Below are 279100 nucleotides of genomic sequence, written 5' to 3'. Positions count from 1 at the left end.
TGGTGTGACTAATCCAATCATCCACCCCTATGCCCTTGGGGAAGACTAAATAAGGGGGAAAAAAGTTAAAGATGTTAGAATCTTCACCAGCACTTCCACACATGGAGAGAGAAACTGAAAGTCAAGACTGATAACAAGAAGTATAAAAATTCCTTCCTCAAATACCTAATATTCTTTGGCCCTGGAGTCACTGAATTCACATCTATATCTCACTTTATCTAGATCTATATTTCACTTCATTACGTTAATGGAGCTCTCAAGAACTGAATTCTATTAAAGTGAAATAAAGTTTTTAAGCAATTTAGGCAGTTAAATATGATATATATATCATACACAACACACACACAATGTATATAATGAAATCCTTATACAAGCATAAAGATTCTTAATAGAAATAAATTATAAGCAATAAAATAATAATTAAGTTTAAATTTTAATGTACTCTTTGCTTTTTTTAAATAACTAAAACAAATTCATAAAACAAAACCAAAATTTGTTCATTCTTACCGAAAAGATTCTGATTGGTACATACTTTCTTTATGCTAATTTACCAAACCCTGAGTTTTGTTTCTTCATCTCTGGTTAAATACATATCACTAAGCAAATAAGAATGTTTAAATAAGGGTCCTGCATTGGTGTTTACTTATTTGAAATTAGGTTTTCATTCTGAATAGTTTCAGTAAAGTGTATGTTACAGTAGAATGTGTCTTTACCTGTTTTAAGGTCTGTGCTATTAAATTGATAAAATACACCCTTACTCCTGCTTAAGAGTGCATCTTTCATTATATAAGTTAGCAAATAGCTTATATCAATACAAATGTCCAACAATGTAATTAAATCATTGCTACTTGAAATAATTTATACAGGAATAATTTATCTCTTTACACTATTGAAGCCTTGCATTTCAGTAGTTTCTATAGCTTCTGTATCATCACTTGAAATTTACCTAAAAAAAACATGAAAAATCATTCTTTGATTTTAGGTACAAGGAAAACAGGCCTGAACATCAGTTTCCTGCTTCATTTAGTAAGTAGTTTCAATCAAGAAACTTGCTATATCAAACAACGTTTCACACACTTCACAATATTTGATAAAGTCAATTTCGTTTTTATCAGATGATTATCTGGTTTGTGAATGACTACTTTTGTTTCTTTGTGATTCCTACATTTTAGGTATTTCATTGCTAATTATTGTGAATAGAAAGGAAATACAGTGATGCTCAAAGCCAATTTTATTCTTGGTTGGTAGCTCTGGTGGAAAGATCTTTGGAAAGGAGTTTAGCAATAAAAGACTAGTTGGCTTTATTTAGCTTTATATAATAGATATTTTCTAGAAAACTGTTTAAAAACAATTTTCAACACTATAGGGAAATTTGCTATCTTAAAAGAATACTGCAGAAAATTGTCCTTTAAGAGTTAAGAATCATTCCGTAAGTTGTCTTATAAATTTGGATTTCCTTAGCACATTTTCTTAAATCACTATTATGAATTAAAAAATCATTGACTATGAATATAAGTATGCTACATGTTACTACATTAAATGTTAAAATTTGATAAAAGTAAAATGAAATGGTTTTAGCATTTTAAATGTTCTCTAAGTAACAAAAACAAGAAACAAACAAAAAAACACCAGACCTGAAAAATAATTGCTAAAAACATTTGTAAGAAATGTGAATTCAACTTACAGGCAGGCATTGAAGATACTTCAGCTGTTACAATACTTTTTATCCCCAAGTTTGATAAGCCACCTCTGATTAAGCCACATGTAAATGCTAAGTACTAAAAAAAAAAAAAGTGTAAAATATATTAAGGATTTACTAAGATAGTAAAGCTATTGATAAATGATAGTTAAACCTTGATATTAATAAGTCATTGCTGTTTAAGAAAGGGCTGTGGAAGAATTTTTCAAATCATTGAAAATCATGATTGTGACAAAACCAAGCTGGAAACCGGTTAGAATTAGTTCCAGAGGCAGCAGAGGTGATTTGTGTCTACCTTCAGTGCTGCCTGAAGGGTTCTAAATTGACCCTCCTTGTGGAGTGATTTGGGCTTTCTGGCTGCTTTAACCTCCCATGGTTCTTTTTAATTTTGGCTACACCATGTTGCTCGGCTTAAGGGATCACAGTTCCCAACCAGGGATTGAACCTGGGCCATAGCAGTGAAAGCCCCAAATCCTAACCACTAGACCACGAGGGAATTCCTGCTCCCATGGTTCTTGCCTGTTTTCTGAGCCTTCCCATCAGTTCTGTAAGCTAACTAATTATTATTCCATTCAATCAAAATTGGTTTCTGCTTTCTACAACCAAGAATCCTGACTTGTTCAAGACTTATAGCCTGCCAAAACAAAGACTTACCTAGTTTAAAATATCAAAGCGCCAATGTTGAGAAACCCTGTCATATGGAAACAAGGAAGGGAAATGGGACTATGCCACAGCAGAGACAGCCAGGACAAAAATGAGAACCAAAAATCAAATAATCCAAGAAATTTTTTATTATCTACATTTTGCATGATATTCAACAACACTACTATGTATCTATGAATAATATAGAATATTATTATTTTATAATTAATATAAATAAATGGGTACTGATAAGTAATCAGATATGGAGTCATGAAATTGTAAGCTGGGAGAGAACCTAGAGATTCTTTATAATATAGGTATTATTATAATCAATTTTATTAATAAGGATACTAAGGAAGGTCCAGAGGGGTTATGTAACTTACCCAATGTCACAAACCTATAAGTTGTGGAGTTAGCTTAAAATCTAGATTTATTTGGTCCCAAGTCCATACTCTTTCCACTACACCAAACTGCCTTTGTGTTAGATAATTTAGATATGGACAGATTTTACAGATAAACAGCAGCTTATACATACTGACCAAGGTATTTTATAAGTACCGCAGAGTAACCGATTGCGCCACTGGAGCTATACTTGCCCAAGATATTTTAACCACTTCAAAGGAACCCTTACATTAAAACTTGTCAGCTTTTCTTTAATACATCTGGTCTATTTATTGATTCCTACCTGAGACTGAAAAAAAATACATGAAACCCAGAAACACAGATATACTTAACACAAAACATGTATTCTTAGAAACAAATGTTAATTATATTTAAAACATTTTTAAAATTTACTGATGGAGATTGTAAATATGAACTCTGAGTTGAATAATTCTGCATAGCTAATACCAGTTTTTTTAAGCTTGAGTATCTTTTCTGATGTATCCATACTGTATTCGAGAATCTACCATTAATCTACATTTTTAATGGCATTTAAACTATAGTGTTTCTTTAATTGGTCATCATAAGCCTACTTAGCTACAGGTTAATGTAAGTTGTTTCAATATGATGAACACCTCCTATTTCATTGAAAAGTGTTTAAACAAAAGGAACAATTTAAAAACATATTTTGAATTCAAAAGTCTGTTGTGATTGGCATTGTACTTTTCCCTATGGTTCTACTTTTTTCATAATAAAAAAACCCCGAACTTCTATTCCATTAAATACCTTTGATGCATGTTCTAAATACTGTTTTCCTGCAGACATTTGAGTAAGCAGGCGAAATTTGTTGTCCTGAAGTACGTAGATGCCCTGTTCCAAAAATAGAAAAACATCCAAAGTCAATGTAATCTGTACTCTTCCCTTCAAAACAATTTAAGAACTTTTTAAAGTTATTAAAACTCTCCTTTCTGTTGGTCAAATTTTCTTTATATGAAGAAGTTTTGTAATGTTCAAGCTGAAGAGTTCAGCATTTTATAACACTAATATTTATTGAATGCTTTAAGATACTGAAGATACAAAGATACCTAAGACAGTTCCTATCCTTAAAGAACACAGTCTAGTGCGAAAGAATCAGAAATACATGTCTGGGTGAAATTAGCAGCTATATGTTATTAACTCATACCTAGAAAGCCAAAAATCATAGTCACTTCTTCCTATTAGCATTTCAGGTACTTATAAGCTAAGGCTGATACTGTTATCTGAAAAAATGAATTCTATTGGTAGCTACAAGATACATTATTTTCATTTTTATACCTTATTAAAATGCCAAATATACTCCAAATATTTCCTTGAGTTTTATAAAATCTATTTTATGCATGATTTTCCATGCAACCTATTTTTATTTTAACAAAATATTTTAAGAATAAGAAATATGACAGCAACTAAACAGGTAAGAGTTATTTAAGAGTTAAATATGCTCTCTAAATTAGCCTTCAGAAAAATGTGATATATTTCTGGTTCTGCATATTATAAGTAATAATAATGAAATAATAAAACCTTTATCATTCTGACATCTGCTACTTTTTAAAACTTAATATTTAATTGAGGGAAAGGGACAGCTATAACTACTGATAATTGTCTCTTGGTCTTTATTCACTATACCCTATTAGAGAAAAAAAGTAATGATGTATTAATAACATGTAAGAGAAACATTCCAAAGTTGACGAGAAATTAAGTTTTACATAGTAAGTAAATCACTAAAATACATTTATATTAAGTTAAAGGACTTAAAAAATAGGCCTTATCTAAATACCTGATGATTTGTCCTTAGATTGTCAATTTGTTTCTTGAATACTGTAGTCCAAAAATCTTTACAGATGAACTTCATGATATCTAACTCATCCTTGAACCTTGCAGTATCTTTTGTAAACCTAAAAAGATCAACTAGAAGTAACACAGTACTTTTCCTCCAAAGAAAGCAGGAGGGGCAGATTATTAACTAATTTTCAAATGCCACAACAGCACTGAACATTTACTGACAGTCATAAAGTGATAAGCACCAAGCAAAGTAGATCCCATCTCAATGGATTCACATTCTGTTATATAATTTGGGGGCTAAAATTAGTCTAAAGGTGTATTAGTCTAACACTACGCAGCAATTTTAGGTACAATTAGCACATTAAGAAACAAAAACTGAGCATAATCATGGTATTGTTATATAAAATATAATCAGAGTTCAACTATTTCAGATAGTAAGAAAGGAATACTAAAAAAAATTGATCTATAAATTGAAAGATTATTACATGCATAAACAGAGACTCTAAGGTATGCATTTAAACAAAATTCCATTTAGGTTAAAGAACATATTAGATCTTAAGTAGGAAATGCAGTAAGCTTTTAGATGGTTGTTTCAGCATACCAAAGTTTTCAGGAAAAAAGTCTAAAACATAGAAGATACATATTTTCTTCAGATATTAAAACATGAAAGTTGGATAACTGAGTTAAAATAGCATCAGACCTAAAAAGAAATTTCAATCTGTGAATTAAAGAACAGAGAATAAATAAAGTTTGGGAATTAAAATTAAATTGTCTCAAGTTTTATTCAGTCTTTTGAAATGGATCATCTTTGTTCATAACCTACCTGGAAGAAAATTTTCAAATCCATACTGCTCACCTTTCTATCAATCCTTGTCCCACTCGAAACCCCATGTTTTCCAGCTTAGTTATACAGCGTCCATTTTCCTATTTAAAAACAGTTTTGAATAAATTTAGAATGCTAGAATGTAAATATTTATACTTTTTTCACTGAAACATTGTAAGAAAAAGTGAATTACAAGTCATACTTGAATTTTCTTAGTACTAATCATTTTCATAAGGCAATAAGATAAACAGGGAACTGTTACTACTTTTCAGAAATGCCAAAGCCCCTTCCCAATTACTCTTCTCACCTTCCCTGGCTTTTTCCATTTTCAACTCCTCTCCTCAGTTATAAAACTGAGGTCATGGTATCGCTTTTGACTTTTCTGTCAGTTATTCCCTTGTGCCTTCACTAAGTTCTATCGTCCCTTGCTTCAAAATGTCTCACAGTCATCCAAGCTTTCCATTTCTCAGTATGTCTTAGTTGATGACCCCACCTTCCTATGCCTGGAATCATGCAATTGCTTCACTCTTCCTTTGACAATCTCATCCACTCTTAAGGCTTTAAATACCACCCCTAAGTCGAAGACTCAAAATTCTCTGGATGAACTACAAAGCCCTATACAATCCAGACTCCTGTGCCTCTCTGGCCTCAACCTTCTACTCTTCTTCATTCACTCCATCCAGCTCCACTGATCTCCTTGCTGTTCTTAATCATGCCAGGCAGGCTCCAATCTCATAGGCAGCTCTTCCTCCAGATATTCACATGACCAACTCACTCACTTTAAGTCTTCACTCACATGTCACCATCTCAATGAGGCTCATTTCAACCTTTTAAAATACAGTATCATTCCACTTCAGAAACTTTCTATCCTTGTAATTCTCAAATTGTGTCCCAAGACTAGCAACATCAACATCACATGGGAACTTGTCAAAACTGCAAATTCTGTAATCCCACCCCCAATTTAGTGAATCAGAAACTGTAGGTGTGCGTCAGCGAGCTGTGTTTTAAGAACCCCTCCTAAAGTGATTCTGATGCTCTATCTCATTTCCCTGCTTGTCTCCAAGGAACTTCTTTCACCATTTAACCTAATGTACATTTTACTAATTTTGTATTGCTCATGTCCCTTCATCCCCACCCTCTCCTAGAATACAGCTCCAAAAGGGCAAGAATTTTTATGTATTCTGAAGCCTTTGCCTCCCGCTACCACCATAGGCCTCATTATTTGCTGAACTCTATTCTAAGGAACCATGTATGCTACTAATGGGGCTGACTATTAAACCTGTATTTCTAGTAGACTTTAGTGGACACAGCCATCCAGAGGTCCCACAGGCCCCTCAAATTAGGTGTATTCAAATGATATTATCTTAACATTCTCAGCTTGCTCTGCCTCCAAAATTCTTTAACTTCATCAATGGCACCACCATCTATCTAGTTACCACAACCAGAAAACTTCCATTTTCTTCACCTCCTTGCTCCCAGCCCTCCACACACACTGCAGTCCTGTGGAGCCTATTATCTACATGCTTTTCAAAATCCATCTTCTCTCTCCTGACTGCTTAAGTAGCTCTTAGCATTCATTTCTCTCCTGGTCTTCAGTTAGAGCCTTCCAAGTGATCTCATCTCTAGTTTTTTTTTCTTCCTTTGATTATCTTCTGTATTTCTGGTACAGACTTTGTAAAAACCAAATCATGTTGTTTCTCTACTGGACCACTCAGCACCATTCTGTTAATTTCCACACCCATTCCCAAACTTGCTTAGGTAGAATGAGTACCTGTAAGTCATGATGCTCTTTGTGAAACAGGAGCCCAGGAACATACTGATAAGCAGGAAATATGCTTATATGCAGACATTCTCAAATCTTAGCTATTGATCACATGAGCTTTTGAATTAAGCCCCAGGAAAAACCTTCTGATGCTGCACTTGTTCATTCACTTTGGCATCTGTGAGTGCTCACTAGGTAAAGTACCAAATTTTAAAGAAAAACCTAAGAATATTTTATCCATTAACCTTAAAAAAAACACTATTCTCCATAAATTGGTAAATGTCCAATTATTCAGTTTTTAGACTTAATTCCTCTTCAAGCACAGTTTGAAAATCATTGATTGGGAAGGTGAGAACATTGGGTTTTTTCCTTTATTTCACTTACACTTATGACTTTATGTTTAAAAAGATATATAAAAACCATTTCTGGATGATAGGATTATATCTTTTTTACATTTTTTTACTATGAAAAATTTGAAGCACACTCGAAGTAGAGACACTAACAAACCCTCATACACCTAGACTCCAATATGGATTCTACTCATCAAGACTACCACATAACTTTTGTTTGTTTTGTTTTTTTTAACATCTTTATTGGAGTATAATTCCTTTACAATGGTGTGTTAGTTTCTGCTTTATAACAAAGTCAATCAGTTATACTTGTATCCCCATATCTCTTCCCTCTTGCGTCTCCCTCCCTCCCACCCTCCCTATCCCACCCCTCTAGGTGGTCACAAAGCACCGAGCTGATCTCCCTGTGCTATGTGGCTGCTTCCCACTAGCTATCTGATTTGGTAGTGTATATATGTCCATGCCACTCTCTCACTTTGTCCCAGCTTACCCTTCCCCCTCCCGGTAAACTCAGGTCCATTCTCTAGTAGGTCTGTCTTTATTCCCATCTTGCCCTGTGGACTACCATATAACTTTTTAAAAATCCCTTTTGCTTATATGGACTTAAAATTTTTTCCCCACCATATACAAATTGCAATAGGAAAAGAAAGTTGTTTTTAGTTTAAATGATTCAACACTTATGGATTTCCTTTCTCTTATAGGACTAGCACATGTCTCAGAATTATCAGTCATGATTAGAACAGCTGTTTTATTTTAGCTAATCCATTGGGGGAAAAAAGAGAGGGATTTTTAAAAAAGGTTTTCCTGGGCAAGAGTTGGAACAGGAAAAGAAAGTAGAAAGAGTAGAATGAAGAGAATTGATTGCACACATGGTGGGGTGGGGAGCAGAGGTTTTGTGATTAAAAAAGGTGTGTTGGGGCTTCCCTGGTGGCGCAGTGGTTGAGAGTCCGCCTGCCGATGCAGGGGACATGGGTCCGTGCCCCAGTCCGGGAAGATCCCACGTGCCACGGAGCTGCTAGGCCCGTGAGCCATGGCTGCTGAGCCTAGGTGTCCGGAGCCTGCGCTCCGCAACGGGAGAGGCCACAACAGTGGAGGGGCCCGCGTACCGCAAAGAAAAAAAAAACAAAACAAAAGGTGTGTTGCTAATTATTCTTTTGGGAAAAGGGTATAAGGAAAGCTGACTTTGCACAAACAGCAAATGTCTGCTACTCAGCACTTAGCACAGATGCAAAACATTAACTATTGCTTGTGGATGATGATAAAGTCAAAAGTTTGTAACTTGGAAAAAATCTCTATTACAGATGGATCTGAATGAGAATAGAATTTGGGGGAGTTCCCTGGTGGTCCAGTGGTTCAATCCCTGGTTGGGGAATTTAAATCTCACATGCAGCAAGGCACAGCCAGAAAAAAAAAAAGGAATAGAATTTGCTTCATTTCCAATACTGTTCCTGATGTCTTCCTACTAATATCTCCCTAAAATTAGTGTGCTGAAATCCTAACTCCCAGATAGTATTAGGAGGTAGGGCCCTTGGGAGGTGATTCTGTCATGAGGATGGAGCCCTTAAGGATAGCATTAGTGCCCTTATTATAAAAGAGACCCCAGAGAGCTAGCTAGTCCCTTCCACCATGTGAGCACACAGCCAAAACACATCCATAAATGAACCAGGAGGAGGCTTTCACCAGACACTGAATCTGCTGGTGCCTTGATCTTGGACTTCTCAGCCTTCACAACTGTGAGAAATAAATTTCTGTTGTTTATAAGCCACTCAGTCTGTGGCATTCTTGTTATAGTACCCAAAACAGCCAGTATCCTTCTTATAGTTTACAAACTGACAGTACCTCTTCCTCGATGTCCTACAGGTGCCATAAATTCAACCTGTTCAAAATAATTCATTATCATCACCTCTTTCTTCCCTCTCCATCCAACCCAGTGGCTCAAGCTAAAAACCTGGGGATAATTTTTCAACTCTCATTCCTATACCTAATCAAGTTCTAGAGATTCTACCTCCTATCTCTCAAACCTTCTCTCCTCTTCTCGTTATCCAGATCTTCATTATCTCCTGCCTGGACTCCTCCAATAATGGGTCTTCTCACTACAAGGACCTTCCCTCTCCAGCCCAAATAATGGTTTATCTTTCTGAAATGCAAATGGAGCATGTAATTCTCCTCCTTAAAAATCCTCCACTGAGAAGGTCCATGTCTGTTAATCATACAGACCTCTTTCTAGCTTCAGCTTTCAAAACTTCTCACTCTCCACCTATTCAATCTAGTCACAGTGAAATACTCAAGCATATTTAAATGCACTGCACTTTTTCATACCTCTATGACTTTACCTTTGCCTAGGATGCTTTTCCTGCCCTCACTTTCCACCCCTCTTTATCAAATAGCATTATAGAAACTAGAGCTTCTGACTTGAGCATGGCTTTGTAATATTTCATTTATAAAATCCTACAACTCCATGATTCCATATCTAATTACCACCCAATACGTTAATTATTCATTGAACCCTTATTCCCCAACGACTGTTAGGCAGGGACTTTATCTTATTCATCTAACAATGTCAGGCCCACAATACACATACACGCTTAATATATTTTCTGAATGAATCAATTAGCGAATGAAGACTACCACACGTTAGAAGTAACCTCCAGGAGGATGGGGCCATTGTTCCGCTCATTACCATATCCCTAGCAACTAGCTCTGACATATAATGGACACTAAATATTCTTTTAAATTATCTCATTAGCCCTCTTTCTTTGAGTTGCCTGGAGTGTTACTGAGGGTTAGGGATGGGGAGGGAGGGACAGGATTCTCAGGCTGGGAGAGGTCTGTCCAGTGGACGACTGGGAAGTGCTGGAAGTGACAGCCGAATTAAGTAGGGGTGCCAAAATCAGCAGTTAACTCTGACGCAAATCATGGTAGGGACAACACATGGAAGGGACAAAACAAAAAATCTGTGGCGTGCCACACACAGATATGGGACTGGACAAAAAGGTATCAAATAGTAAAAGATACGAAAGAGCCAAGGATGAAAGACTGAAGACAGCTGATAGGTTCTAAGGCTTAAGATACCTTAAGGTGGACCAATCTGCCTACACTTCGGGAGGCGATGAGTGGTGATGGGACGGGGGTAAAAGAAAACTGAGTGGAAACAAGGAGTGTCACCGCAAAAGGACCTCAAGGGCGTGTGGCAGCACTCACCACCTCCCCCTGCTCCGCGGACTTGTACACTCCAGACACCATCTCGTTATGCAGAAGCAAAAACAACGCCTCGTCCGCCATTTCCTGCTTATTCTTCCAAGCTCCGGGTTTAGGCTCCCGTTTGGGCCGGGCTCGGAGCTCCGGCTAGCGCCTGGGCAGCTTGGGCTGAGCCGCCGCCGCTCGCTCAGTCCGCAGCCCGTCCCTCGTTGCTAAGAGACCGAGGAATTCACTCAGCTTCCCGAAGGCTGATACCGGACTGAGCCGGGGGCCGCGGCGAGACCACCCTAGGACCACTAAGTCCTTGGGCAAAACCAAACGGTCTGACAGCAGCGGGAACCAAACCCAGCTCCCGGAGACCCCATCCGGCCCTTGGGCGGGGGAGGCGAAAAAACAACTTCCGGTCTCCTCTACCCCGGCATTCCGCCAGCTCTATGGTCATAGAGTTCCTTCCGCGGGGTGAACCGCTGACGCCCAGAGAGGAGGAAGGTTTCTTCCCCCTACAACATGGAAGGCGGCCGGCGCGGGAGGTGGTAAAATAAGACGGGACCTCCCGCTGCCATCTCTGTGTTGATTAGCTATGTTAGAACCGACAAGAATTTCTATTAGCTTCATCAAAAGCTTCCACTTCTGCCATATGTTGCTTAATATGAAAAGTTGTAAAAAAAAAAAGCGAATATTGGGACTACCCGAGTAGTCCAGTGGGTAAGACTCCGCGCTCCCAATGGAGGGGTCCGGGGTACCATCCCTAGTCGGGGAACTAGATCCCCGCATGCATGCGGCAGCTAAGTCTGGATGCCGGAACTAAAGATCCCGCATGCAGAAACTAAGAACTGGTGCAGCCTAAATAAATAAATAAATAAAATTGTTTTAAGTGAATAAATCGTCATTTTTCGGGCTATATACTTTAGGTATATTGAGAGATTATCCCAATCCATTTTGGATTAAGCCTGGGTGTACAAAAAGATTTAGAGCCGTTTTGACCACCAGGAGGTTTACTGGGAGTAGGGTACAAGGGACAAGAAGGATGGAGTAAGCAAAGCACAAGGTAATTTGAATCAGAAAATACAAATTAAAGACATCAGAAATGCGACGTCACTTTGGGACGGAGTTCATCTAAGAATCTATGGTGGATGTGGGACTTAACCCCTACAGACATGCGAATACATATGTTAGATCATATGCACGTCTTAAATTTGGCAAACTTTGTCTTAAACGTGATGCTTAGCCTATGATTAGATCTTTTCTTAGTAATTTACAAAGCAGATTTTTTCCCCCAATTAATTCATTGTTTCCCCCGAAGTAATATGTCGAGTCTTCTCAAATTGTTAACAATAACCTCTCAACTCTTCATACCCTTTCATATCCCCTTCTAATGTTTGGATCCGTTTTTTCCATCACCTCATAAAATCAAGCATGTAAGTTTCACCTAACTCTTTGAAAAGAAACACTAATTTTGAAGAGTATTTTGCAATCTTAATCTTTTTTTCCAGCACTAAAATTTCCCATATGTGAAATCAGGTCCTTTATGTCCCAACTGCATTCTCCCTCATCACCACCATCAAGGTCAAAAATTAAGCAAAAGACTGGCCACTTACCAAGGTCAATTTCTCAAACCACAGTAACATGGTGTTCTTTGCATATTCTGGAGACTAAAGGGGAAACTAATATTTATTGAGCATTACTAAATGTTGAACATGGCATCCTACTGATTTTCCCCCATAAATTAGACTATGTTAAATTTCCCAGGATCTTAGTAATAGAGTCTACGGAAGTAAGAATAGATCCTACGTTTTTGGCTAACTCTAGAAGCATCTCCCATGGAAACATTGTTATACTTCGTGGTACCATTACCACATTCTCAGGTTTCATGTACTGCTTACTACACAGGATTGTAATAAGGATCAATGAGACAAAGTATGCTCACAATCAGAATCATGTAATTTTTTTTTTTTCCCACACCACACTGCATGCAGGATTTTAGTTCCCAGACCAGGGGTCGAACCAGAGCCCCCTGCAGTGGAAGCACGGAGTCTTAACCACTGGACCACCAGGGAAGTCCCAGAGTCATGTAATTATTTATCAACACTCATCCTTCTTATCCAGTTTTACTTTTTCTTTTTTCTATAGCACTTAACCCATTTCTACCATGCTATGTAATTTACTTACGCTTATCATATGTCTCCTCACTCTTCCTGCCTCCAAGCTCCTTGTGGGCAGATATCTTTACTGTACACTGACTATCCAAGGGCCTAGAATAGTGCCTGGCAAAAAGCAGGCGTTCCATAAATATTTGTTGAATGAATAAGTACATGAATGATCTTTGCTCCCTGAGGAGCCTACAGACTACATGGCAGCAGGAACCACAGTTATCTTGTTCTAGGCTTTTTTCCAGAGTCTAGCTTAACACAGTAAGGGCTTTTAAGTATTGCCGGATGAATTAAAATGGTAACTCAGATTAAATACAGTTGGCCTGCTAATGCTTGGTGCAAGGATGACTGGCTGCAGATGGAGGATGAGAACACAAGGATTATTGATAATAGTTTCTGTGGGAAAATGCTTAGTGATCTACAATTTACAAATACATTTCTGGAACAAAGCCGGTTCTCACTTTGGCAGTGCGGGTAGAGCAGAACCAGAAGGTGGACGACACACACACAGCTAACAGTAGCGCTGCTCCCCCAGACCCTATTTTAAACCAACCAGCTCTAGACCGGTGTAGAGGCTAATGCACGTCTCTTCTGTCTCTGTCTCTTTTTTAATTGTAGTAAAGCCTTGCACATAGTCTGATCAATCGTATGATGATTCTGGGCCGGCGTGACCTGGGGACAGTTACGGTATTTCCTTATCAGTATTAACAGGCAGTTTATTCACGCTTTTGGTTTGTGGGGGATAAGGCACGTGAAATGTTTCACAGAGTACAACACAAAGCAATTGTTAGCTATTATGATGAATGACTTTTCCTCTTCCTTCACTTTTCGCTTCCCTCTGCTCATTTGAGCTTAACCTAGTCAAGAGAAGCCTGCGCCCCTCCCACTGCCTCTCTGGGCATGCGCACCAACAGAACGGCCGCACCCTGTCCTAATCAAATCATTTACCCGGGAAAAAGGGAAAAAAAGACTCGCCTGCACCCTACTCTGAGGGGAACAGATGGTAAAACGATAAGAGGCCGTCATATACAGGTTAAAAGGGCTGGAAAACTCCACTCTCCCCGCCAGAAGAGCCGGCCCGCAAACTCACGTCTTCGGGAGCCCAGAGACTCTCAAATCCGCCCCGACTCTGCGCTAGAAGCCGAGCCCAGCCACCCGCAGCTAATCGGGGAGGGAAGCGACCGTCTGGCGGACTTTTCATTGGCCCAGAGTCACAAAGGCTGGCAGCTTCTCCCCCTTCCGGTTGCTGAGTGGTTGAGGCCGAAATACAACTCCTATCTCCATTGGCTGAGTCCAGCAGTCAGTCTTCTCGCGTCTCGCGGCGCGACACAAGCAGGCGTGGCCTGGAGAGCAGTCTCGGAGCCTGCTGCAGGGAGAAGATGGCGGTCGCAGTGAGAACTTTGCAGGAGCAGCTAGAAAAGGCCAAAGAGAGCTTAAAGAATGTGGATGAGAATATTCGCAAGCTCACCGGGCGGGATCCGAATGACGTGAGGTGAGGGGCGGATGGGAAATGCCGGCTCCGAGAGGCAGCCACGAAGCCGGGGTGAGTTGGGGCGGTGAGGGCGGACAGTCCTGAGAGGACTCGAACATCGAGGCCTGTTCCCGGGGCAGCCGTGGAACCCCGTCCTCGGTGAGGTGGGAATTTCCAAGGCTCCCACCGTAAGTCCTGGAGCCCAGGTGCGTGAGGAAGGAGAGCGGGGCCTGGGTGCGCCAGGATGGCTTCCCGTCCAGCGGGAAGGCCGAGACTGCCGATTCCCGCCCTCGGCCCTGCAGGCCCGGAACTGCAGCACAAAGCCTTCCTCCTTCCGGGGCCACCCGATTCGGGGCTGGCCCGGAGACGCTCCCGGGACGCGGTCCGGCCGCCTCGCCCCCTGGCTCTTGCCCACGTGCAACTTCCTTTGGGTTGGCGAAATCCGGACCTGATTCAAGCTTGTTAATGTGTAGTGGCATCGAGGTAAATATAATTTCTGTGATACTGGTCGTGGAAAAATCAGGAAGTTAACAAAGTGCTTAGTGTCCTGTTTCAAACACGTGGGTTTTGAAACCATCATCTTCGAACTTTTCTGGTTAATTTCTTTTGATGATGAACCGCACCCGTTAAAATATTTGGTGCTATTAGAAACGATTTTTGTACTGATTTGTAAATATCTTGTAGGCCCATCCAAGCCAGATTGCTGGCCCTTTCTGGTCCTGGTGGAGGTAGAGGACGTGGTAGTTTATTGCTGAGGTAAGATTTCCTTAGGATTTTGATTCATTGGTACTTACTACACTAAATTAATGAAATGATTTAAACAAATTTCGTGGTCGAGCCAATGTTAGAAATGTTTGGTTTGTTTGAAGCTGTGATCAGCTGTAGTTTTCTGCAGTTATCCTGGAATTTCATTTGCATTCAAAACTAGACATTGAAGAATATAGTAACTATACCAGTTATGTGCACACTTAACTTATTCTCATAGTTTTAAAAGAAATGCTACAAAAGCATCTTGAAGTAAATGCCAATTTAAGGTTACTTTAACTGGAAGTTTTTTTTTTATTGCAACTAAATTATCTTCCTTAAATGGAAATACCATTTTTCTCAAATTCCAAGTGCTTTACTTTATGTTGGCCTTTTTTTTTGCAGGCGTGGATTCTCAGATATTGGAGGAGGACCCCCAGCCAAACAGAGAGACCTTGAAGGGGCAGTCAGTAGGTATGTTAGAGGACAAGTTTCTGAAGGCATAGTTGTATGTTCCATTTTCTGAGGTAGCATACAAATATAAAAATTTAATAAATATTGTTGAATTAAGTTGTATTAGAATTGAGTAGTATAGCACTTACCCTGAGTCTGTTTCCTTGGTATTTGAACTGAGACAGCCGGTATCCCTCAAAACTCAATTCTTCACTAACAATAACAGAAACTTTACCAAAGTAAAGGTCATGAGAAGAATAATATTGAGAAAATAATTTGGGTTACTTTTCTGACTTGTACTACAAAAACTTAACCAGCTTGAGACGTATAGGAGATCAGAGTTTGAATTGGTCCTTTTAAATTCATTTTCCTTTGTCAGGCTGGGCGGGGAGCGTCGGACTCGGAGAGAATCACGCCAAGAAAGCGACCCTGAGGACGATGATGTTAAGAAGGTAATTGAGATTAAAAGAACTTCATAGAGGGTGAATATAGTATTTTCACCTTAGTACATTTAAAGGAGTGCCACTGTATGCTAGTTAAATAACTGAAATTTCTTTTCTCCTGTAGCCAGCTTTGCAGTCTTCAGTTGTAGCTACCTCCAAAGAGCGCACACGGAGAGACCTTATCCAGGATCAAAATATGGATGAAAAGGGAAAGCAAAGGTATCTTAAGTATCTTTCTGGAGGAAAACAACTCTTGTCAAATAATGCAATTTTAAGAAAATTTAAGGAATTGTTCAAGTGTCTATGCTATGCTTCTTTTAGGAAATGGCAGGCTTAAATGAAGTGGAACCTTTTGAAATTGGATTTTTTTTCTGTTCTTTAGGAACCGACGAATATTTGGCTTGTTGATGGGCACCCTTCAGAAATTTAAACAAGAATCCACTGTTGCTACCGAAAGGGTATTTATGCAATTTTTCCTTTGCTTCCTTTATTTAAGCTATCAAAGTAGTTGATGACATATTTCTTAAACACTGAAAAGTTCTCAAGATTTAACTGTAAGCTTCATAAAGCGCGTTACTAATATTTCCTAAGGAAAAAAAAGAGAGAAGGAAAAGATTTAATTGCTAGCCTAAAATGAAGCCAAGCAAAAACGTTTAAAACTTTCTCAAGTTGTTATACTGTTGACTGGTTCTTTTTGAGGTGCTGTTAAAATAACTTAGTGAACTTTGCTTTGTGGTTCAAAGAGCCTAGTCTGATTCAGGAGAACCTGGATTCTGGTTTCAGCTCTATAACAATCTCATTTTGTGGTCTTGGACATGTCTCTTAATTTCTTTAGGCCTTAGAGTGCTTTCTTTCAAACAGAGTGTTGAACTTACTAATCATCGTAATTTATTAAATAATTATAATTTCTAAGACTTACACACTCAGAGGCACTCCAGAAGCAACAGCATAAATTATATTCCCTGCCCTCCAGAGTTTATTTAACTGTGTCATTTTCCTGGAAGTTTTTATTTTACTAAAGCTACAAAATTGTGTCCTTGGAGTTGAACACAAACTTGTTGCTTCTCGGGAGAACTATAGTGAAAGATAACAATTCAGTTATTTTATTTCATCTTTCATATGTTAACTTTATTAGAAAATATAAAAACTTAAAGCATCAACGTTTGAAGAATGTAGATTTTTTTATTTTGTAGATTTTTAAAAACAGTTGACTAGTTTGTTAGTTACTTTGTTCACTAGGACATCACTTGTCTCAAATTCTTTGCTTTGGAAAGAATAGCTGAAGATAACCTATAAAGACAGTACTCTTCTTTTTCAGGTTAACTTTTAGGTAAGGTTCTTTTATAAATTATGTTGGAATAAAACACTTACTGATATTATAGCTAATGGCTTTAAACTTTAGATTTATACATGAAAAGACTTCAGTCCCCATTTCCTGGAAGGGAAATTGCAGTCCACCTCAAATGCCAAGTTTGAATTAGCTGGTGTCCTGAATTGCAGATGTGAAACATGTTTGCAGACAACAGTAAAATTGTGATATTTCACATAATCAGGATGTATAATAAGCTTTTAAAGATTATTGTTTATCTTTAGCAAAAGAGACGCCAGGAAATTGAACAGAAACTTGAAGTGCAGGCAGAAGAAGAAAGAAAGCAGGTTGAAAATGAGAGGAGAGAACTGTTTGAAGAGAGGCGTGCTAAACAGACAGAACTGCGGCTTTTGGAACAGAAGGTTGAGCTTGCGCAGCTGGTGAGTATATTTTGAAATTCTAAGATTGGTAATCCTTCATGTTGACAAAAGTGCTGACCTTTTTACCTTTTCTTTAGCAAGAAGAATGGAATGAGCATAATGCCAAGATAATTAAATATATAAGAACTAAAACAAAGCCCCATTTGTTCTATATTCCTGGAAGAATGTGTCCAGCTACCCAAAAACTAATAGAAGAGTCACAGAGAAAAATGAATGGTAAGTATAAATGAAGAGGTCCCTTGAAATTTCCTTAATGGGTAAGGTAACACACAAATACATACATGTTTGTTTCCTGTGACATCTGTGATTCAATAGTTAACTTTTTAGAAAGATATTCTAAGATGCTGATGTGTTTGGAGTACAGGAGCATTTGTTTCATGATAGATATTAACTGGAAACTTGTATATTAGGTGATGGTGCTTAATGCATGTTTATTTCTTAAGCATTTGAGTGAGCTTTCTCTTTTGCTTGATACTCTTAGTCGCCAGATACAAATGCTGATGAATCAAGAAAAAGTCAACATTGATGTAGTCCATAGAGGAAGCACACATGGAAGGTAGACACTACTAAGATGGTGATTAGATGATTTGTGTCTCCTTGGGATCAAAAAAATTAATGCATGATATTATACCATAAAACTGATTGTTTGAAAGAAGCTTTATTTTCTTCATTTAGTATGAAGTAAAATAGCAAAAGATTATCCTGTTTTTCCGTCAGTTAGATAACGTGGTGTGGTTTTGCTAATTTCTTAGTGTATAGGTTTCCAGTGGATCTTTGCTTTTGTCATCTTATATCAATTTGTAATTACATGCTGTAATCAGTCTTTTGTCATCTCTTTACAAAAAAGACATTTAGATAAGCTCGATGACAATTTGTGACCAGGTGTCAAATTGTGATTTTGAATTTTCTAAATCATAGTATATTTTACACGTGTAAATTTTTATCCTTTAGCTTTATTTGAAGGTAGACGCATCGAATTTGCAGAACAAATAAATAAAATGGAGGCTAGGCCTAGAAGACAATCAATGAAGGAAAAAGAGCATCAAGTGGTGCGTAATGAAGAACAGAAGTCGGAACAAGAAGAGGGTAAGGTGGCTCAGCGAGAGGAAGAGTTGGAGGAGACAGGTAATCAGCACAATGATGTAGAAATAGAGGAAGCAGGCGAGGAAGAGGAAAAGGAAATAGGTGTCGTTCATAGTGATGCAGAGAAAGAACAGGAGGAGGAGGAACAGAAGCAGGAAATGGAAGTTAAGCTGGAGGAGGAAACTGAGGTAAGGGAAAGTGAGAAGCAGCAGGATAGTCAGCCTGAAGAAGTTATGGATGTGCTGGAGATGGTCGAGAGTGTCAAAAATGTAATTGCTGAGCAGGAGGTAATGGAAATCAACCAAGTTGAAAGCATAGAACCTTCAGAAAATGAAACTAGCAAGGAATTGGAGCCAGAGATGGAATTTGAAGTTGAGCCAGATAAAGAATGTAAATCTCTTTCTCCTGCAAAAGAGAATGCTAGTGCTCTAGAAATGGAAAATGAGCCTGAGGAAAAGGAAGAAAAAGAATCTGAGCCCCAGCCTGAGCCTGTGGCTCAGCCTCAATCCCTGCCTCAGCCTCAGCCCCAGACCCAGACCCAGACCCAGACCCAGCTCCAGCCCCAGCCCCAGCCCCACTCCCACTCCCACTCCCATTCCCATTCCCATTCCCACTCCCACTCCCACTCCCAACCCCAACCCCAACCAGTACTCCAGCCCCAGCCTCTCTCTCAGCCTGAGACTTTGCCATTAGCTGTTTCACAGCCACCACCTCAGGTTATTCAGGAGCAAGGGCATTTACCACCTGAGAGGAAGGAGTTTCCTGTAGAATCCGTAAAACTCACTGAGGTGATAGTAGAACCAGTCTTGACAGTACATTCAGAGAGCAAGAGCAAAACCAAAACGAGGAGCAGAAGTAGAGGTCGAGCTAGAAATAAAACCAGCAAGAGTAGAAGTCGAAGCAGTAGCAGTAGTAGTTCTAGTAGCAGTTCAACCAGTAGCAGCAGTGGAAGCAGTTCCAGCAGTGGCAGTAGCAGTAGTCGAAGTAGTTCCAGTAGCAGCTCCAGTACAAGTGGCAGCAGCAGTAGAGACAGTAGCAGCAGCACTACTAGTAGTAGTGAGAGTAGAAGTCGGAGTAGGGGACGGGGACATAACAGAGATAGAAAGCACAGAAGGAGCGTGGATCGGAAACGAAGGGATGCTTCAGGACTAGAAAGAAGTCACAAATCTTCAAAAGGAGGTAGTAGTAGAGATACAAAAGGATCAAAGGATAAGAATTCCCGGTCTGACAGAAAGAGGTCTATATCAGAGAGTAGTCGATCAGGCAAAAGATCTTCAAGAAGTGAAAGAGACCGAAAATCAGACAGGAAAGACAAAAGGCGTTAATGGAAGAAGCCAGGCTTTCTTAGCCTATTCTTTGCAGCAGAAGATTTCTTGATGAGTAAAAGGATTACCTTTCCTTGTAAGGAGAATGCTGCCTTAAGAATTGCATGTTGTAAAAATTTTTTTGGAAAATACAGACTGTTTGTTTACCAGACATTCTTGTACTTTTGCATAATTTTGTAAGAGTTATTTATCAAAATTATGTGAGGTTCCAAAATATGTAAAAACAATAATAATAAAAAAATTAACATCCCTTGTCATCTTTTTTAAATATCCTATACTCTTCAGTAAGAATCTGTATATTTTAATAGGTAAATCTTTAAGTCTGTTCCCTTCTGTATTATACATTGCTTTTGTAGAAATAAATGTGCATTTCTTTCATTAGTTTTGGGATGTCCTTGTTGACGCTTGTATAATAAGTATTCTCTTGATATCATTTTCAGCTTTTATCACTAGATATTGAACGTGATTAGAATGTTTTTGAAGGTTTCCTCACATTTATTTGCCTTAGACAATTATTTTGAGTTGTCAAAGTCAGATCTTTGCAGATTTGTTGGGAACATAGTTTGTTCTCCTTAAAATCACTTACCATTTCTTTCTAATCTCCCTTGTTATTTTAATCTAAGCATTTCCCCATTTCTCATACTTAAACCATATATTTGGTAGATAACTTAAAACAGTATGATTTGGTTGGAGTTTTCTTTACGATTATGGGAGCATCATTTTTTGTCTCCTTGGTTACTTGTGTGATATAGCATATACATCTATTAAAGAAAAAAAGTCACTTTCTAGGGAAGAGAGGTAGAAAAGTATATTCTAAGCTTGGATTTTGAGTTTGTGGTCTTGTCTTAACTTTTGTGTTGGCCGTAACTGAAACATGCCAATGTGTTTTCAAGAATTTTTGTTTTAGTAAGTATTGTATGAAAGTTTACAAAATGAAGGAAGTTCATCTACACTTGAATCTGTAAGCAAGATAACACGCAAGTGGTACCAAATGATTATTAACTTTGTTGTTTTATAAATTTGTATAAATTTGGAGTATCTGTTGCCCATTACTATACATGTGCAAATAAATGTGGCTTAGACTTGTGTGACTGCTTAAGACTAGTACTTGTATTTAACTTTTTGATACTTTGTACAAGAGAGCACTTAAATTGCAAACGGCCTTTTTTGAGTTCATAATTTAACGTTGTGACTACAGCTTTAGGCTTGACTTTGAATATTCATTATGCCTTCCCTTGACAAGTAAACGGTAAGAGTAAAAATGTCAACATACGTTTTCAGCATTGTATAAATGTAAGTGAACATGTTAAAAGAAATATTTTTAAAAAATCCTTTCTTGGAGCAATTATTAAATAGTAAAGGAGAAGAAGTTCTCAGGCTGCAGAGCTAGCTACCTGCATCCCTGGGCCAGTTGTTTATATCAAGGGTCACTTCACCCAGGAATTTTAATACTTTCCAGCATGCAGTAACAAATTTTATTTTCCTGTGTGCAATTATGGGGAAAAGGTTGTTAAACACTTAAGAGGGATGACTGTAAAACCTGGTTCTTTTTTTAAAAAGTCCTTATTTGATGAATCTAAAATAATTGTATGTGTTAAGATCTTGTACAAATTAAGTTTTGTTCATTTTTATCCAGAAAATTTCAACAGTTGTCATGATGCTTATACAAAAGATTATTTTGGGCTTATGCATGAGGAGAAAAAAAGGAAAAGATCTTTGGAATATGCAGAACAATTTTCAGTTATTTTAGTTAAGCTCTGCTGATGAAGTATATAGAAAACTAATAACTTGAATTTTACTGACTTTAGTGGTATGCATTTATAAATTGGAAAGTTTCATTTTTAAAATTGAGTTTTGCTTTATCTTTGGAAATGATCCGGTTTTTTAAAAAATCTTTATTGGAGTATAATTGCTTCACAATACTGTTAGTTTCTGTTGCACAACAAAGCAAATCAGCCATATGCATACACATGTCCCCATATCCCCTCCCTCTTGAGCCTCCCTCCCATCCTCTCTGTCCCACCCCTCTAGGTCATCGCAAAGCACCAAACCGATCTCCCTGTGCTATGCTGCTGCTTCCCACCAGCCAACGGAAATGATATTTTAAGGAATTTATGTTCAGAGAATCGTGTAATTGGTTCCTTGCGAAGATACAAGGAATGTTAGAATTTAAAAGTAATGAAACTTTCTTAGGAGAAAAAGACATACAGAAAAATGATTTCCTGTTAGAAATCATTTTTATGGAAAATTTAGAAGCTGAATAGGGATACAGCTAGTGACTAAGGACTGAAATTAGTTTGGACTTCTGTTAATCAGAGACATTTAAGGGGCTGCTTAGGAAACACTTCATTTGCTCTGGGATTCCAAGGTTGGTGTGGCCACAGAAATTAGAAAATAGTATGATCTTCAATGAGCTGTATCCAGGCTAGGGCTTGTCTATGCACTGTCTAGACCTCTGTTAACTATACACATGAATACTCTAGTAATTTGGGCCAAGCAAAACCCACTAAAGTAGCAATTGAATGCGTTTGTAAACTAATGAGTTAAAGAAATGATTACATGGCATAGTAATGTGGGCCAATGCCCTCAGAATAACAAGTCACTAAAATGTTTTAGGGTTTAATTTCTTATGAATTTTTTAAAAATCTTTTTTGAAATCATTGAATAAAAGTCTTAACTAGTTTCCCTTGAGATACTGCTATAAAAGCGCTTAGCCCAGAAAACCTGTAGCCTATTTACATGGTTGGACTTTCTTTCTCTAAGAAATCAGTGGGGAAGATTGCAGCTTGGCAAAAATAAACCTCAAGTATCTGAAAATTTCTTACACTATCCTTTTCTCACGTGGCATGATGTTCAGATGCCTACAACTCTGCTTCCCATTGCCATTTCAGTACCCTATTTAAATTTATAACACTTCCCCTTGCTGTCCCCTTTCCTTGCCTTATTTGCTTTCATAGCACAGCATTATGTAGCTATATTGTACTTTGATCCACTGTGTACTTCCCACTAGAATTCAAGCTCCATGAGTGATTTCTTTTTTAATCCCATTGCTGTAATTCAAATACCTAGGATAGGGCCTTGTGCGATATAGGCAATATCATGAATAAATTGTGATGGGCCATTAATGTGGTTTGTGTGATTTGATCTCTGATTGTCTTTCCAACTTAAGCTGCCTCTTCCATCACATCCAGATAATGCTTTGAAACAATGAACTGAGCCATTGGCTGGAGCCAAGGAGATGTGCCTGGAGCAGGGTAAGCAGAGAGAAAAGTACAGTAGTTAAGAGAAATAATAGGCCCAGCTTGTACAGGGCCTTACAGGCAATTTTAAGTCCATTAGCTTTTATTTATGGCAATTCATTAGAGGGTTTTTTTGGTTTTTGTTATTTTATTTATTTTTGGCTGCGTTGGATCTTCACTGCTGCTTGTGGGCTTTCTCTAGTTGTGGCGAGCGGGGGGCTAGTCTTCTTTGCGGTGCAGGGACTTCTCATTGCGGTGGCTTCTCTTACTGTGGAGCACGGGCTCTAGGTGCATGGGCTTCAGTAGTTGTTGCTCACGGGCTCTAGAGCGCAGGCTCAGTAGTTGTGCACAGGCTTAGTTGCTCCGTGGCATGCGGGATCCTCCTGGACCATGGATCAAACCTGTGTCCCCTGCGTTGGCAGACAAACTCCTATCCACTCTTGCCACCAGGGAAGTCCCCATTAGAGGGTTTTGAACAGGGGAGTTAAATGATAGAATTTAACAGTACTACTCTGGGCTGTGCTGAGGAAAGACTAAATGGGACCAAGAGCAGAAACAAATAGTTAAGGAGCTATTGCAATAATTAGGCAAAATGTAGTAACTTAGGCCGGGTGGTAGCAGTAGAAGTGGTTATCAGATTCTGGATATATTTTTAAGATAGTCCCCAAGGAATTTTCTGGTGGACTATGTTGTGTGAGAAGTCAGGGATGACTAAAGATTTTACCTGAGCAGCTAGAAGTGAATTGCCATTAGCTGAAATGGGAAAGACCAGGTTAAACGAACAGGTTTGAGGATAGTGAAGGTGAGTGGGTCAAGGGCTTAGTTTGAGATTCCTATTAGACATCGAAGTGAAGATGCGAGGTAGAAGAAGCTAGACATATCATTTGGTTTCAGGAGGCACTTTACTGGAAATGTAAATTTGAGAGTTCTAAGTGTATCAATGGTAAGATCATGAAGGAGTAAGTATAAAGAGTTGTAATGACAGCCCTGGGCACTTCTGCTTTTAAGAGGATGGGGAGCTGAAGAGGAACCAGCAAAAGAGCAGAAGCCAGAGAAATAAGGAAATAGAAGAGAGTGGTGTTTTTGAAGGGAAGGGAAGGAAGTGTTTCAAGGAGGCAGCAGTATAATGTGAAGTGATGCTGATAGGTTAATGAAAATGAAGAGTAAGAATCACTGAATTTAGCAACATAGGTCATTAGTGACCTTCAGAAAAAGTTTCATAAACAAGGTCCTACTGTATAGCACAGGGAACTATATTCAATGTCTTGTGATAAACTATAATGGAAAAGAATATGCAAATGTATATATACGTATAACGGAATCACTGCTGAACAGCAAAAATTAACACAATTGTAAATCAACTGTACTTATAATTTTAAAAAATATTTATTTTTGGCTGCACTGGGTCTTCATTGCTGTGCATGGGCTTTCTGTAGTCGTAGCGAGCAGGGGCTACTCTTCATTGCGGTGTGCGGGCTTCTCATTGCAGTGGCTTCTTTTGTTGTGGAACATGGGCTCTAGGCGCGCAGGCTTCAGTAGTTGTGGCACACAGGCTCATTAGTTGTGGCCCATGGGCTTAGTTGCTCCACAGCATGTGGGATCTTCCTGGACCAGGGATTGAACCCATGTCGCCTTCATTCGCAAGCGTATTCTTAACCATTGCGCCACCAGGGAAGTCCCTAAATCAACTATACTTGAATAACATAATTTTTTTTAGAAAAAGCAGTTTCAGGAGAGTATGGGGGTAAGATGATTGAAGAGAGTTGGAGATATGTATCACTTCCAGTTAAGGTAGTTAAATTGGACCAATCCTCCCACTGAGAACTAGAAAAGCTGTGGGGGGGGGGTGTGTGTATAGAAGTATAGATATGAAAATCTGAAACCTTCAGAAAACCATTAAGGTACTATAGAATTATAGGGCCAAAATCTGAGAAAAGAGGAAACCCAAACAGGTGCCTGGTGTTTGGGGTTATTTTTCCCCTAGATCCTGTTATGGAAGAGGCTGCCAAGATGCTGAAAACAGAATCAAGTTGCCAGGCAGACAAAATTTTGAGTTCAACAGCCATTAAAAAGGGGAGCCCTTTTAAGCCTCCCACACCCCAGGCTTTGGGTTGGAACCCCAAAGTGCTATACTCTAGGAATAAGATGAACCAGAAATAGACCAGTCTTCAAAGGGACTGAATGAACCTGTTGGATTGTTATCTGGGATTTGCAGGAGCAAAGTTAAATTTTGTATGAAGATGACATCACCAATGTTTCAAGTTTATATGCAATTTTTCGTATATGATCAAACATAACTAAGAATAAAAGGAGATAAGACCTTGTAGTCGAAAGACAACAGATACAAAGATGACAGAGCCAAAGGGAATCCTGATAATGGTGTTATCAATCCTGGACTTTTTAAAAATAACTTTAATATATACAAGGAATAGAAATTAAACAGAGAATGGAAAACTAGTTTTAAAAAAGAGCCAAATGGAAATTCTAGAACTGAGAAACACTTTGAAATTAAGAATTCAGTGGCCAAATTTAATGGTAGATCAGAGATGGTCAGTGAATAATGGCTGAGGATCTTGCACAACTGAAGAAACACAATAAGGCCATAGTCTTGAACCTCAAGTGGGATAAATAAAACCACTTGAGCATGGTAAAACTTCTGAAAAACCAAATACAAATTCCAAATGTATGGGAATTTTCTAGTTACCTTTTTATTATTGATTTGTAGTTTATTTATTTATTTATGGCTGTATTGCATGGCCTGTGGGATCTTTAGTTCCCTGACCAGGGATCAAACCCATGCCCCCTGCAGTGGGAGCACAGAGTCTTAACCACTGGACCACTTGGGAAGTCCCCTGATTTGTAGTTTAATTCCACTGTCATTAAAGAACATATTCTGTATAATTTCAATTGTTTAAATTGAAATTTTAGAAGAATTAAGTGAAAGAATATACCAGATTCCATCATTAAAATACTATTATAAAAATGTCTGTTTCCATCCAGTTGATCTATAGATTCAGTGCAATTCCAGTATAGATTCCACAAGTGTGTGTGGGAAGGGAGAGGTGGGGTGTAGAAGAATTGACAAGTGTCTCTAAAATGTATATGGAAATAGAAAAGGTACAGAACTAAATCCTTGACGAAAAACAAAGTGAAGACTTATTTTATAAACTAAAGTAACTAAGACTGTGATACTAGTGAAAGTATAAAACAGACAAATGAAATAGAGTCAGAAATAGATGCTCACCACAACAGCTAAAATTAAAGAGTGACAATGCCAATTGTTGGTAAGGTTATGGAGCAAAGAGAAATTTCGTATATTGCTGGTGAGAAAGTAAATTTGTAAAACCACCTTAGAAAACTGGCAATATCTGCTGAAGTACATTTTTCTGCATATCCTATATCCAAGCAATTTTATCACTAGGTATAAATCCAATAGAAAAGTATGCACTCTTCACCAACAGATGTACATAATGTCTCTAGCAGTGTTATTTATAGATGGCTCAATCTGTAAAAACCCAAATTCCCTCAACAGTGGAATAAACAAATTGTGGCATATTCATACCATGGAATGCTGTTCAGCAATTAAAATAAATGAACCACAGCTACATCATCAACATGATACCTCCTACAACTACAATACTGAGCAAAAGAAGCCAGGTAAAAATACATATCATTGAGGTGGCCAAAAAGTTTGTTCGAGTTTTTCCATAACATCTTACAGAAAAACCGAATGAACTTTTTGGCCAACCCAATATCCCATTGACACAAATTTCAAAAACTAATCTATGGTTTTAGAAATTATGGTGTTATAAATCAGGATAGTGCTGCCTTCAGGGAGAATAGAGAGGTTAAAGATTGAAAGGGGGCTTGAAGGAAACTTCTAAGTTGCTGGTAAAGTTCTTTCTTCACCTGGGTAATGGTTATATTTGTGGGAATCCGCTGAACCGTATACTTACGACTTGTGCACTTTTCTGTACCTTTGTTATACTTAAGACCATCTCAACGATGCTTATAGATTATTACTACTTTTATTATTATTTTTTTTTGGCTGTGTTGGGCTTCAGTAGTTTCAGCACATGGGCTTAGTAGTTGCAGCATGTGGGCTCAGTAGTTGCGGCATATGGGCCCTAGAGCACACGGGCTTCAGTAGTTGTGGCTCGCGGGCTCTAGAGTGCATGCTCAGTAGTTGTGGTGCATGGGCTTTGTTGCTCCGAGGCATAGGGGGTCTTCCCGGACCAGGGATCGAACCCATGCCCCCTGCATTGGCAGACAGATTCTTAACCACTGCGCCACTAGGGAAGTGCATTACTACTTCTAAATCAACCCAAACAAGTTAGTCTCTCAACATATCAATGTTAACAATCTCAGTTTGTCTTTTGAGTTATTCAATTTAGGAAACATTTATTGAAAGCCTATTTCTTTATTTATCTCTTTATTTATTTATGGCCACGCCATGCGGCATACGGAATCCTAGTTCCCCGACCAGGGATCCAACCTGTGCCCCCTGCGTTGGGAGCGTGGAGTCCCAACCACTGGAATGCCAGGGAAGTCCCTGAAAGCCTATTTATTAAGTAAAGGGAAGACATTTGGGGCATTAGAGATTGAGTGGTAGTCCTTGCCTTTCATTACTAAGAGAAGAACTTTAAGCTGATTTCTTTTACTCTCTTAAGGACTGGTAATAGTCTTTCACTCTACATTTATTGAGCATCTATTCAACACCTGGTGCTGGAAATGGAGCGCATTCACATAGACCTCACTGCTTCCTAGAGAATAGTCAAGATTCAGACGTTTACAATGCACTGTGGTTTAGCTTCTAAAGATTTTTCACAATCTTCCCACAAGAATACTTAGCAAAACTAAGACTCTAATGGTTACATCATGGAATCAGTTTCCTTTGAGGTGAAAACAGTGTTCATTTAATGAACAAAAGTACTTACAATGAGAAATATTATTGTATGCTGAGCAATTTTTGGAAAAGTCTAAGATTTTTTTTCCTTTTGGAAGAAATTAACTGGGAGATAGGTGGTACAAGAAAAAAAAGGTGTACAGGTGGTCCCTGACTTACGAGGTTCGATTTAATGATTTTTTGACTTTACTGTGGTGGGAAAGCAGTATGTAGTATTCAGTAGAAATGGTACTTCGAATTTTTACTTCCAAACTGTACTTGAAATTTTGATAATTTCCCAGGCTAATAATATGTGGTGGGATACTCTCGTGATGCTGGGCAGTGGCCCGAGCCACAGCTCCCTGTCAGACTTGAGATCATGAGGGTAAACAGCAAATATACTTACAACCATTCTATACCCATACAACCCTTCTGTTTTTCAATTTCAGTACAGTATTCAATAAATTATATGAGATATTCAACACTTTATTATAAAATAAACTTTGTGTTAGAGGAGTTGGTCCAACTGTAGGCTAATGTAAGAGTTCTGAGCACGTGTAAGGTAGACGAGGCTAAACTATGATGTTTGATAGGTTAGCTGTATTAAATGCATTTTTGACTTATGATATTTTCAACTTACAATGGGTTTATCAGGATGTAACCTTGTTGTAAGCCAAGGAAAATCTCTATATATCTTCAGAATGTGGAAAACTTAGGAATCCTAAGGATATGAGCTAAACCTGGAAATGGCATTTTATGTTTCCAGCCAAGGTATGCAAGGTCAAATGGCTCCAAGTGCCAGTGCAAAGACTATATATATATACATCAAATATTCATTGGCTCTGAGGGAGTCAGGAAAACGTATGTTAGCAACACACAGTGTTTCAGGGACAATTAATAGATCATATTTAGTTGATTTTGGTTTGGAAAGGTTTGAGGTTATAGTGTAGGTGGTCCAGAATGTCCAAACAGCCTATGGAGTTTATACTACATGATTTTTCAAAGTAGCCTCAGTTTTAAAAGCTACAAAAGGTTTGGTTAAATAAGTTTAGGAAATTACAGCTGTGTATCCCTTCCTTAGAGATTTATAATGTATATCAGCATATTAAAGACTTTGAGAAATTCTGTAGCAACTCAAATTAATTTTGTGTTCTAAATTGATTTGACTGTGGAATTATTTTCTCATTTAAATGTAAAGCTATTAGAAGTTTTTAAGTTAGGTTTTAGATTAGGAATAAATAAAATAAAATTCATATTTTAAAATGTAAAATGTAAATTTGTATGTTCTTCAATAAAAAAATTTTTCTTCTAGTTACCCCCTTTTTCTGTTACTGTAGTTTTTATTTATCAGGAAGAGGTAAAAAAAATGTACTAGAGTAGGAATATAGTGTTTCAAGTGAAAGATCTTAACAAACTACATTCTATAGCCAGTGCTGCTTAAATTTATTCTCCAGAATACCTCCTATTTGTAGAAGAGAAAAAAAGAATGCCCCCAAATGGAACATAGGATGAGCACAAAGCAAAAAGTTTCCTTTTTAACATTTATCAATTACAATGAAAAGTTATCAATTTTGGGACAAAATGTGTGTGATAGGTTCACCCAATAGCAATTTACTCTCTGGTAATTTCTTCCTATCTTACCAACAAATGTTATAAATGAAGAGACAGAACTTTAAAAGAAAAAAAAGCTAAAAATATATTGGGTTGGCCAAAAAGTTCATTCGGATTTTTCCATAAGATGTTACAGAAAAACCCAAATGAACTTTTTGTAATATTACTGGCCAGTGCAATATTACAGTGTGTGGTTCTCATGCAGCTGTTCAATAAGTGTATCCTTCTGGTGAGAAGACAAGTGTTAAATATTGAAAGAATTTTTGACCTGCTGGTTTCTTTCACTCTAATCTGGGAAATCCTGAAAGAACTTTCTGAAAGAAGAAAGATGACTGATGATGATATTCCTTTAATATAAGTTCACATGCTGTAATTTTTTTTATCATTTTCTTGTAGTTTCTCAGCAGTGTGATTTCCTTCACATATTAAATGAACTGACAGTTTTAAATGACCCTAGAGGAAAGTCGACTCTTCATTCCAAATACAGACTTCATTTTTACAGGCGCAATCTTTTCATAGGCACTAAAACATTCACAGTTTTTCCTTGCCTTTGTTGATTTAGATTATAACACCTTGAAAAACTGTCCACTAAACAAACCAACACTCTGAGATACTCTTTATCACTCACTTTATCCAGGGTTTAAAAATTTAATATGACATTTTTATTTTATGTTAATACACTGTGAAATATAACTATGGAAGTGTGAATATGGTGAGCATCCATGTCACCACCACATGAATTAAGATACAGAACATCGACCATGATTTAGCAACATTTTGTATGTCCATCCTTTCTTTATTGGGTCCTCCACCCAAGGAGTGTCATTATTCTGACTTGTGATAATCATTGCTTTTCTTTATAGTTTTAAAACCTGTGGGCTTCCCTGGTAGTGCAGTGGTTAAGAATCTGCCTGCCAGTGCAGGGGACACGGGTTCAAGTCCTGGTCCGGGAAGATCCCTCATGCTGCGGAGCAACTAAGCCCGTGCACCACAATTACTGAGCCTGTGCTCTAGAGCCCACGAGCCACAACTACTGAAGCCCATGCGCCTAGAGCCCGTGCTCTGCAACAAGAGAAGCCACCGCAATGAGAAGCCTGCGCACTACAACGAAGAGTAGCCCCTGCTTGCCGCAACTAGAGAAAAAGCATGTGCACAGCGATGAAGACCCAACACAGCCAAAATAAATAAATTTATTTAAAAAATAAATAAAATTTATAAAACCTATGCATGGCATCCCTAAAAATGTATCTTTAAAATATCAGGGCTTCCCTGGTGGCGCAGTGGTTAAGAATCCGCCTGCCATTGCAGGGGACATGGGTTCGAGCCCTGGCCCAGAACCCACATGCCGCAGAGCAACTAAGCCCATGTGCCACAACTACTGAGCCTGAGCTCTAGACCCCACAGGCCACAACTACTGAGCCCATGTGCCACAACTACTGAAGACTGTGTGCCTAGAGCCCGTGCTCCGCAACAAGAGGAACCATGGCAATGAGAAGCCTGCGCACCACAACGAAGAGTAGCCCCCACTCACCGCAGCTAGAGAAAGCCCGCGCACAGCAACAAAGACCCAACACAGCCAAAAATAAATAATTTTAAAATAAAATAAAATAAAATCACTTAATTTTGCCTGACTTTGTATTTTATATAAGTGAAACCATACTGTACTTGTTTGTGACTTGCTTCTTTCATTTAATTATGTTCCTAAGAATCATCTGTTGTAGTTAATCCTTTCCATTGCTGTATAGTGTTCCATTACATAAAAATAATTTATTCTTTTTATTTATGGTGATGATCCTTTGAGTTCTTTCCAGTTTGTGGCTGTTACAAAAAATATTGTTTATAAATATTCTTGTACATCTCTTGCTGCATAGGTGCAAGAGTTTCTCTAGGGTAAGTAGCCTAGGAGTGACCTTTTTAGGTTATTAGATATGTTCCCCTTTACTAGATAGCGCCAAACTGATTTCCAATGTGATTGTATCCATTTACATTTCAACCATCAATGCATGGATGTTCCTGTTACTCTGCTTTTTACTTTTTTATTAGTATCTTGTAAAGCATTCAAGCATATTTTCATATGCTTTTGCTTGGCAATTTGAACTTTTATGAAGTGCCTATTTCTTGCCCCTTTTTCTGTTGGATTGTGTGTTTGTTTGTTTGTCTTTAGTAATAGGAGTTGCATATATATTCCAGACACTAGTCCTTTGTTGGCTATGTTCATCACAAATATTTTCTCCCAGAAGTTCTTAATTTTAACATGTCAAAGCTATAAATCATTTACATCTTAAGAAATCCTTTCCTGCCCTGAATTTGTGTACATACTTGCCTATACTTCATTCTCAGAGCTTTTTATATTTGCATTTCACATTTAAGTCTTTAAATCCTTAAGTTTGAATTTTAAGTATGGTATAAGGAATCCAGTTTCTTTCCTTTTTTTCTTTTTTTAAACAAATGGATTATCAGTTACCCCAGCACCATTTATTGAAAGACCTTTTTAATTGGGTCTGTTTGTTGGCTCTATTCAGTTCCCTGAGTCTATTTGTCTCTGTCTGTAACGAGTACTACACCGATTTAATTACTTAATCTTTTTAATAAATGATATCTGGTAGGGAAACATCTGCATCTTCTTTTACAGTAGGTACTTGGCTATTTTTGGCTTTTGAACTGCCATATAATTTTAAGCTCAGCTTGTTAAATGCCACAAGATAATCTGTTGGGACTTTGATTCAGATTGCATTGTCTAGATAGATCTATGCTGTCCCTGTGGTTGTTGAGCACTTGAGGTGGTGACTAGTCTGAATTGAGATGTGCTGTAAGCATGAGATACACACCAGATTCCAAAGACTTAATATGACAAAAAGAATAAAATATTTCATTAATAATTTTCATACTGATTACATTTTAAAATAATATTTTGGATATATTGGATTAAGTAAAATACATTATTAAAATTAATTTTACCTGTCTCTTTTTGTTAATGTGGCTAATTAACAAAATTAAATTTGATTACAATTGTGGTTCACATTATGTTTCTATTGGACAGCACTGCTACAGATTAATTTGAGAAACATCGACACCTTTACAATATTGAGTATTCCAAACTATGAAATTGGCATATCTACATTTATTCAAATTTCCTTTAATGCCTTTCCCAAAAACGTCTTATTCATCTTTCGTAAGACTTATTCCTAGCTACCTGACTCATACGTGGATAAATAGATTACTCTTTCATTGTGAAGAGCACACAGAAAAGTATACAAAACAGACCATATTCAACTTAATGAATTATCACAGTGCTAACACCTATGCAATCACCCAGGTAAACTACAACATTGCCAGGACCCAAGAAGCCCCTCTCATATCCCCTTCCAATGATTTCTCCCTCCCTCTCCCACCCTCAGAAGTAACCACTGTTAAAGTAATCAAAGAAGTCATTAGACTGAGTGGCCCTAATGCTTGTCAGCCTAAGAAAGCAAACTGAAACCTCAGGCAGAGTCCCATAAATGCATTGAAGGAAGAAATTGAAATCTAAGAACAACCAGTCACAAACAGCCAACTAGGCTTTCCCAAATAAGGCAATTGCTTAAGCTATAGCCAATCAAATAATTTCCTTGCTTTGTTTCCTATCTGCCCTATAAAAAAAGCCTTTCCCCTAACTCCTGACAGGAGCGCACTGAACCATTTTCAGTTTGGTGTTGCTCTTATTGGAATCAATGTTTGCTCAAATACACTCTTCAAAATTTTGATGTTCCTCAGTTTATCTTTTAACACCACTATTTTGACTTTCTGGTAATTGCTTTCTTGATTTCCTTCATCATTTTAAAAGTGATGAATGCATCCTAAACATTATTATTTTTTCTCCTGTTTTTTAATCTTCACATAAATAAAATCATAATGTATGTATTTTTTTGTGTTTGACTTCTTTTGCCCAACATTATGTTCCTGTGACTCATTCATATTCTTGTATGTCACTGTAGATAACTATCACCAGTATGTGGATATTGAGATTCTTTTCAATTTGGGGGTTTTACAAATAATTCTGCTATAGAACTTTCTTGTCTTTTGGTAAACATGTGCACAGATATATACTTAGGAATGAAATTGCTAGGTTGTAAGTTATACACAAATACGTGTGCACACACACACACACACACACACACGGAGCACACACTTTAGTAGGTAACACCTAACAGTTCTTTGAAGTCATTGTATCACGAGCAGTATATAAAAGTTCCCATTGCTCCATATACCTGCTAACATTTGGTATTGTCAGTCTTCTAACTTTAACCATTGTGGTTGGTGCGTAGTGGTATCTCATTGTGGTTTTAATTTGCATTTTCTAGATGGCTGTTGTGGTTGAGTGTGTTTTCCTATTTTTTTTAAACCTTTTGGATATCCTCTTTGGGGACTTTCTCTTCTTTATTTTACAAGTTCTGTATATACTCTGGAAGTGAATCCTTTGTTGAGTATGCAGTCGGCGCTCCGTATTCACAGGTTCTGCATCCATGGATTCAACCAAACACTGATAGAATATATTTGGGGAAAAAAATTCCAGAAAGATCCAAAAAGCAAAACTTGAATTTGCCACATGCTGACAACTACTTACATAGCATTTACATTGTATTTATAACTATTTACATTGTATTAGGTATTATAAGTAATCTAGAGATGATTTAAAATATACCAGAGGATGTGTGTAGGTTATATACAAATACTACACCATTTTGTATGAAGAACTTGCATTTCTGTGGATTTTGATATTTGAAAGGAGTCCTGGAACCAATCCCCTGGGGATACCAAGGAACAACTGTATGCATTGCAAACATCTCCCACCTTGTAGCTGGGATTTTCACTTTTTAAATGGTATTAAGAATTTCTTGATTATAATGTTCAGTTTATCAATATTTGTGGTTGATACTTTATGTGTCCTATTTAAAATGTATCTCCCTATTTCAAGGTCAAGAAGATAGTCTTCTATTTTAACTTTCTAAAACTTTATTATCTTACTTTTCATATATAATTGTATCATTTTCCTGGAACTGGTTCTTGTGTATGGTGTGAGCTGGGGTTAAGTCTCATTTCTTTTTTCCTTGTGAATGTCAAATTGCCCAACTTCAATTATTGAAAAGTCTGTGCCTTCCACACTGCTCTGCAGTACCACCTTTCTCCTATATCACATATCCGTATATGCATGTTTCTCTTTCTAGGCTCTCTATTTCATTGGTCTATGATGCTTTTTTTTTTTAACATCTTTATTGGAGTATAATTGCTTTACAATGGTGTGATAGTTTCTGCTTTATAACTAAGTGAATCAGCTATACATATACATATATCGCCATAGCTCTTCCCTCTTGGGTCTCCCTCCCTCCCACCCTCCCTATCCCACCCCTCTAGGTGGTCACAAAGCATGGAGCTGATCTCCTTGTGCTATGCGGCTGCTTCCCACTAGCTATCGGTTTTACTTTTCTTTTTTTTTTTTTTGCGGTACGCGGGCCTCTCACTGTTGTGGCCTCTCCCGTTGCGGAGCACAGGCTCCGGACGTGCAGGCTCAGCGGCCATGGCTCACGGGCCCAGCCGCTCCGCGGCATGTGGGATCTTCCCGGACCCAGACACGAACCCGTGTCCCCTGCATCGGCAGGCGGACTCTCAACCACTGCGCCACCAGGGAAGCCCCGGTTTTACATTTGGTAGTGTATATATGTCCATGCCACTCTCTCACTTCGTCCTAGCTTACCCTTCCTCCTCCCCGCGTCCTCAAGTCCATTCTCTACGTCTGCATCTTTATTCCTGCCCTGCCCCTAGGTTCTTCATGCATTGGTCTATGATTCTATCTTTGAGCCAGTACCACTGTCTTAATACCATAGCTTCATGTTAATACTTCATATCAGGTAGAGCAGATTCTCCCACCGTGTTTTAATTGACTCTCCTGCCCACCTGCATTTTCATATAAATCTTAGAGTCAGTCTGAATATCCACAAAAAACTTGCTGGGATTTTGATTTGAACTGCTTTGAATCTATAGGTCAGTTTGGTTCCTATAAAATACTGTCTTCCAATCCATGAATATGACACATTGTTAGAAATCAGGATAATGGTTATTGCCTGTTTTGTGTTTTATATAAATGGATTATTTTATACTTGTTCAATATTAGGTTTGTGATGTTTGTTAATTTTGTTGCTTGTAACTGTAGCTTTTTTATTGCTGTGTATTATTCCATTGCATGAATGAATACCCCATAATTTGTGCATCCATTCTATTGTTGATGGGCATTTATGTGGTTTCCACACAATTTGAGGTCAGTATGAACAGTGCTGTTAATGACATGCTTGTTCATGTCTTTTGATAAACGTATGTTCACATTTCTTGTGGTGTATATAAGCCACCTGATCTTTAAGTTAAAATGGAAAGTGCTGTGCTGGTGACTTCTTCCTCTTCTGGCCCAACAGTTCATCAACTCTACTGGTCCAACAAACCATCAACTCTATCATGTATATAATGCTTATTTCTCCTAAGGGGTATTTTTCTGGACCTCATTTCTTTTTCTTTGGTTCCTTTCTCAGATGTAACGTTTGAGTTGTTTGGTATTTGTCCCTGCAAAAACTCTTTCATCTTCTGCCTCTCATTTAACAAAAAGTCCCTTGGGATCTCATAAATACTTTTAAGATTTGATATTTTACCCAGGCATTTTGAAGGCTTTCAGTGGGATGGTTGGCCTAGGAAGGCCAACCTTCCCATACTACTGGAAGTAGAATTAAATAGCATTTAACATACATTTACTAATCACTTACTATATCAGGCTGTCTTCTAGGTTTAGGGATATGGTACTGAAAAAAACAGACAAAATCTCTACCTTCATGGGGGCTACATTCCTAATCAATATCTCTACAAATATTCCTTCTGTCCTTTTCTCCCTTTTCTCCTTGTGTTCAGCTTAAATGTATGTTAGACCTCAGTCTTTCCTCAGTATCTTTGAACCTACCTTTTGCATCTCTGTGTCTCCATCCTAAATTATGGATAATTTCTTCAGATAAATCTTCTAGTGCATTAATTCATGTAATGGAATCACACGTTTTCCCCCTCAGTGAATCAACTTTTATAAATACAAGTGTTCAAATCACTATTATTTTATTTTGTTTATGTATGTACATATATATGTGCACATTGTGCAAACACACACATATATCTATAATCTATCAGTTAAAAATCCAATTTAAAATATTTAAATGATGTATGAATATGCATTCTCCCTCATGATAAGAAGTATTCCTAGAGAATGTTACACAAGCTGCACATGCTTGTGTGACAAGTGCATAGCAGCCTCATTGCCAGCTACTACTGAAGTTTTGCTTGTAGTAGGTTTGGCTATAACTATGCATTTTTTTCTGGTTGACTCCAAGTTCACAAAATTTTCATATATCTTGTTAAAAGTTTCTTCACTTTGAAAATAAATGTCTTCTCAGATATCATCAAATCAAATATGGCAAACAAGGAATAAATAATCAAAAAGTCAGTACAGTGTGTAATTTTATCCAAAAAGAAGAATTCACTTCATCCCTGTCTCTCATCCAGTTAAAATACCTTTTGCTATGTAATGATGTTTCAGACATTTAAAAAAATAGCCAAAATCATAGCAAACACCTGTGAACTTATTATCTAGCTAATAAAAAAATGTGTTCCTAATTTCCCTTCCCCCACTACCAAGAGTCAAGTTTTAAGTTTTTTCCTAAGTTTTTTAAATATACTTTTTGAGCATGTTAAGATTCATCACTTTATAATGTCTTTTAACAAGGGCACTTTCTCAGCTTGCCTGTCATTTAGTGACCCCAAATTAATTCATCTTAATGATTAAACAAATTTTCTCCATTATTATGTGAGCCTCACCTTTATTCTCAGGCAGTGTCAAAACTGGCCTTAAGTAAATTCATATACATAAAATTGATGGGTCAAGGAGACCTTTGAAGCATATTGGAAAATTATACAGATTTATACTCCTACCAACTACATATGAAATTGTTTTTCTCCTTATATCCTTATCAGTTCTGAGTTTTGTCAACTATATTCTTTTTTTTGGCAATCTCATTAATAAAAACCTTGTACTGATTTGTATTTCTTTAATAAAGAATGAAACATATTTTCTAGTACATTTATAATTTGGGGATTTTTTTAACATTTAATATTTTTTCATATGGTAGTTCTGTTTGTAATTTTTTAAAATTTTTATTGAAATATAGTTGATTTACAATGTTGTGTTAGTTTCAGGTGTACAGCAAAGTGATTCAGTTATCAATATATATAAATATATACTTTTTTAACATTCTCTTCTATTATAGGTTATTACAAGATATTGAGTATAGTTCCCTGTGCTATACAGTAAGTCCTTGTTGGTTATCTGTTTTATATATAGTAGTGTGTATATTTTAATCCTAAACTCCTAATTTATCCTCCCACCTTTGGTAACCATAAGTTTGTTTTCTATGTTTGTGGGTCTATTTCTGTTTTGTAAATAAGTTCATTTGTATTGTTTTGTTTATTTTTATTTTTTAGGTTTTTTTGGCCATGCCACGTGGCTTGCGGAATCTCAGTTCCCCAACCAGGGATTGAACCCAGGCCATGGAAGTGAAAGCCTGGAATCCTAACCACTAGGCAGCCAGGGAACTCCCTGTATCTTTTTTTTAGATTCCACATGTAAGTGATATCATATGATATTTGTCTTTCTCTGTCTGGCTTACTTCAGTTAGTATGATATTCTCTAGGTCCATCCATGTTGCTGCAAATGACATTATTTCATTCTTTTTTATGGCTGAGTAATATTCCACTGTATATATTACATTTAACTTTTAATTTATCTGAAATTTATTTAGTTGTTAAAAAAAACAGGTAGAGGGGCTTCCCTGGTGGCACAGTGGTTGAGAGTCTGTCTGCCGATTCAGGGGACACTGGTTCGTGCCCCGGTCCGGGAAGATCCCACATGCCGCAGAGCGGCTGGGCCCGTGAGCCATGGCCGCTGAGCCTGCGCGTCCGGAGCCTGTGCTCTGCAACGGGAGGGGCCACAACAGTGAGAGGCCTGCGTACCACACACACACAAAAAAAAAACAGGTAGGGATCAGCTTCTTTTTTTCCCAAGTTTCTGTTAGTTGTACCAGTATAATTGATTGGATAACCTTTGTCTTCCCTATATTGAAATGCACTCATATAGCAAATTACCATGTGTTCCTGGATCTATTTATGGACCCTAGTCTATTCAACTGAGTGCTGTATTGTATTACTTAAAGTTATTTTATAGTAGGTTTTAATAGCTATTTTTTATCTATGCTAAATCCTCCCCCAATTATGCATTTTTTTAAAACGAAGTGAAGATGGGCTTTCCTGGTGGCGCAGTGGTTGAAAGTCCGCCTGCCGGTGCAGGGGACACGGGTTCGTGCCCGGGTCTGGGAAGATCCCACATTGCCGCTGAGCGGCTAGGCCCGTGAGCCATGGCTGCTGAGCCTGTGCGTCCGGAGCCTGTGCTCCACAACGGAAGAGGCCACAACAGTGAGAGGCCCGCGTACGGCAAAAAAAAAAAAAAAACAACCCAAAAAACTAAGTGAAAAACTTTATTAACTTTTGTTTCAAACTTTATTACCAGGCTTCTACAGCTTAATTAGCTGCAAAGAATGAATTGTGTATAAGCAAAAACTGAAAAGAGCTTCAGTGTCCAAGGGGCTTGGGCTTTAAAATATTAGAAATGTATATTTTATCAGACACAGGGACAAAGTTTTAAAAAGTATTCTTAATATAAAATAGCAGCACCCAGTAACTTCAAGTTTCATCTTCAGAAGTTGACTCAATTCAGTTTGTCTCATTCTTGAAAGCCTCAGCAAAATTCTCCATAAGATCTGGAATTTCATCATCACCATCCTCTCCAGTAGCAAGCAGTGCTTTTCCATCCACAGATTATTTTGGCAGCGCTTCAGCCAGTTGTTTTAAACTAGTCAGACTGTCTGCACCAAGCTGGTTTAAGATGCCAGGTAACATTTCTGTCAGCTGCTTTGTTTCAGCATGGCTCATAACAGTGAAAGTGTTGGCTGCCAGAGATGCTTGAAATTTAGAGTTGTTAATGTGCATCACATTAACTTTTCAATACCAGAGATGTTGTTTACCCCTGAGTTTCTTTAAGGAGAAGTTTGTTTGTTTGTTTGTTTTAAATCATCTGTTGTAGCTGTTCTATGAACCAACTTCTTTCTGTGAGCAGTTCCTTTCCCACCAATGTTCACTTGGGCCTGCAGTTCTGTGAGTTTCTTCTGGTTCATGATAGTTTCTTTCATCTTGAGGGAGTGGAAATGGGGCCCTGTGGGGGGACCAGTTCTGGCGCTCAGGGGGTCTCAGGCAGACCAGCTGGGATTAGGGACACACATGGGGTGCCCCCAATTATGCTTTTCCAAATTTCCCAAAATATATATTTATTTTTAATTGAAAACTTTAGAATCACTTTTCAAGTTCCCCCCAAAGTTGTAATTTGATTGTGATTGCACTGACTTTATAATTTAGGAATAATCAACAATTTTGGAATATTGATCTGTCTAAACAGAAACTAGTATGCCTCTCCATTTATTGTCATCCATTTTAGTAAAATTTTATAGTTTTTTTTATACAGGTCCTGCACATATTTATTAGGTTTAGCCACAGGGTTTGTGTGCAGGTATCTTTTTAATAAGAATTTTTCCCTTTTCTGTATTTCCACTTAGTTGTTGTTTGTATATAGGAAACTTTGGAATTTTTTTTTCCAATTTGCAGGAAGCTCTTTTGTTTTCCTCTTGTTGAAGTAGAGACTTCTGTGTCTCTGTCCACAGCCCCCCCAGTCCCTCCCCCACCCCATAGTTGATTGGATCCTAGCTGAAAAGATCAGGAGAGGCACTTCACCAGGAAGACAAGAAAATTTATTTTTGTGTAAAATTTATTTTGGATCTATAATATGTTTACTGATTTAAATAAGGCTTATTTCATTAACATGTAATTTCCCCCCTGTAACTGTTACTAACAATGCACTCTGTTGAATCTCCCTCTGGTATCAGGTTCTCTTTAACAAGTCAGTCCAATATCATAACCTTAAAAAACACCTTTATTGTGAAAAGGAGGGACAAAAAGTGATTAAAAAGCTTCTCTGACTGCACCTTGTTTTATAGTTTTGATTTTGGAACCATGTGAACATTTCCTATAAGTAAAAAACTTGGATCAAAAAGGAAAAAAAAACTACAAATCTGAAACAAATGGATACAAATGAACCTAGGAGTATATAAAATTGACAGTATAAGCCACACAGAAAAAAAAAATTATTTCAAATGACATTAAAACTCAAACTTTTAATGTAGCTCCATGGTGAGTTATATCCTAGAGAGCAAAAAGAACCACAATGAAATATTTAGTTGCAATTCGTAGTTCTTTTTGTTTTTTTGACCACACAGCTTGTGCAAGTGAAAGCTTGGAGCCCTAACCACTGGACCACCAGGGAATTCCCACAATTGATAGTTCTATTGTTAGTACTATTAGTTCTATTGTTAGTAGTAATACTAGTATTGTTGCTTTGAAACTATTTTACGCATAATATACATTATATATGTATATGCATAATCAAATATGTAATCATGTTAATGTCATTAAAACCAAGATTTTCAGTGTGAAAGCAAAGAGATACAAATATAATAATCGATGATTTAATTTTTCACTTGAATTGGAAATATCCATATGAATGCATGATTTATTTTTCTTTCTGAAATTCACATATTTCCTAGTTTTATTTACTGAGAGGGCATAGAAATAATGACAGTCTGGTAGAAGTGAGCATCCCCAGTGCTGATCATAGTCTCTAAAAGCCATTTCTCAACAAAAGGAAGAAGGGTTCCTTGAAAAAAATGGCTGATTCTAGGTCTGGGGCAGGAAATGTACCAGATGAGCTTGATACCTCTTGCTATGCCAGAAAGCAGGAATGCTATCAATACCACTGAGATTGTGTGGATACAGGGGTCAACTTCAAGGAGTTCACATTGGCCAAATTTGGGACAATTTGAGCCTTGAATACTGCAATGTATAAAGCATAACATATAAAGGCATACCTCATTTTATTGTGCTTTGCTTAATTGCGCTTTGCAGATACTGTGCTTTTTACAAATTGAAGGTTTGTGGCAACCCTGCCTCAAGTAATTCTATTTGAACAATTTTTCCAACAGCATTTGCTCACTCCATGTCCCTGTGTCACGTTTAGGTAATTCTCACAATAATTCAAACTTTTTCATTATTATTATATTTGTTGTGGTGATCTGTGATCTTTGATGTTACTATTGTAATTGTTTTGGGGCACCACGAACCCGTGCCCATTTAAGATGGTGAACTTAACCAATAAATGTGTGTGTTCTGACTGCTCCACCTGCTGGTCGTTCCCCTGTCTCTCTCCTTCTCAGACCTTCCTATTCCCAGAGACACAACAATATTGAAATTAGGCCAGTTAATAGCCCTACAACGGTCTCTGAGTCTTCAAGTGAAAGGAAGAGTCCCACATCTCTCACTTTAAATCAAAAGTTTTGTGAGAAAGACATGTCAAAAGCCAAGACAGGCCAAAAGCTAGGAGTCTTGATAACAAACAGTTAGCCAAGGTGTGAAGGCAAAGGAAAAGTTCTTGAAGGAAATTAAAAGTGCTACTCCAGGGAACACAAGAATGATAAGAAAGCAAAACAGCCTGACTGTTGTAATGGAGAGAGTTTTAGTGGTCTGGACAGAAGGTCAAACCTGCTACAACATTTCCTTAAGCCAAAGCCTAATCCAGAGCAAGGCCCTAACTTTCTTCAATTCTAGGAAGGCTGAGAGAGGTGAAGAAGAAAAAAGTTTGAAGCCAGCAGAAGTTGGTTCGTGTGGTTTAAGGAAAGAAGCTGTCTCCATAACATCAAAATGCAGGGTTAAGCAGCGAGTGCTGATGTAGAAGCACTAGAAGATCTAGCTAGGATAATTAATGAAGGTGGCTACATTAAACAACAGATTTTCAGTGTAGATGAAACAACCTTCTCTTGGAAGAAGATGCTATCAAGGACTTTCATAGGTAGAGAGGAGAATTCAATACCTGGCTTCAAAGCTTCAAAGGACAGGCTGACTTTCTTGTTAGGGGCTAAAGCAGCTGGTGACTTTAATTTGACGCAAATGCTCATTTACCATTCTGAAAATCCTAGGGTCCTTAAGAATTATGCTAAATCCACTCTGCCTGTGCTCTATAAATGGAACTACACAGCCTGGATGACAGCACATCTGTTTACCACATGGCTTACTGAATATTTTAAGCCCATTGTTGAGACCTACTGCTCAGAAAAAGAGTCCTTTCAATATATTACTGCTCTTTGAAAATGCACCTGATCACCCAAGAGCTCTGATGGAGACTGACAATGAAATTCATGTTGTTTTCATCCCTGCTAACACAACATCCATTCTGCAGCCCATGAATCAAGGGATAATTTCAGGGACTTCCTTGGAAGTCCAGTGTTTAAGACTCCGCGCTTCCAATGCAGGGGGCGGGGGTTCAATCCCTGGTCGGGGAACTAAGATCCCACATGCCACATGGCACGGCACCCCCCCACACCAAAAAAGGGGTAACTTCAACTTTCAAGTCTTTTTTTTTTGGCTGTGCAGCGTAGCTTGTGGGATCTTAGTTCCCCCACCAGGGATTGAACCTGGGCCCTCGACAGTGAAAGAGTAGAGCCCTAACCACTGGACTGCCAGGGAATTTCCCATCAAGTCTTATTATTAAAGAAATACATTTAGTAAGGCCATAGCTGCCATAGATAGTGATTGCTCTGATGAATCTGGGCAAAATAAATTGAAAACCTTCACTGTTCTAGATGCCATTAAGAACATGGCGTGACTCATGGGAAGACATAAAAATATCAACCTTAACAGGAGTGTGGAAGAAGTTGATTCCAACCCTCATGGGTGACTGGGAGGGGTTGAAGACTTCAGTGGAAGAAGTCACTGCAGATGTAGTGGAAACAGCTCGAGAACTAGAATTAGAAGTGGAGCCTGAAGATGTGATGGAATTGCTGCAATCTCATGATAAAACTTGAATGGATGAGGTCTTGGTTCTTACGGATGAGCAAAGAAATTGATTTCTTGAGATGGAGTCTATTGCCGGCAAAGATGCTGTGAAGATTGTTGAAATGACAGCAAAGGATTTAGAATATTACATAAACTTAGTTGATTAAGCAGCAGCAGAGTTTGAGAGGATTGACTCCAATTTTGAAGGAAGTTCGACTGTGGGTAAAATGCTATCAATCAGCATTGCATACTACAGAGAAATCTCAAGGAAAATTCATTTGATGCAGCAAACTTCACTGTTTTCTTATTTTTAAGAAATTGCCCCAGGCACCCACAACCTTCAGCAACCATCACCCTGATCAGTCAGCAGCCATCAACACTGAGATAAGACCCTTTACCAGCAAAAGGATTATGACTTGCTGAAGGCTCAGATGATGGTTAGCATTTTCTAGCAATAAAGTAGTTTTAGTTAAGGTATGTACATTGTTTTTAGACATAATATGCTATTGCACACTTAGTAGACTACAGCATAAAGTAAACATAACTATTGTAGGCACTGGGCTGGAGGGCTTAAGGGAACACTACCTTAACCATCACAAATCTTTATGATTTCAGTTTGTTCCCTCAGTATTTTCCTTGTTTCTGTAGGTTTGAATGAATGGTTTTTAACCTCTGACCCATATTTTCAATTGAAAATAAAATGAAAAGTTAGTACACATTAGAAAAATAGTCAAGTGAGAAGGGGCCAGGATAGTAAAAACTGCACCTTGAGAATGGTAAAGAAAGCTTCATGAGCCTGGCAGAATTCAGACTCTGTAAGGTTATCACCCAGCAGTCCATGTCCCTGTTGAGGAACTTTGGTGTGTGAGAGGCTCTCTCTCTCTCTGTCAGAGGCAATGCTGTGTAATCATTATCCCTGAGCAGACAGGTAGATGAAATTTTACCCCCCTCCTCCCCCTTGCCTTTAGGTGGAGCCATGTACGTAGTTCTGGCCAAAAAAATGTAAATAGGAATAATATAAACCACTTCCAGACCTGGTCTTTGACAGCATCGAATGTAGTTCTCCAGCTCTTTTCTCCCATCACTGCGGCCTTGGATATCTCATATTCCAGATGGTGTAGCCACTGGTTAGCTGCTATTCTTTTTAAAAATCCTTTATAAACACACAAACAAAAACCGTTTTTTGAATTTTAATCACCCAATTGTTGTGAGAAATGACATTTGGTCTTGAATTCTAGATTCATATCAAGGCTACCAGTGAGTGAGTCACAAAGCCAAAGTTGTACTTTTTTGAAGGAGGAAGTGGGGTGAGGGTAAGAGAAGGGATAAAGGCAATGAAGAATGATAATCAAACAGAAGACATTTGTAGAGTGATTCATTACTCTCCCAAGAGTTCAGAGGGATATTTTTGCACTTTGTCTTGTCCAGCTGAGACACAGAATCATACACCTCATAGTTACATTAGTGACAATGTCATGGTCTCCCATAATGTTGTTTCTAAAAATGCACATGCTTAGAAGTTCAAGGGTCACAAGGGCTTCTAATGCTGAAATGTGCAAAGGTGCAAAATTTCTGCACTGCTGCCTTTGGGAATGAGATATTTTAGATGGCAAGAATAAAAGAAAAAAAAGAGATATTGAAGATGGCATAGGTATGAGATCTTGAAAATATTAGAAGTTAAAATAGAGTCAAGATTAGTCATAGTACCTAATGGTTGTAAAGTGAATTTCTACTTTTGTGGTTATTTGCAGGAAACTTAATATCCCAGCCAAATTTTGCTTGCCCCCAAAATTACTTTCAAGATAGTTCTTTTTGCCATCAGTTCACACATGTGTAAAGGAATATAAATTCATTTTAATATAAGTTCAAGAAAAATGTCCCTAGAAAAGTGATGACAGTTATTTCCCAGGATCTCATAATATGTTCCAAATACAAATATCTATTACTCAATTATTCTCATTGTTAATGAAGTTGACTGAGACTTAATATCAGATGTTCCTCCAGTTATAGAAGACTGGTTAGTCCAGAGGGGTAACTCATGTAGAATGAAACAATTATTAAGAACAGTAAAGTTGATATAATAGTGGAGACACTTTGGAGTTTCCTTCAGAGGTATCAAGATGTACAATGTTGTGACGTGAACAAGGACATAATTAACACGCTTTAAAATTTTATAACTAGAAAGAAAATTTGTCATTCTAAACCAACCATAATAATCACAACATTCAAATAATTCCAGAAACTTCCAAAATAGAGTGACATGTGAAGATGAATTCCCAGTATCTCTTTCATCACATTGTAGGAGATAAAGAAACAAACAAAACATAATCCCACATGATCCAGGAAAAAATCACAAGTTATCAGGCTTCTCAGACTCACTGGCCTGGATGACATCATGCCACATATTTCTGGGATCTCAACTAGCAACCTTGCCCCACAAAAGCTTTATAAATCGGTAAAAATTGCCCTGGATCCTATTGATTTGATGTAAAGTAAAATATTATTTGGTGGAGGAAACATATACTTAAGAAGGTTGTTCTGTGAAATCCTGCTGTAATGAAAAATGTAGACTCATAAAAATCATAGATGGTAAATAGTGTTTGAAAATATTTTGTCTTTAGGAAATGTAAAATAAACTTCTAAGGTGATAGTAATACAAAATGTTTGAGGGCTTCCCTGGTGGCACAGTGGTTGGGGGTCCGCCTGCCGATGCAGGCGGCGTGAGTTCGTGCCCCGGTCTGGGAGGATCCCACGTGCTGCGGAGCGGCTGGGCCCGTGAGCCATGGCCGCTGAGCCTGCGCGTCCGGAGCCTGTGCTCCGCGGCGGGGGAGGCCACAGCAGTGAGAGGCCCGCGTACCGCAAAAAAAAAAAAAAAAAAGTTTGAGGCATTTGTTATGTGGCTGCTTTCTATGAAGCTAAGGTGAGCTCAAGTCATGGTGACTCCTGAGGCTAAAAGGATGGGTATATTTAGTAGTAGAATTGTAGTGGATTTAGTGGATTAATTCTGGTTGGTGGGCAAAGTCTTGGAAAGAACCTTCTCAAATGGTTTCTTGTTGTCTTCATCAGCAGCTGTACATTGTTAATAGAGTTTGATAAGTTAAAATGGTACCATCTGCTTATTCTTGAGGTTAGACTGTACATTTTTGTGGTTGTTCTTGTTCTTGTTCATTCTTTATTTTTTTGGCCACACAGCTTGCAGGATCCCCAACCAGGGATCGAACCTGTGCCCCCTGCAGTGGGAGCCCAGAGTCCTAACCACTGGACCACCAGGTAAGTCTGTGCTCTTGTTTTTTAAACTAAATAGTAGGCTTGTGTGTGGTGAGTCATTGAGTGTTATCCTGTAGATACAGACTTAGTAGAAGAATAGACATGTGTGCTTGAATTAGGGTACCGCCTGTTGGATCCATTCCATCTCTAGTCCTTCTGCTCCGTGAGGTAACTGGGCAGGTGAGGCCAGTATTCATGGCCCAGAACCAGGCTACACCCACTTCACCTCATTCAGCCCTCATCTGAAGCTGCAGAGACTGACGCTTCTGCTTTTCCCCCACTTCTTTTTTTTTTGTTTATTTACTTTATTTTTGGCTGCGTTGGGTCTTCGTTGCTGTGCGCGGGCTTTTCTCTAGTTGCGGCGAGCGGGGGCTACTCTTCATTGCGGTGCGCAGGCTTCTCATTGTGGTAGCTTCTCTTGTTGCGGAGCACAGGCTTTAGACACGAGGGCTTCAGTAGTTGTGGCGCACGGGCTTAGTTGCTCCGCTGCATGTGGGATCTTCCCGGACCAGGGCTCAAACCCGTGTCCCCTTCATTGGCTGGCGGGTTCTTAAACACTGTGCCACCAGGGAAGTCCTATCCCCCACTTCTTAACCTTCCTGTTGTTTCTCTCTTCCTTCCCTCCTGCAACTTTATGCCACCACTTCATCAGGAGACAAGCCTAGTTGAAGGACAGTTATGTAAAAGCAGGTGAGGTTTGGCAGTGTATTTGAGCTAGAATCGGTCATGGAAATTACTTCTGTGAGAAACAATATTTTAAAATTCAGTTACTTTGTTTTCAAATGTATTTTAATTAAATTTGATGAGTCTTATAATTCATTTTGATTCTGCATTCTTTTTGTATACTCCATGTCAGATTTGTGTGATCGATTTAATCCCTGACTAAAGAAAAAAAGTCACAAGGGATACATCTGTTTAAACATTCTTAACTTTGAACTTGTAGAAAGTCTCAAAGGTAACCTTTATTGGAGTTTTGTTTTGCAAAGATTAAAAGATATTTATTTTGCTTTCAATGGTCTTATATATTTCAGTATCTTTCCAGTTTGCTAAAAGATTAATAAGCCTCATGAACGGAATTGGTAAAGTTAAGAATTCTACACATAGGGAATTCCCTGGTGGTCCAGTGGTTAGGACTCCACACTTTCACTGCCGAGGGTGTGGGTTCAATCCCTGGCCAGGGAACTAAGATCCCACAAGCCACTTGGCATGGCCAAAAATAAATAAAATTTAAAAATAAAAAAAAAGAATTCTCCACATAATTCAGATAAAATAAGTTTTTGGCTTAAATGTTAACTTTAATCTGATTTTGAACTGTTCTGTATGGTACAGTGGTAGTGGATACATGACTATGCATTTGTCAAAACCCATAGAACAGTATGCCACAAATAATTAATTTTGCTGCATGCAAATTTTAAAAAATCAGCTTGAATGTCAGACGAGCCCAAGATGGAATGTAGGCTATGGCAAATAAATCTAACTGTATTGCAAATGTATAACATAACCATACTGATGGGGATGGGGAAGAAAGGAGCTCACCTAAATAACTTTGAAAAAAGTGTTTTGATTAGGTACTGTAAAGCCATAGACAAAAAGACTTGTACACAAACATCTAAGTCTGATAGGTAAATTCATTTATCACAGGGTATGGATTACTAATTTTAGAACTACTTTGCAAATATACTAGGATCGAATATGTAAGTAAATATATTGCAGATAATGAGGTTCTTACTGTTGAACTTACTGTTGAGTTCTTTGATACTCCTCCCTCCAGGAGGTAGAGCTAAATTCCCCTCTCTCGAAAGTAGGCTAGACTCAGTAACTCCCTTCAAATGAATAGAGTATGGAAGAGAAAAACAGTAACTTTACATTGGAGACACCTGGTAGATATCACCTTATCCAAATAATCAGGGTTAACAATACCAGTAACTAGACAGATTGATATTATGTGTGCCCTCTGATAGACTATGATGAGAAGGGCACACTACTCTGTGATATTCTTCCCCCCAAATCTACAACCACAGTCTAAACATGAGAAAACATCAGACAAACTCAAACTAAGGATATTTGAAAGTGTCCAGGTCATGAAACGCAAGGAAAGAATAAGAGACTGTCACAGAAGATTGTCATAGAAGATTGAGGAGACATGACAACTAAATACCATGTAGTATACTAGAGTTGATCCCTGGACAAAAAAAGGGAAATCCCAATAAAGTCTATAGTTTAATGTTTTGTGCTAATGTTAATTTCATATATATATATATTTATTTATTATTATTATTTATTTTTTTTTTTTTGCGGTACGTGGGCCTTTCACTGCTGTGACCTCTCCCACTGCGGAGCACAAGCTCCAGGCACGCAGGCTCAGCAGCCATGGCTCACGGGCCGAGCCGCTCCGTGGCATGTGAGATCCTCCCGGACCGGGGCACGAACCCGCGTCCCCTGCATCGGCAGGCGGACTCTCAACCACTGCGCCACCAGCGAAGCCCTAATTTCATATTTTTGATCTTTGTAATACAGTTATATTAGATGTTGACATTAGGGGAAGCTAGGTGAAGGGTATACAGTAATTCTATATTTGCAGCTTTTCTGAAGATCTTAAACTTATTTCAACATAAGCCTTCTGAAAACAGGCTTACATACAATTTTCCAAGACCATTGAATTTTAATTTTTTGCTGCAAATAATTTGCATTGCTTTACTTTTATTCACTCAGCACGTTCTAAACCAAACAGATTGTCTTCTTCCTCTCTTCCAAACCTGCTCCTCTGCTGTGTTCCTGTCTCGGTAAATGGCACTACCATGTTCTCTCTCAGTTGTCCAACTAGGAAATTGAGAGTCATCCTTTCCTTTTCCTTCTCCCTCACTTCCCAATGAATTGATCAACTATCCTGAATATCTCCTTCATATTCTTGAATTCAGTTGTCTTTTTTGTCTTTCCCCATGGATTATAATCTCCCTGGGGGCAAGGCACTGTCTTCCTTGTTCCCCATGTGTTCCACGTGCCTAGCACAGTGCCTGGTGCATAGCAAGCACTCAAAAGCTATTTGCTAAATGAGAGAATGAATGCATATTTTATTGTACGTTGCTATTTAATGGTATTTTCACATCCCCTTGTATCTACCATAGTGGGATGCATCCATATGTCTCCTTTATTTATTTATTTTTAATCTGTGATAATTGAGTTTTAGAAATCGAGTGTGGCCTCCTCATTAACAGAAGTTTCACTAAGTCCAATCTGATGTTCTGATGGCAGGAGCCATGTGAGCTGGAAAGACTTGTGAAAGTCATTAGTGCAAGTCTCTCATTCCATGAACAAAAACTTTGAGGCTTCAAGAGGCTAAGTAGTTTGCCAAGTTCTAGCAGAGGGGGCATTTATTTCTATGTCCTAGAGAATCTGGAAGAAGGAGGAGAGAAAAAATAAGGAAAATTATAGCATCAGGCCCATTATTCTATACATCTTTGAAAGAAGTGGATAAAGTAAATAATAAATAATAATCATAAAGAATCTGTCTATTCATTCCTATGTAGAAATTTTATTCTATAATTTCTTTTAAAATTTAATTATTTGGGGGAACATGAAGTTGCTGAGTTTTTGTGAGTTAGTTTATTTTTTCTTTTTTTCTTTTTTCTTTTTGGCCGTGTTGTGCAGCTTGCAGGATCTTAGTTCCCTGACCAGGCCTTGAACGCAGGCCCGCAACAGTGAGAGCGTGGAATCCTAACCACTGGACCTCTAGGGAATTCCCTATTCTTTTTTCTTAAAGAAACTTGAGCTCATGACGTTGTTAGGGACATGGACACTAAAAGAGGCAAGAAGGAAAGAGTACATAAATGGGGAGAGGATGGCAGCAGGGAGTGAAGGAGGATGATTTTGGAGGAGGTGGTGTAAGAGTACATAAAATTGGCCCATATGGGTTCTTAAAAGACATTCAGGCTATTGATGATTGGAAATTAGTAGGATACTAAATATTTTCGTACCGTTGCTCATTAACCTACTCATCTATTGCAACTTGTCAAGCATCCTCTACGCTATCTGGGAATCCAAAGGCTTTTCATAGCTTTGCTTGCTGGATATTTAGACTTTTACTGCTGCTACTAATATCAACACAATGACAAAGATAAATAGGAGATCCAGTTCTTTTTCTCAAAAAAATTTTTTTACCAAAGAGAAAATTTAATCAAAAGAATTGCTTGACTTTCTTTTTGAAATGAGAGAAAGAGAAGCCGTTGAGCTACACAGCTGAAGATAGAACTTTGTTTAGTAATGGGGCATGAAGAATCTTGCCCTTGAAAAGAAATGGATTCATTTATTCATCATGAATGCATTCATTTATTCATTCAATAAAAAGTTGAGTGATGTATTCATTAATTGATTTAACCTAAGAGACCTGAATAATGAGTTAGTAAATCAAAAAAGTGAAGTTATATGATAAAAAACACAAATAACATCATTCTCTTCCTTAAAACTTCCTATGGCTTCCCACTACACTTAGAATAAAGCTCACATTCATTTCCACAGCCAAAAGTCCCTACATGATTGGACCTCTGTCTGTGTCTTCTACTTCATCTCTGACCACTCTCCACCTGCCTCTGTGTTTCTTGTTTACATATGCCAAGTTAGTTTCCACCTTAGAGCCTTGTTTCTGACATACTAGAATGCATTCAATATGCCTCTTTCGTTTTTGTCTTTAAATCTTTGGTAATCAAACTTCAGACAATGAAGTACGACTTTCTCGTGAATTCTTCCCTCTGCACAGAATGTTCTGCTTTCCTACTCCCCAATCTTAAATCAAATGTCACTGTCCAGAGATGCCTTTCCTGACAGCTTTATCTAAGCAGATGACGAACTTTTCCATAACTTATCACTGCAGTCCTCTTGTTCATTTATTTGCTTGTTTATTCTTCTCTGTCTCCCTTCACTAGCATACAAAGTCCATGAGTGCAGGACTTTGTCCGGTTCACTCCTGTACCTCTAGCTCCTAGAATAGTGTCTGACACAACATGGGCATTCAATAAATAATACCTATCCTGGAAGATGGGATTTGCATGTGAAATATTAAGCTCACTGACACAAAGTTGGTACTCAACAAACATTAAATTCCTTTCCTACCCACTGATGAGACTCATCAGTTCAGTCCCCTGATCAACAAATATCACACACATACCATCTTGGATATAGAGGATATTGCATAATATTATTCAAAAACACAGAGTAAAGGAATAAAGACGACGTGTGGGGTGTTCTCTTTCTGCTCCTCTCGGTCCACTCTTTGCCACTTTGCTCTGTGTCCCTAGAGCACAGACCTTTAGAACTGCTTTGAAGGGTTCCCTTATTCTCTGGCATCTGACTGGGTATGGTACAACACCAGGGAGGTACAGTCAGGAGATAGAAAAAAGAGTGATATTCTCTTGACTGAGTTCCTTTACTGAAGGCTTCAAGTTTCTTTTTCTTTTTTTTTTTTTAAGAATTGGGAAACTTTATTTTTTTATGTTCTGGATTAGTTTTAAGGAATTTTTTTTGGCTACCTGCACAGCTTGTGGGATCTTAGTTTCCTGACCAGGGCCATGCCTCCTGCAGTGGGAGCGTGGAGTCCTAACCACTGGACCACCAGGGAATTCCCTGAAGCCTTCAAGTTTCTGTTGGGCAGTCCTTTCCTAGAGTTCTCTCCAGGCTGTGGTTACTGTTCCTTCATGCCTGGAGGTGTTACATCCCCTGCTGGTCTTCCTTAACCCTGCCCACACCTTTGTTAACAGTCCATTAGAAACTCCTCGGTCATTGAAGAGCGCCTCCCTCAAAATGGAATACCCATCTGTTTCCTGGTAGAACTCTGACTGATAGAATGAGAAAAAGTGGGCAGAATTAAAACCTGGCCTTTAGCAACAGAAAAGCAACAAAAGTAAGAAGAGCCATAGAGTGACTAGCGCCAAAATGTGCAAGTTCTGCCATCTCCTCTTTCTGCATCTGTGGATCACTAGCATCTGAGGTTGGGTCCTCTAGAAGTAAACTCTGAGACGGAATTTTGGGTTGAAGGGATCAACACCTATGAAAGGAATGGGGAGAAGGCAGGGCTGGGAAAAGGGGGAAGTCAAACTCCAATTCAGGCTTTACAAAACTTCAGTCAACCCAACAGGGAGCTCTAGAGTGAGGAATGCCTGTCAGAGTGTCCCACATTAGGCCGAGATGATCCTACCTTTGTACTCGCTCGTCATTTATTAACTAGATTCACTAGATCACCGAGGAAGGGTGATCTTGGGTAAAGTGGCTCTCTGTAGCTGAGGCAGACATGGAAGTAGGTGCCAGCCGGAGGCTGCCAGCTCACTGCACTCCCTGCAGCTGGGCAGAAAGTCTTACCTTGAAGATGGGATGTGGGGTGCCATCCCCACATCTTCCACACCAGTTTGATCCCAGTCTCTCACTGTGTGCCTGTCTACCACAGGAACTGTTTCCAAAGGCTCTATTCTAATGCCTCCTCCCTAGTAAGAAACACCCCAGCTTAATTAGTTCAACTTATCCTAAGTACTTTCTACAATACTCCCTGCTTCTCCATGGGGGATACATTCCAAGACCCCCAGTGGATGCCTGAAACCACGGATAGTACTGAATCTTATATATACTATGTTTTTTCCTATACATACATACTTATGATAAAGTTTAATTTATAAAGTAGGCACAGTAAGAGATTAACAACAATAACTAATAATAAAATAGAACAATTATAACAATACAATGTAATAAAAGTCATGTGGTCTCTCTCTCAATATTATTGTACAAATTTAATGCCTTTTTCATCTTAACTAAGCATTTATCAGACATTGTGAGTGTAACTTTTGCAGTTTGAGGTGTGATAGCAAAACTAGCACAAATTTCTTTTTCCTTTTTCACAATTTCACAGATAGAAGATTCATTCTTACCTTAGATCTTAACAACTTCAGCATATGATGTTTTTTCTTCCCTTATTAAGTAGAGAACTTTCCCCCTTTCACTTAAAGGAAGCGCCTAACGGCTTCTCTTTGGCGTATCCTAATTGCCAGCATCACTACTCTTGCACTTTGGGGCCAAAAAGCACATGAAAAGATGTTAAACATCACGAATTATAAGAGAAATGCAAATCAAAACTACAGTGAGGTATCATCTCACACCAGTCAGAATGGCCACCTTCAAAAAATATATAAACAATAAATGCTGGAGAGGGTGTGGAGAAAAAGGAACCCTCTTGCACTGTTGGTGGGAATGTAAATTGGTACAGCCACTATGGAGAACAGTATGGAGGGTCCTTAAAAAACTAAAAATAAAACTACCATATGACCCAGCAATCCTACTCCTAGGCATGTACCCAGAGAAAACCATAATTCGAAAAGATACATGCACCCCAATGTTCATTGCAGCTCTATTTACAATACAATAGCCAGGACATGGAAGTAACCTAAATGTCCATCAACAGAGGAATGGATAAAGAAGATGTGGTACATATATTCAATGGAATATTACTCAGCCATTAAAAAGAATGAAATAATGCCATTTGCAGCAACATGGATGGACCTAGAGATTGTCATACTGAGTGAAGTAAGTCAGACACAGAAAGACAGATATCATATGATATTGCTTATATGTGGAATCTAAAAAAAAGGGGTACAAATGAACTTATTTACAAAACAGAAGTAGAGTCACAGATGTAGAAAACAAACTATGGTTAGCAGGGGATAAGGAGAGGGAGGGATAAATTGGAGACTGAGATTGACATATACACACTACTATATATAAAATAGATAACTAGTAAGAACCTGCTGGATAGCACAGGGAACTCTACTCAATATTCTGTAATGGCCTATATGGAAAAAGAATCTAAAAAAAGAGTGGATATCTGTTTATGTATAACTGATTCACTTTGCTGTACACCTGAAACTAACACAACATTGTAAATCAACTATACTCCAAAAAAAAAAAAAAATTAAACCAAGGGCTACTTGAACACAAGCACTGTGATAACTTGACAGCCGATCTAGTAACCAAGGCGGCTACTAAGTGACTGATGGGCAGGGCATGCTGGACAAAGGGATAATTCATGACCAAGCAGGAAGGAGCAGGACAGCATGAGATTTCATCAACACCACTCAGAACGGTGCACAATTTAAAACTTGTGACTCATTTATTTACGGAATTTTCAATTTAATGTTTTCAGACCTCAGGTACCAGAAAGCATGGAAAGTGAAACCGTGGATAAGATGGCACCACTGTAATCAAGTTTCTCTATCTTATAAACTGCCAAAGTAACAGGCAGCTGATTGAAGAAATATGTTCCCACTTTAGGAAATCTGAGGTACTAAGAGAAAAGATAGTACTATATAGTATCAGAAATAACATCACCAAGTAATAGAAGTGCAGCATTCATGCTTCTGTCTGTATATACTCATGGAAAGGGTTGCTTTGTGATATTACCTCTAAGACACTGAACACGTGTGGCTTTGACAATTAATTCTTCAGCTCTGTGCAGTAGGTACTCTTACCTCCTATGTGGTTTCTGAAGAAAGCTATAGGCTTTCCAAATCCGTATTCCTGACTCTTACCATTCCTTAGCAGTAGTAGTATATTTTAATATTGACACAACACTTGAGTTGCAAAATGCATCAGCCATTATATAATGTCTGGCTAAGTCAATATGCCTGTTTTTATGGTGAAAATTGATACTTTGGGTTTTTTTTGCCACACCGCAGCAACCTGCAGGATCTTAGCTCCCTGAGCAGCAATCAAACCCACACTCGCTGCAATGGAAGCGCAGAGTTCTAACAACTGGACCACCAGGGAACTCCTGATGCTTTGGTTTCTTTAAACTAAATGTTCTTATCCCTTTCATGTACCACCTCTTCATCTGGATCTGTTAGAGATAGTTGACATTGTGCTACCCACATTTTCAGATATCCTATTAAAATATATTTAAGTAATGATCTGGACATAAAATGAGATCATTTGAGTGCATTAAGTAGCAAGAAAGTGGGAACATTTCTAGCAGGAGCAAATCCCTCCAAGCTGGTATCTTAAGCAAGGATTGTTCTCTTGTTTTTCTGGACTCAAATGAACAGGCAAATTTAAATTTATCTGGGTTCTTCTCTATCTTAACTTAGAACACAATTAAATTAACTAGTTCAGAATTTAGCCATAACATCTTTAGTATTGAATACAAAAATGATGAAGTACATTAATTATTAAATATTCTTAAAAAAATATATTTATTTATTTGGTTGCACCGGGTCTTAGTTGCAGCAGGCAGGCTCCTTAGTTTCGGATTGTGGGCTCCTTAGTTGCGGCATGCCTGTGGGATCTAGTTCCCTGACCAGGGATTGAACCTGGGCCCCCTGTATTGGGAGCTCAGAGTCTTAACCATTGAGCCACCAGGGAAGTCCCAGTTATTAAATATTCTTGATTTGATATTATAGATTATGTAAATAATTATGTGCCAAAATTTGAAGCTGAAGAGCTAATTGTTCTTTAATGTCCTTGACAACATAGTTTATAGATTTGCAAAAGTTTTCAACCTACACCTTTTCGAGTGTGCACGTGTACAGCTATGCAGCGCTCTGATTGTAAACCAAAGGATCCTCAAACCCATGCTCTATCAGACTCTTTCTGAGGATGTAAAAATCTTTGATCTCTTGGGCTTCCCTGGTGGCGCAGTGGTTGAGAGTCCGCCTGCCGATACAAGGGACACGGTTCGTGCCCTGGTCCAGGAAGATCCCACATGCCGCGGGGCGGCTGGACCCGTGAGCCGTGGCCGCTGAGCCTGCGCGTCCGGAGCCTGTGCTCCGCAACGGGAGAGTCCACAATAGTGAGAGGCCCGCGTACTGCAAAAAAAAAAATCTTTGATCTCAGAGAGCAGGCTTCTTACTAATTATTGATTCTGGAAAACAAACAAATAGAAAACACACGTCTTTTTTTTTTAGGACTTTGAAAGGAACAGTCTTTCATATTAGCTTGCTCAGACGCTAGAGGGGAGCGTGGTGTCATTAAGTGCTGCATTCTGCAAAGTATGTATACCCTGGCATGCCCAGATACTGGGAAAAGGTACAGCAAAGAAGGGCTTAGAAAAATATTTTCCTGAGATTAAAAAAGGACAACTTTGGTTTCCAAAAATCTACTGTGATCTAGTGTTTTACACCAAAATTCCCAATATAGGGATTTGATTCCTTTTTAGTGACAATATCTTTCAAATAATTTGATTTTCAAAACCTTATTGTTATTTAAAAATTATATATGCTCACTGATTTTTAAAAAGAAAGTCAAACAATAGAGAAAAATACAAAGAAGAAAGTGAACACAACTGGAACTCACATGATATATTCCCACCATATGGGGGAGGATTCTTTCAGACATCTCTCACTTTCTCTCTATATATACAGAAATATGCATATGAATTTAAGTACATAAAATGATATTGTATCTTCTGTTTCCGGAATGGTATTGTTGCAGACGGAGTAGACATCTTTCTGTGGCAGATGACTTGATTCTTGGTGGTAAAGCATAGTGGTTGTGGGTAGGAGGAGTCACAGAGCCTAGGTTTTAATTTCTTCTCCACTCACTATGTGACATTGGGCAAGTGATTTAACCCATCTCTATGTACCTCGGTTTCCTCATAATGCAAAAATGGGGATGATAATATTACCTACCTCAGAGAGTTGATGTGAGAGTAAAATCAGATCACATAATTGTTTGACAGTACCTGCAACCTAATAAGTACTTAATACATTTTAACTATCTTAACTAAATATAAGTTTCAACTTCATAGTAACACTGAAGGTTGTTAAAATACGAACGTGGGATATTTTTTTCAAATAACTTTCATCATGATAATCCCAAACCATGCTTTTAACATAAATTATTATTGCTTCTACATATAACTATATCTCCACTGACGCTGGTATTTGCATGCAGCAAATACTATGAACTTATTGACTGATCTACCTGAAGACTTTAACAGAAGGAGATGAACTACCTTTTTATGAAGACCTCTTTAAGAATTGTTCTGTGGAATGCAAGGTGCCTTTAAGCAAGAGAGTTTTACTGCACTGGCTTTATAAAACATGACTCCAACTAAAAATCCCTGTTAATTATTAAACCCTTATGTATAATCTGGATACCTGACACTGCTGATACTGCAGATTGAGAACAGAGAGTTTTTGTCCCTCAAGTTAAGCCTAAACACCAGTAGAAAAAGGTAGTTATCAAGGGATTTAAAAAACCCCAAATTTTTCCTCTTATATTTAGTAAAGGGTGTGGGGTATCTCCTGTTTTGGCTGGCATATCTAGCACCTAAACAACTGGTTTAAACCTTGTTTGGGATTCCTGCTTGTTTTAGCATGGCGGATCTTGGAGTTCACAGAATCCTCCTTCTGGTTATTTCTCTGACAAAATGTCTGGAGGGCACAAAACTGCTGGCAGACTTAAAAAAATGTGGTGACTTGGAATGTGAAAGTAAGTCGCTTTTCTTTTTTTCCCTTCTTTTCCTCTTAAAATGAGGCTCTGAAATAATGTAAAATGTTATTGTGGACATGTATGATAAAAATGAACGTTAATATCATTGAGAAATATTTATAAGGTATAGTACACTATAAAAGAGAAATGCTGGAAGCAAAGTATTTTGTGATCGTTTTTAATGTAAATATACAAAGGGGCAAAGATCAGCCTGATATATAAATATATAAGAAATTTTAAGGATATTAATCCAGATCTCAAAAACAAACTAATTAGCACTTTTACTATTTTTTAAGATAAATGTGATTGATTTGTATTAAAAAAGATATCAAGCCATTTGATAGTTATTTTTATGAAGCCCTTACATTTTTTAGTTTCTATTTCACAATCAGAAGTTTCTGATTCTCATGAGTTTTCTAAGACTGTTTTTATTTCAAACCATCATGATCTATTGTGTAAACTTTATCAAATATTAATTATTTCTGTGTTCCCTTATTATGCAAAAATACTGAAATCAGTGTTAGGAATACATAATTTTATTTATATCTTTGAATATTAAACTTCCTTCTTCTACAAAGAGAAATTAATTTTCATTTTATTGCTTAAGAACTTATTTTCTGAAATTGGCATTATGTTACAAAATGAATAGCATCCCAGTATATTAGAATTGCTTTATATTGTTCTATCCCTCCAGTATATGAGAATTACTTCGAATTTGCAACATGTAATTAAAAATGCAAAATATTATTAGTATGAACATAAATGATTTAAAAGTAAATTTTTTATGTGTAAACATTTTCCTTAATCATTTGGATACATAATTTAATATATAGAGAATGTTTACTAGATGATGTTTTATAATAATATTATTATAACAACTTTTCTTTCCTTCTTTACAGCCTCATTTTAGTTTCCTTAGGGCTAGGCACATAACATGAAAAGAGAACATTCAAATTTGTAGTAATTGATAAAAGTTATTTTAACTTTAATTGCACGACTTAATGAAAATGTTTTACATATGCCAGTATAATTATAATCGTTAATAAGGTATGTATATTACTTTATGTGCTGAAGGGCTAAATCTAGCATATGTGGTTATGGTCTTTCATAGTTATTAAGGGCCTATTATGTGCTGGGTCTGGGGGATGAGGGGTGTGTATCTAAGAGGGATAAAATGAAATGTAAGGTAAGTTTCTTGTCCTCCAGGGATTTTCATTCTAGTGAATGTTGACAAGACAGGTCAATATGAAACAGTAAATAGTAATACAACATAAGGATAATAGATAATATTGAAATTCAGAGAAGCGGCAGAGTAGGATGGACCAATTAAGGATGTCTTATAGCGGAAGTAGGATATGAGTTGTCCATGAAGAGAGACTGATGGGTTTTTAGAAAGGCTTAGGAAAAAACAGAAAGAAAACTCAGAATACAGAAGGCGGATGTTACAGTGAAAAGAACTTCAGTTCAAATCTGGCTCCACCATTTTTCAGGTGTGTGACCAACTCTTTGATACTTAATTAAAGGCTCATTTTTTAGTCTGAGATGAGATTATTTATCTCATAAGTCTGTTCTGAGGATTTAATAATAGCAGTAATAAAAGGTATGAAAGAGCTTATCATGATGCCTGGAGTATAGTAGGTGCCAGAAGAAAACTAATTATCTTTTCCTTCCCTTCTCTACTGTGTGTTTTTCTCTGCATGTTTACATAGCTTTAATAAGCAGAGTTTTAGCCATAAGAGATTACAGAGGACCTGACTGTCGATACCTGAACTTCACTAAGGGAGAAGAGATATCTGTTTATGTTAAACTTGCAGGAGAAAGTGAAGATTTGTGGGCAGGAAGTGTAAGTATCTAATCTTACAAATTGAATACAGAATAAATGACTAGCTTGCACAAGGATGCCTGGTGTTCATCTCTAAAGGAACTTTAAGAATTTCAAAGTACTTTATATATCTATTAAAAACCCTTAACATATTTAAACAAACAAACAAAATATGGTCATGTTTAGTGTTGGTTCCAGAATTTCTATAAAAAGTAGCTTTGGGGAAGCCAGTCTGGTTGGGATGAAGGCTTAAGAGTGCCTTGAAATTACTTTTACACAGCATGCATAGTGTTTGAACTTAGGTTTTATATTTATTTGAAGAGACTTTTAGAGGTGCCAGTGGAGATTATGGGATGACTAGGTAACCCCAGCCATCCCTTGGTGCTACCAATGGCCAAGTTTAAGAGAGACTGGGAAGTTTTAGTTAATCAGATTAAATGACATGTCTTGGGAATTCCCTGGTGGTCCAATGGTTAGGACTCTGAGCTTTCATTGCCGAGGGCGCAGTTTCATTCCCTGGTTGGGGAACTAAGATCCCACTTGGCCAAAAAAAGAAAAAAAAAAAAGACATGTCTTTCTGAGCAAATCAAGGACTGAGTTGCTATTGAAGAGATCCTTAGAAAGATCAGTAACCTAGGGAAGCGAGGTATATGAATTTTTCGTGGAGAAAAAGAATAACTGAGAGAGACCACTGTTTGGCCCAAAGTCCTATTACACTGAAACGCCTAGATGCCTCAATCACCTCTCTGAATATACAGATAGAAAAATTAATGATTAATATTTTCAGTTGAATATAGGTCTTATCTTAGATTATATCATGCCTCAGAATGAAAAGATACCATGACAAGCGACTTTACTCCCAAGCTGAACAAGCATGACCAACCTGATACATACATCATTTCCATATTGCGTATGCATAAGATCTCTTCCCTGTGTAGCCTCTGTGATCTTTATTTGAAGGAGCAGATTCTATTTGGGTCTATCCTGCTTTTTAGCATGAGGGACTACATGACTGAACCTCAGACTCTTGTTGGCCAGAATTGTTTACCTGGACTTTGCAGCTCCCAAGACTTCTTACTGCTTATGGTGCCTTAAACATGCCATTTCTCTGTCTTGAATGCATGGGAGGTACCCAATGCAACTATAAGGAAAATGACACAGTATCATAAGAGGAAAAGAAAGCATTCTTTCTTGTTTACTATGTGTGAAAATGATAGTTCCACACAAAAGCAGCATGTAATGTGTGGAGCCAGGGTGACGTTTCAAGCACACTTGGTTTTGTGCCTTAGGTGTCTAACCCAGGCGATAACTGTTTAAGAAGCCACACTGTGTGGTTGGGACTCTGGGCTTTCATTGCCAGGGGGCCCGGATTCAATCCCTGGTCAGGGAACTAAGATCCCGCAAGCCCCACTGGCATGGCCAAGAAAAAGAAGCCACACTGTGGAGTTCATTCTGTCAGTTTCCAAATAATTGCAGCAACTGGAGAGCTGGAAGAATCACAGTTGAGGTATAATGGTGCTGAATCAAAGGGCCAAAAGAAATATGCTCTTTAAACTTTGACAGGGGTGGGAAATGGGCCGAGTGTGGTTATGTGAAGCCTTCACTCTTGGGGGACATCTTGTATGCACTTAAACCGATTGAGAGGATCTCTGTTACCAAGGCACCCTCAGAAAAGTTGTATGGAACCAAATGCACCCTGGAAGACTCATAGATCTTTACTATCTTGATGAATCCACCTCAGCCCTTCAGAGTTTAAACATCTTACCCAATTTTGACATCCTGAAAATGCTGCGTATGTCACAGCTCCATCTTGCTTGGCTACAGTCACAATTCTCTTGCTTTTTGATATTCCAGGTTTACTAGTGTAAATCTGTGGTCCACCTGGGCAAGAAAGGTCATTAAGAACAGAAAAAGAAAGAAAATGTGTGGTTTTCCCTCTGAAATCTGAAAATGTGGCATTTTATAGCTTGGCCCTTTTTTCCCTCAGATTTATGCTGTTCTGTCGAGTAGCAAAAGGAATATGATTTCACTGACTTTCTTTTAGATGGTAAATGAAAGCCGTTAATGTTTGTAATTTGAAATAGATGAAAGCCAAGGACATGAAACAAAATTAAGCTCAATGGCCATTATTGCTCTGATCACTCTTCCTTGCTAATCTTCATTCTTCATTTTGATAGAAAGGAAAGGACTTTGGGTATTTTCCCAAAGATGCAGTCCAGATTGAAGAGGTGTTCATATCTGAGGAAGTTGAAATATCAACAAAAGTGAGTAAACTCATTTCGGTTATTAATTGAATTTATTTATTTATTTATTAAAGAAAATTTGTATTTTATTTTCTCTAACAAAAGAAATAGTTGTAAACACCCAAGAATTCTCTTTTCCAATTACCAATAGTTTTTTTCTTCTTCTTTTTTAATGAATGTATTACTTTATTTATTTATTTTTATTAATTGATATTGGAGTTTAGTTGCTTTATCGGTTATTAACTGAATTTAAAAATTTTTGGCTAAAACAGTTTTCTGTAGTATAAGTGCCCATCAGTTATACATCTTATATAGTGGATATATAAAATAGTCTGAAAACTCACTCTAGGAATAGTTTGAGTATGTGAATAAAATCAGGTAAGGCGAGATTGATGACAAGGATTTTGCTTACTGAAAAATTAACAGGCAGTAAAGTATAGTGGTTAAGAGCATGGATTCTGGAAGTGGACTGGGTTCAAAGCCTGACTCAGCCACTTAGTTCCCATGTGGTCTTGTGTGCCTTTTTTCTCATCTGTAAAATGAAGATGATGATTATAATATAGTGCTACCTTAACAAATTTATTGAGCAAAAAATGAGCATATTGGGCTTCCCTGGTAACGCAGTGGTTGAGAGTCCGCCTGCCGATGCAGGGGACGCGGGTTCGTGCCCCGGTCCGGGAGGATCCCGCATGCCGCGGAGCGGTTGGGCCCGTGAGCCATGGCCGCTGGGCCTGCGCGTCCGGAGCCTGTGCTCCGCGACGGGTGAGACCGCAGCGGTGAGAGGCCCGCGTACCGCACAAAAAAAAAAAAAAAAAAATTAGCATATGTAAAGTACATAGAACAGCACTTAGTAAGTACTATGTAAGTGTTAGATATTATTACTAATGTTATTGTCCTACTGGGACAGAGTTTATTTCCCATCACACTCTCTAGGTCTCATATCTGTAAACCTCTTTTGCTGTTGGAGTTTTAAATGAGCTTGATAATGCTGGGCTTGATAATGAGAATGGGAATCAGAAGGTGACTCTTCAATATGTGAATTTGATTAGCCCATTTAATTCACATTCCAGGTTAAGCCTATTTACCTTACGTGAGGTCAGTGTGAAGTCAGTCTGCCTAGTTAAGTAAACTATTATCTGGCTCTTTTCCAGCACAGATTCTGGGATTAAATGTCTATTCACTGTATAACTACTGGTCCTGTCAGTTCTGTCTCCAAAATATATCTGTCTTCTCTTCATTTTTACTCTCCCCATAGCCCTGATTCAAAGCATCATTGTCTCTTGAGTAGAACACTGCAATAGGTTTCTAACTGGTCTCCTTGCCCCTGCTTTTGCCCTCTTCCAATTCATTCTCCAGACAGCAATGGATCTTATAGATACAAAAACAAAGAAATCAGATGATGTCATTTGCTTGGTTTAAAGCCTTTTTATGGCTTTGCATTGAACCTGGAATCAAGCCCTGACTCCTTACCCTGGCTCTACATGATCTGCTGCTGCTCCCGCTGCTGACCCTGTCACGTGCCACTCTCCCCGCACTCACTATGCTCCTGGCCACACTGGCCTATTGATAGTTCTTAGAACATGCCAAGCTCTTTCCTAGCCCAGAAACCCAAACGGGCTCTTCCCTCTGTTTGGAACACTTCCCCTAAGTTCTTCACCTGGTTAGTTCCTTTTTATCCTTTAGGTCACAGCTGAAACATCAGTGCCTCAGAGAGCTCTTCCATGATAATTCTAAAGGAATTACTGCTTCTTCATCACAGCTTCCTGTTTACTTCCTACATAGCACTTATCACAATTTATAATTACGTTTTTCTATTGTTTACTGTAGAATTTCAGCACCTGGCACAGTGCAGAGCACATAGTAAGCATATAGAAAGTCCAAATTCTTTACTTTTTAAAAAACATGTATTTATTTAGGCTGCACCGGATCTTAGTTGCGACATACATGTGGGATCTAGTTCCCCGACCAGGGATCGAACCCTGGCCCCCTGCGTTGGGAGCGTGGAGTCTTACCCACTGAACCCCCAGGGAAGTCCCTAGAAGGCCCAAATTCTTAGGTCAAGTTCCCTGGGAAATAGAATCCGAGACGGATCTTTGCATCCAAGAGGTTTACTAGGGAGTACTCTTGGGAATAGGACCTGTGAGGGAATACAAGAAAAAGCAGGATTGGGCAGACAGAGAAGTTGAACTGTGATCCGGTTGCAACAAAGGTTTCAGGTGATTCCATAAGGAGCTTTGAAGCTGGAATGGGCTTTCAGGGTTGTCCTGAACAGAGGCAAGGGGTTGGGCCTTTTTATCCTTGCATGACTGGTTCATCTGGGGTAGTGTAACCTTGGGCTAGGTTAGGCTAGTATTTACTAGAGACAGTTGCTATTTTAATTACTTGATTCATTTAATCTTCACAACACCCCTATAAGGTAGGTACTCTCATTATTCTCATTTTACAGTTGAGGAGACTGAGGCATAGAAAGGTCATCCTATTCGCCCAAGGTCACAGAGCTAGTAAACGTCAGGATTAGGATTTGAACCCAGAGTGTTTGGCTCCAGCGTCTGTTGTTAATCACCTACTATGTTGCAATGCCAAAAAATACTGTAAAATTGCAATTCTGAAGTTTCTTTTTGTAAAATTCTGAGCTTTATTCTCATTTCATAATGGTGATATCCAAAGAGCAGTGTATATCACTGTTTCATACCTTCAGATTAAAAAAAAATAGCTTCACCATTTTTCTTCTTGATGATTTGGTTGTTTTGTGAGATGAGCAAGGGGATCACTGCTTCCATCGGCTACATGCAATATCTCAATAAAAGAAGTCTAAGTGGGGACTTCCCCAGTGGTCCAGTGGTAAAGAATCTGCCTTCCAATGCAGGGTACACAAGTCCGATCCCTGGTCGGGGAATTAAGATCCCACATGCCACGGGGCAACTGAGCCCGCACACTGCAACCGCTGAGCTTGCGCGGCTCAACCTGCGTGCCGCGAACCACAGAACCCATGTGCCCTGGGGCCCGCATGCCACAAGTAGAGCGAAGCCCGCGTGCCGCAGCTACACCCCAACGCAGCCAAAAAAAGGAAGTTTTTTTAGTGCAACTTCTAACCAGGCCTTCATGCTTTAGAGTCTTTGGTTTGTCTGAGCTGTGACCATGTGCTGTACATTCCCCTCCCTGAAAGCGCTGCAGAGCTGCATATGTCCATTCAGTGTACCCTTACCAGGAGCAAGATTTTGTGGCCATGTACGCCTGTTCACTAGAGTTTATTTGCAGAATATACTCACTACTTGATTGCCTCTGCTTCTGAATTTCTTCAATTATTTGATAATAAATAAATCCTAATGCAAGAGGATTTTCATTTAGGTTTACATCAGTAACCCTGAAAAGTCAGTTATGATACAAGTGTTTGAGATTAGGAGTTTTTGCTCAGCTGTTCAGCTAGTTGTGTGGCCTTGGGAAATCATACTCATCCATTTTAAATGATTTCAGAGAAACAAGGAGTTTTTATATATTAATGTCAATCGTAACTTTTTTTCTTTCAGGAATCTGACTTTCTCTGTCTTCTTGGAATAAGCTACACATTTGAAAATGAAGATAGTGAGTTAAACAGTGGTAATGGTGAAAATATATATCCATATGAAGAGGGCAAGGAGCCCAAATCTAGAGTATATGAAAATGATTTTCAGATAGACCTCGGCTTTTATTCAACTTCTGAAAGTACTTTGTTTGAAGACCAATTTCCAGCATCAGAGGCTCCTGAAGATATCAGAAGTACCAGTGAATCAAAAGATTGGGAAGCAGTAGAAGCTGGAAATGTGGAACAGTATCCTATTCCAGAAGGGGATCATGTCCTACCATCCTCAGCTATTCCTGAAGTGAAAGGATGGTTTGGATTTGGAAAGGACCAAGCTGGAGAAAAGACTTTTGAATCAGTTACTGAACCTCTAGAAGAAAGCTCATTTGGAAATAGAAAAATAACAGTGGAAGATGAGAATGACCCAGAGGGATTAAACAATGGTGAGCCCCAAAGAGAACATAAGCAAGAACTTGAATCAGAATTTGATTCAGTGCCAAAGAAACAGTCTGAACTAGTGTCTGAGTCAGAGCACATCCTCAATCCTCAAGACACTGGTTGGTTTGGTGGTGGATTTACAAGTTATTTTGATTTTGGGGGTGAGGATACAGGGCTTGAATTACTGTCCAAAGAAAGCAACCCACCTTTACAAGATGTTCCTAGTTCCATATCCTCTGAGGAAGAACCCACCGTTCCTTATACAGAAATATTAACAGAAAAAGAAGACACAATCACTAATGATAGCTCAATTCTCAGGCCAAGTTGGTTTGATTTTGGTTTTGCTATGCTAGGATTTTCATATGCTAATGAAGATAAAATTATATCAGATGATGGAAAAAATGAAGAAGAAGGTGTGGGAGATAAACATGGACATCCTCCAACAAGTGAATTTGACCCTGATAAGGAACAAGAAATAAAAATAATAAAAATTATGGAAACTGAAAATCAAATAGGCAAGAAAAGGGTCTTAGAGAAAACAGACGATTCTGATACTTTACCATATTTTAAAAAGTTCTTGTATACTTTTGACAACCCCTGGAACTTCCAAAACATTCCAAAGGAGACAGAATTGCCATTTCCCAAAGAGACACTGGATGAAAATAATGGAGGTGAAAATGATAAAAGAGAATTTTCAGTTGAGTATTACCCCGCAGATAATACGGAAGATATGATGTTGAAAAACGGACACGGTCAGCCAGGTTAGTATAAACATATCTATAATATGATTTCTTTTTAAAATATAATCTATTTTTTAAAATTTTTATACAGCAGGTTCTTATTAGTTATCTATTTTATACATATTAGTGTATAGACGTCAATCCCAATCTCCCAATTCATCACACCACCACCCCTCCCCCCCACCACTTTCCTCACTTGGTGTCCATACATTAAACATAATCTATTTTAAAAAGTGAAAATCACATGAAACATCCAGGAATCCATATTTCTCAAAATACTCAATAATCAACAACAACTTTATCAATCACCCTTTTATCAATTTCTGGTTTACTCTGGGATTTAGTAGATCTTAATATCATAAAATAAAATCCCAAGGGACAAAGAATGATTGGCTATACATGGATGTTTCAAGGAGATCTCAAGGTCTTTTACAATAAGCTTTAATCAAACTATTATACGTAAACAGGTTAAAAATATAAATAGTGCTAAGGCTTTTTTTTTTTAACAAAAGCAATTTCTGTTCCCTCTGTCCATTTCTACTTCTACTTCTGTCCCAGGGACAATAATTTCCTTTATTATATTTTTTTGCAGTACGCGGGCCTCTCACTGTTGCGGCCTCTCCCGTTGCGGAGCACAGGCTCCGGACGCGCAGGCTCTGGACGCGCAGGCTCAGCGGGCATGTCTCACGGGCCCAGCCGCTCCGCGGCATGGGGGATCTTCCCGGACCGGGGCACGAACCTGTGTCCCCTGCATCGGCAGGCGGACTCTCAACCACTGTGCCACCAGGGAAGCCCTCCTTTATTTTTTTAAGAAAATTTCTTTTAGTGTTTATCTCTATTTTCTAAATAAAATACTTATATTCTTCTTTGAGTAACCTATTTTAGATGATGTTCATTGACTTCCTGTTCTGTTAGGTGAGAATTTTTTCTTATTTGCACTCACTTTTTAGCTCATTTACACCTTCCCAATATAGCTATATCTGAATTGTGTTCTTAGAAACCTAAGCTAAGGTAATTTAAAATCGTCTTAATTCCTGAATGATATTTTATTCTAGATCTATAGCTCCTCCCCCCAAGAAGATCTATGATAACAAGGGTTTTCTTTAAGTGTACAAGATAATAATGAAACTCAAGCAAAAACAATGTAAAAAGTTTTCAGCTTTCTTCCTCAAGCCTCTCAATTCTGGGAGATAAACAGAGGGCAACAGAAGAGAGCAGAGTGTCAGAGGATACTTCTAGATCTAGATGTTCAGGTATCTAGCAACTCCTATGATTAAAAACAAGTGGATAGTATTTTAAGTAAAGAATTATATAACATGACTTTCCCACATCTCCATTCTGATGTCTCTATGATGGACAGATTAGAAACTCAACAAATATTGGCCAATAATACAGAAACAATCGAATCCTAGAATGACAGAAAAATTTTCACAAGAAGAGATCAACAATGTTGCAAACTCAGAAGGAAACACATTTCACTGGTGCTGGTTGATTATCTTGAATTTCCAGAAGAACTATATGTTATTTCTTAATATTCTACAAAATATGAGTTCTTTACTTGATCAACATCCTCAACCAGAATATAGACTTTAGATTCTAACCCTTTTCTAAATAAGGTGGTGTGATGATTTTCATGACTGAAAACATTAGAGACCTAGATTTTCAAAGGCTAGAGGAAATTACTTTGTTCTAAGCTTGTTAGATCTTGAGGGAGTATTTGTGAAAAAGCAGATGGTAATTGGAAAGAAGAGAGACTAAAACAAAACAATATCAGACCCAGAAATACAGTATGCAAAATATAGATATATAAAAATATTTTAGAGCTTATATATAGAAACTTCAGGGCATTCTGAATATCATTTTAGTAGAATTTATCATTTCATATAGTGATGCTGGGAGAATTTATAAATATGAATAACTTGGTAGATAGTCAATTGAGAACAGGGCATTTATTCAATTATAACTAATTTTGAGGGACTTTTATAAAAATGTTAAGAAATTCCTTTAAGTTTCAGAAAAAAGATGTCTTACTATATAAATACTTCAAAACATTTCACTATTAATTAAATGAAAAACAAGCTGGGGTCATGCAAAATTTGTTTTAAAAAAAGAATACTAGGGACTTCCCTGGTGGTCCAGTGTTTAAGAATCCACCTTCCAATGCAGGGGGACGTGGGTTTGATCCCTGGTTGGGGAACTAACATCTCACATGCTGCAGGACAACTAAGCCCGCGTGCTCTAGAGCCTAAGAGCCCCAACGAAGAGCCGGCACGTGGCAACGGAAGATCCCTCATGACGCAACAAAGATCCCGAGTGCTACAACTAAGACCCGACACAGCCAAATAAATAAATAAATATTTAAAAAAAAGAATACTGAAAGAGGGATTCAGATAAAATCACAGACTCTATTTTCTCAATATTGGAGAAATAGCTAAAATAGCCAATATTTTCAGATAATTTCAACAACTCTTTTAGGGAATAACAAATGAAAACTTGACTTATTTAGAAAGAGTGCATAAGGAAAATGAATCACTGATCTTGAAAAAGTATTTGTGAAAAGCTGAGGTTTGAGATAACCACATTTATAAAAAGCTAATATCCTGAGATAAGAATTTACAAAACAGATAAATTAGGGAACAATTATTTATATTACAATATTAATAGATCCTAAGGGAATATTAGGATATTAGAACTCTATTTTACAAAAGGACTCCAAACTGAGCTTATTTAAATAATGAATTTCCCAAGTACAGTTAAATATGAAAACTATTCATTATTTTATTTGAATTAAAATTGTTTATTAATTTATTAACAATTATAAGAAAGTCATATCTGTATCTAATGTACTTTTTTTACTTGAAGTATTGTTGATTTACAATGTTTCAGGTGTACAGCAAAGTGATTCACTTATACATATATAACTGAATATATATGTATAAGAATATATGTATATTCTTTTTCAGATTCTTTTCTATATTAGGTTATTATAAGGTATTGAATATAGTTCCCTGTGCTATACATTAGGACCTTGTTGTTTGTCCATTTTATATACAGTAGTGTATAACTGTTAATCCCAAATTCCTAATTTATCTCTCCCCCCTTTCCCCTTTGGTAACCATAAATTTGTTTTCTGTCTGTGAGTCTATTTCTGTTTTGTAAATAAGTTCATTTGTATCATTTTTTAGACTCCACATATAAGTGATATCATATGGTATTTGTCTTTCTCTGACTTACTTCATTTAATATGATAATCTCTAGGTCCATCAATGTTGCTGCAAATGGCATTATTTCATTCTTTTTTATGGCTGAGTAATAGTCCATTGTATATGCATACCATCTTCTTTATCTGTTCATCTGTCAATGGACATTTAGGTTGCTTCTATGTCTTGGCTATTTGTAAATATTGTTGCTATGAATATTGGGGTGCCTATATCTTTTCAAATTATAGTTTTCTCCCGATATATATCCAGGAATGGGATTGTTGGATCATATGGTAGTTCTATTTTTAGTTTCTTAAGAAACCTCCATACTGTTCTCCATAGTGGCTGTATCAGTTTACATTCCTACCAACAGTATAAGAGGGTTCCCTTTTCTCTACACTCTCTCCAGCATTTATTGTTTGTAGATATTTTGATGATAACCATTCTGACTGGTGTGAGGTGATACCTCATTGTACTTTTGATTTGAATTTCTCTAATAATTAGCAACATTGAACATCTTTTCATGTGCTTCTTGGCCATCCAGATGTCTTCTTTGGAGAAATGCCTATTTAGGTCTTCCACTCATTTTTTTGATTGGGTTGTTTGCTTTTTTGATATTGAGCTCTATGAGTTGTTTGTATATTTTGGAACTCAATCCCTTGTCAGTTGCATCATCCACAAATATTTTCTCCCATTCCATAGGTTGTCTTTTTGTTTTGCTTATGGTTTCCTTTGCTGTGCAAAGCATTTTAGCTTAATTAGGTCCCATTTGTTTACTTTTGGTTTTGTTTCCATTTCCATCTCTAGGAAACAGATCCCCCAAAATGCTGTTGCAATTCATGTCAAAGAGTGTTCAGCCTATGTTTTCCTCTAGGAGTTTTATCGTATCCAGTCCTACATTCAGGTCTCTAATCCATTTTGAGTTTATTTTTGTATATAGTATTAGAGAATGTTCTAATTTCATTCTTTTACATGTAGCTGTCCAGTTTTCCCAGCACCGTTTATTGAAGATACTGTCTTTTCTCCATTGTATATTCTCACCTCCTTTGTTCTAGATTAATTGACCATAAGTGCATGGGTCTATTTCTAGGCTCTCTATCCTGTTCCACTGATCCATGTGTCTTGACTGTAGCTTTGTAGTATAGTCTGAAGTCAGGGAACTTGATTCCTCCAGCTCTTCTTTTTCAAGATTGTTTTGGCTTCTAATGTAAATCTTAAAGCTTAGATTTAAGTAATGTGAAAATAATACCTCAAAAGTATAATCAAATATGAAATTATTATAGGAAATTTTCATTTTATTCACATGTATTTATTTCAAATGCAGTGTAAAACAATATTTAAAATAAACCAATTTAGGCACATATAAATTTGGTGTAATTAATTGTCGAATAAGCCTTTTTTTCTCCTAATGCCATTAAACATAACTGTAGATCACTATTTGAGTCCTGTATTTACAACAGTTCTATTGTATTCAGACTCCTGAGTTGATTGTTCATTTTTAAGTTTAATGTCCACAGGTGGCATGAGTAAATTACAGATATGTGTTTGCTTACTTGGGACTTTCATCTTTTAAACAATGCTAAGTAAGTGACAGCATCAAAGCCATGTGTTAAATTCATAACTCAAAGAGCAAAGATAGACATTGAATAATTCAGTTAGGACTATTCATTTTTTCTTTTTATTTTATATATATATTTTTTTAATTTTAATTTTTATTTATTTATTTATTTATTTATTTGCGGAACACGGACCTCTCACTGTTGTGGCCTCTCCCGTTGCGGAGCACAGGCTCCAGACGCACAGGCTCAGTGGCCATGGCTTACGGGCCCAGCTGCTCTGCGGCATGTGGGATCTTCCCGGACCGGGACACGAACCAGTGTCCCCTGCATCGGCAGGTGGACTCTCAACCACTGCGCCACCAGGGAAGCCCAGGACTATTCTTTAATATTGTTTTTCAGGGCTGCACTGATACTTTTCTATCCTTGTCTTAAAAAGTAACTGAGGAATAAATCCCACAATTTACTTGAATACTATAGATCAGGCTAGGACTACTTAGAACTTTTTTTTTTAATCCTGTTTGATTAGTTCATTGAATCAGGTGATCAGTTTAAACTATGTTTGAAAATTGAATTGTCTTAAATTGATGGCTATTTGACATGGTATGCACATGTATGCATATGATGCAACATTACAAACGTGTAAAATTATGACATATATGTTTCAAATTATTTTTTTTTCTTTATTTTGGGGAAGGGTAATCCTTTTTATTTTTTATTATTTTTTATAAATTTTAAAATAAATTTTTTTTTTTTATTTAGTTTTGGTTGCATTGGGTCTTTGTTGCTGCACACGGGCTTTCTCTAGTTGTGGCAAGCAGAGTCTACTCTTCGTTGCAATGTGCAGGCTTCTCTTGCTGTGGAGCATGAGCTCTAGGCCCGCAGGCCCAGTAGTTGTGGCTCGCAGGCTCTAGAGCACAGGCTTAGTAGTTGTGGCACACGGTCTTAGTTGCTCTGTGGCATGTGTGATCTTCCTGGACCAGGGCTTGAACCTGTGTCCCCCGCATTGGCAGGTGGATTCTTAACCACTGCGCCACCAGGGAAGCCTGGTAATCCTTTTTAAATGAAGGTTCTTGAGATGTACATATATATCTTCATATATACAGGGCCATGAGTCAAAGGATGCAGATGCCCTCCAGAAGGTAGAAAAGGCAATGAAATGGGTTCTCCTCTAGAGCCTCCAGAAGGAACACACAGCCCTGCCAAAACCTTGGTTGTAGGATTTCTGATTTCCAGAACTCTAAGAGAATATATTTGTATCCTTTAAGCCACTAAGTGTGTGGTAATTTATTACATCAGAAGTAGCAACTAATAGAGGCTACAAATTTATGTTTTAATGAATTCTTTCCATAATGAAGTATCACAATGCCCGCAAGATTCAAAGAATGACCTGCCTAGAAAAAAAATAGGAAGCCCACAACAAAGCAAGCATGTAAAAAAAAAAAATCCCAAACATTTCTCCTTATTTATTTACAGATATGGTCTCTAAAATAGAGTTATCTATGAGAGTTCACGAAGAAGTACATTTCAAAACTCTATCTTCTGAAAATAATGATGAAAAATCAGAAACATCACTAGACACTGAAAGACCTACTCAAGTGGAAATAGACACATTTGTGGAAAATACCCTGTCAAACAGTCAGATCTTTTCAACTGATTACTCTTTGTCTTCTCAAAATTATGTTGCTCTAAAAGGTAAGAAACAAGCTATTTGTTCTCCAATGCAGCAAGTACGGAAAAAATTAGATTCAAAATTACATTGCATCAAGTGTTAACATATTTTTATTTATAAATTGACAGAAGATGCTTCTGAGTGTCAGATTCTGAAATATTTATTTCAAATTGATGTTTATGATTTCCTGAATTCTGCGTTTTCACCAATTGTAGTTCTTACAGAAAGGGTAAGTTGACGTTTTAGATGTTTTTCAATAATTTTACCTATTTTACTAAGTATAGGAACAGCTGAAAATTATGTTTGAGTGAATCCTTCCTATGTGAGTGTTACATAATATTTCTCTTTACATAAGATTTTACATGTAAGCTTTCTCCTTACATGAATGTTTTGTTGCATGGATGTTGTTAAGGATTTTTTCTAAAACTTTCCTTAAGCTTTGTTGATCTTGAGCATTTGGGTTTTTTCCTTCCCCTTTTTTTCAGATCAGGGGAAATTACACTAAGAGTTAACTCAGAAATAATATGAACTGAAAATTAATCTTAAGCAAATTATTAGTATTTGAATGACAGCTGTGACCTCAGAATGGTGTAATGTGAGAATCTTGCAAAAGCAACTAGTACCTCAAAATTTAACCAACTCATAACTGAAATTCTAAAATCTGTCCACTTTTTCATTTATTGTAAATCCTATTAAATTCTATCTCATTTATTGTAAATTAAATATTGCAAAAGGACCTAGCTGTAGTACTTGGCACATGAGGCCTTTTACAAATGTTTGTTCCTTTTCTCATCTACTGCTACCAAATAAATAATTGAGGAAGCACTTTTGTCTTCTCATTTACATTTTAAGATGAAATTTAACAGTGGTTGCCTTCAAGGAGTTCCGTCTAGTTGGAGGACACCAGAAAAAAAAAATTAAATAATTATAATATGGTGCTGTAATAGCCACAGGATGCTACTGATATACAGGAGGAGCTGCCTAGTAGACTGATTGGAAGTGGTAGGTAGAGAGGGTGGGGAGGAGGAGCCTGGGAAAATGTCCCAGAAGAGATCTTACTTGAGCTGATATTGAAGAAAGAGTAGGAGTTAGCCAGGCAAGAAAGGATAAACATTCTAGGTTGAGGAGAGAGCATTTTTAAAAGTACAGAAGTGGGAGAGAGCTTGGCATTTTTGGAGATCTATAAGCAATTCAGTCTGATTGAATACAGAGTAGGACTGAAGTTGTATACTGGGATTATGTAAAAAATAGCTTTGCATGTTATGATAGGAAGTTGAACTCTATCTTTCAAATGATGGGGCACTATTGAGGAATTTAAGTAGGGAGTGAACTGAAAAAGTTTCATTTTAAAGTCTATCTGTCAACATTGTCAAATAAGAATTGAAGCGGATAAAGACCAGAGAAAGGGAGGCCAATCAAGAAGTTATCACTTTAGTTCAGGAAATAAATGTTGAAGGTCTAAAACAGGGTTTATAAACTCAAATGAAATGAGTGCAGCACAGGTAAAGGTGAGAGCTGTAACCAACTGGAGAGTGTATGCTTTCTCTGAAACATGTAGCTGCTACTTACCTTCAGCCTAGTTTTTGCCAGATCTTCTGATATTTCAAGAAAAGTTGGAAATCTGGGTTCTTCTGTGTGAAATCTCCCAATTTTTAATGCTGGCAAATATTTAGATTAGAAAAAATATCATGCAGTTCAGACAAAGCATTCTGTGAGTTGGGTCTGGCCCACTAGCCACATTTTTTAACCTTTGGCCTAATATCTGATAGTGGTTGTTAAAATGATTGGAAGGACAAACTAGGTAGATTTTTGTAGATAGAATTCATTGGATTTAATGATTGATCGAATGTAGCAAGGAGAAGAAAATGGAAAAGTGAGGATAATTTACCAGATTTTTAGTTATGGTGACCAGGTGCCACTGACTGTAAGAGTATTTGTGAAAACTAGGCTTAATGACACATATTGTTTAGCTTTCAGAGGCTTCCTCCTTACTTTATTTCTTTGCTGGTTTCTAGAGAGTTGACATTACTTGGTAACTAAGTTCAGAGAAGTGATTAATTTACTCTGTATGATTTGGTGTTGAAGATGTTGATTAAAAACATTACTTAAAAATCTGTTCTAGCATAGGAGAAAAGGAAAACTAATAATAATGATGTAATTTATAAAAATAGTCATAATAAAACTTTCAACTACCCATTTAATTAATTCTACTTATTAGTATGTCCAACTGACATAGCCCTCACTAGTCATCCCCCTCTCCCATAAATTATACCAGTGAAGTTACTAAATTAAAAAATAATTTATTAGTACACCATATTCACCTTTCATATAAAGTGCTTACTTAATACAGGCTATGCTAAGTAAGCTTACTTTTGTGGACTCATTAAATATCATCAAATACATTTTACTTGAACCATTTTGGTTGAAATTCTTCAGACATGAAAATATTGAATTTAAATTTGTTAATTATCTTGTGACCTTGGAGAGTCACTTTTTCTCTGGGGAAGTCTCGGTTTAAAACTGTAATACCAGTAGCAGAGACTAGATGACAGACTGGTCACTGGCTGGCTTGAGCATTGTTTAAAAATTATGAACCAGCTGACTACATTTCAAAGGTTAGTTTATATAAAAATCTGGATTTCTGCATTCTCTTGAAAAAGTAGAAGACTGTAATACATAGTCTTCCATTCTTCTGTGGCAACAAGAAGCTCAAGCTGAATAGCGCTTGCATTGACTAGACATGCAGTTTTCATTTCCCTACACTTATTTCAGCTGTTTGGCCTCTATACGGCTTTAAGTTCATAATGTTTGGGCTAAATGCTCTGAAGAGTTTCTGCCAGGTCAGGAATTCTAAGTCTTAGTGGGTCTATTAAGCATCCATAATAGCTGCAGTAAATGGAAAATTTGAGCAATTTTCCAGTTAAATTTAGGCAAAAGTGTTTCCTTTTCTTCTTGCCTAAATGCTTCAGGTAATTGTTTCTATTCGCTGATAATTTTAGTTAGATTTTGTATACAAAATACTTTTTTTGAATTGTTTAAGTAATAGGAATCAACATCACTTTTTAATCTACTTTATTTTATAATTGAGGAGGCTCTTTTGGTTCTAACCTTTATATATTCTTAACTAGAATAAAAAATATATATAAATATATTCATTTATATGTGGAATAAACAATGGAAATTACCCAGCTCTTGTTCAACAGGTAGCTCCTGATTTAGTATGTTCTGAGAACAGCTCTTACATCACTAGTGCAGAGAATGAAGATGTGGCTCAGCATGTTTGACTTTCTTTTGAAGGACTAGATTGTACAGCCTGTGACACTGACTGTTTAATTAAATGGGAGTAACTAGTGTTTACAGTTTAGCAACAGGGCCCTTCATAAGGGAAATCAGTTTCTAGGTTGTGGACAAGGTTTACTGGTTAGCATGTTTCTAATGTTCTTGTATGCTTTCTAGCAGCTGTCACAAACACTAACAGCATTTGTTCTCCATTTCCTTTAAAGTAAGCTTACATAAAATGGCAAAATCCCATATCTACTTAAGGAGGACAAACTTTGCTATCTTTCACATGGTAAAAATCATGTACTCTATATGAATATAGAATAAAACATTCAATTTTATTTTTATCAGTTACCTAATTTAGTATTTCTCTTTTCAATTGTAGATTTTAAGAGGGTAGTACTATGCATGACATTTAAGGAAGAATTAATCAGGAGTTATGTCCATGAAATTAGATGATGGGTTGGTAGTCACAACTCCACCTAATAGCACCCCTTTGCCACACAAGTGTCAAAGCAGGATCACAGTGTGGAAACACAAGAGTGCAGGATGATGTATTAGAATCTGAAATCTTTCTCAAGGATATGAGGAGCTTAGTAGAACTTTATTTACATATTAGAATATATTAACATGAACCTTTTAAAAAATGGGATTGAAAAATCTAGAGGAAGAGGTAAGTTTCTATATGACTATTAAGTGTGCAGAAAAGAAATTAGGTTTGAACCTGGCATTGAGTTTAAGTTTTACTGTTTTTGATATGGGAAACTTGTAGATTTTTCTTTTAAATTTCATTTATCCTTTTGTTCCTGCTCTGTTTTTAATATTTGGAATGGTAATTATTGAAAAACTAGAAAAGGACACAGACTGTCTCAGGGAGGGCAAAGGGATTTTTAAAAAAATGTTTTACATTGTAAAACATTGTAAAATAGATCCTGAAAGCTAATGATTCTGGAGTTCCCTGAAAATGTTCAGACTAACTGAAGAATTTTCATTCAGTAATACAGTGTTTTAATTGAGGCATATGTTGTTGTTCTAAGATCCTTTGAAATTCTAAATTTTGGTTATGCTTCTGTTTAGATTTTTTAAATTAATTAGTTTATTTATTTTTGGCTGCATTGGGTCTTCGTAGCTGCACACGGGCTTTCTCTAGTTCGACAGAGTGGGGGGCCACTCTTCGTTGCAGTGCGCGGGCTTCTCATTGCAGTGGCTTCTCTTGTCGCGGAGCATGGGCTCTAGAGCACAGGCTCAGTAGTTGTGGCTCGTGGGCTCCAGAGCACAGGCTCAGTAGTTGTGATGAACGGGCTTGGTTGCTCTGCGGCATGTGGGATCCTCCCGGTCAGGGCTTGAACCCATGTCCCCTACACTGGCAGGCGGATTCTTTTTTTTTTTTTTTTTTGCGGTACGCGGGCCTCTCACTGCTGTGGCCTTTCCCGTTGCGGGGCACAGGCTCCGGACGCGCAGGCTCAGCGGCCATGGCTCACGGGTGCAGCCGCTCCGCGGCATGTGGGATCCTCCCAGACCGGGGCACGAACCCGCGTCCCCTGCATCGGCAGGTGGACTCTCAACCACTGCACCACCAGGGAAGCCCCTTATCTTCTGATTTTAGTAAGCTATTCACATAGTTTAGTTTCAGCACACACTGTCCAACACATATGAAGGTTGTGTAATACCTTAAAAATGGAGAATCATCAAGCAATTTCTGCTACTCTTTGCTACTTGTGAAAGTTCCTGAAACTCCTTAAGCTGATGTGGCAAATGAGAGAGAGCACTTTGAGTTCCAAAAAACTAGCCTGCATTTTGGTCCTGAAAATCACTTGCCGTGAACTTGGGCCATTTCTGGATTCTTTTTGGCACAATAGTTCTGTTGCTGCTAGAGCTTAACATTAGGGAAGTTTCCTAACGAACTAAGATTCTGTTCAATTATTGAGTTCTCTCGGGTGATTTGTTTAGGAAGAAGTATCTGTGGCTTTTTGAGTTGCTTCATTAAGGACTTCAATTAGAAGACTCAGAGATGGGTGATCCTTTACACCTGTGTTAGCTAAAACCCATCCCCAAGAACAGATCCAGCCCTGGGTATTTTATTCAACAGACCTAAATATAGGGTCCTAAATTTAGAGGGCAAGATGCTAGTTTTAGCTTCCCTTCCTCAGAGGAGAACAGCACGCGCCCAGCTAAGGTCCATACGGGTTTGATTTAGCATTTGGGTAATTAGGAGCTCATGGAGTTTAAAGAGTTTTGCCCAGCAAGTGCCCAGGTAACTCAGGTAAAAGTGAGTAAAGCCCTCGAACCCTTCGCTGGGCAGAGGAGGCCCGATCGATGTCCTCTTGCGTGGGAGAGGTTAAACTTTGCCCAGACCACAGCTGACCCGAGACGCCTTCCTGTCCAAAGTCCGGACACGGTTGGCAGGAGGCGCGGGCCCTGCAAACCATTTTCTGACAGGAATGAAGACGGCGGCCGGTTTCCCTGGGCCGGCGGGCTCCCCCAGGGTACGACGCCGTCAGGGCTTCCGTGGGGTGCGGACAGCAGGCTCTAGCGGGGCTGCGAGAGGAAAGCGATGGGGGCTGGAGCTGGGCCAGGCGCCGGCACCCGGGCCGAGGGGGCGCGTCGCGCTCACCCCGCCGGGTTACGCCGAGGGGCTTCCGGGAGAAGCCTCGCCGCCGGCACCCGAGGTGGGGACTCCTGAGACCTAGTCCTGACGTTCGGGGCGGTGCGGCCCACACCACAGAGCAGGCCCGGAGGTCGAATCCCATTCTCTCAGCCCCAAGCCTCTCGATTTCCAAGGCTGGGTAGTTCCGCCAGGTAGAGCCCCGGCCCCTTTAAGAGAGAACGACCGGGACACGTCTACTAACCTCGCGCGAAGTAGGAGGGGAAATTAACGGAGTCCCCGCGACCCCGCCTCCGTGCGGAGGTCTGGCCGAAACCAAACCGAGGGGTAGGGCGGCGAGGAGAGTGCCGGTCGCAGGCTCGTGCGGGCGGGCTTGGACCTTCGGATCTTCAGGACGCAAAGCGTAACCTAGGGGCCGAAGCTCCCCGGCTGGGCAGCGTGGACACTTGAGGCCCGTAGGCGCCTTTCATCTCTGGCACCTCCCCGCAGCCGGCTTCGCAGTGGTCTGCTCCGGTTGCCGGGTGCGGGTTTGGGTTCCGGACCGAACGCTGCGTGTCCGGTGCCGCTGGTGGTGGCTCGGCCAGGCCCTGGTTACGGTGCCGACTGCTAGGGCAGGCTTGACACCATGGAGGGCCCCGGGACTGTCTCTCAGCCGCACTTGGGGCTGGTCCTGGGAAAGCTTCGCCGGGTGAGTCCAGGCGCGATCCGGGTCACTTGGCTCAGGGGTCGCGGGAGACGCCCGGGGAAGGTAGCAGCCGACTTTGGCTTTGGGGTCTCAGCGGCGGTGGTCGGAGGTCCTGAAGCCAGTTCTCACCTGTCGCCGGGCTACGGCCTGTGTCCGAGACAGTAGCCAGGTTCCTAGGATGCCTGGGCGGTTTTTTTGTGTGGTGTAAGGGGACCTGGAGATCAGGAAGGTGAACAGAGCATATTAGCTTAGCAGGACTTTGCAAAGAAGGGTGTGTTTCCCGATTCGTAAAATGAATTAGCCTTTCGGTCGTGTTATTTATTTTGAACAGAGGTCAATAACACGTGGTTTCCCCGACAGTGAGAAACTTGAGGACAGATCCTCTGAAATGAGTTCCTTGTAGTACTGAAACTTCAGGTTGCTTGAAAAGACACCTAAGCCTGGGTAGGGAATCGGTATTCTAATTCTGCGTTTTCTTTTAATAAAGAATGCTTTTTTGAGATGCTTTACCGTAAGTGAGATTGTTCTTCGTTTCTTTCTGTGTCTTGTTAATGTGAGAGGTCATGTTAATGTAAAATCTGGAGATACTGAGCTCCCAGTGTTCACAATTTCCTTTTTTTTTTTTTTAGGTTCAGTTTATAATCAGGTTGCAGGGATTTTTCTCACTAAGTATTTACAGGTGTCTTTGTTGACATGTTTAGGGGCATTTATGTCGCCGTATTTTAAAAAAACTATTTGCATTAAAAATGTCAAAAGCCCGTTTAAACATTGGGGCAGTTATTATGATCGGTTTCTTGTGTACAGCAGACTGGGAGCAGTATTACTAGAGTGTAAAGTGGGCTCAGGGAGTGATGTGCAGTGATGCTTGTTGGAGACGTAAGTTTGTTCCAAGTGATGTAGGTGCTGGAGAGCCCTTGAAGTATTGCAGTGGTTAGACTTTTGGTTTAAATAGATCTTCCTGATAGTAGTATGAAGGTTAGGTGTAAGGACAACAAAACTAGAAGCAGGGTGTAAGGGAGAGATGACAGAGTCGTCAAGTAGGGGTAGAGAAGAGGGTACTGAATTGGAAATATTTAGTAGCTAAGAACTATAGTGGGTAGGAATTTAATGATTGTATGCAAAGGGTCAGAGAGAGAAAAGGAATCTAGAATGACTCCCAGTTTCTGGTTATGGCAACTTACTCATTCAAAGAGATAGAATATATAGAAAGATAAGGATTTGTGGGATGAGAGAGAATTTCAGATTGCACATATTTCCCTTTCTTCACGAAGAACAACTCTGTGAACAATATCTTCATCTGGATGATTTTTTTGGCTAAATGCACTATGCTCACAACACTGGCCTGGGGCCTAGGATAGCACAACACTGCTGTTTTAAATTTTTTTTTTTAAGCTAAAAAATAATTTTTTATTGAGGTATAATCATATAACATAAAATTTACCCTTTTATAGTATGGAATTCAGTGATTATTTTTCATGTTCATTATATTGTACAGCTATCACCACAATTTTGGAATATTTTTATCACCCTAAAAAGAAACTCTGTCCTTATTAGTACATTTCCAATTCTCACCTCACTCCATCCCTTGGCCACCACTAATCTACTTTCTGTCTCTATGAATTTGTCTATTCTGGACATTTCATGTAAATGGATCATACGATATGTGGCCTTTTGTGTCTGGCTTCATCTACTTAGCACACTTTCAAGAGTCTTTCGTGTTGTACCATGTAACAGTACTTCATTCCTTTTTATGGCTGAAAAATATTTCATTGTCTAGATATACTATATTTTGAATATTCATTCATAGTTTAATGGATATTTCGGTTGTTTGTACTTTTTTTTTTTTTTTTGCGGTACGCGGGCCTCTCCCTGTTGCGGCCTCTCCCGTTGTGGAGCACAGGCTCCGGACGCACAGGCTCAGCGGCCATGGCTTACGGGCCCAGCCGCTCCGTGGCATGTGGGATCTTCCCGGACCGGGGCACGAACCCGCGTCCCCTGCATCGGCAGGCGGACTCTCAACCACTGTGCCACCAGGGAAGCCCTTGTTTGTACTTTTTGACTATTATGACGAATGCTGCTATGGACATTCATGTACAAATTTTTTTAATGAATATTTTAAGTTCTCTTGGGTATATACCTAGGAGTGGAATTACTGGATCATATTTACTGTATGTTTAACTTTTGGAAGAACTGCCAAATTGTTTTTCACAGATGCTGTACCATTTTACACCCCCACCAGCAGTTTATGAGGGTCGAATTTCCCACATCCTCTCCGATACTTTTTTTTTCTAAATAGTCACTCTAATGATGAGTGTAAAGTGGTATATCTCATTGTGGTTTTGATTTGCAGTCCCCTGATGACTAATGATGTTGAGCAACCTCACATGTGCTTATTGGCCGTTTGTGTTGTCTTCTTTGGAGAAATATCTCTTCAGTTCTTTTACCATTTAAAAAATTGGATTATTTGTCTTTTTACTGTTGAAGTCATAAGAGTTCTTTATACATTAACGAAATTAGACCCTTATCAGGTATATGATTTGCAAATATTTTCTCCTGTGGATTGTCTTTTTACTTTCTTGATGGTGACCTTTGAAGCACCAGGGTTTTTAATTTTGATGAAATCTAGTTTATCCTTTTTTTTCCTTTGGTTGCATATGCTTTTGGTGTTATATCTACGAAACCAGTATTTAAAATAAGGTCACAAATATTTACATCTGTGCTTCCTTCTAAGAGTTTTAGCTCTTACATTAAGGTCTGTGATCCATTTAAAATTAATTTTTATATATGGTATAAAGTATGGGTACAGATTCATTTGTTAGTGGGTGGATATTCACTTGTCCCAATACCATTTGTTGAAAAGACTCCTCTTTCCTCATTAATTTTTTATTGGTACTGCTGTTAAAAATCAATTGACCATAATTTTTTTTTATTGATATAGTTCATTTACAATGTTATATTAGTTTCAGGTGTACAACATAGTGATTCAGAACTTCTATAGATTATTCTTCATTTAGAGTTATTATAAAATATTGGCAATATTCCCTGTGCTGTACAATATATCCTTGTAGCTTATTTACTTTATGCATAGTAGTTTGTATATCTTAACCCCCTCCCTTTTTCCTGCACCTCCCCCCTCCCCACTGGTAACTACTAGTTTGTTCATTATATCTGTGAGTCAGTTTCTGTTTTGTTGTATTCACTTGTTTTATGTTTTTAGATCCCACACACAGTGATAACATACAGTGTCTTTCTCTGTCTCAGTCATTTCACTAAGCATAATATCCTCCAGGTTCCTGTGTTGTTGCAAATGGAAAAATTTTATTCTTTTTTATGACTGAGTAACATTCCATTGTATCTATATCTGTATCTATCACATCTTCTTTATCCATTCATCTGTTGATGGACACTTAGGTTGCTTCCATATATTGGCAATTGTAAATAATGCTGCAGTGAACATTGTGGTGCGTGTATCTTTTCAAATTAATCTTTGTATTCTTTGGATGTATGCCCAGGAGTGGAATTGCTGGATCATATGGTAACTCTATTTTTAGTTTTTTGAGAAACCTCCATAATGTTTTCCACAGTGGCTGCACCAGTTTACATTCCCACCAACAGTGTCCGAGGGTTCCCTTTTCTCCACATCCTTGCCAGCATTTGTGGTCTTTTTGATAATAACCTTTCTGACAGGTATGAGGTGATATCTCATTGTGGTTTTGATTTGCATTTCTTGGATGATTAGTGATGTTGAGCATCTTTTTATGTGCCTGTTGGCCATCTGTTTGTCTTCTTTGGAAAAATGTCTTTTCAGGTCTTTCACTCATTTTTAAATTGGGTTGTGTGTGTTTTTGACATAGAATTGTATGAACTGTTTATATATTTTGGATATTAACCCTTTATTGGTCAGGTCATTTGCAAATATTTTCTCGCATTCATTAGGTTGTCTTTTCATTTTGTAGATGGTTTCACTTGCTGTGCAAAGGCTTTTAAGTTTAATTAGGCCTTATTTGTTTACTTTTACTTTTGTTTCCTTTGCCTTAGGTAACAGATCCAAAAAATATTGCTATAATTTTTGTCAAAAAGTGTTCTGCCTATGTTTTCTTCCAGGAGTTGTTTTTTTTTCTTTCTTTAAATTTATTTATTTATTTATTTTTTGACTGTGTTGGGTCCTTGTTGCTGCATTTAGGCTTTCTCTAGTTGCAGTGAGTGGGGGCTACTCTTCATTGTGGTGCACGGGCTTATCATTGCAGTGGCTTCTCTTGTTGTGGAGCATGGGCTCTAGGCACATGGGCTTCAGTAGTTGTGGCACGCGGGCTCAGTAGTTGTGGCTCGCGGGCTCTAGAGCAGGCTCAGTAGTTGTGGCGCACGGGCATAGTTGCTCCACGGCATGTGGGATCTTCCTGGACCAGGGCTTGAACCCATGTCCCCTGCATTGGCAGGTGGATTCTTAACCACTGAGCCACCAGGGAAGCCCCCTTCCAGGAGTTTTTATGGTTTCTGATCTTACATTTAGGTCTTTAATCCACTTTGAGTTTATTTTTGTATATGGTGTGAGAAAATATTCTAATTTCATTCTTTTACATGTAGCTGTCCAGTTTTCCCAGCACCATGTATTGAAGAGACTGTCTTTTCCCAGTTGTATATTCTTGCCTCCTTTGTCATAGATTAATTGACCATAAGTGTGTGGATTTATTTCTGGGCGCTCTGTTCTGTTCCATTGATGTATGTATCTGTTTTTGTGCCAGTACCATGCTGGCTTAATTATTATAGCTTTGTAGTATAGTCTGAGGTTAGGGAGCGTGATTCTTCTGGCTCTGTTCATCTTTCTCAAGATTGTTTTGGCTATACGGGTTTTTTTATGTTTCCATACAAATTTTAAAATTATTTGTTCTAGTTCTGTGAAAAATGCCCTTGGTAATTTGATAGAGATTGCATTGAATCTGTAGATTGCCTTGGGCAGTATAGCTATTTTAACAATATTAATTCTTCCAGTCCATGAACATGGTATAACTTTCCATCATAATTGACAGTAAGTCTAAAAGTTTATTTCTGGATACTCATTTCTACTCCATTGGTCTATATGTCTTTCCTTAGGCTATTACCAAGCTGTCTTTATTATTGTAACCTTGTAGTAAGTTTTGAAATAGGGAAGTATGAATACTCCAACATTGTTCTTCATTTTCAATATTGTTTTGGCTAATATGTGTGTAGATAGATAGATAGACAGCCATATGTATGTATGTTTGTATGTATCTATGACTATATATCTCTGTAAAAGGAAATGCTATCCCTTGCAGTTCCATAAGAATTTTAGGATCTGCTTGTCTGTTTTTACGAAAGAGGCATTTGGAATTTTGATGGGGATTACATTGACTCTGTACATAAATTTGGAGAGTATGCCATCTTGACAATATTAAGTCTTCCAATTTATGAACATGGGATGTGTTTCCATTTATTTAGATCTTATTTACTTTCTTTCAACAGTGTTTTGTAGTTTTCAGAGTATAAGATTTCCACTTAACTTTGTTAAATTTATTCCTAAGTATTTTATTCTTTTTTTTTCTATTGTAAATGGAAATGTTTTCTTAATTTCATTTTCAGGTGGCTCATTGCTGTTGTATAGAAATATGACTGATTTTTCTTTTTTGATTTTGTATCCTACAGCTTTCCTGAACTTGTTTGTTAGCTCTAATTGTGTGTGTGTGTGTGTGTGTGTGTGTGTGTGTGTGTGTATGTATGGTTTAGGATTTTTTTTTTTATGTGTAAGATTATATCATCTTCAAATGGAGATAGTTTTACCTTTTTTTCCCCCAGTCTGGGTGCCTTTTATTTTTTTCTTGCCTAATTGCCTGGTTAGAATCTCTAGTACAATGTTGAATCAATGTGGAGAGAGTGAACATCCCTGTCTTGTTACTGGTCTTAAGGTGAAAGCTTTCAGCCTTTCACTGTTAAGTATGTGAGCTGTGAGTTTTTCATAGATGCCCCTTATAAGGTTGAGGAAGTTCCCTTCAGTCCTAGTTTGTTGAGTGCTTTGATCCTGAAAGGGTGTTGGATTTTCTTAAATCTCTTTTCTTTGTCTGTTGAGTGATCATGGGTTTTTTCCTTCTTTATTCTTTTAATATTGTGTTTATTGGTTTAGTTTTGTATGTTGAACCAACCTTGTATTCTTGGAATAAATTCCACTATCATGATATATAATTGTTTCTACATGCTGCTGGATTTGCTTTGCTAGTATTTTGTTGAGGATTTTGCATCTATATTTATAACAAATATTGATGTGTGGTTTTCTTTTCTTGTGATGTATTTGTCTGACTATCATATCAGGGTAATACTGGCCTCATAGAATGAATGAGTTAGGAAGAGTTCCTCCTCTTTTATTTTCTGGAAGAGTTTGAGAATGATTGGTGTTAATTCTTCAGTAAACTTTTGGTATAATTCACTACTGAATCCAACTGGCCCTGGGTTATTCTTTTTGATATCCACAGGGAATTGGTTCCAGGACCCCCATGAATACCAAAATCGGAGGATGCTCAAGTCCCTTTCATAAAATGGCATAATATTTGTAAATAACCTATGCACATCCTTCCTCCTGTATATTTTAAATAATCTCTAGATTCCTTATAATACTGAATAAAATGTAAATGCTATGTAAGTAGTTGCCAACGTGTGGCAAATTTAAGTTTTCCTTTTTGGAACTTTCTGGAAATGAAAAATTTTTTTTTTTTTTTTTTTATCTACAGTTAGTTGAATCTGTGGCTATAGAACCCATGGATATGAAGGGACAACTGTACTAACTCAGTCTGTTTATTTGTTTTAGGTCTAATCAGATTATCTATTTCTTCTTGAGTTAGGTTTAGTAGTTTATGTGTTTTTAGTAATTTGTCATTTTCACCTAGGTTATGTAATTTGTTGACATACTATTGTTCTCAAGATCTTTTTCATTTCTGTAAGATTGCTAGTAATACTTTACTTACTGGTTTTAGTAATTTGAGTCGTCTCTTTTTCTTGGTTAATCTAGCTACAGATTTGTCAATTTTGTTGCTAGATATTGTTGATTTTCTTCCCCCCCCCCAAAACCAATGTTTGTTTGTTTTTATCTTTATTGGAGTATTTTTGCTTTACAGTGTTGTGTAAGTTTCTGCTGTACAACAAAGTGAATCAGCTATATGTATACATATATCCCCATATCCCCTCCCTCTTGAGCCTTTGTAAGAGTTTGAGAAGGATGGGTGTTAGCTCTTCTCTAAATGTTTGATAGAATGCACCTGTGAAGCCATCTGGTCCTGAACTTTTGTTTGTTGGAAGACTTTTAATCACAGTTTCAATTTCATTACTTGTGATTGGTCTCTTCATATTTTCTATTACTTCCTGCTTCAGTCTTGGAAGGTTATACCTTTCTAAGAATTTGTCCATTTCTTCTAGGTTGTCCATTTTATTGGCATAGAGTTGCTTGTAGTAGTCTCTTAGGATGCTTTGTATTTCTGCAGTGTCTGTTGTAACTTCTCCTTTTTCATTTCTAATTTTATTGATTTGAGTCCTCTCCCTGTTTTTCTTGATGAGTCTGGCTAATGGTTTATCAATTTGGTTTATCTTCTCACAGAACCAGCTTTTAGTTTTATTGATCTTTGCTATTGTTTTCTTTGTTTCTATTTCATTTATTTGTGCTCTGATCTTCATGATTTCTTTCCTTCTGCTAACTTTGGGGTTTTTTTGTTCTTCTTTCTCTAATTGCTTTAGATGTAAGGTTAGGTTGTTTATTTGAGATGTTTCTTGTTTCTTAAGGTAGGATTTTATTGGTATAAACTTCCCTCTTAGAACTGCTTTTGCTGGTTTTGGGTCATCGTGTTTTCATTGTCATTTGTCTCTAGGTATTTTTTGATTTCCTCTTTGATTTCTTCACTGATCTCTTGGTTATTTAGTAACGTATTGTTTAGCCTACATATGTTTGTGTTTTTTCGTTTTTTCCCCTGTAATTGATTCCTAATCTCATAGCGTTGTGGTTGGAAAAGGTGCTTGATATGATTTCAGTTTTCTTAAATTTACTGAGGCTTGATTTGTGACCCATGATGTAATCTATCCTGGAGAATGTTCAGTGCGCACTTGAGAAGAAAGTGTAATCTGCTGTTATTGGATGGAATGTCCTATAAATATCAATTAAATCTATCTGGTCTATTGTGTCATTTTTTTTTTTTTTTTTTTTTTTTTGCGATACACGGGCCTCTCACTGTTGTGGCCTCTCCCGTTGCGGAGCACAGGCTCCAGATGCACAGACTCAGCGGCCATGGCTCACGGGCCCAGCCGCTCCGCAGCTTGTGTGATCCTCCCAGACCGGGGCACGAACCCGTGTCCACTGCATAGGCAGGCGGACTCTCAACCACTGCGCCACCAGGGAAGGCCCTATTGTGTCATTTAAAGCTTGTGTGTCCTTCTTAATTTTCTGTTTGGATGATCTGTCCATTTGTGTAAGTGAGGTGTTAAAGTCCCTTACTATTACTGTGTCAATGTCGATTTCCTCTTTTATAGCTGCTAGAAGTTGCCTTATGTATTGAGGTTTTCCTATGTTGGGTGCATGTATATGCATATATATTTATAATTGTTATATCTTCTTCTTGGTTTGATCCCTTGATCATTATGCAGTGTCCTTCCTTGTCTCTTGTAACATTCTTTATTTTAAAGTCTATTTTATGTGATATGAGTATTGCTACTCCAGCTTTCTTTTGATTTCCATTTGCATGAAATATCTTTTTCCATCCCTTCACTTTCAGTCTGTATGTGTCCCTAGGTATGAAGTGGGTCTCTTGTAGACAGCAGATATATGGGTCTTGTTTTTGTATCCATTCAGCAAGCCTGTGTCTTTTGGTTGGGCATTTAATCCATTCACGTTTAAGGTAATTATTGATATGTATGTTCCTATTACCATTTTCTTAATTGTTCTGGGTTTGTTTTTGTAGGGCCTTTTCTTCTCACGTGTTTCCCACTTAGAGAAGTTTCTTTACCATTTGTTGTAGGGCTGGTTTGGTGGTGCTGAATTCTCTTAGCTTTTGCTTGTCTGTAAAGCTTTTGATTTGTCCACTGAATCTGAATGAGATCCTTGCCGGATCTTGAGTAATCTTGGAGTAATCTTGGTTGTAGCTTCTTCCCTTTCATCACTTTAAATATGTCATGCCACTCCCTTCTGGCTTGTAGAGTTTTTGCTGAGAAATCAGCTGTTAACCTTATGGGAGTTTCCTTGTATGTTATTTGTCATTTTTCCCTTGCTGCTTTCAATAATTTTTCTTTGTCTTTAATTTTTGTTAATTTGATTACTGTGTGTCTCGGTGTGTTCCTCCTTGGGTTTATCCTGCCTGGGACTCTCTGCACTTCCTGGACTTGGGTGACTGTTTCCTTCCCATGTTAGGGAAGTTTTCGACTATAATCTTTTCAAATATTTTCTCAGGTCCTTTTCCTCTTTCTTCTCCTTCTGGGACCCCAGAAGGAGAATGCAAATGTTGTTGCATTTAATGTTGTCCCAGCGGTCTCTTAGGCTGTCTTCATTTCTTTTCATTCTTTTTTCTTCTGTTCTGCAGCAGTGAATTCCACCATTCCGTCTTCCAGGTCACTTATCTGTTCTTCTGCCTCAGTTATTCTGCTATTGATTCCTTCTAGTGTAGTTTTTATTTCAGTTATTGTATTGTTCATCTCTGTTTGTTTGTTCTTTAATTCTTCTAGGTCTTTGTTAAACATTTCCTGAATCTTCTCGATCTTTGCCTCTATTCTTTTTCCGAGGTCCTGGATCATCTTCACTCTTGTTATTCTTTTATATATATATATATATATATATTTATTTACATATTTATTGACGTATAATTGCTTTACAATGGTGTGCTAGTTTCTGCTTCATAACAAAGTGAATCAGTCACACACACACATATGTTCCCATATCACTTACCCCTCGCTCCCACCCTCCCTATCCCACCCCTTTAGGTGGTCACAAAACACCGAGCTGATCTCCCCGTGCTATGCAGCTGCTTCCCACTAGCTATTTTACGTTTGGTAGTGTATATATGTTCATGCCACTCTCTCCCTTTGTCACAGCTTACCCTTCCCCCTCCCCATATCCTCAAGTCCATTCTCTAGTAGGTCTGAGTCTTTATTCCTGTCTTACCCCTGGGTTCATCATGACATTTTTTTTCCCCTTAGATTCCATATATATGTGTTAGCATACGGCATTTGTCTTTCTCTTTCTGACTTACTTCACTTTGTATGACAGACTCTAGGTCCATCCACCTCACTACAAATACCTCAATTTCGTTTCTTTTTATGGCTGAGTAATATTCCATGTATACATGTGCCACATCTTCTTTATCCATTCATCTGATGTTGGACACTTTTGTTGTTTCCATCTCCTGGGTATTGTAAATAGAGTTGCAGTGAACATTTTGGTACATGACTCTTTCTGAATTATGGTTTTCTCAGGGTATATGCCCAGTAGTGGGATTGCTGGGTCATATGGTAGTTCTACTTGTAGTTTTTTAAGGAACCTCCATACTGTTCTCCATAGTGGTTGTACCAATTCACATTCCCACCAGCAGTGCAAGAGTGTTCCCTTTTCTCCACACCCTCTCCAGCATTTACTGTTTCTAGATTTTTTGATGATAGCCATTCTGGCTGGTGTGAGATGATATCTCATTGTAGTTTTGATTTGCATTTGTCTAATGATCAATGATGTTGAGCATTGTTTCTTGTGTTTGTTGGCAGTCTGTATATCTTCTTTGGAGAAATGTCTATTTAGGTCTTCTGCCCATTTTTGGATTGGGTTGTTTTTTGTTATTGAGTTGCATGAGCTGCTTGTAAATTTTGGAGATTAATCCTTTGTCAGTTGCTTCATTTGCAAATATTTTCTCCCACTCTGAGGGTTGTCTTTTGGTCTTGTTTATGGTTTCCTTTGCTGTGCAAAAGCTTTGAAGTTTCATTAGGTCCCATTTGTTTATTTTTGTTTTTATTTCCATTTTTCTAGGAGGTGGGTCAAAAAGGATATTGCTGTGATTTATGTCATAGAGTGTTCTGCCTATGTTTTCCTCTAAGAGTTTCATAGTTTCTGGCCTTACATTTAGGCCTTTAATGCATTTTGAGCTTATTTTTGTGTATGGTGTTAGGGAGTGTTCTAATCTCATACTTTTACATGTACCTGTCCACGTTTCCCAGCACCACTTATTGAAGAGGCTGTCCTTTCTCCACTGTACATTCCTGCCTCCTTTATCAAAGATAAGGTGACCATATGTGCATGGGTTTATCTCTGGGCTTTCTCTCCTGTTCCATTGATCTATATTTCTGTTTTTGTGCCAGTACCATACTGTCTTGATTACTGTAGCTTTGTAGTATAGTCTGAAGTCACGCAGCCTGATTCCTCCAGCTCCATTTTTCGTTCTCAAGATTGCTTTGGCTATTCGGGGTCTTTTGTGTTTCTGTACAAATTGTGAATTTTTTTGTTCTAGTTCTGTGAAAAATGCCAGTGGTAGTTTGATAGGGATTGCATTGAATCTGTAGATTGCTTTGGGTAGTAGAGTCATTTTCACAATGTTGTTTCTTCCAATCCAAGAACATGGTATATCTCTCCATCTATTTGTATCATCTTTAATTTCTTTCATCAGTGTCTTATAATTTTCTGCATACAGGTCTTTTGTCTCCTTAGGTAGGTTTATTCCTAGATATTTTATTCTTTTTGTTGCAGTGGTAAATGGGAGTGTTTTCTTGATTTCACTTTCAGATTTTTCATCGTTAGTGTATAGGAGTGCCAGAGATTTCTGTGCATTAATTTTGTATTGTGCTACTTTACCAAATTTATTGATTAGCTCTAGTTGTTTTCTGGTAGCATTTTTAGGATTCTCTATGTATAATATCATGTCATCTGCAAACAGTGACAGCTTTACTTTTTCTTTTCCGATTTGCATTCCTTTTATTTCCTTTTCTTCTCTGATTGCTGTGGCTAAAACTGCCAAAACTATGTTGAATAAGAGTGGTGAGAGTGGGCAATCTTGTCTTGTTCCTGATCTTAGTGGAAATGCTTTCAGTTCTTCACCGTTGAGGATGATGTTGGCTGTGGGTTTCTCATATATGGCCTTTATTATATTGAGGAAAGTTCCCTCTATGCCTACTTTCTGAAGGGTTTTTATCATAAATGGGTTTTGAATTTTTTTGAAAGCTTTCTCTGCATCTATTGAGATGATCATATGGTTTTTCTCCTTCAGTTTGTTAATATGGTGTAGCACGTTGATTGATTTGCGTATATTGAAGAATCCTTGCATTCCTGGAATAAACCCCACTTGATCATGGTGTATGATCCTTTTAATGTGCTGTTGGATTCTGTTTGCTAGTATTTTGTTGAGCATTTTTGCATCTATGTTCATCAGTGATGTTGGCCTGTAGTTTTCATTCTTTGTGACATCTTTGTCTGGTTTTGGTATCAGGGTGATGGTGGCCTCGTAGAATGAGTTTGGGAGTGTTCCCCCCTCTGCTATATTTTGGAAGAGTTTGAGAAGGATAGGTGTTAGCTCTTCTCTAAATGTTTGATAGAATTTGCCTTTGAAGCCATCAGGTCCTGGGCTTTTGTTTGTTGGAAGATTTTTAATCACAGTTTCAATTTCATTGCTTGTGATTGGTCTGTTCATATTTTCTATTTCTTCCTGATTCAGTCTTGGCAGGTTGTGCATTTCTAAGAATTTGTCCATTTCTTCCAGGTTGTCCATTTTATTGGCATAGAGTTGCTTGTAGTAATCTCTCATGATCTTTTGTATTTCTGCAGTGTCAGTTGTTACTTCTCCTTTTGCATTTCTAATTCTATTGATTTGAGTCTTCTCCCTTTTTTTCTTGATGAGTCTGGCTAATGGTTTATCAATTTTGTTTATCTTCTCACAGAACCAGCTTTTAGTTTTATTGATCTTTCCTATTGTTCCTTCATTTCTTTTTCATTTATTTCTGATCTGATTTTTATGATTCCTTTCCTTCTGCTAACTTTGGGGATTTTTTGTTCTTCTTTCTCTAATTGCTTTAGGTGCAAGGTTAGGTTGTTTATTTGAGATGTTTCCTGTTTCTTAAGATAGGAATTTATCACTGTAAACTTCCCTCTTAGAACTGCTTTTGCTGCATCCCACAGGTTTTGGGTTGTCGTGTCTCCATTGTCATTTGTTTCGAGGTATGTTTTGATTTTCTCTTTGATTTCTTCAGTGATCAGTTCGTTATTAAGTAGTGTATTGTTTAGCCTCCATGTGTTTGTATTTTTTACAGATCTTTTCCTGTAATTGATATGTAGTCTCATAGCGTTGTGTCGGAAAAGATACTTGATACAATTTCAATTTTCTTAAATTTACCAAGGCTTGATTTGTGACCCAAGATATGATCTATCCTGGAGAATGTTCCATGAGCACTTGAGAAAAATGTGTATTCTGTTGTTTTTGGATGGAATGTCCTATAAATATCAATTAAGTCCATCTTGTTTAATGTATCACTTAAAGCTTGTGTTTCCTTATTTATTTTCATTTTCAATGATCTGTCCATTGTTGAATGTGGGGTGTTAAAGTCCCCTACTATGAATGTCTTACTGTCGATTTCCCCTTTTATGGCTGTTAGTGTTTGCTTTATGTATTGGGGTGCTCCTATGTTGGGTGCATAAATATTTACAATTGTTATATCTTCTTCTTGGATCAATCCCTTGATCATTATGTAGTGTCCTTCTTTGTCTCTTCTAATAGTCTTTTAAAGTCTATTTTGTCTGATATGGGAATTGCTACTCCAGCTTTCTTTTGGTTTCCATTTGCATGGAATATCTTTTTCCATCCCCTTACTTTCAGTCTGTATGTGTCTCCAGGTCTGAAGTGGGTGTCTTGTAGACAGCATATATATGGGTCCTGTTTTTGTATCCATTCAGCGTGTCTGTGTCTTTTGGTGGTAGCATTTAATCCATTTACATTTAAGGTATTTATCGATATGTATGTTCCTATTCCCATTTTCTTAATTGTTTTGGGTTAGTTATTGTAGGTGTTTTCTTTCTTTTGTGTTTCTTGCCTAGAGAAGATCCTTTAGCATTTGTTGTAAAGCTGGTTTGGTGGTGCTGAACTCTCTCAGCTTTTGCTTGTCTGTAAAGGTTTTAATTTCTCCATCAAATCTGAATGAGATCCTTGCTGGGTAGAGTAATCTTGGTTGTAGGTTTTTCTCCTTCATCACTTTAAATATGTCCTGCCAGTCCCTTCTGACTTGCAGAGTTTCTGCTGAAAGATCAGCTGTTAACCTTATGGGGATTCCCTTGTGTGTTATTTGTTGTCTTTCCCTTGCTGCTTTTAAATATGTTTTCTTTGTCATTAATTTTTGACAGTTTGATTAATATGTGTCTTGGAGTGTTTCTCCTTGGATTTATCCTGTATGGAACTCTGCTTCTTGGACTTTATTAACTATTTCCTTTCCTATATTAGGGAAGTTTTCAACTATAATCTCTTCAAATATTTTCTCAGTCCCTTTCTTTTTCTCTTCTTCTTATGGAACCCCTATGATTCAAACGTTGATGCGTTTAGCGTTGTCCCAGAAGTCTCTGAGACTGTCCTCAATTCTTTTCATTTTTTTCTTTATTCTGCTCTGCAGTAGTTATTTCCACTATTTTATCTTCCAGGTCACATATCCGTTCTTCTGCCTCAGTTATTCTGCTATTGATCCCTTCTAGAGTATTTTTAATTTCATTTATTGTGTTGTTCATCGTTGCTTGTTTCATCTTTAGTTCTTCTAAGTCCTTGTTAAGTGTTTCTTGCTTTTTTCTCTGTTCTTTTTCCAAGATTTTGGATCATCTTTACTATCATTATTCTGAATTCTTTTTCAGGTAGACTGCCTATTTCCTCTTCATTTGTTAGGCCTTTTGGGTTTTTATCTTGCTCCTTCATTTGCTGTGTGTTTTTCTGTCTTCTCATATTGTTTAACTTACTGTTTTTGGGGTCTCCTTTTTGCAGGCTGCAGGTTCGTAGTTCCTGTTGTTTTTGGTGTCTGTCCCCAGTGCCTAAAGTTGCTTCAGTGGGTTGTGTAGGCTTCCTGGTGGAGGGGACTAGTGCCTGTGTTCTGGTGGATGAGGTTGGATTTTGTCTTTCTTGTGGGCAGGTCCATGTCTGGTGGTGTGTTTTGGGGTGTCTGTGGACTTGTTATGATTTTAGGCAGCCTCTCTGCTAATGGGTGGGGTTGTGTTTCTTTCTGGCTAGTTGTTTTGCATGGGGTGTCCAGCACTGTAGCTTGCTGGTAGTTGAGTGAAGCTGGGTGTTGGTGTTGAGATGGAGATCTCTGTGAGATTTTTGCCGTTTGATATTACGTGGAGCTGGGAGGTCTCTTGTGGACCAGTGTCCTGAAGTTGGCTCTCCCACTGAGAGGCACAGCACTGACTCCTGGCTGCAGCACCAAGAGTCTTTCATCCACATGGCTCAGAATAAAAGGGAGAAGTAGAAAGAAAGAAAGAGGATAAAAGAAAATAAAAATAAAAAATAAAATAAAGTTAGCAAAATAAAAAATAATTATTAAGAAAAAAATTTTTTTAAAAGTAAAAAAAGAACAACAAAAAAACGGACAGATAGAACCCTAGGACAAATGGTGAAAGCAAAGCTCTACAGACAAAATCTCACACAGATGCATATACATACACACTCACAAAAAGAGGAAAAGGGGAAAAAATAATAAATGTTGCTCTTAAAGTCCACCTCCTCAATTTGGGATGATTCGTTGTCTGTTCAGGTATTCCACAGATGCAGTGTACGTGAAGTGGATTGTGGAGATTTAATCCGTTGGTCCTGAGGCTGCTGGGAGAAATTTCCCTTTCTCTTCTTTGTTCGCACAGCTCCCAGGACTCAGCTTTGGATTTGGCCCCGCCTCTGCGTGTAGGTCGCCGGAGGGCGTCTGTTCTTCGCTCAGACAGGATGGGGTTAAAGGAGCAGCTGACTCGGGGGCTCTGGCTCACTCAGGCCGGGGGGAGGGAGGGGCACAGAGTGTGGGGCAAGCCTGCGGCGGCAGAGGCCAGTGTGCCGTTGCACCAGCCTGAGGCGCGCCGTGCGTTCTCCAGAGGAAGTTGTCCCTGGATCCTGGGACCTTGGCAGTGGCGGGCTGCACAGGCTCCCTGGAAGAGAGTTGTGGATAGTGACATGTGCTCACACACAGGCTTTTTGGTGGCGGCAGCAGCAGCCTTAGCGTCTCATGCCCGTTTCTGGGGTCCGTGCTGTTAGCCGCGGCTCGCGCCCGTTTCTGGAGCTCCTTTAAGCAGCGCTCTTAATCCCCTCTCCTCGAGCACCAGGAAACAAAGAGGGAAGAAAAAGTTTCTTGCCTCTTTGGCTGGTCCAGACTTTTCCCCGGACTCCCCCATGGCTAGCCATGGTGCACTAACCCCTTCAGGCTCTGTTCACTCTGCCAACCCCAGTCCTCTCCCTGTGCCCCGACCGAAGCCCGAGCATCAGCTCCCAGCCCCGCCCGCCCCGGCCGGTGAGCAGACAAGCCTCTCAGGCTGGTTAGTGCCGGTTGGCACCAGTCCTCTGTGCGGGAATCTCTCCGCTTTGCCTTGCGCACCCCTGTTGTTGTGCTGTCCTCCGCGGCTCCGAAGCTTACCCCTTCCGCCACCCGCAGTCTCCGCCCGCGAAGGGGCTTCTTAGTGTGTGGAAGCCTTTCCTCCTTCACAGCTCCCTCCCACTGGTGCAGGTCCCGCCCCTATTCTTTTGTCTCTCTTTATTGTTTTTTCTTTTGTCCTACCCAGGTACGTGGGGGAGTTTCTTGCCTTTTGGGAGGTTTGAGGTCTTCTGCCAGCGTTCAGTAGGTGTTCTGTAGGAGTTGTTCCACGTGTAGATGTATTTCTGATGTATCTGTGGGGAGGAAGGTGATCTCCGCGTCTTACTCTTCCGCCTTCTTCCCCTTCTCCCACTATTGCTATTCTGAATTGTTTTTCTGGAAGGTTACCTATCCCCACTTCATTTAGTTGTTTTTATGGGGTTTTATCTTGTTCCACCATCTGGTACATAGCCCTCTGCCTTTTTATCTTGTCTCTCTTTCTGTGAATGTGGTTTTGTTTCACAGGCTGCAGGATTGTAGTTGTTCTTGCTTCTGCTGTCTGCCTTCAGGTGGATTAGGCTATCTAAGAGGCTTGTGAAAGTTTCCTGATGGGAGGGACTGGTTGTGGGTAGAGCTGGCTGTTGCTCTATAGGGCAGAGCTCAGTAAAACTTTAATCCGCTTGTCTGTGATGGGTGGGGCTGGGTTTCCTCCCTGTTGGTTGTTTGGCCTGAGGCAACCCAACACTGGAGCCTACCCAGGCTTTTTGGTGGGGCTAATGGTGTACTCTGAGAGGGCTCACGCCAAGGAGTACTTCCCAGAACTTCTGCTGCCAGTGTCCTTGTTCTCACAGTGAGACACAGCCACCCCCCGCCTCTGCAGGAGACCCTCCAGCACTAGCAGGTAGGTCTGGTTCATTCTCCTCTGGGGTCACTGCTCCTTCCCCTGGGTCCCGATGTGCACACTACTTTGTGTGTGCCCTCCAAGAGTGGAGTCTCTGTTTCCCCCAGTCCTGTCGAAGTCCTGCAATCACATCCTGCTAGTCTTCAAAGTCTGATTCTCTAGGAATTCCTCCTCCCATTGCCAGACCCCCAGGTTGGGAAGCCTGACGTGGGGCTCACAACCTTCACTCCAGTGGGTGTGCTTCTGTGGTATAATTGTTCTCCAGTTTGTGAGTCACCCACCCAGCAGTTATGGGATTTGATTTTATTGTGATTGCGCCCTCGTACCGTCTTATTGTGGCTTCTCCTTTGTCTTTGGATTTGGGGTATCTTTTTTGATGAGTTCCAGTGTTTTCCCGTTGATGATTGTTCAGCAGTTAGTTGTGATTCCGGTGCTCTCACCAGAGGGAGTGAGAACACATCCTTGTACTCTGCCATCTTGAACTAGTCTTGCCTCTTCTTCCATCTTTCAACCTATTTATGTGTTTTAATCTAAAGTGTGTGTCTTGTAGATGGCATATAGTTGGAACGTGTTTTTTTTCTGTCTATTCTGCCAATCTCTGCCATTTAGTTGGACAGTATAACTCATTTACATTTAATATAATTAGTGATACTTCTGCCATTTTGCTATTTTCTATATTTCTTAGGTCTTTTTTGTTTCTTAGTTCCTCCATTTCTTTTGTGTTATATAGATGTTTTATATTGTGCCGTTTTAGTGTCCCCCCCCGCCCCCCTAACTGTATGTGTTTGATTTATAATCATTTACTTTGGGTTAATCCACTTAATGTCAACAACTTTTCTTCTATATAGTTCCATCCTTGCATTCTGTATGCTGTTTTTGTTACAATTTACATCTTTATGTATTTTACATCCAACAAAATAAATTTCTAATTATTGCATTATGCAATTGTGTTTTAAATTAGATAGAGAAAAAGGGAGTTATAAACAAAAATGTGTTTATAACCCTGCCCTGCTTTTATTTAGAACGTTAGGCTAAGCCTAATATCTGATAAGGCTGCTGAAACAAGGCTGAAACAAGACTGAAACATTTAAGTAAACCTTTACTAAGTGGTTTTATACTGAGGGTAAAAAAAAGAAAGGAGAAGAATAAGAATCAGACAGTTTAGTCTTAATAATATACCTTCCTCTCAGCCTGTGTCCCATTTTAGGACCTGGCATATATATATATTTTAATATTTATTTATTTATTTGGCTGCGTCAGATCTTTCATTGCAGCACATGGGCTCTTTGTTGAAGCACACGGGCTCTCTAGTTGTGGCACACGGGCTCTCTAGTTGTGGTGCATGGGCTCTAGAGTTTGTGTGCTTAGTTGCCTCGTGGCATGTGGGCTCTTAGTTACTTGACTAGGGATCGAACCTGTGTTCCCTGCATTGGAAGGCAGATTCTTAACCACTGGACCACCAGGGAAGTCCCAGGACCTGGCATATTTTTATGGGCTAGGTACCATTTTAGCACCCATCCTTACTCCTACCTTCCTCAATGTCTAGGTCCCAAGAGAGAATGACCGAAGTAGAAATAGTTGTTTTACCAGCTTAAGATCAGATACTGGTTTCCTTTTAGAGGTCCTCTCCCTTTATCTGTATGGTTGGCTTTGGGAATGATCACTTCCCTCACCACATTAAGGATGATATCATAACTATTTGCAGGAAACTTTCCCGTTTCAGTGGAACATAGACTGTATCAGACGATCTTTTTGTACAGTGACCCCTCCAGGACATCCATGTAGATTTGTCCAATAAACTGGTATTATAAAACTCAGAGTTGGAGTCACAGATTTGTGAGTTATTAGCATAGTGGTTTTAGTGTTTAGTTTCCGTTAAAACAATGGAAATGGATAAAATGAAAAGAGTATGTTTTTAAAAGTGTCTGGAATGTAACTTGTTAATAAATGTGGAATTAGTTGCTGGGTAGATGGATGAATGACTGAACGAATGTTAACTGCTTCTTGTGAGGTAATTATTAATTTTACAGATCGTGTTTCATCTTGTTTGGGTTGAACTCTTATTCTGCCTTAGCTCTTTTTAGACCATTTGATTCTAAAGCTCTTTTGATACCCTTTTAAAGGGAGAATTATTAATGATTACAAGTTTACATTTTTTGTAAAGAAAAAAATTTAAGAAAGGGATATACTAAAAATAGTTTTTATCAAACTTGATTATGGATAATGAGTGAATCAGTGCCCCTTTTAAACTTTTTGGTGGTTTATCACTAATTACAGGAAAAAATCTCTTTATGTAAAGTGGAAATTATTTTTTAAGTTTTATGTATTGGAGAGTGTAGGTTCATAAAACTTTGCATTACAGTCAAGTATTATCAGGGCCTGTATATGGACATCTTATTATGTTGTTTTTATTAATATAATATTTATTTGAGGTAAAATGAAAAATAATTTTAATTTAACCTCACTGTATTTTGTCAGCTTGATCAATTGCTTCTTTTAAGTTACGTGGTCTAGAATTCCTTTAATACTCACGTTTGGGAGTGGAATAGGTTTTAAGTGTTCCGTGATTAATCACTACCATGTTGTATGGAGGGTTACCTATTCTAAAATTTAGGACCAGTTTATCAAATCATGTGTAATTGTGTATTGCATTATATTTATTGATGTTTGATAAATTTGGTTATTCTTTCTATACTTTTGTGAGATAGGGTTCTATATTTTAGTTAAAATTTAAGGGTGAAAAATCTCCATGAGAAAACCAGCATAATTAAGACCTGAGCAATGGATTTGAGATGCATTCTTGAGACTCAGATTCTTTGCTATTCCTCAGTCCACCAGATCCCACCAGATTCCACCAGCTCAAGGCTTTAACGTAGAATTTACCATCTCCTTTTAGAATAGAAGGACTGATAAAATGTTATTGGATTTAAGAAATATCACTATACTAAAGATAATTTCATGTTTAATCTGAGAGATGCTTTTAGAATTGTCTCTTAAAGTGTTGTAGTGTTGTAAAGAAATCATTCCAATTATTAGGTTTTTGAAGTGATGTGCATTCTATGTTTTGACATAGTTAGCTGAAAGTAAGATGGTTGGAGAATATGTAAACTGTAAAGAAAGCATCTTTTCTTCCCAGTATTGTGTGTCAAATGCCTCTTTTACTCAGAGGCAGAAATAGATTTTTTTTTTTTTTTTAAATCACTGGTTGTTTCTAGCGATGTCACAATTCTGTGAGCTGGTAACAAGGGTAATGTAGGGAGAGGCAGAGGCAGAGATCAGGGTAAAGGGGTTGTTTTTTTTTTTTTTTTTTAGAAAAGGTATAATCAGGTTTATTTAATACAGGTTAATGAACTGTTGATAGCATATATGGGTCACAGTTACAAAAAAGATTTTGGAGAAGAGAATAGATATTAAAAGGTGTTTTTCTAGATAGAAGGGGCCTAAAAAGGGAAGATTTGCCATAGAGGTTTTGGGTTGAACCCAGGAAAGAATCAAACCTGATCAGACTTGAGGTTGTTCTTAAAAAAGGGTATTTTTCCCCCCTACTTTTCACCTTTTTATGTGATTGAATAATATGTGGGGCCTGGTAACAAAGAAAAATAACCTCATTGGATGACAGTGAATAATGAACTGACCCAGAGAAAGATGAGATACAGAAGCAACTGCAAAAGCCTTAAGCTGTTTTGTGCTGAAAACTTGTTAGGGAGAGAAATAATGTGGAAAGGCTGTGGTTATAGGATCATGGTCTTTGGAGGAGGACTAATAGAAACAGCTACCTTTATTGAGTACCTGCACTCCATATTCATACAGCATTATTCCCATTACAGATAAGAGAAGGGAGCCACTGAGGTAGGGTAGAGGGATTCAAATTCTAAACCCAAGGTTTCATCAGTGGTTTTCAAACTTTAATAAAGCAGCAGATCCATTTTTTCCCCACATAGGGAAATCTTATATGGAACCCCATATACTCTATGGAAAAAACCTAAACTGGTTGAATCAGGGTAAGACCACCTGATTCAGCTTCTTTCTTTGGCCTTCTTTCCTCTTACTCTCATTTTCAGAAGCTCTGAGGCATCTCTGTAGAACTCTGGTCAGAAAATCATTAAATTTCACCATACTACTTTCCTTCATCACTTGGTGATAGTGGTTGAAAATTGCCAGAAAAATACCCTCTGATACCTGCTGTTTGGTGATAGTCTGGTACCCATTTCATGAAAAGGGTGTTAATAGTATTTACATGTAAACTTGTACTTACGTTTGTGTCTTAATCTGTTGGGGCTGCCATAACAAAATACCATAGACTGGGTGGCTTAAACAGCAAACATTTTTCTCACAGTTCTGGAGGCTGGGAACACCAAGATAAAGATGCCACGGATCTGGTGTGTGGTGAGGGCACACTTCTGGTTCATAGTCTTCTCATTATAACCTCACGTGGTAGAAGTGTCAAGGGAGCTTGGAGCCTCTCTTCTAAGATCACTAATCCCATTTCTGAGGGCTCCACTCTTAAGACCTAATCACCTCCAAAGGGCCCTACTTCCAGATACCATCACATTGGGGATTAGGTTTCAACATAAGAATTTTGGGGTTGCAGGGGGACACAGAAAAATTCAGTGTTTAGCAGTTGGTAATCAACAATTTTTATCAAAAGTGTATTTTTAAGAGGTTAATTTTCTTTGTCTTGAAGGTTGTGGCAGCATTGCCTGAAGATATGAGACCAGGTTCTAACTTCTATGGTTTTCCATGGGAATTAGTGATATGTGCAACTGTTGTTGGATTTTTTGCTATTCTTTTGTTTTTGTGGAGAAGTTTTCGATCGGTAAGTAACCAGTGCTCTGTTTACTAAGAGAATGTTCGTTCTGTCTTCATGTTGAACAAGTAATATGAGAAACATATCTTTTGTTTTAAGGAAACAGGTTATTGTTATGTGGGCTACTCATGTTAATGTGTGGCTGCTAGAAACTGAATATGGATTTAGAGGAATTTTTTAAAGTGTAAAAATTCTCTGTAGGAGTATTCCACACTAATACTAAAACCCTACCTCTATTTCTTTTTTTTTAAAAAAAATTTTATTGGAGTATAGTTGATTTATAATGTTGTGTAAGTTTCAGGTGTACAGCAAAACCTACCTTTATTTCTTACTTGCTTATTATTTGGGGTCTGTGTTTATTTTTAACAGTATACTATACATCTGTGAATATACCACCCAACCTGGAATCAAAGATATTGACTGTCACCTATATTTAGGTGATCCTCCCTCATTTCATCCCCCTGCCTCCCTGCACTAGAGGTAATCCTGTTCTGGATCCTGTGTTAATTATTCCCATGCCTTAAAAAAAATTTTTTTTGGTCATATGTACACAAATCCTTCAGAAGTGTAGTAATTTTGCTTAGTCTCATGCCATATGTCATGTTTTGGAACTGTTTTACTCCATCCTATATTGCTAAGATTCATCCATATTTTTGACCCATTTTGATTGTTTTAAGAATATTATATTGTAAGAATATATTACAATTAATTTATATATTTTATGGTCTTGGGCCTTTGAGTTGTTTCCAGGTTTTTTTCTATTACAAATAATACTGCTGGGTAGTTTCTTATACTTGTCTCCTGTTGTATATTTGTAAGTTTCTCTTGGGAATATACTAGGTGTGAGATTACTGGGTTATATAGTATATTGGAAGTTCTGCTTTTAAAACATAGTACCAAATTCTTTTCCAAATTGTCTGTACCAATTTATACTCCCAGCAGTAGTATATAAGAGGTCCTGGAGATCCATTTGATCTGTGTCATCTCCAACACCTGTTATTGTTGAAATTCTTTATTTTTGCCACTTGAATGGTATCTTAACCATGGTTCTGATTTGTATTCCTTGATCACTAGTGAGATTGAAAACTCAGTAAATTTATTGTCCATATGTATTTTTTCTTCAGGGAAATATTTATGTCTTATACCCATTTTTCTTTTGAGTAGTTTGTTTTCTTTTTTATTTGTAGGAGTTCTTTATATATTCTTGATGATATCCTTGTTGATTATCTATATTGCATATGTCCCAGTACGAAACATCTTTTCATTTTTCTTAAGATGTTTTGTGATGAGTAGAAATTCTTAATTAAAACAGTTTTCTTTTAGCACAGAATTGCTTGATCCATCTTGAGTTGATTTTTTGTTTAGTGTGGGGTAAGGAGTTGGTGTAATTCCCCACCCCTCTTCCCCCGCAATATAACCTTTTCCCCAGCTTTGTTTATTGAATAGTCTCCCTTCTTCCCATTCATCTGCCATGCTACATATGAGAGTTCCACATACATGTAGACTTTTTCTGTGCTCTTTATGCTCCTGATTATTATTGAAAGCAGATACATGTATATCATTCTATATCCATCCATTATTAGGTCAAGCTTGCTAATTATCTAATTTGTGGTGTTCGTGTATTACATATTCTTGCTCTTTTTTTGTTGTTTCCTTCATCTGTCAAGAGTGAAGAGAAGTTGGCTGAATTCCACTGTCATGATGGATTTATCAGTTACTTTCTGTAGTTTTGTCAATTCTCGCTTTACATATTTTGAGGATATTTTGTTAGGTGGATACATGTTTAGAATTGCTACATCTCTTCTTGGTGGATTGAATCTTTTATCAATAACTAGTGACCCTCTATAACTCTTCCGATGCTTTTGTCTTAAAGTCTCTTATCTGATGTTAGTATAGCCAGACCAGTTTTCTTTTTGGTAATATTTCATGTGTCTTTTTCCATCCTTATATTTTCCAGTCTTTCTGTGGTCTTTTACTTAATGTATGTCCTGTATGAATTTCTTTTTTTATTTTTATTTTGTTGGAGTATAGTTAATTTACAATGTATTAGTTTCGGATGTACAGCAAAGTAATTCAGTTCTGTATGAATTTCTTTTATATAATCTGAAAATCTCTGTTTTTTCACTGAGTTTAGTGTATCTACATATATTATGATTATTGATTACTGATGTATTTGGACCAGTTTCTTCTAGCATACTTTATTAATTTGTTCCACTTTTAATGTTTCTTTTCTACATTTGTAAGTAAATCTTCCTTCTGAGAAAACAAAAACCTTATTTAGCATACTTTCACATCCCTTGGTCTCTTTCACTTTCCAATCCCCTTTCATATTGGTATAATCTAGAATTTTAGTTCTAAAAATATTTCCTTTTCCATTTCTTTGTTTTTTACTTTCTCCTCCACCCCTTCTCCAGTCCTCAAGACAACAACATATATTACCAAGATATTTGATCACCCATAATTGACTTATCTCTTGCAGGGGCTCCTGAATTTAATTCTTCGCATATTTGAATACTTCTTTCTAGATTGTTTTCAGTGTTGGTCTTTGTGTGGCAAACCTTTTGTATGCTTGAGGATGTTTGAATTAAGTCTTCACACTGAAATGATAATTTGCTTGATACAAGCATTCTGTGTGCAAAGTTCTATCCTTTTACTTCCTTGTCTTTTTACATCTAATGTTACTTTTTGAAAGTTCTAGTGTCAATGTGATTCTTATTCATTTGTAAGTGATCTGTTCTCTGTGGAGGCTTTTAATTTGATATCCTTATTTCAATATAATATGTTCAGGTTTGATTTTTTTTCTTATTTCTTTAAATTCTCTTGAATATTTAAATATGAAATCTTTTATCTTTATTAATTCTGGGAAGTTTCTTCTGCATTTTACATTTTTTTTTCCTCTTTGGAACTATTATTTTTTTAAGATGTTGGCTCTTCTACTTCTCACTTCCCTCTTAACTTTTTTTCCTTTTTTTTTTTAATGGTTTACTGTTACCTTTTGAGATAGTTTCTGAATCTGATGTTTCAGTTCACTAATTGTTCCTCATCTATACCTACTATATTGTACCTTGACTTTCTTTTTTAATTAATTTATTTTATTTTTATTTTATTTTTGGCTGCGTTGGGTCTTCATTGCTGTGCGTGGGCTTTCTCTAGTTGCGGCGAGTGGGAGCGACTCTTTGCTTTGGTACGCGGGCTTCTCATTGCGGTGGCCTCTCCTGCCGCGGAGCACAGGCTCTAGGCATGCAGGCCTCAGCAGTTGTGGCTCGCGGGCTTAGTAGTCGTGGCTCACGGGCTCCAGAGCGCAGGCTCAGCAGCCATGGCACACGGGCCTAGCTGCTCCGCGGCATGTGGGATCCTCCCAGACCAGGGCTTGAACCCGTGTCCTCTGCATTGGCAGGCAGATTCCTAACCACTGCGCCACCACGTAAACCCTGTACCTTGACTTTTAAATCTTGTTTTATTTAATTTTATTCCTGTATATCTTCTGTAGATCATTTAAGTCCCCACTGTTTTCTCTACTTAGATTACCTTAGTCCTAAACCTGCTTCCCTTATAAATGGAATTTTTCCTTCATTGTTTGAGAGAGAGGTTAAAGAAGAAAAAAGTTTTTTTACTTTATAGTCAGCAGATCCATGGCCGCATGGTAACATTTTTCAAACTGTTATTTTGGATATCATTACTGGGGAGATGATATAGGGGCTTCCTTAAGTAATTTGTTTTAGGGTCAAATATGTTTGAGGAGCAGTGGGCTAAATGAAATGAAACAGATATCTTTAAGGTAGACTTATTTCAGAGGCTTTAATATGCTAATACACAATGTGACTTCAGTAGGACGACTTTCATATGTATTTTTCTCATTGGAAATAGAACACTTTTTGGCGAACTTCCATTTATACTAAGGCAATAACAAACCTTTTGTTTTTAAGTTGGCAATAGAAGTTAAATAAATTATATGTGCTTGCATGTGTGTGTGTTTTAATGTAATTTTTGTTAAAAATTTGTTTCAGGTTAGAAGCCGGCTCTATGTGGGTAAGCTCTTTTTTCTATTTTAGATCTCATCATTGTTGTTTACAATTAAATCAACTTAAAAACATGATAGCATTAACTCTGTTTTTAGGAAGAGAGAAAAAGCTTGCTGCAGAACTTTCTACACTGATCGAAGAAAAATGTAAACTACTTGAAAAATTTAGTGTTGTTCAAAAGGAGGTAAGACGTTTTTGAAAATGTTGACATTCATGTTAGAATCAGAAGACTTGATACTTTTCAATGCAGCTACTTCTGTGTTAGTTGAAGATCACTCATGCTTTGTTTGCAAAGTGTGAGACTTCAGTGGCTTTCATATTACCAGTCTAAATTTTAACCATTGTGGTAGGTGCATAGTGATGTCTCATTGTGGTTTCAGTTTTCATTTCCCTGACTAATGAGGTTAATCACCTTTTCATGATTATTGGCCATTTGGATATCCTTTTTGTCATGTTGCCTAGTTTTTTTTTTTTCACATTTTAAAAAGTATGCTTATCTCTCTTTTTCCTTTTGATATGTAGGATTTTTTCCTATGTTTTGGATACAAGTCCTTTGTCAGGTATACGTATTGCAAATATCTTCTTGCACTCTGTGGTTTGCCTTTTTATTTCAAATGGTGTCTTGGTAAGCATAAGTTCTTAATTGTAACATAGTCTAATTTTTCAGTCTTTTCTTTATGATGACTGTTATTTGTTTCCTACTTAAATTTTTTTGTGTACTCAAGAGTATGAAGATATTCTTCTGTGTTATCTTTTAGAAACTTAATTTTTTTACTCATTTAGTCTTTGTACTAGTTTGCTAGGACTGCCATAACACAATACCACAGACTGGATGACTTACATAGAAATTAATTTTTTTTCACAGTTTAGGAGGCTAGAGGTCCAGGATCAAGGTGTTGGCAGGTTTGGTTTCTTCTGAGGCTTATCATTTTGACATAACTGGTCATCTTCTTGCCCTGTCCTCACATTGTCTTTTCTCTGTGCAGGTGCACGTTTCTGATGTCTCTCAGTGTGTCCAAATTTCCTCTTCTTGTAAGGGCACCAGTAAGATGGATTAGGGCCTATCTTAATCCAAGGGGCTCATTTTAACTTAACAACCTTTATTTTTTTTAAATTTTATTTATTTTTGGCTGTGTTGGGTCTTTGTTGCTACCCACAGGCTTTCTCTAGTTGCGGCAAGTAGGGGCTGCTCTTCGTTGCGGTGCGCTGGCTTCTCATTGTGGTGACTTCTCTTGTTGCGGAGCACGGCCTCTAGGTGCGTGGGCTTCAGTAGTTGTAGCATGTGGGCTCAGTAGTTGTGGCTCACGGGCTCTAGAGCGCAGGCTCAGTAGTTGTGGCACACGGGCTTAGTTGCTCTGCGGCATGTGGGATCTTCCCAGACCAGGGCTTGAACCCGTGTCCCCTGAATTGGCAGGTGGATTCTTAACCACTACGCCTCCGGGGAAGTCCTAACTTAATGATCTTTAAAGGGCCTGTCTCCAAATACAGTCACATTTTGAGGTATTGGGGCTTCAACATACACATTCTGAGGGGAAACAGTTCAGCCCTAAATTAATCAGTCTTTAATCTATCTAGAATTGAATCTGTGATGGTGTGATTGGTGGTTAGTATTCAACATATTATATATATATTTTTTTGCGGTATGCGGGCCTCTCACTGTTGTGGCCTCTCCTGTTGTGGAGCACAGGCTCCAGACGCGCAGGCTCAGCGGCCATGGCTCACGGGCCCAGCCGCTCCGTGGCATGTGGGATCTTCCCGGACCGGGGCACGAACCCATGTCCCCTGCATTGGCAGGCGGACTCTCAACCACTGTGCCACCAGGGAAGCCCAGTATTCAATATTTTTCATGTGGCTATTGAATTTACCAGTACCATTTATTAAAAGAGCATCTTTTCCTTTTGTTCTGTAGTGTCGTAGTCTTAGGTTATGTGACTGTATATATCTGAGTCTGTTTCTATAATATTTTCTATTCTGTTGGTCTGTTTTTTAAAAAAAATATATTCTTGCACCAATACCATGCTTTTTATTTTTTTTTAATTTTTTAATTTTTTTAACATGTTTATTGGAATATCATGTTTTTTAAAGTCTACCTAGCACGTCTTGATGTCTGACAATATAAACCTCCAGGTTTGTTTTTCAAGATTGTCTTGGCCGTCTTGGCACTTTGTCTTTTTGTGTAAATTTTAAATCACTTCATCAGTTTACACATGCACACATACACATAGCCTCTTAGGAGTTTGGGATTGCATTGAATATATAGATTAATTTGGAGAGAATTTACCTTTTTACAGTGTTGAGTGTTTATCCGTGGGCTGTGATATATCCTTCTTTTTATGTCTTTTTAAAATTCTCTCAGTATTGTTCATACATTTTTGTGTTGAGGTCTTGTACATCTTTTCTGAGATTTATTCCCTGGTATCTGATGAGTTTTGAAGCTATTATAAATAGTATAGTTTTTTTAACAGCTTTTCGGGGGTATGATTCACATACTATACTATTTATTTAAAGTGTACAAATGAATGGCTTTTGTATATTCACAGAGTTGTATGTCCACCACAAAATATTTTCAGACATATTTTTTACACCCCAAAGAAACCCTGTACCTCTTTAGCTGTCACCCTTCACCCAATCTCCCCTACTTGTAAGCCCTAGACAGCTTATCTACTTTCTGTCTCTATAAACTTGCCTACTCTAGATTCCATTTTACATAAATGGAATGATACAACATGTGCTTCCTTGTGACTAGCTTTTTAAGACTAGCATAATGTTTTCAAGATTCATCCATGTTGTACTATATATCAATACTTAATATCTTTTTTTGCCAAATAATATTCCCTACCACAACTGATATATCCATTTTTCAGGTGGTGGACATTTGGGTTATTGTACTTTCTGGCTGTTATAAATGATGCTGTTGTGGACATTCTTGTACAAGTTTTTGTGTGGATATATGTTTTAAATTCTTTGAGGCATATACCTAGGAGTAGAATTGCTGGGTCTATATATAACTTTTTGAAGAACTGCGAGATTGTGTTTCACAGTGGCCGTACTAGTTTATATTTCCACCAACAGTTTGTGAATGTTGCGTTTTCTCCACATCTTTCCCAACACTTATTTTTTTTTTGGCCACGCCATGCAGCATGTGAGACCTTAGTTCCCCAACCAGGGATCGAACCCGTGCCCCCTGCAGTGGAAGTGTGGAGTCCTAACCACTGGACCCCTCAGGAATTCCCTCCCAACACTTGTTATTATGTCTTTTTGATTATAGCCATCCTAGTTGATGTGAAGTGTGTCTCAATGAGGTGTTTCTTTTTTTTTTTTTTTGATTTTATTGAAGTATAGTTGGTTTACAGTGTTGTGTCAGTGAGGTTTTAATTTGCGTTTCCCTGATGGCTAGTGATGTTGAACATCTTTTCATTTGCTTATTGGCATTTATATATTTTCTTTGGAGAAATGTCTACTCAGTTCCTTTGCCTATTTTTAATTTTTAAAAATTAATTAATTAATTTTTGGCTGCGTTGGGTCTTTGTTGTTGCGCACAGGCTTTCTGTAGTTGCGGTGCACGGGGGCTACTCTTCGTTGCGGTGTGCAGGCTTCTCATTGTGGTGGCTTCTCTTTGTTGTAGAGCGCAGGCTCTAGGCGCGCGGGCTTCAGTAGTTGTGGCATGCGGCCTCCGTAGTTGTGGCTTGTGGGCTCTAGAGTGCAGGCTCAGTATTTGTGGCACATGGGCTTAGTTGCTCCATGGCATATGGGATCTTCCCCGCCCAGAGCTCAAACCCGTGTCCACTGCATTGTCAGGCGGATTCTTAACCACTGTGCCACCAGGGAAGCCCCCTTTGCCTATTTTTAAATAGGGTTATTTGTCTTTGTTATTGAGTTCTAACTTTATATATTATAGATATGAGCCCCTTATCAGATATGTAATTTGCAAATATTTTCTCTTATTCTGTGGCATGTTCTCCTCACTTTCTTGGTAGTATATTTGAAGCATAGAACTTTTTAATTTTGGTGATGCTCAGTTTATCTATTTTTTCTTTTGTTGGTTATGCTTTTGGTGTCATTTCTAAGAAACTGTTGCTTAAAACAAGGTCACAAAGATTTACATCTGTGTTTCCTTCTAAAAGTTTTATGTGATTAGCTGTTATGTTTAGATCTTTGATCTATTTTGAATTAATTTTTGTATATTGTTAGGTAGGGGTCCAGCTTTATTTTTGGCATGTGGATATCCAGTTGTCTTAGCACTGTTGTTGAAATGACTGATCTTTCCCCATTGAATTGTTGTGGCATCCTTGTTGAAAATCAGCTGACCATAATTGTGAGGGTGCATTTCTGGGCTCTCAGTTGTATTTCATTGATTTATATGTCTATCCTTAATGCCAGTTTCACACTGTCTTGATTCGTGTAGCTTTGCAGTAAGGTTTGAAATTGGGAAGTATAAGTCTTCCAACTTTTTAAGATCATTCTGAGCCTTTTGCATTTTCTATGAATTTTAGGATCAGCTTGCAATTTCTGCAAATAAATTAGCTGGGATTTTGATAGGGCTTATGTTGAATCAGTAGATCAGTTTGGGGTTATTGCCATCTTAGCAGTATTATGTCTTCTGATCCATGAATATGGGATGCCTTTCCATTTATTTAGGTCTTCTTTATTTCTGTAATATTTTGTAGTTCGCAGAGTATTAGGTTTACACTTCTTTTGCTAAATTTATTTCTAAGTATTTTTTCTTTTTGATGTTACTGCAAATGGAATTTAAAAAAAATTATCTTTTATTTGCTAATTGCTGGTATAGTGTTTATTCTCTTGTTATTTTCTAAACATTTATGGGACCTTCAGAGAGGTCTGCTCTTTTATTTCTGACATTAGGTTGATTGTCTGTCTTTCTCTCTTTGTCACCTTATCCTTGACAGTGGTTTATCAACTTTTTTAGTGTTTCCAAAGAACAATCTTTTGGCTCAGTTGATTCTTTTTACTTTATTTGCTTTCTAATTCATTACTGTCTTTATTACTTCATTTTTAACTTTTCTTTGGTTTACTTGCTTTTCTTTTTTATCACTTCTTGGGATGGATACTAAAATCATTGAGTTTTTAGCCTTCTTTTATAATTTCTGCATTAAAGTTATAATTTACTTGGCAAGTTTGGCTTTTATTAAAGCATCTTGTTCGTTTTAATATGTCATGGTTTGCTGATCATTCAGTGTAAAATATTTTAAAAATTTTATTGTGATATTTTCTTTGAAACATTGGTTATTTGTTAGGATATTTATTACTTTCCTAACATATGGGGATTTCCCAATAGTTTGTTATTAAGTTTTAGCCTAATTCTACCTAATTATATTTAATTCAGAGAATATCCTATGTATGATTTCGTTCCTTTATTTGTTGATACTTAATTTCTGGCTTTGCATAAGATTGATTTTGGTAAATGTTTCATATACAATATACATATATACTATTATTATCCTTGTGTCAATACCATACCATTTTATTTACTAGTTTATTGGTATATAAATATAAAAATTGTCACTTGTTAATTTTTTATTCATATCGTCTATTGGTTATTGAGAGAAATATGTTAAAATTTCCCATTAATATTGTAGATTCGTTTTTCTCTTAGTTTTATTATTTTTATGTATATTGAGGCTATGTTAGATGCATATAGATTTAAAATTATTTATTTTCTTAGTTAGATTGACCGTTTTATCATTATGAATACCCCTGTTTTGTAGTAATTCCTTTTTTTAAAATTTTTATTGGAGTATATTTGATTTATTACAATATAGTGTTAGTTTCAGGTGTACACCAAAGTGAATCAGTTATACATATACATATATCCACTCTTTTTTAGATTCTTTTCCCATATAGGCCATTACAGAGTATTGAGTAGAGTTTCCTGTCCTATACAGCAGGTTCTTACTAGTTATCTATTTTATATATAGTAGTGTGTATATGTCAACCCCAGTCTCCAATTTATCCCTCCTTCTCCTTATACCCTGGTAACCATAAGTTTGTTTTCTACATCTGTGACTCTACTTCTGTTTTGTAAATAAGTTCGTTTGTACCTCCCCCCCTTTTTTTTTTTTTGCGGTACGCGAGCCTCTCACTGTTGTGGCCTCTCCCGTTGCAGAGCACAGGCTCCAGGCATGCAGGCCCAGTGGCCATGGCTCACGGACCCAGCCGCTCTGCAGCATGTGGGATCCTCCCGGACCGGGGCACGAACCCGTGTCCCCTGCATCAGCAGGCGGACTCTCAACCACTGCGCCACCAGGGAAGCCCCTGTACCCCTTTTTTTAGATTCCGCATATAAGCAATATCATATGATATCTGTCTTTCTGTGTCTGACTTACTTCACTCAGTATGACAATCTCTAGGTCGATCCATGTTGCTGCAAATGGCATTATTTCATTCTTTTTAATGGCCGAGTAATATTCCATTGTATATATGTACCACATCTTCTTTATCCATTCCTCTGTTGATGGACATTTAGGTTACTTCCATGTCCTGGCTATTGTATTGTAAACAGTGCTGCAATGAACATTGGGGTGCATGTATCTTTTTGAATTATGGTTTTCTCCGGGTACATGCCTAGGAGTAAGATTGCTGGGTCATATCGTAGTTCTATTTTTAGTTTTTTAAAGAACCTCCATACTGTTCTCCATAGTGGCTGTACCAATTTATATTCCCACCAACAGTGTAGAGCGTTCCCTTTTCTCCACACCCTCTCCAGCATTTATTGTTTGTAGATTTTTTGATGGTGGCCATTCTGACCAGTGTGAGGTGATACCTCATTGCGGTTTTGATTTGCATTTCTCTGATAATTAGTGATGTTGAGAATCTTTTCATGTGCTTTTTGGCCATCTGTATGTCTTTTTTTGGAGAAATGTCTATTTAGATCTTCTGCCCATTTTTTGATTGGATTATTTGTTTTTTTTTGATAATTGAACTACATGAGCTGTTTGTATATTTTGGAGATTAATCCCTTGTTAGTTGCTTTGTTTGCAGATATTTTCTCACATTCTGAAGGTTGTCTTTTTGTTTTGTATTTGTAGTAATTGGCTTTGTCTGATATACAGTGTAACAATCCCAATTTTCACTCGGTGAACATTTGCGTGGTAGATCTTTTCCCATTATTTTACTTTCAACCTTATTATATACTTTTGTTTAAGCTGTCTCTTTTGGAAACAGCCTACAGATGGGTTTTGCTTTTGTTAATCAGTCTAAAAAAATCTTTTAATTAGATTATTTAGTTCATTTGCATTTAATGTAATTTCTAATTTATTAGGGGTCAAATCAACCATCTTAACTGTTTGTTTTCTATTTGACCCACCTGTCCCATGTGGCTTTTTCTCTTCTCTTGTTTTCTTCTGGATTGAAATAGTCATTTATTAATTCAGTATTTTCTACATCAATGCATTTGTTATAGATTTTATTTTTTTAATGGTTACCTTAGAGATTGCAACATGTATCCTTAATTTATTAAATTCTAATATAAATTTGTGCTGTTGCTACTTACTGGATAATGCAAAGATCTTAGAATGCTTTAATTCCACTTGCCCCCTTTTATTTAAGTGCTGTTGCAGTATATATATATGTATTTTTCTTCTCATTATTAATTTATTTAATTTATTTTTATTTTTGGCTGCGTTGTGTCTTTGATGCTGCATGCGGGCTTTCTCTGGTTTTTGCAAGTGGGGGCTACTCTTCATTGCGGTGCGCGGGCTTCTCATTGTGGTGGCTTCTCTTGTTGCGGAGCATGGGCTCTAGGCACATGGGCTTCAGTAGTTGTGGCTCGCGGGCTGTAGAGCGCCGGCTCAGTAGTTGTGGCACACGGGCTTAGTTGCTCCCTGGCATGTGGGATCTTCCCAGATCAGGGCTCGAACCCATGTCCCCTGCATTGGCAGGCAGATTCTTAACCACTGCGCCACCAGGGAAGCCCTGTTGCACTGTATTTTGACTTTATATAAACCTCCAAATCATTTTATTATTCTTTGAAACAGTCAAGATTCATTTGAATTTATCCACACATTTATTCTTTCCATTGTTCTTTATTCATTCTTTCGTTTCCACCTTCTATCTGGGATGATTTTCCTTCCTCCTGAAGGATAGAGAAACTTCCTGGTCTTTTCTTTTCTGGAATATACTGTTGATAAATTCTCTTAGTTTTTGTTTGTCTGATAACGTCTTTATTTCTCCATTTTGTATAATGCTCTTTATAGAAGTCTGAGTTGGCAGTTGCAGTTATTTTCTTTAAGCACTTTGGACATCTCATTTTACTGATTTTTTTCCTTGGCATGTTGTTTGTGGGTCAAAGTCAGCTATAAGTTTTATTGCAATTTGGTGATCTTGTTTTGTATTTTTTCTCTTTCAATTTTAAAAATTGAGGTATAATTTTCATATAATAAAAAGGACATTCTTAAATATGCAGTTCTGTGAATTTTGACAGGTATATTCACCCATGAAGCTACCACTCCCATCAATACATAAAACATTTCTATCACCCTTATATTTCCCTTGTGCTCATTTTCACTCAGTCCCCTACCCCTGCCGGCAACCGTTTTTATTTCTATCACCATAAATTAGTTTTTGTCTGTTTCAGAGTTTGTATAAATGAAATCATACTTTTGTTTCTGCCTTTTTTCAGTTAGCATTGTATTTTTGAGATTCACTATGTTGTTGCATATACTAGTAGTTTTTTATTTTAACTTGCAAGTAAATTTGCATTACATCAACATATCACAATTTTTTTTATCCATTTACCACTTAATATGGTTATTTCTAGCTTTTGGCTATTATGAATAAAGTTGCTATGATCATTCTATCTTTTTGTGTGTGTGGGGGGGGTATATATTTTCATTTCTCTTTTGTAAATATCTAGTATTAGAATTGGTAGGTCATAGGGCAGGTATTGTATAACTTTATAAGAAACTATCTGGCTACTTTTATGATTTTCTCTTTATCTTTGATTTTCAGCAGCGTTACTAGTTGTCTAGATGTGGTTTCTTCTATTTATCATCCCTGGGCTTCATGATGTTCTAGAATCTGTGGCTTAATGACTTTCTTTAGTTTTGTAACACTTTTGATCATAACCTTTTCAAATATTGTTATTGCTTTCTTTTTTTTCTCTTCCTGTAATTTTAAATACTTGTATTTTAGTTTTTTACTATATCCCATGTATCTCTTATGTTCTTTTCTGGGTTTCTTATCTCTTTCTTCACACTTCAGTCTAGATGTTTTCTTCTAATCTAGCTTCCATTTTACTAATTGTCTTCATCTGTATCTAATCATCTTTTAAACCATCTTAATTTCATTTATTTCCTTTTTCAGTTCTAAAGTTTGTGTGGCTGTTTTTGTAGTTCTTTTTTTCTGGTTTAATTATTTTGGTTCCTCTTACATATCAAGCTTACTTATTTTAATGTCTGAAGGAGAACTGTATTACCTGAATCCTCCAAGAGTCTGCTCTCTTGCTTATTTTTTTCTCTTGGTTCTCAGTCAGCTCTTGTTTTCTTGAATACCAGATTATTTTATGTTGAGTATCAGTAATAGTATAACAGAAATTATAGTGGTAAATTTGAAACTGTGGGCAATGTTATCTTTCTGCAGTGAGGATTTACTCTTCCTTCTCATGGAATTGGTGGGTCATAGGGCAGGTGTAGTTTGGAATAAAATTTACGACCCTTTTACTTACAGTGTTGCTTTCTTTCAGTATGAAGGCTTAGAGTCATCTTTAAAGGATGCCAGCTTTGAGAAGGAGTCAACAGAAGCACAAAGTTTGGAGGTAAAAACAAACAGTATAATTATAAAAGTTAGAGGGAAGATTCTTACTAAATAACATAAATTTTGAAAGTCATGTATCTTCTCAAAACTCACATTTCAAAGGAAATGTGAAAGAGTATCTCTAGATGTTAAAACTTAAGAAGTTAAATATAGGAAACAGAATATTAGTAAGTAGCGTAAGGTATTTTAAAAATTTGAGCTCTTGTTGGTAACTTGTTTTGAGTGAAGCATATTCAGTTCAATGTAACCTAGAGCTATATAGAAGCTCTTGATTCTTCATTCCTGGGAAGTGTATTAAGGTAACCATTTCTTTTTTGACTCAGTTTGCTCTAGGAAGGAAAAATAGGATTTATTTTCATAAATTTAGGAATAGTTGGCAATGAAAAATTATGTAAGTTGAGGCAGTACTTGCCTTTACCTCATACCAATGTATTAGGAGCTGACTAGAATTAGACCAAAGATTTATGTTATACACGGTGGTGTGCTGGTAAATGTTTAACAACTGGCTGTTTAGAAAGCAGGAGCCTTTGTTTGTAGCATTTGCTGGGTTCTGTTGTGTAAATACTCCCACCTTGACCAATTTCAAGGTACCAACATGATGCCACTGAATGTGGAGTTTGGAAGAGATAAAGAGTCAGCTCTCCTGAGTGAGGCATGATTTAGGTAATAGTAAGGAAGGAAACTGTGATAATTTGTCATTTAGCTAAGCTACGACAGATTAGGGTATTTAGAGATAGAAATGTTGTAAAAAGCATACTAATATTAAAGTAGAAAACAATGGACTTTGTACCTTTGTTGTACAAGTTCAGTCAGTTCAGCTTGGCGGTTCTCAATCACTGATGTCTGTAATCATCAGAAAGCATATGTATCATGAATCAAAATTTCTTAGTAGAGTCCAAAGGAAATTATAAATTGAATTCCAAATGAAATGAATTTCTTAACCTTTTCTTTCTTCATTTGTTACCTATTAATATTCTTAAGAACTTGTTAAAATTGTTGTATTTTATTTGTTGACCCTCTGTTTTAACTGCTGTTATGGTAGTAATTTATTAGATTGATTAAAAGATAATTTTATAAGGAATTTAGTATGCTGACAAAACAGCAAAAACTGGTAGCAAAAATATTTACTCAAGCTTTGTGATGTTGTGGATAAAATAAAACACACCGATTTATTCTCAGGCATTGAATTTATGTAATCTGGCCATAAAATTAGCTAAATTTTTACTTTATAATGAATATTTTGGAAGTTTTCCTCTAATTTTAGTAATTTTTTTAAACATATAGTGTTTATTTTCAAGATTGGTAAACATAGTTGAATATAAACTATAATGTGATATAATTACAAAAATTAATGTTTGAATCTATAGATAAAATCAAAACACTAGAGTAATTTTGATTCAAGTCAGAGAATTCATATAATCAGATAGTCAAATTTGGGGAAATATATATATATATATATATATATCTATATCTATATCTATATATATATAAATGAGTTTTTTAACCAGGATGATATCGTATGTACTTGTGCTACTTTTATTTTGGCCTGCATTAAATTCTTTGATTCTTTTGGTTTTTTTTAACAAGTTTGTTGAAGGATCACAAATATCAGAGGTATGTTTATTACAGTATTTAAAATCCAATTGGAATAATCCAACAACTAATCATTTTAAATTAAAAAGGTCACAGAAAATATGTCTTAATTCAGTGTAGAATATTATCTTGATTGTTTTTTGAATTTATTTTTTATTTTATTTATTTATATTAAATTTGGTTTTTTCTTATCGTTTCTTTTACAATGCTTTAGAGCAGAAGTTGGCAAACTACACTCTGAGCTCTCCACCTGTTATTGTAAATAAAATTTTATTGAAACACAGCCATGCTCATTCATTTACATATAGCCTTTGCTTTCTCACTACATATGCATATCACTTGAATAGCTGGGACAGAAATTATGTGGCCTTCAAGCCTAAAATATTTACTTTCTGTCTCTTTATAGAAAAAATTGGCGATACCTGCTAGTATTGCTGTTATTTCAGTGTTATAAAAATGAACAAATATATAAATTAGACTTATTTAACTTATAGTGTATGCATTTGATTACACTCATCTGATTTATCTTGACCAAAAATTCCCATGTCAGTCTTATAAAGTTGGCTTCCTCTTTTAGGCAGTCTGTGAAAAGCTGACTAGGTCCACATCTGAACTTGAGGATGAAATACTCATTCTAGAAAAAGAGTTAAAAGAAGAGAAATCTAAACATTCGGAACAAGATGAATTGGTAAGACTTGCGTTAGAGGAAACTGTAGGAAAAAGAAAGTTATTGAGTTAAAAAAAATGATATGATTTTGGTTAAAGTATTACATGCACTGTAAAAAAAAAAAAAAGAAATCCAAAGAGTACAGAAGGCTGTAAAGTGGAGAATAAAAATTTCCAGATCCACTAGCTCTTTTCATTTGTTAGAGGTTACCATTATTATGTTACATTTCTTTCATATTCTTATAGAAATTTTCTATTTGCACTATGGAAGTAGCTCACACAAATAATTTAAGTTGAACAGTCACATACATAGTGGATTTTTTAAAATTACTCAAAACTTGTATTAAGAACTTTAACTTTCCTTTATTTGTCTTTCTATTTTAAAATCTGTCTTAAGGATGATCTTGATGTGTGTGAGATTATTTAGTAAGATATGATGCTAGTGGACTTCTTTTGTGCCTATATAACTTAAGTGTTACGAAATATTAAAGATGAGTTGAAATACTGTTGTTATGTAACTTTTGTATGAAATCCCTTTAAGCATATGGCTGAGAATGTTTCTTAATTTGAACCCTCACTTTTGGAGCAAAAGTGTTAGGTTAATAATATAGTTAATATATATGGCATCTTGGAAACTGGAGGAGTTTAGTATATACTTGTTTATTGATTTATACTGCCTTTTTAGATGGTGGATATTTCAAAAAGGATACAGTCCCTAGAAGATGAATCTAAGTCCCTCAAATCACAAGTATCTGAAGTAAGTTGAATTACTTTAATAGCTCTGTTGCTTTTGAAAATCACTTACATTTTACTATTACTTTTATAATTAAAGAATAAGCTATAATAATAGAATTCAGATATATTTTAAAAATACAGGGTATCTGAGGAAAGTTCATTTTTTTCATTGGACAGTATTTATTGAGCCATTGCTATGTACTGGTCACTGTTGAAGGTGATTGGCACTTAATATTAGTAGACAAAATAGAAAGGCTCTTGTGGATTTTTTTTTTTTTTTTGCTGTATGCGGGCCTCTCACTGCTGTAGCCTCTCCCGTCGCGGAGCACAGGCTCCGGACGCGCAGGCTCAGCGGCCATGGCTCACGGGCCCAGCCGCTCCGCGGCATGTGGGATCTTCCCGGACCGGGGCACGAACCCGTGCCCCCTGCATCGGCAGGCGGACTCTCAACCACTGCGCCACCAGGGAAGCCCCTCTTGTGGATTTTAAATTCTGGTAAGAGAGACAGAGAGTAGAAAGTTAACAGAATTTGCCGCATAGTACATAGAAGGTTACAGGAGGTTAAATCATTTGTCCAAGGTCATGTGGCAAGTTAGTGGCGGAGCAACTAGACCTTAAGTGACTAGACCTTGAGTCTAGACCAGACTTTTTTTCTGCTACAGCATACTGTCTCTCCTATTAATATTGGCATGTTTTTGACTTTAATTCCATGTTTCAGGGAGTGTGTGTAAAAAAGAGCTATTGTATTAAACTAATTCTTGTAATCTCAATATGTTGTATTTTACTTAGGCCAAAACAACCTTCAAAATATTTCAGATGAATGAAGAAAGACTTAAGATAGCTATAAAAGAGGCTTTGAGTGAAAATTCTCAACTTCAGGAAAGCCAGAAACAGGTTTGTACTGTAAAGGGACTCCAGCTTGTGAGTATGTAATTATAAACGTTCTGGGCATAGTCATGACTGACCCATGCTAGGTGCAAAAGTAGGCTCTTTCTGGAGACCACAAGATCAGGACAATCTCCTGTGTGTCCTATGGTGTCTCTTTTATATAGGATACAGAGGTCTGTATTCCTGGAACCCTCTTCCCCCAGGAGTGAAAGTAAGCCCGGGCACTCAGCATTTTAATAATAATAATAACAAATAGCATTTAGCACAAATCTTCAAAGCCAGACTGAAGGAGGGCAGAGAATACCGTGAGTTATTGCAGCTGTGTGTCTGGGCCCTGAAGACAGAAGCAGTTGTTGTGGCAGATCTCTAATGAGGATTTAACTTTTACCCTCTTCCTCCCCACATATGTATACACTGCCACATACCCAAATATATTTCCTCTCCAACTGTTCTCCCGATAGTTATAATTTTTCAGTGGGAAAATTTTTTAATGATTACATTATTTATGATTTTCTAAATATTACAGCTGAGACACATGGTGTGCTCTGATTACATATTCCATTTCACTCAACATTTTATTTGCCCTAGAGTTAATAATTGTCTTCTTTTTATACCTATCTGTAATTCATCTGTAGTTCAATCATATATATCTCTTTTAGAGATTATGTAAATATTTATGTGTTCAAATGCTTTGGTTAATCTATTAATTTCATTTTTTCCTTGAAGCAGTCCTTCCTGGGGTCTTCCATCCTCCTGGTCCAGTAGGAACTTGTTCTCTAGGTCTGTTATACTTCTGCTGTTCTGAGATTTCACTTCACCCCCATCCTTTCCCTTGTCTTTCTTTTGTGTTAGATCTTTTATTTCCTGTGTCCTACCTGTGCTTTTATGTGGTGAATTCCCTTGATTAGCTTCCTGAGAAAAGGTATAGGAGGTAACTTTTAAAAAACTTTCATGACTTAGACTGTCTTCTTCTTTCATACTGTTAACATTTTGGTTGGGTATCTTCTGGGTTGAAATTTTTTTTTCTTGATATTTTGACATAATTGCTCTATTGTCTTCATTTTCCATATTACTTTTGAGAAGTCAAGTGCTATTTGGATTACTGAACCTTTTTTGTGACCTACTCTTTTCTCCGGTAGAAAATTTTAATATCTTTCATTGTTTCCAGTTCTCTAAAATTTCATGATGGTGTGCCTTAGTGTGGGTCTTTTTCTATACATTTGTTGGATACTCTCAGTCTGGAAACTTGCTCTTGATTCAGTTCTGGGAAATTTACTTAAATTATTTCATACTTTTTGGGGTGTATTTTGTATGATATATGAAATTATTGAAAATGTCTTTTTTGGTTTCTTTGTGTCTGTGGAACTTTCATTCACTTATTCTCTGCTATTTTTCACTTGTAAGAGTTCTTTTTTTGCTTATGCCTTTTTCTGGTTTCATGGGTGCAGTGTCTTACTTTGCTGAGGATATTATGGGTTTTTTTTTCTCTTTTTTGACATGTTCTTCCCTGAGTTGCCTTGTTTCCTTTGAGCTCCTTTATTTTCTGTTTTAGTCTATGTCTTTTATCTAAGAGTTTCTTTTTTCAGGTATTTGATGGTTCTTGGGTGTCTGCTCATTTAATAGTGAAGCTCTCCAAATCTAATTGGAAGCCCTGTGTGTGTTTTTTGTGGACCCCTCCATAGGGTAATCTGGCTAGGGTATTTCATTGGAGGATCCCTGATTGTTGGTATTCAAAGACCATTTTCCACAGGGATGACTCCTCCATAGTTCCCATTTGGGAGGTATAAGCCTGTTTCCCAGCAGTGAGGTAAGCAGCTTAGTGAGGTCAGGAGGGCTGGTATCTCACTCTTCATTTCAGTAAGTCAACTTTTGCTTAATGCTTTTATGTTTTCAGCTTGTTACTCACACCTTTACCTGGGTCAGGTGTCCCAGAGTTTCAGATTCTAGCTCTCCAGAGAATAACCTTCCAGGTTCTTGCCAGATGTGTGTGTATGTGTGTGAGTGTGCCTGTGCACGTGCATGTGTGCATGCATGTGAAAGACAGTGGTGTGTGTGGGGGAGAGGGATGGATTGAGCATTAGAGTGTGTGTATATGTGTGCGGGGAGAACTTAGGGGATTTTCTAACTGCTTTTCATAAAGACTTTTGAGTAGTCCTCCTCTTTTCATTCCACATATACCGTAGTACTTGTGCCTCCAAATCATAAGCCATTCTGAGTTGTATCAAGTCAACCTGCTTTTAGAGTCTCCCATCTTCTGCCTTAGATTTCACTTCTGTCTGGTCTTTTACTGTGCTTCCATCTCTTTCCACTTTCCACTTCTAGAATTATCTTTTTCCTCATCATGTTTTCTCTTTTTCCTTGAGGGTTTATGCTTTTTTTCCCTTAAACCTCTTTACTGTCATCTTAGTAGATTTCAGGAGAAAGTACACCCTGTGTTAATTTTGCTACGTTATCAATATAATCAAAAGTGACCTTTTGTACCTTGAAAAAAAAATTTCACCTAGATTGTCTTACTCTTTATAACTGCTTTCATCTAATTCCTTTTTAATCACCAGAGTTCTTGAAATAAACTATTCTATATTCACTGATTCCATGTTCTAACACATTCCTTCTTTAACCTTATAAGACTGCATGCTGTGTATGCAGTGTCTTTAGTAAATCACTAGAGACCAGCCAATCACCAAATCTTTCATTCTTCAATTCTTATTTATTTTTAATCTGTCAGTGTTGTCTTATTCTATTATACATGCATGGAGAAGGATTGGTTTTTCTTGTGCTAGGGAATATGCTAATGAAGCCTTAGTTTTTCAGAGAAACCCAGTAATTACTATTTGATAGAATAGAGTTTTAAAGACTAAATAAAATTGGGCTTTTTTTTTCATATATATATATATATATATATATATATATATATATATATATAGGCCGATTCTTTTGTAAATTGCTTGCTGATTCTATTTTTTGGGGGGGGCTATTTTTCTTAATGACTTCTAAGAGCTCTTTGCATGTTAAGGTTATTAATGCTTTGGTATATATAAGAATTTCTTTCTCGTTACTTGTTTTTAAATTTTATTTCTGTTATTTTTTGATTTGCAAAGCTTTTAAGCAGTATATAGTTAAGTTTATCTTTTATAACAATCTTTATCTTTTATTCATGTTGAGAAAATCTTTCCTCTCCTGTAAAAGTATATACAGTAAAAGATTATTTATGCAGAATTTGACCTGTTCTAGATTAATGGTATTCTGAAGGTTAATTAACCACAAAATGGCACATGATTAAAAAAATAAATTTTAATACAAGTAAGGTATGGCATGTTATATGGAATATAAGGAATGGCCAAATCTAACAAATATGCTTGTCTTAGAAACCTTTTTATTTGATATAAGTTTATTATGTAAATCAGTTGACGAATGTTTAAGTGTCTTATTTTGCCTTACCCCTGTTTTGAAAGTTCTTTGAAAACAGGAGCCCTTCCTTCCTTCCCGCTTTCCTTCCTTCCCTTCTTTCCTCATTCCATTCCTCCTTTCCTTCCTCTCTCCTTCCCCCCCTCCCTTTCTCTCTCCCTTCTCAGTAACACATTGTGTTGCATATTTATTAGTGGTACACCTAGGTATATAAATAAGTGCATCTACACCTACATATGATAAGATAATGAGGTGCTTTTCCTTTTTGTGAGGTTCTATTAATGATACACCTTAGATATATAAATAAGTGTACCTACACATAAGTATGATGAGATAATATGAGTTGCTTTTCTTTTTATTTGGGATTTGAATTTTAGCTTTTACAAGAAGCTGAAGAATGGAGAGAAAAAGTGAATGAACTTAATAAACAGAAAATAACATTCGAAGACTCCAAAGTACATGTGGAACAAGTTCTATGTGATAAAGAAAATCAGATGAAGGTAAATGACACTGCTGGTTTACTGAATGAGTTAAGCTAGAATTTTATACTAATTTATGGAATTTGAAAATTTTTGTTTTTAGCAGCTTTTATTTTGATAATTTATTTGGCCAAATTTGAGGAAGTATACTTTTGGGCATACATTCCAATTTGTACCAGTGTTGATATCCTTGCTGCCTAATGTTCCTTGAAGACTTTGTAGATTTGTAGTATATATACATCTATATTCCCTGTGTCCTTTTTTCTTCTCTCCTCTGTATTTTAGCCTGGGTATTTAGTGAAGAAAGACAAAGGATATTGGATTTTACCTTTTATCTTAAGATTGCCATCTTTTTTTGTTGAAAAGAAGAGGTTGGAAAGAATTTTATAAACTGGACAAATGAGGTTATGTGTATTAGGTGAATGTCTTTAATACTAGATTAACTGATACATGTACTTTTTACAGAGAGGACTACTTTAAGTAAATCTAATTGAAATTTGACTCCAATAGGAATAAAATAGTTGATATTACTATTAGGATTTGTTGATTTTTTTTTCCCTACGCCCTGTCTCTCCCTCCTACCACTTTTTCCTGCCTACCCTTTTATTTAATTAAATTTAATTAATTAATTAATTAATTAATTAATTTTTTAACATCTTTATTGGAGTATAGTTGCTTTACAATGATGTGTTAGTTTCTGCATTGTATATAGGTGAATCAGCTATACATATACATATATCCCCATATCTCCTCCCTCTTGCATCTCCCTCCCATCCTTCATATCCCACCCCTCTAGGTGGTCACAAAGCACCGAGCTGATCTCCCTGTGCTATGCGGCTGCTTCCCACTAGCTATCTATTTTACATTTGGTAGTGTATATATGTCCACCTGCCTACCCTTTTAGATCTTATACTTTCAAACTGCAAACAGATACTCAAGTGTAAATACTAAGTAATAAGCTGTACAATTAACATTCTGTAATCTACACAGTGAAATGGATGTTTTCATCTTGGAAGCTGTACATTTATGCTATTTACGTTGCTACTAAGGATGTTTTTAAGATTCCATCTTTAGGATTTGTATTCATAATTTGTTTTATTTGTTTTGTTGTTTCATTTTTTTTCCCTAAACTTACTCTACTAAAGAACTTGGGACTCTTCCTAACAGAACAAGAATGAGATGCTAATCTCAAGCTCTACTCAAAGTTGTAGGCCATGATATTTGTGCCTGGAACTCAAGAGGGAGGAGATCGAAGGGTGGAAATTGTAGAGCAGAATGGGTTTTTTTAGGTGGGTCCTTCCACAGAAATATGTGGGACAGTCTATTTTATTCTCTGTGGTTTAAGAAAATCTTCCTTTATTTAAGAAAATTCAAAAAAGTACTGTTGGAAAACCTTTAATGTTCCAATTCAGATTCTCTTTTATAATTTCCTTTTCTTTATGTCAGTTGAGCTCCTCAGCTAGTTGTTTACTTGAATAAATTGAATCTGTGAAATCTGTGATTTTTTTATATATCATGTACCTCACTTGAGGATTTGTTTGACTTCACACAAAATTGACTCTCATTTTAATGTCCACTCTTACTATGGCAAGTGAGAAACATCACGTTAAGATATGTTTTGTTGCTTTATAGTCATGTGATACTTTTAGCAAAAATGGGCCCTTATCAAGTATTGTATTTGATTTAGGAGTAACCAGTTTTGATTTTTAACTTGCAGAGTTTAATAGTAAATAAATGTGAGTTTTTGAGAGTGTTTACATATTTTATGCCAGGTGGAGAATAAGAGCTCCTGTACCGTCATCTATGTGGATTGATTTTTAGACTACAAGTATGCATTCAGAAGTTGTAAAGCTGTTAGCATAAGGTATTACCCTCTCTCTTTTTTTCCCCTGTTGCTAAATGTCAAGTCTCTGACTGAGCGCTTACAAAAGATGAAAGACTGGGCTGCTGTGCTTGGAGAAGACATAACAGATGATGATAACTTGGAATTGGAAATGAAGAGTGATTCAGGGAATGGTGCGCACTTAGGTATTAAGTCATGACTTACCCTCTTTTACCGAAAACGATGACTGGCTCTTGTATTTCCTTTTAGTTCCCCATGTGCACCATGTTCTTTATATACTTGTGTAATATTCTGTCCCTCTCTCACTATCCCTTATGGTTGTTTCGGCTGGGATAACACCTTTTCAGTAAATCTTTTTTCAGCCTCTCAGATAGACCTTCAGTCTTCTTCCTCTCTGTTCTTTTTATATGTTGTACATTACAGCACTCTTCACATTGCGTCATAATCATTTCCATGCCTGTTTTTCCCTGTACTGTAAACTGATCAAATGGCTGGGTGAGTAGTTTGAAAAACGAGTGTTATGTAAATGAATGCCTCAGGATACCTCTTTTTTTAGATGGTTCAGATGTTTACAGTACTTTAATCTTGGCCATCCCAAATTCTTATTGCCATTGCCGGTTGCAGTCTGGAAACTCAGCAAAAGTTAGGTTCACTGTAGCCACTTAGTGTATTTTCAAACCAATTCCTTTGACTTAAAAAAAGAACATTTTGTTTTGACATAATTATAGACTCACAGAAAGTTGCAAAAGCAGTACAGAGAAGTCTCATGTATCTTCATCCAGTTTCCCCCAATGATAGTTCTTTTGACTTTTGTGCCCTTTCTCTTTTCTCTCCCTCCATCCCCTGTATAATTAACAAATATTAAGGAGAAGGTGTGATTTTTTAAAAGATTTTCTTTGATGATAGCATTAATGTGTTGGAAGAAAAGTACATTTCAAAGTAAATACGTATAGTTCTGTTTATACTTTTTCACTTCTGTTTTATCTTGTAAGAAATAATTCTTTTTCTAATGAGAAAACTCATGCTTTTTAATGTTATTTTAATTTGGAGTACAATTCCACTCATATTTTGTATGCTGAAGGATTCTAAGAATAATTGAGACGGTGGGCTGGATTTAGGTGAATACCAAATCCTTGTTATAACTCTGTTCTTGGAGTTAGTGGTGAAGAACCTTGTTAGATGATACTATGGTACTTCCAGTGCTTTTTTAGTTTAGCTTCCTGGGAGCAGGTTCGAGGCTGTTCTGCCTTATATTAAATTCTTTATTGTAGCAAGAAGAGGGATTATAAGGCTCTAGTTGAGTGAACTAATAAAATCATTGGAATGTCTGTTGTGGCATTGCACTGTTTTCTCAATTTATTATTATGTTTTTGTTTTTCACTATAGATAATCAACCAAAAGGAGCTTTGAAGAAACTGATTCATGCTGCTAAGGTTTGCATTACTACAGAAATGTAAAGAATATAGACAAAGAAATAAACATCCATATGTCCTAGTAACTTTTAGAAGTCCATTTTATAGTTACCATGAAGTGATAGAATTTTTAGAAGTGATCAGAATTTTCTTCAATCGCTTTTTTCTTTTTTATAGTAACTATTGTTATTATAAAATTCATATTGTTAATTTTTAGAATTTATCATAAAATTTTTCAAGGTATACACTCATTTCTTTGGATAAGGAATATATTAAGAATGTTTACTATATATTCTCCCATACTTCCCTCTTTGTGCATTCTTCATCCTCTGGTCTCAGTATTTTCTGATCCTCTATTGCCTAATATCTTATTTTGAGAAGTAGGTATTAGATTCATTTTCTTGTGGTTTATCCCTAACCTTTTTCATCCTAGTAGTGGTATCCTGATCTTTATTGATCTATGTGAAGTCTTGGTAATGTAGTTTGAAGGCTGCTTTAATCAACACTTATGTGCTGGGACTTCCCTGGCGGTCCAGTCATTAAGACTCCAAAGCTTCTACTGCAGGGGGAAAAAAAAACACAAAAATACAAAAAACGAAAAAAAAATCTTACGTGCTGAAAGCAGATAGCCACTATTCAAGCATCTGTCACTGATCTTCTCTGTTCCTTTTTGGAGATTTACAGCTATTGATGACTTTGCTAACTTTCCAGGATGGAAGCTACATTGTTGGTTTGTGTAGTCTAGGCAATAATTTCATCAGAGTGTAAAAGAGCTTCAAGGGATTGGCATGGTGTATTGAGATTTTTTTGTTTTTTTGGTATAATTGATTAATGTTGCTTTTCTTCCTTCTCCTTCTCCCATTCTTTGAAGTTAAGAGCTTCTTTAAAAACCCTAGAAGGAGAAAGAAACCAAATTTACACTCAATTATCCGAAGCTGATAAAACAAAAGAAGAGCTTACAGGTAGGTAATCTACATACTTATAAAGTTTTTCTAAATAAATACATCTTATAGAGAATGGTACATTAATTGAATCAATTATGGGGAGATACAATTTGATTTTTTTTTTTACTTTTACTTTTGTCGGTTATCTGAAAAGTTAGTCATGAGGTTTTATTGTTGTTGGTAAAGCCATATCATTTTCTCCATATTTATATAAAATTAATGGCATTATTTTAAAAACATGTAAACTACTTACCTTTGAATTTCAGTGTCATACGCATGGTATGGTTTTAGTTGTTAAAAAGTAGCAAATTAAAAATGTTAATAGAGGGGTGGGATAGGGAGGGTGGGAGGGAGGTGCAAGAGAGAGGGGATATGGGAATATATATATACGTATAGATGATTCACTTTGTTATACAGCAGAAACTATCAACATTGTAAAGCAGTTATACTCCAATAAAGATGTTAAAAAAAAATCTTTGTTGACTGCAAAATTGATTTTTAGTAGTGGTACTACTGTATTTTACAGAACTTTTTACAGAATAGTTTTTTCCTTTAATGTACATGCATACTGTATTAGCACATACAGGAATGATGTTAGACCTGTAGAACTGAAGTTTTTTTTTATTGAAAAGATTTTTATTTATTTTGCTGATAGTGTTTTTTCCCTAAAGTAAACAAATGCAGTTAGTTATGTTTGAAATTTTTTAAAGTTGATATAAGTAACATTCCATTTTGTAAAAAAAAAAAAAAAAATCACTGTAACTGTTAGCATAAAAAAATAATGGAAGGACATTCTCAAATGTCAACCATGATTCTCTTTGAATATGGGACAGATTTCTGTTTTCTTTGTACTTATCTGTATTTTCAATAATTTCTAAAATAAATGAACTGTATTTATAATAAGACACTTTTTGAAAAGATTGAACCACCAGAGATACAGATTATTTAAAAAATTATCATTGTCCTATTCACACGATACTGGTAGTTGGATTATTTTTGGATTTTGAAAATATTAATATTAATATTAACTTAAAAATAACGTTTTGCTATATGTAAAGTATAGTGCTAAAAGCCATGGGAGATTTACAGGAGGAAAAGATATGGAGCCTGCTTTCCAGGAAGCCATATTTTTGTATATTTAGTATATTTTAGTATATTTTAGTATATTTTAGTACATTAACAGGCTCTCAGTGAGGAACTGTAGTAAGTGCTAGAAAAGCAAGGAATTTGCTCACCAGTTACCCCATCACTTAATAAAATTTCTTGGCAAAATTATTATTTTCTAAAAGTAGTATTTGGAGACTTTGTGTTTGTATGCTTCTTCCAAATCTTTCTTTTTTTTAATGGGTCATGAAAGATAAATTTCTATAATTGATCTTCTATTCATAACAGGAAAGTTTTCTTCTAAACTGTTTCTCCTCTGATCTTGCCTTTTTCAGTAATCATTTACAGTCCTCTTTTAAGATACAGAGGATTTGAAACAAAATAGTTAAGGTAGAAGTACAAAAATATAATGAAGATTTAACTGTTGGTTTAATTTTTTTTAAAAAAGTAGGGATGATCCAATTTTAATAGAGATAATATCCAACATTAATTTCAGTTAAATGACTTAACAGTGGCTTGTTAAGAATTGTTAAGACTTAACAGTGGCAATGGCTTAAAGCGTAGCTCAACAGACTTTTTAACTGATACAGATTTAAAAATTTCTGTGGAAAGACAGATGTGAACAATTTCTTGCACATTTAATCATTCAATGTTAAGGTATTTACTTAAACTATCATTTTGGTGTGTACCTTTAATTAATAGATGTTTTAGAATAATTATATACTATTACATGTAAATAAAATTTTAATGCTTGTTAGTATGATTTTGAAACTGTCCTCTTTAGGCAGAGTGTTTTGCCTTGTTTTAAGATATATGGTATAGTGGTGATTCATACACACTTTTGGGGAGATATCACCTCAGTCTTAGAGGAGTTGAGTTAAGTTATGTTGGAAGAGTAATAAGGTTTTAAAAACAGTGGTTGCACTAATTATAAAATATTCATAATTAATTAGAATTGTTAATTTTAGTTCCATAGGTAATTCTTTCAGGTTGAAACAAAGCTAAAACTGGTATTTTTCTTTCCAGTCTTGATATGGTTTAAACTAGCAAGACTTTAGAGCATTTGTTATCAGAAGATCCAAATTTCTGGCTTGATTTATAACACATATCAAAATTTTGGCTTAAAAAGAGGCTGGGTTGAAGTTAAGTATTAATGGATAAAGTTTTTACTAGATAAAAAACATGCATTATTCATCATGTGGAAGTAGTTTCATGGAAAATATTGAACAAAAATATTTGCCTTCAAAACCCTCATCACCAAAACTTTGAGAATTTTAGTGGCTTTTGTCTCCTAAACTGAAAATTAGATGCTAGAATTAGAATATTGAAGGTTTTAGGAAATTTGTTTTTAAAGTAAATCTTTAAATAATAAAAAAATTTATAATAATTTATATAGCTCTTTAAAATGTTAAAAGGTATTTAGCTGAACAAAATACCTTATAAATTTTCTGTTGCAAAGAATTTAGTTTATTAATTACTTTTGGTAATCTTTATTTTTATGAAATGTTACTGTGCAACTTAGAATATTTGCTCCTTTAACTGTGATTTAAAACCTTTTTCTGTAGAGTGTATTAAAAATCTCCAGACGGAACAAGCATCTTTACAGTCAGAAAATACACAGTTTGAAAGTGAGACTCAAAAGCTTCAGCAGAAACTTAAAGTAATGACTGAACTGTATCAAGAAAATGAAATGACACTTCACAGGTAATAAAAATTATGTTGGTAACTCCACTGAGTGGGAAGTAAAGTAGCTTAAAAATGTTGCATATGCATGCGGCTTATGTGATTATTCACAGTTCTCAATTTATGACTGGGTTGCTTTTCATCAATTTATTTTTAAGAAAGTTATTTGATTTTGACACATTTTTCTTCAAGGAAGAAAATATAAATGATAGTAGACTTTCCAGGCTGGTTCACAAAATCCTCTTTAACTTCTAATAAGTAGTCAGCAAATTATTGCTAATTAAACTTCCCAATATTGCAAGCTAGGTCTGGGAATCTGGGTGGACATCTTACTAATTGAAGTATCCATTAATTCCATCTCGGATATATATAAAACTGATTCCTCTCCCCTGTGTAAATTGCTGCAGCCCAGTGTTCCTTGTCTCAGTAAAAGGCAGTGTTATTTGCTGAATTGTTCAGAGCAGGTGCTTAAGCCATCCTTGCCTTCTCTCTTTCATTCAGTCAATTGTCAGATTCTGTCAGCTTTCCTATGTCTTGAATCTGACCACTTTCTACCACCTTCCACACTGCTATTCTGATCCCAGCCATCATCTGTTAGTACCTGGTTTATTGCAGTAGCCTCCTGAGTGGTCTCCATCTTTCCACTCTTAACTTCCTGCATGTGTTTTCAGTAGCATAGCCCTCTAAAACATAAATTATGGGTATTGTCACTCTCTTGCTTGGAAATTCCAAGTGCCTGCACATCACACTCAGAATTTAATCCACAGCTTTTATCATGGCCTCCAAGACCCTATAAGATCTGGCGTGTTGCTACCTCTTTAATTTTAGCTTATTCATTTTCTTTTTCCCTCACTATCTTCCAGCCATGCTGGCCTTTTTGATGATCTTTAGCATGCCAAGCACATCTGTAGCTCAGGGCCTTTTGCACTTGTTCCTTCTGCCTGGAGTGGTTATTCCCCTGTGTTAGGTTCAATCCTTCATTTCACTTGAGTCTAGGTTCAAATGTTACCTCAAAGAATCTTTCCCTGGCTACTGTAACTAAAATAATACCTGCCCCTTCCTATCCCCTTATCTTGTATCTTGCTTTATTTTTCTTCATTATCCTCTGATGATTATCTTTTTTTTTTAATCTTCCCCACATTAAATGTAAACTCCATGAGATAATTACTTCATTCTCTTCTCTTCTGTATTCCCAGTGCCTGAAACTATGCACATGGTAGTTATTCAATAAGTATTTGTTAAATATATGAATAAATATGTTTAGTGCTTTTATATATTGTAGTGAAAGATTGTGTTTGTGTGTGTGTGTGTGTGTGTGTGTGTGTGTGTGTATGTGTATGTATGCTGATGCTTGAATGCATAGATACACAGAAGACCCTTGAGATATCTATCTGGAGACACCAGATTTTCGAATACTACTATATCACATGTTTTTCATCATTAAAGGAAATAAAATGTAACAGACTTTCAAGCCTCTTTATAACTTAATGCAAGTTTTTACAGTTGATCCTCATTATTCGAGGATTCTGTATTTGTAAATTCACCTACTTGTGAAAATTTATTTGTAACCCCAAATCAATACTAGTGGGACTTCCCTGGTGGCGCAGCGGTTAGAATCCTCCTGCCAGTGCAGGACACACGGGTTCAAGCCCTGGGCCGGGAAGATCCCATATCCCGTGGAGCAACTATGCCCGTGCGTCACAACTACTGAGCCTGCGCTCTAGAGCCCGCGAGCCACAACTGCTGAGCCCGCTTGCTGCATCTACTGAAGCCTACACGCCTAGAGCCCATGCTCTGCAACAAGAGAAGCCACCGCAGTGAGAAGCCCGCGCACCACAACAAAAGAGTAGCTCCCACTCGCCGCAACTAGAGAAAGCCCACGCGCAGCAATGAAGACCCAGCACAGCCAAAAATAAATAAATATAAATAAACATGTATATTAAAATATCTTTAAAAAAAATCAATACTTGCAAAACTTTAGTGGTCATTTGCAAACTTGCACAGAATGGCAGAAAATTTGAATTGCCCAGTGTGCATGTTCCCAGTTGATGTCGAACAAGAACTCTGCCTTCTCGTTTCAGCTCTCATTCTGTAAACAAGTGTTCTTTATTTAGGGCCACATCTTAATTTTTTATTTTTTTGGTGATTTAGCTGTTTAAAATGGTCCCCAAGTGTAGTACTGAAGTGCTGTCTAGCGTTGCTAAGTGCAGGAAGGCAGGGGTGCGCCTTCTAGAGAAAATACATGTGCAGATAAACTTTGTTCAGGCATGAGTTATAATGCTGTGGGCCATGAGTTCCTTGTTATGAATCAGCAGTATATATTAAATAAGGTGTCTTTAACCAGAAACACATACAACAGGGTTATGTATTAATGATAAAAGTGCTGTGATCAGAGCTCATAGGAATCTAACCCTGTATTTCCCCTAGGAGCAGTATTTGCTAATTTAGGATTTGTGGTGACTTTATAGACCATAACTAGCGGGAATAACGAGATTCTATTGTATGTGTTCGGAAACTGGTAGAGAATATTAAAACTCCACTGACATCAGGATGCTAGGTGATTTGTTAGGCTCTTTGAGTACCAAGCTGTGTACTTCAATCATGCTTTGGATTCAGTTCAGAATTTACAACCTTTCTATTCATCATGGACTTCTGGCCACTGGGGACTGCTCCAGGCATAAAAGAGAAATAAACTTGACAAAATGGAAGAGCTACCATGAGGGTAGCCTCATGGTTTCTGTCAGTAAACCTAGGAATGAGTCCTTCTTTTTAGGTTAGGATTGAGTTGGGGAGTGCTTCCTAAGCAATAGGTAATGTAGTGTGTGGAATATAAAACATTTATTGTTGACATGTAGAATTTCTTCAGTGGTTTGTCATGTTCTTCCCCAAAGCTCATGAAAAAGGTGAGGCATCCATAGGTAGGACTCCAAATATGTTTTCCGGTGGCCTTCAACAAGTATATCTTGAGGGACCAGTGTTATTAATGATACCGTGTGAAACAACATGGGTGATGTAGTATAATGGAGTCATTAACTGCTGACTGTATGCCTTGGTCCAGTTATTTAGTTTCTCTGGGCTTCATTTTTCTTTTTGTAAACAGTACCCTTCTTCTTTTTTTTTTTTTTTTGTGGTACGCGGGCCTCTCACTGTTGTGGCCTCTCCTGTTGCGGAGCACAGGCCCCGGACGCGCAGGCTCAGTGGCCATGGCTCACGGGCCCAGCCGCTCCGTGGCATGTGGGATCTTCCCGGACCGGGGCACGAACCCGTGTCCCCTGCATCGGCAGGTGGACTCTTAACCACTGCGCCACCAGGGAAGCCCAACAGTACCCTTCTTGTAGAGCTATTGTGATAATTAAATAAGATAATATATATAGAGGTGAAAGAAGAGTTTCTGGCACATGCTCAAGGGCTCATTAAATTAGCTATTATGGTTAAGTAGAAGTAGTAAGTTGGACACTAAATTTTATTTACTTTGGGTTCATTTGTGTGTGTGTGTGTGTGTGTGTGTGTGTGCGCGCGCGCATGTGCGTGTGTCCTGGCCTGGAAGCCCAATCACTATTTTAACAACTAACAATCAATTTAAAAATTATTGAAACATAGTTCATTAGTTGGTGACTTCTTGTCTAATAAATGTAATACTTTATACTAGAAAGCTTGGTAAATAATATAGAGTCATAATATTTTTTATTAATATTTACCTTTGATAATCTTATTTCTGTGATAAATTCTTATAGAAAATTCTTGAAACTTCTGTATTACTAGTACTGTATTAGACAAGGTGCTTTACAATTTGAGTTTATAATATTAAATTCCACACTCAGGTACATTTTTTTCTTGCATGTGATGTTTTTACTGATATTTGCAGTATCAGTAAAATCAGTAAAATGGGAAGCAGTAATTGATTATTGACTATTTTATGACATATAGTAAAAGAAATAAAACACTTTTTGTTTTAAGGAAGTTAACAGCAGAGGAAAACTACCGGTTAGAGAAAGAGGAGAAACTTTCCAAAGCAGATGAAAAGATCAGCCATGCAGCTGAAGAGCTGGAGACCTATAGGTATTGAATATATTTTACCCCTTTCTTTTGAGGTGGGAAGAGTATCCAAAAGCCCAATACCAGAAAAAATAATAAAGCAACCAAAAAAACCCCACATATTTTTGATTCATTATTTTTCCCTTAGATGTCTTGCTATTATGCAATTACACAGAAAATATAGAAAGGAATCGCACTTTCAGTGTGTGCGATTTTAAATCTCTCACATTAGTTGGATTTGAATATGAGCGATCCTATTTTATGTTAATGTTAAGAACTTTATGAATGTGATTAATTTTAAGGTCTTTCCTCTTTGGTTCACATGGGGAAGAATGTATATAATGTTAATCAATTTGAGAAGTATGCCACCAAAAGGAGAGTAAGCCTTAATTAAAGTTATGAAGAAGTGTTTATAAGACCGTAAGTCTGGTTTTTACCTTAGCTCAATCCTCACTGAGCTAAGGTAAAATAGTAGATATAATAAAAACCCAGAGAAAATAAGTGGCAAGATTCAACAGTATTCCAAATAGTTGTGATACTTCATTTTACATTGGGAAGAGTAAGCTTGAATTTTATCCAAAAGAAGGAATTGTCTTTTTAGTCTTATAAAGGTAATAAATAACAGTTTATTTCTTATAGATCATTAATTTCCTAGAGTTCTATTAAGATTATATGAAGTCTGAATAAATCTCCCAATACTATGCTTCTTAAAAATAAAAATAAGCCAGTATACCATCTAATCTTTTCATGATCTTGATTTAGGTAAACCCAAGTAGTAGTACTCCTAAAGCTTAATTAATGTTGAAATTATATCAGGAAAAAATATACTTTAGAACCTCGTAAAGGTGATTAACATGTGGAGTTCTAGAGTTACATGAAACAAAGCACTCTAGGTGTTTTAATTAATATTTTCAGTAGAGATAGTGTGTTCTATAATTTCTTAGTATATGTTAATAGTGGAATGATTATTTGTTCTTTATAGAAAGCGAGCCAAAGATCTAGAAGAAGAATTGGAGAGAACCATTCATTCTTATCAAGGACAGGTAGGTATGTGCGTGCATGTGTGTGTACGTGTGTGTGTGTGTGTGTGTGTGTGAGTGACTTAAAACAGTTGTGATTTGTTTGAATTGGTATCTGTTTTGATGCAGGAGTATAGTTACTCTCTTAAGGTTTTGCACATGGCTGTGGAACATTTCTAGGTAGGCAGAGATTCTGGAACAAAAGATATTGTTTAAAGTTGCCATGTGAACTGATGCTGATTTGGGAATTTGGGTTGCATAAATAAATAAACATATCAGCACTGGGGCCTTTGTTTAGTCTGGCTAGTTGTCTCTTAATTGGCACCTCCTATTGTAGTTGATAATTGTGTAAAATAGAAATGTTACTAGACAAAAATTTTAGTTGTCTTTACATTCAGTTTTTGTTTAAAAGTATAATAGAGTAGATCATATGTATATGAAAATTTGCTTTAAAATGTTAGTTGCTGACTTTTTAGAGATGCTTGAGTTATTTTTGAGTTTATGAGTTGCGTACTAAATCATAGTGGTAGGTGTGAATGTTTTTTACTGAAAAAAATTGTTGTCAGTACTATTTTAATGACTTTCTTTTTCAGATTATTTCTCATGAGAAAAAAGCACATGATAATTGGGTAAGTATTAAATTTTCTTAGGCTTTTTCATCAAATTGTTCTTTTTCCTAATTTAAATGAGCAGTGTAAAAAGTACACTTTTAAAACTGAGAAAAAAGGTGGTGTTTAAAGAAATCAGTTTCTTTTAATTTCACCAGTAGTGAAATTATGTTCCTTATGAACATACTTTGTTATGATACAGTTATTCACAAAATCTGACCTTTCCTTCTCCGCTTTCAGCACATTGCTTCTTTGCAAGGAGCTTATACTCTTTGGGGGAGGTGAGGTAGTGTTCATGGACTTGTTTCAGGCACTGGATTGTCAACTAATTACTTGTGGACAAATTACTTAAAATTCTCTGGGCCTGTTTACTCATCTGTAAAACAATGGGACTGTACTAAGTAATAATCTAGAGCCCCTCCTAATTCTAAAAGTTATACAATTCAGGTATCTGATTCTCATTGTTGAATTACTTGTTACACATTAAGAAAAAGACCATCATGAGAAATGACATGTCAGTGCTCCAGAGGAACTGTATGAGGAAGTGATAAGCATGTAGATTTTGGCTGGTGATCAGGATGATCCCTCTAAAATGAAGAACTATTGTTAATAGCTGGCCTTTGGAAGACTTGTCCCTTGCAGTCTTCAAGGGGAAGCAGTCTGCACAGTGGGTGAATATGGGGTCTGGAGTCAACCTGTCTTGGTTGATATTCTGACCCTATCATCTACCACCAGTTTCCTTACCTAAAGACAGAGATATCATTAGTACCTATTTCATAGAGTTATTGTGATGGTTAAATAAGATAATTCTGTTAGCCAGGTACCTGACATATAGTAAGCACTCAGTAGATATTAACTGTTAAATTATCACTGTTGTTATACTGAAGCTTGGAAGGTATTTTTGTTTTTAGGCATGGATGTTTCTTGGAATGGAGATTTCAACTTACAGTGAGAGATTATATGTGTTGAATATCAAGGTCCTTCCCAATTTTGAGATTTTTGTATGCTTCTGTATTGAGTGGTCAAGTGAAGATTTGTTTTTGAATTAATAAGCTGGGCTTGGAAATGAATTTAGTCTTCTTCACCACTCCTCACCTTTTTTTTAAAATTTTTATTTATTTATTTTTGGCTGTGTTGGGTCTTCATTGCTGCACACAGGCTTTCTCTAGTTGCGGCGAGCGGGGGCTGCTCTTCATTGTGGTACGCGGGCTTCTCATTGCAGTGGCTTCTCTCATTGTGGAGCACGGGCTCTAGGCGCATGGGCTTCAGTAGTTGCGGCATGCAGGCTCAGTAGTTGTGGCTCACGGGCTCTAGAGCACAGGCTCAGTAGTTGTGGCACACGAGCTTAGTTGCTCTGTGGCATGTGGGATCTTCCCGGGCCAGGGATCGAACCCGTGTCCCCTGCATTGGCAGATTCTCAGCCACTGCGCCACCAGGGAAGCCCTCTCACCAGTTTCTAAATACTCAGATGCAAATTACTTTTTCAAGATGGAGAGGAACTGATGTTTATTAATATCTCTTATGTTCTAGGCACTGCACTTAAAGGCATTTTACATATATTACTCATTCAATCCACACTGTAACTCTGTAAAATAGGTATTATTATTCAGGTCTTACTGGTGAGGAAATAGCCCAAGGTCACATGATTAGAGAGGGAAAATTGGAAATTGAAAAATTGACCTTTCAGATTCATAAGTCTTGTACTTTTTCTTTTCAATACATTGAATCTCTTGTTTAGTAAATAATGACATTGACTTTAAATTAAAACATCCAGAAAATATGCCCTTCATGTCTCAAATTGAAAAGATATTTTTCAGATTTTATAAAAATAATATATACTTATTGAACAAAAGTTCATACCACGTAGAAAAGTACAAAGAAGTAATCAGCAGTATTACTTTAATTTATTCCATACTTTTTTGATACATTTAGACATAAAGCACATATATATGTTTAAGAAAACAAAATCATATATTAACGTTTTATACCCTGCTTTCTTAATGTATCACAGATATTTTTTATGAATGTTTTATAATTTATATAAACCTTTCTCATTTTATAAACTTTTAGTTTGTTTCCACTATTTTACTGTTATAAATAATTTCATAATTTCAGATGTTACTTTCTCTATTGAGCATTTCTTTGCTCCATCCTGTTAGATTTAATCTTTTCTTCCTTCAAACTGTCATAGTACTTTGCTTTTTTGTATCCCGTGGCAGGTACTATGGTCATTTATATTTGTCCTTACCACAGATTTAAGCTTATAGGGACTGTTTCGTTTTCCATAACACCTGTTCCTAATAGAATCTTTTTTGCATATTGTAAATATTTAATATCTGAATACGAATGTTTTGGAATACAGTGCAGTTATTCACTGTAATTACAGTTTTTGCTAACCTTTGGGTATAAACTTTTCAAGTATGAATCATTGCCATCAGTTTATTTTTATATTTCTCTGTTGTAGGTATATCTTTAATATATACGATACTATAATCAGAGTAGAACTTACTTTTGACTTAACTATGCATTTTTTTTGCCATATGCTTAATAGTAAATATGTTACACTATAGACAACATTTAGAAATGATTTTAGTTCTGCATTATTAAAAGTGAAATGAATTGGTATTTTGTTAACTAAAATTGTTATGGTGTAGTATTCTTTTTTGTTAGTACAAAATTGATTATATAATTATATATCAGAAAAAGATTCACACATGGAATCTTTTTGATATTGAGTGCTAAAATGTGGTTAAGCTACATTTTTGGTGAATATTTGCCCAGTTAAAATCAATTCTCAGGTGCAGTTCACCATTTTAAGTGAACACATTTGATAATATAGTTCTTTTTACTTGTAAAAAGTTACAGACTGAGTTAATTTACCTACCTTTTTGTGATCGTTACATTTGCTCTAGTGGATTGCATTAATCTGGCAGGTCTGATGTTCCACACCCTGTTGCTTGTAATCTGGAGAGTCCACAGAATAACTGGGAAACATGCAGTATTCTATACAAGCTTAATTTTGCCCACAACTATTTGGGTATATTTCATGTTCTTGGTATAAGTGTAATTTTTTTTTTCTAAAACATATATACTCTGATTTTTATTAAATGAAAGTGTCTCAAAGCAAATGTAAAAGACTAAAGGAATATATCTATACAGTGCTGTGTACTTAATAAACACACAGCATGCTTTGATTATATTCAGCCATTAAAAAAAATGGCCTTTACCAGCTCTGAAACTGTTTTAGACCTTTATAGGTTCACAGAATTATAGTGATTTCTTTCCAGAGGCAGTTACTTTGTTCCATAGCCAATGTGGCCATGCATAATGATCCTGAGTCTCAGTTCCTAAGCTTCGGTCCTGTTACATTGCTCTTGTCATTTTATTTGTATATTTACAGCACCAAATAATGCTAATCCTTGACTTCACATCAAGCTAAAAGCATTTCTTGCAAGTACATGATTAAACTGCAGCCTTACGCTCATGTCTTCTGGTTATATGAAACTCATTCCCTTTTAAAATAATTTTCTGAATTAGAATTTTTTTACATTGAGTTTACTGAAATGGATACTTAGTTACTTAAGTGACTGGGATATTTGTATGCCATTAGTGAGATATTTATATATGCTTATCTTTCATTTTAAGTTTTCATAAATGTTTTTAAAGATATATTATTTTCCTTAAGTTGGCAGCTCGAACTACTGAAAGAAACCTCAATGATTTAAGGAAAGAAAATGCTCACAACAGACAAAAGTAAGTATCTTAGTGGGAATACTTTAAAAACTTTAGTTATGACTTTTATTCTTAGTTGTCATTTTAGTAATTAGTTAATACTTTTATAAGGATAAACAAGAAAGCTTTCAGTGAACCCAACATATCTAGTGGTAAAGTATCTATTAGTTTTGCTAGGAGTTACTAGATTTTTGTTTGAAACACTTGTCTTGGAGAGGTTACTCTAACAGAAGGAAACTTTTCACAGATTCTTTTGTAAAAAGTAACTTAAAAAATTTTTTTTTTTTTAAACCAGTGTAGGTAGCAGGAGATTACCAGAGATGGAGATAGACAGGATGAATCTCTCTGATATAGTACTTCTCGGAGTATTAGCATCTTTTAATGAATAAGTGGATAGAATGTTTATTATTTCTCTTTTTCCCTGGTTTTATTGCATTGGGTGGCATTGCTTTACAATAACAAAATGGATAGGAGGATAAAAGGGTACAGTGTACAATCAAAGGGAAGAGTAAACGCTTTTCTATGAAGATTGTGAAAGTCTTCCCATAGTGTTACAATTGCTTGACAGAATGTACTATTAACATTATCCAGTATTAGTTTTAGTCTTCTTGTCTTTTCTACTCACAAATGAAAACTGAATGATTAAATGTTTCATTTCAGATCTGATGGTGAAGAACTAGAAATAAGATTCTTTTAAAATGTCATATTTTTCAGATAAAAAAATTTAGGAGTAAAATAGTAGGATGAGTTAATCAGATTCCAATTTTATGTTATGATTGGAATCATATGGATAACATAATGGAAAGCATATGGGACTCAGAGCTGGGAGCCCTGTGTTTTAATCCTGGTACTTTCATTTTGCATAAATCATTTAAACTGCTAGCTTCACTTTCCTTAGTTGTAAAATAATAGACTTGAACTGGTTGACCTTGGAGGACCCTTCAAGATCTTTCTAAAATTTGGATTCTGTGATATAGTACTCTTTATACTCTGTTTTTGAAGAAACAAAACAAAACAATTCCAAGCCTCAACAAAACATCACTATTACTAGGCAAAAAGGAACCTGTTACCGCAAAATAAATAGTGGGGGATATGGAAAGGTATTTTGGTCAGAATAATTTTAAAGGATCTGTTTCTCTTATGTAGATATTGAGATAGTGAAGAGTAGCTTGTACTTAATAGTGGCAGTTTCTTGAAATGTGGGTGCTTTTCTTGGATGAGTAACTTAGAGATGTTTGTTCTTTATTTGCAGGTTAACTGAAACAGAGTTTAAATTTGAACTTTTAGAAAAAGATCCTTATGCACTTGATGTTCCAAATACAGCATTTGGCAGAGGTAGTTTTTTTTTTTTAATCCCTCATTTAAAATGCATATATTTTTATACATATTGCATATATAGTTTATATTAGTGTGAATTAACACTGCTAATAAATATTTTAGATTTTGGAGCTAGGGTTCTAATCTGAGTTCTCTCATGGTCTCCCAATTTTCTGAGTTTTGTTCTCTCGCAATAATGTAAATAATGGCTGCCTCCTTTTCTCAGTGGCATTTGTTAAGATAAAGTATGTTTAGTACCTTGAGCTCCTTGAGAAGCAAAGTGCTTTGTACATAGTAAGGTACTCATTAGTTATTTTTTTGGAGAATGAATAAGGATTGCTTAAATGGAATAGCATTGTGACTGTTTATATATTAACTATTCTTTGGAATTTGCTTGAATTATAAAAATAAGAATTAAAACAACTGGTTTTAAATTATTTAAAAGTATTCATTAAAAAGTTGGGAAAACCTTAATAATATGAGTTTTGATTGCTTTAATTATCCCTAAAAGAAACAGTTCTTTAGAAGATGTATTTAATATTTCTGTCCATTCATTAATGAGTTAGCATCTTTATGATCTCATACTATTCCAAATAGTTAAAATTTTTCCAAATAATTTTGGTTGAATTGGAATTAAGCTTCTAGGGCAGTGAAAACAAACTTATTTTTATATAGGTAGATTCCCCTTTTAATAACTGTTGAAAAGTTATAAAAATCACTTTTGAGAGTCCAGTTTCATTAAAATGAAAGTATTTCTACATTAAAAAATAGAAGATTGTTATGGATTTCAAATAGGAACAAAATCTGGAGTGGGGGGAATTATTCAGAAGGAATTTTTATCTGAATCTAAAGCAAAAAAGTCTCAGGGTAAATAATGTTTTGATCTTTTGTTGTAACTATAGTTGAATATTATATAAGCTACATAATAAAATTTAACATGTTTGGAAAAGTGTTATTTTGGTGGCATTTAAGTTTGTTTGTTTTTTGATGTTGATTTTTGATCTTTGAAAGTATAACCATTATTTGAGAATGGTGAAGTTTGTAAAATGATAAGGCTCTTCTTGGTTATATGGTTTATAGATAAAGTGATTTATTTAATGAATTATTTTATGTAAACTGAATTTTCACTGGTGATGAATCAAAAGTAATTTCTGATGTTTCAGAGTATTTTGTGGGTTTTTTTTTCCTACTTTTCAAAATGTGAGCTTTTCTCAAGTAATTCATGGCCCAACACAGCCTATCTGGGACTGGCCCTGATTTAAACAGAGCCCTTCCACGTTACAACCTTCACCAGCTTAAATATCTGGAAACATACTGCCATTAAAAACAAAACAAAACCAAACAAACTTCATGCCCCTGAAGTCCTCTTACTACTGTAAAATATGATGTCCTTTGCTTAATATTGTATGGTTATTCAAGTGTATTAGTTACCAAGGAGATGATGTTTTTATTGACTGAAGTGTCCATTTGGTAGATAGACTTTAAAAACAGAGGGTTCAATATTTAATTCTATCCCATATCAGCAAAACCCAAGGCATGGTTAGTATTTAAGACAGGGATTAAACTTAAATTGGCAATAGAATGACCCGAAGGTAATTGTTGAAATGGGATTCTAATCTGTAGTGTAGGTAATTGAAACTATGAATTTAAATATGCTGTTTTAATTATTCCAGAGCATTCCCCATATGGTCCCTCACCATTGGGTCGACCTTCACCTGAAATGAGAGCTTTTCTCTCCCCTCCAACTTTGTTGGAGGGTCCACTCAGACTCTCACCTTTGCTTCCAGGGGGAGGAGGAAGAGGTATATTGTTTAAACATCTTTATTACTCTAGATTTCTTCCTTACTTTATATTTTCATCTCAACTTATCTTTAAAATGATCTTTAAAATAAACCTTTGCAAAATACAGGCATTCCTTGCACTTATTCTGGGTTACTTTTGTTTGGAAAAGGAGCTCTGTGACATCTAATTTGAATATATTTTTCCCTTAGAAACACTGTTATAATGGATTACATTTTGTTCAAGGACTTGATATATATCTTTTAAAATCATATTTTAACTTCTTAAAAACTGTATTATACTATATATCACTTTATAAAGGATACATAAAATTGAATTTTAATGAAACATTATTGGAATATAGAATTTTAAAAATCTTTTTTACCTTATTATCATGATCTTTTTCATGGTAGAAAATCAACAAGTGAAAGATCCTTTTTTTTAAAAAAAAAACAAAAAACAAGGAATTCAGAAGTGCTCTCTTGAAGGCAGAGTTTTGATGGGAACCTAAAAGAGACCTAAATCATTTGTTAATACTTTGAGAAACTGACCCCAAATTGTCTGCTTTGTTACCTTCTTATGTGTTTTTGAGAATTTCCAGAGCCACTTCAAGCATTAGCTATTGATATTTCTGCATTTACCTCATCAGCGCTTACCCTGATGTTACCTGTATATCTGGAGTTTTACTCTTTTGATCTCTCAACTATATTTTGTTTACTTTGTCAAGTTACTTTAAAATTTTCCCTTGAGTTGTAGCAAAATTCAAACCTATGTATTCCAAAATCAAGAGTCTTAGGTTTTTAGCACCAAATCTGTGTTTATATCATGTCATATTATACACACCAACATAAATGTAATTGAAACCAGTCACATGAAATAGCACTACCCTTACTATTTTTGATGCTTTCTGATATTTTCTATTCAGTTCTATTCCATTTCATTAAAAAAGAATGCTAGTTAAGATTAAGTTAATTTCATGTACCACAATGGGTTGTAGCCAGCAGTCTGAAAAACAGTGCCCTAGAAATAAGGGTATATAATTGGCAAAACTGCAAATGTGAATCACTGGAAGTTGAATGACATAAGTCAAGGATTGCTTGTAGTCAACTGAATATTTGGAATAACAGTAAAAATTACCTTTGATTTCTCCTCTCCTATTTAAATTACTTTCCTTTCTTTTTAAATTACTTTCAAGATACAGTGTGGTTAGCATTTGCAAGTGTGTTTTACTATTCATTAGAAAAGCTACAGAAGTTTTAGGTAAGTTATCAGCAGGTCTTAAAAAGAGTTGTTTTGAACTAAAAGTTTCTGTGACCCACCAGAGAAGAATGACCTTTCCTTTCCTTCCTCTTGTTATCATTTTTTTTTTGAAAGTTTGGATGAGATAGATGTTTGAATAAGGTTGAGTATAGGAAAATAATTTCTTTTTAGAGTAAATTGTATGTAACTTTTGGACTGAATGAAAAATCTTAACCTTTAGCGTTTTCATGTTTGCAGTTTTTCACCTGGTAGTCACTTGGCCTGTACTTTGTTCTCTGGAAGTAAACAATCAGGAGAAAGCCTTTGAATGTCTCCTTTAAAGATCTGTCCTTCACTCTAGACAAACAGCCTAATGGACTCTCGCACATGTCTCATTGGTTTAATTTTCTGCTTTCCCAGCCTTTTTCTTCTAATGAACTGATTAGAAAGATGAACATGCTAGAAGGACTAAGGAAAAGTTGACGTTCTGATATAAAAGTCAGTTGGCCTCCTGACTCTACAAAAGAGAGTAGATAGGACAATTTTAAAGATTACTACATATTAAAAAAAATGGTTATACTTACTTGTACAAGTTACCATGAAAAGGTCATATTAGTTTTAGTCTCTTTTTTTTTTAAGATTTATATTTTATTTATTTTTTACATCTTTATTGGAATATAATTGCTTTACAGTGGTGTGTTAGTTTCTGCTTTAGTCTCTTCTTTTAAAGGAGGTACTGAAATGTGGGAAGCATTGTAGAAAGATTTCTATTAAAACAATTTTTTTAAAACTGTTTTTTGAACTCATTCCCCCCTCAATGACAGATGAAGTATTAATTTATTTTGTTATTTAATGTTAAAAATTTTTTAATATTTTTCATTTTAATTGAATATGGGTTATTAATTGAGGTACCATTCTTTCTGTGATCATAGGAAAGGAACTTTAAAATGATTCTCCTTCTTTATAAATGTTAGCATGTCAGTTTTTCTTATCCAAATGAGTGTTACCTTGTTCAAACTGTTTATTTCGACAGTGCTGTTGTTTTTGAAACTCTTGTTTTAGACTCGCCTTCAGAGTTGTGAGCTGTCTTTGAGGGTGAATTTGATATTTAGAAATTGCTAGAAGCCATTTAAAGCCAAATTTATTTGGCAGATATAAAGTTTGTAATCAGACTGGTTAAAATCATTTTGGGGCAGAAGTAGAGAGTCATGTTACAACATTAAGATCCAATTTTTTGAGTGGCTCTTAAGTTAATCTGAGTACATTTCTAAAAGAGTTGTTCTAAAAAAATACTTCGAGGGTTTCCCTGGTGGTGCAGTGGTTGAGAATCCGCCTGCCTATGCAGGGGACGCGGGTTCGTGCCCCGGTCCGGGAGGATCCCACATGCCGCAGAACGGTTGGGCCCGTGAGCCATGGCCGCTGAGCCTGTGCGTCCGCAGCCTGTGCTCTGCAGCGGGAGAGGCCACAACAGTGAGAGGCCCGCGTACCGCAAAAAAAAAAAAAAAAAAAACTTCGAGTCATTTCAGAAATATTGAAATAGGTATATTAGCCTCTAAGATGACTGTTTTAAAGGCATCATGTGCTTTTTGACTATTGGCATATTAGTTTAAGCAACAAAAACCTGATTTTGTAATTATTATATCTGGTATAGACATCTCTTGCTTTGCAATTTACTTTCTACCCTTATTTTTCAGACTTAGTGGTTATAATTTTCAATTTAACCACTGATTTTATGTGTAAATAATGATGGTGATAACATTTAGAAATATTTTATAGGCAAGTGTTTGCTTATGTACATGACAATTATTTTTTCCTTTTTGTCTTAGAAATGGCTTTGGTAGGATAGAGTTACAGTTTAATGTGTCTTAGGGAAACTTTGTTGGAATCTGATTGTTTTTCCGTTTTAAAAAGGTCTGGATTTTATTTGATGGTGGATCTTGTAATACTTTTTTAGATAAAACATAGTTGTATTTTTCTTCTTTAATTAGGCTCAAGAGGCCCAGGGAATCCTCTGGACCATCAGATTACCAATGAAAGAGGAGAATCAAGCTCTGATAGGTTAACTGATCCTCATAGAGCATCATCTGACACTGGGTCCCTTTCACCTCCCTGGGAACAAGATCGTAGGATGATGATTCCTCCATCAGGTATGGAAAGAGTATGTTAGTATGTTTATTTGAAAGGCAAGCAGTATGTGCAACATACAGGAATGGAAGAAAAGAAGAGAACGTGTGTGCCCTGTCTTAAGAAAAGCCATGATATATATTAGAAAACAACAATACACACATTTCCAAATAGAATAATTAGGGATAATTGTTCACATTACAGAAGGCTGTCCTCTCTGCACCCCCCCTGCCCCCCCGCCGCCCCATGGAATGTCTTTATTGTTTTTGTTGCTCATAGAAGTGATACATGTTTATATTTATGTTAGAAAATCCAAACAATGGAGAAATGTATAATTAGGAAAGTGAAAAAAATCCCCCTCATCATCTTAAGCATGCCCTTCCCAGAATTTAGTTTTATATCTTTTAGGGAGTTCCTTTTTGGTATGCATTCATAAACCTAGGTATACCAATTCCTTCATCACTTCTGTGCAGTTATACTATTCACCTTCTTGTAATTGTCTTTATTTTTTTAAATTTTATTTATTTATTTTTGGCTGTGTTGGGTCTTCGTTTCTGTGCGAGGGCTTTCTCTAGTTGCGGCGAGCGGGGGCCACTCTTCACCGCGGTGCACGGGCCTTTCACTGTCACAGCCTCTCTTGTGTGGAGCACAAGCTCCAGACGCGCAGGCTCAGTAGTTGTGGCTCACGGGCCTAGTTGCTCCGCGGCATGTGGGATCTTCCCAGACCAGGGCTTGAACCCATGTCCCCTGCGTAGACAGGCAGATTGTCAACCACTGCGCCACCAGGGAAGCCTGTAATTGTCTTTTTACCTTGAACAGTATATCTTAGATTAATTGCCAAAATAAATATATTTACCAGAAGACTCACAGTAGAACATCCTGAAGTAAGGCAATAACTGCTGTTCTCCTGATAGAACTAAAATCTCCCCTACTTTCTCAAGGGATGTATTTTAAATTATTCAGCTTGCTAAACTTTTATTTATGCATAGTGTTTCACGGACAGACACTGTTATGTAAAATGAACTATGCCTGCTTTGTATAAATTAGTTACAATTAAAAAAATATACTAGTTCAGATTGCTTCCTGAGGAGTTGGAGGTAAGAATACTGTGATAAACAAACCTTTAATTCCAAGAATTAGCCTTTGCTTTGATAGTGTGTATGTTCTATGAAGTGGTACCTCCTTTGGTTTGATATCACTTTCCTCGGCTTGATATCACTCGAATATCAGCTTCATAAAGACAGAGATTTGTGTCACTTTAGTTCACTGCTGTATCTCCAGCACCTAGAACAATGCTGGACCTGTAGTACTTGCCCAGTAAATATTTGTTGAATGAATGAATACCCCAATAATTCACAGAAAGCTGAATATTTTTTCTCATTGTTTTTATATTTAGAAATATATATGCTGTGACTTAAAAACTTAAGAATCTGTTAGCAGGTGGCATAGAACATCCTTTTTTCAAGGACTTTTTCTTGAGTAACTTTCATTTTAAAGTTTAGCTGTGATAAAAATAAAGATTAATAAACTACAGCCCCTTTCTTAAGGAACTTGATTTCAGGGTTTTGTTGGATATCATATTTCTGTATATCTTTGTAGAGGACATTCCTTTTGAGAATTTACAAGCTGTCAGTACCAAGAGTCCCTGTCACATGCTCTGCCTACCTCCCCAAGTATTATCCAGTGTAGTGATTCTCAAACTTGGCTTATCATCAGAAATAATCTAGGGAACTTCAAAAAAAAATGCAAATACCTGGGTTTCACCTCATTACACCTTTTTTTTGGGTAAATTTTATTGAAGTATAGTTGATTTACAATGTTGATTTATATTACACCTTCTGAACATGAACTCTGGAGGTAAGCTCTGTATTTCTAAAAAACTCCCTGGGAGGTTCTGAGGATTAGCTAAATTTAAGAACCACTAATCTATTCAGTGCCCTTACTAAATGGAGAAGGGCATTGAGTCCCTGAAGAGATTAGCTAACAATCTTAGGTTAAAACAGCCAGGTGAGGAGCTGAGACTAGAGCTCAAATAGTAGTGACTGTTATCCATAAAATTGGAACAAATTTTACATGTCCTTTAAAAACTGCCTGAAACCTGTAATTTTTCAGACATTTCGGTGTTGTCCCAGGTCTCAGTCTCTTTTCATTTTGTTTCCAATTTTTTTCCCTTCTTTTTTCAGTTGAATAATTTCTTTTGATCTGTCTTCAAGTTTAGTGACTCTTCCCTCTGTCACTTCCAGTCTGCTGTTAAGCCCATCCAGTACAATTTTATTTTAGGTATTGTATTTTTCAGTTCTAGAATTTCCTTTTTTTTTTTAAGTTTTGATTTCTTTGCTGAAATTTCTTACTTTTTAAAAATCACTATAAGTATTTTTTTAAACCCCAATATCTGCTTTAAAGTCCTTGTATGGTCATTCTAACATCAAGGTCATCTTGAGGATGGCCTCTATTAATTGTATTTTCCCTTTAAGAATGGGTCACATTTTTCTGTTTCTTTGTATATTAATTTTGGATTGTATTATAGACATTGTGGAGGTTCAGGATTCTACCGTATTTCTCTGAAGACTGTTGTTTGTTTTGTGTTACAAGACAATTAAGTTGGTGAAACTGTAGACTTATTCTCTCCTGTGGTGGGTAGCAGCTCAAATATCAGTTCAGTTTTTAGCCTTTGCTGAAAACTGCTTAAGTTTGCCTCACGTGTGTGGTTCAGGGGCAGCAATAGACTTGGGCAGAAAACTCAGAATTTTAGGTTCCACTTCTCTGGCTCTCATGAGCTCTGTCCTTTGGTTTTTCAAGCCAGAAAGTTCTGTGAATTTTGACTGCTCTGTGCTATAGTTTGACTGTGGTCTGCTTTCAGGCTAAACTATAAAGGAAAACTCACCCCATATGGGTCCCTTCTTTCAAGTTCCCACTCCTTTCCCAAATCTGCCTACTTTTGTTCATGGTCCTGAGTCTTCAGCTATTTATTTCATTATTTTTAAATTTTTTGATTTTTTCCAGTTTTATTGAGATACATAATTGACACACAGCACTGTGTAAGTTTAAGGTGTACCGCACAATGTGTTGCCTTACACACATCGTGAAATGATTACCTACCATAATAAGTTTAGTGACATCCATCATCTCATATAGATACAAAATAAAAGAAAAAAAGTTTGGGAATTCCCTGGCGGTCCAGTGGTTAGGACTTGGTGGTTTCATTCCCGGGGCCTGGGTTTGATCCCTGGTCGGGGAACTAAGATACCACAAGCCCCGTGACTCAGCCAAAAAAAAGGAAAAAATTTTTTTTTCCCTTGTGATGGGAACTCTTAGTATTTATTGTCTTAACAGTTTTCCTATGTATCATACAGCAGTGTTAACTACGGTCATCATGTTGTACATTACATCCCTAGTACTTATTTATTTTATGACTGGTGGTTTGTACCTTTTGATCCCCTTCACCCAGTTTCCCTTCTCTCTCCCCCCACCTCTGGTAACCACAAATCGAATCTCTTTTTCTATGAGTTTGGTTTTTGGTTTTTCAGATTCCACATGTAAGTATGATCATGCAGGATTTGTATTTCACGTAGCATAATGCCCTCAAGGTCCATTCATGTTTTCACATATGGCAAGATTTCCTTCTTTTTTATGGCTGAATAATATTCCATTGTTTGTATGTGTATATACATTTTCTTTATCCATTCATCCATCAATGAATTCTTAGGTTGTTTCCATGTCTTGGCTATTGTAAATAATGCTGCAGTGAATATGGGGATGCAGATATCTTTTCAAGTTAGTGTTTTTGGGTTTTTTTTGGGATAAATACCCAGAAGTGGAATTCCTGGATCATATGGTAGTTCTATTTTTAATTTTTTGAGGAACTTTGATACTGTTTTCTATAGTAACTATACTTCAGGTAGTTATTTTTTGTAAATTGTCTGGACTTATTATATGTAGGAGGGTCAGTCTGTTATGAGCTTACTCTGCCATGGTAGAAATGGAACCTGGTATCCATTATTTTCAAAATCTAACTGAAAATTCAAAATTGTGAGCTTCTGAATCTGCCATGCTAGAAGTGGAACCTGGTATCCATTATTTTCAAAATCTAACTGAAAATTCAAAATCGTGAGCTTCTGAATTAACGTTTTCATAGAAGAGATATATATCCATTCGATAGAGAGTGTTTCCAAATAATGTAACTGATCCATTTGGTTTAACACAGGGGCACCTGTGCCAGTGCTAATCTTAATGAAATAGGATAACTCTACAGAAAGAGCAAAGGAATTTTAGAGACTGTCCTATACTTTACAAATGAGTGGGGTTAAATGACTCCAAAGATTCTACTTGAATTGGAGCAATGCTGATAAATGTATTTAGCTATTAGCCCTGTTTTCACCTAGAGTAAAATTATAAAAATATTCTGTGTTTGCCCTCAGTACATCCCTATTTCATCTAAATAGTCACTGAACAGGTTTCTGGGTTGATTCTTTTATTTTGTATTACTCTTAGCTAATTGGTAAATTAGAACACTGAATAAGGAAGGAGGAGACCTAGGTTTTTATCATAACACTGATATTAATTTTTTGTATAATCTTGAGTTTTTCATTTTACCTGTCACTGTTTTCTCAGCTCTAAAATGTGGACTTGCATAAAATAAGAGATGGCAATAATCTAATCTCCCCCTACGTACATTTTATATTATGTTGAATTATCAGGACTCATGAAGAGTCCTGCTTTCTAGTAATAATTGTGTCTTTAAGATTTTTCTTAAATTTTAAAATATTTTAGTTTAAAACACTTGTGTTAAAAAATAATGACAACGAGAATAACTAAATTTCTGAATGATGTGGCCTCCGTAGTTGTTTCAGATTTTCTGTAATTTAGTCCTATTAAGCATACTTTGTAAAATTCATATATTCCCTTAACATGTTAGTACCTGGCCAAAATTAAAAAAAAATTTCTTTACTTAAGATGAGTAAGCAGAAATAATTTTAAATGATTCTATAATTCCAAGGAATCATTTGTTTTTGCACTGTTAAATACTTCGGGGTGGGGGGAATGTTCTTACCTTATATAGTCAAAAAAGATATACTCTAACTTGTCTTTTTCCTGTATATTATATTTCAGATATTTTTATTACTTAGAAGTTTTGTTAACAGTATAGATCTAGTTTCTTCAAGTAATCAACATTTTATTTTCACTATTTTTAGCTGCAAATCAATCTTTTAATAGACCAATATAGGTTTTAATCATCTTTTCTTCCAGAATTCTGCAGTGTAATGTATATGTTCATCTAACATTCTTTTATGTGTTTATAATTTAGAGTGCATGTTGTAGAGCAAGAATGGTTCAGCTGAAAAAGTATTTGGACTGGAAATTAAGAAATTTGGTTTCTAATCTTCACTCTTTTTAATCGTTTTATGTGTTTTGAAACTTGTTTTATCTCTTTGGACCTCAGTCCTTATATACAGTGAGAGAGATGAACTGAGTGAGCTGTGTAATCTGTTTATCTGAGTAGTAGAAAATTTAGTTAGGTAGGGCTTCCCTGGTGGCACAGTGGTTGAGAGTCCGCCTGCCGATGCAGGGGACACGGGTTCGTGCCCCGGTCTGGGAAGATCCCACATGCCACGGAGCGGCTAGGCCTGTGAGCCATGGCCGCTGAGCCTGCGCGTGCTCTGCAACGGGAGAGGCCACAACGGTGAGAGGCCCGCGTACCGGAAAAAAAAAAAAAAAAAAAGAAAATTTAGTTAGGTATTAATGGTTAATGCTGAATTTGTTAGATAATGTTCAATCTAGTTGGTAGACCAAATAGCGTATTGTAATATACAATGTTAGTAAAACCAAAGACTATTTACACATTCTTTTCTAAACCTAATTGATGAACATACCTTTTTCAGTTCTTAAAAACTTCTTATTGGGAGAGTTCCTGTTCTAGGTCAAGCTACAATTTAATCAAATTGGTAAATGTTGACACCAGTAAGCAGTGATAAGTTATGTTAATACCTAGAGCAACCACCAAAAAAATCCTCAAAAATCATCAGATAAATCATCATCAGAATAGACATGCTTTTCAAGCCCCAAGGGAACATTTCCCAAGATTGATCATATCCTGTGCCATGAAACAAACATTAACAAATTCAAAAGAATTGAAATCATATAGTGTGTTCTCTGACATTGGTGGAATCAAGCTAGAAATGAACTAGAAATGAACTAGAAATGATATATGCAATAATTTGAATAGCTCTCAAGGGCATTATGTTGACTAAAAAAAAAGTCTCAGAAGGTCACATATTATATGATTTCATGTATATAACATCCTTGAAATGACAAAATCATAGAACTAGAAAACAGATTAGTGGATGCCATGAGTTAGGGATGGAAGGGGGAGGAGAGTGGATGTGACTAAAGGGTAGCATGGAGAGATCTTTTTGGTAATGGAATAGTTCTGTATCTTGAGTGTGGTGGTGGTTTCACAAATCTACACGTGATAAAATGGCAAGAACTATACACGTTAGTCATAGGACCAATGTTAGTTTCCTGGTTATTATATTGCTCTATATTTGTGAAAGATGTAAACATTTGGGGAAACTGGGTAAAGGGTATGCAGGAACTTTCTGTATTATTTTTGCAGCTCTCTGGGAATCTTTATTTTAAAATCAAAAGTTAAAAAAAACCCTTCTTATCTGGATACAATACACATATAGTAAAGTGCAGGTGTTTTAAAGCATATTAACCTGATGATTATTTTACAATTTGAGCACACCTATAAACCAGCAGTCAGATTAAGGGACAGTTTTCTGATTATTTTTATTCATCTTATGAATTTAGATAGAAATCTTTACAATTAAAGCAGAAAAAAGTTCTTGATAAATAATATAAATAAGTTAATATTCACATATCATAAGTAATCAGAATTAGAATTTTAACAGGAAAATGTTCTGGAAATAACAAGCCCATTATAAATTCTTAATAAATATTGGACTGCAACAAAAATTTAATCAGTGTGACTTACCTTGCTCAGTGTTTCATTCTGTAAGAAGTGGAACTTTATTCTGTGCGGTTCTCATCCTGTTGAAGTTCAGGAGTAGAAAAGCAAACACATGAAAGTGCTTTTTAAAACCTCTCTTTGAATCACAGTAGCTAACATTTGATTGGCAAAGCAAGTCACATGACAGAATTTGGAACCATTGGGCAGGATATATATTCTACCTCTTAAGAACAGGGCTACAAGGAAGGGTGAAGAATTGAGGTCATGAATGCAGTCTACCCAGAGGGGTTATACTTTTATAATGTGTTTTCACTTATTATATAACTATCTTTTTAAAAATATATTGGGGTAACATAATTTCTTAGATTTTAAAATTACCTTTTGGAAGAAAGGAATATATGATTTTTCTGTTTAGTTCCACTTAAGTAATTGCCTTGTTTTCTTTGTACTTGCTCTTATTTACAAAGCTGTGCATAGTAAGCAATCTTGAAGAGTAATAATTTAAGCAAGTTTTTAGAAAGTCTTAAAATACGATCTCTTAACTCCCATATTTAGTAGTTACTAATACATTTTAAGAGGCATGCATATCAAAATATTCTTATGCTTTTTATAAACTGTAATTAGTAACTATGTTTCAACAATACTAGTAACAAATAATTCAAATAAGAAAAGTAATGCTAGAATTTAAAGGATAGTTTTTTGACTGTCAGGGTATGAATCTGCAGGATTCTTGGCTTTTAGTCTTTTAACTGATTCTTGAGAATTATATCTACAAATAATATGTAGTGCAGGTATTAATCAGTAATATATTCATGAATCTAACAAGAAAGATAGTAATTGTGTCTAAGTTCATGTAAATACTTTATTTTGTTAGAATTTTAAGTTAAAAAAAAAGTAAGAAAACCACAGATACTTTAATGAAAAAAGTTTCAGTTTTTATCATTTTTTCACCCTTTGGTATTCTTGACCTCTCAGTGCCCCTCTTGATCTTTCAGTACTCTGACTTCAGTGTCCTTCTGTTCCTCTATCTAGCCTCACAGCCTCCTTTTCTAGGAATAGAGAAGTAATAGAGAAGAATGAGAATCTTAATTCTCAGCAGATCTTGTGCTACTTAATGTAGAGAGATATGCATTAAAGGTGAATTATGTCATTTCCCCTCCTTGTACTTTTTTTTTAATAAATAAATTTATTTATTTTTGGCTGCATTGGGTCTTCATTGTTGCATGTGGGCTTTCTCTAGTTGTGCCCAGCGGGGGCTACTGTTCGTTGCAGTGCGTGGCCTTCTCATTGCGGTGGCTTTTCTTGTTGAGGAGCACAGGCTCTAGCCGCATAGGCTTCAGTAGTTGTGGCACGCGGGCTCAGTAGTTGTGGCGTACGGGCTTAGTTGCTCTGCGGCATGTGGTATCTTCCTGGTCCAGGGATTGAACCCGTGTCCCCTGCATTGGCAGGTGGATTCTTAACCACTGCGCCACCAGGGAAGTCCCTGCATCAAGTTTCTCGATATGCAAGATCATTAACTTGGGATAGGAGAGGAGGGGATTGTCAGAGATTTGAAGGGAGAAAAAGGTACAGAGTAGCCATTTAGGAGAGTGAAGCTGCTTAAATGTCAGTGAAATGTGGTATGATTACAGAGCAATGTTGAATATCTACTTGAAGCTTATGGTCCTAGATTTGAAAGAGACTAGCCAATACTATGTTTTAATATAGTTTATAATCATAAAAAATTTAATTTATCATTACAGTTACTTTGGGGTGCTTACTTTGTGCCAGATGTTATGTTAAGTGCTTTATATTAATCATTTGAAGAATCTTAAGAGTGTTATTCCCATTTTACAGATTAAGAAACAAAAACATAGATAATATAGCAAAATACTGTATATCACCTCCCAGAATTTACATATTAATGTTTGTTTCATATATATATATATATATATATATATATATATATATATATATATATATATATGTAGCTGTGTGTGTGTGTGTGAGAGAGAGAGAGAGGGAAGGAGAAGGGGAGAGAGAGAATGGGTACATTAAACATAAAAATAAATAGCACACTATATCAGTTGAAGTCTATTCTGTTTCCTTTCCGAAGGTCATTACGTTCCTTCTTTCCCAGAGGCAACCACTCATGAGTTTAATGTGTGTAAAGTTACAGTCTATATATGATTTTTTTAAAAGTATTTTTCTATTTTATCAAGTTTTTATCAGCATATATTCTTGAATTCTTTCCATTTTAATATAAAGTTTATTATTTTAATTGCTGTATAAATAAATATATGAATATACCACAATATATTTATCCAGTCTTATCTAATCTCCTCTGATGAACATATACGGTGTTTCCAGTGTTTCACCATTACTAACAATGCTGCAATTAACACTTTTTGTTTTACACATGTGTTCTTTAGAGATGAGTCCAGTTAATGAAATTGCTGGGAAGTAAGATATGTGTAGTTTCGGTTTTAATAAATGTTGCCCTTTGGCCTCAAGAGTAGTTATGTGTGAAGAATTTGAGAGTAGCTATTTCTTCAATACCTGATGTAAAACTTTTTTGAATATTTCCAGCCACATGAGTTAAAAGTTTTCTCATTTTTCTTCCTTTGATTATTTTTTGTAGTTCTTTTATTATTAGTAAGCTTGAGCCTCTTTTCATATTTATTGATCATTTGTATTTCCTCCTGTAAATTGCCTGATCCATTTCCCTCTTGCTTAATAGGAATTCTTAGTATCCTTTGGATACTAATCTTTTATATTTTGCAAATATTTTCTTAGTTTATTATTATGTATGTTATTGTTATACATCAAAAAACAAGTTTTCAAATTTTGTTATAGGTAAGTTAATTTATTTTTATGGAATTTTTGTTTTCTTTAAGACTTATCTTTAGATTAAAAATATATTCTCTGTTTTCTTCTAAATATTTAAAATTTTGTTTTGATTTTTAAGCCTTTAGTCTGGATTTTATTTTTGTTTTAATGTTTAGTTGGAGAGTTATTTTTTTCCCCATTGGATAGACAGTTGTTTTAATACTGTATATTGGTATATCAATTTGAAATATCACTTTTATCTTAAATGTCCATATTTGCATAGGTCTGTTTCTTAGACATTTTCTCTGTACCATCGGTCTCTTTATTCCAGAGCCATAACCTGTCCATATCAATGCTTTTATCAACTACTTCCTGGAAATTTTGCTTTCCATTCCTTTTAAATTCCTTAATCATTAGATTAAACTATTTCTTCACATTCTATGTGAAGATGTTTATTGTACTTGATTAGCAAACAGTATTGAATTAAAAAAAATTCAAACCCTTTATCCATCTTTATAATTCTCTTCTCAACCATGCTGATGTTCTTGTTATGCGATAGACCCCAAATTATTAAACAGTTACCCAAGGAACTATTGCAATCCAAGACTTGTTTTGGAATGAAAAGAGATGAATAACACTTCTGTTTGAACTAGACATCTTGAATTTTTTTCTGATTTTTAGTTTACGAAATTGCTTCACAATGCACTGTACATTCCTTCCCACTCTTTTATTCATTTTTTCTCTGATGTTTTTCCTTCTCCCATTATTTCTTTTTAATCAGCTCTTTTCTTAGAAGGGTGGTAGGAAACAAAGGTAAAAAGGCAAAAAGAAGGGAACCATTCATGTCCTTATTTGTATTTTAGTCTTTGATTAGTCATTTGCTTTCTACATAGTTTTATCTTATTACATTAAATGTGTGTGTGTGTGTGTGTGTACATGTACATATACATGTATATGTGTATTTGAATTTGACCAGAATACCATTGTTTACTTGTTCATCCTTCCTTATTTTTCTTTCAGGGCAAGCTTTACCTCCTCTGTGATATCATTTCTGACTCCTCTAATCAGAATTAGATAGGCCATCTCTCATATTATTTGTATGCCCTTTTATTTAAGGCATTAATTTATTTGTTTCTGTCACCATAAGGGCACAGACTGTATCAAAACCAACTTTGTATCACTAATGCCTGGCACATAATAGGAGCTGGTAGATTTAATTATCCCAGAGGAGGGCAATGTGGACATATAATTGATAAAATAGAATACTTGTAGCAAAATTTTGTATTTCTGAGGTTATTGATATTGTGGGGATGTATTTTAGAAGCAAAATAATGATATGGTATCTTGAGAGCTGATTGAGAAAGAGTTGGGAAGTTTTCAGGTTTCCCCATCTTATCCTTATCCCCTTGCCCAGCTCTGCCATTTAATTAATCCCATGTTTAAAGTAGAAAGGGAAAATTCAGTTTAGATCTCAGTGGTTGTTATTGGCCTTTTCTTCCACTGGGCTAATTCATTCAGACCATTGAGACAGCTCTGAAACGGGGAGGAAATGAGCCTTCAAGACTATCTGGATCTTCCTCTTCTAAGTCACATCCCTTGAACCTTGAGAGCTCATTAAATATTCTCTTCATTGACTCTAGTTGTTGCCAGGTGGTATCCTTCGCTTTGTGTGGGAAAGATGTGTCAATAAGGTCCCATGTGGCTGAGTCAGATGACAAGTGACATCCAACATTGTATGGAGTTCACATTATGAACCACAGCCTGAGACAGTCATGGAAGGTAGTTTGAGGCCATCTGTCTGTATCTGTTAGGGTGGGGGAGAGTCACACAGTTTATCCCCTTTGTCCTTTGCCATATTTTTGGAGATTGGCAAATGCCTACTTAATCTATCAAAGTCTACCATCACCTATCGGAGATGAGATAGACTACCTATATTTTTTCAAGAATGATGAGTTCCACAAAGACCCATGAATTATTACCAGTTTGTCATTGTACATGACAAAGGAGTCTGGCTGTAGAAGCACCTCAGAGTCTGTGCGTAAATTTGTGTCTCTCCAGATATCCTTAATCTGAGTATTGTGAACCTTCCATTCCTCTTTTGAGTCAGAGATCTTTCCCTTTAGTCTTGGAGGGATGCTAAATTCCAAAATGTTGAAGTTACTGAAAATTTGATCACTTGATGACCTCAATGATAACTCTTTCTGCTTTGGTGACCATTTCTTTTATCGTTGTCAGTTCTGCTAAATTTCTTGCTATGTTTACAGCATATTCTGTTTTTTCTTTCTTTGCTAGTAGCTAGCTTCTCACAGCCTTTTTTGATATATTGATGTATCTGCTTCCTTCCACTGTTATTAAAATTGAAAGTTAATATATGTAACTAAATTCTATTCATATATTCTAATTTACACATAGTCATGGAATCTATCAAACTCCAGTGTAGCATTTATACTTGTGTTTACTGCAAAAGCAAAGTTATTGCCTTTAGTAAAGTGTGTAATTTTCCTAAAATTGTCCACTGTTATCTACCCAGAATATATGTCAGTCTTTTATTTATTTTAAAATTTATTTATTTATTTTTGGCTGCATTGGGTCCTTGTTGCTGCACGCTGGCTTTCTCTATTTGCGGCGAGTGGGGGCTACTCTTGGTTGCGGTGCGCAGGCTTCTCATTGCTGTGGCTTCTCTTGTTGCAGAGCACGGGCTCTAGGCGTGCAGGCCTCAGTAGTTGTGGCTCACGGGCTTAGTTGCTCCGCGGCACGTGGGATCTTCCCAGACCAGGGCTCAAGCCCGTGTCCCGGGCATTGGCAGGTGGATTCTTAACCATTACACCACCAGGGAAGTCCCTGTGTCAGTCTTTTAGAAAGCAAGAAAAATATCTACATTCATTATATGAAACTTAAGGAAACTCGATTTATTTTTATCGTAATGAAGATATTTTAAAAACGTGTTTTCTAGGCCAACCGTATCCTGATCCAGTTCTTCCTCCACAAAGGCAAGACAGATTTTATTCTAATTCTGGTAGACTTTCTGGACCAGCAGAACTCAGAAGTTTTAATATGCCATCTTTGGATAAAACGGGTAAGAAATACTTGTGTGTATGTGTTTTTTTTATAATGGTGGCATACTAAAGAACTGGAAGCTGCATAAAGGACTAATATAATTGTGATCTCTGCTTAGCTCTTAAGGCCACAGTCTCTTTCCTGAGAACTTCCTGGTTTTATGTTTCTTGTTATTTTGTACACATCCATGGCGTCTGCACATATGTTGGTGGTTGGTTTGGGCACCATTGTGATGAGTTTACTATATGAACCCAAGACGGTAAATTTTACTGTGTTCCGTGATTAATTTTCTAGTTTTTCCAGTCCACTGACATATATCCTGTTTAGTAATTAGGGAAATCAGGCTGGTGTGAATGGATATGTTACAGTCTACCAGAAAAATAATTTGAGTGCATACTCTGTTGATGGGTTAATCAATTACCTTGTTTAAACCTTTCATGCTTAGGTAGATTTAAATTTTACTGAGCAATCAACTATTTGTCAGGGGCTCTTTTTCTTAAACCACTTCACAGCAACCCATTGAAGTTGGGAAATATATATATCCAGTGAATCTATTAGAAGTACATAACATTAAGGAAATAAAAAGATTAAAAGTAAGTGGAAAATTAAAATTTATGAGTTGAAGGTTTCTTCAGGAAAGGGTATATATTTTAGGGGAGGCATTTATCCAGTTGAAACATGTATTATTTTAGAAACTCATTCTTCTCTGAATAATAAGGCAAAAAAGCAGACCTGTGGCCTGTTTTTCTGTTATTATAATTAAGTTAATTATTTCTAATTGTTTGGCTTTTGAAATTGTTTTCCCTCGTTAATTCAAGCTTAATGGAATGAAAGTACATGTATGATTGAACATCTGTTTCTAAACTAATACTATTTAAAATTTTTCACATGTCCATTTTTTTTTGTAATAGAACAGTATCCAATTTAGCAAATAATTTTAAAGTGCTTTCTGTTTGGAAGGTAGCCTGCATGACGTGGTAGATAATATAATTACAGTAAAGTATAGTTTTTAGCTGTAAGAAGCTAATAATTAAATAGGAGAGAAGGACAAATATATATGCTTAACTAATAGTGGTTAGAATAGTAAGTCCTATGAGAGAATATGTTATGTTCACAGAAAGGGAGAGCTCCCATATAGTTGAAGGATAAAGGAAAACTCCATGAAGGAGGTGGCATTTGAGCTGCTTTTGAGGGAATTTGAAAAATTAGTTAAGAGGTAAGGGTCTGTGCTAGTAATAATGAACAGTATAAGCAAAAACAAAAGAGCATGAGTTATTGATGGAGAATGGCTGTAAAACTGAGCTATTAATCCCCTGATACAAGATCTTAAGAGGGTTAAATGAGTTAATGTGTGTGGAAGTATTTTGTAAATAGAAAAATTTCTATATATGTAATATGTTATTATTGGTTTATCAGTTTATGGTATTTACATGAAGGAGAGTGGTGAGAGATAGGTTGATACATTAACTTAGCACTAGTGCTCAGTAAATGTTTATTGAATGAAATGAATTATCTCATTTAATCTTCACAATGAACCTATAAAGTAGATGCTATTATCCTGATTTTACAGATGAAGAAACCAAAGCTCAAAAAGGTGCTCACGGTCTCAGGTAGGAGGTATTAGAGCCAGGATTTGATCCCATGTCTGTATGACTCCAGAGCCATTGTCTTGATCCCTATACTGAAATGAGAGGGTAGTGGATCAATTTAGTGCATCAACCCTGCCATTGATGCACTAAATACCTATAGAATGCTTACTGTATGATAGGCACTATGGTAGCTGCTGTATTTCAGTGGTGAATAGGTCAGCATTCCTTATACCTTGAGGTCTAGTAAAGGTCTGTAAGCAGTTGCACTATATAGTGACAAAAGTAATGAGTGCAAAATGTTATGGGAGCATATGGGCCACTAGCCACTAACCCAGATGAGAGGTAGTGGTATTTTTGTTTTTTTATAAATTTATTTTATTTTTTGGCTGTGTTGGGTCTTCGCTGCTGCACATGGGCTTTTCTCTAGTTGCGCGAGCGGGGGCTACTTTTCGTTGCAGTGTGTGGGCTTCTCATTGTGGTGGCTTCTCGTTACAGAGCATGGGCTTTAGGCGTGTGGGCTTCAGTAGTTGTGGCATGTAGGCTCAGTAGTTGTGGCTCACGGGCTCTAGAGCACAGGCTCAGTAGTTGTGGCACACGGGCTTAGTTGCTCCGCGGCATGTGGGATCTTCCCAGACCAGGGATCGAACCCGTGTCTCCTGCATTGGCAGGCGGATTCTCAACCACTGCACCACCAGGGAAGCCCTAGGTGGCGGTATTTTGAATGTGGGATTGTCAAGAAAATCTTTTTGGAGGAAGTGACGTATAAGCTGAGAATTAAAGGAGAAATTAGCTGGGCCAAAGTGATGTTGATAATGTTTTGGGAGGAAAGAATAGCATCTTTAAAGACTTAGAATTAAGAATGCCTCTTAAATTATGGCTGCAACATGGAGTGGAAGGTGCACGTCAGGGAATATTGAAACAAGTAGTGAAGAGGTAAGCAGTGCATAAAGTTTTCAAGGACCTGCAAACCTGTTCAGAAATATTGGACTTATTTGCAGGATAATAGGAACACATTAAAGGACTTTAAACAGAGAAATAATCAGATCAGATCTGCATTTTAGAGAAATTGCTCTGGTTACATTATGGGGAATAGATTGGAGGGTGCGGTTAAAGGTTGGAAGGAGGGTAACTTTTTTTTTTTTTTTTTTCTCGGTACGCGGGCCTCTCACTGCTGTGGCCTCTCCCGTTGCGGAGCACAGGCTCCGGAAGCGCAGGCTCAGCGGCCATGGCTCACGGGCCCAGCTGCTCCGCGGCATGTGGGATCCTCCCGGACCGGGGCACGAACCCGTGTCCCCTGCATCGGCAGGAAGACTCTCAACCACTGCACCACCAGGGAAGCCCAGGAGGGTAACTTTTTAGGCGACTGTGACAAGTCTACAGGGTTGATGGTGGTGACTTAGCAGATCAGATAGATGTGAACAGACACAGAAAAGATAGAATTGGGAGGACTTAAGATTGAAGGCATGTGGTAGTGAAGGAGGAGGAGGAGTCTTGGCTGATGCTCAGGTTCTTGGCTAGGGCACTTGGACCATTCATTGTTTGGAGACAAGGAACAAGGAGCAGCAGAACATTTGACAGGAAAGATTATAAGTTACATTTTGAACTTACAGACTTAGCTGCACCTGTGATACACCTGCACTACTATTCAAGTAGGCATTTCAAGCTCTGAAGTCCTGGGGGAAATATCTAGATCTGAATTATACGTCTGGAAGTCTGTAGTGATATACATCAAATTAAAGCTGTAGGAGTGGATGAGATTTCTCAAGTCAAGAATGAGAAGAGAGTAGGGCTGAGGGTGGAACTCTGAGGAGACACCACTGAGGAGTAGTGGAGCCCACCGAGGGGACTGAGAAGGAGCAGCTAGAAAGGAGAGGTAGAGAGGGTGCCATCCCAGTAGTTGAAGGCTGAGAGGACTTAAAGAGGGAGGGAGTAGTCAACGATGGTGAGAAATAAAATTAAATGAGGGGGCTTCCCTGGTGGCGCAGTGGTTGAGAGTCCGCCTGCCGATGCAGGGGACACGGGTTCGTGCCCCGGTCCGGGAAGATACCACATGCCGTGGAGCGGCTGGGCCCGTGAGCCATGGCCGCTGAGCCTGCGCGTCTGGAGCCTGTGCTCCGCAACGGGAGAGGCCACAACAGTGAGAGGCCCGCGTACAGCAAAAAAACAAACAAACAAATTAAATGAGGACTAAAAGTTCTATTTTAATTTAGCAAAAAAAGAGACTTTTCTATCTTGGGGGAAGCAGTGGATGTTGCACCTAGATTGCACTACAGTGAGGACAAAATGGGAGGCATTCTGAATAATATATATAGAACAGTTTTTCACTGTGAAGGGGAGAGCTAGCTGTAAGGAGGTGCTTCTCTTTTTCTGTCTTATTTTAAAATAGTAGTTGGGAGAGACCTGCTGATAGGATGGGTCTAGCCGAAAGGGTGGAGGGAGGCAACAGAGAGAGGAAGATCCCTGTGGAAGCTGGAGGAGGGGGACTCTGAGTACAGAATCAGGGTCTTAGATTGTCTAGAAGAATCCTTTCCCATGATAATAGGAAGTAAGATCATAGGAATATAGTGGCTGATACATTGATATGTTTGACTACAAAAAGTTAAGGGAGTTTCTAAGTGACTGGTATAGTAGGTTTGAGGAGAATGGAGGTTTCAAATTGAAGGGAAAACTGGCTTAGAAGATGCAGAAGGAAGGCTAGGCAACAGGCAGCTGGAAATGTGGCTAGAGGTCTGCCAGCCTGGAGTGGAGACAGTCTACATGGCTCTGTGGTGTAGTTTACCCCCCACAAGTGCTAAGTGGCTCAGGTATAGGCAGAGTGGAAGCAGAGAGTTGAATTAATCCAGGGCTGAATGTTGTCAAGCACATGTGAAAAATGGCCAATAGGATAAGGACACTAGTGACGGGCTGTTAGTGATGGAGTTTGAAGTCTGTTAATTAGGGAAGGAAATGAAGAAAGGAGGAAACTGAGAGATCAGAGGACTGGAAGCTTCAGTGAAATCCAAGGACAGGTATAGCGAGAGTAACTAAATGAGAAGGCTAGGAGAGGATAGGTGGTCCTGGTCGGAGAGAGGGTTGTTTGAATTTATGTTCTTAGAGCCTGAGCAGTTCTTGATGATAAAGTCCAGAAACATTTATTTTGAAACAGTGGCTAATCCAATTGTTAGTCTGTGTTACATGATGGAGGAATAAGGAAGGAAAGATGAGAGGGAAGAAGGGAGGAAGAAAGGAAAGGAAAGAAGTAAGGCGGGAGAAAAATGAAGGAAGAAAGGAAAGAAGGAAGGCAGGAGAAATATGAAGGAAGGAGGGAGGGAGAGGGATGCTACCTCCTGGAAGCTTCCTTAATGATGCTCCTTTCAGGATTGCCTAGGCACAGGATAGGGAAACCACAGTCACATGCCTTTGCAGAACTCGTGAGTCTGCCAAAATTTCCAGGGACCTCAAGCTGTTCTTGTGGCCCTAATACAGGATGCTGGTGTCAAGCTGGTTGTCAGTGTCCTTTGTGATCTCTTGATCTAAGAATGGAGCGATAAATCATGTATTTTTCACGGTTTAACTTTTATGTCTAGATGGGCCAGTGTCTTCAGAAATGGAATCCAGTAGAAATGATAGCAAAGATGATCTTGGAGTAAGTATTGAAAGTGGAATTTTATCCATGTATTCAGGATCTTTCTAATCTCTTGGTTTACTAGAATAGAAATTTAGCTAGCCATCTAGTTTTTGATTAAAAGCTGCTTTTTTATTTTCCACAAATATACTTCGTACTTAACATTATAGCTATTTCCTTTCTGGATTGTACCCTATGGTGATAAAGTACAAGGTACAGACTTGAGGTTTGATTTAGTTTATATAGTTAAACAAGAACTTGAATTTTCCCCCTTGGATTTTTATTTTAATGTTTCAAAGTATGTTTTCTGTTTACTGCGCTTACAGTCTTGGTTTTTGGTCACCTTGGAAATATTAACATAAGCATCATTTCTTTTTCTCAGTATATGCTCGATAAAAGAAATGTATATTTTGGTACTCTTGGACTATTCTTATGTTTTATCTTTAGCCAGATTATTACTTTGTTGGTTAAAGCTGTTTTCTGTTGAGTTAATAAAATATTCATGATAGCTAAAATTCATCTGATGTAGAAAACTGAATATTTCTCTGGAGCCTTTTAGGATATCATAGACTGCTTTCTGCCTAGGTGCCTAGATGCTTTCTTCTAAGCCTAAGCTTTTCAGGAAAACTATTGCAAATTTTGCTGTTGTTTAATGACTGCCATTTGTCAATTTGCTGTAGAATTTAAACGTGCCTGATTCATCTCATCCCATTGAAAATGAAGCACCTGGCCCCGGCTTGGTTCCCCCACCTCACCCTCCAATCAGAGGCCCATTGTTTCCAATGGGTACAAGGGGCCCTTTCATTAGAAGGGGTTCTCCTTTTCCTCCACCTCCTCCAGGAAGCATGTACGGAGCTTCCCGCGATTATTTTCCACCAAGGGATTTCCCTGGCCCAGCACCTCCTCTATTTGCAAGTATGCTTTTTTTTAAGCTTAATATATGTCTTATAGAGTAGATCAGAAATATTAATTTTACTTTCTATTCATGTAGTAATACAGTGGAGGAAAATTTTTCTCAGCTTCTGTGAGTGTGCCATTACTTTTCCAGATTGGGAAGATAGCCAGCCATCAGTAATGAGGCCTCATCAGTAATGAGGCTTCAACTTGATTCATCTTAATAATGTGGAATTATTTCTATGATTCAGTAATCAAGAAAATCATTGGCTCTTTGCAGCAGTCTTATGTTAAGACTAAAATTGTTTGTATCTTATTTGATAGAAATTGGGTACTCTGTCAATTAGTAAAAGTAATTTCAATTTATATTTTTGCATTAAAATCACTGGCTAAAGTATTTTTTAAAATCTTTTTTTCATAAGTAGCTCCCATGCAGTCTTATTTGTTTAAAACCTAAAATGTGTTTATCATGTTTGGACTAATTGTTGAATTTATTGAAATTCCTCATAGCCTCACATACGAAAAACGGAATAGTTATTGCTTTTATGTCTATGCATTGCCATTTAGAACTATAGGTTTCAGCAGAATAAATACAGGGTTACCAAACACTAGGAAAAAGCCTATCATTTGCCTAATATAGTCATTCCTTCCCTCATTCCACCTCTATTTTTAAAGTTTAAGGTGAATTAAAATGAATTTTAATTGGGAAATTTAAAGACAGTTTTTGATATAATTGGAAATATTTTAGGGTAGTATCAAATTAGACTTGAGTTTTAAGTCTCGTGAAAATTATATTACATGAAAGCTTTTTTTAGAGCAAGTTTTACTAGATTTTGAAATAATTGTTCTCCTTTTCAAAAAGTGTTAAGATGTTAGATTTTCATAGGACAAAAAAGTTGCACCTAGATTAATGATATTCCCTATAATCGCATGTAGTTGAAGAGAATATGTGTTGCTCAATGTTGTAAAAATTCATTTGTTAGATCAGGTAATTATTCTGGTGTCAACTTTTGAAAATAAAGATAGGTACTAGCAGTTATAAGCTAATGATTTACTGGGGCTGCAGTACAGGTGCTGAAAGTTAAAAAATGTCTTTTACCAATCTCTTTGAACAGTGAGAAATGTCTATCCACCAAGAGGTTTTCCTCATTATCTTCCCCCAAGAGCTGGATTTTTCCCTCCACCCCCGCATCCTGAAAGTAGAAGTGATTTCCCATCAGGGCTGATTCCGCCCTCAAATGAGCCTACTACTGAACATCCAGAACCACAGCAAGAAACTTGACAATATTGTTGGGTCTTTCCTCAAAAGTAATTTTGACTTCTCTCTCATTTTCAGTTTAAGTAACTGCTGTTACTTAAGTGATTATATTTTTGCTCAAATTGAAGCTTAATGGAATTATAATTCTCAGGATAGTATTTTGTAAATAAAGATGATTTAAATATGAATCTTATGAGTAAATTATTTCCATCTTATTTTATTCTAGATAGTATAATTATTTTAATTTAACACATCCACTATCACATAAACAATAATGAGAGTTTTATATATGTAATATTGCAGTTGGGGATAATTTGAACTCCAAAGGCTGTGTCTTTATTCCAAGAACTGTATTTACTATGGTTGTAGACAAATGTGAAAGTAACTTTATGCTTAATTAAATAAATATTAATTGATTTAAAGACTTGTTTGGCATTGATAATAATAAAATCAGCTAGTTTTTTTAAATAAATATGGCTCCATTAGTTAGTTTCTTTACTTCTGCCGATAGTTTTGAGGCTCAAAACTAATGCTTTATATGGGTCTTTCCCATTCAGTTATCTTAACCAAAAATGTGTTCTCTTTCTTGCAAATAGACATGAACGACCCAAAGCAACAAATTAATACTCTTAAAAGTCAAAGTTCACTGTATTTTAAAGAAAACCAGGATATTGTCTAATGGCAAATTTCAGAATTTGAATCTTCTTAGTTCATTCACTGATTTCCTATGCAGTTTTTTTTTCTTCTTGTTTTTCTCTTCATTTGTAAGATATTTACTGTTTTTAGTGGGGAATGTTGAGATTTACTGTAAGGTAACTGTATTGAGGCAGCGTGTCATTTTGAGCTTTGGACTCAGTATCTTTAGAATGTCTCTCTAACTCATGTTTGTGTTCTATTATTAGTCATCTGGCACATTAGTATGATTATGAAAGGAAAGGCAATTAAGTATAGGTAATAAATATTATACTATTTATGTACAGAAAATAGGCTAAATAGGCTTAGAAAAAAGGCTAAAAAGAAAGGATCTGTGTGAAATGCCTGGGTAAAATAATAAGTAGAATGAGGATTATAAAAGCATCATTACATTTGGTGTTAAAAGCCAGATTTCAGGGGGAAATAGACTATTTTTTCAAGTTGGAAAGTGAAAGAAAGAAGAGCAACGAAAGAGGAGTGATGTAGAATGCTCCAATCAAGTAAAATTTTTTTGTTTGCCCTGGGATAGGGGAGACTTGTCTTGGCTTAAGACAGAAGAGAAGGAGAGAGGGGAAGGCAAACAAACATTAGTAGAGAGAGTGGTAATAAACTGAGAGGCAGAATCATAGAGGAGGCAAGGAGAGCATTGGATGAGAGCATGGTGGAAGGCAAGAAGACTTGATATGGGCTGACTGGTCTAAAATACTTTGGGATTCCAGAATAAAGGAACATAATTAGTTGTAAAGTATATTTTATTAAAGTAATATAAACAAATGGGAATAAATCAAATAATAGTATTTTAGGATGAATAGCAAGTTTTCTCTGTTTACTCTTTATCCCCATTTATACATCCTAGTCAGTTTCTCTTTTAATTCTTATTTCCCTTTTTAATTCTGATGATTTTAGAATTTTAGAAGATATCTTATACCTCTAATCTCTGATTTATCAACTTAATTTATTAAATTTATCAATTTGTATATTGATTCCTTGAGATGAAAAATTGGGACTTAATGCACTTGTATTATTACCATCCACATTTTCCTTTCCTCTTCATGTTTGATGTTTATCCAAATTAAAGTTTTCTATTGTTGCCTTTGTAATTTTTAATATATTTAAACCCTATTAGTATCCCTTCTCTTTATTCCACTTCCCTTCTTCCCCTACCCTGGCCAAAATCCTATTTTCTCTTAGCTATACATTTATATTTTCAAGGTTGCTAATAATTATATTATGCCTACAAGCATAACCTGTCTTCTTTTTTTTAAATTTTTTTTTAAACTGAACTATAGTTGATTTACAAGCATAACCTACTTTCTGTACTTGGCGCACAGTTGATCTAAAATTTGAAAATCAGGGACTTCCCTGGTGGTCCAGTGGTAAAGAATCTGCCTTGCAATGCAGGGGACGCCAGTTCGATCCTTGGTCAGGAAACTAGGATCCCACATGCTGTGGGGCAAATAAGCCCATGCGCTGCAACTACTGAGCTCGTGCGCCTCAACTAGAGAGCCCGAGTGCCTCAAACTACGGAGCCCACGCGCCCTGGAGCCTGCGCGCCACAACCAGAGAAGAGAAAACCTGCACGCCACAACTAGAGAGAAGACTGCGCGCTGCAATGAAAGATCCTGCATGCCTCAATGAAGGTCCCGCGTGCTGCAAGTAAGATCTGACGCAGCCAAAAATAAATAAATAAGTAAACAATAAATAAATCTTTCAAAACATAAAATAAAATTTGAAAATCATAAGTAGCATTTATAACATTATCATCATTAAATGTTGTTCACCAGCAGGCCAAATCATATACAGTTAACCCTTGAACAACATAGGTTTGAACTGTGCAGGTCCACTTATACCCAGATGTTTTTTAATAGTAAATACTACGGTATTACACAATCCACGGCTGGTTGCAATTTGCAGATGCAGAACCTCGGATATGGAGGAACCTTGAATATGGAGGAACTGCGGATAAGGAGTGCTGACTCTAGGTTATACATAGATTTTCAACTGCATGGAAGGTCGGCACCCTTAACTGCCCCCCACCCCTGCCACCCACATTGTTTAAGGGTCAACTGTACAAAGTTTGCATTTCCTTCTCTATGAATGCCAGTATCATAATTTCTGGGCCACTCTGAAGAGCCTGTTTTTTAAACATCAGGGTCAAATGAGTAATTTTTTCTTACCTATTCTCTCTTCCCCCATTTACCAATAATATCCTAAAATAATGACATATTTTGGTTAGTTTTATACTTGGGCCAAGAATACAACCCCCCCACCCACTTTCCTAATGTAGTTTTTTCCCCCCTCATATTATTTGCCATTATCATACCCTAATTAAAAAAATTTCCTTTCATATCTTTTCTGTTGGATATATTATTCTATATGCATTTGTTAAAGACTTTTATTTTGCAGGCCTTTGTCCTCCTGCTGCAAACCACACTGCCTGCTCTCTAGGCCTGGGAATAGAGCCTGCATTTTAACTGATTTCTTGGGGTTGCTCCTGTTTTATAAACCCTCTATCTTGCCGTTTTTTAAATTTAAGTCTTTTGTTTTGCTGGAGTTCACAAGTAATTTCCTAGGAAAGGATGTAGGGAATGTAAAATTTGTGAATCCTTGCATGTCTGAAGATTCAGCCCTCCAACCCCTTTTTTGGGGTTAGTTTATATGGGTATAGAATTCTGTGTCAGAATTTTGAATGTATTGTTCTTTTAATATCAGTTAATTAGCATCAGTATATTGTAATATCTGTTGTTGCTGATGAGAAGTTTGAAGGGAATTTGATTCTTTTCTCTTTGTTGGTGACCTTTTTCCTGTGGAAACTTTTAGGATTTTTTTCTTTATCCTTGGTATTCTAAAAAATCACAGTTTGATGCATCTACAAGTAAGACTTTTTTCACTCATTTTTGTGTTCAGGTCCTCTGAGAAGCAGATTCTAAGATGTAATTAGACATAAAGAGATTTATTTAGGGAGAACACCTGTGAAGGATTAAGGGGTGAGAATGCAGAATGAGGTGGAGAAAACCTTCAGACTGTGGTTCAGATTCACATCTGTGAAAAGAGAGAAGGGCAGGAAGGAAGGTTGGGTAGGAAGAGCCTCAGATTACAGTGCATCTCCAAGAAAGCCCGAGCTGGGGCAGTGGCAGTCCCCAGGGCAGAGACGGCCTATTAGAAGGGTCCCTCATTGGGTAGGAATGGTCTGCTCTAGTACTAGTACCCCTGCATGTTCTTCCTTGCCAGAAGCAGACACCAGGGAGGACCTGGGCTTGGCATGAATGCTGAAGCTGCATTGGCCAGAGGCTGTCAGCTAACTAGACTCCTCACAGCAATCTCTCTCCTGGGGGCATATTTGACTTGTGCACTCCTGGCTCCCACATTGTTAGGCACGTAAACTCTGAAGACTCATGTCTCACATCCTAAAACCCTGGGAAATTCTTTATCTTTGGTAAATTCCTTTTCTCTCATAATTTTCCTCTCTCTCTTTCCTTTTTTTTTGTTCTGGAAAATTTTCTTAACTGTGTATTCTACTCATTTAAAATTTTTGTTTCCACCAATGATGTTTAATCTTTAAGAGCATTTTTTATTATACCTCTTTCCTTTTCCTTAGATTCTGTCTTTTTTGTAAGGATCTAATACCTTGAATTTCCCCATAGTAAATTAGAGGTTTCTAAAAGCGTTCTTCTGAATTATCTGTTTTCTCTGACGTTAATAATTTTGTTTGCTTATCTTGGCCTTTCTCTCCTTATATGCCTCATAAAGTCGTCCACGTTTAATAAAGATGAACTGATCAGCTGATTGTAGTTTAAACCCTTTTGTATATAAGAAAGACGGTTTTCTTGTTAGATCTCTTTCTTGAGTGAGGATTCAGACTGGGAGATCTTTGTGTGGAGGCAGGCAGGAGTGGAGACAGGGCATCTGTGACTGACGAGCTTTGTCTTAGGATGAGCAGATAGGGATCTGGCTGACTGTGTGTAGGCCCTCCAGATACAAGATTTAGAAGGACTTCATCTAGGACACCGCCATTCACACTAGACGCTTTTACTTGTTCCAGACAGTTTAGTATCTTTAGGGAATATCTATACATTATTTTAGCTGGAGCCAAATCTTGGCTTACTACCTTGTGCTTGGGGTTGTGTCAGGGGAATGGCGGTAGCAACTATTAGTTATCTGTATACAGATTTTCAGCTAATCTCCCTGTTTTCACACTCATACCTCGGTTCTATACATAGTATATGGACTGGCTCTGAGCCCAGCTTCAGGTTCTATCAGGCAGACTGACTCCCAGCCCCTGATAACATCAGGACAGCATCTGAAGGGATAGTTAAAGGGATAAGGCAACATTCAAGATATTGAACGGAGCATTATTTTGGACTGATATGCAATAGGCTTGGACATTTCAAGAAAGAATGCTTCTTGGTCCTGGCTGGATAACTTTCCCCTCTGTATAATATTTTAAATAGAAAAGTAAAATGTGGTCCTATAAGAAAAGTTAGAAAATGTTCAAAAGCCGAAGAAAAAACAATCATCCAGGGTCATCACCAAAACAAAATCACTTTTTGCATTTATGTTGTAGTTTGTCAGGCCTTTTATCCTTCAAGTATCTTTTGTATTGTTGTAATTATGTCTATAATTTTATATTCTTAAATGTAATCTCCTAATATAAATAATTTTTATGTAGTCATGGTAAAGCTCATTTTTAATGGTTGTCTAAGTTTCCCTTTTGTGAATATAGTTTACTTGACTATTCTTGCTGAGCACTAAAGCTGTTTTCTTTCTTTTTCTCTTTAGAATTTTTAAAGAATTATATATGATAGTATAACATCTAAGAAGTATATACACTCTACCCATGCCCCCCGCCCTGAATTTAGGATAATTCTTTAGGGATATATTTTTAAAATATATTCTGGGACCAGTATTTGGGGCAGGGGAGAGAGGATCGTTAAGAGGAAGGATCACATTCTTTGGAACCAGGTTGGTTGAAAAAAAAATTGACTTTTTTTTTTTTTTAAACCCAGACAATTTGTAGATGTGGTTAGATGCTATAAAATTATTTTATGAGTATAGTTGGTGATTTTTAGTCTGTTTCTGCAGGTGTGGTTCAGGGTTCATCATGAGTTTACTTAAATAAGCATCTAGCTTGATAACCTTTTCAAATTAAATCTCCTGTTTCTTTCGAAGTAGCAGCTACTTTGACAGAATTTGATACAAGTGCTACAAAAGAGATGGTGGGTTTTTTCGTGGAACACGAGAGCTATCTGATAACTGTTTCTCTATATATTATGTATATTGTATATTAATTCATCTGTCTATGGACACTTAGGTTGTTCCATATATAGGCTATTGTAAATAATACTGCATGAACATGGTGGTACTAAAATCTCTTCAAGATACTGATTTCGTTTTCTTTGGGTATATACCATGATGTGGGGATTGCTGGATCATACAGCAATTCTACTTTTAATTTTTTGAGGGACTTCCTCATAATTCTTCCATAGTAGCTGTACCAGTTTATAGTCCCACCTTTTCTTCACATCCTCACCAGCATTTGTTATCTTTTGACTTCTTCATAATAGATAGCCTAACAGGTGTGAGGTGGTATCTCATTGTGGTTTTGATTTGCATTTCCTTGATGATTAGTGATACTGAGCATCTTTTTATGTATCAGTTGGCCATTTGTATGTCTGGAAAAATGCTTGTTCAGGTCCTCTGCCCACTTTTCAAATTGGGTTATTTGTTTTTTTGCTATTAAGTTGTATGAGTTCCTTGTGTATTTTTTATATTAACTCCATATCAGATACATGGTTTGCAAATATTTTCTCCCATGTCATAGGTTGCCTTTTTATTTTGTTGATGGTTTCCTTTGCTGTGCAGAAGCTTTTCAGTTTGATGTAATGCCACTTGTTTACTTTATTTTATTAAAAAAAAAATTTTTTTTTTGCCGTACACGGGCCTCTCACTGTTGTGGCCTCTCCCATTGCGGAGCACAGGCTCCGGACGCGCAGGCCCAGTGGCCATGGCTCACGGGCCCAGCTGCTCTGCGGCATGTGGGATCTTCCCGGACCGGGACACGAACCCGTCCCTGCATCGGCAGGTGGACTCCCACCCACCGCACCACCAGGGAAGCCCCCACTTGTTTATTTTTTATTTTGCTTGGCTTTGCTTTTGGTGTCAAATCCAAAAAATCATTCCGAGGACCAACGTCAAAAAGCTTACCACCTGTGTTTTCTTCTAGCTTTATGGCTCTAGGTTTATGTTCGTCTTTAATCCATTTTGAGTTGATTTTTATGTGTGGTGTAAAACAGGGTTCCAGTTTTATTTGCTTGCATATGAATATCCAGTTTCCCCAACACCATTTATTGAAGAGATTATCCTTTCCCTGTTGTGTATACTTGGTGCCTTGTCAAAAATTAATTGGCCATATATGCATGGGCTTATTTTTCTGGGTCCTCTATTCTATTCTGTCAGACTATGTTTTTGTTTTTTTGCCCATACCATACTGATTTGATTACTATAGCTTTGTAATGCAGTTTGAAATCTGGAAATATGATGCCTCCAGCTTTGTTCCTCTTTCTCAATATTGCTTTGACTATTTGGAGTCTTTTGTGGTTCCATAGAAATTTTAGTTATTTTTTTTTTCTGCTTCTATGGAAAATGTCATTGGAATTTTGAATAGGAATTGCATTAAATCTGTAGATCTTTTTGGGTAGTATGTACATTTTAACAGTACTAATTCTTTCAACCCATGAACATGGACTATCTTTCCATTTATTTGTGTCTTCCTCAGTTTTTTCATCAGTGTCTGATAGTTTTTGGTGCACAGATCTTTCATTTCCTTGGATAAGTTTATTCCTAAGTATTTTATTGTTTTTGATGTTGTAAATGGGATTGTTTTCTTAATGCTTTCTTAATTTCCTTTTCAGGTAGGTCATTGTTAATGTTTAGAAGTACAACTGATTTTTGTATATTAATTTTGTGTCCTGTAACTTTACTAAATTTTTTTTATAGTTGTAACAGTTTTTTGGTTCAGTCTTTAAGGTATACCATACAGGCATACCTTGCAGATGTTGCAGGTTTGGTTCCAGACCTCTGCAGTGAAGTGAGTATCACAATAGAGTCACATGATTTTTTTTGTTTCCCAGTGCATATAAAAGTTGTTTCTATTATACTGTAGTCTATTAAGTGTGGAATAGCATTATGTCTAAAAAAAAAGTACACACCATAATGAAAAAATACTTAATTACTAAAAAATGCTAACCATCACCTGAGCCTTCAATAAATCATAATTTTTTGCTGGTGCAGGGCCTTGCCTCTATGTTGATGGCTATTGGCTGATCAGGGTGGTGGTTGCTGAAGGTTGGTGTGACTGGAAATTTCTTACAATAAGGCAGCAATGAAGTTTACCACATCAATTGACTCTTCCTTTCATGAATGTTTTCTCTCTAGCCATGCAACACTGTCTGATAGCATTTTACCCAGAGTAGAACTCCTTTCAAAATTAGAGTCAATCCTCTCAAACTCTGCTGTAATATTCTAAATCCTTTGTTGTCATTTCAGCAATCTTCATAAGAGTAGATTCCATCTCCACTTTCTTTGCTCATCCATAAGAAGCAACTCCTCATCTGTTGAAGTTTTATCATGAGATTGTAGCAATGCAGTCACATCTTCAGGCTCCACTTCTAATTCTAGTTCTCGAGCTGTTTCCACTACATCTTCAGTGACTTCTTCCATTGTAGTCTTCAACCCCTCACAGTCATCCATGAAGGTTGGAATCAACTTCTTCCAAACTCCTGTTAATGTTGATTTTTTAAAAAAATTTCTTTCTTTCCTAAATATCTCAATTTTTAAAGTAATTGCCCTTAGGGAATTTGAGTCCTTTTCATGTAATTCTTATATATATATTTTTTTTAAAAAAAAATAATTTTTATTTATTTATGTGTTTATTTTTGACTGCTTTGGGTCTTCATTGCTGCGTGCGGGATTTCTCTAGTTGCGGCGAGCAGGTGCTACTCTTCCTTATGGTGCGTGGTCCTCTTATTGCGGTGACTTCTCTTGTTGCAGAGCACGGGCTCTAGGTGCGCAGGCTCAGTAGTTGTGGCTCACAGGCTTAGTTGCTCCATGGCATGTGGGATCTTCCTGGACCAAGGCTCGAACCCGTGTCCCCTGCATTGGCAGGCGGATTCCTAACCACTGGGCAACCAGGGAGGTCCTAATGTTGGTATTTTGACCTCTTCCCATGAATCATGAGAATGTTCTTAAGGACATCTAGAATGAAGAATCCTTTCCAGAAGGTTTTCACTTTACTTTGCACAGATTCATCAAAGGAATTGCTTTCTATGGCAGCTCTACCTTACAAAATGTTCTTCTTAAATAGTAGGACTTAAACGTTGAAATTACTCCTTGATCCATGGGCTGCAGAATGGATGTTGTGTTAGCAGGCATGAAAACACATTAATCTCATTGTCCATCTCCATCAGAGTTCTTAGGTGACCAGGTGTATTGTCAATGAGCAGGAATATTTTGAAAGGAATCTTTTTTTTCTGAGCAGTAGGTCTCAACAGTGGGCTTAAAATAGGCAGTAAACCATGCTGTAAACAGAAGTGCTGTCATGCAGGCTTTTTTGTTCCACTTATAGAGAATAAGCAGAGTAGATTTAGCATAATCTACCTCAGGACCTTAGGATTTTCAGAATGGTAAATGAGCGTTGGCTTCAACTTAAAGTCCCCAACTGCATTAGCCTCTAGCAAGAGAGTCAGCCTGTCCTCTGAAGCTTTGAAGCCGGGCATTGATTTCTCTATAGGTATGAAAGTCCTCTATGGCAGCATCTTCCAATATAAGGCTGTTTCATCTACATTAAAAATCCTTTGTTTAGTGCAGTCACCTTCATTAATTGTCTTGACTAGATCTTCTGGATAACTTGCTGCCGCTTCTATATCAGCACTTGCTGCTTCACCTTGTACTTTTATGTTATGGAGACGGCTTCTTTCCTTAAACGTTATGAACAAACCTCTGCTAGTTTCAAACTTTCTTCTGCAGCTTCCTTTCCTCTCTCAGACATCCTAGAATTGAAATTAGTTAGGGTCTTGCTGTGGATTTGGCTTTGGCTTAAAGGAATGATGTAGCTGGTTTGATCTTCTTTCCAGAGCACTAAAACGCTCTCTATTACAGCAATCAGGCTGTTAGCTTTCTTATCATTCGTGTATTCACTGGAGCAGCAATTTTAATTTCCTTCAAGAACTTTTCCTTTGCCTTCACAACTTGGCTAACTGTTTGGTCCCAGGAGGCCTAGCTTTTGGCCTATCTCATCTTTCGACATGTTTGATTTAAAGTGAGAGATGAATGACTCTCCCTTTCACTGGAACACTTAGAGGACTTTGAGGCCTATTAATTGTCCTAATTTCAGTATTGTTGTATCTCAGGTAATAGGAAGGTCTGAGGAGAGGGAGAGAGATAGGGGAATAGCTGGTCTGTGGCACAGTCAGAACACACATTTATCAATTAAGTTTGCCATCTTTTATGGGCACAGTTCATGGCACCCCAAAACAATTTCAATAGTAACACCAAAGATCACTGATTGCACATCACCATACAAATATAATAATGAAAACGTTTGAAATATTGTGACAATTACCAAAATGTGACACAGAGATACAAAGTGAGCAAACGTTGGAAAAATGGCACAGGGTTGCCGCAAACCTTCAATTTGTAAAAACTGCAGTGCCTGTAAAGCTCAACAAAGTGAAGTGAATAAAACAAGGTGCGCCTATATATAATGTCATGTCAATGCAGAGTATTCTTCCTTTCTGATTTGGATATCCTTTATTTCTTTTTCTTGCCTAATTGCTCTGGCTAGGACTTCCAGTACTATGTTGAATGGAAGTGGTAAGAGTGGGCACCATTGTCATGTTTCTGATCTTAGAGGAAAGGATTTCCACTTTTCACTGTCGAGTGTGATGTTAGCTGTGGGCTTGTCATGTATGGGTATTTTAAAGTTGAGGTACATTCCCTCTAGTTTTGCTTGGTTGTTCCAATTTTTCGCATATGTTCTTTCATTAACCTATAATTATATTGATTCTCCTTTATTTAGAAATGATATAAGTGATGTTCTAAGACTTATTACCACTTCTTTGTTGGAACTTGTCATTTTGAATTATGGTTATTTCAACCAAAGTTAACTGATTTTCTCTCAACTTAAGTTCAAGTCCTTTTTGATAGTTTTTCAAATTGCTAGATATTTATGTTAACTTTATATTTTCAAATAGTTTGCCCTCAGAGTCTGTTTTATTTTAGTCTTTAAACTTATATAAAGAAATCTTAAAGTCTCACTTAACTAACTGATACTTTCATAAAGTTATACTTATTAGTATAATAGGAAGTATTATCAAAGAATGCACTATGATAAAAAGAGAACTTAATTTTCTTTTTTTGGTGAAAGGAGTCAGGTAATTACCTAGGTCTGAAAAATTTGGATCTGTGAATTTGTTGACCCCTTGGATTACAAAATGTCCAAATACTCTGTTGATTTTATTAATTTAGTGGAAAACATGATCAAATCAGTGAACTGATAATGTGTTAATTACCTGGTTAAAATCATGCTTGGCACACAGTAAATATTCTCTGTCAGTCATGATATTTCTTAGCTAATTTATCTGTGTTTTCTCAGAAAATTTCACTTAAATGAATGTTTCTTGATTAACTAAAATCCATTTTTTTAAACACAAATATTTATTTTAACCATCTTATGTGAAAAGATTTCTAAGATGTATTAAATGCTCTGTTAACTCATTGCAGAGATATTTTGAATATACTTTCCTGTTGATTCAGGGTCATTACAAACATTTATCATTGCTGTGTATTTCAAGCTTGTTATAGGGGTATTTAATTCTGTTTCAAGTTCCTTTACAAATGGCTTAAGATAAGTTATGTTCTCTTTTTAGGATTGTAAACTTCTATGCCTTTCAGTCACCTCTCTCCATTTCTAATCTACTGGAGACTGAGAAACAAGACAAACAGGCTTATTAGAATTATGCTGAACATAAGAATAAATGAGCTAAAAGGAAACAAGTGGCTCTTCTGAATTTGATGCTTTTTAAGCATTAATGCAGGGAATAATCTGGTTCCACAAGCCTTTTTTACTTACTTGTGTATTCTTGGCCACACCCCAAATAGCTGAGGTTTTTTTCTGTAATGTTTTCTGTAACAAAATAATATAAAGAATACTCTTTTACTTATTGCCTAGAGAGCAAATTTAACATTTGCCTTAATTTTTTTCAAGAAAAAACATTACAGATAGTTGTCCTCATGCTGCAGAGGTAAGTACTCTTGTGAAAACGATGTGAATATTTTTTGTTTTTCCAGTTAAATGAGTTTATGTATAGTATGTAGGTTTATTTTTCTTGCCTTTTAAAGATGTACATCAATAGCCTCATTTTATATATATATATATATATATATATATATATATATATATATATATATATATATACATCTCCTTTAGAAGTCAGCTTTTTTTACTCAACATTTTTTTGAGATCCATCAAAGTTAAGAAATGTATGTCAAGTTAGTTCATTCTGACCACTGTGTGGTATTCCACTGTGTGGCTTTGCCACAATAACTTTATTCTGTTATTAATGGTCATTAGGTTGCTGCTGACTTTTTGTTATAAATAATGTGGAAATAAGCCTTTGAATATTTGTCACAGAAGCAGTTTTCTAGAGCTGTAGTTTTCAAACTGGGGTACACCCCCTCAGAGTATGCAAAGAATTTCCGAGCAGTATACAGGTATGCTTCTAGGAAAATTCACAGAATTTCACCTTCCATGTATATTCTTCTTCAAAGTTGTTCTGCCTAAGGAAGAACTTGTGAACAAGGTGCAGATTCTCCTTTCCTACTGTTCATTTTGCAGTTACCCTTCTTGCGTGTATAAAATGAGCACACACCTTTAACCTTGTCCTAGTCTTATGATGCTGCATCATACTAAGGTGTGTAAACCTCTGGAGCTCAAGAGACAATATGAAATATTGGTGTCAGTGCTGAGAAAGTGAATAACTCTAGTGATTGCTTTCAACCAGTTGACTTATCTAAAATAATTTTTGGTAATAGACCAGTGCTTTTTTTGGTCCTAAAAGCTCAGAAGTTCGAAGAATGGGTGACATTGCTGTAACAAAATTTTCTCTTCTCATCTACTTTATGTGAAAAAGATTTTTAGCACTTGTTTTTATAAAAATGAAAATAGGAATAGAATGAATGATGGACCTGACTCATGTCAGGAACAAGTAATATTCATCCATGGAATATGAACTATTTGGGTAAAAAAAAAAGACCCAGCCTTATCCATTTCATTAAGAAATGCAGTTCTAATAAGTTTCTTTATACTAATTTAAATTTATAATATTTTTGATCAATTATATTTAATATGTATACAATCTAGTAGGAGAAAAAATTTAACATGGCTTTTAAGAAAATAATCACACATTTTAAATTATGGGTTTTTTTTGCAGAAAATATGTAAGTAATCAATGAAAGACTAACAAAAAGCATTACATTTGCATAAAAAGCTGTGGGATAGTTGGAAAGGATATATGTAGCAGTCTGGGTCAAATCAGGAGACAAAGCACACAGTAGTTCAAACTGGGAAAGTTTAATATAAAGAATTATTAACTGTGGTAAGAATAATTACAAAATGTGAGGAAACTGTATATAAGCCCCTAGAGCTGAGGGAGGTCACTCATGGTAGGACAAACTTGGAAGGGGTTCAGCCCTCTTTGGTGAAGGTGTACTTCAACTCCCAGGATAGCAGAGAAGATCGCTGAATCCACAAGGCCTGAGCTGGTCTGGAGATGCTGAGCAAGCAATAGGCACTGGCCAGGGTGCTCCCGTTGGCACTGGGTGTGCAGTGGGAGTGTGGATGCCAGGGATGGGGAGGTCTTCAGAGCCAGTGGGTGGGCCACACATGACATGCAGGCTGCTCAGGGCAGGGAATGGGAGTCCAGTGCAGGCAGGAGGCCTTCAAAGCATATGAGCTATATAGCAGCTCTAGTTTCTGTGTGAAGGAAGGTCAGGCTGAGGCTGCAAGGTGGCAGAGGGACCACGGCTGGGGGAGGCTCCACCGCAAGTCTTATATCCAGGCTGCCTACCCTGGCCTACCTTGGCCTGCCCTGGGAACTACAGGAGAACCTCTGCCTTCTACCATATCCCCCATGGCCCTTACTGAAAAAACTTAACATTGTGCTGACTTTAAAGGTATGTTACTTAAAGGAGTTCCATTATTGGAGGGAATATATTGAAGGGTGACTTCAGAGCTGAGGCAGTAAATTAATAATTGATACAATATATGGGTTTAAGGAGGAAAATGATATAAAATTTCCAAATGATCAGGAACTTATTGCATCTTTAAAATAGATGATCAGGAGCTTAGGGCATCTTTAAAATAGATGAATGGTAGTAAGTATGGAATGACTATGGCAATGTAATCATAAGTGTACCAGAGTGATGTGTACTTGTAATTGTACCCAGGCACTCACTTCTCCCTTGCCAGATGCAGTGTTCCACTGTCCATCGTGGACAACGGGGGTCTATGAAGCTGTGAGAGAAGTATGCTGCAAATGTTTGAAGAGCAGGTAGGAAGCCCAGGTGTGAAGCTCCAGATGGAGCTGGTGGGTGTGAGGGGGTCGCAAGATGGAGGGGGGAGCAGGGCTCCCTGCAGGCCTTGAATTGCTTGCATATAAATCAGATACTTCTGCATGTTGGTGGCTGATGTGTGTTCTCAACGGTGGCTAAACTAGCAGCAGGGTTATGTATGTAAAAATTAGAGCTTCATCATTATTTTGAAATATTCGTAGTGAAAAAATTCACTTGAATTTGAAATTAATTTACATTACATAAGAAATCTCAACATTACACTTACCATTACATTTAAAGCTGTTAGATTTCATAAGTATAATTTCAGCTGCATAAATTTTTGAATGTTGTGGACAGAAAGGTTTAAAAATTATCACCCATTTGTGGGGTGTTTCTCTTGGTAGGAATGTTAAAATTTTTAATAGGTTATAAGTTAAAACATTTGACAAGATTTTATTTGACAGTTTTATACAAATTCAGCAATTATTTCCTCCAAGCCTCTGCATTTTATTTTTCTCATCAATTATATAATAAAGAAAACAATGTTTTTTGGGGTTTTTTTGGCTTCAATTCCTTCTAGTTTAAACGAGTATGCTGCATAATATTTTCTATGTGTCAGGACATGAAAAAGCTTAGGAAGCATTGATATAGACAATGTGGTGTGACTCTTGGGTATTATTCACACCTGCTGTATATTACTCCATCAGCACCATTTAATACTACTGGCTTCATAACAATCCGGTTTGGTTCATGCTATTGTATAAGCCTCAAGCAAGTTAGTTGCTGAATCTGTGTGTTCAGTCATAAGCACACTGTCCTTCCCAAGCCCCACCCTACTAGCTCCCTAACTTCTTTATTCCCAGGGTGGTGGAGGAAATGGGAAAGTAATTTTAGATACATAAATTTCATATAGTAAGCTGTGTTTTGAAAATATTTAATACGTTTGTTCAATGATGACCTTGTACATTTCTATAAGCTGTCAGCCTAACAGCTGAAACTTTCAATAAAGAATCAGTTTTAGGTAACCAAGGTGAATCCTTCATTTCACAGATGAGGAAAGTGAGGCTCAAGGAAGAGTCTGTGCTCATGTAGCATTAGAGTCAGAGCTTAGTGGAGAAAACAGAGGTCGACACTCCCAGATTACTGCTTTACTATGTGCAACTTCACTTGTATACTACATATATATATATTAATAGACTTTCTTTTTTCATATGTTTTGGGTACTGTTTTGGTATTTTAAATACACAGACTTTTTTTTTAATTAATTTATTTTTGGCTGCGTTGGGTCTTTGTTGCTGTGCGCAGGTTTTCTCTAGTTGCAGCGAGCAGGGGGCTACTCTTTGTGGCTGTGTGTGGGCTTCTCATTGCGGTGGCTTCTTGTTGCGGAGTACAGTTTCTAGGCGCGTGGGTTTCAGTAGTTATGGCACGTGGGCTCAATAGTTGTGGCTCGCGGACTGTAGAGCGCAGGCTCAGTAGTTGTGGTGCAAGGGCTTAGTTGCTCCGTGGCATGTGGGATCTTCCCGGACCAGGGCTCGAACCCGTGTCCCTGCACTGGCAGGCGGATTCTTAACCACTGAGCCACCTGGGAAGTCCTTAAATACACAGACATGTTGATTCATCCAAAGGGGTTAGATATGTCCATGAAATAAGGGAGCAATAGGTATAATGACAGTTCTTTGTGAACACCAGATTATTCCATGATGAGGCAGTGCTTAGAAGAGGCAGTGTCTGGAACGATTAGGGAAGAAGAGAAGGAAGAAAGAAAAGCAGCCGTTTTCTTTCTCATCAACCACAGCAGTTTGCCTCAGCAACCAAGAATGGAGATGACAAAGCCAAACTAAAGCAGTATAAGGGTTTAAGAACTATTTAGTACTGGCATACTGAAGTACTTTCTTCACCCAGTAGAGGAATTTTTAAAAATAAGAAGTTCCTATAGTCTATAAATTAAGTTTTACAATATAAATAATGTACTCTAAATGCATAATACACTTGGATTTTGTGCTAAACAACAGTCTGTTGTTTGCTTTTAAGCTTATGTTTTGCCATAGTGAGTTAAAAAAAATTAAAACCCTCCAAATTATTCTGCCTATAGGTTTTATGATATATTCTCAAATTTAAGCTTTGCTGCATCAGAATACAATAGGAGCTAACATGATTATACACATTATAAGGATTACTGCAGTTTATTTAACACTAAAGGTTTTCATGCTTCATGAACAATAAAATGTTACAGTGATCACTTTTTAATGCTTTATTCATTGATTAAAAGAATATACATTTAACATAAACCATACAACAACATCAGTCATCAGGTCAAACATTCAGCTGGTTTCCTTACAGTTTCTGTCAGGAGTTATTTTATCTGATCACATTTATAAGATAAAATCTCACCACATCTGGCATTTACACACACTGTGCCAGTGGATTCACACTACTGATGTACATATAAAATCCGCATGGTATGTGCTCACTGGAGACAAAACAGTGCACACCTGTCAAAAGGTCATTTTAATATAAGATGGTAAAACCATTTGTAAAATACATATAAACTTTTTTCCATAAATAGAATCATATCTGGACATTTGTTGCATAAATTGTGTTTCCAAAGCTTACACTAGAGCAGCCAGGTCTCAGCACTGCTGGGCACCCACGTTGGCTACTTACTTTATTATTGCAGACTGTCCTTTAACATTAAATGCACAACATTCGTACCACTTAAAACTGGGGTCAGGTGGAAGTCTCACAGAGACCACGTCTGTACCGCGGTTGCCCTGAAACAGTTAAGTCGGCTTTTAAAGCCTCTCAGATATAACAAGGTTTTAAAACATACTTCATGGAATGTTCTTCATGTAACATAGCAGCTCATACCTGTGATAGAACAAGCTTTCAGTTTTTCCTTTCTTTCCTTTACATTCACTATTCACAGTGAAACAGGTGCATGGTTTTTTTTTCTTTTTTTTTTGTTTTGTTTTTTTTTTTGTTTTTCAGAGTTCTGAGGTTGCTGACTGAGCCACAGCACAGCTGTGTACCACAGGTCGAAATTCGACCTTAAATATTACAATCTAGCAGTATCTGGCTGGCCAGAGTGGGCCAGCCCCTGCCAGCATGTGGGCACTTCTTCAGTTAAATCTATTCTTTGGCAGCTGACACGCGCGCTGACAGAGAAAAATCCAGTGACTTGTTGCTAGGGATTTCACGACTAATGTTTGTTTGCAAGCATGTGTGTTTACAAACTCTGTGTTTTGATATTCATTTAGGAGGTTTTACCCTGGAATATTGTTTCTTTCTTCCTCCACTATTTGAAATCTTGGCTAAAAAGCTAACTTGAATGTATGATGTAATTGATGAATTAAATTATGTCAGACATAGTTTAAAAAAATCCAATAATTTGAGTATTTGTATTGATGTAAATGCATTTAAAAAAAGGATTCAGCAGTGTTCTAACCTAGTACTATACAAAATTGAGAATGGTAATTGGTGATATCAACTATTATATATGTAATGAAAGTTAAAGGCTTGGCTTTTCTGTTAAAGATAACGCATTTGGGATTGTATTATCCTCCCTCCTTCCATTTCAAAGAAAAATTAATGAAATGCTATCACACAATGAATGAATGCAGTGCATTGCATACAAATCCACCAGGCTATGGATATATATCTATATATGTATAAAAATATTTTGGCTCCTGAGCTCTGACACACAAAGAATAAAAACATCAAAAGGCAGAGTAACTCAGTGAAAAAATAAAGTTAGCCAGCAACCTCAGACAACCTTCGGTTGTATATTCTTAAGGTTTGGTAACAAGTCCATTAACCGTGAAAGCCCTATACATTGTCACTTTGAACTTCTAAACCAATACCTGACTACGTTCTTTGATCAAGAAGTAGAATATACATATATAATTCTATAAAGCTAATACTGATTAAACACAGCACAAAGGGATTAATTCACACTACTGAAAGAAAAAAAACGTAATAGGACCCTACTTGCATATGTAACCACAGGAATTATACATTTAAAAAAAGCTAAATGTCTTCGCTGAAGCTTTGCATCTCTCTGTAAAAATGACGATTTGGTTCAGTGAAGACACTGAGTGATTCGATGTCCATGATCGCGTGCCAAGGTTGACCTAGGCCCAGGGATACCTGCTCAATAAGGTTATGTACTGGATCCACATCCTGGTCGGCCAGTTCACCTTGGTCAAAATCAATGCTTTCTTCAGTGACTTCAAGTACTTTTAGATCAGAGCCACGAAGACGAGCAATGGCAATGAGGTTGTGTGCCCACACTGTGTAACCTTAAAAATAAGCAAAAGAGAAGCAGTCATTTCCTTGCATTTTATTTTGTCTGTTTTATAAGTTAGTCTTTTCCACAAATTTGTATCTCACTTAGTACTTTGGGGGTCCTTTGCCTTTAAAAATATGCTGAAATTTGAAAGGAAGTATGATTGCTTAGCTCAGGGAAAAAAAGACTAGAAACTTGATACTGTCTCCAAGAATATTACTGTGACTGGTGAACAGATAGGTGCTGTAATCGTATTCTGATATCATTTTAGTTAGTCAAACTGAAGACATTTAAAGTTTAAAGTATCATTTTATAGCTTCTGACAGTGTCGTATCAAAAAAAAGAGTTTTATTTCATATGTATGTATCTATTAACAATACATAGGGGACTTCCCTGGTGGCGTAGTGGTTGAGAATCCGCCTGCCAATGCTGGGGACATGGGTTGAAGCCCTGGTCCAGGAGGATCCCAAATGCCACAGAGCAACTAAGCCCGTGCGCCACAACTACTGAGCCTGCGCTCTAGAGCCCGTGAGCCACAACTACTGAGCCCACGAGCCACATCTACTGAGCTCGCGTGCCTAGAGTCCGTGCTCAGCAACAAGAGAAGCCACTGCAATGAGAAGACCGTGCACCGCAATGAAGAGTAGCCCCTGCTCGCTGCAACTAGAGAAAGCCCATGCACAGCAATGAAGACCCAATGCAGCCAAAAATAAATAAATAAAATATATAAAAATTAAAAAACGAAACAATACATAGTAAACTGGTATTTTTCATTAGTAAAAGTCATCTCCTATGGTGCTTCACAGTCCAAAGTTATAAAGTGATACTTTAAAGATAAACTGTTAATTGTCAGTAGCAAATATATAAAGTATAAAACAGATATAGGAATGATAGGTACTAACTTTAGAATAGTGTACTAACTTTAGAATGAAATGATAGGTACTAACTTTAGAATAGTGTACTAACTAACTTTAGATAGGTACTAACTTTAGAATTCCTTTCCTCTGGAAAGGAATAAAGTTGAATAGATGGAGGAGCTTTAGCTGTAGCTACATTTTACTTCTTAATAAAAGAAAAAAGCTTTAGGAATTTGGACCTGTTACCGAGGCTGCTGTCGCCATGTTCCTGTTCGCGGTCACCTTTGTCAAGACCAAGTCAAAAACAATTCTGGTGAAAATGTTGAGCCAAGCTGGAAGAGGTTTTTCCTTCAACACTAAGAGAAGCCGACTGCGGGAGAAACTGACTGTCTTGCATTATGATCCACTAGTGAAAAAAAAAGTCCTCTTTGTGGAACAGAAAAAAATACGCTCCCTCTAAACAATGGATTGAAAATGAATTTGATTTATAAATGAGAAGACTGAGGGCGGGATACTGATTCAGAAATTCTGCAGCGTGTAATGAAAGAAGAGGAAATGGCATGGAATCACTGCCTCCTGTGATTTGAAGGCCATTGTGAAGGAAAACAATGCAGTGAAAGAAAGTTCTTCATATTAGGACATATATCATTGCATCACATTTATTTATCTTTCTGGATATTTTTATAGCCCTTAATAAAAATATTAAAATAGCCTGTTTAAAAAAAAAAAAGAAAAGAAAAAAGCTTTAGGGAATTCTCTGGTGGTGCAGTGGTTAGGACTTGGCACTTTCACTGCCAGAGTCCGGGTTCAATCCCTGGTTGGGGAACTAAGATCCCGCAAGCCTCGTGGCACAGCACCCCCCCCCAAAAAAAAGGTTTAAAAAGACTGGGTTAAATTAATTTTCAATAACCTGCCATTTCTTCATCCTATTAAAAAATCCTTATTTATTTATTACCTTCAATACTGATCTATTCTTTGCTATTACCTCTGATGACTGGCCAAATTATAAAGCAAAACTTGAAAAGCAAAATATACTCCCGCTCAAATGCAGCTAAAAGATTAATTCAAAAATAATGAAACAGAGATAATAAAGTATGTTTAAGATGTTCATAGAGACTTCCTGTTTTGTATTCTTTAAATGTCTTATAAGTTACAGAAAGGAAGTAATATGTTCTTCAAACTTGTAAGAAGAGGAATGCTCTCCAAATGAAAACAGTTCACAGCAAGATGACAGGCCCGCCAGTAAGAAAAGAATATATCCCAGCCAAGAGAACCATCATTTAAAAAATACTGTACAAATTAACATGTTGATACCTAGAATCTAGAAGATTAGGCAGTGAGCATGAAAGAAATCATACTTTCTTCTTCCTTCTGTGTTATATTTTTAAGAGCTCTTATGATTAGAGAAAGAAATATATCTACTGCAGGTGGATATGTATGTATATTTTCTTAGATAATTTCAAATGCCATTTTTGTGAATACCATCAATCACATGGTAAAAGAAAAAAGTAACATGAGAGCTGGAACAAAACACTACACTTAGGGTAAAATATGACTTTCCACTTGTAAAAGTGGTATATCTTATACACGTTAAAAAGTATAAAAATCTGTATATCAACTTGTTAATAAGAGTTCTTGACAGTATAAATGCCAGTGCTATCTTTTTACTGGTATAAAATGTTTTAGGTGTAATATCAATATCAAATTATAGTGAACAAAAATCACCTACCATGAATTGCCAGAAGAGAGAGCTTTGTGCACCTCCATGCTAATAAAACCAACGGATCTTCATTTCGGTTGTCACTAAGATCTGGAAAACCAGATGTGTCAATCACATCATTCATTAATATAAAATGAGTGAGGAACTTGTCATACTGCCTAGATATAAGATCAACAATAGCTCCTGAAACACAAGTGATGTAGCTGTCAAAATGAATCCTCTCTAGTGGTATACTGGGTTTCAGAATCTTTAACATATCTTCACTCTTGATATCAAAAGCCATTATATAGACTCGGAGGTTGGTGCTCTTTCTTGACAAGGCTTTCCAATGCTCATCATTTGGCATGTTGTCCAGAGACTTGTGCATCACGGAAACATTGTGGACCAGGAGAGAAAGTCGCTGCAAAGGCACATGGTTGTTATCGGTTAAGACTCTTGCCATCTCAGCTGTAAAGTCACAGAAATCCAGGGCAAGTGAGCGTAGATTCACGAATTGCTCCAGTTCTACTGCGGTGATAAGGGTGCTGTTACCAGGAATATTGTTGTCCAGTAAACTCAGGTGCTCCATGGTGTTGGCAATAGAGTTTGAGAGAGATGACAGTGATGTTGGGGTTACTATTTCCAGCATAAACCCACAAGACAGCCACTTCAGTTGCCTACTATTACTAAGTATTTCTTCAAACAGCTGCTGAATTCTGTAAGGAAAACACATGCCACACGATCCTGTTAAGACTTAGCTCTAATCTTTAACACTGATTTTTTTTTTTAACACTGATTTTTGAAAATAGAGAATTAAATGGCATACAATGTTGAGATCCATTTGCTCTCATTAGTTAATTTCTGTTCAACCTACAAGTAATATTATCATTAAAATTCACATAAAAATATAATGGGGGGCTTCCCTGGTGGCGCAGTGGTTGCGAGTCCGCCTGCCGATGCAGGGGACACGGGTTCGTGCCCCGGTCCAGGAGGGTCCCACGTGCCGCGGAGCGGCTGGGCCCGTGAGCCGTGGCCGCTGAGCCTGCGCGTCTGGAGCCTGTGCTCCGCGGTGGGAGAGGCCGCAGCGGTGGGAGGCCCGCGTACCGCAAAAAAAAAAAAAGTTATAAAATATAATGAATAAGAAGTACTAAACAAATAGATATATTAAACATATAGAAATATGTTCTTCAAGTAAAGGAGCATTTTACACCAGTACGTCAGAAAAGACTGATGATTTACAATTTATGTTATAGCAAAGACAAGTAGAGTAATAACAGTCTTAAATAGCAATAATTACCCAGTAAATTCTTTGATATGTCTGAAAGATTTATGACATGGAATGGCATGTATTGATCACTGTATTTCATAGTTAAGACATTTCCAGGGTAGATGTTCTTTTCAGAAACAAGTATCATTACTCTTCTAATTGTATCTTCTAATTTTTCAGAAAAAACTGAAATTGTTATTAATATGAGTCCCTTTCCACTAACTATATAACTTACTGTTTAATTTTTTTGCCATCAGGGTCCACCTTGCTGAGGTATGTATTTGACAAACTTCCTTGCTGCTGTAGAACGCTTATGTCTCCAAAAAGGCTAAACTTCTGGAGGTTCCTACAAGAGAAGTAATTTAAAGTAATTGTCTAAATAATTAACATAAAAATATATATGTTAAAAATAAAAATATGCAGAAGGGATATTCTAGAGATGTTTCTATCTTATAACTTAGAATCCAATATTCTAGAGATGTTCCTATCTTATAATTTAGAATCCAATTAAGTACTTTCAGATTGCTTTTAACATACAATGAAAAGCAATGTGATACAAGAGAAATAGCATAAGCGTTAAAGAATGAGGCATAACAATTAGTTCAGAAACTCAATGTTTTAGTGACCAGGAAAAAGTCTTCTTAAAGTCTCTGGGACTCAATTCTTTATCAGTAATAATACTAGCTACCTTAAAGGTTTAGGGTGAATAAATAACAAAATGACACATGAAAGAACTATTTAAGCTCTAAGTTTTATATATATGTTAACTGTAATATAAAATTTCCCCAAACCAGTTAACTTAGTGTGTTAAATGCTCAAGGGTGGGGCACTGCCCCGGAGATATCGTCTCAGTAAGAAATATTCTTTAACTAAAATCTAGAGAACCTTCCCCAGTTTTATGACCAAATGTACAGCTTATCAAAAAAAAATATGTAAAAATCTTTCAATTTTAGTAACTTTAGCTACAAAACATATTTTTCTAACAGTAAAATTCTAAATAAAGTAGGAGAAAGTTGGTTACAGAATAAAGATTAAAAATTCCTAAATGCTAATAATAATGGTTAAACAACAAAAATTCAACTGAGTAAATTTAAAGATCAACTTGGTTATTAAAAGATTCATGGGGCTTCCCTGGTGGCGCAGTGGTTGAGAGTCCGCCTGCCGATGCAGGGGACACGGGTTCATGCCCCGGTCTGGGAAGATCCCACATGCCGCAGAGCGGCTGGGCCTGTGAGCCATGGCCGCTGAGCCTGCGCGTCCGGAGCCTGTGCTCCGCAACGGGAGAGGCCACAACAGTAAGAGGCCCATGTACCGCAAAAAAAAAAAAAAAAAAGATTCATGAATCGGGCAGCATCCTATGTAGCAAACAGAAAGGAGCTCTGCAGAGCTGTAGAAAAGGAAAGGCTTTTAAAGGTGGAAAGGGGGCAGAAAAAGTAAATTATTAGTAAATAATGCACTGTTGCAGGCAATGGTCACCCTCCTAAAGGGAACTGAAGGGCCTATAGGGCAGATTACCTTACTAATGCTGACCAGGTTGACTGATTACATTCCTGGGGTAGACTGAAACTGCAATTGCGCTAGGTATTAAGTCTTAGTTTGGTGACACAGGGTTTAGCATAAGTGACTCCATTTTGGGTCTGCTGTTTCCTTTTTAACATAAGCACTAGAGATTACATCTGTAACACAGAAGTTTGGGATAACTTTAATAAGAAATGTATAATCACAAGAGTGACAAAAGAAGATTTAAGTAAACGAAAGATAACACTTCTTGATAGTATGTCACATTTTCCCAAATTAATAGCCTTAGTTTCACTAAAAAACCTGATGATTCTAAAACTTAGCTTGAAGAATAAATCATTAATTCATTTATTCATTCAACCAAATTTTCTCTGAGGGCCTACTAAATACCAGGCACTGTGTGCTCCATCAGAGACATGACAGGGATCAAGCGCTGTGAAGGACAAGCACATGGTGTCACATCTTAATGGGGGTATCTGACACTGTGTAAGTCAGAAAAGGCTTCCCTAAATAAACTGATGAAAAACGGGACCTGAAGGAAATGTGGGAGCTAACCAGGAGAAGAAGCATGAGGAGAGGCTGTTGTAGGGAAAAGGAAAAGCATATGCAGAGCCCCTGAAGTTGAAAGGAACAAAGTGAGCTTGAGACACTCAAGGAAAGGAATCTAGAATACAGAGAGTGTGAACATAAAGTGAAATGAGGTTGTAGAGGTAGACTGAGTTATATGCTAAATAAAAATTTCTGGTTTTTGCCTTCAAAATAATGAGATGCCCCCAAATGATTTTAAGCAGGAAATAATAATGATTAAATTTGTGTCTGGAAAATATTGCTGTAGCATTGGTATAGCCTGGCAGGAGGCAGAGTCTAAGTGGGGAGACTGGTTAAGAGAGTATTTTAGTAATAGAGATTAAAAAATGGTATCCTGAACTGGATTTTTAGTGGTAGAGGTGAAGGAAAAAAGACAGTCTCAAAACTATATTTAGTTACTAAAATGGACAGGAAAAGGTCCTGGATTAGCCATAAAGGGGTGAGGGAGAGAGAAGTCAAGAATAACTCCTAAATTTTTGAGGTTATGGAACTGCATAGCTGGTAGAGCTTTTCATTCAGACAAGGATTCATAGAAATGAATCAGAAATTAATTAGGGTTTTGGGGGGCTTACGGGGTGGAGGTGAGGTGGTAGAATAGTTAGGTTATGAGCTCTATTTTGCACATGTTGAGCTTGAGTGCCTTTAAGATAGTCAAATTAAGATGTCAAGTAGGCTATTCCAGTTCTAGAGCTGAGCAGTTATCTGGATGATAATTGAAGTCATGGATGGGGAGAATGGGGCTTAGGAAAAGAGCATAAATGAGAAGAAAAGCAGGCAAAAATTTAAGTTATGAGGAATTCCAATAATTAGAGAAGGATGAGGCTCAAAAGAAGAGGTCAGAAGTTGGAGAAAAGCCAGAAATACGGAAGTCACAGAAACCAAGGGATAAGTATTTTACAGAGAATAAAGTGATCCACAGCAGAGTCATGAGGTCTCATAAGATGAGGACTAGACATGTATGTCCCTTTGGCTTAGCAACATGGTGATCAGAATGGAAGTTGTTTTGTACAGTGTGATGAGAAGAGGTCAGATTGGATGTTTAGAAATAGAGATAGTGGATACAAATATTTTTAAAAATATGGTATGAAAAGGAGTAACAGAAGGGACTAGAGAATACATAAAAGCCTCCAGATGAGAGGTAAAGGTAGAGGAGAATGGATGTGGCTCTTGATTAGCAAGATAAGGAAGGATGAAGGACTTTCATACCAGATAGTGAAGCGTACTATGTGGCCAACAATATCAAAATCAGTATTGGTATTAGCAGAAAAACAAGAAGACAAGTCAATGGAATAGAACAGATAGCTAAAAGTAGACCCTGTTACATGAAAGATTTTAATAAATGATAAAGAATGTATTACAAATCAATAGGGAAAGGCATATTTAATAAATGGCATTGGGATAAGTGATTAGCAGTTTTGGAGAAAAATCAAATTAGAGCCAATTCTGACTCAACAGACCAAAATAATTTGCAGAGATATTATTACATACTAAAAAGTCAAGGTAAAACCGTACATGAAAAGTACATGAAAATGTAATGAATTTTAATCTAATTTCTGAGATAAGGCTTTCTAAGCCTAGAAATAATAGAATAAATCAGAAAGGAAGAGGTAAAATTTTGACTATATATAAATAAAAACCTTGATATTTAATAGTATACTAAAAATGGCAAACCAACATAATGAGAAAAAAATTTGTAACAAATGCTACATTCATTATTTAAGATATAAGAGGACTCCACATAAATCAAGAACAAAAGCATTAAGAATCATACTGGTAAATGGGAAAAGGTTATAAAATAACCAATGTAGAACATGTCAAGGAATATATTAGGATTGCTAATGGAAAAAATCTAATATTTTCTTGACTTAAAAAAAAATTTAATCACTCTAAAAAACCTAATGAACTTTCCATGTGATTACCAAAGAAACTGTATTCTTAAAAACATTTCAAAGGAAGACACCTACTTAAATCTTTTTTCCCATTTAAAAAAAGGTTATAAAACTGTTCCTGAGAGCATGGCTACCATATCAGACTCCAAAGTACACTGCTATATATATAATTATGACTGCTTTTAAAGTATTTTCCCTTTTACCCTTTCTTTATTCTGAAGTTGCCACCACATCCATGAATTATAAAGAGGTTGATTTGCTTCTCAGAGCAGATGTTGATAGCCTCTTCTAGAAAGGAAAATTTAAGACCTTGTATCTAAAAGAATATTTATTTTTGGAGAACAAGTTTTTATATAAAGTAGAAAATAAAGATATCACATTCGATTTCTAATAATGTTCAGAGAGTCCTAAACAAGTCACACAATCTTAGTATTTTTCTCCTTCCAACCCAGTTTCCATTAATTATCACTGTATAACCATAACACTGTCCTTTGTGGTATTACAACACATGTGTGAGAAGCTTTTCTTCCACAAAGGATTAAACAGCTACAAGAACTGCCTTCCCACTGTAAACAACAAGAAAAGTGGACAAAATATGTGAGACAGCTGTTTTCACACACTGGACAATAAACAATATAGGACTGTGATCACTGAAGGATGGAATAAAATGAGATGAGCACTATGACTGCTTCAGATAATGGCCTGGAAAGGGTTTCCAAGCTGCTGTGGCTCTGTCATATATGGCCTTTATTGTGTTGAGGTATGTTCCCTCTATGCCCACTTTCTGGAGAGTTTTTTTTTTTTTTCCATAAATGAATGTTGAATTTTATCAAAACCTTTTCCTGCATCTATTGAGATGATCATATGGTTTTTATTATTCAATTTGTTAATGTGGTGTATGACACCGATTGATTTGTGGATATTGAAAAATCCTTGCATCCCTGGGACAAATCCCACTTGATCATGGTGTATGATACTTTTAATGCATTGTTGGAGTTATTTTGCTAGTGTTTTGTTGAGGATTTTTGCATCTATGCTCATCAGTGATATTGGCCTGTAGTTCTCTTTTCTTGTCTGATACCTCTGTCTGATTTTGGTATTATGGTGATGGTGGCCTCATAGAATGAGTTTGGAAGAGTTCCTTCCTCTGCAATTTTTTTGTAATAATTTCAGAGGATAGGTGTTAACTCTTCTCTAAATGTTTGGTAGAATGCACTTTTGAGGCCATCTGGTCCTGGACTTTTGTTTGTTGAGGGTCTTTAAATTACTGAATCAGTTTCAATACTGGTAATTGGTCTGTTCATATTTTCTATTTCTTCCTGGTTCAGTTGGGAGATTGTACCTTTCTAATAATTAATGAATTCAGTAAAGTTGTACAATACAAAATTAATACACAGAAATCTGATGCATTTCTATACACTAACAATGAAATAGCAGAAAGAGAAATTAAGGAAACAATCCCATTTACCATCACATGAAAAAAAAAAACAACTTAGGAATAAACCTACCTAAGGAGTCAAAAGGCCTGTACTCTGAAAACTATAAGGAGCTGTTGAAAGAAACTGAAGATGATACAAACAGATGGAAAGATATACTGTGTCCCTGGATTGGAAGAATTAACGTGGTTAAAATGATCATACTACCCAAGGCAATCTATACATTCAATGCAATCCGTGTCAAACTACTCATGGCATTTTTTCACAGAACTAGAACAAAAAATTTTTAAATTTGTATGGAAACACAAAAGACCCTGAATAGCCAAAGCAATCTTGAGGAAGAAGAACAGGGCTGGAGGAATCAGGCTCCCTGACTTCAGACTATACTACAAAGCTACAGTAAACAAAACAGTATGGTACTGGCACAAAAACAGAAATATAGATCAATGGAACATGACAGACAGTCCAGAGATAAACCCACACCCCTATGGTCACCTAATTGATGACAAAGGAGGCAAGAATATACAATGGAGAAAAGACAGTCTTTTCAGTAAGTGGTGCTGGGAAAAATGGACAGCTACATGTAAAAGAATGAAATTAGATCATTCTCTAATACCTTATACAAAAATAAACTCAAAATGGATTAAAGACCTACATGTAAGATTGGATACTATAAAACTCTTAGAGGAGAACATAGGCAGAACACTCTTTGACATAAATTGCAGCAATATTTTTTGGATCCATCTCCTAGAATAATGGAAATAAAAACAAAAATTAACAAATGGGACCTAATTAAACTCAAAAGCTTTTGCACAGCAAAGGAAACTATAAATAAAATGAAAAGACAACCCACTGAATGGGAGAAAATTTTTGCAAATAATGCGACCCACGAGGGTTTAATTTCCAAAATATGCAAACAGCTCAATATCAAAAAGGCAACAATCCAATCAAAAAATGGGCAGAAGGCCTAAATAGACATTTCTCCAAAGAAGACATACAGATGGCTAAGGGGCACATGAAAAGATGCTCAACATCGCTAATTATTAGAGAAATGCAAATCAAAACTACAATGAGGTACCACCTCACACCGGCCAGAATGGCCATCATTAAAAAATCTACAAATAATAAATGCTGGAGAGGGTGTCAAGAAAAAGGAACTCTCCTACACTGTTGGTGGGAATGTAAATAGGTACAACCACTATGGAGAACAGTATGGAGATTACTTTAAAAAACTAAAAATAGAGCTACCATATGATCCAACAATCCCACTCCTGGGCATATATCCGGAGAAAAACCTTACTTCGAAAAGATACATGCACCCCAAGTGTTCACTGCAGCACTATTTACAATAGTCAAGACATGGGAGAAATCTAAATGTCCATTGACAGATAAATAGATAAAGAAGATGTAGTATATATATAAAATGGAGTATTACTCAGGCATAAAAAAGAACGAAATAATGCCATTTACAGCAACATGGATGGACCTAAAGATTATTATACGAAATGAAGTACGATGATATCACTCATATGTGGAATCCAATTAAAAAATGATACAAAAGAACTTATTTACAGAACAGAAACAGACTCAGATTTGAAACCAAACTTATGGTTACCAAAGGGGAAACATCGGGTGGAAGGATAAATTAGGGGCTTGGGATTAACATACACAATTATATACAAAATAGATAACCAATAAAGACCTATTGTATAGTATAGGGGACTCTACTCAATATCCTGTAATAACCTATATAAGTAAACAATCTGAAATGAATATATGTATATATACAGCTGAATCACTTTGCTGTACACCTGAAATTAACACAACATTGTAAATCAACTACACTGTGATAAAAATTTTTAAGAAATATAAAAAAATACCCCCCCAATATTACATAAATAAATACATCCAAATGATACAAAAACAAGGATTTATAGGCTCTTAAGCTGAAGTCCATCCTAGAAACTGTTGACAAAACATTGTGTTTATGTGCACTTTCTGGAGAAGGATCACTAGCTTTCATCAGCTCCTCAAAGATTAACCAAAAAAGATCAGGAACCATTGACCTAGGCCTAGAGTCCTATGGGGATGTTAAAAAACACAACAGTAAAACAACAAAAACAACAAAAACTCTAGACTTACATACATGACCCGTCCACACTTAAAATGTAATACTAACCACATTTACGAATGTATACCCCTTCTCACAACTGCCAAGTTCTAAGAGCTACTTCTCTCTGTAAGTTAAGAAAGAACAAGCAGCCATCGGCTAATGACAAAGATTACTATAAAGATTAACACAAAAGTAGTAAAAGGAGAAGCAAAATTTAAGTACATTTATGTTAGGACCAATACCTAATTTGTTTTGGGCCTAGAGTGTTGAGTGTTTGTCAATTTTGTTGGCAAGCCTTCAAATTCTAAGAAAAAGACTTTTTTTTATCAGAAATGCTACTTTTTAATCAACCTAAGTCAAAGCTGTCAAAAACCAAAACCGAAACCAAAACCAAAACAAAAACCCATAAATTACATGGAGTTTCCCCGTTTCTGGTGAAAGTTAAAATGCTTTACTTTGGAAATTCTTAAAGAACTTTGTCATATATATAGTGTTTAATCATCCTCAAAAAATTCTAGCCCAACCTTTTCTTCACAAAAGTGCTAGACTGTCTGCTCAGTTAACCTCTCAAAGAAAATAAGGTCTCTTAGTTACTTCCCTGCTGGCGCAGTGGTTAAGAGTCTGCCTGCCAATGCAGGGGGAAACGGGTTCAAGCCCTGGTCCAGAAAGATCCCACACGCTGCGGAGCAACTAAGCCTGTGCGCCACAACCACTGAGCCTGCACTCTAGAGGCTGCGAGCCACAACTAGTGAGCCCGCATGCCACAACTACTGAAGCCCGCGCGCCTAGAGCCTGTGCTCTGCAACAAGAAGCCACTGCAATGAGAAGCCCACGTACCGCAACAAAGAGTAGCCCCTGCTCACCACAACTAGAGAAAGCCGATGAGCAGCAACAAAGACCAAAAAATAAATAAATAAATAAATAAAAAGGCCTCTTAAATTTGGCACTTTTTTTTTTGGTACTGTTCATACTAGCTCCCAGGGTGATTTCAATTTAGGATTCTCTAAGGATAATTTATATTTCTAGGCTGTATTTTCCTGTAAAAACCTACATAAATACCAAGTAAAACTCTAAGCAAATGGGCAAATTTCATTTACTTTGTTGGTTTCTTTCACAGATAACCTGGTATAAGATAAATACAATAATGGAAGCCTTAATTGTTTCCTATTTTCTTTTCTTTATTTTTTAAGATTTTTTTTGAAGTGGACCATTTTAAAAGTCTTTATTGAATTTGTTACAATATTGCTTCTGTTTTATGTTTTGGTTTTTTGGCCGTGAGGCATGTGGGATCTTAGCTCCCCGACCAGGGATTGAACCCTCACCCCCTGAATTGGAAGGTGAAGTCCTAACCACTGGACCGCCAGGGAAGCCCCCCTATTTTCTTTTTAATGCAGAATCTTCTTGCTTCTGAGTCAGAAGCCCTTCGCATATGAAAATAATTATAAATGCAAAGGAGTACTGCTGAAATAGAGGGTAATTTGTTTCAGATTCAAGTGGGGAAGTGGGTGGAAAGCATCTGGAATTTATAAATTTCTTTTGTCTATTAAGAACGCAGGCTAGTTAAATCCTGGTATTTTAAAATCCCGTAGTTTCTTCAGATAAAACCAAGATAATTCTCATGTCATGGACTAATACACAAAGTTGACTGTGATATAAACAATATCAAGGCTAATCATGCTTTGGTATACTAAGTTTAATTCTCTGAAAACAAACTATCAGAAGATGCTTTATTGGTCTAATCATCTTTTAGAGAAGAATTTTAAACATACATACACATCTTTTTTTATTTTTAAAGTAATTTTAGATTCACGGCAAAACTGATCAGAAAGTACAGATTTCCTCACGTTTATACCCCCTACTTCCATACACACATAACCTCCCATTATCAACATCCCCCACCAAAGTGGTATATTTGTTACAACTGATGAATTTACATTTAAACATCAATATTATCCAAAGCCCATAGTTCACATTACAGTTCACTCTCTATGCTGTACCTTCTATGAGTTTGGACAAATGCAAAATGACATGTATACATCACTACAGTATCATTCAGAAAAGCTTCAGCACCCTAAAAATTCCTCTGTGCTCCACCTAGTCCTCCCTCTATTCCCTCTAGCCCTTGGCTACTACTGATATTTTTACTGTCTCCATAGTTTTGTCTTTTCCAGAATGTTATATAGTTGGAACCATTCAGTATATATCCTTTTTAGACTGGCTTCTTTCACTTGCTAATATGCATTTAAGTTTCCTCCATGTCTTTTCACGGCTTGATAGGTCATTTTTTTTTCTAGTGCTGAATATCATTTCACTGTCTGGACATACCAGATTATTTATCCATTCACCTACTTAAGGGCATCTTGGATGTTTCCAAGTTTTGGCAATTAGAAACAAAGCTGCTATAAACACCTGTGTGCTGGGTTTTGTGTGGACAAAAAAAGTTTTTAACTCCTTTGGGTAGGAACATGATATTTGGATCATATGGTAGGAGGAGAATTAGTGGTGTAAGAAACTGCCCAACTGTCTTTCAAAGTGGCTGTACCATTTTGCATTCCCACAAACAGTGAATGAGAGTTCCTGTTGCTCCACATCCTCATCAGCATTTGGTGTTGTCAGTGTTCTGGATTTTGGTCGTTCTAATAAGTGTGTAGTGGCGTCTCACTGTTTTAATTTGACATATGATGTGGAGCACCTTTTCACATGCTTATTTGCCAATTATATAGCTTCTTTGATGAGATGTCTATTAAGGTCTTTGGCCCACTTTTTTTTTTTTTGGCCCACTTTTTAACAGGGTTGTTTGCTTTATTATTATTGAACTTTAGGAGCTGTTTGTATATTTTGGACAATAGGCCTTTAACAGATGTCTTTTATGAATATTTTCTCCCAGTCTGTGGGTTTTCATTCCATTGACAGTGTCTTTCACAGACTGAAATTTTTAATTTTAATGAAGTCCAGCTTATCAATTCTTCTTTTCATGGATCATCCCTTTGATATTGTATCAAAAAAGTTATCACCAAACCCTAGATCATCTAAGTTTTCTCCTGTTATCTTCTAGGAGTTGTTTTATGTTTTACACTTAGGTCTGTGATCCTAAGTTGAGCTAATTATCGTGAAACATATAAAGTCTGTGTCTTGATTCTCTTTTTTCCCCCCAATGTGGATGTCCAGTTGTTCTAACACTATTTGTTGAAAAGACTATATTTCTGTATTATATTGCCTTTGCTCCTTTGTCAAAGATGAGTTGACTTTATGTGTGTCTATTTCTGGGCTTTCTATTCTGTTCCACCTATTTATCTAGACTTTCATCAATTCCACAGTCTTGATTAGTATAGTTTACAGTAAGTCTTCAAGTCAGGTAGTCTCAGTCCTCTGACTTTGTTCTTCTTCTTCAATATTGTCTTGGCTATTCTAGATCTTTTGCTTCTTCTTATAAACTTTAAAATAAGTTGTCATATATACACACATACGTATGTATACAACATATATACGATACCCTTAAAATTTTTTTCTTTACCATGTTACCCAGGAATGAAATTGCTGGATCATATCATAGTTCTATTTTTAATTTTTTGAGGAACCTCCATACTGTTTTCCATAGTGGCCCCATCAATTTACAATCCCACCAAACAGTGCATGGAGGGTTCCCTTTTCTCCATATCCTTGCCAGTACTTGTTATTGTTGCCTTTTTGATAAGAGCCATTTTGACAAGTGTGAGGTGATATCTCATTGTGGTTTTGATTTGCATTTACCTGATGATTAGTGACGCTGAACATTTTTCATGTACCTGTTGGTCATCTGTACGTCTTCTTTGGAAAAATGTCTGTTCTGCTCCTCTGCCCATTTTATAATTGGGTTTTTTGTTTTTCTGATGTTGAGTTTTATGAATTCTTTGTATATTTTGGATATTAACCCCATATGGGATATCTCATTTGTGAATATCTTCTCCTATTTAGTTGGCAGCCTTTTTGTTTTGTTGATAATTTCCTTCACTGTGCAAAAGCTTTTTAGTTTGATGTAGTCCCATTTGTTTATTTCTGCTTTTGTTTCCCTTGCCTGAGGAAACATATGCAAAAAAATATTGCTAAGATTGATATCAAAGAGCATACTGCCTATGTTTTCTTCTAGACTTTTTATGGTTTCAGGTCTTACAGTTAAGTCTTTAATCCATTTTCAGTTTACTTTTGTATATGGTGTGAAAAAATAGTTCAGTTTGATTCTTTTGCATGTTGCTGTCCAGTTTTCCCAACACTGAAAAGGCTGCCTTTATACGTCTTCCCATTGTATATTCTTAGCTTCTTTGTTGTGGGTTAGTTGATCATATAAGTGTGGGCTCATTTCTGAGCTTTCTGTTTTGTTCCATTGATCTATGTGTCTGTTTTTGTGCCAGTACCATACTGTTTTGAGTACTGTAGCTTTGTAGTATAGTTTGAAATCAAAGAGTGTAATACTTCCAGCTTTGTTCTTCTTTCTCAAGAATGCCTTGGCTATTCGGTGTCTTTTGTGTTTCCATACAAATTTTAGAACTATTTATTCTAGTTCTGTGAAAAATGTAATTGGTATTTTGATAATGATTGCACTGAATCTGTAAATTGCTTTGCGTAGCATGGTAACAATACTGATTCTTCCAATCTACGAGCATGGTATATTTTTCTCTTTGTGTCATTTTTCAATGTTTTTCATCAATGTCTTATAGTTTTTGGAATACAGGTCTTTCACCTGCTTAGGTAGATTTATTCCCAGTTATTTCATTTTTTCTGATGTGATGGTAAATGGGATTGTTCTCTTAATTTCATTTTCTGGTAGTTCATTGTTGGTATATAAAAAAGTAACATATTTCTACACATTAATTTTGTATCCTGCAACTTTACTGAATTCATTGATGAGTTCTAATAGGTTTTGGTGGTGTCTTTAGGATTTTCTATATATAGTATCATGTCATCTGCAAACACTGCCAGTTTTACTTCTTCTTTTCCAGCTTGGATTCCTTTCATTTCTTTTTCTTGTCTGACTGCTGTGGCTAGGACTTTGAATATTATGCTGAATAAAAGTGGTGAAAATGGGCATCCTTGTCTTATTCCTGATCTTAGAGGAAATGCTTTCAGCTTTTCACTGTCTGATGATAAGCTGTGGGCTTGTCATATATGGCCTTTACTTTGTTCCTTCTATACCCACTTTGTGGAGAGTTTTTTTTTTACCATAAAGGGATGTTAAATTTTGTCAAAAGCATTTTCTGCATCTATTGAGATGATCACACGATTTTTATTCTTCAATTTGTTAATGCGTTGTATCACATTGATTGATATATGGATAATGAACCATTCTTGCATCCCTAGGATAAATCCCACTTGATCATGGTGTATGATCCTTTTAATGTATTGCTGAATTCAGTTTTCTAATATTTTGTTGAGGACTTTTGCATCTATGTTGATCAGTGATCAACACAGAAATTTGAAAATTACTGTGGCCTGTAATTTTCTTTTCTTGTGCTGTCATTTTCTGGTTTTGGTATCAGGGTGGTGTCTTTTTCTGACTTTGGCATCAGGATGCTGCTGCCCTCATAGAATGGGTTTGGAAGTGTTCCTTCCTCTGCAACTTTTTGGAACAGTTTGAGAGCATAGGTGTTAACTCTTTTCTAAACATTTGGTAGAATTCACCTGTGAAGCCATCTGGTCCTGGACTTTTGTTTATTGGCTGTTTATTAAAAAAATGAAATTCAGTTTCACTACTAGTCATTGGTCCTTTCATATTTTCTATTTCTTCCTGGTTCAGTCTTGGGAGAGTGCACATATATAGGAATTTGTCCTTTTCTTCTAGCTTGTCCACTTTGTTGGTGTATAGTTGTTTGTAGTAATCTCTTAGGATCCTTGTATTTCTGTAGTGTTTGGCTGTAACTTCTTTTTCATTTCTGATTTTACTGATTTGGGCCCTCTCTCTTTTTTCTTGCTGAGTCTGGCTAAAGGTTTATCAATTTTATTTATCTTTTCAAAGAACCAGCTCTTAGTTTCATTGATCTTTTACATTGTTTTTTCAGTCTCTATTTCATTTATTTCTGCTCTGACCTTTATTATTTATTTCCTTTTACTAACTTTAGGTTTTGTTTTTTCTTCTTTTTCTAGTTTCTTTGGGTGTAAGTTTAGGTTGTTTGAGATTTTTCTTGATGAGTCTGGCTAAAGGTTTATTCAAAACCACATATATATTATTATTCCAATTTTGTAAAAGGATGTTTCACATTTTACTAGAATTACCTCTGGTGAATTTTTACTTTAGATTAGCTTTACATAGCTTTCACCTTCATAAAAGCTTAATTCACATCAAAATCTTAAAAAAAAAAAATTAACGCCCTGCATGTTAGTAAAATTTAACAAGTTAATATAAGGAGACTGTCTGGAAGATCGCTGTTTTAGTTCCAGGTATACAATACTGAGTTCTTTCCTGCACAATGTCCACAACATGCCTTTGCTCAAAAAGCAGGTAACAAAAACATACTGGGAAAACAGTTCAGTTGGTTAGAAATATTTTCTTTCATCTTAATTCTTCAAATCAACTTAGCTCTGTTCCTATGGTAATATTAATAGGATACAACCTACTTAATAGTCCCTTTGCAAATCCTAAGATGTGCTGTGAAAGAGCACAAAATCATAAAGTGTTTGATAATCAATCTTTCTAATACTATTGCAAAAAGAGAATGAATTTCTTCAACCTAATTGCATTCTTCTTTAATCCTATTTTTAAAAGTCATCAGTTTCAGATTCAGAGTGAAGTCAGATTGTTAAGTACTTATAATTTAGAAACTTAGTCTACAGACTGCTCTCCTACTCTTTGCTCATTCAGTTGTCAAAATATGTATTGTGTGCCAATTACATGAAAAGTTATTGTGATTAAATTACAAATGTCTATGAGTTTAGACTCTTGGAGTGGAAATAAAGGTTTTAAAAAGACTAATTAAAAAAAATCAGGTGAGACTAAAGAAGTATTGACAACTTTGTTAAGTGTATTAATGCCACTGTGGTTATATATAAAAATGTCCATAATTTTCAGAATTTTATATTGAAGTGTGCAGTATAAAATGACATCTATATCTTGGATTTCCTTTCAAATACTTCAGTACAGATAAAAGAAAGCAAACGTGGCAAAAATCTTTAAATACTGAATCTGGATGATAGGTTCATTGTCTAGTTTTTGCGTGTGTTCAAAAATTTCACTAAAAAATTTGAAAAAAAAGGCAGTCATTTCTCTAATTGTGTAAATGGCAAGCTCACTTAACTACTCTGTGTCTCAGTTTCACCATCCTTAAAATAGAGATAATACTGCTGCCTACCTCATATGGTTGTTCAGTACTGCTGTTTCTCTGGGAGAACTAGTTTAGGATTTTAAGGACCATCAAGAACACATCCACTCAGCTCTCTGCAGTACTGGCAATATGACTGGACCTTGCCCTGCCCCACGAATATGGTGGTGACTCTACTAGGACTTTGTTACGGAGAAGGTGTGTGGCTTGAGAAGGTGAATCTAAGATACATAAGATCAAAGTCTCTTGCCTCAGGTGAAGCCTTTCTTCTTTGCCTTGAACCAAAGTTGCTTTTTTGAGGTTTCTAAGAATGAGATTCTTTTTGGAAGTTACCAGCAACATCTGAGTAACAAACCAGGTTAAAAGTTAGCTCAAGTGTGGCCCCTGTTTCCTGCTTTTTCCTTGTCCACTTAAGAGATGTAATAGAAGAGTACACATGATGAGTTTCTCGATAGAAAAACAGATTTACCTGACATAGCATTAACAGTGATAAGACCAGTGATTTGGGACAAAGGAAGGGAAGAAGCCTTGTGCAGAGTACCACTTACTTATTCTTTTCCACTTAGTCCTACCATCTTGAACCCACAGCCCATATGTGGGCCAGACTTAGGCAAATTCCCAGGAGTAATGGGTTCACATGAAGCAGGAAAGTGAGGGAGGAGAAGAGGAGAAAAAGAAAATCCAAATGCCTGCAGTAAGGAAGGCCAAGAAGTTTCTGAGGAAATTCAACAAACTGATTCTAATTTACGTAAGGCCTATATGAACCGGGCCCTGCTTGAAAGTATTCGGTGGTAAAGGAGCTAAATATCAAAGATAAGCCATGCTTTCAGAAAATAAACTGTGTCCAAAGCCTAGGTATTTCCTTTTTTTTCTTTTCTTCTTCTTTTTTTTTTAAACACAAAAGGAAAACAAAATGAATAAAAACAGCCAAAGGAAATATCTTTATAGATATATTTAGGGAGTAGCAATTAAAAGAGCACTGTAATGTTAGCTGAACAATTGTATCTAATTTTTCATACTTGCATTCTACTTCTAGAAGGCCTCCAGATAAAAATAAATAATCAGACTACTTATCACTTCCACTGCTCCCACCCTGGTCCATGCCACCATCATGTCTTGTCTGGGTTACTGCAATAGCCTCATAACCAGCTCATTGCTTCTACCCTTGTCCTGCTACAAACTATTCCCAAAACAGCAGCTAGAATATTCCTTTTGAACTATTGGGTCATGTCACTCCTTGTCACAAAACCCTTTCATGGCTCCTCATGTCAGTTAGAGTCAAAGTCTTTATAGAAGCCCAATAAAGGCCTACTGATTTCCATATCACCTCTCCCTCTTACTTGGCTGACCTTTTCTACATCTCATTGGTTCTATGCTGTTTTACTTAACCATGCCAGTCATAGTCCCACTGCAGAGCCACTCCTCCACTTACTGCTACTTCTCCCAGGAATCACTTTCCAGAGAGAGAGACACACATGGCTGAGTCCCTCCCTTCCTTCAAATACTACTTCAGCAGTTAAGACCTTCCTTAAATTCCCCATTTTACACAGCAACCCTCCTTCCCACCTCCACCATTCCCATCTCCCTTCACTGGTTCATTTTGTGTCATAGCATGTATTACCAACTGTAATACTATATATTTTATTTATTTGTCTTGTTTTCCCACTAGAATAAGCTCTATGATGGCACAGCTTTTTAATTAATGCTGTATCCCCAGTCACTAGAACAAGGCCTGGCATTCAACAAATATGTTGAATAGTTTATTTACCTTAATTCATGACAAAAACTAGGGGCTTTTTATCTATACCTCACACATCATGGATATATAGTGTAGATCAGTTTTCAGGTACATTATATACTTGGAATACCTCTAAAATAACACATTTGTTCAGAAAAGTGAAAATTCTCAAGACCTGTGATTTGCACTTATCTTTTCAACCATAGTTTTTATACACATAGTATATTAATATACATACTTAAGTTGTACAAAAAACATACAACTTAAAAAATTGGACAACCTAGAAGAAATGGGTAAGTTTCTAGAAACACAGAGCATGCCAAAATTGAGCCAAGAAGAAACATAATTTGAACAGACTGATCACTAAAAGTGAACACAGAACCTGTAATAAAAAACTCCCTGCAAACAAAAGTCCAGGACCAGACAGCTTCACTGGAGAATTCTACCAAACATACAAATAAGAACTTATACCTGTCCTTCTCAAACTATTTCACAAGACTGAAGAGGAGGGAACACTCCCAAGTTCATTCTATGAAGCCACCATCACCCTGATACCAAAACCAAACAAAGACACTACTAAAAAAGATTACAGGCCAGTATCTTTGATGAATATAGATGCAAAAATTCTCAAAAAAAATTAGCAAACCAAATCCAACAACACATAAAAAGGATCATACACCATGATCAAGCTGGATTCATTCCAGGGTCACAAGGATGGTTCAATGTATGCACATCTATCAACGTGATACACCGCATTAGCAAAAGGAAAGACAAAAACTACATGATCATCTCAATAGATGCAGAAAAAGCATTTGACAAAATTCAACACACATTCATGATAAAAACTCTCACCAAAATGGGTATACAGAGAACTTATCTCAACATAATACATGCCATTTACAACAAACCCACAGCCAACATAATACTCGACAGTGAAAAGCTGAAAGCCTTTCCACTAAATTCAAGAATAAGACAAGGATGCCCACTCTCACCATTTCTATTTAATATTGTACTAGAAGTCTTAGTGACAGAAGTCAGACAGGAAAAAGAAACAAAAGGTATCCAAACTGGAAGAGAAGAGGTAAAACTGTCACTATTTGCAGGTGATAAGATACTCTACATAGAGAACCCTAAAGTCTCCATACAAGAACTATTAGAATAAGTGAATTCATCAAAGTAGCAGGATACAAGATTAATTTACAGAAATCTGTTGCATTCCTTTACACAATGAAATATCAGAAAGAGAAAGTAAAAAAAATCCCATTTAAAATTGTGACAAAAAAAAATCTAGGAATAAGCCTAATCAAGGAGGTGAAAGACTTATACACTGAAAACTACAAAACACTGATAAAGGAAACTGAAGTTGCTTAAAAGAAATGGAAAGGTATCTCATGCTCTTGGGTTGGAAGACTTAATATTGTTAAAATGGCCACACTATCAAAGCAATCTACAGATTTAATGTGATTCCTATCAAAATACCCATGACATTTTTCACAGAACTAGAACAAATAATCCTAAAATTTTTATGGAATTACAGAAGACCGAGAATTGCCAAAGCAATCCTGAGGAAACAGAACAAAGCTGGAGGGATAACCCTTCCAGACTTCAGACAATACCACAAAGCTACAGTAATCAAAACACAATGGTAGTGACACAAAAACAGACATATAGATCAATGGAACAGAACAGAGAGCCCAGAAATAAACCCACGCACCTATGGTCAATTAATCTATGACAAAGAAGGCAAGAATATACAGTGGAGAAAAGATAGACTCTTCAACAAGTGGTGTTGGGAAAGCTGGACAGCTACATGTAAATCAGTGAAGTTAGAAAACTCCCTCACACCATACACAAAAATAAACTCAAAATGGTTTAAAGACATAAGTATAAGACATGACACCATATAACTCTTAGAAGAGAACATAGGCAAAATATTCTCGGACATAAACTGTGGCAAAATATTCTCGAACATAAACTGTAGCAATATTTTCTCAGATCAGTCTCCCAAGGCAAAGAAATAAAAGCGAAAATAAACAAATGGGACCTAATCAAACTTAAAAGCGTTTGCACAGCAAAGGAAACCATAAACAAAACCAAAAGACAACCTGTAGAATGGGAGAAAATATTTGTAAATGATGTGACTGACAAGGGGTTAATCTCCAAAGTATACAAACAGCTCATACAACTCAATATCAAAAAAAACAAACAACCCAATCAAAAAATGGGCAGAAGACCTAAACAGACAGTTCGGTAGAGGTCTTCTTAGACCTAAGAAGACATCCAGATGGCCAAGAGGCACATGAAAAGATGTTCAACATCACTAATTATTAGGGAAATGCACATCAAAACTACATTGAGATATCACCTCACACCAGTCAGAATGGCCATCATCAAAAAGTCTACAAACAATAAATGCTGGAGAGGGTATGGAGAAAAGGGAACCCTCCTGCCCTGTTGGTGGGAATGTAAATTGGTACAGCCACTATGGAGAACAGTATGGGAGGTTCCTTAAAAAACTAAAAATAGGGGCTTCCCTGGTGGCGCAGTGGTTGAGACTCTGCCTGCCGATGCAGGGGACATGGGTTTGTGCCCTGGTCCGGGAAGATCCCACATGCCGCGGAGCGACTAGGCCCGTGAGCCATGGCCACTGAGCCTGCGCGCCCGGAGCCTGTGCTCCGCAACGGGAGAGGCCACAACAGTGAGAGGCCCACGTACCACAAAAACAAAAACAAAACAAAAAAAAAACTAAAAATAGATCTACCATATGATCCAGCAATCTCACTCTTAGGCATATGTCTGGAAAAGTGAAAACTCCAATTTGAAAAGATACAAGCACCCCAATGTTCATAGCAGCACTATTTATAAAAGCCAAGACATGGAAACAACCCAAGTGCCCATCAACAGATGATTGGTTTAAGAAGATGTGGCATACATACACAATGGAATATTACTCATCCATAGAAAAGAATGAAATATTGCCATTTGCAGCAACATGGATGGACCTAGAGAATATCATACTAAGTAATTCAGACAGAGAAAGACAAATATTATATGTTATCACTTACATGTAGAATCTAAAAAATAATACAAATGTATCTATATATAAAACAGAAACAGGGCTTCCCTGGTGGCGCAGTGGTTGAGAGTCCGCCTGCCAATGCAGGGGACACGGGTTCGTGCCCTGGTCCGGGAAGATCCCACATGCCGCGTAGTGGCTGGGCCCGTGAGCCATGGCCGCTGAGCCTACGCGTCCGGAGCCTGTGCTCCGCAACGGGAGAGGCCACAACAGTGAGAGGCCCGCGTACCGCAAAAAAAACCAAAACAAAACAGAAACAGACTCACAGACATAAAAAACAAACTTATGGTTACCAAAGGGGAAAAGGAGGCGGGGAGGGATAAATTAGGGGTATGGGATTAACAGATACAAACTACTATACATAAAATAGATAGGCAACAAGGATTTACTGTACAGCACAGGGAACTATATTCAATATCTTGTAAAAACCTATAACAGAAAATAATCTGAAAAAATATACAAGTGAATCACTTTGCTGCACACCTGAAACTAACAATATTATAAACCAACTATACTTCAATAAAAAAATTTAAAAAATAAAAAAACACACACCACTTCAATATATATATATAAATTTCATATGATATTGCTTATATAATGGAATCTAAAAAAAAGGGTACAAATGAACTTATCTACAAAACAGATATAGAGGTACAGATGTAGAAAACAAACTTATGGTTACCAGGGGATTGGGGGGGGGCAGGGATGAGTTGGAAGACTGGGATTGTCACATACACACTACTATATATATTCAGTAAAATAGATAACTAATAAGGACCTACTGTATAGCACAGGGAACTCTACTCAATACTCTGTAATGACCTATATGGGAAAAAGAATCTAAAAAAGAGTGGATATATATATATGTATAACTGATTCACTTTGCTGTATACCTGAAACTAACACAATATTGTAAATCAACTAAACTCCAATAAAAATTTTTAAAAAAATCACTGAAAAGAGATATCTTATTCTCTTTCTAGCGTAAGAATTTCCCTGTGAATCAAACAACCAACACAATTTCTGACAGCCTTTTACAAAAACCTACAACATATAGATTCAATGTGTTAGATTGGACTATTCTTTGAAAACAATATTAACATCCTATGAGCTTAAGAAAGATTCCTCAAGGTCTAACTGCAGAGTGCTGAACACTCTTCATCTTTCTCTGGGATTTCTATTGGACTGTTTAGTACAACTGAGACCCAAAGGCTTCTGATGTCTTGGTCATGAAGACCTTTTCTCTCTTCTGTGGTTCAGAATTGGCAAACTTTATCCGTGGCAGAAACTCTAGTATGTTTCCTTTCATTTCAGAGGATCCAAAATTATTTATTTGATGTAATAAGTAGTATCAGTGTAAAAATGTGAAACACAGCCACCTTAGAGTTAATACAGCTAAGTTTAATTAACTACGGAAAAGGAGAATATATAAGAAATTGGTACTTTAAAAAGATGCACTTAAAACGGTTGAAGTCTTTCTCAATGATGTAAAGGAGCTCACAGAATGCAATTTTTTCCTTTTCTGAACTGAAAAAAGCTAAAATAATCTACATCATTGCATGAAATTCTTTCAGATCACTTCTAATTTTCTTAGTCTATGTTCAATATCAAATGTGTTTACAGTCACATAACACTTTTTGATAACATATTTCCTCCTCTCAGAAACGTTAATGAATGACCACAGCCAAATCAAACAAAGAAAACAAACACTTTAGAGAAGTGCTGTCCAACAGAACTTTCTGCCACGCTGGAAATGCTCTGTTCTATGCTGTCCAAAATGGTAGCCACTAGCCACATATGGCTATGGAGCACTTGAAATGTGGCAAGTACAAATAACTGAATCTTTAATTTTATTCAAGTAATTAAAATTTAAATAGCTATACGTGGCTAGTGGCACAGCTTTAGAGATTCCAGAAATCAGTCACGGGCCTATAATAGTATTCCTTATTAGCTTTCTTAAGATCCATTAATTAAAAGTAATTTCCCAGAATTTGCTTTACCAATTCACTTACTCAATTACCATCTAAGAATTATCATCATCCTCAAATCCCAGATGTTACTAAAAAAAGGTTTACTTAAATAAGACTGACATTTAAAATTGTTATTTAACATATTATTAAAAGATAATTTTAACAGTACTAAGGACAACAAAACTGAGTGCGTTTTACAGAGAAATGATGAAAAATATTTGATTCTTCCCTTCCTCTATCTACATCCCAGCAGCAAGTCTTCTTGGCTCTACTTCCAAAATATATTCCAAATCCATTCACTTTTTAAAATCTTCTTTTCCTCCACCATACTCCAGGCTACCATCATCTCTTGCCTAGATTATTGCAACAGCTTCCCTTTAGTCTCCCTGCTTCCTCTCTGTTCATTCTTAAAATTCATTCATTACACAGCAACCAGAGTGATTGTCTTAAAATGCAAATTAGATCACCTTATGCTTGTCCTTAAAATTTTTTCAATGACTTCTTCTATTCTTAGGATATAGTCCAAACTTTATTCCACAAGCCCACCTAAACAGCACCATTCCTTCCTCCTGCTACATCTTAGAGCTCACTGTCACACCACTTTTCACCCTTCACATGGTCCTGCCATACTTTCTTTCCTAGTGCTCCAACAGGCCCAAAATTTGTCTGGCCTAAGGCGTTGGTGCTGTTTTTTTCTGCTTGGAATGCTATTTTCTCATATCTTCAGATAGGTGACTCTTGTCATTCAGGCTGCAGCTCAAATGTCCTTTTCAGAAGAGGTTTTTCCCTCACCACTCTATCTCATTTTGCCACCTAGTCACTATTACATAGTCCTCTTTTATTTTCAGATTTTCTTTTACTTTCACAACCGAAATAATCTTTGTTTACTTGTTTCTGCCTATCTTTTCCCTCTGGAATGTTGAATCCATGGAAACAGGGAGCTTGTCTTCACTGCTTTGGCACATAGTAAGCTCTCAATATTTGGAGGGAAAAAAACCAGACTTTTTTATAACTATCATCTTAGGTCATACATAAATTGATCAAACTGGGTGAACTCTTTCAAGGCTGCCTCAGAACTAACACATTAAAATGGAAATAATTTAATCCCTTCATTCAAAAGCTGCTCAACAGCTTCTTTTAACACAAAAAATACTTTACTTTGACAATCTTTTATTGAGTTTTATCTTCCTATCCTCTATCAGTTCTCAGTCATGGTAAGAATGGACCTATAGACTAAAGAGAGCCCTAATTCCTCTCAGCAGCCCTCAGAGGAGATTAGTTTCTTCAGCAGGTTAGTCTCCTTCCTTCTCAATGACCTTGAAGCTGTCCCCATGGAGCCACTTTAAATTTGTCAGTTTTAAGGTAAGGAGTCTGTTGGGTATGGTATCTCTTCTCTAAAGGCAACCATTTCTCGGAGTGCGAGGACGGGTCAGAATCCCAATGTTTTAGTATACATATTCTGTAAATGGGTTTTTTAAAGCAAATAATACAAGTAAGCTCTCAAAAGTGAAATGTTATTATCACATGTTATTTATTACCCCATGATGGGGAAAAGTATTTCAAGAAAAATAAGGCTCAAGGTTGCTGGAGATAATACCTTCAAGACATTTCCTACCTTCTTAGGTAGTAATATGAAATGTCCAAACAATTTTTAATCTATTTTAAGATGTATTTTTAAATTGCCTTATCAGCTGTTGGGTCTTAGTAGACTGATGTTGAAAAAACAATACAAAGGTAAGACTCTCCGTCACTGCAGGTGCCAAATCAGCAAAACAAATCTAAGAATTATTAATAGACCTTCTACTACTAAGAGGGGATATAGCAGGCAGTCATAAAATTGGTCAATCTAGATACATGTAGTTAGAGTTGTAACAAGAAAATCACCCTTATACAAAATCTCTCTAGCCTGCATCTTTTAAAAAAGTACTGCCCCCCAAATAGTATTTCATCCAAAAAAGGTTCATGCAAAATATTTATATAGTCCAGGAAAGCATAAATCAGATGATGACAATGTACCTATGCCTACTGTTTAAGAATAAGTATTTTTAGTGACTGAGTCTATTAGCTATTATTATCATAAATCTTATTGTCCATGAAGTCTCATTTTTCCTAAGGAGTCTGAAATACAGCATTTTAATAGGCAGTACTCAACTTGACAGGTTAAATCCTAAAAATGCATATTTAAATTTGTTGTTTTGAACTTCTAAGTACAATTTCCTGTAGAACAATTATAGAAGAAACTCAGCCGATTTAACCTCTAATACAGTTGAATGAGTACTTATTTTATTTCTGCTCTTACTGTTGTTGATCAAGAAGGTAGGTATCCTAGCCCCCTGTAGAGAAGTGAGCTCTGAAGGTAGAGGACTGTATTTTACCCTCTGCGAGGTATTTTTGTACCTCTTTGATACTCATCAGTTGTTCCCAACACCTAAGATATTGGTAAGGTGGCTATAGTCACTCTTGAGAGTACGTGTGTATATGAAACCCAGGAATCAAGCAAAACAAAATGCCAATTATCCTCTCAGAACAGTACCCTTGAAAAGTTCCCACAATTCAAGGTTATGGTTTTAGTTCTTTTCTTTAAAGACATGAAAATAACTGAATACAACAAAATAACAGTCTGAATTGTATGAATTGTTTAAAGAAATTCAACACAAGGCCTGGAAACATAAAGCTTGTGACTTGGTAGGTTTCATATCCCCCATTTCTACCTACAAAATGGTAGAAATCATAAAGAAAAACCACTGTAAATTTAACTTGGAAATGTAAAGAACAATGTCAAATGTTGATGTGGTGTACCACTATTTTGCCTATATAACCTATCCATCCAGTTATTAAAACACTTAAAAGGAACCAGGCACTTTGCAAGACTTGTTCTTACTTGGTCAAAAGACACGCATTTTTAGATGGCTGCTCAGAACTGCTATCTGATCTCAAGAAAAATCTAATTGATACTTGCTGAATTCAAACCACACCCCCCACCCCCACATTGGTCTCATCAGTAGTAAGTGCTCCCTGACTGAATCTTTCTAACTTCTAGGTCAGTTGGGCCTCGAGCCATACATTCAACTCTGACAAAGAGTCTCCAACCTGATCAAGACCAACTTACAGCCTTGAACAGCCTCTTTTGCCACATAAAATCAAAGTAATAAAATGAAATGGCTTGGTGTGAAAAGCTGGGGAAATACACAGCCCACTGGAATGATGGAGCCATGCTCCAGATACAACTTGGAGCTATATGCTTATCTCCCACCCTTATGATTCAAACACAGAATTAAGAATATCTATCTATCTATCTCACCTAGCATTAAACCAGGACCTTCACTCCACCCTGTTCAACATAATGTATTTATAGCAAAAGGAAGAACACTGCTCTTAGAGAAAAACAATGCTGTATGACAATGTGCACATCACTTGTTTCAGTTTCCTTTCTATAAAATAGGGATAATAATAGCTGTCCCGACTAACTCACAGGGTCATTGAAAGGATCAAATAAGACAGTGAATGTGAAAGTACTTGCAAACTGCTAAACTATTATTGCTAAGTTGCTCCTTTTTTGAACTTCTGAGCTTTCCTCTACCTCATAGTTTAATTGCAAGGTTGGTTAGAATATCCAGATACAGAAAATCTACATTAATAGGATTTTGGAGAGGGCGGTAGATAAATAACGGAAAATACTGATTAGGACAATGGGCCAGAACATAGGAAGTTAGCCCCAGAATTACAGTAAAGTCTTGATGCAAAACCACTACCGTTAGGGCTTACTCTTTGCAGACACCGGCCAGTTCCCCCAACACACACAAACACCAAGCTGTACTGTGCTACTTTTAGGTGAATCACTGGGGATAAGCTGAGTCTGGAGGTAAAACGGGGAGGGACTTCCAGTCCTGATGATCAGGCTGTTCCCCAATCCCTTTAACAAACACTCCTCCTACTCTTTGTGCCTGGCCTAGTTAATCAAAACTATTCCCGGTAAGAAAATGGCTGTCAAAGATTTTTTGCAAGGAGAGTCTTGTAACTATGAGAAACCAGTAGCATACCTACTCCTTCCTCCACCACAAACTATTCTGAATGGATAGATTCAGAAACAAAAAAAACGGATTATGGTTTGTTTCTCCCAAGACTCACTCTGGGCCTCACCCTCCAAGCTTCAGCTCTCCGATCTGTAAAAAGAAGAATGACGGCGCCTGTCAACTCCATCCTACTGCTACCGAAAGGATGGATGAGACAGTGCCTGGAAGGCGCCAGGAGTGCTGTCTGATAAACACTAAGTCCTTCACTGTTTATAAAGTATTATGAGTCCCATTACGCCCTCCCACCTCAAAGGAATCGCCGGATTAGAACTGACACCCCCAGTCACTGAAAAGAGCAACGAGCAACGCTGAAGCGGGCGGGGCGTATCCGCACTGAATCTGTTTCGAGGTGTGAGGAAGGAGGCGACCCTGCGCCCCGGAGAGGAGGAACGGGGAGAGAAGGTTGAACGCAGGGGCCGCGAAGAGCCTACCTGTTGTTCCGGATGCTGACCAGCACGCACAGCACCAGCTCTAAGTAGGTGCGTAGCACTTCCAGCCAACGGGTTGAGAGCTGCAGGGCTTCGACTTCTTCCCCGCCAGTCCTGGTGTCGACGCGGCCTCCATCGCCCGGGCCGCCTCCGCCGCTCAGGTAATTCTCCGCGGCGAATTCAACGCGCAGCTCTCGCACAAACCAGCCGCACTTGCGCATGAGGAATTCAAGCCGTGGCTGCTCCGAGGGCGAGACGCGGAGGCAGATGCGGAGCTGGGGCCAGAGAGCCGGGTAGAAGAGGCACTCGCGCCAGTGAGAACAGGAGGCCGAGGCCCGTAGCCGGTCGGAAGCGGACAGGAAGGAGAAGATGTGCACGATTAGCTCGCTGGGCAGCGACGCGGCGCCTGCCGCTTGTCCGCACAGAGCCATTCGGCCCCGCCGCAGGCTGCCGGTCCTCGGCCGCCCCCGCAGTCCCCGGAGCAGCCCCCGCAGCCGTCGCAGCTGCTGCAGCCGCAGCCGCTGCCGCCGCCACCGCGCCACCCGGGCGGCCCCGGCTCGGGTTCGGGCTCCCGGTGGTCGGGGCTGCGGCACTGACAAGAACAACAACATCAATGACAAGGAAGAAGGGGGCGGAACCGTCGTGGGTCTCGGCGGAACCAAGTGCAGCACAAGTTGCGGAGAGGGGTAATGGCCTCTGCGGGGGTGGCCTCCAGATAGCCAGGCTCTGGCCTCTCAACCTCTACTCATGCGCATCCGAGGCCTGCACACTCAGGAATTTCAAAACCCTCGCTTGGACTGGTTAGGGGCCCGGAAGCGGCAGGATTTATTGTAAGGAAACGGCAGCCCTCCCCGCGCCTGGAGGCGGAGGCAGAGCAGTGGTAGGAGCTGAGTTTGACGTCACCGGTGGTGGGAGGAGCCCTGCGTGACTGGGCGCGACTTCCGGAAGAAGGGAGCGCCAGATTGACGGTAGGGAAGGGAGACGCAGCATGTGATCCCTGACGCAGGCAGGCAGACCGGCGGGGCGGGGCGGGGCGGGGCGGGAAGCGCTGGTGGTGCCGGCGATGGGCGCCCCCTCCCGTCTCACAGAGGCCGCCGAGTTCCGTCAAGTCTGTAAGTCGGTTAACTTGGGCGCTCAGGCGGTGGAGGTGGCGGAACTCGCGTTGGTGCAAGGGCTCGTGACGCTTCTCATTATACGTTTCTATGTTGCTGGGCTGAGGACTCAAGAGCCAGAGTGGTGGCTTGGGTCTTTCTCAGCCGTTCCACCTGCCCGGAGTATTGTTGGGAGTTTCTGAGAGAGAGCCGCTAAGGATGGGGGGCGGGCGCAGTCGCGGGCTTCCCCGGAGCGGCTGGGTCGCGTAGAGGAGAAGCGCGGGGCGGGGCGGCTGGAGGCCGGACGGAGGTCGTGAGTGGACACCCCCCATTCCTTGTTCGGACCTCGAAGTGGACTTGCGCGTACACCTGGTGTGTGGGGAAGGAGTGAGGACAGCGCCACCCTTTGGATTTAGAGGGAGAGGAGAAAAAAAGGCGAATGAGTTAGGTTTGTTGGTTGATAATGGGCCTCTTCTCCGCGGTTTGAGGGAGGCTCCGAGTTCCCGATTTTGAGGCCCTAGGTGTAAAGAAGCTGATTGTTAGGGTAAAGGTTTTCTTTAGCTTGGCGCCCCTAATTTGAGAGAGGGACTTTCGAAAGAGTGTATCTTAACTTCATCGCAACTTGGGAAGTAGTTAACTGATTGTAAGGGTCAGGGAAGTCAGAAAAGGAGTAAGTGATTTTATGTAATAATTGAGGATTGCTTCAGTGAGGCTGCCGCTTCAAAGCCTTAACTATGATCTTGGAACAGCCTAGTTTTCTAGTGATTAACTCCAATAAGCTGTTCTACTAGATATTTTTAGCTCTTTGAAGGCAAAACTCTCCATTCATGTTGCTTTGATGACTTTTGGTGTCTTGCACATACCACGTTGCCAGTGATGTGTTATCTTCATTTTGGTACCAGTAGAAAAAAAAAGAAAAAAGCTAGCCTTCATGGTAGCTCACTTCTCTGAACCTCTTGTCTGCAAGAGATTCTTCTATGTAATTATTATTATATTTTTATGAATGAGCACTAATAGAAACAGCAGTGAATTAGGAAGTTGAGACTTGGATTTAAATTTTTTATATTTTAAACTCATGAAATATTTTGAAGTGAACCATGGACATTTGGATCTCCCACTTATAAGTACTTCAGTATGCATCTCTAAAAGCATATTACTATAACAAAAATAATATTATTACACTTAAATAACTTCTGTTATCTAATAACCCATCTTCAAATTTATCTAGTTATCTCCCAAATGTTCTTTATAGCTGTTTTGTCCAAACCAGGATCCGATTAAGGACCACACTTGTTTTTGTTTGTATTTCAAGTCTCTTTTAATCTAGAATAGTCACCGCCCAACACACAGTTTTTTCTTTTTTTTTTGTCTCTCTGATTAGCTAAAGAGAGGAGGCTTATTGTCCTGTAGAATATCTCCCTTTTTGTAATTGTTTGACTACTTTCTCTTGGTGTTTAGCTTACTATTCTAGTACCTGAATTTCTAATAAACCGGGACATTAATGCTAAAGGCTTGATTAGGTTAATTTTGATCTTCCTCCATATAAAGTTCTGTGTTTTGTTAAACCTTAAAACAAAATCTATGAAAAAAAAAAAAAACAAAATCTATGAGATGTTATTTTTTACAAATGTCCAACTTCTCCATCAACCATTCACTTAATGGCCTTAACAATAATTGATAATTCTTGCCTGAATCTTAATTGTATTATGGGTTCCAAAACGATAATTTCTAATTCTTTCATTCCATTTACATTTATTAATTTGCATTCTTCTGTATAGGAGAAGCTTTCTTTCACAAACTGGCAACATTTAGTTACCCTGAAATACAGCTCCTATTGAAAAGGCAGAAAAAATGCTGAATTCTTTTTCTTTTATTACCAGTTTTGAAAGTAAGTTATATGGCTTCAAAGAGTGACAAACGAGTTTTTCTAGCTTTTATTTTTTCTGAACATCACATTCTCATAACATTTTTGTTATGTTTTAATCAATCATTCTTTTCAGTTCTCAGATTTTGATACTTCTAGAACTCTTCACAAAGAAATCTATGTAATTATTATTATAATTTAAAAAAAATTCCTTGAGCATTTTTAGTAGAGGTAACACTGGACTGGGTGGGAACGTGAGGCTGGATTTTGGTCTTTTTTCTTTTTTACTTTTGTCGTGATCTAGCTGGGTGACATTAAAACAAGTTGCTTAACCCTTTGAGGCCTCACTTTCTTCATCTGTATAAGTAGAGAGTTTTGGCAAGGTTCCCTGCAACTCTGATATTCTCTGACTTTTTAAAAAAAAACTATTTTACTGAGATATATAATTCATTCATTTCAAGTATACACCTTAACAATTTAGTAATTTTATCAAATGATACAACCAACACTGTAAATCGGTTTTAGAACATTTTCATCCCTTTAATAAGATTCCACATACCCATTTACAGCTAATCCTCACTTCTTCCTCCAGGCAGCCACTAATGCACTTTCCATCTCTATAAATTTGCCTTTTCTGAACATTTGATATAATTGGAATCATACAATATATGATCTCTTGTGTCTGGCTTTTTTCACTTAGCATAATATTTTTGAGGTTCATCCATGATGTAGCATGTGTCATTAATTCATTCCTTTTTATTGCTGAATAGAATTTTATTTTATTTATTTATTTTTGGTCTATTTACCAGTTGATTAACATTTATTATTATTATTTTTTTGGCCGTGCTTAGTTCCCTGATCAGGGATTGAACCGAGGCCCTGGCAATGAAAGTGCAAGTCCTAACCACTGGACCACCAGGGAATTCCCTGATTAACATTTAGGTTTCTAGTTTTTGGCTATTATGAATACCATTTCTGTAAATATTTATGTCCAAGTCTTTTGTGAACATATGTTTTCATTTCTCTTGGGTAGATACCTAGAAGTGAAAATGATAGGTTGCTTGATAGTTCTATGTGTAACTTTTGGAGAAACTTCCAAACTGTTTTCTAAAGTGATTGTATTATTTTCCAGTCCTAACAGCAATGTATGAAGGTTCCTAGTCTCTGACTCTTTGATGATTTGGAGATTTTCTCTGATTGATTTGAGACCGATAGTTTTCCTTATTCTTAGTGTTTTACTAGCAACAAACTACCTTCTCCTTGGATACCATTAATAATTAATCTTTAAGTATTAGGAGTAGTTCCTAAAGGAAATAAAAATACAGATAGTCTCCAAAGTAGATGGTTCTACTTATGACTTTTCAACTTTACAGTGGTGCAAAAGCAATATGCATTCAGTGGAAACCATACTTAGAATTTTGATCTTTTCCCGAGCTAGTGATACGTGGTAAGATACTCTCTCATGATGCTGAGGAGTGGCAGTGAGCCACAGCTCCCAGTTGTCCCCATGATACTGAGGGTAAACAACCAGTAGACTAAAAAACTGTTCTGTTTTTCACTTCAGAACAGTATACAATAAATTAAATGAGCTATTCAACACTTTATTATAAAAGAGGCTTTGTGTTAGATGATTAGCCAACTGTAGACTAATGTGTTCTGAGTGTGTTTAAGGTAGGTTAGGCTAAGCTATGATGTTTGGTAGGTTAGGTGTATTAAATGCATTTTTGACATTTTCAATTTATGATGGATTTACTGGAACATAACCTCATTATAAGTCAGGAAGGACCTCTATATCAATCTGCTATAAAATAAAATTAAGCTTCTCAGTGTTGTTTTTGAATTTTTAAAACTTCATTTAATTTTCATATTAAATGAAGGATGGTAGGAATACTGCTATTAATAACAATGAGCTAAGACATGAATTAATAAGTTATGATCTTGCTCAGTTACAGTTAAAACACAGTACATTTCAATGATGGCATACAATTTGTTTTATTAAGCCAACATCTTTAATATTATTCCATTAAGTACTTATTGAGTATGTATATTCTTAGCATGTTAAGTGAGTTAGGTTATTTCTCTTGACGTTTATTATACTATGTAAATTATAAATTATTTTTGGTAAACTTTTTGATAAAGTAACAAAATTGACTTCTTTAAAGGACAGAATGAAATCACATTTTGTGAAGTTATAATGTCTGAGCTATGATTCAAAGTGTGGGAGGAAGTACTGACGTTATGAAGCCCATAAGTACTCAGTAGTACTAAGCTTCTGGTTCCAAAAGTGGCATATTGTCACTATAGCAACTACCCATGCTTATTTGGATTTGAAACCCAGGCAACAAATGGTGGATAAGAGTATAACATCAAGACAGATATGTACCCTGGTGGGTTGATATGCGTGCCTGTTGATGGTCAAGTGTTCGTTCCGTTTTTCTTGTTATGTTTATTATGATTGATTTTTTTATAGAGATACCTTAATTCCTGTTAATGTATTTTTCTGGAGAGAAATTAAACATTCAATATTCTTATGTTCTTCCTTTTCTAACATACTAAGCTTAGTGCTTTTTCCAGTTTGGTTATTAGGATATTAAATATATTTTTACTGTAGCTTTCTCTCCATTGCCAAACAATAGTTATAAAAATATAACTTTTATTATGCTGAATCACTTGACATTTCATAACAGAAAAAACCTGTGATACAGATTTTATTTTAGCTACATCATGAAAAGATGTTCAAGGCTACCAATAGACATGCAAACTGCCTAAATCCAAACATTTTTTGAAAGAATGTTTTTTTTTTTCTGAGCAGGGTGTGGGTTTCAGACGCTTTCGGCAGGTAGAGATGATGTCCTTCCAATTATCTATTATCTGCACCCATAAAGTTACTTAGAGGCACAGGAGCCTCCTGGAAGAATAGAACTGGGAACTTGATTCTTTCTCTCCACCCTTGTCTGACAGATTGGAATGGTTCCTAGTGAGGTCATATTACAGGAAAAAGAAATGAAGAATTGAAAGGCATTTGTCTTTAGGGTAGGGAAAGTCTGCACTGGTGAGCTGGATGCAGGACAAAGGACCAAGTCTGTTGTTTCTTTTTTCCTAGTTGCACCATGTTGTTGATGTTAGAACTGATCTTAAGCAAGCCACTCACAAGTTGGTTGTGCAAATTTGTGAACTGGAGGATCTATATCAATAAAGCAGGGATTGATAGCTCATATCCTAAAGGAGACAGGAGCAATAAGAGAAGAATTGGGTCCTAAGCAATATGATAGATAGTGGGGAGGACTGCGGCTTACCAGAGGATGCTTTTCCCAGTGGGAAACTGGGCTCTGTTTCCAGATTTCCTAGTTTTTCAAGAGAAACTAAAATACTAATTTTTTAAAAGATGAAATGTCCTGATTGCTAGCTTTCACATTAAAAATATTCCGTGGGCAAACAAAACCAGATTCAAACAAAACTAGATTAGTCTGCAGGATGCCTGGTTACAACTTTTTAACCAAAGAGCTCTCATACATGTGGGCTGGGGCCACTTTGTGTTCCAAGAACTAGGCCTGCTAGCTAATTCCTGTGTTTTAAGTCCACTCCCAGAGCTATTTTTTTCATTTATTCCTTTCAGAGTTTAAAGAAAAAGAAAGAAAAAGAGGTTTAACTTGAATGTCTATTTTATAGCATTACTGTTTTCTTGCCTTTTATTCAAGAGGATGGGTATTTTTAGGGGTACCTTTTATTATTAAAAACTGAATATCACTATCTTTAATGCAGCTGATACAGCCAATAGTGTTCCTTGACTTCTGGTCAAAATCAGTAATTGGCTGATTTTAATGATCTTGGTTTGAGTTGTACAGCTTATATTACATATAGGCAGTATCCCACAGTGGGGCTCATAGGACTGTTACTCCAAGGATACTGTCTCTAAGCAGTCACTTTAACTGGATTCCTTTAGTTTCTTAACTAGCTTAAGTAATGAGGGGATTTTTTTTTCTTTTTTCCTGGTTACTTTAGGGAGTTTTGAGGACATCCATACACATGCATTAGAGCATACCTGATCCTCACAGGGACTACATGGGGAACTAAAAACAGGAACTAATTGTTCCATAGTCTGTCTCTCCTTTTCAGTAGGCTTCCTTTGCTTTTTCATTTTGCATAGGGCCCAACTGCTGGCCCTTACTAGTCTACATGGTCTTCTAGTTCAAGTATCCAGTATCATTTGTAAATTTGTTCTTTGTCTCCTGTTGAAATTCTTGTGAGGATCTGACTGGGTTATTTTTGGGAGATAGGCAACAAAAAAAGTTGATGGTATTCCTGTTGATTGGCTGCTTTAAGGTAAAGAGTCCTGCCCTAGTCCAATTAGCTGAATTTGGGAGAATGGAGTAATGTGCTGAATGCTTTGGACAGATGGATGTAGGGATTTGGATGAAGAGAGGAAGGAGCTTTGTTCCGAACAGGGTGTGAGCCAGCGACCACTCTGAAATCTATCTACTAGATACCATGGCTCAGTAACTTTTTATCCAGAGATGCCTAGAGCTCTGTATAGAACAAAAATGGCCTAAGCTGTCAATTGATCTTTTAAATAGTTGAATAGTGTTCAGGCAGTCTGTTTGGCTTCCCTTACTCCTGGAGTACTCATCAGACTTCCAGGTTATCCTAGTTGAATAGCCATGAGACTGTCATGAAGAGATATATTCTTCATGGTCAATTACCACAATGTTCTAATTGCAGAATTTAATATTTAATCCTTTGGAAAAATCTTTTAAGCCTTTTAAGTGCCAAAAAGGTGAAATGAAGTGAATATTTTCATACAGCAAACATTAATTGGAGTGTTGCTTTGCTCTAGGGCAAGAAAGTTTCACTTGATATGCCAACTCTAAACAGTTTTCGAGGCTAAGTAGTACTGTGTTGGGAAGGATTTTGGAATTTGAGATTGTTCTCTTGTTCTGCTGGGAAGAGTGCCATGTTTGATTTGTGATGTCTGCTGTGGTTGGAAAGAATTGTTGACCTGAATGACCTGTATTTTCTATCTGTAGTCTGTAATTATTGTTTAAATAATATATTAGTGTTTGCTTTCTACCTTCATTTTGTTGTACCTATATACTTTTCAATGGGTAGTATTCATATCAATTCCTTATATTGTGAGTAACAGCAGATAACTCAAGTTTTATAAGTAAGTTTTTCCATATTAAGAATTTTTTAAAGCCAAAGTGATGTTAAGTAAATTTCTAAATATTAAAATTTATCAGCTCCTGACTGCATTCTCTAAGAACGTGAACTACTTCACTTATATTGAATATTAAGGGGGAACTCATATGCTTTTGCCCCACAAGGAAAATATAACAAAATTTCCCTTCACTTGAAGGATACAGGGTTTTTTTCCCCATGGTATTCAGTTTATATACAGGAATATTCTCTCTAAAATCTAGCCTTTAAGCAAGAAGCATCTAGTAGAAATTCATTACTTTTTTTTCTTAGAGTATTACATGAACATGGCAGCAAAATTGTAGTACAAAAGTACTTTTGATGAAAAGCAAGAGTTTTTCATTCCTTGCCTCCCATTGTTAGGCCTGCCCCCAGAAACAAACATTTGAACTATTTTGTTGTTTGTTCTTTAGGTAACTTTAAATTATATGCTTTTACCTACACTCCTTGATTGATTAAACACTATTTCCTTCCTTTTATAAAAGATGAAGATTTAATTCAGTTACTTCCCCTTCCTTCCCCCAAATTCCTACCAATATTTGATAGTTAATTGTAATTTTACGTTTTTCTCTTGGGGGGTGTGTGTGTGTATTTATTGATGTAACATTGGTTTATAACATTACATAAATCTCATGTGTGCAGCATTATAATTTGTCGACTTTATGCACAACAAAGTGCTTACCACCGAAAGTCTGGTTTCTATCCATCACCATACACTTGATCCTCTTTATCCATTTTGTCTCCCCACCACCGCTTACCTCTGGTAACCACCAGTCTGTTCTCTGTATCTATGTGTGTGTGCTTTTTGTTTTGTTTGTTATTTTTAAAATATTCCACATGTGAGTGGAATCATACAGTATTTGTCTTTCTCTGACTGACCTGTTCACTTGGCACAATACCCTCAGGTTCCATCCATGTTGTACCAGATGGCAAAATTTAATCTTTTTTTATGTCTTGGTTCTTATATTAATCAGCTTTTACTGCATAGCAGTCACAATCTTCTGTGTACAAGACAGTGGATTATGACAGATTAGGTAACTTTCAGCAGATGTTTACTCCTTGGTCTTGCGACTTGCTTTGGCCAGAAGACCTTGGGCAGAAGTGACAGTATACCAGTTTTGAGCCTAGGCCTTAAGAGGTATTAAATGTTTCTACTTGGCACTCTGGGAGTTTCCAATCTTTGCATAATAAAACAGGTCCCAGGCATCTGCTGGCCACTGTAGAGCCCCAGATGGAGAAACATAGAAAAGATGTCAACTTGACCTACAGCCTGAAACAGAGATGCCCCAATTGACCTAAAGAACTTATTTCTAAGTGAGAAATATATGCTTATTTTTCATATGTTACTGAGATTTTTGTGTTTGCTTGTTTTGCAGGAAAAGGTTGATCAATTTAAAAATGGGTACCTAGGAGTGGGGTGCTGCTATAATGAAAACTAAAAATGCATGCCCATTGGCTTTGGAACTGGGTGGTGGTTAGCAAGGAAACTATTATAGGAGGCTGGAGAAATGGCTGTGTTATGTAGTAGCAAAATGTTTGATAAAACTTGTCTGTGGTAACATGGAAGACAGTTTAATTAAGTTGCAGTATTTGGCAAGGAACTTTCAAGATGAAAGCATGAGCTAGTTGCTGTTAGCTGCATAGGATAAGGTACTACAAGCATAATTCAATCTACCACATCTGATCTCTTGGTGATAATCATTCATGTCCCTTTTGTTCCAATGACGTAGTTCTTCATCTTCATATGTATGTGTGATGGAACATGCCAGCTGCCAGGCTTTCCTTTAGCGTGGGTGGATAGCCGACTATCAGGCTGCTGGTCTTCCAAATGCCACAAAGAGGAAGGCCTGGCTCTGGGTCACTAAAACCATAGCTTAAAGTTAATTTTTCTGGTGATGTTTTCCCCTCCCTCTCTTTCTTATTTCCTTTTTAAAAAGGGGCTATAATTAATAAGGATGCTATTTGCTGAAACCAGTAAACCTGAAAATTTCAATGGCTAAACAAAACAGCATTTTTTTTTTTACTTCTTTATTAGTCCAATGAAGGTCTTCCTCTCAGCAGGCAACTTTCCTTCGTGGGATTTAGTGCACTGAATTTCTTCTGTCTTATGATTCTGCCATCCTTAAAATTCCTTGTGATTCTCTGTCTCCTCCTAGCGGAAGGGGAAGAGAGCAGAGAAGGCACTTCTTAATTGCCTTGGCAGGGAAATGACACATTACTTTTATTTACATTCCATTGGCTAAAACTAGTCATATGGTCGTGCCTAGATACAAGAGGGGTCTAAGAAATGATGTTTTTGGTTAAGTAGTTATTTCTTAGGGACAACTCTATGTTATAGGAGGAAGTGTATGAATTTTGGTCGACATTTGGCCATTTTTGCCACAAAGGAGAGTTACCCTCTTGTTGTTTTTGGCTGGGGGTAAATATTAGGCTCCTTGTGTGCTTTGTGAGCAGAGGTGGAAGAGGAAGGTAGACATGGAATATTTGACTTGGTACAGTTTTTCTATATTCAGATCTTCAGTTCATCTCTGTCCTTAGCTACTTCCTTTCTTAATGCCCCTTTAAGACAGTTCCTCAGGTATCCCTGAGCCTAGGGTTCCAGTGGGCAAATCAGCTTTCATCTCAATTGCACCTTCCTCCTAGTGTAGTCTGTTCTGTTTAAGTTGTCAATACACTTCTATTTTTGTCTTTCAGAAATTTGTTGAAATCTCTTGCTGGCCAATGATCAGCTCTTTCCAAGCTGAGTTTTCTTCACTGTTATACAGGCCTAAGTATCTGTACATTGTTTTTTGTTTAAGTTTTAGGAGTCAGTTGAAATAAATATAGAATATCTTCAGTTAGTACCTCTAACAGAATTTCAATTATTTTTTAATACCTGCTGCTTAATGAAGATGCTTTACTGTCTACCATGTGCCGAGCACTTTCTCCAGGCTCTGGAGGACATGTAAAAAGGTATAATATATGATCCCTGTAAGTGTAGAGTCCACATTCACTCTGTCCCAACTTTGATTCTACTACCAGCTTACTTTTTCAGACAACTGATTCTATCATGGTACTTCTTTAGAAATGTTTGGTGCTTTTTCCTTGCTCATCTTTCCCTCTGTAAACCCTCCCTGGTTTTCAATTCCCTCTCTTAACAGTACATGCCCCTCAAGTGAGAACTGTTCAGTTCATTGTGTCATCAACATGCCATGTCATTTCTCACCTCTGTGCCTTTGTACATGTAGTCTCTGCTTTCTGGAGTTACTGTCCCTTTCGTATCTGAGTCCTGCTTAGATACAAATGCTGAATTCAAATTTCACTTTTTTTTCTAAATAAATATTCATTGATTGAAGCTTTAAGTCGTTTAGACCAGTGCTATTCAAAGTGCAGTCTGTTCTTTTCCCATTTAGGTTATTACCTAAATTGAGCAGAATAATGGAATCACTTTGCCATACACCTGAAACTAACACAACACTGTTAATCAACTATGCTCCAATATAAAATAAAAATTTAAAAACAAACAAAAAAACCAAAGTGCAGTCTGCAGACTGATACTGGAGCATGAACTGTTACCACTATGCTGGAATATAAGTACGGAAATTGAGAATAAGCTTTAGAAACTTTTATAGAAATTTGACAGAGAAATTATATGTCTGTCAAATTTATAATAAAATTTGGTTTCTATTTTACATGTTTAAAAAAATTCTGGTAATTCATTTAAATTTCATTTTATAAAGGGCTCTGTCCACAAAGGATTAGAAAATTAAAAAAAAAAGACATCTCACCACAGTTCAAGAAGCACTTGTTTGTTTATTTATTTATTTAAGCCGTACCTCGTGGCTTGCGGGATCTTAGTTCCCCAACCAGGGATTGAACCCAGGCCACAGCAGTGAGAGTGCTGAGTCCTAACCACTGGACAACCAGGGAACTTCCAAGAAGCACTAATTTAGACTACAAAGCATATGAGTATTTAGCAGTGAAGAGATCAGTATGTTTTGGACCAGCTCCACAACAAGAGAAGCCACCGCAGTGAGAAGCCCGCGCACTGCAACGAAGGGTAGCCCCCACTCGCCGCAACTAGAGAAGAGCCCTCGCGCAGCAATGAAGACCCAATGCAGCCAAAAATAAATAAATAAATAAAATTAAAAAAAAAATTAAGTCCACAGAGAGCTGACCAGTTATCAGAGCATTTATTTGGTAACTGCTTGAGCTACTGCATGATGAAGACCTTTCATTCCCATATGTCTGTTGCTGATTTTCCATGGGACTAGTAGTAGTGAGTACATTTTACATTTTGCCTGTTTGAAACATTTCTTTTTAATTTAGGCTTTATGGTTGGCTTATTGATACTTTAGTTGTTGCTGAATTTATTGTAGATTTAATATGAATAAGTAAATAAGTAAAATATAAACTAAAAGAATAATAGATAATTGATAAAAATTATTTAAATTTTAAATTATTTTTAAAGTCTAAACAATATAAATTTATTTTCTCACAGTCTGGAAGCTAGAAGTCTCAGATAAAGGTGTCTGCAGACTTGATTCCTTCTGAAGCATCTCTCCTTGGATTGTAGATGTCCTTCTTCTCACTCCTTCTTCACATGGTCTTTCCTCTCTGTGGCTGTGTCCTGATTGCCTCTTTTTATAGAGACATCAGTCATACTGGATTGGGGCCACCTTAATGACCTCATTTAACCATAATCACCTATATAATGTCTCCTGTCTTCAAATATATATAGTCACATTCTGAGGTACTGGGGGTTAGAATTTCAGTATATGAAATTTGGGGGAAACAGTTCTGCCCATGAAAAGGGGGAATTTGAGGCTAGTTTTTCTTATAGTTTTAATCACTCAGAATCCTAAAGTGGTGGGTTTGGAACTCACAGCTTCGGTAGGGGAATTTGTGCTTATTCTTTTGGTAGAAATTGCTGCATCTGAAGAGAAGCTTTAGTATCTTACTTGACTCTGGTCTCATTATATTTCAGGACTACCATGAAGATGCATTGAAAATTCTGCTACACTGGAGGAGTGAAGTATCCCATTCAGTTGGTGATCTTCCTGTCATGGAAGTTGCTTGCCAGCTCTAAGTTTGAGTGAACACAGTAAACACAATGGTGAAAATATCAATTAAAAAATATCAATTAAAGAAACCACTCTCCATACTATGTATGTCTGTTTCCCTATGTATTCTGAACTCGCTCATAGCTACCTACACATAGTTGTCTGTAGCTTCGGTTTTGCCAAACTATTAAAATCATCTATTTTTTCTACTGTTCTACTTTGACTTTGCCTTCAGCTCTTGCTCCTCAAGATTGAGATATGAAAGGATCCTTCTGTCTTTTACCACACAATTCCTTTGTCAGGAATTTCATGATTTCCTCCAAGTTTGCAGTTAGGTGTTTGACTTTATTCCCTAATTTTAACACTGACTGTTTTTCATTTTATCTTTTCCTACTTTTGTAATTTGGGTTGGTTCTTTTAAAATATTTACTTATTATTTTTTTGTTGAAGTATAGTTGAATACAATATTATCTTAGTTTTTAGTGTAAACATACTGATTTGACATTTATATACATTATGAATTGATCACCACTATAAGTTTATTAACCAAATGTCACCATACAAATGTATTACAATATTATTGACTATATTCCCTGTGCTGAACATTACGTCTTGGTTACTCATTTATTTTATAAATGGAGGTCTGTACCTCTTAATCCCCTTCACCTATTTTACCTAACCCCCACCTACTTCCCCTCTGGTGTCCTCCAGTTTGTTTTCTGTATCTATGCCTCTGTTTATGTTTTGTTTTGTTCATTTGGTTTGTTTTTAGATTCCATATATAAGTGAAATCATGTGGTATTTGTGTTTCTCTGACTTATTTCACTTAGCATAATACTCTGTAGGTCCATCCATGTTATGGGGGCTTGTCTTCCCAGTTCTGGTCCCCCAGGCTGGGGAGCCTGGCATGGGACTCAGACCCCTTACTCCTCAGGGGGAATGCCTGCAGTTGTGATATCCCTCCTAGTTGTGGGTCGCTGCACTGGGGTGTGGGTTCTCTGCCCCTGCTACCCATCTTGATGTGGCCTTTTCTTTATATCCTTAGTTGTAGAAAATCTGTTCTGCTAGTCTTTAGACACTTTCAGAGATAGTTGTTCTATGTGTAGTTCTATGTGTGTCCATGGGAGGAGGTGAGCTTGGGATCTTCCTGTTCTGTCTGCCATCTTGATCTAGATCCAATCTGATAAAAATTATTTTAAATTAAAAAAACTTGTTTTTATCTTGTTCTCTATTTTCCTTTGTCAGTTTTATCTTAGATTAAAGCTTTTCTTCCTTTTGAATTACAGTCATTAATTTAGAGATCTGGGATTAAAAAGAATATTGAGGTAAACATTGCTCCTGAAGAATTAACATTTAGCTTATAAAACAAAATATGAGCTGAACTAGTTTTTTTATTATAGTAAAATATACATAACATAAAATTTACCATTTTAAGCATACAGTTCAGTGGCGTTAAATATATTCACATTATTGTGCGACTGTTAACCACCATCCATCTCCAGAACTTTTTCATTTTTTCAAACTAAAATTTTATACCCATTAAAAAATAACTCCTCATTTCCCATCTCTGCCCTGAACTAATTATTTTAAATTTACCTATTTTTGTGTCTTCTTACTTGTTCTGTTTGCTATCATTACAAATGAATACATATTGAATACTCCTTATATATGTGGAACTGGGCCAGATGCTGACCAGGGTTGAGTTACATTTAAAAAGAAGGCTGAGCAATTTGCCATTAGGTGGTATTCTGGGTGACAGAGTCTTGTTGTGTCATTTTCTTTATCTTACATCCACACTCCAATCCATTAAATGTGCAAAAGTACACAAGCTGCTTTTTGTTTCAGAGATTACCAGGAAAATGCCTAATTTCACCAGTCTGACAATTCTAAGTCCAGATTGAGCTGAATTATTGCTTTGATTTTATCAGATATTTTGAGTACCTAAATGAACATATTTGCAAAATTATTAAATATAAAAATGGATGGTAGCTTCGTTATTTTTTTAAAGCCTGGTGAAATTTTTAATAGCTATATATATATATCTTTTGAGGTGTCATTGTTTTATTTCTTCCTCTCTAACTTCTTTTTCTTTGTTATGTTCAGTTGTACCTCTTCCTTCCCCTGCCCTGTAGGTTATCTATTTCTCATGGTTTTTGCCTTTAGTTTTTTGCTTAGAAATCTCACCTTTGTCAGTTCGGTTATCTCTCTGTGAGAAAATAACTCCTAAGTCTATATAGTTGACACTTGAACAATATGTGTTCAAACTGTGTGGGTCCACTTATATGTCGGTTTTTAAATAGTACTACACAGTTTGTGGCTGGTTGAATCCACAGGTGCAAAACCGTGGATACAGAGGGCTGACTATAAAGTTATACATGAGTTTTTGATTGGGTGGAGGATTGGCACCTCTAACCCCGTGTTGTCCAAGGATCAACTATATTCTTAACCTTGAGTCATAGTTCTCAGTCTAGAACTGTCCTGAAATTTTCTCTTATGTGATCTGGTGTTACCTCAAACAAACATGTCTAATGTTGGACTTAACATTTTTTCATCCACTTTAAACCTCCTCCTCTTTTCTCTTTTTTTTTTTAATAGCACTACTATTTTTGTCATTACCTGAGCTTGACGTTTAGCAGTGGTTTGCTCTTTCTCTCCGAATTCAGCTAGTCACTAGATCCTACCAACTATTTTTGTCTGTTATTATGATCATTGTCACATATGACCCTTTGCATTCTTATTGCACTCTATCCAGTATAGGGCCTGATCAGCTGATGCCTAGGTTACTGCAGTAGTCCCGTGCCAGTAGAGTTTTTCTCTTGAGTCCCTTATACCACTTTTTTTTGTAACTCTCATGTGAAAGTTGTGAATATCTGTTTTGGATTATAGTTAACTATGTCTCACCATTGTCTTTTTCATCTTTGTACTCCCCAGAAGCCTTACATCATAGTTGGTACTCAATAAATGTTTTTGAGAATATGGTATTCTAGTTATAATTTCTTCTTCTTCTAATGTATTTTGTACAGCATTGCCATGTTCTTTCATTCATTTAACAAATATTTATTGAGTGATTATTTTGTGCCAAGGACTTTTAGCTGCTAAGGGTATAGTAATCATATAGTAATCAACAATCAAACAAAAACTTATGACTGGTAGCTTATATTCTAGTGAGGTAGAACAATGACAAAGTAGGAAAATACATAATGTCTTAGATGGTGATAACTGAAAAGGAGAAAAAGATAAATGAAGGGGGGAGATAGGGAGTATCGAGGGTGAAAGATTGATATTTTGGATAAGGTGGCCAGGAAGGCCCTTTTGCAAAGGTGGCACTTGAGTAAAGACTAAAGGAAGTGAGTGGGGAAGGCAGCAAATATCTGGGGAAATAAGGTTCCAGGCAAAGGGAGCGGCAAGTGCAAAGGACCTCGAGTGCAAGCGTACCTGGCATGTTTGAGTATTGGAGAGCAATAGAGTGAGCTGAAAGATGGGTAGTAGGAAGCAAGGGTGTGTATTAGGAGGAGAGGTATAGAGTGGGAAAATACAGGTTGAGTAGTTCCTTGTAGGACACGATGAGGAGTGTGGTTTTTTTCTCTGAATGAAATGTTTAGCCTTGGGAGGATTTTGAACTTACAAGTGACATGATCCTTCTTGTTAATGGAATCATTATGGTAACTATAATTGAGAAGAGAGAGGAAGCAGGAAGATCAGTTACGAGCTTTGACACAAATCTTGGTCAGAGATAATAGTGGCTCAGACCTCAGTGATAGCATTGGGAGTAGTGAGAGGTATTCTGGTTTGAGATGTAGTTGAAGTAGAGCCAACAGAATTTTCTGATGGGTTGGATGTGAAGCATGAGGGGAAATGAAGAGTCATGGATTATCTGAAGGTCTTTAGCCTGAACAGCTGAAGAATGGGTTTGCCAACTGAGATAGAGGTGCCTCTGAGAGGAGCATGTTTGGTAGTGGGTTTGTTAGGAGTTAAGCTTTGGACATGCTAAGTTTGTGATTCCTGCTTGACATCCAAGCAGAGCAAGATTGTCTAGGTTCATGTGGGTATATTAGACTGAAGTTCAGGAACGAGATCTGGGAGTCATCAGTATTGAGATAGTGTCTAAAACTATGAGACTGAGTCATCGGGAGAATGAATGTAGAAAGAAAAGATTAAACTTTTTGAAACACCTTACCCCATATCTCTGCTTAGTACATACCTTGAAAGGCTCCAGGTTCTCCATGGCCTTTCACAGTGTAGTCTTGTACAAATCTCTTATGTCACATTGGACACTTATGTTTCCTAAGTTCTCCTTTTGCATTGCTGCCTTCCTAGTTTTGCTCATCCTTTTCCTTTTACATAGAATGCTTTCTTCTTTCTACCCAACTGAAATCTAGTTTTTTCCAAGCATCTTTATCTTTTTTTTTTTTTTTTTTTTGGTACGCGGGCCTCTCACTGTTGTGGCCTCTCCTGTTGCGGAGCACAGGCTCCGGACGCACAGGCTCAGTGGCCATGGCTCACAGGCCCAGCCGCTCCGTGGCATGTGGGATCTTCCCGGACCGGGGCACGAACCCGCGTCCCCTGCATCGGCAGGCGGACTCTCAACCACTGCGCCACCAGGGAAGCCCCAAGCATCTTTATCTTATCACCACTGAATGATCTATTTCTTTTTCAAACACCACTTTTTTCATTTTGTGAAAAGTCTGCGTCTTTATTCCACTCCCCCCTTACCTTGTCTGTATTGTGAAGTTCAACATATTTTTATATGTGTCCTTTTTTTCCCTAATGACATAATGAAATCTGTGGCAGGGACCATGATTTTTAATGTCTTCTGCAGTGATCAGAACCCCAGTTCTACTCCTCAGGGTATATTTGTGGAGAAACAGTCTTTACAAACACTGGAAACCTGGAGGAAGCAAGGCTGTTCAGGAACATCTGGACATTGATTCTGCTTTCTCCCATTAGATAAAAAGTTGTGGCCTTATTAGCAATGAGTTTGGCTCAAGAACCAGCAGGAGCCCAGATGTTTATAATTTTTTCCCGTTAAAGGGCATAAATTCTTAGAGCTTGTTTTTACCAAAATGGTAATGTAAGCCCTAAGCATAAAAGAGAAGTGGAACCATAAGAATTGATCTTGCCAAATATTGCAAGACCCTACCTTGTCCTTTCACTGGTAGTGCATGACTTTAGAGGCCAGTGGAAGCTATGCTGAGATATACTACATCTGTCCCTGCTCTTAGTGGCAATCTGACTGCTGATAAGATTTGGATCCTTGGCTAAGTCAGGAACTAAATGTAAACTTATTTTGTGTGTGTGTGTGTGTGTGTGTGTGTGTGTGTGTGCGCGCGTGCGCGCGTGTGTGTTCTGTCTAATTCATAGCTGATAGCTAACATTTATTTAGAGTTTACCTACTATGGGCCAGTTAGTTCTAATGCTGTACCTATATTACCTCTCTTGATCTTCATAACATCATGTAAATTAGCTATTTTCAGCATATAGCCATTTTTAGATAAGGAACTTGAGGAAAAGAAGACCAAGTAACTTTCTTTAATAGCACTATTAATACTAAGTGGAGGAATAGGGTTTGATCCCAGGAAGTTTTGATCCAGAGCTTTTATTTTTAACTGCTGTACTATACTAGCCTGTCTGAAATACTGCAAGCCAATTTTGATTATTTCTTTTTGTCTTCTAATAGGTGCCTCTATAATTTAAAATAATATAACACTATTTCTTGATTTATCATCTAAGGCAATACCATTGATGACCTGCCATTAAAGATGAGGCTTTATGGAATTCCCTTGTGGTCCAGTGGTTAGGATTCCCCTGCTTCCACTTCAGGGGGCCTGGGTTTGATCCCTGGTCTGGGAACTAGATTCCAGAAGCTGTGCGGCATAGCCGGAAAAAAAAAAGAAAGATGAGGCTTTAGTTCATTTATACTATTCTTGTGCTACTCTACTCTCCTTCAGATTTTATGTGGTTATATATTGTTGATGTTATTTCCTCTATTTTTGCAACTCCAGTATAACTAAGCCCCTATTTCATGTTCCATTAATTTTGAGCAGTATCTCTTATTTCCCTTTTTATAAAGTGAGGATATTATCACTCATATCCTTTACTTCAACTCTTTTACCTTTTTTCCTGTCTTTTATTTTATTTATTTTTAAAATTTTATTTATTTTTGGCTGCATTGGGTCTTTGTTGCTGCGCACGGGCTTTCTCTAGTTGTGGCAAGTGGGGGATATTCTTTGTTGTTGTGTGTGGGCTTCATTGCAGTGGCTTCTTCTGTTGCAGAGCACGGACTCTAGGTGCATGGGCTTCAGTAGTTGTGGCACGCGGGCTCAGTAGTTGTGTCCTGGGCTCTAGAGCACAGGCTCAGTAGTTGTGGTGCAATGGCTTAGTTGCTCCACGGCATGTGGGATCTTCCTGGACCAGGGCTCGAACCCGTGTCCCCCGCATTGGCAGGTGTATTCTTAACCACTGCGCCACCAGGGAAGTCCTGTCTTTTAACTTCTGTCAAATATTTATTTATTTTAAAATTATCACAGTTGATAATATTTATATTCTATTTAAAGAAGGCAATATAACATTGTGGTTAAGAATGTAGACATTGGAGCCAGGTTGACTGGCTTCAAATCCAAGCTCTACCACATGCTACCTTTGTGAAGTTGGCAAGTTATTTAATCTCTCTGTGCCTCACTTTCCTCAACTGTAAAATGGGGATAATAATGGTACTTATTTCACAGGATTATTGTCATAATTAAGTGACTTATTGTATGTAAAGGATTTAAAACAAGGCCTGGTACATACTAAGTACTATATGAATGATTGCTATTAGTGTTATCATAATTATTCTGTAATCATAATTAACTCTTCCATGCTTTCAATTTATTCTAAAAGTTAATAAACAACATTTAACTGTTTAACTTATTATGATCACAGTGCAGAAACAAATAGTACATTGTGATTATATTTCTTTATTTTGGGGTCCAGAATCATAACCTTAGCAATAGGTTTTTAGGACCAAAGTCAAATGGATTATATTTTCTTCTCCATATATTTTTTACTCCATATATTTAAAAAAAATGTAATATTTTAATTTTATTTATAAGTGGATAATGACTTTCTTATAGAGCCCTACCCAACCCCGCCAGAGTTTGGAATTACTTTTTTCCTTCTTATTGACAAAAAATAAGATACTTTGATCATGTTCTCAGAATTACCTGGCTTCTGTGTTATACTTGGTTATAAGAACTCACTTCCTTCTTGGAGATGGTCCTTTCACAATCTATGAAAGATAAAATTGATAAATTGGACTTTACCAAAATTAAAAACTTTTTCTCTACAAGAGATACTGTTAAGACAGTGAAAAGCCAGGTTATACCTGGGAGAAAATGTTTGCAAATCATGTATCTGATAAAGAACATATATCCTGACTATATAACAAATTTATTTTTAAAGCTCAACAATAAGAAAACAACCAACTGATTAAAAAAATGGACAAAGATTTGAATAGACACTTCAAGGAAGATTTATGGATGCCAAATAACCATGTGAAAAGATACTCAACATTATTTGTCATTAGGGAAGTGAAAATTACTTCCCTAATGACAAATAATGAGGAGCTACTCAGTGAGGAGCTACTACACATTTATTAGAATGGTTAAGATCCAAAATATTGGCAGTACCCAATGCTGGTGATCTCATACTTGCTGGTGGGAATGCAAAATGGTGTAGCCACTTTGGGAGACAGTTTAGCAATTTCTTATAAAGTTACACACAGACTTACCATCAGAAAGAGAAAAAACAAAGACCGTATGCTAACACATATGTATGGAATCTAAAAAAAAAAAATGGTTCTGATGAAGCTAAGGGCAGGACAAGAATAAAGATGCAGAGGTAGAGAATGGACTTGAGGACACGGGGAGGGGGAAGGGTAAGCTGGGAGGAAGTGAGAGAGTAGCATTGACATATGCACACTAACAAAAGTAAAATCAATAGCTAGTGGGAAGAAGCTGCGTCGCACAGGGAGATCAGCTTGGTGCTTTGTGACCACCTAGAGGGGTGGGATAGGGAGGGTGCAAGGGAGGCGCAAGAGGGAGGGGATATGGGGATATATGTATACATATAACTGATTCGCTTTGTTTTACAGCAGAAACTAACACACCGTTGTAAAGCAATTACACTCCAGTAAGGATGTTTAAAAAAACAAAAACAAAACACAGACTTACCATATGACCCAGCAATTGCACTCCTAGGTACTTACCAAATTGATTTGAAAATGTATGCTCACACAAAAACCTATGTGTGCTTTATTCACAACTGCTAGCTTTATTCATAATAATCAAAAAACTGGATGCAACCAAGAAATTCTTCAATAGATGATGGTACAGCCATACAATGGGTTATCAATCAGCAAAAAGCAGGAATGAATTATTAATTAATGCTACAACATGGATGCTAAGTTAAGGAAGCCAGATTGAAAAGACTACATACTAAATGATTCCATTCATATGGTCTTCTAGAAAGTGCAAAACTATAGGGATGGAAAGCAGATCAGTGGTTGTTGGGGTTTGAGGAAGGGGGAGTGTTTGACTTGGGCAAGCACATGGAAGTTTTTAGGGTGATGAACTAAACTGTTGTGGACATATGATGCTATGCATTCTTTAAAATCCATAGAACTTTATAGCATAAAAAGGTTAATGTATGCATATTAAAAAAAATCAACCAGGAGTTTGAGGGATTCCAAAATGGAATGCAGACCGATAAAAGAATCTAACCAATGTATTAGAAATGTATATGGCATAGCCTCACTGAAGGAATGGGTAAAAAGATGCTTGACTTGAATAACTTTGGAAAAGAATGCTTTGACTCGGAAACTGTAAGACTAAAGATATACATAAACACTATACTCTGATAAAGTTGTGTCTCACGGGTACAGGTTAACAATTCTGAAACTACATGTGTACTGAGAATGAACAAATATGTAAAAGTGTGGTGGCTGATAGGGGCCAGGTTTCTCACTATTGGAAAGGGAGATTGGAGATAAGCATGGGGCGGGGAAGGCTAGAACGAACATAGTAACTGACCAGTACTCCTTGAAACTGTTAAGGTCATCAAAAATAAGGTCCTTAGAAACTGTCACCAGAAAAAGATAAGACAACGTGATCACTAAGTATGATATAGTATCCTGAATGGGATCTGGAACAGAAAGGACATCAGGGAGAAATTAGTGAAATCCAAGTTAAATGTGTAGTTTAGTTAATACTAAAGTACCAGTGTTCATTCCCTAGTTGTGACAACCATGTCATATAGTGTAAGATGTTAATAATAGGGGAAACTGGTATATGGGAACTCTCAGCACTATCTTGGTAAGTTTTCTATATATCAAGCTGTTCTAAAAAAGTTTGTTTAAATTAAAAAACCTCAATAAATGACATTTACCCAATTTATGATTATGTAATAGGGAACCAAATAGTTTATGCTGTGATTACGTTTCTTTGTCTCTGTATCCAAAGTCATGACCCTAAGGAGAACGTTTCTAGGATCAAGCTCAAATAGATTTTTTTTTTAACATCTTTATTTGAGTATAGTTGCTTTACAAGGGTGTGTTAGTTTCTGCTTTATAACAAAGTGAATCAGCTATACGTATACATATATCCCCATATCCCCTCCCTCTTGCATCTCCCTCCCACCCTCCCTGTCCCACCCCTCTAGGTGGTCACCAAGATGATCTCCCTGTGCTATGCAGCTGCTTCCCACTAGCTATCTATTTTATGTTTGGTAGTGTATATATGTCCATGCCGCTCTCTCACTTCATCCCAGCTTACCCTTCCCCCTCCCTGTGTCCTCAAGTCCATTCTCTACCTCTGCGTCTTTATTCCTGTCCTGCCCCTAGGTTCTTCAGAACAAGTTTTTTTTTTTTTTTGGTTCCATATATATGTGTTAGCATACGGTATTTGTTTTTCTCTTTCTTACTTCACTGTTTGACAGGCTCTAGGTCCATCCACCTGTGTTAGCATACGGTATTTGTTTTTCTCTTTCTGACTTACTTCACTCTGTATGACAGACTCTAGGTCCATCCACTTCACTGCAAATATCTCAATTTTGTTTTTTTTATGGCTGAGTAATATTCCATTGTATATATGTGCCACGTCTTCTTTATCCATTCATCTGTTGTTGGACACTTAGGTTGCTTCCATGTCCTGGCTATTGTAAATAGAGCTGCAGTGAACATTGTGGTACATGGCTCTTTTTTTTTTTTTTTTTTAGCGGTACGTGGGCCTGTCACTGTTGTGGCCTCTCCTGTTGTGGAGCACAGGCTCTGGACGCGCAGGCTTAGCGGCCATGGCTCACGGGCCTAGCCGCTCCGCGGCATGTGGGATCATCCCGGACTGGGGCACGAACCCGTGTTCCCTGCATCACCAGGTGGACTCTCAACCACTGCGCCACCAGGGAAGCCCGCATGGCTCTTTTTGAATTACGGTTTTCTCATGTTATATGCCCAGTAGTGGGATTGCTGGGTTGTATGGTAGTTCTATTTTTAATTTTTTAAGGACCCTCCATACTGTGCTCCATAGTGGCTGTATCAATTTACATTCCCTCCAACAATGCAGGAGGGTTCCCTTTTCTCCACACCCTCTCCAGCATTTATTGTTTCTAGATTTTTTGATGATGGCCATTCTGACTGGTGTGAGGTGATACCTCATTGTAGTTTTGATTTGCATTTCTTTAACGATTAGTGATGTTGAGCATCCTTTCATGTGTTTGTTGGCAATCTGTATATCTTCTTTGGAGAAATGTCTATTTAGGTCTTCTGCCCATTTTTGGATTGGGTTGTTTGTTTGATATTGAGCTTCATGAGCTGCTTGTAAATTAATCCTTTGTCAGTTGCTTCATTTGCAAATATTTTCCCCCATTCTGAGGGTTGTCTTTTCTTCTACATAAATTTCTCAAAATTATATACTATAATTTTCTTTATAATTGAATCTTGACTTTCATATATAGCTTTTTTTTCTCTAGAGTTTAGAATTACTGTTTTTTTCTTCTGACTGACAAAAGAATAAGACACCATTATATTCTCAAAATTATCTGGCCTGTCACACTCGGTTTTAAGAATCCACTTTCTTCTTGGAGACAGTTTTTTTCTTTTTAATTTTTTTTTTATTTTGCAGTACGCGGGCCTATCACTGTTGTGGCCTCTCCCGTTGCGGAGCACAGGCTCCGGGCGCGCAGGCTTAGCGGCCATGGCTCACGGGCCCAGCCGCTCCGCGACAGGTGGGATCCTCCTGGACCGGGGCACGAACCCGTGTCCCCTGCATCGGCAGGCGGACTCTCAACCACAGCGCCACCAGGGAAGCCCTTGGAGACAGTTTTTTAGAGCCTTTTGTCAGTGTGGGATTTGTTACTGTCTAGGTCTGCTGCATGGTTGTCATTCTGGATCTTTCCTTTGCTGTGTTACTGGATTAGATATTCTGTTTCTTAGATCCTATGTTTTCTTTGTCTCTCACTTCATTTCACTGAACGACATCCTTGATGTCTTCGTAACATTGCTTAACAACAAATTTTAGGGCTGTTGTGTGTCTGAGAATGTTTTTGCTTGACCTTTATTGTTGACGGAGCTGTGGGTATAGAGTTTTAAGTTCAAAATTATAAACATTTTTTCCTCAGAAGTTTGAAGGCAAGGTACATTGCCTTCTAGCATTTTGTGTTGTTACTGAGAAGCCTGATACCTGCTTATTTCTTGCCTTTCTGGAAACTTTTGAAATATTTTTCTTTCTCTTTTTTAAAATATTTATTTATTTAGTTTTTGGCTGTGTTGGGTCTTAGTTACATTACATGGGATCTTTCATTGTGGCACGTGGGATCTTTCATTCTGGTGAACAGGCTCTTCATTGCAGTGCATGGGGTTCTCTCTAGTTGTGGCATGTGGGCTCATTAGTTGCAGTGCGTGGGCTCTCTAGTTGCAGCATGCAGGCTCTCTAGTTGTGGCATGTGGGCTCCTAGAGCATGTGGGCTCTATAGTTGTGGTGTGTGGGCTCTCTAGTTGTGGCACACAGGCTCAGTAGTTGCAGCGTGCGGGCTTAGTTGCCCCGCAGCATGTGGGATCTTAGTTCCCTGACCGGGGGTTGAACTAGCATCCCCTGCATTGCAAGACAGATTCTTAACCACTGGACCACCAGTGAAGTCCCTAAAATATTTTTCATATACACCTCATGCTCAAAAGTCTCAAGAATGTACCTAGATAAGGATCTTATTTTTATTCATCTGATTAGTGCTTGGTATATAGTTTTTGAATATGAAGACTTGCATTTTACTTCAGTTCTCTGAAATTTTCTTCTGTTATTTATTTGATTATTTCCTCTCCTGTATTTTCTTGATTTTTTCTGTCTGGAATATCTGTTATTCAGATGTTGAATCTTTTAGGTTTATATTCCATTTCTTATATTGTTTGTTCCATATTTTCCTCTTTCTTTTTGCTGTATGTTCTAGGAAATACCCCTGCCTTAATTTTCTAGTCCTTCTTTCAAAAAATGTTTTCAGCATTCTTTATGAGGGTGATGAGCTCTTGGCTGAGGCAGTGGGGGCAGTGAGCCTTGTGTCTCTCTCATCCCACAGCAGGCTAACCTAGACTTCTTCACATGACAGTTGCTGGGACTTAAGCAAAGTAAGCGGAATTGCAAGGACTTTTGAAGTAAAGACTTAGGATTGGCTTAGAACTTAACAACATCCCTTCTGTTGGATGCTTTTGGGCAAAACAAGTCATAAAGCCAGCCCAGATTCAAGGAATAGGAGAATAGACTACACCTTTTGATGGGAAGGGCTACAAAGTCATATTGCTGCAATGGGTATTAATTCAAAAAGGAGTAGGAAATTATGTTTAGGTATCCCCTTTGGGGTTTGATATGATACACCCTTTTGATGGGAAGGGCCACAAAGTCATATTGCAAAGGGTATTAATTTAAAAAGGGGTAGGAAATTATGTTTAGCCATCCTCTCTGGGGTTTGATATGATACGCTATTTACTTAAATATTCTTTTACTTTTATAAATAAAGTTTTATGATTTCCTTTATATGTGTGTCTGTGTGTGTGTCTATATACACTGTATATAGAGCTTCATATTGTCAAAGAAACCAGAGCTGCACGTGTGTGAACTTGGTAAAAATGGATTTTATTCAGGAGCCATTGCTGTAGGGGAAAAAAGACCTAAGTATAGAACTGTGCTCAGTTCTGAATACAGCATGGACAAGTGGGCATTTATAGCCAAGGAGCAGAATGGAGATCAGTGGATGGAAAATTACTAAGAGGAAACATCAGGGATAGGGTGGATCCTGGTTAAACCAACTGACAGGATTCTTGCTGGAGGCAGGCCAGAGTGATTAGATACCCAAGGTGGGAGATTCATGCTAAACTGACTTAGCAGGATTCTTGCTAAAACTGGGTGATACAGAGATTAATGTGGAAGGCCAAAGGTTGAGGCCTAGTTGAGAAGAGGGTTCAGAGGAGCTTGATTAAAATTTGGTCAATGTGAGAGTCTTTGTCAATGTATATATTTGTGTATATATATGCCAAAAACTCTGTGAATTTCTCAATATTTAAAAGATTTCTTAAGATTCTATTGTGAAGATTTCAGCTTGATGAAGAAATGACAAATATGTGTACAGCTTGTGTGTTGGAAAATTTCCTACAGACTATTATGATTTCCTTCCTTTGGAAAAAAATGAAGGAAAAAATACTATATTTAGAATTTAGATAGTGTATTTTTGTTTCAGATATATGATAAATGGTCAGTGAGGCCTAGTTAGAAGGACATTTTGATTTCTATACTTTTTTTTTTTTTTTGCCAACCTTTTTTCCTCCCTTAGTAAGATAAAACATTTGAATAGTAACTAGATTCTCTACTTGTCTTGCTGGGTTTTGGGAGGGAGCTGGCAAAAAAGTGATAATCCTCTACTTTTGATGCCAAATCTTGGGAAAGACAGTCTGGTGAGATGCAGGCTTTACTCAAAAGTCTCAGAGCTGTGGGATGGGGAGCACTGTTGTAAGAAGTCTAAGCCCTCATCTAGGGGTATTGGATTCTGTTACCTCCAACACGGGTAGATGGTGCTCGGAGATACAGCCGTATTCCTTCAGCTTACCCCAAGGCAAGAAATTCAGGGATCCTCATATCTGACCCATAATTTATGAGGAGACAATGCCACAACATCCCCATCAGCCATATCTATCTCAAGACGAAGAGTATTTGTATACGACCCTACATGTGACAAAAAGTGGGAGATTAAGGATGATTATGATAATAATATCTGCTCCTTTAGTATGTGCCAAACACTCCTTTGAGCTCCCTCTCAAACTCAGTATGCCTCAGATCAGAGTCATCTGTTCTCCTAAAACCTGGTTATGTTCTGGCATCCCTTTTCTTAATAAGTGGAATCACCATATATTTTTTTCTTCTAACCAGAAACTACCTGTCTTTAGGAGCTCCCTTACCCTCGCTCCCTGTATGCTATGCAAAGTCATCTTGGCAATTCATCCTTTTTTCTTTCTGCTGCTACCACACTAGTCCATAATCTGGGCATAGATTACTGTCGAAGATTCTATTCATATGTATCACTGCAATAATATTTTACAGTAGCATCACACATCCACCTTTTTCAACCTCCCCACCTCCAACACATCAGAAATTCATTCTCCATACTACAACTGGAGGCTTCCTTTTGTAATGTAAATCTGATCATATCCTCTTCTACTAAAAAAGTATCAGTAACTTTTTGTGGCTCTTAAGATGAAGATCACAATTCTTACCATAGCTTACAATAAATACTTAATGTTGAGACTTGAGAAATGTATCGATGTGTGGAATAGCCAGGCACTTTCTAATATGGCATATCTTTGAATTTATACATTTAAGGACCTACAGTCAAGATGGTACTCTCATGGATTGATGTTTAGTTAATGAGGTAAACAGGTTTAACTTAGATTGATAAATTTGTAAAATTAGTAGACATTTTAAATTGCTCATTATTTGTGTATTATAAACACCTGTTTTTCTGTGTTCATCCTTTTTTTTCTTCCAGCGTTATTGAGATACAGTTGATGTATAACACTGTGTAAGGTTAAGGTATACAGTGTGATGATTTGATACACATATATATTGTGAAGTGACTACCACAATAGGGTTACTAAACACCTTTATCACATTATTTTTTTTTGTGTGTGGTGAGAATGTTTAAGATCTACTCTTTTAATAACGTTCAAGTATATAGTACAGTATTGTTAGCTAGAGTCACCATGCTGTATATTAGATCCCCTGAACTTATTCATCTTGAAACTGGAAGTTTATACTTTTTACCAACATCTTCCCATTTCCCCCACCTCTAAGCTCTTGGCAACCACTGTTCTACTCTGTTTCTGTTAGTTCGGCTTTTTTCAGATTCCACATATAAGTGAGATCATACAGTATTTGTCTCTCTGTGTCTGACTTATGTCACTTAACATAATGCCATCAAGATCCATCCATTTTGTAGCAAATGGCAGGATTTCCTTCTTTCTCGTGGCTGAATAATATATGTGTGTGTTTAACATTTTCTTTATTCATCCATTGATGAACACTTAGGTTGTTTCTGTATCTTGGCTTTTGTGAATAAGGCTGCAGTGAACATGGGTTTACAGGTATCTCTTTGGGTTCCTGATTTCATTTCCTTTGGATATATACCCAGAAGTGTGATTGCTGGATTGTATGGTGGTTCTAGTTTCAATTTTTTGAGGAACCTACCTACTGTTTTCCAAAGTGAATGTACCAGTTTATGTTCCCTCCAACAGTGCACGAGGATTCCCTTTCTCCACATCCTCGCCAACACTTGTTATTTGTTATCTCTTTGATAATAGTCATTCTAACAGATGTGAGGTGATATCTCGTTGTCTTAATTTCCCTGATGATTAGTGATGTTGAGCATCTTTTCATGTACCTGTTAGCCATTTATATATCTTCTTTTGAAAAATGTTCACTTTCTCTGCCGATTTTTTTTTTTTTTTTTTTTTTTTTTGCGGTACGTGGGCCTCTCACTGCCGTGGCCTCTCCCGCTGCGGAGCACAGCAGGCTCAGCCACCATGGCTCATGGGCCCAGCCGCTCCGCAGCACGTGGGATCCTCCCGGACTGGGGCACAAACCCCCGCCCCCTGTATCGGCAGGCGGACTTCCAACCACTGCGCCACCAGGGAAGCCCCTCTCTGCCGATTTTAAAATTGGATTGTTTGGGGGGTTTTTTTGCTGCTGAGTTGTATGAGTTACTTGTATATTTTGGATAGTAACCCTTTATTGGATATGTGGTTTGCAAATATTTTCTTGCATTCCATAGAATTGCAAAAGAAGATTGCCTTTTCATTCTGTTGATTTTTTCTTTCACTGTGCAGAAGCTGTTTAGTTTGGTATAGTCCCATTTATTTATTTTTGCTTTTGTTGCTTATGCTTTTGGTGTCATATCCATAAAATCATAAAATCATTGTCATATCCAATGTCAAGGAGATTTCCCCCTATGTTTTCTTCTAGGAGTTGTATAGTTTCAGGTCTTAAGTTTAACATCCTTTTTTGTCACTAGACCACTTGCCTCCAAAATGAATGTTGCAATTCTGTAAGCTGTCGTAGGGAGGTTTTGCAGAAAATAGATTCGTTTTGAAGAATCTTTAAACGGTATGATGGAGAGTAGGCTTTATAGCAGGTTGCTGGTGTCATAGTTTGCAATGTTCTCTTCCTTTCCCCCAACCTCTCCTACCCAGATCACTACCCAAACACAACTGCATTTATTTTTCTGCACGTCTGTTCTTTTGGCAATAGCGAAAATATATTTGCTCACTCCCGAGAATAGATTACACAAGATTCTAATCTACTTGTCCAAATGGTACCTGTTGTAACTAGAAGGCCTTCAAATATTTTCTGAACAAAGGAAAATTATCTTGACTTATTTTCTTTTGGATAGAATGGGAAAATTTTTGTTTATTTTTTTTGTGGAGTCTTTTGGGGATATTGGGATTTCTCTGGGGACAATTTTGGGATAAAGAAACTACTGCATACATCAAAAGAATGTAAGGATTTCTGCTACCCAACTGTCTATAAGATTTTACCTAAAGATTTACATTTTAAAAAGGCTATTAAATAGAGCTACTAAAATAAGTAATTAAAAGATAATATAAATTTCAAAGTAGACTAATGTAGTAAGTTGATAAATGGGACTTTTCCTCTTCCCTCTGATTTTGGGCTGAGGTCTCAGAGCTGAGAACAGAGCACATCAGTGCCTGGAGATTCTCAAGGAGGATACTATCCAATCTGTGTAGAACTTGTTATGGCCACAGTCCCTGCTAGGAAAGCAGTTCGAGGCAGTTCCTTGCAAATGGTGGCTCTTTGCAGTGCCACGTGACTCTGCCAGTTCATCTACAGCTGATTGGTGATTGTTGGACTCAGTAGTCCATCCCTTCTTCTGTAGCCAGCCAGGGCCTACAAGATGCTGCCATGAATGCACTGCCTGCATAATGGAAATGGTCATTTGCTGGTCAATGAGATTCTTTCTTTCTTTGATTTTTTTTAAACAGAAGTTACAGTGATATAGGCAGTTGGTTACAGGAGCAAGAATCAGAAAACACAAGTAAATAACTGAGTCATGTCAGTGTTGAAACAATAAAATAGAGATCCACCAACTCCTGCTAGAGCTGCCTGAATCTAAATATTAAAAAATGTTTTTTTTATCTGATCAGGTTCTATTTAAGTTTCATGTAAGCTTGTTTTCAAGCATAAGTGAGATTTAGGCTACAGGGAGTTGTGCTCATGGTTTGTCAGTTTACAAGAGGCATTTTTTTCTACTTCCATTCTTCATACATATCTACTTATCTGAGTGGCTACAGTTGTTGCACTAGTGATTCTCTTTGAAATTTCCACTATAATTCCTGTCCACTTGAGCTATAAGAACTGACAGTGTCTTCAGTTGTCGTCATGACTCCTTAGGCACCGGGAGTGCAGTTAGGCTGTCAGGAAAGGAAGGCTTGGTAAGATAGTGTTTATTTTACAGAGTAATAATCTTTTCTCTGAATGTTGTTCTCAGTTCTATTCCAGAAAGTGTTACTGCTAAATAAAACTTCATTTCAAGGAGAAAACATGTAATACACAGTCAGGATTCCATAGAGAGTTCATCCTGTTGGCTTCTAGTGGGCTTGAAATAAGAGATTAATGTGTAGTTATATAGAAATCTAGTAGGTTAAGCTGGAGAGCGGGAGAGAGAGAGAGAGAGAGAGAATATGACTGTGAGAGAATACAGATCTCTTTTCCAGGTTTATACTTTCTCCACCATGAACCTGAGAAAATAGTCTGGCCCGTGTAAATAACTGCAGGCCTCACTGAGTTTCTGTAGATGTTCTGGAGATAAATTGTATTGAAATTCTCATGATCATTACCATCTCTGCCTGTTAAGTAAATACTGGGGAAAACCTCTCTCTCCAAGGTAAAGGTAAATTAGAAATACAGAACGTGCAGGGAACCCCAGCCTGACCTACTGGCTGCTCCCTTTGAGGGCTTTTCTTGCTTTTCTTTCTGGTAGCTTTTCTCTCAGGTACCACTGAAGTGGCACCTTCCGACAACCTCTCTCTGTGACAGCACCTCTTGGTCTCGCTTCTTCTGATTGACTCTTATCATAGGGGCCTCTCTTCAGCGGCTGTAGTTCTTCACGGTCCCTAGCAGTTCTCAGCTGCAGCCATTCCCCGTAGCAGCGTTAAGCGGATTTGTCCCCAGGCCCCCTGCTTCCTCCTGTAGCAACATCATCTGATCTCAGCCTTGCTTCTCACCTCAGCTCCCACCAGTCACTTCCTGCCTGCTTTCCCACCTCAGTGGTCTTATTCATACCAATATAGTTGTGGTTTTCCAAATATAACCCACTGTTCGATACCTGCTCCTCTTCATGTCAGCCCCCAACTTCGGTTCAAAGGTTACTTTTTCTGATTTCCCAGGTGGAATTAACCACTGTCTCCTTTTTGCCCCTCATCTGTACTCTAAACATCTATCATAACATCTATAATTCTTTGTTGCTTATGTCTCCCTTGAATGGAGCAGAAATGAGTTATCCCCACCAAGGCCTGCCCAAATTGCAAATTCTTGAGCAAAATAAATATTGTTGCTCTTTTAAGCCACTAAATTTTGGAGTAGTTTGTTATGCAGTCATAGAAACTGAGTTAGATTTTGGTGTTTGGAGGTGGGGTGCCATGTAACAGAAACCTCAAAATGCAGCAGTGACTGAAGCTAAACTAGACAGGACTAGACAGTGGGCAGACGGTGGAGGACCTTGAAGAGATTGTTAGTGGAAACCTAATGGCTCTCAAGGAGGATGTGAATGTTTAAAGGAAAGTGAAAAAGTATCATTGGGAGCTGGAGAAAAGATCCTTGTTATGTAATAGCAGAAAGTTTAGCAACATTGTACTTACGGTAACGTGGAAAGTAGAAAACGGTTATAATGAATTGCATGAATTTGAAGGTGTTTTCTGGCTATTACTTGCTGCCTATAGTAAAATTGATAGGCAGTGCTGTGGTATGAAGGCTTGTATCCCCCAAGATTCAAGTGTTAATGCCGAATGTGATGGTACTAGGAGATGGGGCCTTTGGGAGGCGCTTAGGTCATAATGGTGGAGCCCTCATGCATGGGATTACTGCTTTTATAAAAGAGACCCCGCAGAGCTCCCTAACCCTTTCCACCATGAGAGAACACAGTGAGAAGTTGGCAGTCTGTAACCTGGAAGAGGGCTTTCACCAGAACCTAACCATGCTGGCACGCTGATCTTGGACTTCCAGCCTTCAGAACTGTGAGAAATACATTTTTGTGGTTTATAAGCCACCAACTTTGGCATTTCGTTAATAGCAGTCCAACTGGACTAAGAAAGAGAAGCTAAGGAAAGAATTGTTAAATATAGAGGAAGCAGAACTTACTGAGTTTGAAAATAAAACTCATTTTTCCAGTTTCTCCAGATGGCAGACAATTTTCAAGTTAAGAAAAGTCTTATGGAAAGAGATCAAATCTAGAGTATTGTGAGAAAACATGGTTTAACTACAAAGCCAAGGGAGTGATTATAAAACTCCTAGTTAAGGCTGCAGGAGATTTAATGTCGTGCCTCAGAAAGGCAAATAGTCCCTCTAAGGATCTTGAGAACATGCCGTGTCTGTTCTCACAGATGACTCACAGATCTTCTCTATTAAACGAAAAGGTCCTCTAAGAATTTTAAGAGAATTGTCCCTCAGGACCCTTATAGGAGCTCAAGGACCTATACCGAAATTTATGGGTGTGATTTTTGTCTAATGGAGTGGATTATAAATTGATTCACAAGAAATCTACACAGTTAAAAAAAGACTTTATTTTTTAGAGCAGTTTTGGGTTCACAACAAAATGCAACAGAAAGCACAGAGAGTTCCCACATAGCCCCTTGTCCCTCTCGGACACCAGAGTAGTAGTGGTAAAATTGATGAACCTACATTGACGCATCATTATCATGCCTGGTTCATAGTTTACATTAGGGTTCACTTTTGGTATATATTCTATAGGTTTGGACAAATGTATAATGACATATATCCACTATTATAGGCCTTAAAAATCCTTTGTGCTCTGCCTATTCCTCCATCCCTCCCCCAGCTCCTAACAACCATTCATCTTTTTACTGCCTCCATAGTTTTGCCTTTTCCAGAATGTCATATAGTTGGAGTCATACAGTGTGTAACCTTTTCAGATTGGCTTCTTTCACTTATGCATTTAAGTTTCCTCCATGTCTTTTTATGGCTTGATAGCTCATTTCTTTTTAGCGCCGAATAATACTCCATTGTGTGAATGGTTTATCCATTCACCTACTGAAGGATATCTTGGTTATTTCCAAAGTTTGGCAGTTATGAATAAAGCTGCTATAAACATCTGTATGCAGGTTTTTGTGAGGACATAAGTCTTCAGCTTCTTTGGGTTAATACTAGGGAGGGTGATGGCTGGATCATATTATAAGAATATGTATAATTTTGTGAGAAACTGCCAGTTGTCTTCCAAAGTGGCTACACTGTTTTGCATTCCCACCATCTATGAATGAGAGCTTGTGTTACTCCATAGCCTCACCAGTATTTGGTGGTGTCAGTTTTCTGGATTTTGGCCATTCTCGTAGGTGTGTAGTGGTGTCTCGTTGTTTTAATTTGCATTTCCCTAATAAAGTATGCTGTTGAACATCTTTTCGTATGCTTATTTGCTGTCTGTATATCTACTTTGGTAGGTGTCTGTTCAGATCTTCTGCCCATTTTTAAATTGGGTTGTTCATTTTCTTACTGTTAAGTTTTCAGAATTTTTTGAATATTTTGATTGAACCCCTCCCAACATGATGGGCAGCCCACCTGTTGCTCTCTTCTCAAAGGCTCTGCTCTGTGGTTTCTTTCCAAAGGTGAGGAAAAGGAAGAGGAAATAACTTAATTACAATACCATTTAGAAGAAAAATAATAGTTATTTTCAAGAAGTCTTTTTCAGAAGGACAGCTTTTCCAATAACATTTTAAAAAGAATTCTTTGTATATTTTAGGTAACAATCTTTTATCAGATATGTTTTTTACAAATATTTTCCCTGGTCTGTGGCTTGTCTTCTCAGTCTCTTGATCCACATGGTTTTTAAAATGATTATATCAGCTTGGATTGAAAGGCACAGAGACAGTACAAAATGAAAAGAGGGCTTTGGATCCCAACCTTCTATAGACAGGAAGCATGCTAAGAACATGGCTACTTAACGTGAACCAACAACCCAGAGCTGGGAAGCCATGAGCCACAGTGAATCATTCCTGAGCAGTACAACTAAGCTGTAATAGAGCAACTAGCAGCATGTGCCCAGCTGGGTTTAATTGACCAGTGACTGCTGTCTCCTTTCCCCCTTTTTGAATGAGAGTGTCTGTAGGTGTTATCCTATGCCTGCTCTACCTTTGTGTATTCGTGTTTGTGGAGGCAGATAACTTATCTTTTTTTGTTTACAGCTCTTCAGATCAAGAGGAACTCTTCTCAAGGGGCTATATTTAAGGCACTATACTCAAGAAGTTCATCAATACCTGGACCTCAAACCTCAGCCTGATGTTATGGGTATCGGTGGGAGGGAATGAGTATATTTTGCATGTAGGAGGGATACGAACTGCTGTGGCCAGAAGGTGGACTGTGGTATGTCATATTTTTGACGACTGGTCTCAGCAATATTTTTGGTCCCACATGCTGTTTTAGAAACTTGCCACTTCCCATCAAGAGACTGAGTTTACTTCCCCTGTCCTTGAACTTGGGCTGGACTTTGCACGGATTAGTAGAATTGGGGGAAGTGATACTGTATGACTTCCAAGGCTAGGTTCTAAAAGATGGTACTGCTTCTGCCTGCCTCTCTCAGGATGCTTACCTTTAGAATCTAGCCACCCACTGTGGTGTGAGGAAGCCTAGGCCACATATTGAAGCCATGTGTAGGTATTCTGGCACCAGATTCTCATCTGACAGCATCAACCACCAGATTAGTGAATGAGGCTTTATATAATTGCAGTCCCCAGCCTTTGAGCCCTTCCAGCTGTTGCTGAGTGGAGCAGAGATGAGCAGTCCTGTCCAAGCCCTGTCCAAATTGCAGGTTCATGAACAAAAAAATATTGTTGCTTTAGGTCAATAAGATTTAGGGTAACTTTTAAATATAGTCTTAGTAACTGAAGTAAGTAGAATGGTTTATAGTTTGGGGTTTATTTATTTTTTTATTTTGTATTTTTTTTGTGTGTGTGTGGTACGCGGGCCTCTCACTGTTGTGGCCTCTCCCGTTGCGGAGCACAAGCTCCGGACGCGCAGGCTCAGCGGCCATGGCTCACGGGCCCAGCCGCTCTGCGGCATGTGGGATCTTCCCGGACCAGGGCACGAACCCGTGTCCCCTGCATCGGTAGGCAGACTCTCAACCGCTGTGCCACCAGGGAAGCCCGGGTTTATTTTTTAATTAAGTTTTGGTAATAAAGTTATGCTGCCTTCATGAAATGAGACACATTTTATCTTTTTGTTTTGTATGGAATAGTTTAAATAATAGTGTAATTATTTGTTCCTTAACAGTTAGGTGGACTCAAATTGAAAGGTTTTTTGTTTGTCTTATTATCTAAACTAATAGTCAACTTTCCAGTCCCTTCTTTGGTAAGTAGTCAGTTTGGGTTTTCTACTTGGTTTACTTTGGTTTATTTGTATTTTCTAGGAAATCATACATTTCTTCTGTTCCTAGTCTTGCTAATATTTGTTTTGTCATACATTTTTAAGCAGGATCGTAAAGCGTTGTGTGTGTGTGTGTGTGTGTGTGTGTGTGTGTGTCTGTTTGTATCTTGTTAGTCTTCAAAACAACATCTTTTGGAATTATTTATCAATTCTTCTACTATTTTCCTGTATCTGATATAGATTATAGGTAGATTATATCTGTTATTTTTATCCATTCACTCCTCAAATTTTCTTTCAGTTAATTTTGTGCTTTTTTTCAAAAAAACCCCCAAAACTTAGGATAAACATAATGTTTCTGGACTTTTATTCATTTGTCTTCATAATGAAAGGATTTAGGGACATAAATTTTTATCTAATTATGGCTTTTTCTGTGTTCCATAAATTTTTATGTATTTACCTTTTCATTAATTTCTAGAGTATGATTTTTCTCATTGATCAGGAGTTAATTTTCAAATCGTTAAGATATTTCAAACCATTTAAAAATTATTTCTTATATTATTGAATTATCAGTGACTGTGACTTATAGTATATTTACTTTTAAATATTTCTTATGGTTTGCTTTGTGGAAATTTTTATAAATCTGTGAGCAAATTAAAGTGTAAATTGTCTCACTGAGTGAAGTAAGATTTCATACTGTCTTAGTTCAGGCTGCTTTAATAAAAATATCATAGGCTGGGTGGGTAGCTTAAACAACAAAAACTTATTTCTTGTAGTTTGGAGGCTGGAAAGTCCGAGAGCAAGGCACCTGTCTGATGAGAACTTGCTTCCTGGTTCACAGAAGGCTGTCTTCTCGCTGTGTCCTCACATGGCAGAAGGGGCAAGAGAGCTCTCTGGGATATCTTTTATAAGGGCACTAATCCCATTCATTAGGGCCCCATCCTCACTCCCAAAGGCCTCACCTCCCAATACCATCACATTGGGATTTAGGATTTCAACATATGAATTTTGGAGGAGCACAAACATACAGTCTATAACATCCTGCCCCTGACCTTCCAAAACTCATATTCTTCTCACATGCAAAATACATCCATCCATTCCAACAACCCCAAAAGTTTTAACTCATTTTCATCATCATCTCTAAAGTTTGAAGTTCGAAGTCTCTGTAAATATCATCTAAATCAGATTATGACTGAGACTGAGGTATGATTTATTCAGGGGCAGAATTCTTCTCCAGCTATGAACCTGTGAAAGCAAACAAGTTATGTGCTTCCAAAATACAGTGGTGGGACAGGTAAAGGATAGACATTCCCATTCCAAAAGGGGGAAGTCGAAAAAAAGAAAGGAGTGACAGTTTCCAAGTAAGTACAAAACCTAATGCAGCAAATTCTATTAAACCTTAAGGCTTGAGAATAATCTTCTTTGGCCTGATGCTTTGCCTTCCAGACTCACTGGGGTGGCAATGTCACCATCATGGCTTGGTGGTATGCTGCCCACACCGTGGCTCTGTGTAGTGACCCTGCCCATGCTGCAGCTCTCTGTCAGGGTCCTGCTACTAAGGCACTGGGCAGGGGCATGCTGGCCTATCTGAACCAGAGAGGTGGCCTCACCCTTTGAAACCATTCTGCTTACCCCTACCCTGGACCTGTGATGGCAGTGGCAGCCCTGATAATATCTGAAGTGCCTTGGAAGTAGGGGGAGAAGGGGAGTGGTGTTATTCTTTTCTTGTCTTGAAGAATAACATTTGGCTTCTGTTGAGATGGTTGTTGAGGGCTGTGGTTTATATCCATATAAATCTTCTTATCAAACAGTCACTTTACTGTACCTTTAGTATTCTTTTCCAGGAATGCTTTCTTATTTTGCAATATAGATAGGCTGAGAATTTTCCAAATCTTTAAGTTCTAGTTCTTTTTTGCTTAACAGTTCCATCTTCAAATCATTTCTCTCTTCTCACATTTTATCATAAGCAGTCCAGAGGAACCAGGCCACTCCTTCAATACTTTGCATAGAGGTCTCCTCAGCTAAATATCCAATTTTGTTGCTTGCAAGTTCTGCATTCCACAGAACACCAGAACATGAACTCAATTCAGTCAAGTTCTTTGCCACTTTATAATAAGGGTCACCTTTTCTCCAGTTTCCAATAACATGTTCCTCATTTCCATCTGAGACCTCATCATAACGGCCTTTATGGTCCATATTTCTACCAACATTCTGCTCAGGATTACTTAAATATTCTCTAAGAAGATTGAGGTTTTTTCTCCAGTTCTCCTCTTTTCTTTCTGAACCCTCACCATAATTACCATTAATGCTCATATTTCTATCATGTACCTCTAAACCCTTCCAGCTGCTATCAATAACCAGTTGCAAAGTCACTTCAACTTTTTAAGTTATTTGTTATGGCAGCATCCCACTCTCAGTACCCAAATCTGTAGCAGTGAAGGTTCTTCAGAGAAACATAACAACTGGAGGCTGAGAAGTCCCACAATCTGCCATCTGCAAGCTGGAGACCTAAGAAGACCAGTGGTGTAATCCAGTCTGAGTTTGAATGCCTGAGAACCAGAGGAGCCAGTGATGTAAATTCCACTTCAAGGGCAGAAGATGAGATGAGATGTCTCAGCTCAAACAGTGAAGCTAGAAAAAAGGAGCAAATTCCTCCTTCCTCCACATTTTGTTCTATTTAGGCCCTCAACAGATTGGATGATGCCCTTCCACACTGGGGAAGGCAATCCAGTGAGTCCACCAATTCAAATGCTAATCTCATCCAGAAATACCCTCATAGACACCCCAGAAATAATGTTTAATGTGAGTACCCCATGGCCAATCAAGTTTACACATAAAATTAACCATCATACCTATAAACATAGAAAAAAAATCACTGAAATAAAACTTTAGAGGATGAATTTAAGGAGAGTCACTCTGGAGATCTGCCTGAATTAGTGCATTGGAAAACTCAAGAGGAAGAAATATCTGAAAACTAAGAACAAATACATACAGAGAGATAAATTATAACAAAGACATTTGGTTAAAGATTCATTTTCCACACACCATTTCTACCGACATTATTGGAGCCTGTGCATCATCAAAATAATGGTGTATAAGTCAAGGAAGGTGTAAACAAAATTGAGGGAACAGGATCCAACACAAAAGAGAGGCAAAGGAATTTACTGAGTGTTAGTGAAGAGACACACCAAATGACAGCTGTACAGCAGGCCTAAAATGAATCAATCTAGATTCGAACAGGTCAGAAGGCTCAAGGAGAGACTTCTTCAAGAAGATGAAATTCAAAGTGAGAGAGAGGCATGGACATATATACACTACCAAACGAAAGGTGGATAGCTAGTGGGAAGCAGCTGCATAGCACAGGGAGATCAGCTCTGTGACCTCCTGGAGGGGTGGGATAGGGAGGGTGGGAGGGAGGGAGACGCAAGAGGGAAGAGATATGGGAACATATGTATATGTAAAACTGATTCACTTTGTTATAAAGCAGAAACTAACACACCATTGTAAAGCAATTATACTCCAATAAAGATGTAAAAAAAAAAGATGAAATTAATAAAATACCTAATGGGTCTGAGTCTATTGAGAAGAGATTTATACAAGCTCTGGAGAATATGGGGGGGAAAATTAATGTTAAAAGCATAGAAAAGTAAAAAATGGAAAAAAAGATAATTCTTAATTAGGGAAAATAATCATAGTAAACATGATTCAGCTATCATAGTATTTACATGGTCAACATAAACATTGGATATTAATCTAAGCAATAGATATGGATCCTGTAATATGATCCTGTGGTATTGATACCAGAGGCTTTTAGAAGGGCTGGCTAGTGGGGTAGTATGGAGGAGAGAGACTAGGAAAAAAATGGATATTGATCTATCATAACTTTATAAGATTTTGGAAGAACAAGGGAACCCAAGTGTTTGTGTGTGCGCGTACATGCATGCATGTGTGTGTGTGTGTGGTGAGAATGGTGGTTATATGTGAAAGAGAGCTAAATTCTCATCTTTTGTAATAGATATTATCAGTAGATAGTAATGCCTATAACTGAAAGTCAGGAAGAACATAAGACTGTAAGAATGTTATTTAGAGATTGGGAGTAAATACCAAAAACCAACAGGAAGAGTTGAAGCAGTTGCCTCCTAGGGTGAGAAATTTGAAATATGTGGGGCCTGATGTTTTTCATAACAAGTCTTATAAAGTTTTAAATGATGTACATGTGAGATTTTGCCAAAAATAACCCCCCCAAACCTAAATTAAAAATAAAGTGGAATAACGAAAGACAACAGAGACTTAATAGATCCAGGAGATGTATAAGGAGGAGTTCTACAAGGTTAAAAAGAAACGGAGAGAGAAAATAACAAGAACTCATATTAGAAGAAAGACCTAAGTCTGTATCTTGAAGGATACCCCATTCCCTCACCCTGACCCAAGTTTCAGTTAGCATTGATGAGAACAACTGATAATAGGCATATCCCTATAAAATTTTCAAAATCCAGGGAAAACAATAAAATCTTGCTGGGTTCCAGATAGAAAAAACAAGTTACTTGTGAAGGAAAAAAAATCAGACTGAGATTGAATTTCCTGCATCCAAGTTTGGAGACTAGAAGATGGTAGGATAATGTCAATGGACTAGTGAGAGAACTACACCCCATGAATCCTGTACTAGGCTAAGCTATCAGTCATCTGTCAAGGAGAGAGAGATTTGCAGATGTTTGAGGAGTCAGGGATTAGAGAAGTCTTGAGAAGGTATACTAACCAACAAAAGTGTTTGAACAGTGACTAGGATATGGGAAGATAAAAGAGGAAATAGTGGTAAGCAATGAAGCTGTCAGTATACACATGGTCCAATTTCAGTGGTTAATGAAGCTGTTTCCAATTGTTGGAAAATGCTTACTGTAAGTTCTAAAGAAGTATTCTTTTTCCTCTACCTTTCAGCTTGAAAATTTTCAAAATAAAAATTTGAAAGACTTTTACCTAGATTTACCAATTTCTCTTGTAGTATATCACTTCTAATTCTTTAGAAATGGCTGATTGTAGGGCAGGAAAAATAGAAGGTGAGCCTGCATTGTTTTAACATGACAGAAAGTAAGGAAATGTGCCATGATGAATGGGGACCTGTCAAAAGGGCAGAGAGTGCGCACAGATGATTTACTGGGGAGTACATTTTGGAAAAACACCTGTAAGGGGGTGAACAAAGCAGAATTGGAAGAGGGAAAAGTTCACCTGTGATGCAGTTCATCTTCTGCATTGTGAGCTCTGGACCTGAGATGGTCCAGCTGTGGCTGTTGTATTTGGGTCACTGGGAATGATGAGGCCATTCCTGCTTCCTCCCCTTTGTTTCTTGCTTGCATGTGTGTTACTTATTACAGATGCCATACCATAATTGTTACTGATTTAGGGTATAACTGCATCCTGGAGGAGGGTGTCGTATCTTCACATGGTATCATCTCCTCAACCATGCCTTCAGAATGCTCTTCCATTGCTCTCTCAGACTGGCAGCTTCTGAATGTTGCGGTATGTGGTACGACCAGTGGACCCAATGGTCTATGCTCGTATCTCATTCTCTATAAAGAAGATCCCTTGGTCTGTAGCAAAGTTAAGCAGGATATAAAGTGAACCAGAAACATTGGTAGGTCTCAGGTGCTGGTTACTACCTTATGGTCAGGAAAGGCAAATCCATACCTGTAATATGTGCTGATTCTGGTCAAGTTGAACCGATGCCCCTTCCAGAGTGGAAAGGGTCCAATGTAATCAGTTTACACTGTCTGATGATCTCTTGGAGGTAATGTGCCATATTGGGGGTTCAGCTTTGGTCTCTGTTACTGGCAGATTGGATGATCTGTTGTAGCAGTTAGCTAGATCAACCTTGGTGAGAGGGAGCCATACTATTGGGCCCATGCATAGTCTCTGTCCATGCCACCATGGCTACTATGTCCATTATGCCAGCACTAAGGGGGTCAATGACAAGCTGGATGATGTCAGCTGGTTAGTATTCTGTATACTTAGTTATTTAGTGCCTCTTCCGTGGTGGAGTGTCTTCTGATGGGTATTAATATGTGATACAAAGATTCTCGTATTTTATGTCCACTCCCACAGACCTATCCTCATGCACTGTTCCCAGGAAAATCAGTTAAGAGACTTTGTAATCTTTTCAGTGAAGTTAAAGAGCCCCAAAACACATCAAAATGGTGTTTTGATATGTAGGGAGGAACTAGTGGAGGGAAAGAGGAGGAAGACGGAAGAAAGAGACGGTTTATAAATTAAGGTTTCAGAACTTAACTGGGAAAGGATGAGATCAACCTTAGAATGGAAGGCAAGAAGGAAAGAGGAATGAATGGAAAATGGAAGGTCTGAGGCAAATGGGAAGAACATGAAGGAATTTCCATCAGATTTTGCTTAGTGAAATAGGTGTCCAGATTATCTGCTAAGAGTGCATGTGTACAGAACCCTGTGAAAATTGGTCCTCTACCCACCACACTTCTTTTGCACATTCTTTGACCCTTTCTTGACTGAGAGTAAGCAGCCATGCTCCCTGGAAGTGCCTTTCCAAAGAGTTCTGAAGGAGAGAGCTCTTTAGTTCTCGTTCAAACTCAGATAGGAGACTTGGGTGCCCTGGAGTTCCACAGAATTCATATGAGGATCTCAATAGATCTCAAACTCATGTTTGTGATCCTGGGTTATGTAACTAATATGGATAATTCAAATAATGCAACTTTCAGATTCCTTTGTACCTCAACAATGCTGACTCATTATCAAATAAATAAAATTTATTTACTCTGAATGTTGCCTCTTAGTTGGTCCTCTTAATTGATGAGAGTCCATCAGTATCTTGTTTTAGATTACCCTATGAAAGTGAAGAATTTATGGATTATATGCTGATGGGAAAATTACCTGCTGAGGTAACTTCATATTTATTCTTTATTCTACTGATTTCATATATATGAATTTTGTAAAATGTGGGTTTTTTGCATGAGGTAAAAGATAGCACATATATAAGGAAGTATATAATGTGCATATCTGGAGCCAAAATATTTATTTAAAATTATTTTGAATTAATAAAAGTTTATATGTAGTGATATTTGCTTTGCCTATGCTTTTTGACTGTCATTCATTTATTCATTTGCCATATACTTGCTACAATATGTAGGTTCTGTTCCAGGTGCTGGGAATATAAATGCACAAAAGATACAGTCCCTGAATTTTAGGGAGTTTATGGTCTGGTTATAGGAGACAGGTATTGTAATAAACCAAGTACTGTAGTATATTGTATGTGCTAAGAAAGAAATATATACAGGATGGACTAGGGCCCAAGGGAGGGAGTAGTCAATTTCTGCCTCAGAAGTATGGGAACCTGCTGTCAAGAAAGGTTTTACTGATGAAATGGTGAATGAATCTTGAAAGGTAAGAAAGTGTTTTTGTTAAGTTTGACATTAGATAACATGAAGTCTTTGAGGCCAAAGAACTTCATCTATACAAGTTTGTATTCTGGCACAAAGGAAACATTTGCCAATGAGTCTCTAAGGTTTCCAAACAATTTCAAGTTTAAAACTTAATATTATAAAGGTATTTTTTTTCAAATACCAGCAGGTGGCAATATTATCCCATAAAAAAAGAATGATCGCCAAAAGCTGAAAATGACTTTCCAGAATTTCCAAATCTGGTAATGAGGGTGTTCTGGGTTAAAAATGGATGAGAAAAAGTGAGTTTGACAATTTTTTTCTTGGCAGGCCAGCTTTTCCTTGAATAAGCCAATGTCTGAACTCCCCAATCCCCCCTTCCCATTCATTCTGAGCCCCAGAGATCTCCATAAAATGGACTTGGACACCTCTCATTCAAAGGCCTGTGGGAGTCTGAAGCCCTTTTCAAGACTTCTGCACTACATTGACCCAGAAACAAAACTGAGCTCCCTGCCTGATGTCCACTAAAAGCCAATCTGCATAAAATATTCATGAATTTAAGAGACTTTAGTGAAGATTTGGGGAAAGGATAACAGCAGAGTTTACACAGCAGCAATGCAAACAAGCGCAAATGAATCAGCCTCCCAGGTCTCAGAATGTCCTTTGGCCACCCACCATCATGGAATTTCACAGACTTCTTTTGTTTCAGCCCTTCTTTATCTGTTGGCTCCTCTTTTCCCCTTCTTGGCCCTGGAACTTCAAATTCTCCTTCTCTCCCTCTCCCCCTCTCTCCATCTCCTCCCAATTTCCCTGTCCCCTCTCCCTGCCTCTTCCTCTCCTTCTCCCTTTTTCTCTCTCCTGGTCTCCCACCTCCAAACCCACTAAGGTGCTCTATGGTAGAGGGCCCTTCACTCTGTGTGATTCCCCCCTTCCTTGAAGGCAGTGGTAGCAGTTTATTACCTTGAAACAGAAAACAGAACAATTTTTCTGTTTTCAGTGTAATAAAAATACTTTAAAAAACATGCCCTGCAGATATTAAAAAAAAAACACCACCTGTGATCATGGTTTTCAGCTAGTGTTTGCAGGTTTTTCTTTAGCAGGGTGATATTAAGTGAGCTTGTTAGGGTCCTCTGCACCTCTCTCCATCTTCCATGTGCCTAGAAAATGTGCCTAGTCTCTTCCATGATCTATCATATTTGCATTATTTGCTCTTGATTTTTTCTTTCCATAGGGTTCTTTATCTGTGCAAGTCAATGTGGTCCCAGAATTAGGGCCAATTAGGAAATTGGTGATTGCTCTGCTATAGGGGACCATTTTTTCCCCTAAATATTTTATTATGGAAATATTCAATATAAAGAATATTTGGAAAAATTATTGAATCTGTCATCTAGAGTCTATGATTGTTAACATTTTGTTATATTTGCCTTCTGTCCATCTAATTTTTTGATGCATTTCAAACTAAGCTGCAGGCATAAATACATTTCACTCCTAGACATTTTAGCATGCATGTAATTAACTAGAGTTTAATATTTATTTTCAGGTTTTTTTTTTGAGGTAAAATTTATGTAACAGTGATATTCAAATCTTAAGTATACCATTAGATAAGTTTTGAGCAATGCAAAAGCCTGGGTTATGTAAACCCCTATCAAGATACAGAAAACGTACATAGAGGATTTATTTGTTTGTTAGTTTTTCCACACACAGGGAGTGTAAAATGGTTAAATTCTAGACATTTCCAGGTCTGAGTACGCTATTGGTGAGAAATTACTTATTATAGTATAAGGGATTTTAAGTGAGTTTTATTTATAAGTACAGAAACACAGATTAAGGTTTGCATTTGTGCTTTTCGCTATTGTTTCAGTTTGAGCTCAGTGACTTTACAAGTAAGCAGAAACACTCAGAAGCAAAATGGTCAGTGCCTGTGAATTAAGAGCAGGAACTAGGTCTACTTTTTGATCTGTATCTCAACTACCTGGAATGCTTTATACCTTTGGCACTCAATAAATATTTCTTGTTGCCATACTATCTGCTACAAAAATTTACTAGGTCTATTTTACGGCTATGGTTTGTGTACCTAAAAAATAGTCATGGGGCTATAGAAGTCAAAGCCATGGAGAGTGTCACACATCCTTCTCAGCTGTTCATCAGGCAGTACTTGAAGTAGGGTTAAAGGTATAGGGTAAAGTTATAGAGCTTCTCAAGGGCCCAGAGGTAAAGAAAGAATGATAGCTAAATTCAGACAGAACAGCACTGAGGTTCCAGGAGACCTAGATTCTGAGTTCTTTTATGCTTCCTGTTGGAGTTCACATCCAGTGCTTGGCCTTCCCAGGGCCTGTAGGTTCATGCAGATGAGTAGTTACTGCTTCTTGAAGGTGTTTGTATGGAAGAGTCCTGATACATGCTTACAGAAAGAAATATATAGCAAAACAGTGGCATGTTATTTTATTAAACTAAGTTATAGTCAGGAAATTCGGAAATCTTTTTTTTTTTTTTTTTTTTTGCGGTACGCGGGCCTCTCACTGCTGTGGCCTCTCCCGTTGCAGAGCACAGGCTCCGGACGCGCAGGCTCAGCGGCCATGGCTCACGGGCCCAGCCGCTCCGCGGCATGTGGGACCCTCCCGGACCGGGGCACGAATCCGTGTCCCCTGCATCGGCAGGCGGACTCTCAACCACTGCGCCACCAGGGAAGCCCTCGGATATCTTTTTAAATGCTGCATCCAAATTCCAACAACCCAAATGTCCACTGAGGCCCATTACAAACCATTGCTTGTCATTAATTTTTTTTTTAATCGAAATATAGTTATATAGTTGATTAGCAATGTTGTGTTAGTTTCTGGTATACAGCAAAGTGATTCAGTTTAATATATTTATGTAAATATATGTACTATTTTTCAGATTATTTTCCATTATAGGTTATTACAAGATACTGAATATCACTTATATGTGGAATCTAAAAAAATGATACAAATGAACTTATTTACAAAACAGAAACAGACCCACAGACATAGAAAACAAATTTATGGTTACCAAAGGGAAAAGGAGTGGGGAGGGATAAATCAGGAGCTTGGGATTAACAGATACACACTATTATATATAAAGTAGATAGACAACGAGGACCTACTATAGCACAGGGAACTATATTCAATATCTTGTAATTGCCATACTTTGTTTTTGAGTTGGTTCCCCCTTCACTGACTTAAAGTCAAATATGCAGAGTGAAATCTGTCTCTCAATTGCTATCTTGGTCACAGATCTTTTTGTTCACAGATGGAAATTTTCTCCAGAAGAAATAACAGTAGTATTTTGTCCTGTGTTCAGTTTTGGAGAATAAAACTCACTCTAACGGGTTTAAGCACAAAGAGATTTATCATGGAGTATTAAATGGCTCACAGATTCTAGGTTGAGCTTCCAGGAATGGTTCCCAACTCACACTGGCTGGCAAGGGTTTGTTGCTTTTACCCCAAGCAGGATACTATAGTATCAGAAAGACACCACCAAAACTATCAGCTCCTGAGCCTCTGCTACGAGCAGAAAATAGTCTGCCAATTTAGGAAGCTGCTGTTACAGCTGCTGTCCCAGAGTGTGCCACTGCTGTTCCAAGCCACACCAGCAAAAGTGAATACCAAAGTTGAGATTAACATCTGATCATAGGAACTTGAATAAAACCTAGAACCCTAGGTACAAAGGGATTGAGAAATAGTTTTCAGCTGTTTAGCTTCAGCATATTAGAAGGAGTTAAAACATGTACTGAGTGAGCCATTTCAGTGTCTTCTAGAAATAGCTAACACTTGGAGAGTTTATCAAGATGGCAACATAGGAGGCTCCAAACATTCTTCCTCCCATGGATGCAACAAGTGTGTAGCTGCATTCTAAGAAATTCCCTCTGAAAAAAATCGAGAAACTAGCTAAGCAACTCCTACGTATCAGGCATATGAGAAAATACAAAATGGGTAGGAAAGGCTGAGACACACACTCACCATAAACTCCGCCCCCAGCAGTGTCATACTATTGAGAGGGAACTCCAACTCCCAGCTTCTCTCTGAGGAACAGAGTTTGGACTGCACACCTAGCACCCCAACTTTTGACTCCCCCATGAGGGATGGGTTTCCAAGACACCTAGCCTACAGCTAACATCATACTTAATGGTGAAAGGCTAAAAACTACCTCTAACATTAGGAACAAGGCAAAGATGCCACTTTTGTCACTTTTATTCAGCATAGTACTGTAAGTTGTAGCCAGAACAATTAGACAAGAAAAATAAATAAAATAATCCAAATCAAAAAGGAATAAATAAAAGTCTCTTTTTGCAGATGACATGATATTATATATAGAAAACCATAAGGACTCCACTGTAAAACTGTTAGGACTAATAAAAATTCAGTAAATTTTCAGGATACAAAATCAATATACAAAAATTAGTTGCCTTTTTATACATTAACAGTGAACTATCAGAAAGAGAAGTTAACAATCTCATTTGTAATTGCATCAAAAACAATAAAATACTTAGGAACAAATATAACCAAGGAGGTCAGAGATCTGTACACTGAAATCTATAAGACATTGGTAATAGAAATGAAGACACAAATAAATAGATATTCCATGGTCATGGATTAAAAGAATTAATATTGTTGAAATGTCCATTCAATGTCATCTCTATCAAAATTCCAATGGCATTTTTCATAGAAACAGAACAAACAATCCTAAAATTTGTATTGAACCATAAAAGTCCCCCAAAAGTGAAATCAATCTTGAGTAAGAAGAACAAAGCTGGAGGCATCACACTTCCTAACTTCAAACTATATTACAAATCTCTAGTAATCAAAACAGTATGGTATTGGTATAAAAACAGACATGTAGATCAATGGAACAGAACAGCAAGTACAGAAATAAACCCATGTATATAAGGTCAGTTAATTTTTGACAAAGGAGGCAAGAATATGCAATGGGGAAAGGATAGTCTCTTCAGTAAATGTTGGGAGTACTGGATATCCACATGCAGAAGAATGAACTGGGTCCCTGTATTATACCATACACAGAATTATTTAGTTCATTTTGTAATAGTTTTGCACAGGCCCTGTATTCAAGTCTTTCTGTTTATTATGCATCTATAGAGGACTGCTTACCTAGAGAATTATGCGTGTACTCTCCTTGACTTGACTTCCTACTCTAACCTGGTACTTTCTCAGTTGTACTCCTAGAAATAGAGCTGGTTTTGAGTTGGAGGCCTGGAAACATATAGCTTGTAATCTTTGTTAAGGCCTTTAGCTACCTGGTAGTAAAGGGAAAGTGAACTGAGATTGCTGTCAACTGGTGTATACAGTTTGAGTGTGTTGAATCACATCCCCTGAGCACACATCATTTCTGGGGTTGCTTTCTCTGAACCTTGGTCTTCCTTCACATCCAGAGAAGCAGGTAGCCCCAGGAAGAGGAGGGACCAATGTGCAGCTCAGTGGCTCACGGGCATTTCGTTTGGTGGCATCACAGTGATTATTTCTTTGTGCTCACCAGTTATTTGTCATATACTTCATTCTTAAGATATTGCTTTCTACCCCTCAAGGATATCCTTTTGAGTAATTTGACGATGAAGAGAAGAGATGTGGGTAGCTTATAATTGGATTGTTTGGGTTTTTTTGTGGTTGAGTTGTATGAGCTGTTTGTATATTTTGGATATTAGGCCCTTGTTGGTTGCATCATTTGCAAATATTTTCTCCCAGTCCATAGGTTGTCTTTTCATTTTGTTTATGGTTTCCTTTGCTGTACAAAAGCTTATAAGTTTAATTAGGTCCCATTTGTTTGTTTTTGCTTTTATTTCTATTGCCTTGGGAGACTGACCTAAGAAAATATTGGTATGATTTGTGTCAGGGAATGTTTTGCCTATGTTCTTTTCTAGGAGTTTTATGGTGTCATGTCTTAATTTAAGTCTTTAAGCCATTTTGAGTTTATTTTTGGTATGGTATGAGGGTTTGTTCTAACTTCATTGATTTACATGTGGCTGTCTGACTTTCCCAACACCACTTGCTGAAGAGATTGTCTTTTTTCCACTGTATATTCTGTTGGCTTTTAATCAATTTGAAGCCAGATTGTAAAAATCAGGATCATTTAAGGTACTAATAGTGGACAAACAAAATGTCTACTATATAGACATCAAAAAATTAAAATCTTTGTAATTTTGTCTTGGAATTCATTGAGTTGTAGAACAATGTTCATATTTTGTTTTTGCTTAAAAAAGGAAATTAATATGGTAAATTAAGGAGACTAGGAAATTTGTGAATATACATGCATGTTTATATATGCCAAATAAATATAAACATTTGCTACTCACACATGCACTATATTGTACAAATGTTCTTCATTAGCTATTTTGCCAGGTCCAGCTCAAGGACTTATTTATCTATCTTTAGGAATTTTAGCACACAGAAGGTGTTTTAGACAACACAAGATGAACAGAAGCACAGTTTATCACTTTTATCAGTTAATTGCAATATTGATATGTAATTAACTCTAATGGATTCAACAGTCATAAAGAAATCATTAAGTTGATTTTTTTTAACTAAGAGCATTGTCACAGTTAACTAACTGCTGATGACCATTTGCATTTCACAAACATTACTCCTGTCTATGAGTGTATCCAGGCTATGCTGTTGTTGGCTCAGGCTCTGAACTTGAACTCTGTGTAAAGCTGGAAGTTATAGCCCTTATCTTAGTCATTGGGCTTGGACTGTTTCTTAAAACTCTGAGAACTGGCTTGGTTACTGTTAGTTCTCCCTTCTGAAAACTGCATTTTCTTGTGACCTAGTAGACAAATTCAACTTTTCCTACTGAAAAATGAAAGATTTAGAGCAGCAGTTCTCAAAGCAGTTCTCTTCTTCAGGGAGTCTGCAATGTCAAAACTGTTTCCATAATAATACTCAGACTTTTATTTCTCCCTTTTTCTTCCAGAGGCTACAGCACATGATAGTATAGTTGCTCTGATATTAATATGTGGTGAGTTTATTATGATTTTTAAAAAATTTTTACTAAATAAGTAAATACATATTTAAATATTTTCTCAGTTTTAACTTATTATATGGTAATAAACGATTGACTGAACCCACATAAACAAAAGCTCTTTGGAGCCCTCCATAATGTTTAAAGGGATCCTGAGACCAAAAAGTTTGAGTACTGCTGGTTTAGTGTAATGTAAACAGTTGTTTGAAGACATTAGTGTTCATAGAAATTCTAAATGTACTTCTTGGGTATTTAGACATTATTTTCTGGATCCTATATAGTTGCCACAAACTTGTGTTGCGTTAGCATGGTAATAAAATGCTGTTCAGGGTATTTTTTCAGTATTTCTACTAAAATGGTACATGATCCTTGTGATGCACATTTACAACTGATATCACTTGCCATTCATTATGGGATAACTGATTTGCCAACTTGAGGCTTTAAATAATTGTGGCTTCATTACGGATTCAAGTGCATCTTATAACAAATAACTATGAGTCGTTCTAAACAGTTGATAATAAATAAGCTTTCAAGTCAAAATTATCACAAATCTTTTCTGGAGACATTTATGTTGGTTTATTTGGGTTATGATACTTTGTATCTATATATTGCCTATCTTTTGACATTAATAGTTATATTTACCTTACTTAGGGAATCTGCAGCAATGAGTAAGATTCGTCAAAACACGCTGGTGAAAGTAGTTTTAGTTAGTTTTAGGTAGCCAAAAATAGCAACATGTAAAACCTCTTTAATGTGTATAATCTCAAGGTTTAAAAATTTTTTAATTTCCCATGTTTCCAATATTTATACCAACATGAAGTTTTTGAATAATGGTACTGTTTGTCTTAAATGGCATTTTGAAATAACTGTAAGTGTGAAAATTCATGTAGAGGTTTATTTTGATTATAAAATATTAATAACATGTTAATATTTATTGAACTATATTACATGCTTGAAAAATATGATATATTATATGAATCCTCTTTTTAGATAGGCAGTATAGATGTAATTAACTCTATACTGGGGAAGTATATTGGGGATTATTGTAAATTGTAAAATGTTCAATTATTCATATACATTTCAATTATTATGAAAATAACTATAGTGGAAAAAATATAGTGAAACATATTAGAGAATTACTTCCAAGTATAATACCATTCTGGTATGTTGGAGGACATGACAAAAGCCATTTAGTACTCTAAAAATTAATCTGACTATGTGAAGTAAAACCTCAGTTAACTGCCATGACAGGGTATTCTTTTGGTTAATAGATGATAAAAGATGATTGCCGTTGAAAAGATAGTTTGTTATAGTTTGCAAGAGGAGGAGGCATGCCATGCCATGCAGGGCCAGATGGGGAAGCACAGGGGTAGGTCAGGATGCAGAAGGAATGAGGGGAAAGCATGGGCCAGGGCCTTTATTGTGGTTCTTGGGGGAAGGATTGGGAAAGGCAGAGTAAGTAGCTGAACAAGTTTAGTTTGAGTAATTTCTCCAGGCTCTGAGATATAAGGGTGGTTCCTAGTTGTCTGGTACCTGATCCTGGGGTGATTTAGGCCTGGGAGATAGTGTACCAGGTTGCAGGAGTCTCATAAAAGGAGTTGTCAAAATATCATAAAATACAGATAATAAAAAACATGATTAATATACTGACATACCATGTGTTTATTTATCTTTAATTACCTGTGTCCCTCCATAGAATACAAACTCTGTGTGGCAGCTCTTTGTCTACTTTATTTCTGCAGCAGTCCCAGAACTTTGAGTGGTACCTGCACATGATGATTATTTGTTGAGTCAAGGAGAGATCTAGTGAGCCATAAACCTACTCTTCTTTTTATGTTCTCATTGTTGTTGTCATCTAAGGTTAAAATCTCTTGGTCCTTGTTCCCTGCAACTCCACCCCCATTATATCAATTGCTGAGTCTGTCAGGTCTACCACTGAAATATCTCTGGTATACATTTTTTGATTAAGATTCCCAGTTAATTCTTCAGGCCCTCCTTAAATCTTGCCTGGATTATGAATGTAAGTGCATACTTTGTATTTTATACCTTTTACTTATCCTGTTTTAAAAGTTATGTAATATTATGTTCCTTATTTATTTTTGACCCTCACGGCAATCTTACGAGGTCATTTCAGTTAACTCCATTTACAGAAATAGAGTCTGAGATACAGGAAGACAAGTAATTTGCCTGAGATTAGTGCAAGTAGCAGAGCTAGAATCTGATTCACTTTTGCCCATCTTCTCTCCCTAGCCCCATTCCCTATTACACCTTGCTTGATTAATTTCTCAATCTTATCACTCCTTTGCTTTAGAACTTCTTGTGGGTTTTCATGGCTTATAGACAAGTCCAACCTCCCTAGCCTGACTTTTACTGAGTTGTTTCCAATCAGTTGTAAACACCAGCCAAAGTCATCTCTGTACAGTAACTTGGACACATGATACTTTATCACCTGGACTGTTCATTAGATAATTAGGTAATTGGCACATTAGATAATTCAAGGTCCACCTTCTCCATGGACTATTTTCATTGCCTTCGCCCTCTTCCCACCCTAGTTCTATGGAAATTTCTCCTTTTTCCGAACTCTAACTTTTTACCTATAACTCTCGTATAACACTTAGAGAAACAATCTTGTAATATAGCTATCTGTGTTCATTTTATCTTTCTGTATCTTATTGCTGCAGGTCCCATACAGCAGAAATCAGCACTGAAAAGTTTTTGCTTTCTGTGGCTCACTCCTCCACCTCCCAACATCAGCAACTAGCACATTGCTTTGTGTACCTGTACCTGATAAGAATGCATTGCATAAACTATTAACCTTTTGGGTGAATTGGGACATATTCATTGAGAATACAATATGCTAAAATTAGCTCAAGCATTCACTGAGGATAAGTGGATTAATGAATTACCATAAGGCACTTAGGTTTTATTTGAGAACCCTCTGAAATCTCAATATATCCCTATATATTTTCATTTTAAATAATCCTTAATGAATAAAATAAATGCTTTTTATACTCTTTATTTGAGTTTTTGAGTTAGAAGGCTTACATTCCATTTTTAACACCACTTGAAGTTTTAAGAACTAGTGAATATTAAAGTCCAGCCCTTAGCAGACAAAAGATAACTTGAGAGTAGAAAATCACAAACTTGTATTTTTTAAGGTCCCCGTGATGAACCATGCAAATTATGTTCTAGTATTTGTTTTATCTTTCTACTTTCTGTGAATACTTCTGTGTCCTATAAAATGCCACAATCCATAATATCAATTGGGAAAATAAACATACAAGTTTGAAAAAAGGGTATTATTTTTAGAGATATTATACAATTTTCAGTGTTGATATTTAGCACCTGTATTGTTTTCCTGTAACTGCTATAACAAATTACTACAAGCTTGGTGGCTTGAAACATCAGAAATTTACTCTCTTACACTTCTGGAGGCCAGAAGTACAGAACCTTTATCACTACCCTGAAATCAAGGTGTTGGCAGGGTGACATTTCCTCTGGAGGCTCTAGGGGAGAATGCATTCCTTGCCTCTCTAGCTTTTGGTGGTTGCCAGCATTCCTTGGCTTCTGGCCACATCACTCCAATCTTTAAAAACCAGCATCTTTAAATCTCTCTCTGCTCTGTCTTTATATCACTTTTTCTTCTACATGTAGTTAAATCTCCTTCTTCTAAGTATACATATAATTACATTTAAGGTCCACCTAATTAATTGAGGATGATCTCTCCATCTCAAGACCCTTAACTTTATCACATCTGTGAAGACCTTTTTGCTTATAAGGTAACATTTACAAGTTCCTGGATTTACAACCTGATATATTTGGGGAACCATTGTCAGCCTACCATAATAACCTAACACAGCCTTCTAAAGGAACATAAGGAATAGCCTGATTTTTTGACAATAACAGAGTTTTCATTTGAAATCTTCCTAGTGTAACCTCTTAGAAATGGGCAGAATGACTTAGTTTAACCCTTTGATGCTGTGCTTAAATGTTATTAGCCAATTAACTGTAAACACATTGTGAAATTATGCTCGTCAAACTTTTGTTCTTTGAAAAATTAACAGGTTGGGACTTCCCTGGTGGCGCAGTGGTTAAGAATCCACCTGCCAGTGCAGGGAACACAGGTTCCAGCCCTGGTCTGGGAAAATCCCACATGCTGTGGAGCAACTAAACCCGTGCACCACAACTACTGAGCCTGTGTGCCACAGCTACTGAGCCTGCACTCTAGAGCCCGTGAGCTACAACTACTGAGCCCGTGTGCCACAACTACTGAAACCAGAGCACCTAGAGCCTGTGCTCCACAACAAGAGAAGCCACTGCAACGAGGAGCCCACACACTGCAACGAAGAGTAGCCCCTGCTCACCGCACCTAGAGAAAGCCTGTGCACAACAATGAAGACCCAACGCAGCCAAAAATTAATAAATAAATAATAATAAAAAGAAAAATTTACAGGTTAAGTGGATATTCAATTGTAATAGGCTTTTATAATGCTTTTAAATGATTTAACATTCTGGGATAATGATCTCAGTTCAGAAACTGACTCTAGGAAATAATAACATGGTAGCATGCTATTCACTTCCTTATTGATTATAGAAATTACAGTCCAACCAGCAGTCATTAATGCTGCAGAATGTAAGAGCAGTGCAAGTTAATCTTTTAAGTAAACTTTTTATTGAAGTATAACATGCATAGAGGAGACTGCAAAAATCATAAATGTGCAACTTGATGAATTTTCACAAAATCACCAAACCCATGTAAACAGTACCCAGATAGGAATATAATATTACTAGAGGTCTAAGAGGTCTGCCTTGTGCCCCCTCCCAACCATTACACCCAACTCTGACTTCTGTTGCCACAGGGAAGTTTTACCTGTTTCTTGAAGCTTATGTAAGTAGAATCATGTAGTATGTACTCTTTTGTGTCTAGCTTCTTTTGTTCAACATTTTGTGACTTTACCAATGTTTTTGCATATAGCGGTAGTTCTTTCATTTTTGTTAGTGTGTAATTTCTATTTGATAAATATACCACAATTTATCTATTTTATTGATAAATGACATTTATGTTGTTTCCATTTGGGGCTATTACAAATAGTGCTTCTGTGAACATTCTTGTTAATTCTCTTTGGTATTCATATGTAAGGATATCTGTGGGTATCTACCTAGAAGTGGAACTGTTGGGTCAAGGGGTGTAGTGTATATGATTTTAGTAGAGACTGTCAAATTGTTATATAGAGTTTGTACCATTTTAAACTGTCACCAGTAGTGCATGAGCATTCCTGTTGTTCCACAATCTCATCAGCATTTGATACTGTCAGTCTTTTTAATTTTAGCCAATCTGATGAGTAGGTTTTGATATCTCATTTGTCAGTTTGATTTGCATTTTTCTGATGACTAATGAAACTGACTACATCTTTATATCCATATAGGTTATTTAGATATATTCTTTTGTGAGTCAATTATCCATATTTTTTCTATTGGGTTGTCTGTTTTTTATTTTTAGAAAAATTTATTTGTAGCTGGTGCAAGTTCTTTGTTGAATGGATGCATTGCCAATATCTTTTCCATTCTGTGACTTGCCTTTTTGTTTTTTTAGTTGTGTCTTTTAATGGCCAGAAGTTCTTTATTTCAATGTAGTTTAACTTATCAATCTTTTCTTTTATGATTAGCACATTTGTGTCCTGCTTAAGATATCTTTGCCTGCTCTGAGGTCATAAGTCATAAAGATATTTTCCAAATTTATCTTCTAGAAGCTTTATTATTTTTTTAAGTTATTATTATTTTTTTGATGTGGACCATTTTTAAAGTCTTTATTGAATTTGTTACAATATTGCTTCTGGCTTTTTTATGTTTTGGTTTTTTGACCATGAGGCATGTGGAACCTTATCTCCCCGACCAAGAATCAAACCCACAACCCCTGCATTGGAAGGCAAAGTCCCATCCACTGGACCGCCAGGGAGGTCCCTAGAAGCTTTATTTTAAAATCACATTTATCTTTATAATATCTGGAATAAATGTTTGCATATGGTGTGAGGTAAGGACAAAATTCACTTTTCCATATAGATATGCGTTATAATTTTGCATTTTTCATAAGTCAAGTGGCCATATATGTGCAAGTTAATCTTGTTTTATAAAACACTTATTGAGTATGTAGTATGCACCAGGAATTGTGTTTGGTACTAATGATATAGATACAAATAATAGAGATTCCCTCCTGAAAATGCCCTTGAGTGGGGAAGATAATAAGTGAGATGGTAATGAAAAATGCAGAAGAACTATATGTTGTGAGGGAAAGGAATGAACTCTTTGTGAGGAGATGAGGAAGCCTCTGCTAGAGAAAGCAACATTTGAATTGGATCTTTAAAAGTGAATAGGAGGGCTTCCCTGGTGGCGCAGTGGTTTAGAGTCCGCCTGCCGATGCAGGGGACGCAGGTTCGTGCCCCGGTCCGGGAAGATCCCACATGCCGCGGAGCGGCTGCGCCCGTAAGCCATGGCCTCTGAGCCTGGGCGTCCGGAACCTGTGCTCCGCAACGGGAGAGGCCACAGCAGTGAGAGGCCCGCATACCGCAAAAAAAAAAAAAAAAAAAAGAAAGTGGATGGGTATGAGGCTAGAACATTTTAGGAAGAGAGGACTGCGTGTGTAAAATTCAGTAATTATAAAGGAACACGGCATATTTATCAAACGGTGAGAAATTCAGTATGGCTGGAAGATAGACTGTGTTTGCATGGCAGAGAGATGAGAAGGAGTAACAGGAGGGATGAGAAGCAAATGGAGATGAGGATGAGATTTGGGTTGGGCTTATCCCTAAGGAAACTGGCGAGAAGGAGAGTTTTCAAGCAGGGAGTGGTGTAATCACATTTGTTTTTTAGGAAGATGACCCTTAGGAGTTTGGAGGATAGATTAGTAGGTGGAAGGTTGGTAGATGGAAATCAGTTAAAAGAAATGAGACTTGGGCATGGTGTGGCAGTGGTGATGGTGAGATAGTGTTGGATGTGGAACTAGTCTGATTATACCCAAGAGGACTTGGTGACCATGAATGATAGGCAGGTGTGACAGATGATTCCAAAATTTATAGTTTGAGAGACTGAGTGAATAGTTATGTTATCAACTGATATAGGAAATAAAAGAAGGAGAAGGTATGGTGGTAGCAAATAATAAATTAAAATTTGGACTTACTAGGTTTGAGATGTTGGTTAGTTAAGTAGTTGGAGATATGTAGGAAGAATTAAAGACATGTGTGTAGAACTCAAAAGAGAGGTCAGGGCTGTAAATATATATTCGAGAACCAACAGCATATAGAAGATAGTTGAAGCCACAGGAATGGGTGAAATCATCCAGGGAGAGTAGGTAGAGAAAGAAGAGAATAAGTCCAAAGAATCAACTCAAAGTAACTTGAACACTTAAGAGAAGAAAAAGTGAGCCTGTGAAGGTGAGAGTTTTCCACCACCCCTGTCTGTGGTTTCTAATTTTTCTACTGTAACATAATTTCTTGTGTAATATAAAATAACACTGAAATAGTACATAAAAACATATAATGAAAAGTAACAGTCTCTCTCCCTGCCCAGCTCCATTCCTCAAAACCAATATATGTTTAATTCTATGTTTTGGTTGTTAAAAGTCTAAATTTAAGTTCGAATAGTATGCTTGTTCCTCTGATTTTTTTTTTTTTTTTTTTTTGCGGTACGCGGGCCTCTCACTGTTGTGGCCTCTCCTGTTGCAGAGCACAGGCTCTGGACGCGCAGGCTCAGCGGCCATGGCTCACGGGCCCAGACGCTCCGCGGCATGAACCCGTGTCCCCTGCATCAGCAGGCGGACTCTCAACCACTGCACCACCAGGGAAGCCCTGTTCCTCTGATTTTTGATTTACCTACTTTAGATCATGACTGTGTGCTATTTGGAAGTCTAATAAGATGGCCACTAAGATTCATTCCCTCCTTGTGGTGTGCATGCCCTATGTAATCTTCTCTCTTTGAGGGTTGGTGAGACCTGTGAATATTATGGGCCATAACTCTAATAATTAGGTTATTAATCAATTGACTTTTAGTTAATGCAATGGAGATTATCTTGGGTGGACCTGACCTATTCAGATGAGCCCTTAATAGAGGGGTTGGGCCTTTCCAAAAAAGGTACACCTACAGCCTTGAAGAGAAAGCTGCCATATTTTGAGAAAAGAGAGCCATATGGCTAGGACCTGAGGGTGGCTTCCAGTTCTGGAGGGTGATCCCTTGCTGACAGCAGCACGAAATCAGCGACTTCAGTCATATAACTACAAGGTGATGAATTCTGCCAACAATTAAAGAGCTTGGAAGAGAACTACAAGCCTCAGGTGTGAATGCAGCCTTGGCTGACACCTTGATTTCAGCTTGGTGAGATCCTGAGCAGAAGATCCAGCTAACCTGGACATTGACCCAGGTTAATGACAGGTTTAACCAGGTTTCATTGACATTGAAAACTGTGAGATGATAAATTTGTTTTATGCTGATAAACTTATAATAATTTGTTATGCAGAATTAGAAAACTAATCCAACTTTTAACTGCAAATAAGATAGATATAATTTATTTACTTTATCTCTACTTCTCATTATTTAAATATTACATTAATTTTAGTTTTTTAAGTGCTTAATTTTGTTTGTTTAATTCCTTTTTTTTGCTCCTATTTCTTGTTCTTTTAAACTTTAGTTAGTATCTTGATTCCTATTAATGTGAAAGAAGGATATTAACAATTCTGCCCTTTTTTTCTGTTAATTTATACTTTTCACCTGGAGTGAGACATAGTGAGGCCTGCTGGTGGGAGGAGAAACCTGGCTTCATTCAGTCTGGGGAAGCTGCACAATGATAAGAATATTGTGTAATAAAAACACAGGACCTGCTCAGGGTGAATTATTATTAGATAAAAGTCCATAAGCAATGTGAGTTAATTGAAATAGGGTGTATGCACTTGCAAATTGATAAAACTCAGCTGGACCTTTCAGGCATGCTCTGCCCTGCCTATGAAACCATCCCCTGAGATGCACAGGGAAGACAAGTAAAAGCTGCCAGGAAAAGGCTAAGGGAATTTAAGTCTAGGAGCTCTGCCTTGGAGGCTAAAGGATAATTTAAGTTTATCTGATGATGAGAGACTTAGTGGAGTGTAATTTAACACTGAAGATAAGCTACAGCTCCATCTAATTGGGAACCCCCAGCATAATTGGATTTTCTGATCCTCTTCAATCTGCTTGAATTCTTTGCTGCTTAAAGAAGCCACATTTTACAGAGATCTTTGGAAGTGTGGTAATAATGTCCTGCAACACCACCTGCTATATATTCCAAGTCACGACCATGAAAAGTCTCCTCTATAACCAAAATTGTGTTCTCTGGGTTTGGTTTAGGTTGATTCTCAAAGTTGAAAAATAGTAAACAGTATTTACAATGATATGATAGTGTCACTGTTATTGAGTTACAGGTAGAAGAAACCAACTTTAGTCAACTTAAGCAAAAGGTTTTTTTTGGTGGGAGGATCTCAGGGAGTCTCTGGAATTGATGGAAAGTATAGAAAATCACGTTCAGAAACATTGTGCTATCACTAAAGCATTTAAATATATGGTAGATTTAAATCCTAGGATAGGGAATCTGATAGGTCCTACCTCCAGGCCCTGGGAGGTAGAATCTGAATTCTCAGAGGGACTGTTCAGGGACCTCTTTGACTTTCATCAAGGGTTGAGGGCAGGACACCTGGATTGCAGTTGCACCAAGACTGTACCCTATGAAAGAGAAAGAGTCAAATGGAGTAATTGTTGGGAAGGATACCTAGATGCCAGGCAGTGAGAAAAAAAAGTGCTGAGGATTACAGGCTGACTAGCATTTATAATCTGAGGGAAACCTGTATCCTTTTCAGGGCTACACTGGGCTAAACTGAAAAGGGATATGGGGGAAAAGAAGGGATGCCATTAAACATCAAGCTAGACTGAAAAAAAGAAATGTTCCCATTCACTAAGCTAGAACAAAAAAGTATCTTTAAATCTGGGAATTTAGACCTTTCTGTTTTAAAATATCCCAAATAGTGAAGGGAGATGGAAGATTTCAAGTGTTTTTGCTTGCCTGCAAAGTTTTCTCCAACTTTTCTGATTAATTTCAGATTCAGTGTCCACAATATTATTAAAATATGATTTCTCTTAACTTGTGCCTACATAATAAATCTTGTCTATGATATTTTCTATCTCCAATTAAATAAAGTGTGGGACGCATTCTGTTTTATTCCTGATTGCTCTCTGACCAGAAACCATGCAGAGGGCAGATTGCCCTAATTATTTGCCATTGTACTGTTCCTCCTAACTTTCTTGTACTTCTGTTTTAGGGTTTGCAGAAAGTGCTACTCGGATTGCAAAGTCCTTTTCTTCAAGTTACAAAATGTTCAGGAAACTACTTTCTGAATTTCTTAGAGCTGTTTTTTGTTTCAGACTAGTTTTTCCCTGGGACAATTAAAGCTGAGAATTGGTAATTATCTTGATACTTCAATAGGAAAGTCCTCTTGCCTCAGTTACATGAAAGTAGATTACTTGGCTGTAATTTGAATAGCTGTATTTGTTCTTCTCTTCACTTAGCCTGTCAGGTCTTTTACGTAAGGGTCTTTTGAAGGAAGGTAGATACTGAAGAGGGCAGCTTCTTTTCAGAGATTGTGAACATCTAGTCAGGATGTAGTTGTGTTGTAAGACCTGAAAAATGATTACTATAAGGATAATGCAATTGACTTTTCTACCATCGCTTTAAAAGTTAATTATGTCAATCCCAGTCTCCCAATTCCTCTCACCACCCCTTTCCCCCTTGGTATACATATACACTATTGATACTATGTACAGAATAGATAACTAATGAGAACATACTTTGTAGCACAGGGCACTCTGCTTAATGCACTGTGGTGACCTGAATGGGAAGGAAGTCCAAAATGGAGGGGATATATGTATATGTATGGCGGATTCATTTTGCTGTACAGTAGAAACTAACACAATATTATTGAAGCAACTATACTCCAATAAAAGTTAATTAAAAAATTAATTATGTATTCAACTGCAATTTGAGAAAAGAAAGTATTGTCAAATTAGATTTTTCTTTCCATTAAAAAGTTGAGAACTTCCCTGGTGGTCCAGTGGTTAAGACTCTGCCTTCCAATGCAGGGGGCGCAGGTTTGATCCCTGGTGGGGGAACTAAGATCCCACATGCCTTGTAGTGTGGCCAAAAATCTAAAAAAAAAAAAAAAAAAAAAAAAATTGAAACATCTTCCAATTGCTCACGAAAAATAAAGCCTGTATGATTCCTTTAGGCACACATAAGCCTAGAGATGTAAGACTAAATATAGTTTCATCTCGCTGTGCTCATTTAAAAATAAGTAAAAACTTAGTAAAGTTATATCTGACTACATGTTAGCATTCTTGGTTTTTCTGCTTTATAGTTCAATTTAAGGTGCCTATGTAGAAACTGTTTCAATGAGTAAAGGAAAAGAAAAAGTTCTCTTAGAGATAAGACAAGAGAATCCATTCCTTCTTTGGTAGGTTTCTCTCATTTTTTTGCCTCTCTCCTTCTAAGTCAATATTTTCTTTTCCCTTTAGAGAAACCTGAAGGTCATCCTTGATTTTCCTTTCTGCCTCATCTTCCTCAGTGATCAACTCCTGTGTCATAAATATTTCTGGAATCCATCCCATTCTCTACTTTTCCACTGCCCAAGTTCAGACTTGCATTATCTCTTTTGGAAACAAGCATGACTGAAATTATTGTAGTCCCTTCTACTTTCTTTGGGTTGTTGTTTGCATGGAATATCTTTTTTACTCCTTCCACTTTCAGCTTATGTGTGTCCTTACATCTGAGTCTCTTGTAGTCAGTATATAACTGGACCCTTTTAAAAATCCATTCAGACAATCTATGTCATTTGATGGGAATTTAAACCATTTGTATTTACATTAATTACTGATGGGGAAGGACTTACTATTACCAGTTTTGTTACTTGTGTTCTGTGTATCTTGTAGCTTTTTTGTCCCCCGTTTCCTTTCTTACTGTCTTCCTTTGTGTTCTATTGACTTTTTATTTTTAACATCTTTATTGGCGTATAACTGCTTTACAGTGTTGTGTTAGTTTCTGCTTTATAACAAAGTGAATCACCTATACCTATACATATATCCCCATATCTCTTCCTTCTTGCGTCTCCCTCCCTCCCACCCTCCCTATCCCAACCCTCTAGGTGGTCACAAAGCACCAAGCTGATCTCGCTGTGCTATGCAGCTGCTTCCCACTAGCTATCGATTTTAGATTTTGTCGTGTATATATGTCCATGCCACTCTCTCACTTTGTCCCAGCTTACCCTTCCCCCTCCCCGTATCCACAAGTCTATTCTCTAATAGGTCTGCAACTTTATTCCTGTCCTACCCCTAGGTTCTTCATGACCATTTTTTGTTTTTTTTAGATTCCATATATATGTGTTAGCATACGTTATTTGTTTTTTTCTTTCTGACTTATTTCATTCTGTATGACAGACTCTAGGTCCATCCACCTCACTGCAAATAACTCAGTTTCATTTCTTTTTTATGGTTGGGTAATATGCCATTGTATATATGTGCCACATCTTCTTTCTCCATTCATCTGTCGATGGACACTT

The 279100-nt window shown here is 37.2% G+C and overlaps 5 protein-coding genes and 1 pseudogene across 9 annotated transcripts; 3 read left to right on the top strand and 3 right to left on the bottom strand.

The window, feature by feature from the left end:
- Positions 1–6: 6 nt before the first annotated feature.
- TRAPPC6B (trafficking protein particle complex subunit 6B) lies at positions 7–14026 on the bottom strand. The gene is made up of 6 exons (XM_082648218.1): positions 13914–14026; positions 5397–5464; positions 4536–4653; positions 3509–3592; positions 1685–1778; positions 7–946 (listed from the first exon to the last, which is right to left on the bottom strand). The coding sequence occupies exons 1-6, from the start codon at positions 14022–14024 to the stop codon at positions 915–917; spliced, it is 507 nt and encodes a 168-aa protein (XP_082504344.1). The 5' UTR covers positions 14025–14026; the 3' UTR covers positions 7–914.
- PNN (pinin, desmosome associated protein) lies at positions 13484–21798 on the top strand. Its single transcript, XM_082648217.1, has 9 exons — positions 13484–14315; positions 14979–15050; positions 15444–15512; positions 15871–15943; positions 16059–16153; positions 16317–16392; positions 17528–17683; positions 17761–17899; positions 18635–21798. The coding sequence occupies exons 1-9, from the start codon at positions 14203–14205 to the stop codon at positions 20089–20091; spliced, it is 2250 nt and encodes a 749-aa protein (XP_082504343.1). The 5' UTR covers positions 13484–14202; the 3' UTR covers positions 20092–21798.
- A 17853-nt stretch (positions 21799–39651) lies between these two features.
- On the bottom strand, positions 39652–40127 carry LOC309818884 (transcription factor BTF3-like; annotated as a pseudogene). Its single transcript has one exon. The product of its transcript is annotated as a transcription factor BTF3-like (transcript).
- An 18169-nt stretch (positions 40128–58296) lies between these two features.
- Positions 58297–167402, top strand: MIA2 (MIA SH3 domain ER export factor 2). 4 transcript variants are annotated; one of them, XM_082647865.1, is made up of 30 exons: positions 58297–58342; positions 58484–58599; positions 60309–60442; positions 62599–62685; positions 66192–67422; positions 73634–73852; positions 73958–74058; positions 102514–102645; positions 106644–106665; positions 106736–106842; positions 116359–116430; positions 118600–118710; positions 119374–119445; positions 120213–120317; positions 124094–124216; positions 126103–126223; positions 127425–127471; positions 128322–128412; positions 131064–131202; positions 135139–135240; positions 136199–136259; positions 136829–136864; positions 140529–140596; positions 141828–141910; positions 143566–143694; positions 146899–147057; positions 159766–159888; positions 165025–165083; positions 165743–165977; positions 167072–167402. In XM_082647865.1, the coding sequence occupies exons 2-30, from the start codon at positions 58485–58487 to the stop codon at positions 167236–167238; spliced, it is 4251 nt and encodes a 1416-aa protein (XP_082503991.1). In that variant the 5' UTR covers positions 58297–58342; position 58484; the 3' UTR covers positions 167239–167402. The 4 variants fall into 4 exon arrangements, with proteins under 4 accessions (XP_082503991.1, XP_082503992.1, XP_082503993.1 ...); XM_082647866.1 differs by having other exon boundaries at positions 58312–58599; positions 106754–106842; XM_082647867.1 differs by lacking the exons at positions 58297–58342; positions 58484–58599; positions 60309–60442; ... (2 more) ...; positions 73634–73852; positions 73958–74058 and adding an exon at positions 77644–77781.
- Positions 167403–183769: 16367 nt separating this feature from the next.
- FBXO33 (F-box protein 33) lies at positions 183770–216352 on the bottom strand (the record flags this gene model as incomplete). The annotated part of the gene is made up of 4 exons (XM_082649323.1): positions 183770–185813; positions 188387–189072; positions 189859–189969; positions 215745–216352. 4 exons carry the CDS (start codon positions 216350–216352, stop codon positions 185542–185544), a joined length of 1677 nt encoding a protein of 558 aa, XP_082505449.1. The 3' UTR covers positions 183770–185541.
- On the top strand, positions 186892–187375 carry LOC309818648 (large ribosomal subunit protein bL33m-like). The gene has a single exon (XM_082648449.1). The coding sequence runs from the start codon at positions 186920–186922 to the stop codon at positions 187115–187117; it is 198 nt and encodes a 65-aa protein (XP_082504575.1). The 5' UTR covers positions 186892–186919; the 3' UTR covers positions 187118–187375.
- Positions 216353–279100: the final 62748 nt, after the last annotated feature.

This window comes from Grampus griseus (genome assembly GCF_964374135.1).
Source record: "Grampus griseus genome assembly, chromosome: 2".
NCBI lineage: Eukaryota > Metazoa > Chordata > Mammalia > Artiodactyla > Delphinidae > Grampus > Grampus griseus.
Note: the sequence above shows the minus strand (reverse complement) of the source record. Positions and strands in the feature narration are given on the sequence as shown.

Excerpts from the sequence above, each read along its gene's own strand:
- LOC309818648 (XM_082648449.1), top strand. The coding sequence starts at position 186,920 with ATGTTCCTGTTCGCGGTCACCTTTGTCAAGACCAAGTCAAAAACAATT.
- TRAPPC6B (XM_082648218.1), bottom strand. The coding sequence starts at position 14,024 with ATGAAAAGTCCGCCAGACGGTCGCTTCCCTCCCCGATTAGCTGCGGGT. Across the intron at positions 4,654-5,396 it reads GGACAAGGATTGATAGAAAG|GTTTACAAAAGATACTGCAA; the intron begins GTGAGCAGTATG and ends TGATCTTTTTAG. Across the intron at positions 1,779-3,508 it reads ATTTAGAACATGCATCAAAG|TACTTAGCATTTACATGTGG; the intron begins GTATTTAATGGA and ends TTTTTTTTTTAG.
- PNN (XM_082648217.1), top strand. The coding sequence starts at position 14,203 with ATGGCGGTCGCAGTGAGAACTTTGCAGGAGCAGCTAGAAAAGGCCAAA. Across the intron at positions 15,513-15,870 it reads CTTGAAGGGGCAGTCAGTAG|GCTGGGCGGGGAGCGTCGGA; the intron begins GTATGTTAGAGG and ends TTCCTTTGTCAG. Across the intron at positions 16,393-17,527 it reads CCACTGTTGCTACCGAAAGG|CAAAAGAGACGCCAGGAAAT; the intron begins GTATTTATGCAA and ends GTTTATCTTTAG.
- MIA2 (XM_082647865.1), top strand. The coding sequence starts at position 58,485 with ATGGCGGATCTTGGAGTTCACAGAATCCTCCTTCTGGTTATTTCTCTG. Across the intron at positions 141,911-143,565 it reads AAATACAGCATTTGGCAGAG|AGCATTCCCCATATGGTCCC; the intron begins GTAGTTTTTTTT and ends TAATTATTCCAG. Across the intron at positions 165,084-165,742 it reads ATAGCAAAGATGATCTTGGA|AATTTAAACGTGCCTGATTC; the intron begins GTAAGTATTGAA and ends AATTTGCTGTAG.